This window comes from Lepidochelys kempii, chromosome 4 (assembly GCF_965140285.1).
Source record: "Lepidochelys kempii isolate rLepKem1 chromosome 4, rLepKem1.hap1, whole genome shotgun sequence".
In the NCBI taxonomy this organism is placed as follows: domain Eukaryota; kingdom Metazoa; phylum Chordata; order Testudines; family Cheloniidae; genus Lepidochelys; species Lepidochelys kempii.
Genome location: NC_136383.1, coordinates 59,591,067 through 59,834,254, shown reverse-complemented (window position 1 = coordinate 59,834,254; position 243,188 = coordinate 59,591,067). Strand labels below are relative to the sequence as shown.

Below are 243,188 nucleotides of genomic sequence, written 5' to 3'. Positions count from 1 at the left end.
CTACGCCCGCTTCCCCCCACGGGGCTTCTGGGGCCGCACCCGCGCCGGGCTGTCAGCCGCCGCCCATCCCAGCGGCGCGGCAGGGACCTCAGGCTGAAGATACCCGGCCCCACCCGCCGAGGTGGGACCGTTACACAGAACGTTGAACGGCCCCCCTCCCGGGAGAGTTTTACCGCCAACGGCGACTCCCGGGACTGGGGACGGGGAAATGGCAGCGCGAGCACCTCGCGCCTCACCCGCCACCGCCCTTCTCGCGCGCGTGATATTCGGCGCCACCACCACGACCGACTTTCCCACTCTTCGGCGCGAGGCACCATCTAACGCCCCAGCGCCCCAATCAGCAGCCGCCCGAGTAGGCACCTGACAAAATTGACAGGCGCCGGCGACCAATCAGAACATGTCGAGAGCCGAGAAGGGCGGGGAAAGCTTTTAAAAACCTTGGAGGTTGAGGGTGGGTGTGCGACCAATTAAAAAGAGGGTATGAAGGAGCCAATGAGAGAGGTGCTACCATCTGAGTGCGGCTTTGAAAGAGAAGGGAGGGGGTGTGAAGTGCGCGTGGGCAGGCTTGTTATCTTGACGCTGAGAAAAGTCATAGCCGTGTTTCTGAAGCCAGGCTGGAGGCCCAGTGTCCCATGTGAATCCCAGCCTGCTAGGGTACAGCATGTGCATCCCCAGGGCTGCAAATACAGCCAAAGTGAGGGGAAACCTCTGCAGTTTGTGGTTTTTGCTCAGCTTAGTGTGACTTCATTTTTACTAATGTATTGCAACATAAATGGGGGGGGCACGATGGAGTGTCTGGTAACTGTTGAGCTTTTCTGAAAATCAGACCATTGCTGAGTGAAAATGTCAAGTTGCAATCAGACTAAGATACATTTTCACAGGTTTTGATTTACAAATCCAATCTTAAACAGCCTTGCTAAAAGGTAGCACATCGAGCAGGTGCAAAGTTACCTGAAACAAAATTACAGAAACATTCACAAAAAGAATCAGTTTTATACAACTCTATTGGTACCAGTTAATAACCACTGAAAATTACAAAATAGGTGCATAGCAGGAGAGAGAAATTTAAAATTATTTTCTCTCTCCATTATATTAAATTAAATAATAGAGCTAGGCATCTCTTAAATGCCGCAGCAATGTAGCAATTCGAGGCCACATAATTTGTACACAGTACTTTCAGAACCACAACAAAATTCCTCAGGGGTCAGAGCATGGCTGCAGAACCGTACCCATGTCATATACATTTGATGGGTATCCATCAGCTGCACCAAAAGTCTATAAAGTTTGTTGGTTGTGGGCAGTTTAATTTGCTGTTACAAAGTATTGTGTACTTATTGCACCCAGATTGCACAGCAATGAGGGCATTAAAGAAAAAGCATATAACTTTTAACTCATTAAAGAAGTTCCCCATCTTTAATATTGAAATGCTAAATTTCATATTCCAGTGAATCAGAGAAATTATAACTCTAGTCCCTATAGTAACGTGCTTCAGTACTTCTAGTCTAATTTTAAATGGGTTCCAATTTCTAAGTCATTTCTAATTTGGCATGGTAGACAATTCAGCTTATCAGTTTTTTTTTTTAAAGAGATGGTTTGTTCCATTATTGTTATTAATGGAATAGTGCTTTAATGATATGTTTGACATTTAATACTTTTAACAGTAAAAGCTTAATAGTGTACCCAGTGATATCATTTTTCATGGAGTGTCACCACATTTTCAGTGCAGGGGCCTACAATCATTTTCACCTCATCCAAACTAGTCATGACATCTCTAACATGAGGGAATTGAGTGTATGTAATGTTAACAAGCCAGTGCCTTTTGGCAGCAACTCAGGCTTTCCACTGCCTGAGATCAGTTACTACCCAATAAGAAATTCCATTTTAGTTATTGCTATTTTACAGTATGCTAAGTATATTTCTTTTCTAACTTTAAAAAAAATCTGAGTGGGTTTCTCTGGATTCTGTGCATGTGAGATCTCATTGTGTGGGGCTGTACCAGACACTTCCGGAGTATTGCTGTCTGCCATTGTAGTGTACAGAAACTGAATAATATTTCTTTAAATAGTAAATGAATACTATCCAATTTCTATCCACAGCAGCCAATAGATTGCACAAATTTATTGTCAGCCTTCCTTTTATTTTATAAAATGGCTGGAATGAAAGAGAAAATCTAATTGGCTGAAAGCATGTTCCAAACCTATGTCATTATCTTGCAGTAAACACCGATGTCAAAACTATCCAACCTCTTCATCAAGAAGATTACTAAAACACATTTTTATTAAACAGTTTTAAACCTAGTTAATTTAAATCTTCTATGCACTTGTGTAAGCGTATCAAATAAACAGCAGTATGTGCATGAGAAGTGAGTTCCATCTCCATTCCTTCTCCTCTCTCTCCTTCCTTTTACCTTCTTCTCTGGCTCTTCCTTATTCCATTGCCCCTCCTCCTTCCTTCTCTTAGGTAACACTTGTTGGGAGTAGGTCTTTAAAAGAGAAGCTGCTGCCCTTGCTCCACTCAAGAGTTTGTCAGTAGTCAAGCTTCAAAGAACAAGTGATATAAGTAGAAGGGTAATTAAAATCATGCCCACCTCTACTAAAACTGCCAACAAGTGTGACAATATCAGCTGTGATAACTGTTTTTTGACATAGACACCTGTCCACTGGAACCAAACTGAGACCACCGAACTAATGCCAGGTTTAACTCTGCTGGTTTTGATGTACAACTACTTGGAGGACAGGAGAACAAGACCCTGATTGAGGAAATCATCATTAGTCAGCAAAACACTTAATCCTATGCTTAAGTGCTTTTCTGAATCAGGACTTAAGTACAGCTATGTTTTAATCTTTTTAGGCTTGATAAGCAAAGGCTTAAATAAAGAGGTGTAAAAGGTGCATTTTACAATAGAGTTACTTGCTCTTTACAAAATACATTTGGCATAAGTTCTAGCTAAAAAAGTACCTGGAATCACAAGTAAAATGTGCCATTTGCCTAGGGGCTATATCCTGCACCCATCAATATCAGTGGGCCCTAATTTACTATATGAATGTGGCAGATCTGTTCACAACTCTCACTGATCTGAAGCGTGTAGAACAAGGGTAGAATATTGCATAGATCATTCCATTTATTCCCTTGGGTATATTTGAGATCTTTCCCCATTCATCTTACTTCTGTCAAGTGTGAAAGTTGCTTTTCCTTTCTTTGCCAGCTATTTTAACTAACTATAGTAAATAATTTTGTTCTGTTTTGTTTGGTTGGAATGTTAGCAAGTCTCATCACATATTTTCCTAGAGTAGACTATTATTACAGTTATAATACATTTTTATAGAAACATAAGGTTTTTTGTCAGAGTAAATTTTACTATGTCCCGGAGCTGGAAAAGCTGGTATGTAGCATTTCTGCACTCTGACAAGTTTGATGTGAAGGTAGGGCAAATAGTTTAAAAGGAAGCAGACATCCTTTGAAGTTTAGACAAAGGTCTCTACAGAACCTAGACCTAAAATGTAATCTATGTAATTGTAAATCTAATTATAGTAAACAGTCTATAAAAAGCTTTCAATTCAATCCATCAATACATTTTATTTTAGTTTCCATTTCATCAGGTAGCTGCAAATACTTGTTTAGTGGAATCATCCTATATAAAGTTATACTGCCTCAAGGGTCTTTCTTTTTCAAGAGTGCCATTTACTCTTGTACAGTTTGCTTCTTTAAAAGAGTAGATTTTTTTCATTATGAGCTATGGAATTCTGATACTATTGAAGGAGTCATTAGAAGAAAACATTTTATATCACTTTCTTCCTCTTTTGATGTGATTACCTGTTCTCAGAGCGAGGAATACATCTGTGGAGAATAGGTCAGTAGACTCTGAATTTGTACATGTATATGTACAATAAATGTTAAACATAGATCTTGGGGAAAATTCTGCACATAGTTACACAAGCATCAATTCAGAGTAATTTCAATTAAGTAAATGTAATTACTCCAGATTTATGCCAATACACCTGAGTGCAGAATTTGCCCTGTAACTTTCTTTATTTCAGCCACAAGAAGGATTTTAAAAAGAAAACCATACATAAACAGATGTATAAAACTTTTAATAACGTGTTTGTGTTATTTCCCGCACTGCAGAGTCAAATTCGTCTCAGCATGGTAGACACCTACTACTTTGTATATTGGCCTGTGGATTAGAGCACCTATTTGTTATTGCCACCTTGTGTATCTGCCTCCAAAATCTTTTGCCCCTATGGCCAAGCAGTGCCCGCAGTCAATCAATAAGAAAAATCATTGTTTCGTTATGGTAGCTCATAGAAGTAAAGAAGCTGACTGGAAGTATTGGGAGGGTGGGGGAGAAAAAAGGAAAAAGATGATAATATGAAACAGAAATGAAAGTCAAAAAATGGAAGGGAAGAAAAGGAAAAAGATGGCCTAAAGGACTAGGGAGGTAGAGAACAACTTTCTTTCGCTACTTCCTGTCAATTCTTTCACATTTTTATGGCCACAGAATACTTTCATTTCTATTTCTAATTATTTTTTAAAATCAGAAATGTTAAATGCAATTATGAATAAGGGTGATAGATGACATGTCCCCTGCATATCTGTACAGTGGTGATTAAACACATTTGTTTGCTGCTTTAGTGTTTGTGAAAGGTATCAGATTGAGAGCCTTTGAGACCAAAGTCTTCTCTCCACTACATCAGAGCTGTATATGCACCTTCAGATTCAGAATGAGCTTCCTCCTAATACCCTACCAATATGTCTTAACACTCACTCTGAAGGAATCACACCCTAAAGGACAGAAGACAGTCTCTATTACTATTTAGTTTGGGACCTCTCTGCTAAGACTGTCAGCAAGGAATTCAACTCGTGCTAGTTTTGGTGGAAATATTGTAACGTGGTTACATTCTTTGGGAACTAGATGGAGATTACCAACTGATTGCATACAAACCAAACAGCCATCAGCTGAAAATGATTTTGGTTACATCTGATTTGACTTGGATTTTAACTAAAAGCTTGCTGGAAGCTAACAATTTTATATCACATTACCCTCGGAGCAGTTCAATCACCCTGCCATAAAATACATTAAGTGAAAAAGTGGAGAATAGAATTTAAACATTCATTTAAATTGAAATAACCCAAAATTCAGGGTCTTGATAGTGGTTTAGACAAACATTAATGGCAAACATTTCCACTAATATTTATTTGGGAAATTATTAGAAAATGTAGTGAACTTTAGTCTCTCAGTACTTTGAGCACCAGCTAACTCTGCGTTCTTTAAACCCATTGATTTGTCCAAAAGACATCCTTCCAATTTATAAACTTGAGGCTAACTAGCCATCAAGTGTTGAAGCCCAGAAAACTCAGACCGTAGATGTCTATGATAATTATGCCACTCATGACACTTCCCTGCAGAGTTCTTTATATCTTTCCGGTAGCTTAGAAGACATAGTGCTAATTCTGAGATTCATCTGAGATTCTGTATAGAAGTAACATACTCCTTTTTCTGGTTCCTCAACCTATAAATTATATCTAAAGATATATATAAATTAGCTTTCCATCACTTACCATCATTAGTGTTTTGTAGACCCCATTAAGTAAGGCTATCAATGCATTCTTGAATCCCTCTGTTATGCCTAATTATTGCTGCTCATAGAGAGCCTAATCCTGCAATCAAAGCTGGTCGTGAAGAAAACTATAAGCAAGAGCAGTCATAGGGAGCACCAATGAAGAAAGCATAAAGTAACACTGAAGTGCTCCAAACCTTAATTACGTCAGGGATCCAACAGAGATGAAACAAAGAAACTGAAATGTCCAGTACTTTTTTGTGGTTAATTAATTTCTCCTTAACAAATGTCTACTTTTCTTTTACGTTATATTAGTAGGATCCAAAGTTAATTGTTTCTTATTTATTTAATGGAAAGAAGAACAATGGTTTTTGCTGTATGGGTAGTGGTAGATTATAAGGAGGGGAAGTTATAATGATAAATAATGGCTTCTTATACCATATTATTACAGTAGATAATGTCACTTCCTAGCTAGCCACTAGGTGGGGATATTATGTTATTTAAAAAGCATAGGACTGTGCAAAACTAGGGTGCTTTGGTTTGCAAGGACTTGCACAAATGTTTCTCTAGTGCACATGGGAACAGTCCAAATCCTTAGTGCAAAATGTAATCAGTACCAGAGAGTTTCACTTGATTTTGGATCTCTACAGCTGACATCAACACTAGACATTTTTGGGAACACTGGTGTTGTAGCTGGGTTGGTCTCAGGATATTAGAGAGACAAGGCAGGTGAGGTAATTTTTTTTTTTATTGGACCAACTTCTGTTGGTGAGAGAGACAAGCTTTTGAGCAAGCCAGGGCTGAAGAAGAGTAGCTTGAAAGCTTGTCTCTCTCACCAACAGAAGTTAGTCCAATAAATTATATTACCTCATCCACCTTGTCTCTCGACTTTTTGGGAATGTCACTGTTCTACCACCACCAATGCTGCTCCTCCAAGCATAGGAGCTCTAATATAGACTGAGCTCTGGCAACTTTAATGTTAAAAAAAGCGAGCTGATTCCCATGCCATATAGGAAGACAGTCCCTGCCCCAAAGAGTTTACAGTCTAAAAGACAAAATCAGAGTGGAGAAAAATAGATACAACATAGCAGTATGATCAGCACGATAACAAGCATCTACCATGTTAGTTCCATGTTGATTTTACATCTGTTTATGAGTTAATATAATTTTGTTTCAAAAATGTAGGGTTTGGGGGAGACATTCAAGGCTGAAGTGGTGGAGAAGAAGGATTGAATTGAGAAGGAAATGAGTAAAAAAGAGGGCATTTGTGGGCAGGGAGTTTCAAAGGGAAGGAGGAAGAGAGGGTAGGGAAGAGAAGGAATGTAAGAAATATAATGGGCAGTGAAATTGGGCAGCTGAAGTGTTGCAGTCCTAGAAGAGAAATGGGATGAAGGACCAATAATCAATAGCAATACAATAAATAAGAGAGAATTAGAGTTGAGAGAATGATGATGATGTCAAGAGGCCTTATAAGCTTCTCTCTCACAAACCAGCTCTTGCAACTGTTCCCCATTTAGAGGAGACTAGGGAAGGTTGCTGGATGACATGCCCCAGGTGGGTTCCTCAAGGTACATTGTGAGCTGCAGGAGGGAGTAGAAGGCCTTTCTTATCCTTTGCACCATCACTGGTAGCTGCCCTGGCTACTTGTCAGAGATAAGTACAAATTGTCGTATTGTTTTTTAGTAGTTTAGTACTTAGTATTTTATTTCAGCTGGTACATGAAGGCCCTCAAGAAAAATTTCAGACCATAACAAAAATTGTACAGTATATACTGGTTGTCTCCTGATCACTGGAACTGGAATCAGTAGACCCATGTGCCCTGAAGGGACTCTTATTGATGGAACACCAGTAGAATAAGGAATACAGGGAGCTAGGCTGGAAGCAACTTAGCCCATAGTGCAGTGCAGAGGATTTAATAAAGTTCTACTTGTTCAACTTAACCTGCATTCAGCTTCGCTCTTTGCAAGTTAAACACTAATAACTTAAAATGGATGCTGTGGTGTTGCCTACCATAAAGTCAAGTTAATCTTGTTACAACAAAAATACCAGTGAATTTGGCTTGACATCAGCCCAAAACTTACCACATAATTATGGATATCTTGGGACCATAAGACTTCACAACTTTGGATTCTTCTTATCTGTCATACTGTTTGATTATCACAGTGAATGGCTTGGAGTTTTCCTATCATGTGTTAACACATGGGGTTGGCGGGGAGAACACATAAAAACTTAGGACAGACAAGAACAGGCAGAGGCAAAACTCAAGAAAGCCAAACAGTGGCCTGTGAGCACAGTGTAACTCTAGAAAAAGCTAGAGAGAGAGCTTTAGGGTCTGCAAGTTAAAGAGGCTTGAGGCTGTAAGCTAAGAAACTGCTTCTTTTGTTCTTGGGTCCTTCTCCATTCAGAGAAGCTGGACTTTGTACATTCCTTGTAAACAAAACAAGATTGCATCAAAGAAAATACTAGATTCCATCAATTTCTACTTCCAACTTGAACATCCCTAAAGCCATGAACTTTGACTAGCCATTTGGGATATTATCCAACTTTCACTGAAAGATTAGCAAGAATACAACGTATTCATAGATATATTAACTGCAAACAGAAAGGTCAAGACATGTAACTGCACCTTGGAATAAAGGAAGCTAGTTGCCAAGAAAGAAACAAGTCATGAAACTCAACGGAATATAGTTCCGGCTATACAATAGGTCTTTCCATCCCATGTAAAATACAACCATGTTTCCTGCTGCACAACTACATGAATGACAACCTAATGGACCACTGAGCCCACTGTTAATTTTTCTCTTCGTGACAAATTGGCACATTAGTGTTGAGTCCAAAAGAAACTCAAGGAACATATTTGACATGAAGAGAGGCACTAAAAAACCCAGCTTCAGTATAAGGGAATATGGGATGTAATTATACATGTGTGTGTGCAATATCAAGAGAAATTCTAGCTATTCCTGATCAGGACTTCAGAACAACCAAAGGAAAGAGAAAACATGCATCTCAGATTTTACAGAAGACTTGGCGCATGCTAGAAGGGGACATTTGGGGAGTGCTAAATAAGCACCAGCTTGGTGCATTTAAATAAAGCTACTAAATCTATACATTAGAGTGAGTCTATACAAATATGTGAGTCATAATTTAAATCAAGGCTCATAGTGATTAGGGACTGCAGCTCTGACATGTCAACAAGATTTCTGTAGGGATTAGCAACAGAGGCCAGGAAAAAAATTAAATTTCTGATCCTGCTCCCACTGAAGTCAATGACAGAATTCCCATTTATTTCAAGGGGACAAACACAAAGCCCATGCCACTTACTGTGTGTGCTCAGTAATGAAGAGACTTCATTCAGCTGAATGGATCTGCTGAGTTAATGAGGGACTTTCATACAGGAGAACACTTTAGATTGATCATACTAATCAAATAAATCTTTGGATCATTTTAATACCTTCCCCTTGCTATTTTTTCTAATGACCAAAGGGGGGGGAGGGCGTTGTGTGTTCAAACAAGTGTCTCCCTCACAGCCCATCTTCTCTTCCTGCTTAATCATGCAGTCAAGTCATAATACTGAAGTTCTGACATCTTAACGCTTCCCATGGCAACAGACTATGTTGTCACAAACACAGAATTGTGACTTTGTTGCAGTATCAAGTAGTGGCTGTCAAGGAGACACCTTGTATTCTAACACAAATATCCCCAAAATAGACAAATTGAATTTAAAAAGTTACTGATGAAATTAATTAGTTTTCTACAACTGTTGTTTTTTTAGTTTGCCCATAAGAGCTTTAAGTCCCAAAGCTTTATCCTTCAGACTAATTCCAAAATATTTCATAATTCTAGATGAGATATGGTTCTCGAGCAATGTCTGCACTCTGATACCGTTGGATTTATGGGTTCCAGCATAGAAATTACAGCTAGAAAAGGTCTACATTCAAAGAGTTTTATCTCACTCGCAAAGCAAGGTTATTACCTACAGTACAAGTTCTTGTGCTTCCTCCAGGCTAGTTTTTGAATAGCCCTCATTCCCAATCTAAAGTCTGTCGATTAAATAAATTAGTAATCATTGAATTATGAACCTTCCCTAGCAGCTGAACCACCCCTCTTGTTCTGGCATCTGGCCCCTTAGCTTACCTATCCTGTGACAGAGGCACCACCAGTAGGAGTAAGCCAGGAGGTGGGACAGAAAAGGGAAAATAGAACGATGCTGGATCCTGTGATTATTAGCTCCTAAGGGCTAGTTTATAGTATGAAGAAATGCTACTGCTGCCTCCATTTCTTTTGGTCTCCATGACTTTGTCAGGGACATAGCCTAACTTACTACATGTGCAGAATTCCAAATTAATTCAGTGCAAGTTTTGTATAAAGACTGTGGGACCCAATCATCTGAGCTAGGACTCCATGAGCTATTTCCAATACAGGACTTAGGGCCAGCCCTGTATTGCCATGAACCATAGAACTAGCACCCCAGGTCACATAGGCAAGTTTCCCCGCTACAATCTGATGTTCTGCTGCTGCCGTTAACGGATTAGTTATGCAGTACTGTATTGTAGCGGGGAAACTTGCCTATGTGACCTGGGGTGCTAGTTCTATGGTTCATGGCAATACAGGGCTGGCCCTAAGTCCTGTATTGGAAATAGCTCATGGAGTCCTAGCTCAGATGATTGGGTGTCCCCTGCTTCCACATATCCCAGCTGTTTTAGTTTTGTCTACAAACCACTCTTTTGGGTTGTGCAAACCCTCTGGAGCATCTGTTTAGGACTCTGCAGAGGCTGGTTACTAGAGGGACCATGAAGCCAGGAGGTGGAGTTGAAGCACAGCTTTCCAAGCAAGGAATTGGAAAGAGCAATTAAATATTGGTCTCTGCTGTCGCACAGCTTTGACATTTTGTGCAGTTCCTTCTGGAATATTTTATGCAAATTATGTAATGAGAATTTTTCATATTGGAAATAATTTGCATATAACCATAACCTTCACTGTAAAAAATTGTATGAATTCAGTACTGATAAAAGAGTTAGCCTATTTGACCATTAGTGGCAGAAGGAGTTGAGTTGAGAGTTCTGCTGAATGAAGTCCCCCATCTATCACACAGTGTCCTGTCAGCATGCCTCACCTTTTATCCGGGGGACAGAGGAGGGACTTCCTCTAGAGGTAGGTCAGTCTCCATGGGTGAACAGGGTTAGTTCAGTCTCCATGACTCATGCAGTCCTTGGCCTCTTTGAAGAGTCTGCCAGTTATTGCAAAGTATAGTGTTGCGTTTGAGATGTGAGAGCTCAAACTAGGACCCACCCTACACATCTCTTATGATAAAGCACCAAATATCCAGTAGATGAGAACATCTTTTGATCCCTTCTCACATGTGCTGGATTCAAACTAGTAATGTAAAAGTGAAAGGCTCTATAGCTTATTAGCATCGCTCTGAAGTACCAACTCCCCAGTAAGTGCTAATTTCATACCTTCAGGAACAAGGCTTGCTTTCTTGAAAGGAACGTTTATTAAATCAAGTTCTGACCTTTATGGAGCTTACCCAAGCAAGGTCTTCCACTCTGTTGATGCACATGAAAAACTTTCAGTATCCTGAAAACATACCTCACACTGTACTTAGAGACAGCTCCCAGGAGCCAAAATACAAACAATAAACATACAATAATAAAAAATTAACATCAAAATCCACATCTAAATAAAATCATTTCAACAAGTACACTAAAGAGGGACCCTATATTATATAACATAACATTATCTGCAAAACCAAGCATTCAAAAATTAGGAATTGCCAGAATTAAGGTTGTCTGTGCAACTTTAATTGTGCCTCCATGTGATTATACACTAGGAAGCAGTCTTTAATTATACAATCAGATTTTCCCTGTTTTAATACAACTGGGTCAGGCCTTATGACCTTTAGAGCCAGACTATAGCTGTATGTCTTTCATTTGAGATAAAGGCGCAAATAGTAGCAGATATAGGCTGTTATTTTCTATGTGGACCAGCCCTGAGAGCAGAGGTATGACACACTTTTGCCAATGGCTTACAAAACTGTTTTTGAGACAACACTAAGATGCTGGGCATCAGTCATTCCTGGCTTTAGGAGCAGAATTGTCTACAGTGGTTAGAACAGTAGTTGCAGATAGATTTAGTACACATTATGAAAGCCAATGTGGCTGACTGACTGCATCTTGGTTCTGTATTAGGGCGTGTCTACACTGCAGCTGGGAGCAAACCTCCCAGTCCAGGTAGATAGACTCAGGCTAGCCTAGCATATTAAAAATAGCAGTGTGGATCTTGTGGCTTGGGCTACATTTAGGGTCTGGGGGGACTTCAGTGTCTGAGCTGCCACCCCAGCTGCAACATCCACACTGCTGCTATTTTTACTGCACTAGTTTGAGCCCCACTTTTATGAATCTGTTTGCCTTTCCTGGGAGGCTTGCTCCCAGCTGCAGTGTAAACATAACTAGAGACCTGGGTGTTCTGTTCCAAGCTCTATCTACAATGACATTGTGCAACTTCTAGGTTACCTTAATTGTGAGGTAAGTCAGTTAGAAGTGTTGTGAACAACCCATTAATATTAAAAGATGTGAGAACAGATACTTGATTGTGCTGTTAGAAGTACATCAAGAAATGAAAAATGTTAATTTATGTTGACTGATTTCTCCAGTATCTGTGGAGCATAACTCTAAAAAGGTGGATGATTCCTGCCCCCACTAATTATGCTATATTGCCTCCAGAGGGGAATAGTTATGCAGCTCTGAATTAATGATTTGGAGAATCTTTAGAGAGTATCTACAATTGCCAGAGTATCTCTATGTTGAGTTACTTCTTTCACAGTTAAAATTGGCATCTGGTGGAACCCAGCAAAGACTGCAACAGTCAGAATAGCAAAAATCAATGTGAGCATTTGAAGTGCTATAGACATTTGTTCTCTCATAAAAATGTGATTATACATAGCTGTTTGTGTTATGCACATTATGTGTCAGAGTTGCACAGGAATGCACTGTAGAAGAATGGGTCTTTTTACAGTGATTAGGTTCATGAAGAATTATAGGTTAAAGAACATTCATGTACGTGAACGGAAAATAAATTGTAGATCCCTGAAATCCCAATTTTGGCAGTTTTAGAAAATATGTTATTTCATTGTGCTCTGGCTCGGAACACTGTGTCCATATAGGTTTTAAACAAAGTTTATTACATGTATGAAACACAAATTTGGGTCACTTTGGTTTTGAGTACCTGGGTGAATATATACTACTTCTCATCTGGAAAATCTTTATGTATTGATTTTGGCACTATAGCCTCGATTTTTAAATGTAGTGCTGTGCTTGGGATTGCAATGTCTAACTGATTTAGGAGCCTACATCTCATTTTCAAAGGGGATTTAGATAGTCTAAATCCCATCCACTGTCTATGGGACTTAGACTCCTAAGTGCCTAAATCCTTTTGAAAATGAGGCAAGGCCTAACTGATTTAGGAGTCTGTAACACTGAGTGCAGCAATACCTAAATATCTTGAAAAATTTGGACCTATAACATTTGTGGTGTTGTGGCCAGAAATGTATGAAGTTTGCAGCTTCATAATAGCCCAATTATATGAAACTTTACTGAATATGTTGTATTTGTATTAATTTTGTGTATATTTATATATTAATTTATAGTATTATTTCAAAGATTTTGGGACCTCATGTGAAGTACAGGTGAGCATTAAAGGAGGTGAGAGATAAGAATTATTTTAACTTCCAAACCAAAAGTGGTTGTAACTATCATCAACACTAAAGGGGTTAACATTAGCAGTTTACTAATACAGTGAGAAGTCCTGCTGAGCCACTGTGGGTGTTTAATGGGAGAAGAGGTGATTATGATTAAGCAGGTAAAAATTTAGACTGAGATACAATGGAGAAGCAAGCTGCATTTGAGCTTTGATCCTCCTTCCCCCTCCCACTATGATTATTCTATTATCTAGATTTCTCATCCTGTTTTCTACTATTAGTAAAAAGTTTATTTGAAAAGAGCGTCATAAACATTCTTCTGTTCCTGCTGCTTATTCCACACTTAAGGTTCTATTCTTCTATGGCTATGTCTACACTATGAGGTGGGGTATGATTACCAGCTTGTGTACACATGCTCACATGAGAATAAATAGCAGTGTAGCCATGGTCGTATGGGCAGCAGTGACATGTCTCCACCACGCTGAGTACTTACCCACAGAGTATTTACCATGGCTACACTACTTTTCATACTTGAGCTAACAAGTCTCTGTCTGCGGGCCTGAGCTCGTAGACATAGACATGGCATCACAGTGATTTCTAGAGAGAGTAATTGTGTAAATGATGTAAACTTTTTTTTAATAATAAGAGTTGAGTTGGCAATTTATTTCAACAGCATAAAGTCATGCAAGATCACTACACAAATAGGTACATCACAAACACAGTTGCTGAATGAATCACAGTATTACAATATAAGGCCCCTATCCTGCAAACACACTTTTACTTGAAATCAATGCGACTACTCATGTAGTAAATTTAAGAATATGTTTGTGTTTGTAGGATTGGGGCCTAAAGTATTACAGAGCTTAAGCAGTTTGCACCTCCAGGAGCCATTTGTTATCTGATCACTTCCATTTAATATTCAAATATAAAGTCAGAGCATACAAACCACTGATTTTCTAACATAGGATGCATTCTCACACAACACTATATCATACTATGTTTTGAGACCCTTTAATTATATAACACATATACACACAATATGGACAAACCAGACCTACGGTTGCCATAACAGAGAATTTGTCTTGCTTCTGTAGCTTTCGTTCTGAATCCCACACAGATGCTGTCAGGTCATATGTCGCCAAAAATGTAGTTTCATTTGTTCCCCAAAACCTAATACTGACAAATATTGCCATGACTCCCCCCCCCCGCCGCATTTAAATCTCAATGGTATCTTACTTACCCACACACATTCCCCAGCAGTTTTACAACCTACACATTGTAACAGAGTGCTAGTGCATAAGGACCTGAAAGAGAAGTCAACTAGAAACCGACTAGTCTATTTTCATTCATCAAGCTAATACACAAAAGGACCATAGCATCAAGTGATTAAAACATTAGAACTTGAATTTTAACAATCTATGGTTTTTAAAAACATTTTTCCACCCTGACATTGTCTTCTTAAGTTTTTAATTTTTGTTTACCTTTGTATGGTAATCATGAAATGTGTCCTTTTAACCTGACGTCTTCACTACTAACCGTTCCCAGCAACGCAAGACTCCTGTCCTTTGAGGTCCCCGCATTGCACATTAAGGTTCTTAAAGAAGATCCACCGCCCTCAAAAAGAATCATACAAAGAACCAACTAAAATGAAATGCAACTTCTATATTTCCACTCCCTATCTACTCCATCCTCCATAGTTACCTGTATATTGTGCCAATCCTGCACTTATAACACATGCAAAATTTCAATGATGATACTGCCCTGTGTTTTGTCCATTATAATAACTAGTTCCTTCCTTTCAGTAATGTCACAATTCATATTTGAGCCTGGGTCTGAAAGGCTATTCATAATCCTTAAATAGAGTATTCTATTAGCAAAAATAGTCATTAGAAAAATAGTTGGTGTTGAAATTTCAAGTTTGAGACTTCAGAGCAACAATCCAAGAATCGACACAGGTGTTAGATCTGCTCAATCTATGGCCCCAATTTAGCAAGCCAAAATAGCATATTCTTAATTTTAATAGGACTTAAGTCCTTTGCTGAATCGGGGACTGTATGAAAACTCCTAAGTGCATAAGGGCATAACTGAAGTCCTCCTGTGAATAATCAGGAGAATACAGCAAGTGTATCACAGGTTTAAAAGGCTTAGTCTGAGCATGTCTTAAGTATTCCTTAAAGATACTTTATGGAGCAATTTTCACTTACTAGATCTGACTGAACAATAACCCAGTGTCTGTTCCAGGTGCCCGGTGTCATCTAACAAAGTTTTCAGACAAATCACATCTTTCCCCAAATATCCCTGGTTGTCCCATCCCCATTAGCAAAGCGGCAACATCAGTCCTTTGATATTACAGCTACTGCGAGTACACTCACCTCATAACAATCCTAACTATGATGATCTTATTGATCATGGACCCATTGTTTATTCTGTAACTGACTCATGAGAATTACTGGAATTCTTACAAATCCCAAATAAAAGGGAGGGGCAGACGTAAAATGTAATTTGATACCTTATATGTCTTAAAGGATTGCTCAGTATCCTATTGGGATAAACATTGTTAGGGAAGTGCTATTCCATTATGCTCATCAATTTCAGAACACAAGTAAACATATAAAAATGAATTATATTTATATAATTATACAGTGCTGACCTTATGTACAGTAAATAAAAAATGCAATGGAATCTGTGCAGAGGTTATGATACATATGTTATGGAAAAGCATTTCACATTAGTTTAAAAATTTGCTGTAGGTTGGCACCTTAGGATTTTCTTTAAAAGAATGCAAGTTGTTTATAACAACTTAGTGGTAGTTTAAATCCAGCTGCTTTGGAGCATGACTGCAAGCTGAACATATAATTTATTCTAAATACAGTTCTGCATTGGTATTGAGGTCTGGGGTGAAATCCTATCTCAATTGAAAGAAATGAGAGTTTTGCCATTGACTTCAATAAGATCAGGATTTCATCCTTGGTCTTTACATTTTCAGTCGGTTGTAGTGGAGTAGCCAAAACGAGACACTGCTATTAGCAACAGAGCAGACACTTAATTCAAGATACCACACTTCAAACAGTTGGGGTTTTTTTGTTTCTTAAATAAAGATAAAGTAAATCTTATTGTAGAAATGGTAGTAAAGGAGGCATTTTTTGTTATTTAATATTGTTCTTAATTGACTGTGGTACATTGAGCTTTCACTGTTAAGAGACAAGATTTGGAGATTATGCATGCTTTAGATTTAAAAGTAGAGGCAGAATAATGCTTAAATGCCTCAGTACACAGAAAAGGCATGTTTACAAAACAGCAATAAACACTGTAGATAATAATAATAATAATAGAAATAGAATAGTCACTCAAAATGAGTGACTAGACAGGGTTGGATTTTGAAGGAAAGAGTCCACAGAGGTCTGAGATAAAAAGGTATCAGCCTGAGTTAAGAATAGCAATATTTTCCAAAAAGCCCTTGAATCATATATCACATGCTCTTCAAAAAGTTGCTGGCTTCTAGTTAAATATTCACACATTTGGTGTATGAAAGATGTATAATTTTTAAGGGGTATGTGGTATGTATAGGTGTTAAATTACAGTACCTTGACTGTAATATCTGCCACAGAGACTCATGACACTTTATGGCACCCACACTGCTCCCATTACCGAGGGAAGAGAAGAGAAAATAGGCCTCTTTCCTTCTCTCCTGAACATCGGAAAATTCTTATTGGTTTGCATGTTACTAGTCTTCACCAACCAAATTGCTTTGTTCCATATCTTCTGAAACCCCCTGTACTGAATTATATTGGCTGCACTGACACTTACTAGCAAGGAAAATTCTGAGGAACTGCAGGCTTTCCTTGCAACTTAACCCAGACAAAAAGCTGTTCAGGATGTACAGAGTTTGTGCAATTAAAATGGATATATGATTTGTGAACACCTCTCAGAAAGGAACTGAATGGGCAGTACCGATCTGGCCACACACAGTAGTACAGGAAACAATATTTAACTAGGAGTTTTTACCAATGCAGAATACAATCCTGAGGCTGCTTTTATTTTCCATTAAAAGATATTTCTAGGCTTAATACAAGTTGATTTAGAAACAGTAACTTTTCTGAATGCAAAATACATACATATGGAAGTTAAATTAGCTTGTTTTCAGCTTCCATCATTTCTGCCTAGGTACTTAGATGGCCTCTATCATCTGCTTTCAGGATGAAACTCTAATCTTCACTATTTTATATGGCACTTGGATACACAGAGTTAAGAGATACCTGATAAAATAAATTCACTAGATGAATTTATGACTGAAAGCAGGGAGCAGAACTATATCAAACACCCCACCCCACCCCCGCACACACACACACTTTCATGGCTTGGAAGGTGTGTTAAATTCACCTTCTGTGAGATTTTCAGGAAATCTGGTTTATTTGGCTTACACAGTAAGCTACTCTTTGTACATTGTGTTCTGGATAAAGATGTGATTAAAATATTACACAAGTTACAGGTCACATTTTTTTCTCTTTACACAACTGCTGATAAGTAATTTGTGCTTTTATAAATACAGTATTATACGTTCTATGTACAGGCACTGACAGACTCTGGTGCTGCTGTTAACCAGCCATCCACAGAAAGAATGGAATAATGATAGTGGGCAGGGTGGTGGAAGGTGCCAAACCCAGACAGACTATAGATGCTAATCCCAGGAGCGCTGAAGCAAGAACACTTCTCTGGTCCCGAATAATCATCTTCACTGTTTCACAGAACTGCAAAAGTCAGAGGGAAAGGTTCACAGTTAAATATGAAATCATTCTAAACTGATAGGTATTGGTGAGGGCAAGGAGAAAGCAGACCATCAAAGACTGCTCTGTACCAGGGATTCAACTTCTGTGGGCTAGAAAGGGATGGCTGGGTGAGTGAAAAGGGATCTATTCCCCTTAGAAACTGCCCCTGGCCCCATTGGAGTCCGTAGGAGCTTTACTACTGACTGCAGTGCATGCAGGATCGGGTCCTTAGAGAGGCCAAGCCTATCTTAAGAGTTCATTACTAGTTGTCTAATGAATCACGCTTTATTTTCTTGATGATCAACGTCACTGCAGAGAGGTTAAATTTAGCTGCCGGTTAAGTTATTTCTAAGCAACTTGGAAATTGTTTTCATGACTTGCAAAACCTGTAACTGATTGTAATTTGGTGTGAAACCTACATGGCAGGAGAATTTAAGTGGATAGGATGGTGGGCAAGCCATTCTGGTGAACTGACTGTTAGCATCTACTGGAAAATTACGCTTTCATAGAGACACTCCCCTCTCCCCTTTACATACTACAGATTTCAGACTGAAATACGCCTGGAGTCAGTCTTTGCAATCCCTTAAAATGCCATTAATTCTGTTTGATCTCCTGCTGAATAAAACATCCAAGATCCTGCTTGGCGTTGGATGGGGAAGGGAGAGACAGTGAAACAGTGTTTTGCAGCAGTCTGTGGCTGCAGTGCCAGTATACAGTAACTTCGGATCAGAGAGCTGAGTATTGACTAGACTGCTCAAAAGATTGCTTACTTACGGAAACCAGGCCTCAGCACCAAGTGACCTACTTCTCAGGGAGTACACTTGGAAAAAAAACAAGGTTTTTTTTTTTTTTAAGAATTGTGAAGATTGAGCCCAACTGAGATTTTACACAGCCTATCCTCTCACCAAGCTGTTTGTTGGACTATTCAAGCCACACACAAAAACTCTGTTATTCTGGAGGTGCTAAATAGTAACACCAATTAAAATCTGTTCTGATTCTGTAAAACCTAGCAAAGCTTTCAAACTCATGGAAAGTGCTCCACTACTAATGCACACAGATTAAATATTTTACTTTAAATAAAAAATAATAATAATAAAGAAGCTGACTAGCCTCTGTTCCTTGGCTGAAATGAGCACACAGGGTAGTATGTGCTCCAACATAATTATCACGCAGAAACATGGCTTTCACTGCGAGAAATTATTTGCGCTACCTAAATAAATCTGACATGTTTACTTTTGTAGGCTTGTAAAGTGCGTGGGGGACTCCTTTCCAAACTAGCCTTGGGCTGCTGCTATCACTGACTTCAGACACCTCATAATGTGGCAACTGTACATTTCTTTTATCTGGGGAGGAAAGGCCTGCCAGCTCTTTTCCAAAATCCATGATCTCTCTGGTGGCACAGGATTTGCTGAGAACCTAGTAGGTTTAACTAAAAACTGGTAAATGGACGGAGTTGCTGGGCTTTTTCATTTCTAGAGAGCATGGATCCAGTGCCTCAAAGTAAAGTATTTTCGTATCATTGGTTTAGATCATCAGAAGGTGAAGGGGGGGGGGGGAGGTGTGTGCTTTGTTGGCAGAAATTTGCTTTTATTTTTCTTTATTTCCCTCCCCCCCCCCGTCGACTGATGCCAGTCTTGCTTCTTTAAACAAATTCACTGTCTGTCTCCCTACCCCCAGCTCAGAGATTATTAGCCATGAAACACCTGGTTTATCAGTGCCACAAGCCCTTTCAGGTATAGGGGGTACTTTCCTCCTCACCCATGCCAAATAGAGCTACTTTATTCAGGTCAAATACTAGCCTAGAGTTTGATTTCATAGAGGATGCTTTACTCTGAATGTACCTTTATGGCAGATCACATTATCAATGAGATTCCTCTTTCTTCGCATACTTTTAGAACCTTGCCAATTTCAAGAGTCTGTGTTTCTTCCACTAAGTTAGCCTTTGAGGTGGTGGGGGCTTGATTTGCAGCAATAACAATGCTTGGAACCAAACAGCCTTGGGTTTTAACCCGTTTCCAAGCATTCTAATTGGATTTGAAATGGGGGGAGACTCCCTTTGGGGGCAGGTGGAAATGACCTACAGAGGGGTGAGTTTGTAACTTCTACCTGTATTTACACATTTTTGGGCCCTCTGCGTGGACAGATTCCTTTCATGCTGAGTCTAGCAAACCATTAGCAGTCAAGGACCAAAATCCCTTTCAGCGTTAATGGTCCATTGCAGGATGTCAGGTCATTTGACCTCATGGGAGATTTGAAGTGTTAAGACTGTCTCTTGCCAGTTTTCAGGCTCCGGGGTGTTAGGAAACACTAGACAAGGGACTAGAAGTATGTAGACAAAGTTCAAAACCTCCAGCTAATGATGGCTTCAGACAACTCCTTTTGCAAGCAGCTTTTGGAGTAGCAGCCAAAGAACCAGGGGGAGGAGGAGAAGGGAGCCTCCCACCCCCTGCCCCTGCCCCCCAGAGAAGGCTCACGTTAAGCTACTGATGCTGCTCATGCAGAGGGAAAGAGGCTGAGTGAGCTCTCCTTTCACAGAGGGGAAGGACATGGTTAAAGTTACAGCAAGATCGTTGGGGCTCCTGCTGGGGCAGTTTCCCTCTCCAGTCTCCCCAGCCACCAGTCTTCCAAGACTCTGTGTCCTGTCCTCGCTCACTCCAGCTGGGCAGGTGTTTGGCTCACATGCCGGGTGGGAGGCCAGGGGGACTTCCAATCCGTTCGCCAGGTAACTCTAAAGCTGTTTTCAGAGTAGCTGCCGTGTTAGTCTGTATCCCCAAAAAGAAAAGGAGGACTTGTGGCACCATAGAGACTAACCAATTTATTTGAGCATGAGCTTTCGTGAGCTCACTTCATCGGATGCATGCTGTGGAAAATACAGTGGGGAGATTTATATACACAGAGAACATGAAACAATGGGTGTTACCGTACACAGGGTAAGGAGAGTGATCAGGGAAGGTGAGCTATTACCAGCAGGAGAGAAAAAAACCCTTTGGTAGTGATTTGTGCCCGCCCAGGGAGGGGGAGGTAGCTCGTCCTAGCGTGTAGGGTTTCCACGGGACGTCAGACGGTAAGCGGGGCAGCCAGCAAAGCGAACAGATCGGCTCCGCTTTGCTCCCCCCGCCCCCAGACACAGAGGGGAGATGGGCAGAGGACCAGCACACACCTGTACCAGTCACCCCAGGCCAACCCGGGGTGGGTGCGTCCCCTCCCCTAGCGAGGCAGGGCCCCGGGCGGGCTTTACCTTGTCGGTCTGGAAGCTGACCGCCGAGCCGTAGCGGCAGTAGGTGACGAAGTGCTCGCAGTTGTTCCACAGCAGGCTGTACGCCGTGGCCCCCACCAGCTTCTCCGCCCGCCGGGCCACCTCCTCCTCGCACAGCGCCTTGCTCGGGAAGGCCTCGTCCATGTGGTTCGCCAGGATGGAGCCGCCGTAGGCGAAGTCCTCCACCGTGTCCACCCGGATGCGGGCCATTCTGGCCAGGACGCCCAGGACGAGCCTCTTGTTGGTCACCACCTGCTGGATCTGCCGCTGGTCGTCGGTGAAGGCGGGCAGGATGTCCGGCATCAGGTGCGCCACGCGGTTGTCCCCGAGGTAGATGCCGAAGTGGACGAAGAGGGTGCGGGGCACCTCCAGCAGGTCGCCCCGCTTGAAGCGGGTGGCGTCGCAGGAGCTGGCGGGCTTCGCCTCTTCCTCCGCCGCGCCGGGGCCCTCGCTGCACAGCCTGAGGTTGGCCAGGAGGAGCAGCTTCTCCAGCAGCAGGGAGGCCACTTGGTACATGGGGTTCTTCATGCTGCGGGCCTGGAGGCTTTCCCTGGCCTTCCTCCTGCGGCGGGATGCTGCCAGCCACCCCTGCATCCCGCCTTCTTATCCCGGCGGGCGGGCAGGCGGGAGTGGCGGGGCCACAAGCAAGCGCAACCCCGATTGGCTGAGAGGGAAGTGGGCGGCTTCCAACCGTGAGCGAAATAAACCTTTATTCAGAAGCAGCGCTTGAAAAACGTCTCCTGGGCAAGCCCTGATGCTGCTGCCCTGTTGAAGCCTCTGGGAGGCAGAGCTCCTCCCCAGGGCAGCTCCTGGCTTCTGGATCGCCTGTTCGCGAGGAGAGGGGCCAGGGAACTAGGCAGTCGAACAATGTGTCCGTTTGCAGGAATTCAAAGCTGAGAGAGGGAAGCGATGGAATAAAATGAATGGCCATTGAGGGAAGTTATGAATGACACAAGTGCCACTAGAAGAAAAGGAGGACTTGTGGCACCTTAGAGACTAACCAATTTATTTGAGCATAAGCTTTCCTGAGCTACACTGATTTCGTTATGGGCGTAAATTGTGTACAGCTACAGCCTGTAAGTGGGGACCTCAAAGTAACGCAAACTACTTCCAAGATAAAAAGTTGCGCTTTCTCACGCGTTCAAAATGGTCTCCCCACCACCACCCCCCCAAGTCTTCATGGCGTTCAAATATAACATCATCATCTATTTGGGCCTGTAGAATAGAAAGGTCAGTTAGATTGCCGGAGAATTTCTCCCATCGCATTTGGATCTCTCCAACTACCACTTGCATTTGTGTATTCTGTTTTCTTTGCAATTCCTTGTAATCGCTTTAAAACGAGCATCAAATATCAACTGCATTTGAATATACGGGATTCTGTTATATTCCGGGATCATCACTGTAGCAAACACCGCATTAAACATTACAATGCCTAAGAGCTACTAGGGGCATTTCTCTGCTTGGACTATATGTAGTTATAAACATGCAGTGAGTAAGAGATCTGACCTCAAACACTAGCACTCATTTTTGATGTTGTGAATGACTACAGCCTCCTTGGAATTAAAATGTCCCCGATAGGTGTATTCGCTAAATAACTAACTGGCCGGGATAGTAAACTACAAATTACAAGTTCCCCCTGTTTGTCATACTTCGTGACGAACGACAGTGACAATTTGTTTCCTCCTAAACAAAGCTCTTTCCTCTCGCACTGAGTTCCTCAAAGTTCAAAGGATTAGGCAGGCACAATAAATGTTTATTACACAGCGCAGTGTACGGAGGAGAGGAAATCGTAGTGGCAATGACAAGTGATCGTGCACTTGATTCCTTTACAAAACCATTTGCATTTACATCGATCGATAATTTCCTGCTTATCTGGGAAGACAACAGGCTGCGAAGTGAGGAGGGGAGTGGAACTCATATTTACAATTTAACTTGTCCTAAAATCCGTCGGCTAAGAGAGCGGAGGAAACATGCCTCTGCTGTTTGTTTCCCGCTAATCCATTATGTCAATGTATAAATCCCGGGAACAAAGCCCACAAAAGAGCAGCTCTGTCAGGGCAACAAAGCCGCCTAGTCTGAGGCTAATAAGTTCCAGTAGCCGAGCAAATTCCCGGCTCTCCCTGGGGGCTGCGCGGAATGATTGATGGGAGGACATTCATCTTACCTGGAAAATGACAGGGCCTTGGAGACCAGGAAGGGAGGAGGGCCAAGCTCCCCTTTATCCTCGGGTTCTGTGGCCACAGCCTTTCTCCCAGCCCCTGCAGTCGCACTGTCCCCCAGACCCAGTGCCATTGACTTTTGTTCATGTCACAAACACTCCCGATTCAACCTTTTAGTTCCGTCTGGAGAAAGAAACTTCGTCCCACTATACATGAAGCAAGAAAGCGGGTGGGAAGAAACAGGAGGAGGGGCAGGGCCAGCTTTTCACACTATCCCCCTTTCTAAGGAAGATTGCAGGGCTGGGAAAATTTTTGAGCTAATTTCCTTACGTTTTGTTTGCCTGAACATCTGCAAACAAACTGATTTAGCGTGTCTCGGTCGGTTACAAACACTTGCTGAGAAGCGGGCAGGAACTGTGTATGCCCAAAGCCTCGACACATTTCTGTGGGCAAAGCAGGACCTCCTTAGAGCAAATAAATATTTTCCCTTTCAGTCATCATACCAGTGTCGGGGGGAGGAGGGCTCCTCACCATGGCATAGCGTAGACTGTGCATTCAGGAATGGATCCGAAACCCAAACATTCTAGGGGCGTTTTTATAATTAATCTCTTGCCACAAAAAGTCTCTACCAAGTGTTTGAAACCCAAAAGAAACCACCGTGTAAAACCCTGCCTTATAGCGGGCACATGGAAGGAGGAGCAGGAGAGAGCAAGTCAGGGGATCATTTGAGGGTTAGTCAGGTTTTTGGCCTTTCCTTTCCCTTCCCCAGGTCTTTTGCCCTGGACGATCAATATTTGTCTGATGGTTCTCTGTGAGTCGGTAAATGACACCTCACAGTCGGGTGCAGCAGAAAGGAGAATAAGAGATTGGACCAGCTTCTGCAAAGCACGGAGTGTGGTGCCTATCCTAAAGTCTGCTACTCCCCTTTTCACTCCTTGCAGAAGGCTATATTTCAGCCGAGGGAACTTCTTCACAACTAGGGGCTTGGAACCGAAAGGTGGATTTCATGAAATTATTCTTGTAAAGAATAATTTTGAATCACTGGTCTGATCTTGCTCAGAAGTAACAAGCAGCTTCCGTGCTAAACGAAAAGTACTTCCACCTCTCTAACCTGCAACCGGAGTGACAAACCAGCACGAACCTCCTGCGTAGCCATTCATTGCTGGTACTTGCCCCAGCACCTCTGACTGGTGGGGAAAGGAGGGAATCAGGCTTTAGGGAGTTTCTTTTGGGAGTCCCAGCCAAGTTATTATATAATGCAGGGTTAGCCACGTTGCGGATCAGCGCCAAAGCCTGCCCCGTCTACAAGAGAAAATAGCTTGAGGCGATGTTCACCTTATTTAATTGTGTGGAGGGTGTTTGCTTGGTTCGTGGCAGGTTCATCCCCCCTAAACAACATTGCAACCTGTGCTGCAAAAACTAGCTTTAACCGACGTGGTTACTGATCTATTTCTAGGTGCAACTGCACTGAGAAGAAGGTTGTGGGAACTTTTCGGACAAACTGCAGACACACTTGCAGCCAGCCAAACGGCAGAAGCAGCGATGTCAAGGATGCAGAGTGATGCTGTTTTTTAAGGTTTATGTTTCAAACCTGCGCTTTCCCCCGTTCGATCGCCAACCGCAGGTGGTAAAAATTTACCCTGGTCTACACGGGGGGTGGTGGGGGGGGAAGGGTATGTCGATCTAAGATACGCAATTTCGGCTATGCGAATAGCGTAGCTGAAGTCAGTGTATCTTAGGTCGACTTACCCGGCCGTGAGGACAGCGGCGAGTCGACCGCTTCCGCCTCTGGCGATCTGGAGTTCTGGAGTCGACGGGGAGCGTGTTCGGGGATCGATTTATCGGGTCTAGACGAGTCGCGATAAACCGATCCCCGATAGCTCGAGCACTACCCGCCGATTTTGCGTGCATTTTCAGAGCCGATTCAGTGGTTGAGCCCGCATGAAGGGTCCCCCGGCCTGGGGAAAATAAGGCGGGAAATCGGCATGAAGAACGTCACAGGAAATGAACAGTGTAAAACACGCCTGTCCGTATCACCAGATCGCACCTACATGCATCGACGTCCTCAGAGCAGGCGGCCAGGGAGGCTCCCTTGCTGGGGTGCAGTAACGCGGCTGCCTTCCCCGCGGGTCTCCTCTCCTTTCCAGACAGGCAGCGTTTCATCCCCACCCCATCGCTGCCGAGAGGGTGCGAACATCCCTGGGCCCAGAACCCCCTCGCCCTTGACGCTGCACAGAAAAGAGACGCTCGACCCACGACCCTGAGGCGCTGGAGACCCACGTCTCCCACTGAAGGCAGAGAAGGTGCTCAGCGCATTGCGGGGCTGGCCCCAGCGCTTCGTAAATCCTTATTCAGAGATTAGAGCAAGAGCCAGATTAGTCCAGGTCGGCGGCCCCTGGCCACCTGCAGGGCCTCGTCCTCGCTCTTCTCCGGGTTCAGCTTCTTCCCCTTGCTGCACTTCACACCGCCCCCCTCCTGCACCGCTTCCTAGCGGCTGAAGACGCTCTCCCCCTGCCAGTGCACCCGAGCACGTGAAGACGCGGCATCTTGGGTCAGATTCTGCAAAGGGGCGATGGTCCCCAACATTAGGCTCAGGCCCAAGGGGAGAGGAGGGATCTCGGCACCTTATAGGTGCTTTGCGGAGACAACCCTGAGTTGCATCCTCCCCACGACCACAGAAGGACTGAACCGACGAGAAAGGGCAAATACAGCAAATCCTCCCGCTGCTCTCTGATTTTACTGGTGTCTGGAGCAAACACGGAGCTTCCCCACGCGGGATCACACGCAGAAACGACGCCTGTCGAAAACATTTATACTTAACAATAAGGAGGCGGCTCCCTAGAACCCCACTTACACCCCACAGCCCTTTCATGCCTTGCTGCATCTTCCCCCACCCCATCTCCTGCCTCTGCCACATCAGAGTAACACCTGGACACCGCGGCAGGGATACCTGCAGGTTTTTGCCCAACTAGCTTGAGGTGCTCAGCAAAACAGGGGAGGCCTCCGGGGCCCCTAGGGTCTCCCCCTCAGAAGTAGCGTTAGGTTGAAGCCAGAGGGAGCGGTAACTCCGTGGTTGGTACCAATAAATGTTTTCACGCTGGATCATAGCACTGTTTAGTCAGAGGCAGCCTTTGTTTGCTTGTTAAAGGCCAGTTAGTTTTAATCCCCAAATTGTCAGAGTCCATTACAAGTAAATCCGGGAGAGAAACCCAAGATGAAACTCAAGAAGAGAAGCGGGGTGGTCCCCACAGGTAGGAGGAAGCTCAAAGCCTTTATGCTCCTGAGTTTCAAAGGAACAAAGTGAAGGCTGGGGCATTACTGCACTGAGTAACCCACACAGCAGTGAAGCAGCTGAAGCATGAAAAAGCCGCACCTTTCCCGACAGCTGGTTTATACGGAGGGCTGGAAAGCCACTGGAAGGCATCAGATAAACAAGAAATCAATGAAATGTAGCATTACTGCCCCCAGCCCAGACACATAGCCCCAGGGGATGCAATCAGATAACACTGCACCACCGCAAGGCTGTGGTATTGGGAGATTTCATTTATTAATGCTCATAAAGTTTCAGATCTTTGGATAGAAGGTGCAATGTAACTGCTTATTATTACAAAAATATACATTTAAACTTAATAACTTGTACACTGATAACATTCTTCTTTGTTAGTAAATAGATGATTACAGCTATTTTTGAAAAGCAGCAAAACTTTCAAGTCCTGCATGGAAATCTCAGGTTGAGCACCTATATTAGGCTCTTTCTAACTCTGGCTCCTGCATGCCTAATCCCTTTCAACCAATAGGGGAGCAAAACAAGAGAAAAAAAAAGCCATATACTTTGACACTTCCCCTTTCTATTCTGTTTTTCAGTAAAATAAAACAAGGTGTGTTTATATCTATTACTTGAAGTTGTTCATGGTTTCTGTTAAACATAAGAAACTAACCCCTTGGAAATACACATTTTTTCTAGAAAGAAAATACTTTTTTTCTTCACTAAACATATTAGTTTAATCTATTACATTATAATTAAAATTTAAAAAGGCATTTCACCTCTAGTCCAACTCTAGAACACACTACTTCTCCAGCCTGTTTTGGATGGTCATTGCAGGACATAGTCATTCTGTGCATTGTTTAATGGGCAGATTAAATTGTCACAAAAATGGCAAAACTATCTCAAAATATTAGTTTTAAATATATGATGAATTGTACTGTCTGTTTTGACTGTTAGGGACCGTGCAACATTTTAGGATGTATTACATATTTTATTTTGAGAATTAGAGCTGTCATAAGAAACAGTAAAATTAGAGAGCTCCGAAGCCAGTGACAATTTGTCTAAGGGAATCTGTCACATTCTCTAAGGAAAATATTATGAAAATAAATGCCACTTGGTGCAATCTAGTGTGTTGCAAAAGCAAACAAACAAAATCCAGCCATAGCTCAAAGTTATCCCTACTGGGAATGGTTTAGTGGTGTCTGGACAGGTATGAACTCCAACAGAGACAGAAAAACCCCTCTCCATTCCCTACTCCATCAAACTACATGGTTTAATTCTTCAACAAACTGTGCCTCTGTTGTACAGTTGTGAATGCTCTGCACCTCCCAGCCCACAGGCCACCACTACCAGTGGGTCTAAAGTGTTCATTGTTTAGTCATTCAATTTTCATATTATCCAACAGTGAATGTTTAATTTGGTACAGAATTGGGTGAGATACAATCTAAAGTGGGAACTGAACCAACACACAAACTCAGAAAACGTAAAAGGAACCCAAAACAATTAATATTAAAAACATTTCTAAACTAAGTTGCAATTGGAAAATATACTAAAAGAAACTATTTAAATTACTGAAATATCTAGCCTTTTTACCAGTTTACTTTCAATATCAAAGTAGTCGCATATAGATATACAAAATCACTTAAACAGCACAGTGATTAAGGCTGTATATGTTTGGCATAGCCATGATTTCCATGACCAAAAATATCACTTTTAGGGTATTGTAATAACATCATGGGGCCAGATCCCCAGATGGTGTAAATAAGCATAACTATTGAACTTTACTGAGTTGCACTGATTTACACCAGTTGAGGGTCTGGCCCATGGTCCTTTTTCATCTTAGTCTGCTACTGAGCAAGACTTTCTTCCATTAATGATTGTTATTAATAAATTTGACTATTTGTTGGGTTTTTCTGTTTTCCTGTCTTAATATGGTTTCAGACTATTGATGACAGCTGTTTAACTGTTCTAATGGAAAAAAATGTAAACAATTTAAATATTGTGTACCTCCCTCCCCCAATATTCTGAGTTTTCCATATTTTTCTGTGACAAAGCCATGGTTTTCCCATATTTGCCTTTAGAACCAGACTTAATAATGATGTACAAATAATACTACATATGACTAGTTGACACAGTAATTAGTATAGTATCTTCTTACATTCTGTTTAGGTCATAAGCGAAAATAATATGGGTGAAAATTTGGCCCCCTCAAATTCCATGAGAGTTTTGTCATTGACTTGAATAGGGTCAAGATTCCACACATGATGTTCTCAACATAGTCCTCAAGTGGACAAAACCACAATGCAAACTGGAAAAATTCAGTTACAATCCTTGCTAGTGATAGGCTAGCAAATGGAGAACAGTAATAGAACAGATTAGAGCTCAGAGGCACTGCCAAAGATTTCTGATGAGGCTTACAAAGCACCTACACATCATTCATAGCTGTAACCCCTATAATTAAAGTCTCAATTTTATCAGCACTAAACAGTTAATAAATTCTGAAAATAAAGGAACATACACATTTCTGAATATAAAAGTACCTAAACATTGTCCACTAAGAGATTTAAAAACCCCCAAACATACATATCTTTCTGCTGTGGTAGGAGATACAGAGAATTATCAGGCCTGAAGCTCTGTTAGACTGAGTTTCTTTTCGGGGAGATGGATACAGCTCTCTAATTTACCATCTGGCACCAGCTCTGATGCACAATAGGTCTGTGTACTTTTGGGAAGCTGAGGATAGATGGAACACAGTGCAAATCAGACATGCCTCTTTTCTGCCCCAACATGCTCCCCCTCCAGGGTTGTAGAGAAGGGTGGTGCAAGGGACAGCTAAACTGACTCAGCACCTCCTGGGAACTCCTGTGCACTTCGGGAATCTCCAACAGAGGTGCTAAGACCAGATTCCATCCCTTTTGTAGCATCACACAAGAGACAGTGGGGCATCGAATCTGGCTGTTAGCATTTTTTCTTCTTCAAAATAATCCACATGACGAGAGCTCCATTTTGTAATTACTTCAGTGCTGTTTAAATAAGAGTTATAAGCAATGAGAGAAGTTGGGCATAGAAAACACTCAGCTTTCTCTCACTGACTGCAGAATAACCTGAAGTATAGTGGTCACCATTCAAAGTCAATATTCACCATCAGTCACCACACAGTGGTGCGAGAGTTACTACAGCTATTTACTGCCCTAATTAGAGGGAAAAACTGACCTCAGCTACCACAGTTTGACAGTTGTTGGTAAATGGTGACTTTTTAATAGACGAGCACCAAGTTATCTGACTGTTCTGTATACCTAAGGGATATACTGTGCAAAATCACAGTGCAGACTGAAGGTGGTGGACTTGAGCAGTTAGAGTTAAACAATATTATTCCTCTTAATTATTAAGAGTTCTAAAAAAGGACGGAGAGGAGGACTGGATTGAAAGGTAGTTTTCATTTTGCAAGTGTGTGTGGTTGTCTGGTTATCTCACTGTAAAACTGTTATTTTTTTATTTTATTTCTTTATTATATTTTACAGGAAATAAATTAACTCTTTATCCAATATATTAACTAGATAGGAAATACTATTAGTCACAGACAAATCTACTTGTCTGGTAATACTCAAAATATTACAGTTAAGCCTGAGAGAGAGAACTGTCACCACCACTTTAGTTTGAAGTTTCTTGAATTTGACTCAAGAAGCTAGTTTTTGTTTAGCATGTTTGTTTGTTTGTACTCAGAGTTTTAAAAACAGATGAACCTAATAATCATTATTCTATTAAGGACTTTAAATCTGGAACATTTTTTATCTGGAAATCCAGTAACATCTGTCCAAATGCCTTGCCCTGTAGAGAGAACAAAACAGAAAATAGATTGCATTGCGTGAACCAAGTATCTAAAATTAAGTTACATATTTAAATATACCATCTTTGCAAACATATATTTTAAATTAAAAAAAGTTGTTTGAAACAAGCAGGATATCAGACTTCTACGTTACATAACATCCCTGAACTTTGGTGTATTCAAAGTCTGGATCTGAATTTTGCTGCTAAGCCAATAGCCCATTATATAATGTTACAACCAGATTTTAGGTAATTTCCTTAACCCTTGAACTGCAAATCCATATAGGTTCTCTCTTTCTTTTATTTGTTTGACTTTGCTACTCACGTAGTTTTTCCTAAGTAAAAATTAAAAACTTGACTTAAGATTTGCAACCATTTAAACTTCGGTAGGTAGAGCGAAGCTTTTCCAGTAGTTATTTATTTAAATTACTGCATACCAGGGTTCAGTGAGCTAGATCTCTTTGCTTTATAGGTTTTTTTTTATTTAGGACTCAATTATGACACCACATTCATGTTGAATTGTATTTTATTCTGTGAACAGTCCAGATGATTTCAGTGAGACTACTTGTGAAGTAAGATATTTCTCAGCATGAGTAAGGATGGCAGAATTGGGCTGTCAACACAGTGTGTGTATGGTTGGGGCTTTGTGCAGTTTATGGAGGCCTCAGCCCCGTAAGCCTGAGCCCTGGAAGCCCAAGTCAGATAGCATGGGCCAGCTGTGGGTGTCTAAATGCAGTGTAAACATACTTCCTGTGCCTCCATCTTCCTTTTGCACACCTACACAGGATTAACCAGAATTAAACCCTGCCTAGATTCTCAGTTGGTGTGACTCCATAGAAGTCAGTCAAGTTACACCAATTAAATATCTGATCAAAATCAATGGAGTTACACCAGTTGGGAATCTGGTCCTATGTATACCAAAATACACTCAAAACCAAGTTGTCTAGCAGACACCTGCTCTCCCAAAATGTGACTACATTTTTCTGAGTAGCTAAATTCATTAGTATGTCAGAAACGCAGCTCACACATCACAAAGCACGGCAACTTCACCTTTCATAAAGTCTGCAAATCCATCATTTCACATATAAACCAAATCTTTTCCACCAACTGAGCTATGCATCACTGCTTAGTTTTCAAACTTGGAAGAATGAATGAGAGACTGTTTTTGTGAAATTAAAAGATAGCTATTAGTCAATAGATTATTACTCCATCCCAGTGTTGTTTAAAAAGAGTTTGTGCAATATGTAGTTATAAAAAATAACTAAAATCAAAATCAGTGCCTGCATACGTACCTGTGGGTCACTTCTTAAGGATGCAATACCACCACCACCAAGGGAATTTTTCAGAACAAAGTTTAATCCGTGTATTCCTGGCAATTCATATCTTTAAAGGTAAAATTTAAAATTATGTTTGTTTTACAGTAGATTTAGATTAATTACTAGTGAAATGCAGCATTTAGAAATTGAAGTTCCAAAGTAATTTTTTAAGGACTGTGATGATGCCCCCATTTTGATTCAAGCACACTAATCAGAAGGAAAAAAACCCCAAAACTCCACCTTAATAGTAATAAGGTAGGATATGAACTAGGTTGGTCTTTTCTGATTAAGCTGTACAAGAATTTTGATTATATCATGTTCCAACATTAATAAACTGAGGTTGTTTTCTGTTAATTAGGTAACAACTGTAGCCTAAGTTTGATGGGCAAATTACAAAGTTTTAGTGCAGGAGCCAATTCAAACAGAGGGATTATAGTGTCCAGAATAGAAAGATTTGAATATTTCATAGTCCTGTTACTGAAAAAAGAAAAAGAGTACTTGTGGCACCTTAGAGACTAACAAATTTATTTGAGTATAAGCTTTCGTGAGCTGCAGTTCACTTCATCGGATGCATTCAGTGGAAAATACAGTGGGGAGTCGGAGAACACTTCAATCTCTCTGGTCACTCAATTAGAGACCTAAAAGTGACAATTCTTCAACAAAAAAACTTCAAAAACAGACTCCAAGGAGAGACTGCTGAATTGGAATTAATTTGCAAATTGGATATAATTAACTTAGGCTTGAATAGAGACTAGGAGTGGATGGGTCATTACACAAAGTAAAACTATTTCCCCATGTTTATTTCCCCACCCCCCACCATTCCTCAGACATTCTTGTCAACTGCTGGAAATGGCCCACCTTGATTATCACTACAAAAAGGTTTTCTCCCTCCTCCCCCCCCCCCCGGCCCCCGCTCTCCTGTTGGTAATAGTTCATCTTAAGTGATCACTCTCCTTACAGTGTGTATGGTAACACCCATTGTTTCATGTTCTCTGTGTATATAAATCTCCCCACTGTATTTTCCACTGAATGCATCCGATGAAGTGAGCTGTAGCTCACGAAAGCTTATGCTCAAATAAACTGGTTAGTCTCTAAGGTGCCACAAGTACTCCTTTTCTTTTTGTGAATACAGACTAACACGGCTGCTACTCTGAAACCTGTTACCGAAAAGTATCTGTACAGTAATTACTCATATCTCTGATATTTCTTTGGCTAAGAATGGCTTTCATCCCACCAAGAATTCATACGCTAACAATTACTGAGAAATAACCATACTGTGATTCTGCAAATCAGTGCATAAAATTGCAGCTACTCTATATAGCACCTGGAAATATTATGGGTACATCTGTGGAGGTTCAAATGTGAACATGGTTCAAACACAAAAAGATAATGATGGATTACAATGCACATGCAGTGATACTACATCAACAAAAATATGTTACCCAGTATATTTACGTAGCATTGATATATACTGTAATTGTGTAAAATCTAAAACAAGCCTAAGAAAAGATAATATATTTGTACAATTCACTCAGTATTTTTAAAATCTGCTTTTAAACATCAGAAACTCTTCAAAAAACAAATAAAAACACTTCAAAGAAAATTAAGATTGTGACAGAAACTAATAAAATAAAGGAAATTCACTGTTCTAACTGAACTCCCATAACTAGGCACAATGGGGTGCCTCCTTAATTACTTCCTCTGAAGTGCAGTGCCTAGGTATTTCATTAAAGATAAGACTTTTCCATGAGTTCCCAGTTAATTTTGGCCACATTGTACTTTGCTTGTATTTTTGCTTAGTGAATTCATACATCAAGAGAAAGAGAGCACTCTTCCTAGTTAAGAGTGAGCTGGAGGTGAAATGATAGGTTTCAGAGAAGAGATGTTTGTGTAATAGTGTGGTGCAATAATATAGGAGGTTGATTATTGTGCATTAAATATATGGATAGAAATTACAGTGGATTTTGAGTCTCAGTATGTAAATAAGTATCGTTTTCTCATTGCTTAATTTTGTATAAAATGACTGATAATGTCTAGTAAACATATATCTGACAAGTATTATCTTTTTGAACATGGGAACCCTTATCCACAGAGCAAGAAAATGACCCTAGCCCAAAGAGAGAGAGAGAAACTGGAACAGGTACAGAGAAGGGCTACTAGGATGATCCGAGGAATGGAAAACTTGTCTTATGAAAGGAGACTCAGGGAGCTTGGCTTGTTTAGCCTAACTAAAAGAAGGTTGAGGGGAGATATGATTGCTCTCTATAAATATATCAGAGGGATAAATACCAGAGAGGGAGAGGAATTATTTAAACTCAGTACCAATGTGGACACAAGAACAAATGGATATAAACTGGCCACTAGGAAATTTAGATTAGAAATTAGACGAAGGTTTCTAACCATCAGAGGAGTGAAGTTTTGGAATAGCCTTCCGAGGGAAGTAGTGGGGGCAAAAGATCTATCTTGCTTTAAGATTAAACTCGATAAGTTTATGGAGGAGATGGTATGATGGGATAACATGGTTTTGGTAATTAAATATTCATGGTAAATAGGCCCAATGGCCTGTGATGGGTTTTTAGATGGGGTAAGATCCAAGTTACCCGGGAAAGAATTTTCTGTAGTATCTGGCTGATGAATCTTGCCCATATGCTCAGGGTTTAGCTGATCGCCATATTTGGGGTCGGGAAGGAATTTTCCTCCAGGGCAGATTGGAAGGCCCTGGAGGTTTTTCGCCTTCCTCTGTAGCATGGGGCATGGGTCACTTGCTGGAGGATTCTCTGCTCCTTGAGGTCTTCAAACTACAATTTGAGGACTTCAATAGCACAGATATAGGTGTGAGGTCTTTTTTAGGAGTGGTGGGTGAAGTTCTGTGGCCTGCATTGTGCAGGAGGTCAGACTAGATGATCATAATGGTCCCTTCTGACCTAAATATCTATGAATCTATGAATCTATGAACTAAACCAGAAAATGCTCACAGAGCAACTTTATTACTCTCCCTCATTCAGAAAAGTAGAGACCTCAGAACTGTAACTATTTTTAATCTTGTTTCCTAAATTGAGCCATAATTCTGAATAGAACAGTTTATATGTATGTTTCTGATATTTTCCTCTACTATGGAGATATATACAATTAGAAGCATGCAGAATTAAAAGTGATAAAAGCTAGGTGTAGCTGAAGTGCTGACAAGAGGCTCACAGAATGTATCTGATTAATAGTGTAAAAGAGGGTACATAATGAGCTAATTAAGACAAAAGAAGGATTTCATTAGTTTTTGAAAAATAAGTTATTATTTCCTTTTGAAGAGGGCAAAACAAAGTTTATTTCTACAGTTTTATGCTGTATTTCTAATACCTTTCTTTAAATAAATATGAATGTGCATTGTGTCCAGAGCACTGAAAAATGTAGTGATTCACAAATAACCCTTCACTGGCAGGCCAGGACAGGGAGGGAGTGAAGTGATTAGCAAATCTTTTACATCTCTAAGTTCTATGATTCTATATGTACTACAGTGCCTTGCTAACAAATTCACACTGCTTTCAACAGCAGAATTGCTCAGACCTGTCTTTTTGCAGAGTTCCAGAAACTGGCATCCTTTTCTAGAGTTAGAGCTCATTTCTGTGTGTGAATGTTATACCTTCCTTGCTGTCAGGAAGTATATCCAAATTTGTCTATTCCATTTTGAGGATGCATATCACTTATAGAGAAGGCAAAAAGTGCAATTAATTCAAGACGAATTTGCTTTATGAGGAAAAAAGCAAATTCCCCATCTAGTTAGAAATAAGACCTTTGTTGTTATATGTTACCTGAAACCCTGAAAACTTCAGAGTGTGTGCAATTACAGGTATAATCTAACAAAAATAATTTCCCTTCCAGACTGTATGTCTATTTATTTTACCAGCCTTAAAGAAATGCCATGAAAGGCAAAATGCTGTTAACCTCTGATCTGCAATGAAGTAGAGTTATGGTTAGAACATTTTCTTTAAAAAAGTACAAAAATATTTTGGTTTTCAAATTATAATGTTCAAAAAGTCATTTGCATTTCCATATTCCCAACACTGTCTGTTTAAACAGCAAGACTGTTGGTTTATTTCCAGTTTTCACATTCATAAAAATGTTTTGTCTAAAAAGTCTAAAAAGAAACTTTCAGATCTGAAACATGTGAGCATAATCCTTATAATCTAAAAACAAAAACAAAAAACCAAGTCTATAAAAGGATCCATTATTTTCCCCAGTAGCTTTTCACGCTACTCACAGAGTCCCATTATCACATCATTAAAAGAAGCCCAAACCAGAGATGATCTAATTAATCAAAATAAACTGTTGCTATCCAGAACAGAGGGAAACTTTAGCCTCTGTCAGTGAACATAAACAGCACTAAGAAACGAGCAAACCTCGATTAACTAAGCAGAAAGGACAATACCAGTGTGAGTTGTTTGATGTATGAGCAATTCTTGTAGCAGATCTATTAAATGTGTAGCATTTTTTCATTTTTGTTTTCCTCTGCCGAGTTACAGATGAAACCATTTTTAAATTTAACCCAAAACATTTATCAGTAAATTCATTTGGTAGCACTTAATAAATAGCAGGTGAGATTCTGTGCTGTCTCTCTAATGAACAGCACAGAACTCACAGCCTGGCAGGAGGGGGAGTGGAGGTGTCACTAAGGTGGACTTTAAACCTCCTCCCAATCCTGAGCTGCTCCAGGAACTAGAAAGACCCCTGGTGGAACTAAGACAGATAGAAATATGTAATTATTCTGAGGACTGTAGTCTTTGCAAATGGCTATAAAACCACCACCTTATATGGATAAGTATGGGATAAGTATGGGAAAAGTATGGGATAAGGTGGATTCTTCACCATCGTAAGGGTTAACATTTTACTTTCTTAGCTTAGATTCTAGAATACAGTTCTGAGGCAAGGGGTTGATGTTGTGACAAAATCTTCGACCATCAAACACATGGGGGCCTTGAAAAAGCAGGAAAACCACCACTGCATGCACCCTGCTCTCTGGCACAGGATGCGGTATTGTGGATGAATGGCATGTAAAGTGTACAGTTTATTTTTTACTCCAGGAAAGGAGCCAATCTGTGCTCTTTCCTTTAAATGCCAAATTCAAGTATGTAGTTTTTTGCCAGAATGTGACCATTTATACTGGAGTAGAGCTGATTGAAAAAAATGTCAACAACTTTTTTTTTTTTAAATCGCAATTTGCAAATTCCTCGGAATCTTCATGTTTCATTTAGACATTCCAATGAAAACCATGCAAGGTTCCATCAAGTTTCAAAGGCTGTCTGGATTCCTTCCAGCTTGGCTTCCTGGCTCCTCAGTAACTTGTTTGGTAGGCTGAGAGGCAGCTGAGAGCCTGGAAGTCCCGGGTCCCAGTATTAACAGGCCCCAGGGCTCTCAGGATCCCCAGTTCCAGGGCAGTCCATGAGATGGACTGCCAAGCTCCAGGTCAGCCTGCTATGTGGACTGTCCCAAAGCCAGGGCTTGCAAAGTCCCATCCCCTGGCCTGGCAGGCTACTGGGCCTCTGGACAACTTGGAAACTAAATGTTATTTTGATGTTTCTGACACAAAACTTCAGATTTCTGTTTTGCAGAGAATGCAGACATTTTTGGAGTTTGGTTTCAATTGGAACAAAATCAAATTCACAGATGGAATTACCATTCCACATCCAGCTCTATTCTGGAGTTTTTTAAGGTGGAGAGTGCTCAGCCTGTACATTGAATTATGCCATGCAAATGATGTATGCATAAAAATAAAGACTGCAAACCTGAATTTGTGTCTTTACATTAAGATAACTGAAAATTATTTCTCTCCTGCCATAATGCCTGGATGTGCTAATGTGGAGAAGTCATAAAGATACATACCTTGAGACTAACTTCTCTTCAGGTTGTTCTCTCTCTAAAAGATGCTGGAAATAATCCTCCAGAGCTTGAGCAGTTAAAGTTTTCTTTAGGTATGGATAGTAGAGGGGATGTCGTGCTATCACACCTATTACATGTAACACAGTTAGTTAGAACACAACCAACTTAAACAAGTTATATTTTTATTCTTCAAAACTGACTGAGATCACCTGTCATTTGAAACCATGCATATGGGTCCTTGTTAATCAACAGCTACACAAAAATAGCTAGAACAACAGATTAATGCCCTGCAGTGGAGTGGAGGTCTAACTAGGTGCATGACATGTAGGAATCCTGCCGTGTGTTGTTCTTGCAACTTTTTTCTGGTTGAGGACAGTACTTGCCAATTCAGGAAGGATAAAGGACAAAGGGCAGGTAAAGGGTGTGTGGTTCTTTCCCCATGAGTAACTCATGAAGTTTGGAGAACACATTATGATTAGCCCTCAGAGCATGGTAAGATCAGTCATGGAGGTAGAGATGTATCTATGGTTTTTCCCTCTTCATGTATGAGATCTGTTATCAGGGGTGGACATAGCTCCACTGTTCTCAAGGTATAGCAGATTCCCAAAAAGTTAGTTTAACGCTACAGTGAAGCTGAGGGTCTCCAGTGGGTCAGTCAAGCAGGACGTTAAAGTCTCATACTAATTCGGTTGCCTATATCGACCTTAGGGTTTGCAGACCTTGATGTTACTTTAACTCTGTAGAACAAGGACTGTTATTTTAAATTTCATTGTAGAAATATTATCTCTGAATATTTCAAGAAAGTCCATGAATTATGTCTTTCATTCATTGTTTTGCAATGCTATGAAGTCACTGTGTGTAGTTATACAACAGAAATCATCAAATTCCATCACTATTGAACAGGAAACAATTGTACAGCCAGGGAGAAGAATGTTGGTCTCTTTACAAATAAATTAATAAATAATCTACTTTATCAGTCGTAGCGTGACACCTGTTAGCAAAACAAATCCCAAACGCACCTTTAATTCATAATGAGCTTTGAACATCACACACTCTCATCTTCCAACAAGTAAGAGAGCCATTTGATGCATGCAGAAGTAAGGAACAGAAGAAATTTTTTTTTAAATGCACGAAGTTGTCTAATCAATATAATGAGTTTGCAGCACAGGCATACAACACCTCTTGGTGTCAAAATGTAATTAAAACAATTACTTACATGTAAATAGAGATTTTAAATTTTCAAATAATTTATTTTTATATAGATATAGTTACACACTCTCACACACACACACGTTATATGATTTACATGGGGAAAAACAGTATGTGATCATGTAATTAATCAATAATTAAAGTGCATATGCACAAGAAAATAGAAATAAGGTTGCACAGACAACCTTAATTCTGGCATTTCCTAACTTTTGAGTGCTTGACTTTACTACAACAACATTCTTTTAACAAAAAGAGTGTGTGTGTGTGTGTGTGTCTGGGGGTGGGAGGTATTGTATGCAATACAATATACAAATATTTTATATGTACTTTATATTTAAACACATGTTGGATAAACATCAATTAACTAAACAGCTAACACGCTCTCGTGGATATTTAAAATAAACTATAGAAAAGCAAACATATTTCATTAAGAGAACACTAGTACTGATGTTACAGGGTAGATTTCCTTTTCAGCATCCAGATAATAAGGAAGGAATCAGATTACGGGGGAGATTTCCAAAGGCACAGATGACAGTTCCGCACCTATTACTGAAAGTCAATAAGAATTAGGCATCTAAGTTGCCATTTGTGCCTTTGAAAATCTTCCCTACATCACAACATTAGAATAGAAAAATACCTATATTTGCAGAGTTGCCTTTGTCCCCACTTCTAGTATAAGCAAGATCTTCTAAACGATATGTATGTGGACCACATGGCAGATCTGAGTAAAAATACAAAATAAATGATAAAATAAATACATTGTACATTTTGACGGAATAGGTGTCTTTGACGTTTGTGTACTGTCTCTAGTAGTTCCACTAAGATCAAGTTATAAAGGTTGTACTTTTAATTGTGTAGGAAATAAGGATTTTTAAAGTGAATAATATTGTATGTGTTTTAGTATTATAGTATATTGGAAATTTATTCCTTGGAGAAAAAGTGCAAGTCAGTTGGAGTAAAAGTGAATGATTGAAAGGATTAATGGATATGGGAAAATTATTGACTTCATTTCTAGACTGTCTAACATTTTAAGTTTTTTCACGCTGAAGTTTCCTAAAGGTGTAACATTTGGGGGTGGGGAAGATGGGTTAGCTGAACTCCATTAAAACACACTTTCAAACATCACTCTTTTTGAATAAATTTTTTTGTGGGGCAATCCAACCCTCTGGTTGTTTTGGCTGAATCTGCAACCCCATGAGTCATCCCACTTGTAGTCATTTGTACCTATTTCATAGTTGGTAAAGAAAACTAAATGTGGTGTTCCTTTAAAAATTAAAATATCACAGTTTTTAATTTATTTGTTGCGTGTCTGGTAACTGCATTATTGCTCTTTCCATCAAACAGTATTTTATGTGAATCAAATCTTTGGACAATGTCCCTTTAAACAAAGCAGAACTAGAAAGCGTTCTGGTATTTCCATTGATTATTAGCCGCATTGAATGTATCTTTCATCTATTTATCAGTAAGTTGTTTTTTATTTCATAAACTTCTCAGAAAAACTACCAAAGCAGCATTCTCTCTGGAGCTAGAGCAAATCATTAATTCCCTTTCCACCCACCCAGAGCCACAGTAAGCAGCATTGCTGAAATCCATTTTCACATATTTCCCTTATCTACTAATTTAAAGACAACTAACAGTCCCTCACACTCAAGAAAACCAAGCAACATAAGAAAAATACTTCTCATCTCCTTGCTAAATGCTGACAGAAAAAATGCCGCTAAAGTTATTCCGTTCAGAATCTACTCTGTTGGTCTAAGTCTCATACATAATGAGAACAGTTTAACTCCTCAGAAGTAGATAAACCTTGAGCCACTTTTAGAAAATAATTCACCTTTCACTCTTAAGGGCCAAATCTTACAGTTCTTACTCAGAGAAAACTGACACTGGAGTTCATTTTTGAGAAGTCAATGGGAGTTTGAATAAAGATTGCAGGATTTAGCACTTAACTGTTGATGTCAAATATCTCGGGAGTCATGATTTCTCCCTGATGCTGAGATGGCATTTGATAGCAATGAGTTTCGTTAGCATTTAGGATTAACAATTTCCTTGACAGATTGGGGACATAATAGACTGCCAGCACTTATTAAACAGGGCAATAGCTTCTTGTTTCCTAATTAGACCAAGCTGCCATTTCCTAATCTTAATTTAACTCTCCCTGGAACCCCCAGCTATAGACCAAATTCTGCCCCCAGACTAGCATTTGCATGTGATTTAAATCAGAGTTCCAAGGGTATAATTTGGTTCTATGTTAGTTATAAATAACCACATCTTAAAAAGCATCTATTTGAAATGATAAGATTTTAAATAGAGGGAGATGTTTTTAAAGGCACAAATGGCAATTAGGTACTGATCTCCGACGGACTTTCAATTCTGCCATCTTTATTCAGGCAGTCATACCCCGGTGGTGTGCTCCTCAGAATCACCCATTTTATTTATACCTGCTCCAATACCACAGAACATTTTGGCCAGTTTTGAGAATAGTGCATCAGCTGATTTAGACCTGGTATTCAAGATACATCAAACATCTTGGCAGATATGTACTTTAGTATTTTCCTTTAAAGTGTTACGAAGAATTATATACCTTACAAAAAACAATTCTAACATGAAATCTAAAGGTTGAGAATATCTGACAACATAGAGCTCAAGAGCCTGATAGAACATCTCACATTTCTCTGGTGGGCAGACCTGAAAGAACAACAATCCTGGACTGACCTGAAAGGGATATTCAGATCTATTATACATTATTAAAATGCAGTGGGTAATTTTGTCAATAAATAGTGTTATGAAAAGCCTACAGTTCCCAGGTAATTGTTACTTTCAGGATAACTAGCAGCCCATCACTATGACTTTCAGTACCATACACTCCCATCACTTTTAGCTCTGAACCCCAAATTCTCAAAATATATTTATTTTTACAGAAAGTTTTGTCTTGAGGAGAGATAGGTCAGGCTCAGTCACTGCTTTGCCCTCCTTGAATTTCTTTAGCACTCCCTCAAAGAATTTGATTAGATAAATTTGACAGGAACATAGGAATTGGTTTCCTGTGAACGCCAGGTTTGTCTGACATAGGGGTGGCCTCATAGTGGCCCTTTTCAACTTCCAGGCATTCGGAGTTTCCCTCTTCCCAGGGGCCGATTGCCTGCCCACATTCTCCTGTGGCAAGCTGCAGTACAACAGATAAGTCTGTTTCAGTTTCCCCTTTCTTCCTGAGTCCACAGTAACTCCATGCAAGTTTTTCGAGTATAACTAGCTCTTTGGGGTAATTTATTACAAAATTCCCACAACCATAATTCAGAATTCTCCAGCACAGTCCGAAGAGTACATTAAGTCTTTCAAGTCCCAATAGTCCATTGACACATCCAGTAGGTGTCTGGTGTCTCTCATCATGCTCCAGCTGTCTAGTACAGCTCCAGCATCTCTCACCCTGCATAGACTCTCAGGTATGGCTTTAGCATCTCTTATTGTTTCACCTGCCAGGTATGGCTTTGGCATCTCTCACCATCCCTTACCCTACCCCTGTAGCTGGGGTGATCTCATCCTTGTTTAATTCTCAGGTCTGGTTCTAGCTTTCTCCTGGAAACGTCAGCTATTTCACTTCTCCATCGTTCCCCAAACTTCAGGCCTCTCTGGCTGTCTCTTCCGGTCATGGCTCTGTGGCCTGGGGAAGTTTGTTGGTGACCCCCTGACTGCCTTCCTGCCTTCTGCTTGCACCAGCCTGATCTGGCTCTACAGCTCAGCCAAAGAACTCATGCTACTCTTTCCAGAGGAAAGTTGGTGTGAGCATTTTTTGTTCCTTATTATCTTTCCATAGTGGTAAATGGAATCCTGTGGGTGAGAATGAATGGGTTGTAAAAGGAGGTGAAAAGCTTGTACATTTCAACAACTGTGGGACTGGCAGAGTAAAGATGTGAATGTTAATAGGGTGTATTGGATTGCTGAAAGAGGGCAGAGTTACAGTTACATTAGCAAACAATGCTGTATTTCCTGGTTTTCAGAAGGTGCTCAATTCAGCGTTCTGCAAGGGGATGACAGATCACAACACAGAGGTAGTTTTGCTTCAGCAGTTTGTTGCCATTGAATTTCCTAGTTTTCTGAACAGGGAAAGATATGTTGTTGGTAGGAGTTAGTCATTTCGGTAGTTGTAAACATCACATCCTCCAATTTGCATACCAAGCCAACCAGGCCCCCCTCCATCACCTGTGCCTATGCATCCCACAATGCACAGCAAGATAAATCCCAGAATGCAAACTGCTCAGCAGTGAAGCAAAAGGAGCACGGGATATCTTGGGAATGCCATGCTACTCCTGTTGATTTACTGCAATTACTACTGTCCAGGTAAAATGTCAATGTGTAGCCAATATTTCAACTTAGTAAACGTAATTAAATTTACAGAAAAGAATAGAGTAATCTTAGCAGTGCTTTGAGATCTACAGATGAAAAATGCCATATAAGAGCTAGGTACTATTATGAGTACAAGAAGTTTGGAAGAACAAAAGCGAAGTAAATAACCATTCTTTTTCCAATATATATCCTCAGGTCAAATTATAAATGAAAATTAATGATGTATATAAATTTGTTTTATTTTCCATCCCGTTTGGCTTCTTTTTCAAACAGAGGCCCTCAGGTAGATAATCCAGGAGTGTATTTTGCTCAGTAACATGTGACCAGACATGTATAACAAAGTGTATGTCTACACTGCAATTAGCAGGTGTGACTGAAGCCCAGGTAGCTGAAGATCTGAGCTAGCTTTGATCTAACTAGCTCAAGTGTAATCACAGCAATGAAGCTGAAGCAGCACAGGGCCCTCAAGTGTACTCATGCTCGGGTAGCTAGCCTATGCTGAAGTCTGTACTGCCTGACTTTACTGTATTATTACTCAAACCAGCTAGAGCAAAGGTAGCTTGAGTATGCCTATCCATGCTGCAGTCACACCTCTGTGGTATAGACATACCCAAAGGGACTCATGTCTCAAAGGCTGGGGACTCTTACAGAGTCAAACTAAGTGGTTAGCCACATGGCTTTTTGTCTGTTCTACACCATCTTTTCTCCCACTTCTCTCACTACATGTAGGTGTCACACTCCTGTTTCAAGCAGGAGGTGTTCCCAGTGCAGTGCTTTCCACTCTCTGTCCCCATTAGAAAAAGGTTGTTCTTGACCCTGCATCTAACACGTGGACAGTGCAATGGGCCACACAAATCAAAACTTTATGCATGTATTTCTCATTACATTGAGGTTTACACAGAGAAGATGAATACCTAGTAAAAAATATAAATCATAGCTAGAGAGAAAAAAGTCAATAATATTAAAGACAAATATACCTTTTAACTCATCATCAGTCTTTGGTGAATCAAGTGAGACAACTGCATCTGACGTAAACGTAAGATCTTCCTGAAAAGTTTCAACATGCTGTCCATTCAAAAAGATGTTGATCTGAAAAAAATACCCATTTTTAAACTATTTGTCATAAATATAAAGGGAAGGGTAAACCCCTTTGAAATCCCTCCTGGCCAGGGGAAAGCTCCTCTCACCTGTAAAGGGTTAAGAAGCTAAAGGTAACCTCGCTGGCACCTGACCAAAATGACCAATGAGGAGACAAGATACTTTCAAAAGCTGGGAGGAGGGAGAGAAACAAAGGGTCTGTGTCTGTCTGTATGCTGGTTTCTGCCGGGGATAGACCAGGAATGGAGCCTTAGAACTTTTAGTAAGTAATCTAGCTAGGTATGTGTTAGATTATGATTTCTTTAAATGGCTGAGAAAAGAATTGTGCTGAATAGAATAACTATTTCTGTCTGTGTATCTTTTTTGTAACTTAAGGTTTTGCCTAGAGGGGTTCTCTATGTTTTTGAATCTAATTACCCTGTAAGATATCTACCATCCTGATTTTACAGGGGGGATTTCTTTATTTCTATTTACTTCTATTTTTTATTAAAAGTCTTCTTGTAAAACACTGAATGCTTTTTCATTGTTCTCAGATCCAAGGGTTTGGGTCTGTGGTCACCTATGCAAATTGGTGAGGCTTTTTACCAAACCTTGTCCAGGAAGTGGGGTGCAAGGTTTTGGGAAGTATTTTGGGGGGAAGGACGCGTCCAAACAGCTCTTCCCCAGTAACCAGTATTAGTTTGGTGGTGGTAGCGGCCAGTCCAAGGATAACGGGTGTAATATTTTGTACCTTGGGGAAGTTTTGACCTAAGCTGGTAAAGATAAGCTTAGGAGGTTTTTCATGCAGGTCCCCACATCTGTACCCTAGAGTTCAGAGTGGGGGAGGAACCTTGACACTATTAAATTACACAAAGAGAAATTCAGAGCAATGCATATGAATTTTATTAAACTTTCTGGTTTATAATTCTCTATTCCTAAAACCCATCTTCAAGTGTGGTTGAAAGTGTGATAGACTATACGGCTTATTTTAATACAGGAACATAGAACTTGCCTTACCATGTTAAACAAAGGCTCCATCTAGTTGGGTATCTTATCTCTGACATGGCTAGTACCATATGCTTCAAAGGAAAGTGAAAGAAATGCCATAATGAACAATTACAATACCTATAAAAGGACATATATTTCCTAGCCCCAGGAAGTTAATGGTTGGCTTATGCCTTGAAGTCTGAAAGTTTATAGCCCTTAAAATTGTTGATAATATGTTTCATACCTGTGAATGTTCTCATGCATATTCATGACAAACCTCTTTTTGAATCCGAAGTTCTAACACCTAATGATATTTTATGGCAGTAGGTTTCACCGATTAATTTTTGTGCAAAATAAAAGGAAATCCTTTTATTAATTTTCAGTGTGTTGCCTTTCAGTTCTATTAGAAGTCTTTCATCATTCATGACCAAGTTCACTATTATGACAAGAGCAGTAAATCTCTGTGTATGTATTTATTTATTTATCAGTGGAAACTAAATTAATACCTAAACTACTTACAAGAAGTTTAATAAACGTAAGTGAGAAGCAAGTAGGTCTTCTAGCATGCAGTTCAAACCTTCCAAAAGCAGCATCTTAGGAAAGGTGTGCACAGAGGATCAAATGCCTTTTTTGCAGAGCTCATAAAATACAAAGGATTTCTCTACCCATTGACACAATTCTGATCTAATGTGCGTTTGTTGTTTTGTAAGCTTCAAAATGTATAGTTTTAAACAGCAAGAAATTGTGGATTTCAAAGTTTTAACTGCAGGCTGACAGAAGATGAATTGGAAATGAATTTCTGAGGGCTTTAGTCCTTTTTAGATAAATTAGGACAGCGCTTATATTTTTTCCACTAGGATGAATGATCTTGGGGTAAAAGGAAGGATAAACTACACTTCTTAAGCATGATGGAAAATTGTGTCTATCTTAGGGATAAAGACTGATCTGGATGAAGCACTATTTTTCATTACAAGTGAAGTACTGAAATTCCACAAATACTCTCTTTAGTTTGGAAATGTACCGGGTTGAGATGATTGCCACGACAAATGCCACTTTAAACAGAAAGACAGTACAAGAAGCCTAATGTAGAGATCCAAATGATGTTTTGGTGAGAGCATCTAGAACTAAATTCAAGGAGCAACTCAGTATCTTTCTTGTGGGTTAAAAAAAGTATTGTAGTTCTTAGGAACCTTTTGACAGGATGAGCTTTGGCTGATTTATTCCTAGAACGATGAAAACAGTTGAAGCATGTTGCAAAGTATGCTCACCTTCAGTCCCAGGAAAAGTCCATTTTAAGGGAAATATTTTATTGGGGCAATATTGGGTGACTTAGCTTTATGCTTTCTAGCTCTGTACCCACCATGCATTGACCTTCCTCCATATTCTGCAATATAATACAGTAATCAGTTGCTTCCTGGAAGACAATTTTTTTTGTCATTTGGACAGAGTAACTTCTCTCTTTCTTCTCTCTGGGGACAAGTCTCCTCCCCTGAATCATTAGGCAGGTGTCAAGGTTCCTTCCCCACTCTGAACTCTAGGGTACAGATGTGGGGACCTGCATGAAAGACCCCCTAAGCTTATTCTTACCAGCTTAGGTTAAACACTGCCACCACCAAAGTGTTACACAAAGAACAGGGGAAGTGCCCACTTGGAAACGTCTCCTCCCAGAAATATCCCCCCAAGCACTACACCCCCTTTCCTGGGGAAGGCTTGATAAAAATCCTCACCAATTTGCATAGGTGAATACAGACCCAAACCCTTGGATCTTAAGAACAATGAAAAAGCAATCAGGTTCTTAAAAGAGAATTTTAATTAAAGAAAAGTAAATGAACCACCTCTGTAAAATCAGGATGGTAAATACCTTACAGGGTAATCAGATTCAAAACAGAGAATCCCTCTAGGTAAAACCTTAAGTTACAAAAAGACACAAAAACAGGAATATACATTCCATTCAGCACAACTTATTTTATCAGCCATTTAAACAAAACAGAATCTAACGCATATCTAACTAGATTGCTTACTAACTCTTTACAGGAGTTCTGACCTGCATTCCTGCTCTGGTCCCGGCAAAAGCATCACACAGACAGAGAGAACCCTTTGTTCCCCCGCCTCCAGCTTTGAAAGTATCTTGTCTCCTCATTGGTCATTTTGGTCAGGTGCCAGCGAGGTTCTCTTAGCTTCTTAACCCTTTACAGGTGAAAGGGTTTTTCCTCTGGCCAGGAGGGATTTAAAGGTGTTTACCTTTCCCTTTATATTTATGACAGCAGGTGTGATGAGAGTCAGGAGAAAGGGTGGCTGAGGCACAGAGAGAGAGAGATGCTGAATTTTCTTCATGTTGAGATGAAAATAAAAGTGAAATATAAATATTCATGTTGTTTATCTTGGGTGAACAGAACATGAAAAGGAGAAACTCCCAGGAAACTCAGATCACCAAAACAAGGTTGTCTCATTTAAGTATGACGTAAAAACTCATTGTCTAGTTGGAGACCAACCACGTTCAGACTGAAAAAAATTTGCTAGGGCACACCAGTTAATGTTATCCATTTCTCTTGTTGAAATATGTCACAGAACGCTGCCTAACGTTGGACTGAAGACCACAAGAGTATTGTTTGGTAAGCTGTAGTCCGTTTGGAGCAGCACAAAAAAATTGTGAACTTTTAACAAGATCTCTAAAGCTTACATGAAGAGCTCATAAGTAATAAAATATTCTGGAAAAACTATTCTTGCCTTAGACATTTTTGCTGGAATTTTGCTGAGTTCTTTTAAAAGTTAGGTTGACAAATGCTTTCAGGTTTTTTTAAACGAATGTATTCAAATAAGGCCATCTTCTAACAAAAGTTAGGTAACTTTTTCAGCTGTAAAGCCATAAATGCTGTTTGCTCAGTTGGAACAACTGCATGTGAGCAGAGAAATAAGCAAGACAACAATCCTCATTTTTTTACCAAAAAAGGAAACAAAAACTAATTTCCTGAGCACAAAACAAGAGACTCTATTGTAGCAACATTAAAACATTCAAAAATCTCCTTATGTAATACTTTCTTTTTTAGGGCAAATGCTGAAGTATGTTTATTTCAATGGGCATCAGACTCTCCAAGTAAACTCCTACACTATAGAAGAAGTTAATCCATCCCATATCCGTGCTACAGTCTACACATAGACCATTACTGTTGATGCATGACTCCAGATTCTGAACCGAAGACTTGTATTTATGAAATGACATGCTCCAATGATGGTAGGTCACATACAGTTTCATTGTTGGTTAAACGTATCAATGTATCAAATAGAGAATGTACATGAGATGAGGCTGGGTGAATGAGTAAGGTTTTTGAGGTGCTCTGTTTGAGGAAAGAAGAAGTAGAAAGCCGTTGCTTTTCCTTCTCTGCTAGGCTATGTCTACACTTGCAGAGTTTTTGCACTGTAAGTTTCACTGGTGATAAGGAACTGGTGAAAGAAAAGTGCTGGTTTGTGTTCTCACTTACTTTCACAGGCGTCAGAGTGTGTTTACATTAGCAGCACTTACATTGCGTACTTTAGGGGGGAGGGATAGCTCAGTGGTTTGAGCTTTGGCCTGCTAAACCCAGGGTTGTGAGTTCAATCCTTGAGGGGGCCATTTAGGGATCTGGGACAAAAATTGGGGATTGGTCCTGCTTTGAGCAGGGGGTTGGACGAGATGACCTCCTGAGGTCCCTTCCAACCCTGATATTCTATGATTTACAGTGAAGCTCTCTCCAGTTTGACCATGGGTCTTGTGGGAAGGGGGGTGGGGTGATCGGGGAGCATCCTGGGTCCCTGCACAGCCTCCTCTCCCCAAAAACTGATCAGCTCCCGTAGCTCAGCATTGCTCCAGGCAGGGGATTGTTGGCTCCGGGGAGCAGGCACTGTCACCTGGCCAGACAAATGAGCACGTGCCAAGAAAATAGGAAGGGGAGTTTCAAAGTTCCCCTGGGGCTTTACAGGGGGAGTGGGGTGGAGGTCTGTTTACCTGGCAACAGAGCTGCTGGCTAGAGTGGTCACCAAGGCACTGTGGGATATCTTCCGGAGGCCAAAAGCCGTCTCAACAGGAAGAACGTTTCTTAACTTGCACATCACCGCAGAAGCATCACTGGTAAGAGCTGTACGCCTCTCATGGAGGTGGGTTTCTTTTTGCAGTGAACCTTCTGCATTTCACTGCAAAAAAGTCATTGGCAAATGTAGACGCTCCCACGGGTTTTGCGCAAAAAAGGGACTTTTTCCCCACTTTACATGGCAAGTGTAGACATGCCCTTATTAGATTACGTTACTATTTAATTTCAATAGGCATTTTACCAAGCGTGGACAATAATGAACAATTTTAGGTTTCATCTGATCAATTTAAACAGTAATAGGCTAAGGTCTATTGTACATCAGATTTGGCAACAACAAGATATTTCATAAAATACCTTAGGCTGTATTGACAGTCATTTAAAATTTAATCTTTAGTAGAGGCATACAGTGTACTGAACTACTGTTTTATCAAATCAAGTCAGAATTCATACAGAGTGAACAAATGTGACAACCAGCCTGCTCCTTTTTCTGCTATTGCAGTTCAAAAATTGCTTACAGTATTTTAATTACTATTAAAATTACATTGCAGCAATACTGCAAAAAAACCCCAGTCGGAATCTGGGCCCTATTGTGCAAAGCCCCGTATAAACTCACAGACGTGGTCCTGGTCTTAAAATGCTTACAATCTTTCCGATTGTTTGCACATAACAGTCTCCTCAGTTACACCTGGATCAGGATAGCGAACCTGACACTTTGTTGTAATATTGCTGTGTTAGATTTGCCTTGTAACCATTTAGAAAAAGGCATTTTTCTTCTATTAAAGAAAAATATTTTTACCGTGGCAAAACTTTTTTTTAAGCTTTCAGCAAATCCTGTAAAAATATTAATTCAATTGTTTTGCTAAAGGTGTAATGTTTTTCACAATTTCTAGTTTGCTTTTACTTCTTTCATTTCCTGCCTTTGGCCATCTCCTCTAGCTTTCCCATCTTCACCCCATTTAGAAGACCATCACCGTGGAGCTTAAACTTTAGCCAAAGGTCAATATATGTTGGTCTACCTCATGATATTGGATAGGCCAAGAAGCTTTTGTATCAGCTGCAATTTCACTTAGGATGCCTCATTATGAAATTTAAGTAATAGCCAAAATTTAAGGAGCAAGTCGAGTAAATGATTAGGAGGAGGAAGGGTATATATGCAGTTTGGTCTTCAGTCTCCACAGGGTAAAGGAACTAGTTCCTATCTGAAGAGCAATGACCAACGCTTTCTTAGAAGAATAAGTACATTATATTCACAAAAAGACTAATCTCCTGTTCCAGCTGGTCTCACAAAGACCTAAATCTACTGCATGGAAGTGCAAGCATAACAAAAAAGATGTGGGGCTATATCACATCAAGTATGTCATCCTATGAGCTAAGGGTAATTTCCAGCTTGTATAGACATACCTGTGCTAACTCTGAGTTAGAGCACTAAAAACAGAAGTATAACCATGGTGACATTACAGGTGGGATGGACTAGCCACCCCAAGTACAATCCTGTCTGAAACCCTAAGTATGTAATTGCTCAACTAGCCTCTCCCACCACTTGCAACGCAATGGCTACACTTCTACTTTTAGTGTGCTAGCTCGATTGAAGTTAGTGCAAGTATGTCTACCTCCATCTCTAGTGTAGACATACCCATACCCACTGTAATTCTTCAGATCAAGCTGTCCAATCACCTGAACATGAACTCCACAGGCTGAAGAAAACTCTTACTGTGAACTAAACATGACCTATGGGACGTAGTTTGATCTTTATTCATAGACATTTCTATGGAACTCCTCACTACTGTGGTATCTGAGTGGAGTTTCTCACAAACATTCTTTATTTTAGTCTTATAACGCCCCTATAAGGTAGCGAATTACAATTCCCATTTTTACAGATGAGGAACTGAAACACAAAGGGCCCGACTCTTCTCTCACTTAGACAAGTTTACACCAGTGTAGCTCTATTGATTTCAGCAGTCACTCCTGACTTGCACCAGTGTTCATAAAAGTACAATCATACCCAAAGAGATTAAAATATTTGCCCAAGGTCACAAAGGATTAGAATCCAGATCTCCTGATTCCCAGTTCACTACCTTTACAACAAGGCCACTAATTTAAGCCAATATATTTATGAACTATAATGTTTGCAGTGTTGCTGTAGCCACGTTGGTTCCAGGATATGAGAAACACAAGGTAAGTGAGGTAATCTCTTTAATTATTGTCTCTCTCATAAAACTATCTTTACATTCAAGTGTATATCCAAAGACAGGAGTCCTAGAAACCAATTGAGAGAAATCTAGTGTTTCAGTAATCACTAGAAAAGAAGTATTTTAAAATTAATCTATGATAGATGGCTATAACACTTTTTGTGGCGCAACAATCTGCTACGAAAATATACTTTTCATAAATCTCACTAATAGATTTTGCAGCTTTAAGACCTGATTCTTTCCCAGTGAAATCAGTATTATCTTTCCATCGACTTCACTGAGAACAGGATCACATCCTTAAGGAGTAGTTCTTACCTTGACATTTCTTTTGGGATAAAGGAAGAAAAATGGTTTCAGAACTGGAGACCTGGACATACAAAACAACAGATATAATTAATATAAATAGAAATGAATGCAAATGTCAGCTTATTCATCTTTAAGATCATTCGGCATTTGAAAATCCACAGTATAGGAATTAAAAGCTATGATCAGAAGTGCTTTTCTGAGCTATTTTGGTACATCTGAAAAGTGTAGTAACTCCCTAGAAATACAACTGAAATGCCTTATTTCTTATTAAGAAAGTGAAATAAAAAAGGGAAAGAAAAGTGTCAAGGCGGCTTTAAATGGTGGTATTGATATGCTTATAACACAAAGGATGACCAATGAAAATTCATGCACCTTCTGAATATCTGTCCAATATGGTATTGTATTTTGCAGGTGGTTAGGTAAAACTGATACAAAGATATGCTCAGAGTAAGTTTATGGTTGGTAAAGATAGTACCCAATCAGAGTATCCTGACCACCTGAGGAGTTTCTACTATAATTGTTCACAGTTAGAAGTAACTCTTCTCATGAGTGAGAACAGAAGTGTGAGCTTGTACATTTAAAAGAAAGATTTAAGTCATCAACTGTTTTAAATATGAAAAAAATACTGATCCCAAACCAGTTTATAGGGATGCTCACAATTACTCTAAACCTAATCTGCTTCATAGCTTTCAACCTCTGATTGCAAAAGGAGACCGTTTTGAAATCATAAATGATCTAAGTACAGTTCTTAGCTGGTATAAAAAGAGCCAATTCCAGCTGAAACAAAGTTAGCACAGTTTTCCTTATGGCTCACCTAGTAGAGATGTTGCTACTAAGACCCTGGATAGAGTCTCATCTGAGGTAAATATGGTGTCTCCAACAACCACATACAGAAGTCTGCTAATTCAACAAGAATTTTGCAGTATGATTGTTATCTTGTGACCAGTAGTAGACATAACACAAGACACAACTGGACTTTTTTTTTTTAAAGGATACTATATGCACACAGTAAAACAAGGGAAGATCAGAAGTGAACTTACACTCTTGGACGTCCTCCAACAACTGCTGTAAGACCAGGTGCTAAAAATTGAAATAAAATAAATCAAAACGGGTTAATTTCTTAATAGATTCCCCTCCCCCGCCCCAAACAACTGTAGTTCAGATATTACTGCACCCTGAACCCTTCCTATGATTTCCTTTTACAAAATGCTGGGGAGATTGTGTGTAGTAACTCCTTAGAAATATGATGACTGAAATGTGTGTTACACCAGACATGCAAAACAAAATGTTTTCATGAAATTGATGAAAGAAATTGAGATTTTCACAAAACATCTGAAATGGTTTACAAACATTCATGAAAGTCCCTAATCATATATATGAATTTATTTTCAAAACCTAAACACATATATAAATTTGTGATAAAAAAGAACAAATATTTGTTAAAAAGACAGACAATTCTAAAGTAAACTGTGGTTTGTTTAATGCAAATAATTGTTATCCTTTTCATGAATATTATAGAATTGTGAACAACTTTTGCTCTTTATTTTTAGAATGACTGATACCATACATACATAGCATTGGTAAATTATAGCCATACGCCACAGGGAAATGTTTTACTGGTTAATTTTTACCTAGAAATCAATTAGTAAAGCATTAGTAAGAAGAGTCCTTAAGGTATGTCTGCACTGCAGCTGGGAGCAAGCTTGCCAGCCCGGGTTCATGCTAGCATGCTAAATATAGCGGGGTAGATATTAGGTGCAGGGGGTAGGGTGGGTCCAAGCTTGGGTGGATAAGCCTGAGTCTCCATCTGTGTCCCAATGTCCACACGATTACTTTTACTGTGCTAGGGCAAGTCCTACTAGCACAAATCTGCCTACCTGGGCTCAGAGGCTTGCTTCTAGCTGCAGTGTAGACATACCTTTAAAGAACTGTGAAAAGCAACATGTGCTTTGGTAGATTAATTTTGAAGGCATGCAGCAGTGTATTTCAACTTAGTCTTTACATGACAGCATCCTCTGAAGAACATTTAGAGAAATATGAGCACCTTTCAAATCTCTAATTGCTTCCAAAAGAAAGCTAGTACACCATTTTTAGACAGCTAAGCTTTCAGTTTGGAACTTCAGTTACTTCTAGCACATTAGCTGAAGTTGATTTCTATGTAGTTATAATTTAGGACTCCTGTGACAATGCCATCCCTAAGTCTCAATGATATTTACTATTAAGAATTCATGGATTCCAAGATTACAATGCCAGAAGGGAGCACTGCAATCATCTAACCTGACATCCTATATCATACTGGCCCCATGACATCCATGAATTAATATGTTTGAATTACAGTAGTTAAAAAAAAAATCCAATCTTAATTTAAAAATTGCCTGTGATGGAGAATCCACCACAAGTCTTGGTGTTAACCATTCCAATGGTTTATTATATTCACTGTTAAAAATTGTGCCTTATTTCTAGTCAATGTGTCTAGCTTCAACTTCCAGCCATTGGATTTTATTATATTTTTGTCTGCTAGATTGAACATCCCATTATCAGTTTTGTTCCCCATGTTGGTACTTACAGACTAATCAAATCACCCCTTATCCTTCTTTTGGTTAAACTAAACAGATTGAGCTCCTGGAGTTTATCACTATAAGGCAAGTTTTCCTATCTGCAAATCATTCTTGTGGCTTTTCTCTGAACCCTCTCCATTTATCAACAGCCAACTTCAACTGTGGACACCAGAACTAAACACTGTATTCCAGCAGCAGTCACACCAGTGCCACATACACAGGTAATATTACCTCCTTACTTCCACTCAGCATTCCCCAGTTTATATATGCAAGGATAACACCAACCCTTTCGGCCACCGCATAGCGCCGGGAGCTTATGTTCAGCTGATTGTCCCCAAGGACCCCACATCTTTTTCACAGTCACTGCTTCCCGAGGTAGAGTCCCCTACCCTATAAGTATGGCCTAAGTTCTTTTTTCCTAGATGTATAATTTTACATTTGGTCACTGTAAAATGCATATTGTTTGCTTCTACCCAGCTTGCCAAACAATCTAGATTGCTTTATATCAGTTACCAGTACCCTTCATTATTTACGACTCATTCCAAACTTAGTCATCTGCAACCTTTATCAGTGATGATTTTGTGGTTTTTTTTCCAGGTCATTGATAATTAATCAAAAATGTTAAATAGCTGGGGGCCAAGAACCAATACCTGCAGAACCCTAACAGAAACACACCTGATGATTCCCTGTTACAAATACAGTTTGATTTAGCTGCCTCCTGAGCTGCCTCTTTAGCACAGAGTGACAAAAATATATCCTCTATTTAGATCTGTTAACTGATCCATCATGAAGTGCTGATCCCATACAGGATCAGCTTTCTTAAATATGGAACAAGCTCATCCTCAAGTAAGTCTCTTGGAATAAAGCACTGTTGTTCTGAACATGTGAGATATTAGTGCTTTAAAGTGCTGAAGCGCTGCCAACAGACCTTCTTAATTAAATTCCTTTACAACTTCAATAGCTCTTTTATCTAGATCACCATGTGTAACGAGCCCCACAAGGTAAACCTCATCTAGTTTTTCAGCAACTTGCAGTTGTAAATCAGCATCAAGCAAAGTCTGGAAATGCTCAGAATGGGTAAAGGTAGCAGAAGTATCCATTGGCTTTCCAGTACCACTCCCATTAACATGTTCAGTAGCCATGTTTCCGGATATATGTTGGTGTGGGGGGAAATGCCAGGCAAAACAGGCTCAGGGTGCAGCTGGCATTTCAGAGTGCTGAGGAGCTGCCCACTGTGCACCCTCTGTGTGGCAGACAGTGTTCTCCAGCTCGAGTAAAATGGCTGCCACTCAAGTGTTCATGTTGCTGCTGGCACCAACTCCAGCCCCTTCCTCTCAGCACAGAGGGAGGATGTGTGTATTTCCTGTGGAGATAGGAAAGGTCTTTTCTACAGTTCTACAATCCCTTCATGAAATCATTAACCCTTATTTGCAATAAACACAGCTCAATTCAGAATTGAATTCAGCTGTTTCACAAAAGTCTGTTCAAAGGATGGTAGTTTGATGGTTCTCAGTGATAAAAGCTTTGTTGTAACTACACTGTGTGTCATACCCAGTCTGATCAGCACTTGATGAATACAGTAAAACTGAATTTTTAAGAAGCACCTCACCCCGACTTGGAGATAATTCAAGGAATCAATCTCTTTACCTATTCATAATACTAAAGAGTCATCATGTGATGTGTAGTACATTTTAACTTGCAAAACCTGTTGTGTAAATTTGACTAAAAGCAGCTCAGCAGTAGCCACTCATTTGTTTTACACAAGCTTCAAATTTGGTGTATTTTGAATAAAACTCATCTAAGTATTTAATTTTGACTCAAATGCATTATCTTTCGTTTATTTCTTCTAAGACTCTACTTCCTATTTATTTGTATTATAGCTAAGGAGCATGTTGTAGCAGATGGATATATGTCTATATTAAATTGTAATCTGCAAATGACAATGAAACTGCCATTTTGAAGCATGTGACCTACATTTTGAGTGTATAATTAACTGCCTAGTGCTACAAAGAACAGAACCAAGGACAGCTTATAATGCATGACACCTCTCTGAAGGGCTAACACAGGAGATCAACTGTGATTGTTTCCCAGTCAAGAGATTCACCCCGGTTTTGCCAAAGAGCTAGGCTGGAGGAAAGGGGTTTTTGCAGTTCAGACTCTGTGGGAGCTTGGTCTTCCTGGCTAACGAGCTGCAGCAGATCAGTTGGTCACATGGCAAAGGGGACAGAATCTTTATTTAAAGGCAGGATCTGCTCCAGACTCTCTCTTTCACTGTCTGACCATCACCTGCCAACAGAACTGCAGGAGGCAGGAAATACTTTCCTGACACACTGACTGGTCTAGGACTCACAAGAAGAAGTGAACATAAACTCAGGAGACAGAGCATTTAGGCTTCTGTAGTTTTTCTTACAGATTTGTATGCTTTAAAGCAGGGGTGGGCTAACCACAGCCTGTGGGCCAGATCTGGCCCCTAGGGCTTTGGATCCGGCCAGCGGGATTGTCCCTCATGGTGCCGCAGGCCCCGCACCCCCCCTCAGAAGTGGCCGGCACCATGTCCATGCGGACCGGGGCGTGGGAGAGGGCGCAACAGAGGGCTCCATGAATTGCCCTTGCCTCCAGGCACCGCCCCCCGCAGCTCCCATTGGACAAGAATGGGGAACCACACCCAATGGGAGCTTTGGAAAAGGTACCTGGAGGCACGGCCAGGGCAGTGTGAGGAGCCCTGTGATCCTCCCCCCACCAGGGGCCATTGTGCTGGCTTCTTCCCAGAGAGCGCAGCATGAGGCCAGGGCGGGCAGGCAGGGAGCCTGCTCTGGCCCCGGTGTATGCCGCTGCCACCCTGGAGCTGCTTTAGGTAAGCGGAGCCAGGCCAGAGCCCGAACCCCTCCTGCACCCCCCCAACTGCCTGCACCCCTCCTACACCCCAACCCCCTGCCCTGAGCCCCCTGCTGCATCCTGCATCCCCGCACACCCTGTCCTGAGCCCCCTGTTGCACCCCACACCCCTCCTGCACCACAACCCCCTGCCCTGAGCTCCCTCCCGCAGTCCACACCCCTCCTCCACCCCTTCCCTGAACCCCTCCTCTGCCCCAATCCCTTGCCCTGAGCCCGTTCCTGCACACCACACCTCTCCTACACCCCACACTCCCTCCTGCACCCCAACCCCCTGCCCCACATACAATTTCCCTACCCTGATATGGCTCTCTGCCCAAAAAGTTTGCCCACCCCTGCTTTAAAAGTAAAATTTACTGTGCTGCAGAAACTAGTGTATGAAGCCTGTGTTCCCTGCTTTACCTGCCATGCAGCCCTCAAGGAGTTAAACTATAAACTGCAGAGCCCCTGGTGAGGTGGACCTTTGGGAGCAGCATGCATAAGCGATTGGAAAGGCTGCGGGGAGGGGTTCAGCGGGTAGTTGGACTGTGAAGTCCCATGTCCTAAGGTAGCATGTCAGGTAAGGAATCTAGAGCCCAAAGCCTGCTTTGGAGGCCCAGAGCTAGAAACAGTGACAGACTCTGCCTAGACCCCACTGGTTTAGAAGCATGTGGGTTTCAAAGGTTGGGTCCAATTACATCACACCAAGCAGCCAGATCTGTAACATGCATTTTATTATTATTTTAAACAATTAGGGTAAGGGACTAGGCTGAGTGACTCCATGGAGGAGATGATATTGGCACTCAGAAAAACAATGTCTAACCGCCGTTTAAAATTCAAAAATTGTTTATTCTTCGCAATAGCAATGACAACAATGTTAATCTACCATATAAAAAGAATCTATAAACTATCATCTCAATCCTGCAATCTGTTCCATGAAGGCAGACCTGTGAGTATATGTACGACTATTACCTTTCATGGGACTCTTTACCAGTACAAGAGTCTGTCCACACAGATCAGGTTGCAGGATCAGGACCTCCAAGTACAGTTTATTTAAAAGCAGCAGTTATGACTGACCATTGTTTGCCAAGGTACTACTTATGTAATTGGCCACCAAGAAAAGTTTGCCTTTTCTATTACTGTATTGAATGTTCATGGCAGTTTAAAATTTTTTAAAAAGTCATCCATTGATAGACTCAGCTGTGTTATTCTACACTTTATAACTGTGGCTCTCATGCGGAGCCCAGCGCACTTGATTAAGAACATATCTCTGTATGACGGACCCATATTACAGATGGTAATTTGAAGTGTAGGTAATATAAGCTATTACATATAGGGTGATTTCTACCTGAGGCCAGTTTACAACAGCTGCTACTGGCTCGGCTTCTTGGTGATGCACATACAAATCCAACTAGCCAGCTGAGAGGGCTCTAGTAACTGGATATGTATGTCCTATCTAGTGGTTGACAAAGATAGCAAGCTTTTGAAGAATACCTGATAAGGGTTTTGATGTTAGAAACAACCTGAAGGGTTAAGGCCTATTATTTATTTCACTATAAAATTACATTGTGCAATGTGAAGTTTTATTAAAAATATATATTATATCTTCACTAAAATGAATTTAAAGTATATTGCATAAAGAAGTAGAATTAGCAGGCAGCATGTGAAGCAGTTTCTTACTTATATTATATTTAAACTTGCTTGGAAGATCCAATTTAGATACAGTTCTATACATATATTTGTCCTATGTTCCGTCAAAAGCAGTGGCTGGCTATTGTAGTCACTCTTAAAATACAGAAGAATGACAGCTATGTTACTGCACAAGACTTGGTTAAGACTTTTTCAAGATGGCAAGAATATCACTTGTGTTTGAGAGCTATCTGCATTTAATAATCTCTACACACAGCAGAGTTTAAATTAATTTACTTTATCAACCTATCTTTGGATTGTCATATGGACAATTTCCTGGTAGGATAATTTGTGATTAAGGATACCAGATTTTGCTCTGAAATAAATGTTAACTTCCTGAAAAGTCTACAAAGAAAACTTTTCACTAGCATGCTCTCAGACAATTTCATTTGACTTTCTATAACCAAGTAGTTGTCTAACCATCAAAGAGAATAACTGATCAGAGGGCAACAAAGTATTCTCACACCTTGGAACTAAGAGCTCCTGCTATTCCAAAATTGTCTGCTACACTGGTTTTGCAACGTTCAACCTACACACTGCATCCTTTTCTATCACCAAGCCTGTCTCAGTAGGCATTGTAGAATAGAACTGCACAGCTAATCTACAAATCCAGATTTTAAAGATTTATTTATTTTAATCCTGGAATCTCCATAGCCATTATTTATACTAACACTAATGAATATTTACCTGGAAGAATTTACTTTACATATAAACTAATATTTAAATAAAAGATTAGATTATAATTATTAGGAAGAGAAGCCAAGTCTTAAACAGATAATGGTTTATGACTGATGATTTATTTTTTTAATTGCAGCAGCACCCACCAACTGCAATCAGGATTAAGATCTCATTGAGAGAGCACTTAAACACATGGGAACAGTCTGTCCTCCTTCCAAAGATCTTATCTTTAAAAAAAAAAAAAAGAGAGACATTTAGAAAAAGGATACATCTAGAGCTGTTCAGACCTTCCCAGTTGCTCAGTAGCCCAAGATCCCAGGCTCCCTGGCAGGCCACTGGCTTACTGACCCAGAGCCCGGGTTCCCAGCACAGCTGGGCACAGAACAGTTAATTCCAATTCTTGGAGAATTTTACAAAAAAAAAAAAAGGAAGAAAGCTTTTTATTCTAATTCAGTACAAAACTAAATTTCAAATGGAATGCCTGTTCTTTATCCAACTCTAGATACAACAGAGAAGCAGAGAGATGGTTAGCAAATATCATGTACTCCCTCCCATATTGTAGAAGCAGTAGGAAGGGAGTGCGTCAACAGGGGGGAAAGTAGGAAAGAAAAGGTTTTGGTACCGGGGGAGAAAGGAGGGAAGTGCAATTAGGCAAAGGGGACAGGAGGAAGGAAATGTGGAAAGGTACAGAAATGAGAAGGGCTCAGAGCAAAGAACTAGTCAGAACAGTATGTGCAAAGTTCAAACTGACAAAAGCTGAGTCTGTTGCCAACACCATTTGTAATCCAGGGGGTTCTGAAGATATTAAAGGTATGCCCCATCTGGGCATTATGCTCTACTTTTGGGGACAGGGTACTTTACTCTCAGGGCTGTGTCTGTCCTGGTAGTCCAGGTTTTCTTCCCAGAGACCATGTGGCTGGGGGAAGGGAAGCCACTTGGGGCCTTGTGTCCTGGAGATGGGGGTCACCTATTCAGGCCCAGGTCTAGGGAGATGAGGGGGAAAAGAGAGGCTCCAACTTGGACTGTGACCCTGCCTCACTGGCGCTCTGCTGACTCCTGACCGCTTAGCAGGGAGTAAGGTGATGGGGGAAGCCCTTTCCTCTCGTGTGGGGAAGGAGAGGAGAGAAGATCAGAGACAAAAGCAGAGAATTAGACATCTAATCAGCTAACCTAATTATTTATCAACCTGCCACCACCTCCAAAATACAGATTGTTGATTACTCTAATAGTTTTTTCCCACTTCAGTATTTTCACATACAACAAGTCATCAGTCATGCTCATGGATGCCTGGTGATCATTAATAAAATGCTTCCCAGATGCAGTCTCCTGGTCATTCATCTCAGTCTGAATACTACTTGCTGGTCAAAATGTCACTGCAGAAAATATCCATTTCCAGTTCCACATTAGGAGGCATAAATATAGAACAGTCAAGTGTGGGCTACAGGTGAAGTTCCTCTGATCCTCCACCCTTTGTACAGTAAGTTACTGTGATCAAAGAGAGGAGTGTTTCCCAAAGTGTAGTATGTGCCTCTTATCCAGGGGGGCACGAAGGCCTCGCCAGGGTGCATGGATAGGCCTCTCAACTGTTGTGAAGAAAACCTTGAACATCTGACTCGAGCATAAGTGATGCAGCAACATCTGCCTGTTTGCAGAGTCTGAAAAATAGCTTAGAGGTATGAATTGGCCCATTTGTTTTAATGGGTGCTAATTCAAATGTCAGTGATTATATTTTAAATAGCAACATTTTAAACTATTTCACTCCAGTCGAAACATGTAAGACTTTAGTAGAAGTGTGATTTTGCAAAAACCCTACACAGTCTCCTTTAGTGACTGCTTATTTGGGGAAGGATTTTAATGTCACACAATAGGGCTGAAAGGACATGACTGGTTTCATTTTCCCAGAGGGATGCTCAGCTTTCAAAGTTTGCGAAACACTGGGGAAGAGGTTTGAAGGGTGGAGAAGAAAGTTACAAGAAGCTGATCTATTGATAACTTTAGAACAGTATGCTCTGTGAGTATTTAATTGGAAAGTACAAAGTCAACTAATCCCATGCATTCCTGTCAGTTCTGTCTTGTCAATTACTATCTCCATTCAATCCCAATTAAAGGACTTTGCAGTCTTCCTTTTAGGCAAGAAGAAAACCAAGTGCTCTTCCTCTCCATAACCCACTTCACTAATTCCAATTTCTTACTTGCCAAATGATTGAGTTTCTCTATGTCCTTCTTGACTTCTTCCCACCATATCAATGTATGCAATAATGTCCGTACTTGACCTTATCTTTACTCTGCATTAGCCAACATACTTTCCCATGTCCACATTCCTGCCCATCTCAATTACTGCAATTCTCTATTTGCTGGTTTCCCTAACTTTCTTTGAACCAAACTCCAGCATATCTAGAAAATAATTAACAACATTGTCTTGAAAACCCAGAGATCATTTCACTTTGGCCAAAAGTTTCAGACAAGTTAGGCCCCTAAATCTATATTTAGGCACCTTAACTAAATTGCATGTTTGCAGAAATGTCAGACACCCACAAACCCCACTGAAGTTAGTAAGAGCTTCATGTGTACAGCATCTTTGAATATCAGGCTACTTATATTTAGGTGCCTCAGTATTGATTTAGGAGCCTAACTTTAGGCATCCAAATTTGAAGATGTTGGCCTTCAGTCCCTACTGACCTTCATGGAATTTCATACTCCCTCAAGAATATAGTTCTTTATCTGCTTATGTTTGTTCAATTCCTTGCACAATCTCACCTTATCCTCTGGCTTCATCACTCCCTCTAGCCTACTTTCAATTTCCTCATCCATCTTTCCACTTATTGATGGAGCCTGAAGCCAATATTGTCCCTTTTCCAGAGAACAACCCCTCAACAAACTCTGTCTCAATATCTTAATCTAAAAAGCCACATCTCATCTGTCTGATTTTGGCTTATTGCCTTCAGTTCCTACCCTCTTTAATTTACTTTGTCAGTATATAAGCTTTGGTTATTAATGACTACATAAATATCAATTTATATTTTGTGCAAATCTGTATTTTGCAACAGAATAAGGTATTTTTCAATACTTAAATGGCAGGTATTAGACCACAACATTGCATTATTTTGTAAAATGCTTTAAGGCTAAAAATAGTTATACACAGAAACAATGCTTTGAACAGTTAACATTTCACAGCAGACTGAAACTTCACAGGGTCTCACAGTGTAGCCATGGCTCTTGCCATGCTGACTTACCTTTTTTTGATCTAACATTCCTCCTCCTTCATATTTCCCGTGGAAGCAAAGAGGCTGAAACAAATGTTACCAATGAACTTGCAGCACATTTTGGGGACTGACATTCCTTTGTAACGAACTGGTTTTGAAGCATTATCTTTTTAAATTACCAAGCTACAGGAATCTGAAATCCTATGTTCTGCAGTGAACAGCACTTATGTTATAATAATACTGTACAGCACATAAGTATAATCTTTGTTTATTGAGATCAATTATATGTTCTTAATTATTCTATTCATTTCCTCTACATTCAGCAGATAAAACATCCTGTGGGATATTATCCTCTAACCAACGTGGGGACTGGAGTAAACTTACAACTAGGACATTTCTTGAAGTGTCTTCCAACACACTTAGGAGATCAGTCATAATATTTACATATACTCAAGCACTTTGAAATCTCAAGCTGTATTAACCAGCTGTCATTTTGGTGTCAAACTCCGGTCACTTTAATGTGAAATAAGGGTCAGCACTTGATTTTTTGCTATTAGTAAAGTATTTCTTAGCTACTGAACTTTTATTAAACCACAAAACTAGAAGGAGAGCCTAATACGTGCAAAAAGTTGTTGCTCTCACCAACAGAAGTTGGTCCAATAAAAGATATTACCTCAGCCACCTTGTCTCGCTAATATCCTGGGACCAACAGGGCTACCACAACATTGCATACAATAATGTGCCATACGGACACTCTTAAAAGCTCTACAGTGCCATTTTGTTAGTGCTAGTATATGAACAAGAAAACAATTCAGACTAAAAACAAAAACAAAACAAAAAGAAACCAACCACAATTATTTAACTGTTAATGGTCTGACTTAAAATCACTATGAAGACATTTTCAATTAATACTAAAAACCTGTCTTTGTCCTTTTAACCATATTTTCAGAGGTCTCAAATAAAAGCTATTGTTCTCAATTCCATAATTACTGGGTGAATTTCTATAGCCTGTGTTATGCAGAAGATCAGGCCAGATGGCCATTAGCTATTCTGGCTTAAAAATTTATGAATCTATGATCATAGCCTCTAATAATGTCATCACTAAATTTCCATGTATATCAAAATTCTGATATGTACTTGCAAACTACATCTTTTTGCTACTGCTGGATAGCCATCAAATTACACATTTTTGCATGTGCTTAATATCCCTTAGACTGAAAAATTTGTGACTATATTTACATTTTTGGCTTTGATAGTTTCATCTTAAAACACTATGCCCCTAGGCCACCCAGGAATTCAACTAACACTGGGAGAATCACTAAGAAGCTACTTAAGATCTCAATTCAGAAAAGAATCCCTGTTCAGGAAGAACACTTAAGTATGTGCTTAGGCTTAACTTAACTTTAAGCAGATGCTTAATTCCTCCTGAAGTCTTAGCAGAGGCTCTCTACTGGGACTAAACACTATACAGTCTTGAAATTAAAAAATATTTTGTTTTGTAAAAAGAAACTAATACTAGAAATATTTAGATGAAATGTAAAATATTTTGTGAAAACATTTTTTTGTTTTTTAACATCCCCCTGCCTTTTTTGTAACCCAAATATTACAATACTGTATTTAAATGCATGAAGACAAGTAAGTGAAGTTGCTAGAAATTATTTTTAAAAATGAAACTGACTGGTCTCTCTTAATTTAAAAAGCAGAGGGAAAAAGAAGGAATAACCAAAGAACACGTGGTAAAAAGTAAGACAGGGTTTTAAAAAAGTTCTTTCAGGTTTAATAATCTCGGGTGTTAACAGTGGTTTTGTCTTTATAAACAACTTTTTGTTTGACAGCAGCCTTTTAATCTCAATAAGATCAGCCTCATTCAAATCAAATCCGAGCCAGTGTATAAACTAGTAAACTAAAGCTAATGCTCAACAAAAGTGTGCAATAAAGAAGCTTCCTTTTCAACAGAGAAAAAGGAACAACAAACCATTGTCTAACTTCGTCAATATATCACCTATCCACAGGTTGTAATTTCATACTTTTCACTGAGCTCAGAAAGAATCTAAAATTTAATTTTGACAATGTGAAATTAAAATTTGTATTTAGGTAGCTTTACTGAGAGTATGTTTGCATCTGCAAACACTCTCTTTAAAGAAACACTAGGCTTTAAAAATAAAGATTAGGAAGAATATGTTAGGAATTAGCTCTGTAGATTTTAATGCACTCACTTTTCATTATGGAGGTATACATTTTTAAAAGGTGCTGCTCTCCCAACATTATCTTTGACAGATCTAACACCTTTTATTTATTATAAAGCATAGGAACACATACACAAGCAAATTCCAGCACACAGACAACATTCCTATAGCTTCTTCTCAGACACTGGTTTTTGCTATGGAATTCCACTCTCCGTTCCAAATCAGCATAACTACTTATGGAACACTTGTCTTATTTTAAAAGTCTTTCTATACTGATTTTCAAAACAAACAGTGTAAACCACCAGAGAAGAGAAAAAGTTTATTTCAATAATCACTGATCAGAAAGTACAGTGATTTTCTCGGTTATGATTATCCATATTTATTGTCCCCCTAAATCAGTGTGTAGCTACATACTACATCCAAAATCAAGCACTCAAAAGTTAGGAATCACCAGAACTAAAGGGAGCAAAATTTTCACAGAGAGCAAAAAGCACATTGCCGACACTTGGTAGTCCCACTGCCAAATTCTAAATCCGTGCTCCAGAACATGAAGGCTTTGGAGCGTCCCAACAAACCTGTTGTAAGAATTTTTAAAATAGATAAGGCAACAAACTTTCCCCTAATCTTGACCTCAGAAACGTCTCCCAAAAATTCAACTTTAGGCAAATACCCAGCTTCAAAAATTTTGACCTGAGTGGTTTACACATTTGACAAATTTATAAAAAAATTGAAAACAGAATCCTAAATTAAAAGTGTTGGGCTAACTAGAGGTGTCACTAGCTGCACTGCCTAGAATTTATACTACTCTCATCACTGTGTTATCTCAAATAAGAAGCACAGTCAGTCTAGTGTTAGGAAAGAGGAATGGGAATCTACAATTCTGATTTCTATTCCTCATTCTTGCACGGACTCTGTATTATCAGAGAAAGCCATTTATAAAACTGAAATAAGACATTCCTAGCTCATCAGATGTTGCAATGCTTAGCTTGTTTGCAAAGCACTTTATGAAGAAAAGTGCTATAAGTAAAAAGTATTAGTTAGACACACAAGTGTGCGTGTGCACACACACTATAACATAATGTCAACCTGCTGAGCAGGTGGGAAAAAGAAGAAAAAAAGAACACTTTTCCAATTACCTTTCCTTTTGAACATCTGGTACTGACTAAATCAGTACACTCTCTCTGTGTCTCCTACAAAGCTTATTCTCTAAATGTGAAAAAAGAAACAGGAAGAAAAGCTTCAAATTCACACAAAAATCACCTTTGAGTTTAATAATGTAACTTTTTCTTCTTTTTGGACCCAAAGGTTACCTTATTTGTTACCTTTTTCAGTAATCTTTCAGCAGACCTGACATCTAGAAAATATATCATTTATTTGCAAGTATTACTGTAGCCATTGCTCCTCCTCCTGTCATATAAGACTAAGTTTCCTTCACTTGGTTTGTTACCTTTTTCAGTAAACTTTCAGCAGAACTGACATCTAGAAAATATATCGTTTATTTGCAAGTATTACTGTAGCCATTGCTCCTCCTCCTGTCATATAAGACTAAGTTTCCTTCACTTGGTTTATATCACAGGATTCTAGTCTGGGTTTAATATATGGAGTGAAATCCTTTCCCCCATTGGAGTCAATGATAAAACTCCCATTGACTTCAATGGGACCAGGATTTCACTAATGGACTTTAAATCCTTAATTTGTTTTATCACATGCTGCATTTAAATTGTTGCCCTGGTTCCGCAGACAATAACCCATTGCTAGTCTCTGCTGTTTAAAGGAATTAAGTCCCGTCCCTCTTCAGATACCAGTTCTCTTTTGATATCAAAGTTCAGTAGAGTGCAGGTAAGAGATTTTTCCCATGAAGGATGAAATATCACCTCTCTGCTTTATTTTCAGGCACTCCTAAGATTCCAACATTACCTCTGTGGATTTGACACTCAGACTTCTTCCCGAGTCTCTTTTCTTCCACCTAGCTATTTTAAAACAGCCCCTTGAAAATGGTTGATGCTTTAGTACTTTTGTATTTTGAGACTAATCATTTTCCCAATCTACTAACTTGGGCTGAAACACCCTCTATTTTCCCCTGTAAAGCTGTGCAGTCATTTTGCATTATAACATTTTAAAAATCATTAAAGAAATAAAACATTTCTTTACTAGAATTTTATTTGATTAAAGTGGTTATCAGCAACAAACAGCTGGAGTTAGGCAGGTGAATGATTGAAAGTGTGAGGTCTAGGCCTTAAGGTAACAGCTCTTGGTTAGGTATCTGAAAACTTAAAATCAGAGTGTTTTCAAGAACATAGTATCTACACAGGAGAGTGGAATGTGAATGTATATTCTTATCAAGGAAATAATTCATTTGAAAGTGGCATCAAGCCAAAACTGTGGAGCTAAACACACCCACATTTTGAAAATGTTTCAAATCTGGATATAGATGCAAATGGCCCTATCTTCGCAATGAGTTAACCAAACTCTTGGATTCTAGAGTCTGCGCTTCTTTGTAAGTGAACTACAATGCCTAGGATCAAGAGCCTCTCGAGTAAACAATACCAGCTACACTAATTGCTGCTTGGGTCTACCCAATGCCCAGCACACCTGCCTTTTCAAAGCACCATATATAATTACGTAAGCAACTGCAAATAAAAAAAACCACAGAAATTAAAATCCTCTACAAACTAGAACATCACTATATAAATTCAATAGTGTCATCTTAAAAAAATTATTTTGCATTGAAGAGATTTTTTCAGATTTATTCCAGTGTTGCAAACATTTAAAAAAAGACTAAACTAGCACAGTACAGAGTATACTATTTCTATTACTGTAGTTCCTAGAAGCCCTAGTCACGAATATTAACATGTGCCTTACAGCAAGTCTTTTTCTAACACACTGACGTCTTGTTCTTAGCTGCAGTTAAACAATTAATTGCTTTGAGGTCTTACCAGATGGTCATAATGCACTGTTAACAAAAACAGAAATAGAGAGCACATCTCAAATAAATCGAATCTGGAAGCGATAATGTCTGAAGATGTGCCTTGCCGAAGCAATAGTCTTTACGCAGATGTGTAATAAAAGCTTTCACATACTTTAAAATAGATCTCTCTACACATACCGGTGATCACTAAGCAAACCAAAACCACAGTAGAAACTCTAAATGGTAAAACCTTCTGTTAGATTAAAAAAAAATAATAATAAAATCCTGTCAAATCTAACAGAAAACTAACAATTATTATCTTTACAACATCCAAAGGTTTTAGGCTATTCACAGTAGAAACATAAAGTCATGGTCCCTGACCCAGAGAGCTTACAGACTAAGTTTAGATGTGCCAAGTGGGAACAACACACTAGGGAGGCGATAAGGTGAAGAAATAAAAGCAGGGCTGTCAAGGTATTAAAAAAAATTAATTGCAATTAATCGCAGTCTTAAATCTCATGGTTAAATAATAGAATACTATTTAAATATTTTTGGATGTTTTCACATATATTGATTTCAATTACAACACAGAATACCAAGTATACAGTGCTCGCTTTATATTATTTTATTACAAATATTGCACTGTAAAAAGACATAGTATTTCAATTCACCTCATACAAGTACTGTAGTGCAATCTCTATCATGAAAGTCCAACTTACAAATGTAGAATTATTATTTTTACAGAACTCCCTTCAGCTGAGTAAGCCCTTGTTAATTTTGTTTTCAGTTAATTGCAGGCATTAACTGTGATTAATAGACAGCCCTAAATAAAAGACATTCCTACTTTATCCAAATGAACTCAATACCATTCACACATCAACTGGAAATCTTACCACATTCTCCTTTGTTCTTTTGGTTATTAAATGTGTGCCCCAAGGACTTTTCGTGAAGAAATTTAGCAATATCTGAATCTTCCTTATGAGCTGCCAAAATGTCTTCTCATGGAATAGGCTTTATAGTGGATTAAACGCCCACGGAGAATTCTTCCATTGCCAAAGCATCAGTAGCAGTTGTTGTCCATCACCAAAGATGCTGATGACAAGCATCATGTCTTGTGAGTACGATCGTGGCTAAAAAGGCCAATGCGTAAGTGGCAGTCCTTTCCCACATTGAGTGTGTATGTAGCTTGATACAACTAAGGGATCAATCTGTGCCTGCTGAATCCAATACTGTTTACAATTCAACCTCAGTGCCTCAAGATCCATATGGTGATTAATTTTGAACTGAGTAACCCCATCATTGACTGCTGCTCATCAGTGTGATCTGTTGCTAACAACTCCCAGCAGTTGGCATCAATATAGCACTGCTTCAAGTTACATTTCAATGTGTTCTTGAAGCATGTCTTCTGGCCATCTCCTATGAAGTTACCTACTTTCAGCTTATTGTATGGCAATAGCTTTGGCATTCTGGTGTCATCCATCCTCAACGCATGACCAGCTTAATGTCATTGTGATGCAAACAGCATGGCTTCAATCCCTGTGGAATGACCACGTTTCAGAGACTCATTATTAGTAACTTTATCCCACCATTTGATGCAGATGTCAGAAATTGACCTTATCTAGAAGCTTGATGTGATGCCTGGAGCAGATCCAAGTCTCGCACCCATCCAACAGATTGGACAATACAACCATTTTATAAACTTTTAGCTTTATTTGAAGCTTAATACCACATTGCTGCCAGTCTGCCAAATGATGAACTGGCTTTGTTGATGAAACCTGTCAACTTCTTGTCTATAGTAGTATCATTTGACAATGTGCTACCAAGATACCTCAACACTGTTACAGACTTCTGCTGTGTGTTGCTGATGGTGACATTTGGTTTTCTGTAGGGTTTCCATAGCGCAGTATGATAAATGACTTCTATCTTTCTCAGACTGATTGTCAGCCCGTACCTTTTTTTAGACTGTGTGAATCTGTCCGTAAACAATTGCATCTTTTCTTGAATATGTGCCTCTAGAGCACAGTCATTGGCACACAGCAGCTCATGAACTAAAGACCTCAAAGATATTCATAAAAGAGGACAACCTGTTCAGGTTGAATAATTTTCCAGAGGATCAGAAATGTATCCTGAAACTGGCATTCAGGTCTCTTATAGAAACATCAAGCATTGCTGCATAAAAGAGACTGAACATGACTGGAACCATTATGCAGCCCTGCTTAATACCATTAGTGACAGGGAATGGGTCAGACAGAAAACCATCTGCACAGACTCGTCCCGAGCATTCTCTCATAAAACAGTATCAGAAGGTTGGTAAATTTTTGGAACAACCAAAAATATGTAATAGTTAGAAAAGTCCAGGTCTGCTGAAGACAGTGTCACGGTCCTGTTACTGTTCTCTGCATTTTTCCTGCATCTGACAACCTCCCAATATCATGTCTGCCATTCCTCTTGTTGGCTTGAAATTATATTGTGACTCTGACAGCACATGGTTAGCAATGTTGCATAACAGACAATCAAAGAAATACTCTGGCCAGAACCTTTCCAGCAATCCAGAGTAATGAGATACCATGGTAGTTGCCACAGTTTGACTTTCTACCTTTCCTCCTGTATATAGTTACAATGGTGGTATATTTGAAGTCTTCTGGTACATCTTTAGTACTTCATATGCTGAGTCCATACAATCACCTCCATACTTTCTCTCTTTGGTGCATTCTGTCATTTTTCCATATCAAGGGACGTTCTGGATAAAGATCTACCTCCACATTAGGTTTCCTTGGATGATATTTAACTTTGAAATTAAAGCTAGTTCTGCAGCACAGTGGTGTGCTATCACGATCAGCCTTTCAGGATGAAAACATATGTTAAGGGGTTATTATGACTGTAAACCCTGAAGGATTGTGCATAGCAGAGGTAGTCACGAAATTTGTCAGCTACAGCCCATTTCAGAGATAGAAACTCTAGCTTTTTTGAATGAAGGTGAAATTCTTCTCATCTGCAGGTTTCAGAGTAACAGCCATGTTAGTCTGTATTCGCAAAAAGAAAAGGAATACTTGTGGCACCTTAGAGACTAACCAATTTATTTGAGCATGAGTTTTCGTGAGCTACAGCTCACTTCATCGGATGTGTACACTTGACCCATAACAAATGATTCTTAATTTAACTTCTTGACATTGTTCTAAGACTACATCTAGTCCTTTACTGGAAGCATCAATATGTAGGATGAAAGGCAAGCCAAAACTAGGATAGGACACTATTAGTGGCTGTATCAGGCAGTCAGTCAGCTGGTTTAAAAAACTCTTTGATGTTGCTCAGTCCATGTACTAACTGGCTGTTTGAAGGATATCTGGCTATACGCTTTCCCTTATCCTTTGCCACTGAAAGGCAGTAGGTGCATTTGTTAAACCAATGGGATACTAACCCATTCATACAAACCTCATGGTATAATGAAGGCTATGAGGTGGCAGTTTTGTTCAGCCATGAACAGAGAACCAAGATTTGCCTCATAGTCCATTCAGAACATTGTGGATTTGAGAGAGGAACTGTCTGTCTCATATGGTTTTGCTAGTTAATTCCCAAGAGTTGAAGCAGAATCTTAGACTACTATCCCTATTTCAGACACATGCCACGGGTGATGAATAGGAGGACTCTGACTTGGTGATCCATCCCCTGTTCAGGAAATCTTGCAGATATTCCTTTAACTCTTTATATAGTAGATAAGACACAGATGTAATATATATTACAGGCTTGTAGTTTGATATGCATATACAAACTAGGGATCCATCTCATGTCTCCAACAGCTCTAGAGAAGGCATGGTACTCCTCTTTCAGCATCTGCTGGGCCATTTCTCTTTGCATCTCTGATAAATGGCTGAGGATCACTGCTGGTTCAAACAGATCTCGATCCTCCACTCTGCTTAGAGGCTCTTCTCTTTGTTGACTTCTTTCTTGATCCTTGTACTTCTGTTTCTCTCTTTTGGCACTAATGCCACCTATAAGAGTTTTATTTGTTGAGTATCCATTGGAATTTCAGATTTAATCTGCTGTAAACTTCCCAGGACAGTTCATCTCTTCAAAATAATGTCACATTTTAAGTGGTTATTCACAAGGATATTTAACCAGCAAGATGATCCTTAAGGTATTTTGACTAGTGTCTCATATACGTCCAAATCCTCAAACCACTGAGCAACAGCATCTAGTTCAAACACTTCAGTTACATTTTCAGTACCCAGGCCTGCATGTTATATTAGTGGTTTTTCCTTTAGGGATAATGACATCCTTTCTCCCCCATTTTAACCATGCACAATTTGTCTGCATTGTTGTTTCTGATGGTACATCAAAAGTGGAAGCTCTTGTGAACAACATGAGGAAATACACATTTCACATTGTTAATAAGGCTAGATGCCTCATAAGGTGAATTGCAGCAATCATGTTTGACTATCTGCTCAATAACACTGTAGCCAATGACTACATTTGCTAATTTGTGTGGACTGACCAGCACAGAAATAGTCTAGATATCATAATTTTTGCTTAATTAAAACTGGACTTCAATCCACTCTTTGTAAGGGATTTGATTCTATTGGCTGCTTTAAAATCCCACCCATCTTCCATTTCCAATAATGTCAAGCTTTCTAAAGTGTGTTCATGGGAGATTACCATCTTACCCATTTACTCGAGACCAAGCATGCCTGTGCCCCAGTATCCCATAAGGCTTCAGTTTTACTTTATTGAGGAAATGTTGCCACACCTGAGATCTCTTTCCAAATAAATTACCTACTCTCTTTTGCTGCCTGGGTGTTAGATGCCAAATGCAGGCTACTCCTAGTAAATTAGTCTTAATACAATCTTAAGATCCAACTCAGTTTTGATAGGCTCAGATCAGTTTTCCCTCTAAAGAGTTTCTGAGGCTGAAACCTGGGCACACTGGCCTGATTACAGCTTCCATTATCTCTGCTTCAGGGTACCTCTTTTGAATCCCACTTTCAATATGACAGCTCAGACGAAACTCAGGCTTAATTTATTCCTTTTGCAGGGAGCTGTCAAAGTCTTTTTCAAAACCTGGTTCTGTTTTCTGGGGTGTGGGTGACAGATTTTTCATGGGGGGGGGGGCCTGGTTTTTAATTTCCTCCATGCTTTCCTGAAACTGCATCAAGCCATTTTAATTTTTCAGCATACTGTTTCTGAATTGTCCCTATTTTAATTGTGTCAGTTTGCTTCTCTTTTTCTATAGAACCGAGGACTAAAATTTGATTTTTTTAAACGCCAGCATCACAGACAATCCCTGATCATTCACCTGTTCCCAGAAGCGTCTACAGCAGCTTCTAGGCAGGTTCATATCTTGGTGAGGTCAGATTATTGCAATTCAACCTCTCCTTCCTGGTTCCGTAAATGTTAGGAAGTATGTGATCCACTGGTGAATGTGCTACAGGTCTTCCTCTGTGCCAAAGGCTCTGAGTTGCTATAACTCCCAACTAGAATCATAGAATAATATCAGGGTTGGAAGGGACCTCAGGAAGTCATCTAGTCCAACCCCCTGCGCAAAGCAGGACCAATCCCCAATTTTTGCCCCAGATCCCTAAATGGCCCCCTCAAGGATTGAACTCACAACCCTGGGTTTAGCAGGCCAATGCTCAAACCACTGAGCTATCCCACCTCCAAAGTGTTGGCATTCTAGCTAAAGCTGTAGCAGCTCATAATTTTAGCTCTGAAGGTCCCTGGTTCAATTGCCACTGTGTAGGACAAAAACCTACATTTTCCCTTCCCTTTTTTTGGAGTGGGTGGAGGTGGAGGTGGGGGGGTGGAGGGAAGAGAAAGAGGAGCAACTGGTCACCAGAGCTGACTTCTCTACCTTTTTTAACTGCACAGGGTGCTAGCAAGGATTTACTTTGCTCCTCAGAGCAGCAGAGAGAACCTCGTTTGTGGTCTGTGGGATGGAAAGAGGAACATGCTGTGGGGTGGAAAGAGGACACTTGTGTAATCTTGTTAGAGATAGAGCCTTAAATAGTCTCTAAAGCAGTTTCTGCTGCTTTAAGACAGTTTAGCAGTGGATACCCTTAGTCCTGTAGGTACCATAAAGCACTCAAGATCAACCAAGCAACTAATTCTAACCCATTCTCTGCATACACTGGACTGAGTGGGTCATTTTACTAAACATTTATATTAAAATTTTATTTTACATCCATAAGCAGCATGCAATAACTTGAAAAGTCACCCTTTTTACACACTTTTTAATCATAATTAAAACACATTCTGCCTGGCAGGAGAAAAAAAGAAAATTCTGAATTTGCATTGTTCTCAAATATGGTTTAGCAGCTGTTCTGCAGGTAATACAACATATTTCCTGCACACATACATTCTCCAGGATGTTGTAAAGGGTCAAATGTTTCTTTTATAAAGCAAAAAACAACAAAGTGATGGTCCACTCACATTGCTTAAGCTTCCATCCGATTTCTCTGCCTGTTTCTTTTCCAGTAGCTCTGGTAATGAAAGCTGTTAGGAGGCCCGCCAATCACCCTGACAATCACAGCTCACTGTTAATCTCAAGGATTTTGATAATATACACACTCTACCCTCCCTTCACTATCCTGGGTAACTCAGCATTCTGGCCTTTTTTATTCTTTGGAGAATTATTTGAAAGAAGAAACTGCAACATTATAAAACTCCAAGACTGCAACCTGCAAACAGGGTTTTCTTAGACAATAGCTTCTTTAGACGATGAGACTCAGATTAAGAATTTGGAAAGACAAGTACAACTGCATGAACTTGGTTTTATAAACATTAAATTATTTTAAAATCCAATCAGCCTTTCTTCATTCAATGAATAAAAGACAGAAAGGTATTGAGACAATGTATATAGTCTATTAGCTATGTTACATTGCTGGAAGTGATATTTCTTAGCTTTTCATTCCATTAAACAATGGAAACATTTAAACATTTGAAATAATGGAACTAAAGGGTGAGTTTGTGTCAGTTGTCAAGTCTGAATTCCTTATTTACAAAATTGTTTGTTTGAAGACTTTAATAATAAAGTAAATACAATATTTTCCCCCCAAAATAAAAAGTTACCTTATTTCTCTTTTTTTTTGGAAGCAAACTACATCTGCAAACTATTAATTATCCAATACTTGTAAAACCTTTTATATCATATATACGAATATTTCCTTACAAGTCCTGCACTGTGTTCCAACTGGCAGAAAAATATATTATTTGCAGACTGTGACCACACACTGACCCTGCCTCTGTAAACACAACTTTAATATCAACAAACACTGCATTACCCATATCTCCACACCACTGTAAAGGCAACAAGAAATTGTACAGTATATTCACATGCACAAATATCTAATTTTGAGTGTACTAAAAACTGAGATTGTATTAAATTCTTCAGTTGCAAAGTAAAAAAACAAACTTGGATCAATATTCCAGAGTTGTCATGAAAATAGAAATGTTCTGGGTTCAGCTCATGTAATTAAAGTTTAAAGATCCATGTATTCTGTAAATTTGATTTATTGCAAGTTACCTGGAAGTAACTGCAAAATTCAACAGATGTTTTGGATAAGCTCTATTTCTCACAGGTAAATCAGCATAACAGCAAAATCCTAAATTAATTAGTAAAAAAGTTTCTGCATTCTTTAACTAACATGAGCTGCCTGATTAGTCTTATTTCTGTTTTAATTAGCAGCCTAACTAGAACAGTATCAATACTAAAGAAAAAATCCACATACACCCACTGTTACTACATAATGGAATCTGAACTACCTGACTTTTAAATTCAGGTGGGAAAGGGAGGGTAGATTTTCAGTAAATAAAGCCCTATGTAAAAAAGAGTGCATCACTTTAAAGCTAGGAGTCTCTCCAGCATTTACAAAAATAGTAACATTTATAGGGTTCACTTGAGCTGCTTTTGAAAAGCAGCACTTCGGGGTTGGCTGGCATCAGTGGCAATTCATGTATACAGAGTGTTAGTATGCAAAGCACACAGCTATGGGTGCATGTATATTATACACACACACACGAGAGAGAGAGAGAGAGATTGACTAAATACGAATTGCGAACACAGCATAGGTTTTCTGTATTCACAATTCTTATTCAGTAGCAGCTTCAAGGAGTTCTGTACCACCCCTGTGACCCATATGCAGACTGCACAGTCAAGATCTGATAGAAGGAAAGCTACAGGGAGTGAGAGTGGGGTTTGGGGTGTTGGAGTCACTGCCCAAATCACAGGCTATGGTGACAGTAGAAGTGCTCAGAAGTGTTACTGTCTAACTTCCCCATGTAGACCCAAACTGTGGCTTGGGCAGTGAATCCTGGGTGGTGAATCCAGGGCCTCAAACTCCACTCAGAATCCCTGCAGCTTGCCTCCTATCAGACCTGGACTGCACAGTCTGTGGAGGAGGAGAAGCTGGAGGCCCTGGGGAAGTAAAAAGAAAGAGAAGGAGAAGAGCTACTTGTAACAATCCCATAGGCCAGGGGCTATTATGCCAACCATAGTTCATTCCAGATATGCCCTAAAGGCTGGGGAACAAGAAGGAGTTACTGCAGAGCTGGCTACTCTGGCTCTATACCAACCATGGATTCTCCCACACAGAGAAATCCTCAGCTACCCTTTTCAGAGCAGCTTCACAACCACTATGCACCACTCAGATGGTACAAAGAGTCCACAGGATAGGACGTGCCTGGCCCTTTTTGTTAATATTAGCACATATGATAAGAAAAATTAATCACAGATCTGTATACTAAAGTCAAAAGGGAATCCAATAAAAATTATAAATTAATACCAAGAATTTTCTAAGACAAGAGGATAACTAGGAGTGGAAATTTGCATAGTTTCAAAAAAGGTTCAGGTGGCCGCTGCATACCAATTACAAAATATGCTAAAAATATAATCTAAAATGTTATAGATCAGTGTCTTGCTGCCAGGATTTCTTGAAACTCAGTGCTCACGCTTAATGTGTAGGAATACATTAAATAACAAGTCAGTAAATAAAATTGCAGATGGACAGAAAAGATTGTTCCTATTACAAACATCCTGGAACTCCCAGTCATAAGAAATTAAACACACAACTGACTGTGGTTATAAGTATGTAAAGAAAGTTTCACATGACTACTATAAAAATTCATCTTTAAGAAACTATTTCCAATATATCCAGCATACACTGACAATGCTGATGTGTAATGAAATCCTTGCGTTTTGCCATTACCTTAGAAGCCAATGTAAAGAATCAGGTTCTGGATAAAATGTACTGCAAACTCATTACATTCAAGTGTTAATAGCAGATTAGTTTTATGCTAGTTTACTACAGTAGACACAATCTGAAAGTCATTGGGAGTCTGCAAGGGTACAAAAGTCTGCCCATGCATATAATATTGCAGTATCAGGGCCTAAGTTTGAACCTTCCTGTGGTATGAAGTAAAGAATTATTCACATCATCATCACTGTAGCATATTGTCATAAATATAAATACTGAATTACAAAAAATTCCGTATCATTCTATCTGATGGTGAATCAAATTAAACAAATTTACAAGTAATTAGCCATTCACAAGAGTCTGTGCGCTAACTTGGTATTAAGTGCTTAGTAGGTAGCCTTCCACACTCTATAAGTTACTCATCTCCAGATATGAATGTTATTTCACTAGCAAAATGGCAGTATGTAATCCAGTTCTGCTAGAAAAATAGCATTCCTCTAGTGAAAGTGACATGTGAGTTTTCTAAGGATGTGATGTAACAGAATAAAGATATGGCATTTAGCCATACAGGTATGTGGAAAAGCAATAAAAAGTGGAGGGAAGGATAAGAAAGGAAAAAGCATGAATACCCAGATGAGGAGGGCTCCCCAGCCAGTAACCTAGAATCTTTAGCCAGATTCTTTGGATATTAACCTGATCCTGAATAAGTAATGTGCGAAGTATTAGGTTAACATTTTATTGCAATTTTGCTTAATACATTTTTTTTTTAAAAGAAGCAGCAGCAGAAATGCTGAGAAACATGAGAGGAATAAAAGGTGAGTCTCCAAACAAAATCAACAATTTAAAAAAGTTTGTTAATGTCTTAGGCCCCATTTCAGCAAAGCATATGTTCAAGTTTGTGTTCATACAGCACATAGCACCATGGGACATGTAACTGGGTCTGTGTATTCTATCACAATATTAATAAACGACAACAACAAAATAAGTGGTAGATATGAAGAGAAAGGAGTGAATATTTACCCATTCCAGTTCCAGCTGGTGCAATCTCTCTGGAGAAGATTTCCACAGCCTTTTTCTGCTTATGGTGTACAGCAAGCCAGATAACAGCTTCCCGTGGACCCTATTTCCAAATATTAGAAGTAATGGGTTCAAGAATGATAAGCAAAGGTTAACTTACATGCAGAGTACTAGTAATTTAAACGTGTAGAATCACATAAAACTGAACTACCACTACTGCAGTTGAGACACTGCAGAAAGCCAATCACTATACAGTATTACTAAGCACTATAACCATTTGCATTCAATGACATTCAAGCCTGGGCTTGCATTCTAATAAATCTATCTAAGGATCGATATCGATCTAATATCTATCTATATAAAAATCAATTGATATCTTTCTCTTACAGAACTTTTGAATTTTATATATACACACACACACACACACCACTTTTGAATTTAATTTGATGTCACTTTCAAATCGGGGTAGGCAAACTCATTTTTGTCTCATTTTGAACCTACTGAAAACATTGTGGGGTCACAGCTAATGGGCCAGGCTCAAACCCTACATGAGGAGAGCTTGCTGTGCCTGGAGGGATTCACTCATGGAGGAGAGGGCAATGAAAACACTGTGCCCCCTTTCCTCAGTGGTTTCATAAGAGGAAGGCACTTTTAAAAATCCATCAGGCTGGGGAAAAGCCAACAGGTGCGGAGGAGCACGTGGTTCGGACAGAGACATCCTTTAGGGGAGGATCTACTAATGGAGATTCTCTATGTCCTGGTAAGGAGGATAGTATGGAAGATAAAATACAGTTAGGATCAGAAGGGAAACAGTCAAATGAAAAAAGTCTCATTAAATTACAGCTAAAAAGGGACAAGTTTTTAAAGTGCATATATACCAGTGCTAGAAGTCTAAATAGGATGGGTGAACTCGAGTGCCTCGTATTAAATGAGAATATTAATATAATAGGCATCACAGAAACTTGGTGGAATGAGGATAATCAATGGGACACAGTAATACCAGGGTACAAAATACATCGGAAGGGCAGAACAGGTCGTGCTGGTGGGGGAGTGGAACTATATGTGAAAGAAAGCATAGAATCAAATGAAGTAAAAACCTTAAATGAACCAAATTTTACCACAGAATCTCTATGGATAGTAATTCCACGCTCGGATAATAAGAATATAGCAACAGGCATATATTACCGACCACCTGACCAGGATGGTGGTAGTGACTGTGAAATGCTCAGGGAGATGAGAGAGGCTATCAAAATACAAAACTCAATAATAATGGGGGATTTCAACTATCCCCCATTGACTGGGTACATATCACCTCAGGACGGGATGCACAGATAAAGTTTCTTGACACCTTAAATGACTGCTTCTTGAGGCAGCTAGTCCTGGAACCCACCAGAGGAGAAGCAATTCTTGATTTAGTCCTAAGTGGAGCACAGGATCAGGTCTCAGAGGTGAATATAGCTGGACTACTTGGTAATAGTGACCATAATATAATTAAATTTAACATCCTTGTAGTGGTGAAAACACCACAATGGCCCAACGCTGGAGCATTTAATTTTAGAAAGCGGAACTACACAAAAATGAGGAGGTTAGTTAAGCAGAAATTAAAAGGTACAGCACCAAAAGTAAAGTCCCCTCAAGCTGCATGGAAATTTTTTAAATACACCATAATAGAGGCTCAACTTAAATGTATATCCCAAATTTAAAAAACATAGTAAGAGACCCAAAAAAGAGCAACCATGGCTAAACAACAAAGTAAAACAAGCAGTGAGAGGCAAAAAGGCATCCTTTAAAAAGTGGAAGTTAAATCTGAGTGAGGAAAATAGGAACATAAATTCTGGCAAATGAAGTGTAAAAATACTATTAAGGCGGCCCCAAAAGAATTTGAAGAACAGCTAGCCAAAAACTCAAAATCTAATAAAATTTTTTTTGCTAATTACATCAGAAGCTGGAAGCCTGCTAAACAACCAGTGGGGCCACTGGACAATCAAGATGCTAAAAGAGCGCTCAAGGATGATAAGGCCATTGCAGAGAAACTAAATTAATTCTTTGCATTGGTCTTCACGTTTGAGGATGTGAGGGAGATTCCCAGACCTGAGCCATTCTTTTTAGGTGGCGAATATGAGGAACTGTCCCAGACTAAGGTGTCATTAGAGGAGGTTTTGGAACAAATTGATAAACTAAACAGTAATAAGTCAGCAGGACCAGATGATATTTACCCAAGAGTTCTGAAGGAACTCAAATGTGAAATTGCAGGACTACTAACCATAGCCTGTAACCAGCACTTAAATCAGCTTCTGTACCAGATGACTGGAGGACAGCTAATGTGACGCCAATTTTTAAAAAGGGCTCCAGAGGTGATCCTGGCAATTACAGGCCTGTAAGCTGACTTCAGTACTGGGCAAACTGGTTGAAACTATAGTAAAGAACAAAAAACTGTCAGACACATAGATTAACATAATTTATTGGGGACTAATCAACATGGTTTTTGTAAAGGGAAATCATGCCTCACCGATCTACTAGAATTCTTGGGTGGCGGGGGTGTCAACAAGAATGTGGACAAGGGGGATCCAATGGTTATAGTGTATTTAGATGTTCAGAATGCCTTTGGCAAGGTACCTCACCAAAGGCTCTTAAGAAAAGTAATCAATTATGGGATAAGAGGGAAGGTTGTCTCATGGATTGGTTAAAAGATAGGAAACAAAGGATAGGAATAAATAGTCAGTTTTCAGAATGGAGAGAGGTAAATTGTGGTGTCCCCCACAGGTCTGTACTGGGACCAGTCCTATTTAACATATTCATAAATTAACAATCTGGAAAAAGGGGTAAATGGTGAGGTAGCAAAATTTGCAGATGATACAAAATTACTAAAGATGGTTAAGTCCCAGGCAGACTGCCACGAGCAACAAAAGGATCTCTCAAAACTGGGTGACTGGGCAATAAAATGGCAGATGAAATTTCATGTTGATAAATTCAAAGTACTGCACATTGGAAAACATAATCCCAACTATACATATAAAATGATGGGATCTAAATTAGCTGTTACCACCCAAGAAAGGGATCTTGGAGTCACTGTGGATAGATAGTTCTCTGAAAACATCCACTCAATGTGTAGCGGCAGTCAAAAAAGCGAACAGAATGTTGGGAATCATTAAGAAAAGGACAGATAATAAGACAGAAAATATCATATTGCTTCTATATAAATCCATGGTATGCCCATATCTTGAATACTGAGTGCAGACGTGGTCACTCCATCTCAAAAAAAAAAAGATATATTGAACTGGAAAAGATTCAGAAAAGGGCAACAAAAATGATTAGGGGTAAGGAACAGCTGCCATATGATGAGAGATTATTGAGACTGGGACTTTTCATCTTGGAAAAGAGACAACTAAGGGGGGATATGATTGAGATCTATAAAATCATGACTGGTGTGGAGAAAGTGGAGTAAATAACACTTCCTTATTCACTCCTTCTCATAACACAAGAACTAGGGGCCACCAAACAAAATTAATAGGCAACTGTTTTAAAACAAACAAAAGGAAGTATTTTTTCACATAACACACAGTCAACCTGTGGAACTCCTTGCCAAAGGATGTTGCGAAGGCCAAGACTATAACAGCACTCAAAAAAAGAACTAGATAAATTCATGGAGGATAGGCCCATCAATGGCTATTAGCCAGGATGGGCAGGGATGGTGTCCCTAGCCTCTGTTTGCCAGAAGCTGGGAATGGGCGACAGGTGATGGATTGCTTGATGATTACCTGCTCTGCCATTTCCTCTGGGGCACCTGGTATTGGCCACTGTTGGAAGACAGGATACTGGGCTAGATGGACCTTTGGTCTGACCCACTATGGTCGTTCTTATGTTGCTAGCAGAGACTGCTGTGAGGACGCATTAAGTCAATGCACTGCCTCCACCCTCCCATACCTTCTTCTAGCTCCTTAGCCATACTTCACTTTGCAGGCCAATACCGCCCACTTCTCACTTCAATTTTCATTCTGCAAAGTCTGCCCTGGAATGGATTTTCTGCCATTGGAGGATCCTCTATTGGGATCTACATTTTGGCAAAAGCTTTAGGATGAAACCTTGGCTCCCATGAAGTCAATGGCAAAACTCCCATTGACTTCAATGGAGCCAGGATTTCACATTTTTTATTAAAAAAACCTTCTCTATTGTATGTTTTTCTCTTTATATTTAAGCAAAAATTGTTGTCTTGTGCAGATGTAATCCCTAAATGTATCTGCCTAAACACAGCATTTCTAAATATTCTCCTTTTTTTGCAGCTGGGGTAAGATTCCTTCTCCAGTCTCCTCTGATCATTTTCTGCTTTTACTCTCATTTCAATGACAGCCTCTGTCAGCTTTAGGTTTCTTTTTTTACAACAAGCAACCAACCATACCTCTGTTTTTTCAAGTGGGAATTTACATTCTTCAGTAAGGTAAATGCTTGGGTCAGCTTTGATTCTACCCTTTTGATCAAATTTCCAATACTAAGTCTGTCCTATATCAGTTATTTGGAATACAAATCTAATATACCATCCTCAGTTCCCTAGGAACAATAATAAATGTTTCTACTTTTTATATGAAATGGGATTGCACAAAGTTATAACCCTACAACTAAGATTTTTCTCACATGGAACTATAAAGTGTTGTGAAATATTTCCTCTTCCTGAAAGTCAGCTATACTATACAATTTACAGTTCATGCTAAGTTCTTCTTGCAGCCCCTCTAGGTCTATCCAAGGTCATGTTAGACTTATATAAATTTTAATTTCTTCACTGCAGACTGTGTGTCTCAAACCTAGTTTTGCTAAGAGATTTACTCTCCTTAGTGAACATGGAGAAAAATTCTAAAATTTTCTTTGGTAAGGTCACATGAAATCCTGGTCCCATTTAACACAATGGCAAAACTCTCATTGATTCAAACAGGAGCAGGATTTGGCCTCTCAAGATGAGGAGGCTTTTTTCTCATTTCCATTTTCTTCTGTCCTTTTGCTATAAAGAAATGTTCACAGGGAAAGGAGACGTTCTATGAAAACACATCAACATTAAATATCAAACATATTATTAGTTCCTACAAACCAGTCCTGCTTTAGACTCTGCTTCTGGAATGTTGTGCATAAAGAATATTAGACTCATGATATATTCTAGCAAAAAATGGGCAGAGAAAAGAAGTAAAGCAACCAAAAAGGGAGAATCCAACAAAGTGGAGCCAAACCAGTCAGAGATTATCCTCATTCTCTGTTTGTTCAATGCCCTTTATTCTTTCTACTTCATTATGTTGTGTCTGTTACATTTTATTTCAGTTTCCCATTAGAATCATCCCTGCAGGACCCTAGAGAGAACAAAGCACCATCTCTGCTCACTGGGGTCTACCCTTCCTTTAACTTCCTCCTCCCCAGCAGATACTGGGTCATACACTTCTTCTGCTCATTTACTATTACCTTCTCTCCCCCTCACAGAAAACTGCTGTGGTAAGTGGGGAGACCATGTTCCTGCTTCCTCTGCCCACTCATAGTCCAACAGCCTACCACTCAGTGAGCTTTTCCCCCCTTACAGCTAGAGGCTGCACTAGTAACTCACAGGGGGAGTTGGCTCAGTTGCAGGTAGCAAGCCAGTGGCAGGTAGCAAGCCAGTGGCTGGGAGGAAGGTTGCAATGGTCCTAATGCTGTTGGTGGATACCCAGATGGCTCCTTCACAGCCACAAAACGGTCAGCTCTAACCAGCCAAGGAGGACACAGATCCACATCACAGGTAGCTGGTGCTCACTAACAAATAAGATACTCTTGGGTTTGTATTAATATACCACTAGGGAACTTCCCAAGTGCCTAAAATCATGTAGCTGATACATAGCCCAATACCTCTCAAGATACAGTACTTGAAATATGCACCACTGTGGCTCATTTCAGGTGACGTGATTGCTAAAGTATGTTAGTTTTCCCTATGGCTAGATGCCCACTGCAGGGTTTACACACACTGATAATATTTTCAGAACTAACAGAAACAGTTTACCGGCACTTTCCCCAGAGAAAGCATTTGCTTGGTGCTATTGCCAGGATTCTGGTAAGACTGGTATAATGATCCAGGAGATTACACTTGTTGCTGGCTTGGTGAAAACTAATTACAGAATACACCATCAGCTTGGGGTGTCTGCTCTGGTTTCTGAGAGTCTGCCCTGAGGTAGGCACTCTCAGTTGTGAGGCACTCCAGACAGCATGACACAGTTTATGACTGATGCTGGAAGATTGACCAGTATCTTTTTTTTTTTGTTTAGCTTTTTTTATATCCAAGCTAGTGTTTACATTTTTTGAAGATGCAGCATCTACCTCAATCATATTATGTGGCAATGAGTTTTACAACTGGAGTGTGATTTGATTTAAAAAGCATTTCCAATATAATTTTAAAATTTGTTGCCTTATAATCTCAGAGAGTCCACACTTGTTCATATCATCAATGGGCAAAGTAAATAGCAAAGTTTTACTAGTTTTCTTTATGCTATCCATTATTAAATAATCTCAACTTTTCTTAATCTTCTTCTTTCCCAACACTTTTAATGTCTTCTCACATCAAAACCTACAATGTCCCAGATCATATTTGTTGCCCATTCCCTTAGGATGAATGGAGGGCACATGGAGCATATGCTGTGAGAAAAATGCTGTGAGAAAAAAAAGCTACAAAAGCACCCAAATGCGCTCTTCAAAGGACAAACACACTAGAGACTACCCTATGTCCTAGCAGTGCTGTCATCTCTGGAACCTTCTTGTAATGCTCAATCCAATCCCCACTAAATTATATGGAAATACTCCTATGAATTCAGTGGACTATGCATCAGGTTCTTAATGAAGAAGAGGAGATGGTATGAATTCATTTGTAAAAATTATCTTTAATTGTTAAGCAATCCCGGTCTCTACTTTCTATGTGATGCTAAGCAAGTCACTTAAGCTAACCTTTTCACAGATAGTAACTAATCATGTGTTCCTCATTTTTTTGGCTGCTTGACTTGAGACATGGGGTTTGATGATCTTATATTCTCTGTGTGTCAATTCCCTATCTGTAAATCAGGGATTATAATAGCCACTCATCTCATAGGGGTGGTTCCAAAATAAATTAATTTTTATGAAGCACTCAGATATTATAATGAGTGCCATAGAAAAGCTCATGAAGAAATTAATACTGTCTTTAGAGCAGGGTTTGAATATTGTGCAGAAAATAAGAAGTGGGGGCTACAGATGGAATGTGGAGGAGAAAAACAAAACTACTGTCCATTCTGTGTACTAAATGAGAACATGGGTCCTGATGGGGGGAGGGGGGAGTATTATATCATGTAATTAAAGACAGTACCATAATGCACAGGCAACTTTAACTCTGACAATTCCTAAGTTCTGAGAGGTTGATCTTAGTAATATTATTTAATACAGTTTGTGTGTGTTTAAAATAGAGAATCAGAGTATAGGGTCCTGGAAAGGGAAGGCATAGGTCTGCCACATAAGCATTACATTCTGATTTAGCAGAGAGTGAGTTTTGCTGCACTGCAGAATGAAGTTAAGTATAAACATTAAAATAAACAATTACACTGATAAGTTACCTAGCTCTATTGTAGAAATTGACTGTTCATAAACAGTTTGTTAACTTTCTACATAACACTTGTTCTTGTCTCCTATAAACATATATATTCAACAATTTTAAAATACTGACACATTCTTCACATCAGATTCACAGACTGAGCTTTGCCAAACATGTATCTTGGAATTTTGTAAGACTTTGCAACTGACAAAGAAGAATTAGATGCTACTGTTTTGGAACAAGACACACAACCTAAATATTTAAGTGTATGACTTAACTCAAGATTTATTTGCTGTCTTTTACAGATCTTCATATGTGTGGATTTAGTTGCAGCAGATGCATGGTAGTTGCACCCACTATGGCTATCATTCAAATCTGTACGTATGAATTTAATAAGTCACAAAACACAGCACATCATGTAATTAAAGACTATCATAATGCATATACACAAGGGGGCCTAATTAAGGAAACCTTAATTCTGGTATTTCCTAACTTCTGAATGCTTAACTGTGCAACCTTAACATTCTTTTAAAGTATTTTAATATAATTTAAATATGTGTAATATGTGATCACACCAAAAGAACTCCTACTATTATGAGGTTTGCTCTTGGGCAGATATTTATTTACACAACACACAAGTTAAAAAGTGTTTCTTTAGATTTCATAACAATGCATTTGTTGCACAGCAAGGTCTCAATCCTATGCAGATTTACTCATTACTTAACTTTTGAGTACTCACATTGATGTTCACGGGGCTACACTTGAACCTAAAGTTAGGCACATGCAAAAGTCTTTGCAAGATGTTGTCAGCTCAGGAATTTCCCCCCAGAAAGTAATCTCTTTAAAAAGTTACATAAAGATAACATGGGGGAATTAAAATGGGTCAGAAAAGGCTGCTTAGTACTTACATCATCTACTTTCTTTTTAGCATGGGGTCCATATGTATCTTCAGAACCTAAAATCTGTATGTTAACTGCACAGTAATCTTCATATCCAAGCTGACTGAAAATAAGGCGAGTCCTGCAACAGATTATTTGTTATTAGCAAACTGCTTAAAAAAATTATATGCAGTAACAGTGCAGTCCATCAGTTTTAGTTCTGAGTGCTAGTTAAATTTGTATTTGAATACTTCTTATCTGGGCAAATTTACTGCTATATCATAGTGACTATATCAAATTGGTTATACTCAAAATATGTCCTGACCTCTTGATTCTAAATTTCTATTTATTTAAGTTATCTTAAAGATGCCCTGCAAAGGAAAAAATAAATGGGCTTGTACTTTACTTGCTTCATTCTGATGAAGAAAGCAAAATGTTATTATAATGAATACATTCTGCTTGCTTTTACATTAGAAATTCAGCTCCTATATTTGCTTTTCCTAGAAGACTCTATGAATAATTAAGAAATACATGAATGACATCACAGGTACCAAGGAAGTGAAATCTACTTAACTGAGTTCAGGAGGGATTTTTATTCAGACTTTAAAATTCCTTGTTTTGTGTTAATCCCTATGTGAATTAAATGCCTAAAAACGGTTGGAAGAAAAGTTTTGTTGAATTTTTACCACCCCCAGCTCTTCTGTTAAGAGCTAAGAAGCTCTCAATACATTTCTCCAAGTCCTTCCCAGTGGAGACTTCGACCAAACACCAGGAAGACAAGACCTGACATTCCTAATGTGTCTATGGATAACAATGAGCAGGAGGGAGGAAAGGGGGAAAACAATCTTTCCCACTTCCTTCATACTGCATTAAAAAAGCATAAACATTTTTTTCCATTGAAGGTCATCTTCAGCAGAGCCACAGATAATATAGGTTAACCTATATTTGCTAGATTTAGGATTTAACTTCAGATGGTATTTACATTACTTTTATTAATTAAAAGTAAATTGCCATAAAATTTAAATTTGAACTTTACCAGATGTCAAAACAACGGGAAGTGAGAAAAAATAATAGAAGTTACTCCATTCCAGATTCCATTCAACATGGTCTAGAGTAAAGAATCAGGAACTCCTGAGTCCTAATATGAGCTCAGCTACTGGCTCACTGTGGATAGTTCTACACTGCAATGAAAGACCTGTGGCACTGAGTCTCAAAGCTTGGGTGAACCAACTTGGGCTTGCAGGGCTTGGGCTGCAGGGCTAAAAACTGCAGTGCAGATGTTGAGGCTGGAGCCTAGGCTTTGAGACACATTCCCCACCCCAAACCATAGTAGTAGAAATGTTTCACTCTGCTAGGAAGCCTGTAGCAAATCAGCACAGCCCCCAAAGTAGGCTGCTCTGACTAGAGATGGGGAGAAGCCAAAATGGCTGTGGATGCATTGATTCAGGAGAGAGACTCCAGAACAACTTGCACATATGGCTATGTGCCTCTAATGGATCCTCCGGAATCTGAACAGGTCTGGGTGGTATCCTTGGAACCTGGGGCAAAACCCTCTCTTTCTTCTACACAGAGATGGGCAAACCCCAGTGGCACTTACAGTTTGAATGTGTCTGTGTCTAAAATCCTCCAAATTCTTTCCTCAGCCTCACACCAGAGACACTATATAACCTCTCAAGCCAAAAACCAAAAACTGTTGCCAGAGGTTTTCTTCTGTCTCAAGAGGTAGCAAAACACTCTATAGAGTCATCTAGTGACATGGAGAAATACACACTAGAAACAAGCTTTCAGGGCTTTCACAGTGATTGCTGTAAGAGAACCCATAATTCTTAGTTTCTGCAAAGTCATTAAACTAGTAGAGGTGACATATTTTACAGATACAAAACCAGGGAAGTAACCCAACTAAAAATTGTCATAACAACTCCAGTCCATTGAAACTGCAAGAAAATATCAATATTTTAAAAATGACAAGAGGTCAAAATTAGTACAGATAGAAAGTTCAACTTTGTGAAGGCAGTAAATAGGAAGGTAGTACATAACTAAAAAAAACAAAACAAAACACAACCACCACCCAGCACTGTAAAATGCCCTTCTGTTTCCCTTTACCAGTGTCAGTGCTTCCTTAACACATACCAAGTATATGAGGCAACACCATGTATCTGCCACCCTTACACAGTTCCACCAGTTTAAGAGATTTTATACATTCAAAAAGGGAATTACGTTAAAACCGACAGAATCTTTCACACCAGTGGAAGATTTTAAAAACACCTATTGTATATGCTCATTGAATTGTCTTTACACATAGGACCAGCAGTAAAGTGACCAATATATTTATATTAATCTAAAGGGGATTCATAAATATGTTACTTATTATGGTAAAAATTTGCAAATTTGGGTGCCTAAAATCAGACACCTAAATTCATATTTATGACACCAAAATACAAGTGGCCAAGATTTTTCGAAGCACTGAACAACCCTGCACCAAATGAAGTAAACAGATGCATATAAAATTTAGGTGCTTAAGTTTGAAATATGTTCTGTGGGCAACTTTCAGTACATAGCTATGTCCTGTGGGTCCTTTGACCCAACCCTTGTTGTGGGATTTGCAGTTGTCCTACTGCAACACTAATAGCATCGCTGCTCTACAAAGTGCCTATCCAAAGCAGCATTATGGCTTTGTTTCTTAGCTGGGCTTCCTATAGAGGCTAGCTCAGTCCTGACTTGGCAGGTACTTTAACTCAAATACGGGTGGATGGATTAAAGGGGAGATGGAGGGAATTTCCTTACTTTGAATGGATTTCATTCCTTTCTCTGGATACTACCCAACCATGTACTTACCTGGGATAACCTGCTAGCAACATAATGATAATTTTGAAGAGCACTTTATGTGCCTTTGCAATGCACTAGAATGCACACACACACACACACACAAAATCCCAAGGGGAAACACTCAAGACCACTCATAAGGCTTCTGCAAATTCTTCATTTTGAACAATGGAGAGGAAGGAAGGCAAGAATGAAGAAGTCAAAGATATCATTTGTCACAAGCTGAAGCTAGTGGTGTAAGCAGTCTGCAGAATTCTAAGGGCAGTCTACACTAGGAGTGCTACATCAGTGTAGCCTGTCTGCTGAAGATGCTCTGTGCCAATGGGAGAACGCTCTCCCATTGGCATAATTACTCCAACTCCCCAATAGGTAGAAGTTATGCCAGTGGGAGAGCATCTCCTGCTGACATAGCGCCTGTATGGACAGTGCTTAGGTCACTGTAACTTGCGTCACTCAAGGAGGTATCTTTTTCACACCCTTGAGCAACCTAAGTTACATCAACGTAAGTGGTAAAGTAGACCTGCCCTAAGCAGAGTTGCACATTAAGAGCACGTAAGCCCAGTACTCTGGGATCTGCACTGGATTCCAATACATTTCTGGATAGATTAAAACCAACATCTTCAATTCTATAAATCCCTAAAAGTTTGAGACCTCTGGCTTGTACACACAGGGAAGTCAGTGAGCAATAAGCTAGCATGTGAATTTGAACTGTACTAGCTACTCCACATTAAAACCCCCTGTGGACACCCTTACTGAGCACTAAGAATTCCCTTTGGTGGTTTAACTTAGCACATTTTGTGCATCGTGCATTAAGCTAATGTTCACAATGGCACTCCTAGTGCATGGTAAAAATATCCATAGTGGGAGTTAGTGGGGAGTAACGAGTGCACACTAGTTACTGTGGGCTTTTTTCCTGTATAGCCAAGCTCCTATTTACCTGGGAGACTGCATCCCTCCCATTATAGTTCTGCAGAACCAAAATCAGCAGAAGCACTTGAGTTGGAGTTCCTTCAATATACACAAAAGGGCACTGTTGGCAGAGTATTCTCTGATAGGGGTCATTGATTGTAGCACTCTTCTCCACCCTTGGTCCATCAGAGCTCAGATGCACTAAACTTCTGGGCATCTATTTAATCCCCTTTTTGTTCAGGTGGAAGTGGATGTGTTTTATAAGCAGTCCTTTATGTTACAATATTTAAATGTAGGGGAGGATATGGACACCTATAGTTTTTAAAGTTTGAAGTAAAATAAGTAAAATGTACTCAGGTTCCAAAATGACTAATAAGGTCCTCAGGGTGCCTTAGGACAGAAAGTGGCCCCTGATCAAAAGTTAGCAAGCTATTCAGTTCACTAGGTCACCAACTTCTCGCACTATTCAGAAACAATTGTGACAAAGCTCTGTCCTTGTCTCTGTGGGTCCCATGTTTCCTGGCAGATTTCGCTAGCCTCGGAGACTCACTGTGACCCTCCATGTAACCCTTCTCCCTCTCTAGAGACAAGCATCACAGTCTACTGAGCCATTTTCATCATAAGCCAGCTAGGGAGGTGAGGAGAAGCTGTCCTCCCTTGCACAGTCTCTGTTGTCTCCCAGTCTCAGTGATTAATCAGGTAGTGGGGGGTGCAAAGAGGGGAGCCCGGGCCCACCCTCTACACCAGGCTCCAGCCCAGGGACCCTAATAGTATCAGCTATGGTAGCTGACCTTTTAGAAACATGACACATACAATTCCCTGGGCTACTTCCCCACAGCAGCCCCCACTTCCTCAAGCTCCACTCCACCCTTACTTCAGGGCCTCCTTCCTTGTGCCTGATATGGTGTGTACTGCTCAGTCTCTCCAACAGCATAACTTCCTCCCACAGCTCCTGACATCCACACCCACCTGACTAACTGGGAGGCTTTTAACTAGTTTCAGCCAATCCCTGATTAGCTTCAGGTGTCCCAATCAACCTAGCATTCTCCCTGCCTTCTAGAAAGTTCTTAATTGGCCCCAGGTGTCTTAATTGACCTGGAGCAGCTACCATTTAATTTATCCTGGTACCCGGGATTTGTTTAGCCTGGAGCTAATATATCTATCTCCCACTACTTTTCTATAGCCATCTGGCCTTGCCCCATCACACAATCTATTTGCTGATAAATCATGTCACTAGTATTTTATAGCTGTATAATAATTTTATGGAGAAAGAAAAAGGTTCTATAATTCACACCATTTATATCTTGAAATGTCCTTCCACGTAAAAGGATACCAGGTAGCGAGGCTCTCTCATTTAAATTAACTAAATGGTAAGATTGATATTCTGGTCTCAGAGCTGAGATATCATAGTGAAGCCAGCAGATGTCAAGCTGGATTCTGTCTTGCCTTACAATTTCTGCAACCCTGTTAAAATCAATGGGGTTTCATGAGGCCTAAGTCAAGGATATCTCCCAGTTGATACAGCTGCCATATTATTAGTACAGTTTACCATTATATTTTGATTTTAAATTTAAAAGGCAAAATAAAGTAGATCTATAATAAATACTCACCTTTTCAGAATGCTTTCCGCAGTTTGTCTTCCCTTTTCCACTGCCTTTGGCCCTACCACTGGGCAGACAGCTGTAGCTCTAAAACCATCCAGGTAAGTGGCATTTACCTAGTAATTAAAGGTTATAAAATGAACTGAGGGATTTCTCATAGTTTACTGTAAAAGGTATTTTTTTACTAGATATTTTTTCTTTCTGCATTTCCCGCCACCCTTCAAGCACTTCTAGTCTATTAGCATGCCCCTCCACTCACCACTTACCAAAGCTATACATGTTTAGATCTTTCCTCATAGGTCATGCAATAAAGCCTAAGTTTTTGTTTTGGTTTAGTTTTTTGGGGGGAGGAGTATGTAAGCAAGAAATTTGTCCATCAATTATAATGGTATCTGAGATTCTGAGTAAACAAAAGTTTCTACAAAACTAATATATAAATATATAAACAAGTCTTATGAATGTCATATTGATTTTTCAGAACCAAAATTAAGCAATTTTAAATATTTTAAAATATTTAAATATCCTATTTTAAATATTTAAATATCCCATTTTAAATATTTATCATTTTAATTACAGTATATATTCTAAAAATATCTCTAAACAAGTATATTTTGAAATGGCCTATTGACTTATTTACAATTAATTTTAGTACTATTTATTTTAATATTTAAACATATTTTAATCAATTTTTCTTTATATAAAATATTTTGTATCTAAATTATTTAATGAGCATTTGAATGAATCAGCAATTAAATGATTCTGACACCATCCTTATGTGAAACGTAATGCTTTGTTTATCCAGTGTCATTTATAGAATATATTTATTCTTTTTAAAATGATCTTTTTTTAAATCAAAATAGGCAACGATTAGTCCACAATGAAGAATACTTGCTACTGAAATCTGATTCTGGAAAACAAAGCAATCAGAGTTCTATGAGTGAACAATCAGAAATCCTCTTAATTATTTATTTTAAAGGTATTCTTTAAAGTTCAAAAATAACTGAAACTTTTCCCGCCCCCAAACTTGAGGAAAAAGTTTGCTCCCAGGCACAGACCACACAGAATGAGTTTTTTTATTCTAACATTATGTACTAGAAATCTTGATCTAACACCCAAAAGACTGAAAAAAATATAAAGGGCAGACGAGTTAATTTTGTACAGAAAGTGGAAACTATGTTTACCAAAAATGAAGACATCGTTAATTAGGTGAATGTTATGGCAAATCCAGTTATAGATTATGCAGTCAGTACTGTGACAGTTAAGGATAAAATATATTCCTTTATAACACAGACATAAAGATGATTATTAGAAAAATAATGCATGAGTGGAAAACTTAAGGATTGTTTGAGCACCTGAGAAAAATGAAATAGGAGCTATTCATTTATCTGAAAAAGAGTTAGTAATATACTCCAATTCAATGATTTTAGAGATTAATTTGGCTTCTGCACTGAGATCACGTATGTCCAAAGCCATACCTCCATCTTCTTTGAAAACAATACTGCTTAATTTTTAAAATATTAAATACACTTTATAAAGTGGTCATTTAAACACTACCTTTAGATATTTTTATTATATACAAAAAATAAAAAAAACCTTTCAAACTGGTAGAAATATTTTAAATGTAACCACTGGACTTTTAAAAAAGGTATGTCTGAGTATAGTTTAATCACAAACAATAGTGTCACCCTATTTACAAATTATACACCTTCTCTAAAAGAAGAATTTAAAAGTTTTAAATGGATCCAGTCAAATCAACTCTGCTTTGTTATCTCACTATTAAGAGCAGTTTTAATTTATGGATCCAATCTTGTTCCCAAGGAAGGTCAGTTGAAGTTTCGCTATTGTGTTAAATGGGATTAGGCTTGCCCTAGTTGTACTTTGATGCAGTTGCCTAAACTGGTGTCCCTGCAGGGGTAGAGACTGTAACAACACATAAATTTAAAAAAGCTTTACACGTACATAGCATCTTCCAATAGAGAGATAACAAAAGACTTTACAAACATTAATTCATTAATCTTTCACAGCACCTTTATCTGACTCAAGAATTATCTTGATATGAGTGATTATGCGGTGTTTGGTCTCTGAGAATCATGTGCTTATTATGTTTCACATTGAAGCAAGACAAGATTTGAGCGCTAACCCGGGGCGGATTTACCATTAAACCCAGGGTGCCCTGGCACGCCCCCCCCCCCCCCCAACAACAGGGGCCTCAGGGCCCGGCACTCAGGCAGCTCAGCCCCACCGTGCCCCCCGCGAGGGGGCTGCTCGACGGGGTGGGACTGCGGGACGGGGGGGGCAGGGGAGCAGGCGGGAGGTGCGGCTGGCGGGAGCGCCACGAAGGCGGGCCGGAGGACTCAGGAGAGGCACAGAGCGGCCGCGCAACCGGCCGGAGTGAAGCAGCGCTTTGAAGGGAAAACCGCTGCTTCTCTCCCGCCGCCCGCCTGCCTCCCGATTCCTCCGGCCCGGGCTCGCAGGCCGGACTCAGAAAGGGGGTGGGGCTTTACCCTGGGCTGCAGCCCCTACAGGCCCTGCATTCCGGCCCTGCTTGGCGGGGGGGCGTCAGTGGCTCAGAGAATCACGGCCAATGGGAGCTGTGGCGGGCACACGGAGCCACCTGCACCGCCCGTCCCGTCCCGTCCCCGCCCCCCGCCAAAGAGGAGCTGCCCCAGGTAGGCGCTCCGCACCTCAACCCCCAGCCTACCCCAGCCCTGAGCCCCCTCTCGCACATAACTACCTCCCAGACCCCGCACCCGCAGCCCTGAACCCCCTCCCGCACTCTAATTCGCACCCAGACCCTGCACCCCCAGCCCACTCCCACATCCTAACACCCAGACCCTGCACCTCCAGCCCTGAGCCCCCTCCCGCACCCTAACTCTCACACAGATCCTGCACCCTAACACCCAGACCCCGCACCCCCAGCCCTGAGCCCCCTCTTAGCCTAATTCCCTCCCAGACCCCACACCCCAATCCTGAGCCCCTTTCCACACTCTAACTTCCTCCCAGACCCTGCACCCCCAGCCCTGAGTCCAAAGAGGAGAATAGAGACAAAAAGAATGAAGAAAGGGGTGGTGGAGATAAAAGAATAAAAATAAAGCTGAGCACAGGGCCCCACTAACTCTAAATCTGCCACTGGTGCCAATTTACAAATAAAGACAACTATAATTAAAACAGGGTGGATAAAAACCAATGATTTTTTTAAAAAAAATTTTTAAAAAATCAGATTTTTTAAATTTAAATTGGATTTTTTTGATAAATTGCTTTTTGAGGAAAAAACCTATCTAAAGATAGTTTTAATTAAGATATCTTTGAGCTATAATGTATCTCATCATGGAATAGGGATTATAAATTCTAATTCTATAGTATGAGACAATATATTCATGTAACATTTAAGAAAAGTTGTGTAAAGGAGTTCCAATAGTTCATGGATTAGGGACCCAATCTTATGGGATTCCAGGGGCTTCTGTATAGATTATGTAGGTTAATCTTTTTATCTACCCAATGGGATTCGTGCTCAGTCTAGAAGATACCCATCAGAGATGCTTAGTTTTGCAGTTCTCAAACTGTGGATTTGTGTCTCCAGAGATAACATGCTTGTTAACAGCAAAAATGTTTTAAAATAAATAATATATAGAGGTGAGAAATAACAGACCTCAACCCTATTGTCCCTCTGCACATTTGTGTATACAGAGTCAATCCCTTACCTCTCTCTAAAAGTGCAAACTTTCAAAAAGTTCAATGAATAGAAGATTGTTGGGGCAGAATAGATCGGGACAAGGAGAAGAAGTCTGGAGATAAATGTGAGAAGGGAGGGACAGGGAGTAGAAACAAAAGTGGAACTGTTTGAGCAGCATATTCCAGAAGTCTTGAGGTCTTTCTGTGTGTAGCCTTTATTGATTTGAGATCTACCATACCATTCTCTCATTAGAACGGAAAACCTATAATAGCCGCAGGCTGTAAAAGAGATCCAGTTTGGGAATATTTTAATGAAGTTCCTCTACCTGTGGGTAAGACAGGCATACGCGCAAAATGAAAAAGAAATGCAAGGCCTGGTTGCCCGAATGAAACAACATCATGAGAAGAGTTCCTTCTCAGGAGGAAGCTGCGTCGAAGATGATGAAAGGAACATATCTGAACATGCAGGATCTTCAGGTTGGTAAACATTTTTATTTCATACTTCTTTCTTAAGAGCTGCTTGTCTTCCTTCTGGACTATTCTTGAATTGTCATGTTTGAGCAAAAAATATAGTTGGTCATAGACAATGCTGCAAATGTATCCAAGATGAGAAGAAATTATTTAGAAGAGAGTCCCAAGCTAATAACGTACGGTTGCAGTGCTCAATTGATGCACCTCCTAGCCAAAGACTTCAGTGTTCCAGAAATAAAGGCTAATGTTGTTGAAATTGCAAAATACTTCCGTAACAACCAATCTACAGCAGCTGCTCTGAAAAAAGTGGGAGGAACCAAGCTAACTCTCCCACAAGACGTGCGATGGAACTCAGTAGTGGACTGTTTTGAGCATTATATCAAGAACTGGCTTAATGTGATGACTGTTTGTGAACAAAATAGTGAACAAAATAGATGGCACTGTCACAGCCAAAATCCTCAACACTGGGCTTAAGAGAAATATTGAATACATGCCTAGTACCCTGAAGCCTATTTCTGAAGCCTTGAACAAAATGCAGGGAAATAGCTGTTTTATTGCTGATGCTGTTGAAATTTGGAAGGAACTGAGTGAGATCTTAAAAAGAGAAATATGCAACGACAGAGTTAAATTACAAGCATTAAAAAAACAAATGGGACAAGCACTATCTCTAGCTCATTTTCTCGCAAATATTCTCAATATTCGGTACTAGGGTCAAACCTTAACTGCTGAAGAAGAGGAGTTGGCTATGACATGGACATCCAGCAATCATCCCTCTGTAATGCCAACTATAATAAACTTTAGAGCTAAGGGTGAACCATTCAAGAAATGTATGTTTGCTGATGATGTTTTAAAGAAAATCACACCAGTGAACTGGTGGAAGTCACTTAAGGACTTGGATTCAGAGACCGTTGAAGTGATAATCTCACTTTTAACAGCAGTGGCTTCTTCTGCTGGTGTAGAAAGAATATTTTCTTCCTTTAGACTAATTCATTCCAAATTGAGAAATTGTTTGGGACCTGAAAAAGCAGGAAAGCTTGTTTTTCTTTTCCAGATTATGAACAAACAGGAAAATGAAGGTGAAGACAACTGAGTTAGCTGCAGAAGCCAATATATTAAATTTATCATGTTGACCTGGCTGACAGTCTTTTTTTTTTTTTTAAATACTTTATTTAACTAATTTAGTTAACAATTTAAACAAAAACAAACCTGATTTTGAAAAACTTGAATGTTTAACTAAATTCAAAAATTCATATGCTTGTTTTGTTAAAATATTAACACTGTTGTTTTAGTTAAATAAAACAATTTAAATGTGTGTCTGGTGATGTTCTCCTCCTAATACAGCATGGCAAGAAAATCCTCCAAATATTAATGATAGTTCACCTACCAGCGACTTCATAAATATCTGCTTCAATTACCTTTGGTAAATTAAATAACCAAACAATCATTTATTTTCTGATATAGCTGTAGAACTAATTTGAAAAGTTTTCAAAATAAATCACTTTAAAAATGTATAGTGTGTACCTTCTAAAAATGAAACCTGCATCTATCTCTGAGTTGTGAAAAATATGTATTAAGGTTGTAACAACCAACAAGAATGCTCTTTTATGTAGAAATCCATGATTAAATCAAGTCTTCCTGACTAGTGATTTAAATCAAATCCATCCTGAATTAAACTATAATTTTGTGACTGAAAGCAGAATTTTATAATTAAAGCATCATCTCAGTCTTAATTACTATGTTGTACTGTGGACTTTCCCAAAAGACTTATTACATAACATAACATAACCTCAATTTTGTATATAGCAATTTCACTTGTGTGTGTTAATATACTAAGTGTGGAAAAATAAGGGTTTCACCTGGTAGTAGTTTTGCCTTTTTCTCCAAAATACCAACATTTCATAAATCAAGAGCATTTCATTCTATATAATTATCAAAGCAATAAGAAAAGAACCTTATAAAACGTCGAAGGTGGTGATCCTTTTGCTCCATGAATTTTCACTGCCCCACCTTCAATACCTACAATGGTTAAAAACATCTATTTTAATGACTTCAATATAATTTCTGAGAAAGTACTATCAATTCATCTTATGTGACACTATACAAAACAAAAATGTTATGGATACTCCTATCATCAAGATCCATGCAAAAGAGACAGTCTTCTATTGAACAGCTACATCTGCATTAGCAACTCAAGTATCAAATCCATGGATTTATCTTCAGTTTGCCTTTTAACTTAACTGTTGAAATATTTATTCACAGAGTATTTGAATACGTAACACATGACATGGCCTTAGGACTCAACTGTTGTCTTCTGCTCAATTGCCAGTGATGACACACAAATCTATAATTCTCAGCAAATTCAAGGATTTAAGCATTTTTTTAAAATTCATAAACTTTTGACACTCAACAGCATATTAAGGTGAAATACTTGGATCTTTGGGATTGTGACCCGATCCCCTCCCCTGACTGAGGAGGCCTTCACAGAAAGGGAGTTGGAAAGAGAGCAGCTGGTGGCAATGTATCACACCACTGACTGCTGTTGGCTGGAGTGGGTTGGGCTGCCTCACATGGGAAAATTAAGGAATTCACATTTGGAGAAAGACAAGAGTCTGTCCAGAGAAACTTGGTAAAAAAAATGTGTCCTGGCTGGCAAAAGCTGTATAAATGTAGGCCCTATATAGCCTTAATCTTTTTGTTGATAAAAGTAACAAGATAATCTAGAGAACATTTCAGGGCAAATAACATATTTGACAGTGCACATCGTAACACGAGCGAGGAGTCAGTCAAAGCACTGCCTGACTAGTTTTAGGGCTTGATCCTGTACCCACTGAAGTCAACAGCAATGTTCCCATTGACTTCAGTAATGTAGGATCAGGGTCTTACTCAAAAATAGCATGTATAAATCCACCTACATCTAAATAAGATGCAGTTTATCACTAACAAATCTATGCCTGAGAGTGTTTAGCAAAATATGAAAGCCATCATACAAATACTCTGAACTTCATGGAGACCAAAAATAAAGAGAACTTCTTCAGACATTTTCTGAAGAATGAAAATTTACAATAATCTTAAATGTCACTGTCAAAACTACAACAGCAAGGTTCATTTAGTGTTAATTTCAATTGCCCCGCTGCTATTATAGAATAATGTCTGTACAATCAAATGGAAGATTTGCAGGATTTTTACACGAGGTGAAAAAGAAATGCATGACATCCATCAACAAAAGGAAAACAGAAAGAAAACCTCTTTGTTCAAACGCGTATTGTAACTAATCCTGCAGTACAACAAAATCAGCAATGTGAACATCAAAAACAGATAGCCTGCCCTGTTCTTTCTGGTGTACATGTCAAAGCACTTAAAACTAAAAGTATTTAAGAAATCTGTCTATCTTCCATCTGTTATATTTCTAAGAGGAAGACTAACGGAAAGTTCATGTGAAAGTTCATTTTAAGTTCAAACGTGTCATATCGGGTCATTTACAAGCTAAAAGTTCATTGGAAGGTTAAGGTTCTATTTTTTAAAAAGGCTAGTGGCTAAAAGCAACAAGCTGGCCTTATCAGACTATTTGTCATTTGATTATGTTGCATGAGCAGAAGGTTCACTGTACAATTTTAAGATAGAAATGTTTTGCTTAAAAATAAGGCTAATTTGAAAGCTCAGGAGTTTATCCTAATGAGTTTTAAGTTTGAGTTTTAATTGTTTTGGGTTTTATAAGGGAACTAGATTTCCATTTGGATAAGATCCACAAAAAGCAAATTCCTTTTCACACTGGTTTGTCTATAAAACATGGGACTAAGAACTAAGAGATGTCAAGTTACTCTAAATGAGCAGTTTAGCAAGGTGGCTTGTCCACACTACTGATGTTGAAGTCTAGTTTTCAAATTTAGGACTGAAATTAAAGTATTTTGGAGGGTAGTATGGTGGGATTCTGTAATAGCTGTTTCTAGCTACGAAATCTTACCCTTTTTAAGGTGACACAGTCAAGTGGCTAAAAACAAAGGTTTATCATGGGCTGTCTTAAGCAGAGTGGCTGCCCATTGCCGAGAGAGAGAGAGAGAGAGAATGTGTGTGTGGGAGTGAGAGAGAAGGGGGGCGGGGGCTGCATCAGTAACTAGTTAGAAAAAAAAGGAGGGTGAGCTGGATTAAAAAGTACTGAAGTCTAATAGAGATAGGGAGTACTTCCTGAAAGTCACAGCAAAAATATTTTAAGTGCTTCAGAAATACATGATTTATTAGACTTGGTAATTATTATATATGTATTTCAATAACGAAAAGAAATTAGATTACTCAAAAATCTTCTGAATGAGTCACAGCTAATCTAAATTTCCAAAGAATGGCACAAAGCAATCTGGATATCCTTGTGAGACAGCCCATCTTAATATCATGCTTCAAAAGAACAGACTTTAGTAAAGTTACATGGAAAACATGGAAACTACAGTAACTACTTTAGTCTGCCAACATAGCTTACTGAATAGATTTCCTCAATATAAGGGTCCTCTGCCTGCAACAGCCACTAACCTGGAATTTCAGTAATGGAAACTTGAGAAAAGTCACATGTGACATCTGGCAAGAGATAATGCTGAGGGTTGCCAATTTCATACACCAACTGTTCAGCCACCGTGCCAAAAGAGATTAGGCCCCCTGTGTCAGGTGGTTTGGATAGAGTAAAGTGCCCATCAGAAGAACATTCTACAATGGGAAACCCCATGTTATGCCTAAAGAGTTAAAAACATTAAAAACGTTAAGAGTTCAGAATAAAAGAAAAAAATATTAATTACTTCATAAGTAATTAACACATACCAACATTTTTATAGAAGCAACTAAATTAAATATTAACCAATAAGATACAGCACAGAACCTTTATAGACACAAACAAGAAAATATTGAATAAACTGTCAAGACAATCAACTAACTGTATTACCTGCGATACGACAAATAAGACCACACACTTACATAAATTATGTTGCCCAGTAGTAAAATGCAGAAGTAACCATAGACAGAACCCCGAAGACACCAACAATGGCTAAAAGAGGGGTGAAGGAGCCGTCATAGACTATGACACTAAAGCAGTGATTAAATGGGTGGGAAGAGAATCAGAGGAGTAAAGACTCATGAAAACCCAAGGAAGAGGTAGAACACAGAAAGAAGGTTGTGACCGACAGTTGTGAAAGTAGACAGGCAGATACAGGAAATCAGAATCGAAAACCGGCCCTACAACTTGGCCATGAGGTCACTGGCGATTTATTAAAGTAGGAAAAGTGGAATGGAGGGTGGAGAAAACAGAGCACCTAGGAGTGTACTAGAGGAGCAGTCAAAACAGCAGAAGCAGACTGGATTCAAGGATCTTGGAGGCAAAGGGATGTAGGGAGATTGAATTAGTTACATCTTTTGAAGATACTTTTGTGGCCTTTGTAATAATAAATGGAAAATCAGCATCAGAAAACTGGAAGTATTAAAAGACACAAATAAATCATAATTCAGTGCAGTAAAATAATAAAACCCAGATGGATAAGAGAAAACAGTGAGGCAAAATAAGGAGAAGAGCAGTATGACAGAGAGAAACAGAAGGTTTTCATAAAAAAACAATGTAATTGCACAGGAAAAATGATAAACAAGCAGTAATAAATACAGTTCCATCACTGCTAAAATGTGGTTGGCTCTTCATTGGCATCTGGACGAATTCTTGAATACAGCAGAATCTCAGAGTTATGAGCACCTAGGGAATGGAGGCTGTTTGTAACTCTTTGTAAGGAGAGTGATCACTTTAGATAAGCTATTACCAGCAGGAGAGTGGGGTAGGGGGAGAGAAAATCCTTTGTAGTGATAAACACCCATTTTTTCATGGTTTGTGTGTATAAAAACATCTTCTGTATTTTCCACAGTATGCATCCGATGAAGTGAGCTGTAGCTCACAAAAGCTTATGCTCAAATAAATTGGTTTGTCTCCAAGGTGCCACAAGTACTCCTTTTCTTTTTGCAAATACAGACTAACACGGCTGTTACTCTGAAATCTGAAATATTTGAAACTCCGAACAAAATGTTATGGTTATACATTCAAAAGTTTACAACTGAACATTGACTTAATACAGCTTTGAAACTGTACTATGCAGAAGAAAAATGCTGCTTTTAACCATCTTAATTTAAATGGAACAAGCACAGAAAGTTTCCTTCCTTGTCAATTTTTTTTAAACTTTCCCTTTTTTTGTTTTTTTTTAAAGTAGTTTATGTTTAACAGTACTGTATTTGCTTTTTTTTGGGGGGGGGGGAGGGTCACTGCTGCTGCCTGACTGAATACTTCCAGTTCCAAATGAGGTGTGTGGTTGGTCAGTTCGTAACTCAGGTGTTGTTAACTCTGAGGTTCTACTGAAGTTGCTTTCGGAGTTTTAAGACTTTTCTTCCTGTTTCAAAGAACTCCTCTGAGTAGAAGCGATGACCAGTCAGCCTCACTTCAGTCCCTGGAAAAATCATGGAGAAGGTCCTCAAAGAATCAATCCTGAAGCACTTGCATGAGAGGAAAGTGATCAGGAACAGCCAGCATGGATTCACCAAGGGAAGGTCATGCCTGACTAATCTAATCGCCTTCTATGATGAGATTACTGGTTCTGTGGATGAAGGGAAAGCAGTGGATGTATTGTTTCTTGACTTTAGCAAAGCTTTTGACACGGTCTCCCACAGTATTCTTGTCAGCAAGTTAAGGAAGTATGGGCTGGATGAATGCACTACAAGGTGGGTAGAAAGCTGGCTAGATTGTCGGGCTCAACGGGTAGTGATCAATGGCTCCATATCTAGTTGGCAGCCGGTATCAAGTGGAGTACCCCAAGGGTCGGTCCTGGGGCCAGTTTTGTTCAGTATCTTCATAAATGATCTGGAGGATGGTGTGGATTGCACTCTCAGCAAATTTGCGGATGATACTAAACTGGGAGGAGTGGTAGATACGCTGGAGGGGAGGGACAGGATACAGAAAGACCTAGACAAATTGGAGGATTGGGCCAAAAGAAATCTGATGAGGTTCAATAAGGATAAGTGCAGGGTCCTGCACTTGGGACGGAAGAACCCAATGCACAGCTACAGACTAGGGACCGAATGGCTAGGCAGCAGTTCTGCGGAAAAGGACCTAGGGGTGACAGTGGACGAGAAGCTGGATATGAGTCAGCAGTGTGCCCTTGTTGCCAAGAAGGCCAATGGCATTTTGGGATGTATAAGTAGGGGCATAGCGAGCAGATCGAGGGACGTGATCGTTCCCCTCTATTCGACATTGGTGAGGCCTCATCTGGAGTACTGTGTCCAGTTTTGGGCCCCACACTTCAAGAAGGATGTGGATAAATTGGAGAGAGTCCAACGAAGGGCAACAAAAATGATTAGGGGACTGGAACACATGACTTATGAGGAGAGGCTGAGGGAGCTGGGATTGTTTAGCCTGCAGAAGAGAAGAATGAGGGGGGATTTGATAGCTGCTTTCAACTACCTGAAAGCGGGTTCCAAAGAGGATGGCTCTAGACTGTTCTCAATGGTAGCAGATGACAGAACGAGGAGTAATGGTCTCAAGTTGCAGTGGGGGAGGTTTAGAGTGGATATTAGGAAAAACTTTTTCACTAAGAGGGTGGTGAAACACTGGAATGCGTTACCTAGGGAGGTGTAGAATCTCCTTCCTTAGAGGTTTTTAAGGTCAGGCTTGACAAAGCCCTGGCTGGGATGATTTAACTGGGAATTGGTCCTGCTTTGAGCAGGGGGTTGGACTAGATGACCTTCTGGGGTCCCTTCCAACCCTGATATTCTATGATTCTATGATCAAAAAAGACACTTAAAACAAAACCAAAACTGTATACCTTCTAAAGAGGCCACCTGGCTCGACTCCTCTCATAAGAAGGTGGAGATGTGTCCAAGAAAAACTTTCCAGAGAAAGGAGAAGAACAAATGGTGGAATAAGAGGAGCTAAGGAGCTATGCAGTCCCCCAAAGCATCTCTCTGAGGGCTTGCTTTTGATAGAGGCTGAGCATCACAATTCTCATTGAAATCAGTGATCATCAAGCTCTAAATGCATACTTAAAATAGTTTTGCCTTTGGAACAGTCCTCCTGAACTAATTATGTTCTTGTTCTAATACTGTATATTGTTCTAATACTGTACGTGTATACTCTACACGTAACTAAATTGGTTATAGAAAAGTTTGTGCATCTAAGTCTGGAGAACAGATATACATGAAGTTTTAAGGGAAATAAGCAAAGAAACCAGTGAACTCTTAGCCATGGTCTACACTACGAGTTTAGGTCGAATTTAGCAGCGTTAGAGCTATTTAGCCCTGCACCTGTCCACACAACGAAGCCATTTTTTTTTACATAAAGGGCTCTTAAAATCAATTTCTGTACTCCTCCCTGAAGAGGGGATTAGCGCTGAAATAGACATCACCGGGTCAAATTTGGGGTAGTGTGGACGCAATTCAACGGTATTGGCCTCCGGGAGCTATCCCAGAGTGCTCCATTGTGACCGCTCTGGACAGCACTTTCAACTCAGATGCACTAGCCAGGTACACAGGAAAAGCCCCAGGAACTTTTGAATTTCATTTCCTTTTTGGCCAGCGTGGCAAGCTCATCAGCACAGGGGACCATGCAGTCCCAGAATCACAAAAGAGCTCCAGCATGGACTGAACGGGAGGTACTAAATCTGATTGCTGTATGGGGAGACGAATCCGTCCTATCAGAACTCCATTCCAAAAAACGAAATGCCAAAATATTTGCAAAAATCTCCAAGGGCATGATGGACAGAGGCTACAACAGAGACCATCAGCAGTGCTGCATACAAATTAAGGCGCTCAGGCAAGCCTACCAAAGAGGCAAACGGCCGCTCCAGCTCAGAGCCCCACACATGCCGCTTCTATGATGAGCTGCATGCAATTCTGGGGGGGGGGGGGCCTACCACTACCCCACCCCGTCCATGGATACCTGCAAGGGGGGAGTCTCATGCAACAGGGATGCGGATTTTAGGGACAAGGAAGATGAGGAGGAGTAGAGCGCACAGCAGGCAAGCGGACGAACCGTTCTCCCCGACAGCCAGGAACTGTTTATCACCCTGGAGCCAATACCCTCCCAACCCTCCCAAGGCAGGCTGCCGGACCATGAAGCTGGAGAAGGCACCTATGGTGAGTGTACCTTTGTAAATATAATACATGGTTTAAAAGCAAGCGTGTTTAATTATTAATTTGCCCTGAAGGCTTGGGATGCATTCGCGGCCAGTACAGCTACTAGAAAAGTCTGTTAACGTGTCTGGGGATGGAGCAGAAATCCTCCAGGAACATCTCCATGAAGCTCTCCTGGAGGTACTCCCAAAGCCTTTGCAAAAGGTTTCTGGGGAGGGAAGCCTTATTCCGTCCTCCATGGTAGGACACTTTACCACACCAGGCCAGTAGCACATAGTCTGGAATCATTGCATAACAAAGCATGGCAGTGTATGGTCCCGGTGTTTGCTGGCATTCAAGCAACATCTGTTCTTTATCTCTCTGTGTTATCCTCAGGAGAGTGATCATCCCATTAAATAAGGGGTTCACACATTGAACAAAAAGAAAACAAAATATTGAATAGATGCTCATTAAGTGAGCATCATCCAATTTGTACACTGAATGAAATGGGCCCTGTGGGAAAACAGTATGTGATCATGTAATAAAAGACTGTGTCACAAATGCATAGACAAAAAGGGGTATAATTAAGGTTACACCTTAATTATGGCATTTCCTAACTTTTGAGTGCTTGACTTTGCAACCCTTAATAATGTTCTTTTAATGTTTTAAGAGTGGTTTTAATGTAATTTCTTTGTTTTTTAAAAAAGGAAACAGAAATTCTATTGTGTAGTATCATGTTAAGAGCCACATGGGTCATCCACAGTACCACTCTCAGCCACTTGAACTAAAACAGTAACTGATCAGAGCAGCAAGTTGTAAGGCTTCTGTTTTTCAGTATTTATTAATTTCATTTTTCAGGGTTTATCTTTAGCAATTTTTGAGCTTCATGTAGGTATCCAAAAATCTGGGGCTGGGTTTTTCAGGGTTCTCTCTTTGTATATGCTGTAATGAGTAATGTATATTATATATATTATTTATTACAGTAGTTTATATACTCATGAGTAATCTCTTTGTAATGTTCCCTATAGAATTTTAATGTATTACTGTTTCACACAGCACTACATTAAAACGCACTAGGGAACCTTTAGTGTGCACCGGCAGGGTCTACATGGACCAATAAATATGTAACATGTCAGTGGGCTTTAGAAATCACATGCTCATAGTTGGCATTACAGCTCTGTGTAGACAAGCCCTTCCATACAAGTAACTATTTCCAGTGTTTTTCCAATATTAACTGGATAGATGCTAATTTCTTTTCTTTTTTTAAATCAAGGCTATTTTATTGGTTAAAACCAAAAATAAAAAGCCCTGGAAGTTGCTGTCCTCTTGTGGATCAGCACTAGAGAGGAATGAGACACTTTGTCAGTAGATTTCACAGATGGTACTTCCTGGCAGCAGAGGAATGGTGAGATTCAGGAATCTTGGGTTCCATTTCAGGCTCTAGATGGGAGTTTGCTCTGGTGGGAACAGACTTCTTCCCATTCCCCAAAAGCGTGATCCCCTCTACACTTTCTCCTGTCTCAATCCTGTCTCTACCTCACCATTGGCTCCTTGTCTCAGTCCCATTTTCTCCACCTAGTCAACCAGTCTCCACTCCTCAGGCTTCTGATCCCAGTCCCAGTGTCCCTACCCAGTAAATCCTAGCCTGAACCCTTCCAGACTCCTTATCCCAGTCTCTCCCTCACCCACTCTTCTGGCCTGGTCAGTCCCTCTAGTCCCAGTTCCCTCCACCATTTGCTGATCTGTGCCTCCCTTTCACCCATATTCTCCATGCCCATCTCCTCCCAGTCTTCTCATCCAACCTCACTGCCCTCACCTCCTTCCACTTCTCATCCCAGTCTCTTTGCCCAGTCCCAGTTCTTCCCCTGCATCCAAGCTTGTCAAGTCTGTCTCCCTTCCTTCCACCTCACAGATTCCCAGTTCCAGGCTCCTGGCCCTGCCAATCTCCATCTGTGCCCCCAGAATCTACCACCCAGGTACCTTGTCCCAGTCTACTCCCCCAGACCACCCCCTCAATGTCCTAAAACAGATCTTGTCCCCTATACATTTAAATCAGACTGCTTTCTCCCCCACAAAACCTGGGTGCCAGCAGGGAAGTCACTAAGAGAACAGGAGAAACAGGCTCTCTGCTCTCAGTTCCAGCACCCAGCCCACCCCAGAGCAACCAAGAACAGCCATCATAGGGAGAGTCTGGACCCACCCCTGTAGCCCTGGGCTGGAAGAGGCATGCTCAGTTGCTCTGTGAATATAATGCATGCACGGGCTGGTCAGCATTAGGAGCTTTGAAAGGCTCACATATGCTTAGTGTCTAATAGAGGTCTGAATGGAGTATCTGGCTGTAGTGTTGGGAGATCATAGTCTAGGAGTTGCAACGGAGATTGGATGGATGTTTGTAGTAGATCTGTTAGTCAAAACTACCACAGCCAGTACAGAACTATGAGAATGATCATGGCTTTCTCTCTTCTGATTTTGGAAATCATCCTGATGATCAGAGGAAATTAGTAGAAGGAGACCTTGGGAATCACTGCTGGAGAAAAGAACCAGGTAGTGAGCCTGGCCTCATACCTTCTCTGAAACTGAAGTTCTGACACTTGAAGTTGACACTGGAGGCAAACAAGTCTAATCACAGGGGTATCCCAATGCAGGTACAGCTGCTCTGTGATGGACCTCCACTGAGACCACTCATGAAGTTTGCCAAATTACTACCCATTCCCAGGAGGTAAAAGAGCCCCAGGGGTTATCCTGCATTGATGGCACCACTTCCAGAGCTTGATAGTTTCTGGACAGTGGGGAGAGAAGCATACACCTCCTTAATTGTTTATATAGTGCATCACAGAGATGTTTTCTGTCAGGATCTGCACTGTGGAGTTTTAAAGAACAAGTAGGAAGGTCATGCAGGCTAGCCTCATGGTTGTGAGTTCCAGGACACTGATATGGAGCCCCATGTCCTGTGGACACCATTTCTCTTACATCTGCACATGACACAAGTGGAACTGAACTGAAACGGTGGAAGGAACATGCAAATGTGCATGGAGAAATATGGTTCTCTTCTTCCTCCCCAACCTGTCCCTGATGCATCTGTGATTTAAGCCATAGTTGGGGAGGAAAAAGAGAACCATATTTCTCCATGCACATTTGCATGTTCCTTCCACCGTTTCAGTTCTGTTATTACATGAAGTGGGACCACGACCTTGATCTTGCTCATTAGGTGTTTTGCTGGGGAATTGACTGACCTGAGCCAGAGTTGGAGTGGCCACAAAGTGAAATCTGGTGAGCAGTATCATGTATGTGCATGATGACATATGGCCTAGCAGTCCCAGACACGTTCATGCCTTTGTAGTAGCGACGGAACTGACAGGAACCTGTCCTCAGGAAGATATGCTCTCACCAACCTGGAGTCAATCATGGTTCTTCTGAACTCAAATCACTTGCAATGGAACGAGAGAATTTTGATAATTCACTAGGAGGCCCAGCTGAGAGAACAAGGAGAAGGCCTGGTCTAAGTTTCCCACTGCCTCCTGCTGAGATTAGCAAATTGTCTAGGTAAGGATAGATATGAATGCCCTTCGGAGCTGTGCCACTACCCCTGCTAGGCAGTTTGTTAAGACTTTTGGTGCTATGCAGAGTCCAAATAGCAGTATTTTGTACTAGTAATGACAAGACCCCAGTGCGAATCTTAGGTTCTCCCTATGGGATGGATGGATGGCTATGTGGAAGCATGCATCCTGCAAGTTGAGAGCCATGAACCAGCTTTGAGCATGAAGAGATGGGATCCTGGAGGCAAGCGTTACCATCCTGAATCTGAAATGGCATATATATTAGTTGAGTCATCTCATGTCTAGAATAAGACAATGATAGCCCTGTAGTATTTCTTCTATGTCTCCTAGATGGAACAACAAGTCCATTTCTGGTTGTAACAGGCTCTTGTGAGAAAGATCCCTGAAGAAGTATGGGAGCTGGGGGATGAGTAGGTAATGTATAGGGTATCTCTGGACAATGATTTTTAATGCTCATTTGTCAGCTGTGATGGCGACCGCAGCCCAGTGGAAACGGAAACTCCCAAAGGTGGGGGCATACTCCAGATTGAGAATTACACTGGAATCAACACTCCTGTCAAATCTACTGCCTCTGACAAGGTGTAAGGTTGGTTGAGGAGATGGAAGATAGGCATCCCCTAGAGCAGCTGGGCTTCTTTCTGTCAGTAATCAGGCTGTCAGCCCTTTGTCAAGGCTGATACTTGTGCTACAGATCCACAAGATCTGTGCTATGCTCCTGCCTGTAAGCAGTCCCTTAGGAGGATCCCTTCAGCGTGTCAGATACCAAGTGGTAACACTTTTCCACAAGGTTAGGTCATGAGGCTTCAATGCCTCCTAGGCTGTGCACCGGGGCTCAAGCAATCTTGTTTCTCACCGTGACCTCGGCCCAGCGAGTCCAACTTAAATGACTCCTGTTCAGATACTTCCTGAAGCGAGTAAAAGTATCTGCAACAACTCCATGCAGCCTTTTCAAAACAGAGTACGGGTTATTAGTCAATGGGAATATAGCATAGGGAAGTCCTTAGGTTAGCACAGAGAAGCAAAGGTTAAGACATAGCCCATACTGGCCAAGCCAGGGCTCCCTTGAACCACGCTGCTGGAGGAATCACCTTTGCTTCCTTTCTCCGTCTCTGTTTCTTTTGTCTTAGTCACCAGTGAGACTGTCTCTCTGCAACGCCAACTCTTATCACAGCCTCCTGTTACTTCAGTCCATTGTCCTTCTCCTGCAGAGCTATGCTGCGTTCACATGTTCAGCCTGCCAACAATGGGAATCGCCAATTGTTCAGTTGTCTTTGTTGATATTGTCTTTTTGGATCCCTGACTGGTATGGGTTGGTTCCAGCCAGTCCTTAATGACCCATTCATATCACCCCAGACAGTCATGTGACACAAACAACTCACTTCTCCTGCACTGCCCCAGAAGCAGAATTTTAATCCTTTTACATCCAGTAGGGAGCCCTAACAAGTCGAATAAGTCACTGCTATGCAGAGCATTCATAAAAACATTAGACAGCTCCCACTTTTGTATGACTTTCTATAGGGCAATGGTGTATAAATCCCCAGGGACTGTAGTGTAGTCTTCAAACCCTTGAGGGACTTGAGTATTCATCAGTCCTCTGGCTGAATAATTCCATTCCCTTCAAGGGCAGGTCCTCTAGAGTAGCCTGTACCTTGCATGATATAACTGAAGCCACAAAGCCAACTTCATTGTAATGGCTCTGGCCACCGACCTCACACCTGTATCAGAAGTGTCCATGGCCACCTGTAAGAATGTTCTCACCACCATCTGGCCCTCCTTGATCCTTTCCCTCAACATACATCTGTTCATCTTCAGGATTTTTGATAGGAAGGGAATTTGATACTTCTCCCAAATGCAGTAATTATATTTGGTAAAGAGGAGAGGGAAACTTACTTGATGCCAGTGACCAGGAATAGGTCAGCACAGGGAGGAAAAATATATTTCGTCTTCAGATGGTGGTGCCATGGGGTGATATTGCCACAGGACTCTTTGCACTGAGAACATCTCCAGAAGTGATCCTAATTCCTCCTGGATACATCTCAGGCCCTTTCAAGGCTTTATCACTTCATTGCCAGGAGTCTCTCTCCCTGACATGCCCTGACCAAGAGCTTAAAGGCTCTGACCTTGGAGGAATGTTATTTTATGTCTTCCTTTCAGGACTTTCCTCTGGCTTTGGAACTGTGTTTAGGCTTCATCTGGCCCCATGATTTAGTTTTCCCCTTTGTGAGAGGATACCAATGCTGGCTCTATTGCTTGGAGCACTGGTATCTGTGTGGCTAGTGTAGGTGCCAGAGTAATCAATGCCACCATTGCTCATGATGCCAATGCCAAGACGGCCACTGCTGAGGCTGTTGGTGCAGAGGACTTCCTCAATGAAGTGGTCAGCATCAAAATCAGCTGCGCCAGCTTTGTCAGCACCCTTTTTGCCTTCTTTCCACTACCCAAGATCTGATATGTGCGGGAGTACTGGCCAATACTGGTTTATCTAGCCTCGTTCCAAAAATCGCTTCTGGGTCCAAATTGACCTGCCTGGACTGCTCTAGCAAATGTAGTTTGAGGTGAGCGTCTCGAGGTGTGTGGATCCTGGCAGAGAAAGTCTTCCACACAGTGTATCTGTCCAGAATGTGGCTCTCCCCTAGGCAGAAAAGGCATCAACTTGTATCTGTCTTTGATGGGTATCGCCTGTTGCAGGACTGAGGGTTTGGAGTTTGCTGTGAGGTGTTGCAGTTGACACAAAGTGCCTTGTCCCACTGGACAGGGAGGCAAATGGGACGGGGTGGGGAGGGGGAAGATCACCAATCTTTATTTTATTTTGGTGGTTTAGAGTGTGAAGGTAAGAGTGCACAAATTTCATTAAAGTGAACAGTTTTTAGGACTCTCTAATGAGACCAGTGGGTGGGACACTCACTGGGTTCTGTCTTGCTTGCCAGAGACAGTTAGAAGGATCTGAGGGAGGGTGCCAGCTGTCCAGGAGCCTGATGAGGCACAGAATGAATGCATAGCCCCAAGAGACAGTGCTATTCAAAATAATCCAATCTTGCGCCCACGGGGCACACGCTCCTAAAGTGGGATCTGCAGTGATGTACTTGAAGAACACTTTTGATCCTAGTCAAGAAATACCCTTAGTGATGCTGCAATTTGGTTCTCCAGAGTCTGTGATGAATCCCGCATGGCCCAAAAGGTTTGTGATACCCTAACTGCTGGAGGGCAAACACCCTTGACTGAGGGCAAGGAGGCTCCTCAGAGTGATTACTAATTAGCATTAGTTCACTCTTTCCTGGATTTAGTTTTGGTCTTCAAACATTCCAGTGTTCCTCTGACTTAGTGCCTGTGAATGATTGGAAGCACTGTGTGAGATAGATGAAAAGGAAATATAGAATTGAATGTCATCAGCATATTGCTGGCATCACAATCCATTTAGTTTCAGTCTCTGCACTATAGGCTATTCATCAATGTTAAATACCAGTGGTGATAGTATGTAGCAGTCCAGTAACAGCAAAAGCCACCTCTTATATCAATCTGCCAGAAACATCTGTCAGTCAGTCAATGCACAATGAATTTCTAACTAATTATACCTGAAGGATATAAAAGGAACTGTCACTTTTTGGTGGTTTTATTTAAATCAATAATGGGGAGAGGGTCTCAAGCCCAACTTCAGTTCATGAAAGCAACTTTTAGAGATATGAGTCAGATAAGGGCACTGCCTCATTCCTTTGTTCTTCCTCAGCAAAGCAGCATAAATAAAATGAAACACTGTTAAGAGAAGGCTAGGATTGCACAGCTAAGACTTACTGCCAGGAAATACCACATTACAATTGCAAGCACTACTTTAACTTGGTCTTCTTCTTTGTTTCCATCTACTCTAACGTTCTGTTTCCAACAGTGGCCAATATCAAATTTTTCAGAGGGAAGTTTTAAAAATCCATAATAGACAAATAGAGTAGGTCCACAACCAGCATCCATTTTAGTACTAAAAAAGAGATACAGTAATATAACCCTAACATGTACAGATCAAATGACAGTTTTAACTCTGATTTGCCTGCCATTAAGTTTAAATGAAACCACCCTTTATTTATGCATGATTACATTTTCTGCTTAGATAGTTATGCCTTATAGGCCAAAATCTCAGGTGAGTTCACGTCTGTTACTTTCACTCAGTAATATGCCTGGCTGTTCTCTTCTGTTCTTGTGAGTAGATAGGGTATAAGCAGCATGGCTTTTTGTAAATTTCAGTACCTTAACTGGTGGGGTGTTGGGGGTGAGAGGAGACAGTAGAAAAATGCATCAGGTGTGAGTGAGCAAGATTGCCCTCTAATGGCTAGTCTACAGAGAGAATAAAAACCCTGCTGTTATCAAAAGCTAAAGCCCTTTAATTCAAGTGCAGAGGCCTGGTAGAGGTTTTTGGAGTTGATTAATCATGGTTTTTGCACTGGCCTCACATGTGGATGCCTGTGCAAGAGAGAGAGAGATTTATATAGAAATTGTGTCTTATTGGCAACACATGGATTCCTTACACAAATCCTGATTTTGGTGGTACTGGATTGTGGGTAATCCAGCATAACACAGAAGCTATGATTTATTTATTTTTAAGTTATATAAACTGACTTTGGGGAAGCTGATAAGGTTAGTTCTTTCTAAACCGGTAAAAGTCCTATTACAGTATGTACAGATTTCCGTCAAATCCACTAGCTGTAGCTGCCTCTTTATGGGCATCTCACTAGTGCTGGTGGTATGCTAATAGGGAAGCAGATATTGGTGCATTTTGATCACTATTAGAATAAAAACAAAAAATCATTATTCAATCACCTGGACCTACGTGAGCCAAGGTACACTTCCAAACATTCAAATACAAAAGAGTAAACACTTCCATAAGCATAAGAGTCAAAGGTCTAATAATTTTGAAGTAGTTAACTATGATACTGAATTTGTTTGGTTATCTTACTTAATATATCCAGGCCTCCATATAGGAACCAACTATTTTAAAACTGACCAATTTTAAGAAGACAACTCTATAACGAGTCAATTTTCTTCCCTGTGTTCCAGGGCAGAAGAGCTGGAACACAAATCCACTATACTAGCAAGCCAGCCCTCTTCTCTTCCACTTTAAATTTAAAATAATAAAACAAAAGGAACTTTTTAAATTGTGTTTTAATATTTTATTTGTAATGTCTTTAAAGTAGCAGACAATATGGGTGGACAGACAAAATACTGAATTAACTTAATTTTTAAAATCAAAAAGTATGTATGCAAAATCTAAAAATAAGGATTTCCCCAGTTTCAGGGCACTTCAGCTAATCCTTTCTCTTCAATAGATTTAACCTACAGGGGCAGAAAATTACTGAAATACTAGTGGTAGTATTATTAATGCAAACATATGCACACAGGCAGGGGAATGGGACATAATAGAAGACCACAGTCCAGTGCTACTATTATGCACTAATTCCATGCTACTAGCAGTCAGCACAAGTATAATAGAAATACCATGATTTTAGATAGCCATATATAGTTACATAAATATTCACACATACATACACCCATACATAATGTGTGTATACACTCACACCAAGGTAAGTTAACTATACCTATATACATGTACATGTGTGTACATGTACATCTCGTGGAGTTTTATATATTTGAAACATGTTTTCCTTTTTTATTAAAACCACACACCTCTGTTATTTAGCATTAAAAATTCCCAGAAACAAAGATCTACTAGCATTTTTACAGGAAAAAGCATTTTCTTTGGCTCACTTTATATAACAAAGCTCTTTTGGAATCCAGTTACATAGAATTTTTAAAAAGAAAAGGAGTACTGGTGGCACCTTAGAGACTAACCAATTTATTTGAGCATAAGCTTTTATGAAGTGAGCTGTAGTTCACGAAAGCTTATGCTCAATTAAATTGGTTAGTCTCTAAAGGTGCCACCAGTACTCCTTTTCTTTTTGCGAATACAGACTAACACGGCTGCTACTCTGAAACATAGGATTTTTAAGCAGTTTCATGGTACTGCAGGATACAAGGGGATATGCCAGTAAGTACGATTAGTTTTATAACGTTGTAAGCTGAACAGAATGTCTTGTTACCACAAACACTAACTCTGTCACTAGATTCTCAGGCTGAACTGTAAATCATTAGGATTATTACGTGTAGGAGAACACTATCCATTAATGAACTAAGGTCTGAAAAGAGTATTTGACCCTGTGAGGTGCTAACTCTTGAGGTACTGAATGCTCTCTCCTGAATGGGAGTTGGAGGTATTATGTAATTCACAGAAGGGGTTTAGCACCTTGCAAGATCAAGCCTGGACTAAGAAACATATTTTGCAACAGAAAAAGCATAGCAGCTGGGGTGATCCAACTGAAGGATTGACATAGTAGTTATAAAGTATACAATTGCCAGTATCAAAGAACACAGTGAGAAGACAGACAGTAGAGACCCAAGAATAATACCAGATCATTCTAAAAAGTAGAAGATAAAAATATATTTTAGAGAAAACAATACCAAGGACAATAAACATGCACATAAAGGCCCCAGAGCTACATTTATCAAAATTGATGAGAAGACTCCATTTGGAGCATGACAGGCCCTATGTAGTCAGGAAAGGTAATAGAAATACGAAGGATGTGTATCTTAAAGAGGAAATGTGACAAAATACACAGACAGGAAAAAGCACAGAGTAGAAAACTGGCGCTAATAGCTACACACAAACACTTTTATATCAGTATTACAGCTCCCTACCAGTCTGGAATCATATGCCAGTCTGTGAATATTCCACCTGTACACTGAGCACCACATTCAATGAGATGGCCTGCAAGACTGGAAAACAAAAAACACTCCAATGAATAACTACGTTGAAAAACAAGCTGCCACTTATCCACAAATATAACAGTGCAGTATAATCAGGGTTAAATAGGACAGAAAGGAACATGCTGGACACCTCCTTCATAGCAATTTGATGCAGTTTTATATATCAAGGCCAAGATTTTCAAAAATGACTAGTGATTCTGAGTACTCAGCTTGGGGCTCTCAGGCTCCCTGCTGCACAGCTGGGAGCCTGGCAGACCTGGGAACCCCCAGCTAAAACCAGAGCTCCCAGGGTTTTTAGGGACCCTGCTTCATGACAAGGAATCCACTGGGGACTTTCCAGGAGTTGGGCAGCTGGCTGACCTATTTTGTTTGTAATAGTCAAACCAAAAGGTTTCAATTTTTCCAAAACAAGAACTTTTCAAAACGTCTGTTCTGCAGGAAATTCTGATATTTCAAGTTTTCATACCAAATCAGGCCAAAAACTTTTTCAAAAAGTGTCAGAATTTTCTGCAGAACAGACATTCTGAGTTTTGACCAGCCCTGTTGATGGATCCACTGGGATTAGCTGAGTATCACACTTTCATACATTTCAAAGCCAAAAAAGGGATCATTCTGATCATCTAGTCTGACCTCTTGTCTACCACAGGCCATAGAACTTTACCCAGTAATACCTGCACCCAGCCCAGTTACTTTATTGTCTATAACATAAGGTTTCACTCCTTTTCTCACAAAACCACAAACCATCTGTATAGTTTCTTAAGCATGTTTTTAATTTTCCTCATTCTTTTATTAAAATTTAGGTTCCAAAGCTTCTCAGAATGTTTACTTTTTTAAAGAGCTCATTTAATAAACTGTAGCATCCAATCAAGTGTATTCAACAAAATGGTCACCCATGTATTCGGTGTGCTGAAGCTCTTTAATAGCTCACTTAATTTTATTTTAAAAATCAAGACAATTTCATAACATTTTTAATAGTTATATCATTTACCTTCCAGCTGCTAATAAGTCAAACTCATCCCTGTTCCAGCCAAACTAAAAAAAATACAAATACATTATGTACACACACACAGGCTTCAAGAGATAAAAAAATTAAGTGGATGCTCTGAGTAATAAAGCATTGGCAGCAGCCCAATCTTCCTAGAAAATCGGAAGGGATTTTTGTTTGTTTTAATTGTATAGTGCATTAATAAATTAAAATTAACATAATACAAGCAATGAAATATTCAGCATTACTCATTTTACTATTTAACAGAGAAGACAAGCAATATATGAAAAACCACATCTAGGCCACTCGGGAGGGAATAATGGCAACTTTTCGTGAGAGAAACTAAATAATTTTTCTCTCACGTATTTAAGTAGGTTATGAATAGAACAACTACTAATGACCTGAACTAAAAAAGGAAAAGTTTAGCTAGACATTCTAAAGCATGCAGTCAAAAAAGAATCAGGTTTTAAAATAAACTATCTATGAATCTTATATTCATATATACACCTACTAATATTTTAATATGCACCAAAAAGAAAAAAAAGATGTTAACATTCCAAGGTGTGTGGTCATAAAAGCATTCTGTATATATAAGTGCTCAAAAAACACCACACATCCTGCCTTGTGTAATTTCTGTAGCTAGATTAATCTGAGAAATGTCACATTAAAATTAAACTTTAAAAAAAATGTGTTTAGCCCTAGAAAACAGACCAGCAGAAGAGTAGAAAAAACTGCTCACCAGCATTTTATAAACAAAACAAAAAAGCACTTGTGCCACCTTGTGGCAAAGGACATTTTCCATCTCACAAGGTTATGTGCAACAATTTGAACGTAGAAAAGATTAAGGGTGAAATCATGGCCCCATTTAAATCAACACCAAAACTCACATTGACTTTAATGGGGCCATGATTTCACCCAGTGGCTCTATTTTTTTGTACTTCAAATAGAACATTATTTGAACAATAAATCCCAGATGGAACAAGAGAGCTTGCCACACCCAGATACCTCTTGAATGCCCCCCATGGCCAGAGATCAATCTCTGGCTCCCTGCCTGTGTCTCCCCCTCTTCCAGTCCCCGCAATAATTCACTCAGTCCAAAGTTAACTAAGTCATTCCCCTTCTGGGGGTACAATTTATTTAGTCCTCTCAACACATACTGGTCCTCCAGACCCCAACCGCAATTCATTGTCTCTCCCCTCTTAGGTACGGAGTTCCCAGCCCTTCTTTCCAGAGCTGGGTCCCAATTCTTTATCGCTCTCCCAGCAAGTAGGAATTTGGCCCTCCAGGTTCCAAACCCAATTCAATCTCTCCCTTCCCCCTGCCAGGTAGGGAGTTGAGTTCCAAAGCTGAGTCCTAATTCACATTCACTCCCAGGCTTTACCTGGCTGGAGTTCAGCCTCCTAGGTCAGGCTACTAAATTCTGTTGGTATTAGGGTCTTTCCTATAGGAGAAGCCTTTCTCACTCCTTACAGTCTCTCTACAATTACCTTAGCTTCCACTTTCACTGCAACCACCTGCTGCCCTTTATAGGGAATTACCTGATCCAACTCAGGTGTGCCTCTTTAGTAATCAGGGTTGGCTAGCCCCATGCCCTCTAGGCCTTAAGGGGGGCCTAAAGGGACCATTTTAACATATGTATTAAATGAAACTGGACAAATGTCATGTGCCTTATGGCGAATTAATATGAATGTCAAACGTCAAAGAAAAGGCCAAAAGCTACATGATCTCATTATTTTTATTAAAATGTAGAAACTAAATTAAAAAGAAAAGTACTTGACAATGATTACTAACCATTCATTCATATCTATTCACAATAGTACGAAAAGAGGGTTAAGTCCCAGTTATGAAAAACTGACTTATACTTACAGAATGAATGAGTGGTCCTAATACAATGGCACTGTCAACACATCTACCAGTCACAACAATATCAGCTCCAAGGTCAAGAGCCCTGCTTATTGGTCTTGCTCTGACATAACAAAAAACATTTTTTGTGTATTTAATTCACACTTTTAAAATAACTATATTTTTAAAATTTATTTTAAAAATTAAATCTATGCCAGAGGTATCACGCACACATCCTTTATGATATTAACTTAAAAACACCCATTCTAACTATCTAAATATGTTCATTATATAAAGGATCATTCATTAGAAACACAGGGCAAACTAATAAAACTAGCCACCTAAATTGTGCAGCCAAAGTGACCTTCACACACATTAAGAGGTATGTGTTATCTGTGCATTCCATTTTTTATTAATAACAATAATATTTGATCTTCAGATTTCAAAGTGTTTCACATTGGACAGCAAGTATTATTTCACAGAGGGGAAAATTACAAAGGGCAACAAAAGGGCAACAAAAATTATTAGCAAAAAGAAAAAGAGTACTTGTGGCACCTTAGAGACTAACCAATTTATTTGAGCATAAGCTTTCGTGAGCTAGTGAGCTGTAGCTCACAAAAGCTTATGCTCAAATAAATTGGTTAGTCTCTAAGGTGCCACAAGTACTCCTTTTCTTTTTGCGAATACAGACTAACACGGCTGTTACTCTGAAATCAAAAATTATTAGGGTTAGGGAACAGCTTCCGTATGAGGAGAGATTAAAAAGACTGGGACTGTTCAGTTTAGAAAAGAGATGACTAAAGGGGGATATGGTAGAGATCTATAAAATCATGAATGGTGTGGAGAAAGTGAATAGGGAAATGTTGTTTACCCCTTTATATAACACAAGAAATAGCAGTCATGAATTAAATTAATAGACAGTAGGTTTAAAACAAACACAAGGAAGTATTCCACACAATGCACAGTTCACCGGCAGAACTCACTGCCAGGGGATGTTGTGAAGGCCAAAAGTATCACTGGGTCAAAAAAAAAGTTGATACGTTCATGTAGGATAGGTCCATCAATGGCTATTAACCAAGATGATCAGGGAGACAACCCCATGCTCTAGGTCCCTCTAAACCTCCAACTGCCAGACTCTGGATGACAGGGGACAGATCACTCAATAAATTGCCCTGTGATGTTCATTCCCTCTGAAGCATCTGGCACTGGCCACTGTCAGAAGACAGGATACTGGGCTAGATGGACCAGTGTGACCACTTTTTGTTGTTATATTCTGCTGCCTCACATATAGCTCATTGTAACTTTTCTTTTTTATATATTGAGTAAACAAGCCAAGAGCAATTTCAAAAGAAAATACTGACTGTCAAACTAAGAGAGCTCTCTTTCAACATTGTTGTTCCATCTAGAAAAATATGTATGCTGCATTAAAAATACTTACCTATCTTTCCTTGAATACTTGAAGATTTTCCTAGACAGTAAAATGTGCAGTGGTGTAGTCTTCATACAAGTATGTGGAAACCGTTTACTTAAAGAGACCAAAAGAAAACTCCACTTTCACACAGCAAGAATGTGGATTTTTGCAGTAAGAAAATGTTTGAGAAGTTGAACAATTAGCTATTTTTGTTTGGGAGTTTTTTAAAAAAAACAAAACAAAACATGTAATGACTTTTGGAGGCCTATGTGAAAGAAACGGGAGGACTCCCTGTGCTCTTCACTGTGGGCAGGTAGCTATTTTTAAAAATTACATACACTGGACAGACCTTTGGGAAGTCACAGCAAAGAGGATGAGTGAGATGGAAACTATTCTTATCCACAGAAGCTGTCCCTACGGAACAGGGTGAAAGCATAATAATGGGGCTATGTGGGGAATACTGCATTGCTTCTGCTTATGTTGTACCTGGTATGTTAGGAGATCACTATATATAGTATGGGCTAGAACTCTGGCAGCTTTCATCAGCAGTAAATTTACAACAAAAAGCTTACAATATATTTGTATTCTTATCTGATTATGCTATGTAGCATCATATATTTTAAGGCCAGAAGTGACCATTATGATCATCTAGTCCAGGGGCAGGCAATAATTTTCGCAGGGGGGCCACTCCACGAATTTTGGTAAGTCGTCACAGGCCGCACATTTCTACTATATTAATGGAGGGGATGCGGGATCTGGGAGGGAGTTTGGATGCAGGAGGGAGCTCCAGGCCGGTGCAGAGTGTTGGGGTGCATGACAGGGTGAAGGGTGTGGGCTCTGCGAGGGAGTTTGGTGCAGGAGGGGATTCCGGGCTGGGGCAGGGGAGTGGGTGCAGGGTCTGGGAGGGAGTTCGGGTGCAGGAGGGGGTTCTGACCTGGGGCAGGGGGTTGGGGTGCAGGAAGGGGTACAAGGTGCAGGCTCTGGCTGGGAGTCGCTTACCAGAGGTGGCTCCCGGCCAGCAGCGTAGCAGAGCTCAGGTAGGCTGCCTGCCTGCCATAGCCCCAGGCCGCTCCCGGAAGTGGCTGCGGCTGGCTGCTGCTGGCACATCTCTGCGCGCCCCTTGTGGGGAGAGGGACAGCGGGTCTCCGTGTGCTGCCCGTGCCTGCATGCACCACCCCTGCAGCTCCCATAGGCCAGTTTCAGGACCAAGGGGAGCTATGAGGATGGTGCTGGGGGCAGGGGCAGCGCACGGAGCTGCCTTCCCCTCCCTCCCGCCACGGGCATGCAGAGACATGCCAACAGCAGCTGGACGCTTCTGGGAGCTGCGTGGGGCCATGGCAGGCAGGCAGCCAGCCTGCCTGAGCACCCCGCTGCTCTGCAGGACTTTTAGCAGCCCGGACTCCGAGATCGCAAGGGGGCAGAGGAGGCCGGACAGAAATGTTAGTCAAGGCAGGCTGGGCAGAAACGTTAGACGGGCCAGATCCATCCCACGGGCTCTATTTTGCCCAACCCTGATCTAGTCTGACCTCCTGTATAAAATAGGTCACACAGTTTCTCTCAGTGATCCCTGCATCAAGCCAACAACTTATGGCTGAGCTAAAACATATCTTATGTTCTCTGCAAACAAAAGACTTTGGACTGCCAAAAATCAAAGAGAGAAGAGTTACAAAAGTAGTATTTTGAAAAAGTAAAGAGAACCAAAGACATTTAGTCTTTTAAGAATCATATGCCAACACATTCATTGTCTGCAAGTAAACCAAGCATGTGTGTATACTTATAACTGGACAGCTATTAAAAAATTCTGAACAGTCAAATAGTGATATAGAATAGGAATGATGGGCCAGACCACCCTGTTCCACAGAAAAACCTGCAGAAGCGGGACAAGAGGAAGAAAAAACTCTTGAAAGTTCCTCTTCTGAAGTTTTCTCTGAACCTTTCCCCCAGGAGGAAAGAACACTTATGTTCCCCATGGGACAGTCAGGAAGTTTGGTTACCAGAATCCTCAGATCCATAAAGGTTCTGGAGGGCAGGGCCACCTACGCAGAGACTCCTGGACAGCCCAGCTTCATCAGGAGTTTCACAGCAAGGAGAGGCGCCATAGAAAAGCTAATGCAGCCTAAGATTATATTACTTTTTTTCCCACAGATTCCAATGCTTTTGGTTAGGGATGATGCCTCCAGAGCAGCTGCCCCCTCTCCCACCACCCCCCGCCACCTGTTCCATGCAAGGAGAGGAGCCTCTGCATATGGATCTCAAGGGATTGTTGGTATTGTTTAAAATTAAACTGAACAAAATTTTTTTGGCATGAAATAAAAGCTGAGGACGAATGGTGAGAGATGTGATGCCAAAGAGCTACTACAGGAAAATCACAGTGCTAAATATTTATGAGACAGAAAGAAAATAAATCCGATTTTGCAGGCTGCCCAACACCATTAATTCACTACATTATTATTATTTTACTTGTAAACCAAAACAAACAATCCTGATGCAATCAATGGAATGTGTATGACATCAACATTTTTAAAACAACATACAAAACATACAACTTTTTAAAATATCTCACCCAAGATATGCATTCATGCTGTGAATATTCTCCGGAAATGGCTTCCCACTCTCCATATCTGTGATACCAGCTCCTTTTAGGTTGTCTTTCTGTTAAAACATCCAGGTCTATGAATATTTTACAGTATTAAATATCAGACAACAGCAAATATCCACCTTTTAGTAACTCTAGGCAAAATGGTATTGTTAAAATACCTAACAAAAAGTATTTAACAAACACTGTCCAATAAGAGGCTGAGTTAGTCTTTTTTCACTAGAACTTTTGTGAAATCAGAGGAAAAAGTCTTCAGCTTCAAAGATAATAAACCTACTCAATTTATCAACTCATTGTAAGTTACAGTTTCTTCAGATGCCCTTAACACATTTAAAATTGAACATAGCCAAACCCTTTCCACAGAAATATCTGCTGTAATCACAGTAGTTGAAAGATCAGAAAATGAAGCTAGTGTTGAGGCTCAGACCTCTTACCGCACTGGTTTCAGTAGCACAATATCAATTCAATCTTAAAGTGGAGAGCTGACAGTTCATTAATTGTGGAAAAACTTCTCTGGGGTCATATGCAATATTTGGATCCGGATTACCTATCTAAACAACCTTTCTGAGAACCTAACGTCTAATCCTACACAGCTTTCAACATTACAGGGGCCGGCAGGCCTTCTGTATTGACCCAGTTAATAAACTGGATTTTAGTGGCTTGATCTTTGACCTTTTCTCTTCAGTCCATCCCTATTTCTCATTACCAAAGCTAATAAAGACAGACACTACTCTAATTGATTGGCAACTTAGCATCTGACAAAAATCTTCACTTCTGCTACATTTCTTTTTATTAAGTGTAATATTGGAACTTTAGACACACTAAAGTTTTATCACACTGCATTTATCAATTTAAAATGTTTAGTGTCAACAATACAGATCATTATCATTTGAGCCCTGCAAATCTGCGGATATCTGCTTTATATCAGAGGACTGTGTTCGCAAATCATGGATCGGATACAGATACAAATTTTGAATCCACACAGGGCTCTAATTATCATCTACATAACTATGTGTCACTCATTTGACTACTGGACTAACAAATTAGAGAATCTAAATGCTGACTGCAGATCAGGAATGTCTAAACTGTGGTCATGGGATGATTAGATCAGCAACATACCAAAGGTGAATTCCTGCCCTGCCCCCCCCCCCCCCCCACTGACAAAACCCCCACTGACTTCAGTAGGGTCAGGATTTCACCCCGGAAGTCAAAGGGCTACACCTAATTTGTAAACAATGGAGCAGATTCCAGCTTTCTTCACATTTAATGGCATGCTAGGAATTGTAGTGTCGGTTGGCCATGCCCCTGTATTAATAATTTGAGAGGGTGCAGACCAATCTGTGACACTTTGAAGTACGTTTGAACAACCGTGTGTCCATCTCTGTCTAAAGTTATATCAGTTTTCCCATCAAGTGTAACATACAATGCACTGAAATATCTAACAATTTTCTGCTAGACTTCCTGAGTTAAAGGGAAAATAATCACATCTGCAAAAAATACTATATGAAACACAGCATTTTCCATTCTAATTCTCTTTGTTTTTGCATAGGCGGTCTACATATAGAGGAAAAATGCAGCCTCTTAGTACAATATTACCTAGATTTCAAATGTCTTAAGTCACCCAAACGGCAAACCTACCAACCATAAACTACCTTAAACCAAATCACAATAAGTAAAGATACTTATAAGTAAATACTAAAGAAACCACCTAGTACTTTATAAGCTACAGTAGAACCTCCAAGCCCTGGTCTACACTAGGACTTTAGGTCAAATTTAGCAGCATTAAATGGATGTAAACCTGCACCCGTCCACACGATGAAGCCCTTTATTTCGACTTAAAGGGCTTTTAAAATCAATTTCCTTACTCCACCCCTGACAAGTGAATTAGCGCTTAAATCGGCCTTGCCGGCTCGAATTTGGGGTCCTGTGGACACAATTCGACGGTATTGGCCTCCGGTAGCTATCCCAGAGTGCTCCATTGTGACCGCTCTGGACAGCACTCTCAACTCAGATGCACTGGCCAGGTAGACAGGAAAAGAACCGCGAACTTTTGAATCTCATTTCCTGTTTGGCCAGCGTGGCAAGCTGCAGGTGACCATGCAGAGCTCATCAGCAGAGGTGACCATGATGGAGTCCCAGAATCGCAAAAGAGCTCCAGCATGGACCGAACGGGAGGTACGGGATCTGATCGCTGTATGGGGAGAGGAATCCGTGCTATCAGAACTCCATTCCAGTTTTCGAAATGCCAAAACCTTTGTCAAAATCTCCCAGGGCATGAAGGACAGAGCCCATAACAGGGACCCGAAGCAGTGCCGCGTGAAACTGAAGGAGCTGAGGCAAACCTACCAGAAAACCAGAGAGGCGAACGGCCGCTCCGGGTCAGAGCCCCAAACATGCCGCTTCTATGATGAGTTGCATGCCATTTTAGGGGATTCAGCCACCACTACCCCAGCCGTGTTGTTTGACTCCTTCAATGGAGATGGAGGCAATACGGAAGCAGGTTTTGGGGACGAAGAAGATGATGATGATGAGGTTGTAGATAGCTCACAGCAAGCAAGCGGAGAAACCGGTTTTCCCGACAGCCAGGAACTGTTTCTCACCCTGGACCTGGAGCCAGTACCCCCCGAACCCACCCAAGGCTGCCTCCTGGACCCAGCAGGCGGAGAAGGGACCTCCGGTGAGTGTACCTTTTAAAATACTATACATAGTTTAAAAGCAAGCATGTGAAAGGATTACTTTGCCCTGGCATTAGCGGCTCTCCTGGATGTACTCCCAAAGCCTTTGCAAAAGGTTTCTGGGGAGGGCAGCCTTATTGCGTCCTTCATGGTAGGACACTTTACCACTCCAGGCCAGTAACACATACTCGGGAATCATTGTACAACAAAGCATTGCAGAGTATGTTTTGCCGGCGTTCAAACAACATCCGTTCTTTATCTCTCTGTGTTATCCTCAGGAGAGTGAGATATAATTCATGGTCACCTGGTTGAAATAGAGTGCTTTTCTTCAGGGGACACTCAGAGGAGCCCATTCCTGCTGGGCTGTTTGCCTGTGGCTAAACAGAAATGTACCCCGCTCTTAGCCATGGGAAGGGGGGAGGGCCTAGCCACATGGTGGGGGGAGGCAAAATGCGACCTTGTAACGAAAGCACATGTGCTATGTATGTAATGTTAACAGCAAGGTTTACCCTGAAAGAGTGTAGCCACTGTTTTATAAAATGTGTCTCTTTAAATACCGCTGTCCCTTTTTTTTTTCCTCCACCAGCTGCATGTGTTTCAATGATCACAGGATCTTCTCCTTTCCAGAGGCTAGTGAATCTTAGAAAGAAAAAAAAACGCAGTCGAGATGAAATGTTCTCAGAGCTCATGCTGTCCTCCCGCAGAGGACAGAGGACAGAGCACAGACGAACGCGTGGAGGCAAATAATGTCAGAGTGCAGGAAAGCACAAAATGACCGGGAGGAGAGGTGGCGGGCTGAAGAGAGGGCTGAAGCTCAAATGTGGCAGCAGCGTGATGAGAGGAGGCAGGATTCAATGCTGAGGCTGCTGGAGGACCAAATCAGTATGCTCCAGTGTATGGTTCAGCTGCAGCAAAGGCAGCTGGAGAACAGACTGCCACTACAGCCCCTGTGTAACCAACCGCCCTCCTCCCCAAGTTCCATAGCCTCCATACCCAGACGCCCAAGAATGCGGTGGGGGGGCCACCGGCCAACCAGCCACTCCGCCACAGAGGATTGCCCAAAAAAAAGAAGGCTGCCATTCAATAAATTTTAAAGTTGTAAACTTTTAAAGTGCTGTGTAGCATTTTCCTTCCCTCCTCCACCACCCCTCCTGGGCTACCTTGGTTTGTGTGATGAATGAATAAAGAATGCATGAATGTGAAGCAACAATGACTTTATTGCTTCTGCAAGCGGTGATCGAAGGGAGGAGGGGAGGGTGGTTAGCTTACAGGGAAGTAGAGTGAACCAAGAGGCGGGGGGTTTCATCAAGGAGAAACAAACAGAACTTTCACACCGTAGCCTGGCCAGTCATGAAACTGGTTTTCAAAGCTTCTCTGATGCGTACCGCGCCCTCCTGTGCTCTTCTAACCGCCCTGGTGTCTGGCTGCGCGTAACCAGCAGCCAGGCGATTTGCCTCAACTTCCCAACCCGCCATAAACGTCTCCCCCTTACTCTCACAGATATTGTGGAGCACACAGCAAGCAGTAATAACAGTGGGAATATTGGTTTCGCTGAGGTCTAAGCGAGTCAGTAAACTGCGCCAGCGCGCCTTTAAACATCCAAATGCACATTCTACCACCATTCTGCACTTGCTCAGCCTGTAGTTGAACAGCTCCTGACTACTGTCCAGGCTGCCTGTGTACGGCTTCATGAGCCATGGCATTAAGGGGTAGGCTGGGTCCCCAAGGATACATATAGGCATTTCAACATCCCCAACAGTTATTTTCTGGTCTGGGAATAAAGTCCCTTCCTGCAGCTTTTGAAACAGACCAGAGTTCCTGAAGATGCGAGCGTCATGTACCTTTCCCGGCCATCCCACGTTGATGTTGGTGAAACGTCCCTTGTGATCCACCACAGCTTGCAGCACTATTGAAAAGTACCCCTTGCCGTTTATGTACTCGGGGGCTTGGTGCTCCGGTGCCAAGATAGGGATATGGGTTCCGTGTATGGCCCCACCACAGTTAAGGAATCCCATTGCAGCAAAGCCATCCACTATGACCTGCACATTTCCCAGGGTCACTACCCTTGATATCAGCAGATCTTTGATTGCGTGGGCTACTTGCATCACCGCAGTCCCAACAGTAGATTTGCCCACTCCAAATTGATTCCCAACTGACCGGTAGCTGTCTGGCGTTGCAAGCTTCCACAGGGCTATCGCCACTCGCTTCTCAACTGTGAGGGCTGCTCTCATCTTGGTATTCGTGTGCCTCAGGGCAGGGGAAAGCAAGTCAAAGTTCCATGAAAGTGCCCTTACGCATGCGAAAGTTTCGCAGCCACTGGGAATCGTCCCAGACCTGCAACACTATGCGGTCCCACCAGTCTGTGCTTGTTTCCCGAGCCCAGAATCGGCGTTCCACAGCATGAACCTGCCCCATTAGCACCATGATGCATGCATTGGCAGGGCCCATGCTTTCAGAGAAATCTGCATCCATGTCCTGATCACTCACGTGACCGCGCTGACGTCGCCTCCTCGCCCGGTATTGCTTTGCCAGGTTCTGGTGCTGCATATACTGCTGGATAATGCGTGTGCTGTTTAATGTGCTCCTAATTGCCAAAGTGAGCTGAGCAGCCTCCATGCTTGCCTTGGTATGGCGTCCGCACAGAAAAAAGGCGCGGAACGATTGTCTGCCATTGTTCTGACGGAGGGAGGGGCGACTGACGACACGGCTTACAAGGTTGGCTTCAGGGAGCTAAAATCAACAAAGGGGGTGTCTTTACATCAAGGAGTATTTCAGGCAGGACTTCACGGAGGGTTCCAATAAGAAATGGTGCACCTAAGTTATTGTTCTTATTGGAACAAGGAGGTTAGCCTGGCCTCTGATTGATACATGGCTAGATTTACCTCGCTGCACCTTCTCTGTGAGTGACTGCAGTGTGACCTAGAGGAATGAGTCCCCTAGACAGCGGACGGGGGGAAGCAAATGAGTACAAAACAAATCTGGTCTATTTCTTGTTTTGATCCACTCCATCTATCTTTTACATCTTTGGCTGGCAGCAGACGGTGCAGAAGGACTGCATGCCATCCACATCTCATGGCTGCTCGGCAGAAGATGGTACAGTACGACTGCTAGCCATCCTCATCTCTTGCCTGCCCAGCAGAAGATGGTACAGTACGACTGCTAGCAATCCGTATCGCCTGCCTGCTCACCATAAGACAGTTCAATAGGACTGACTGCAGAACTAAAGAGAATGACCTGGTCAAGTCACTCCAAATTTAGTCCCTGCGCCCATGTCTGCCCAGGCGCTCCCAGCCGACGTGGCCAGGAGCACCTCGGACACGACGAGAACGGCTACCAGTCGTACTGCACCGTCTGCTGCCAGAAGGCAATGGGTTGCTGCTACTGTGTAGCAATGCCGTACCGTGTCTGCCAGCACCCAGGAGACATACGGTGACGGTTACCTGAGCGGGCTCCATGCTTGCCGTGGTATGGCGTCTGCACAGGTAACTCAGGAAAAAAGGCGCGAAACGATTGTCTGCCCTTGCTTTCACGGAGGGAGGGAGGGAAGGGGGGCCTGATGATATGTACTCAGAACCACCCGCAACAATGTTCTAGCCCCATCAGACATTGGGATCTCAACCCAGAATTCCAATGGGCAGCGGAGACTGCGGGAACTGTGGGATAGCTATCCACAGTGCAACGCTCCGGAAGTCAACTCTAGCCCCGGTACTGTGGAAGCACTCCGCCAAGTTAATGCACTTAATGCACTTAGAGCATTTTCTGTGGAGACACACACACTCGAATATATAAAACCGATTTCTAAAAAAAACGACTTCTATAAATTCGACCTTATTCCGTAGTGTAGACATACCCCAAGTTAGGAACACGTTGGGAATGGAGGTTGTTCATAACTCTGAAATGTTTGTAACTCTGAATAAAACGTTATGATTATTCTTTCCAAAGTTTACAACTGAACATTGACTTATACAGCTTTGAAACTTTATTATGCAGAAGAAAAATGCTGCTTTTCCTTTATTTTTTAGTAGTTTACATTTAACACAGTACTGTCCTGTATTTGCTTTTATTTTATTTTTTTCTCTCTCTGCGCTGCTGCCTGATTGTGCATTTCCAGTTCCAAATGAGGTGTGTGGTTGACCAGTCAGTTGGTAACTCTGGTGTTCGTAACTCTGAGGTTCTACTGTATTGGAAACAGTCAATAGACAAGAAGCTTTGAGTCTGTGCAAACTATGGAATGTTCGATTTAAGAGATCAAAGATTCACTGTTATTTAGTTTATACAGCAACTAGAAATAAAAAATAGCTTAGGGCTAAATCCTGCCTTCTCTGCACTCAGAGAGCCTTAGATACAGTGGCTGAGCTTCTGTGCAAAGTGGACAAGGACTTGCGGACCTGATGCATGCGGGGTTACACCTTCTGCAGACTGCCAAGCCTAGTACTACAGTGTTTGAGGCAGGCCAGGGTATCTGCCATTAAAGGTATCCTCAAGGGAAAACTAATTAAGCAACTCTACAGACTCTCCACAGCTAAAACCAAAGTAACTACTCAGACTAAGCACAAGGGGAGTTGGAGCAGATTTGGGGTGAAATTCTGGCCCCTGAAGTCAATGGCAGAACTCCCACTGATTTTCGTAGGGCCAGGTTTCACCCATGGACTGTATTATTAACTTTTATTTTAAATGGATCTGAAGCACAAAAATCATTCCGTTTAAAATGAGTTATTTTTCTAACACATAACTTATGTACCATCGTTCATGAATAGCGGGGAAAAAATTGACATTTTTCTCAATGTTAAACATACTAGAAATTCAAATGTCCTGTCTGGTTACAAAACATTTTCATCTTGCCCCCACAAATAAATATCTACTTTTGTAACATGATCCACTAGAAATACTAGTATGATTAGAATTTTGTTGAACCACAGACAAAAGACAAGGTAAAATAACAGAGGGGCCGGCTATTAGTACATTAGATCCAAAACTAGTTTTACAATGTCAGCTCAAAAAGGAGAATTCATTAGCTTCTAGGCACACTCAAGTTACTGTTTATCTATACTAAACATGTCAGTTTTGAGAATATACCACTAAGAACTGAAACACTTGAGCTACTTTGGGCTCTTGTAATCCCTCAGATCAGATAACTCATGCCTTCTGAGTTTAGCAAATAGAAAACATGATCCCTAGCAGTGATTATGGAATCAGCCATGACTGCAATCAATCTAGCACATTTAAGATAAATTTGATTTGAGAAATATACATTTAACTTTGTGCATGCCATATATAAAACAGATCAAGGACAGAGGTTATTTTCTCAAATAATGATGCAATGTATAATAATTAAACAAAAGTGATGCTCCCAATGACACCACATATTTTAAATGTCATCTCTGTGCTGTATGAAAGAATTAATCAAACTTCCCACACTTTTACTGAGCCATAAAATATCAATAAAATACCTCGCCCATCAGATCATCTCCAGCAACAACAGCTATTTTCAAATCAACATCAGCTTTCTTTGCCACCTCTTGAAGACCAGCAGCACACGCAAGTGGATTCATTCCACCAGCATTACTAATGACACGAACACCTTAACAGAACAAAAAGTTCAGTGTTAAAACCACCAGTTATATTACAAAAAAGGCTTACCACCTGAGCCCCAGGATGCACTGTTGCATGTTGTCAAGCACATGATCAATCAGAACAATAAACCAAATGTTGTGCTTTCTTATCAAGTCAACAGATAAACAGTAGTTGTGACTGGTACAACTCTCAAACCTAATAATAATTTAAACATCTACACTGTTCACTACTTCACTGAAGACTCTTGGGCAAAAACATACAGCTATTCTAACATTGCAGGCATAATCTGGAATTGTGAGAGGATTTTAGGGAGATTATCCACAAATCTGACTTCTAAGGAGTTGTGAAGAATATCAGTATGGCTGCATACTATTAGCATAAACCTTCTATTAGCATAAATCAGTATGTCTCTTCGACCAACAGCATAAATCAGTATGTCTCTTCGACCAATAGAAGTTGGTCCAGTAAAAGATATTACTTCACCCACTTTACCTCTCTATTAATATAAACAGATAGATTGTCAGGAATTTTTAATGACGTGTTTTTTCATTGGAAAATGCTGATCAGAAGCAAAACTGTTCAAAGGAAAGGGTTTGTTGTGATAGATTTTTGCTTTTAGACAAAATTTTGAAACAAAAGTTTTAAATTGTCTAAACATCCTGTTTTGACACTTTCTAAATGAAAAGGTTGTTTTTCAATTCGAAATGACTTTTCATTTTGAAATGTAATTTATAGTATTAAAAAAGAGAAAAATAAAATGGTTGAAATCAAAACAAAATGTTTCAGAATTATCAAAGTGAAACATTCCAGTTGACCCAATCAATTTTTTTCCCCGGATTTTCTGTTCACTGAAATTTTCAAGATACTTGCCCAATTCAGGATGGGGAATGTTTTGGATTTTTTTCTTTTTTCAAATTTGAAAATTCCCTAGGATGGGAAAACCATTTCCCACCCCACTCATTAAACAGTTAACATGAAACTGGATAAAAGTACATCTCAAAGAAGACAAGAAAAATGTAATTTCCCTTTTAAAATAAATGCATAGCTCAATTTATACAGTAGGTAATATATAGTGTATTAGGTATGGGGAAAATGAGAATTCCCTTTGTTGAATGTTTTCATTCAAAACGTAGAAAAAACAGTCAGACTTCCTATATTCAGATTTGAAGTAACAAAGTACACAATGAAGATATGAACACTAAGGATCTGATCTTGTGAAGTTCTGAGCACCCCAACTAATACTGAAGATGATAGTAGTTAAGAGTGATGAGCACTTCAAAGATCAAGCTATAAATTATTAAAGTTATCCAACCCATATTATTCTATAGCATACCTTTCCTGTGAATGTCCTTAATATAGGGACCCATTGCAGTCAACACAAAATCAGGAGTGTAACCCAAATCCTGAAATAATAAGAAGTTATATAATTTACTTGCCAAATCTTGGTCATGGGTAAATCAACTCCTTCTCTTTATTGGCTCTTGGGTTGCAGAAAAGATCGAAAAACAGCGTATACTCATTTTCTTAATTCTATAATTAAAAATGGTGGATTTCTTTTTCTAAAGGAAACCTGTAAAATGTTTCTCTAAAATAAAAAAATTCTTAATTTAACAATATATAGATTAAAATAAATACAACACAAACGGACATCACTATATTTTTACAGGAGTCTAATTATATATTATAAATACCATTATTTTTAATTAGCCTTTGGAATCATACAGGGAACAAATGATCCAATCAATTTTAATTATAAAGTAAAATACTAAATATTGACAATGTACAACAAAACAATTCACAGCTATCCCATTCAAGGAGAAGTTTTATTGAAGCCCTATGAATTGAGACAATGCATTCAAATTTCAAGCCATGTGTGCCTAACTCTCTGCTGGCATAAACTGACGGAACTCCTTTGAAGGCAATGAAGTTTTGCCAGTTTCATTAGCAGATATTTGGCCCATTGTTTTTAACTTTAAATTGAACTCATCCACAATCTAGTGGGACTACTCATGTGACTAAGTCTTTGCAGGATCAAGGCCTACGGACTCAGCCCTGCTCCCACTGAAGATAATGGGAAAACTCCTTTTGAATTCAATAGGCCTGACCTTATGAGGGACTGGCCAACTGCTGAAATAATAAAGGCTAATGATGTTTAGTACCACTCAAGATTGCACCCTTAAATTGATATATGAATGGTGAGGGATCATTTCCTCCTCCACTGAAATACAGCGATCTCTGGAGCAGCCAAGATCAAGTATTTGAATCTCAAATTTTGTTATAATATGTTTATTAAACTTATGAAGCTATTGTACTATTACTATGTTTATATTAAAGTGCATCTTATTTTCAGACATGACTATAATTTACAGAATAAGAATGAATAATAGAAACTACAGTGACTACTCCTGCAGGCATTCTGCACCAAAAAAATAAAAATTCTGCACACAGTATTTTAAAATTCTATAAAATTCTGCAAATTTTATTTGTCAAATAAACGTGGAGGCTTCAGCATGGCTTTGGGGAGCACAGGCCACTGGCTGCACAGAGGTGGAAGATCACTGTGCAGCTACCACCCTGGGACACGGACTCAGCAATGAGGCTGCACCCAAACCCTGATACAGTTGCAAGGATCGGGCCTGCCCCAGAAATACCCCAGGGTCCTGCCCCTCCATTCCAGGTGAACCAGGTATGAGTAGGCAGGCTCAACAAAGTAGGATCTAAGTGTGAAGGGGCTTAGTGTGGGGGGCTCCAGGTGTGGGTTGAGAGGGTTCTGTGTGGGGCAATCCGGGTGTGGGCGGCTCAGTGGGGAATCTGGGTGCGGGGGGGGGCGGGTTCTGGATGCACAGGGGCTTGTTGGAGGGTTCTTGGTGCAATGGTAATGGGACTCTGCAGGGGGATCCAGGGAAGGTGGTTGGGGCTAAGCAGGAGGGAGTCTGGGTGTGGGGTGGATAGAGCTCGGCAGGGGGGTCTGGGTATGGGGAGGCTCAGTGGGGCGTCCAGATGCTGGGGGAGTGGGGCAGAGATCCAGGTGCAGCTGGGTGGGGTTTGGTGGGGTGGGGATCCGGGTGGCTCGTTGGGCTGGTCCAGGTGCACGGGAAGTGGAGCTCATCGGGGGTTGGGGGCTCAGGAGGAGGGACTGGGTATGAGAGGGTCTGGATGCACAGGGGTAGAGCAGATGGGGGAGCAGCTCCCTGTACAGGGATCCCTCCCCTTGCAGCTGAGGAGCAATGGGTACAGGAAGCAAGGGGGGAGTTTACAGTGCTTCTTGTAGCTGGGGGAGAAATCTGGGGGTGGGTCTGACCCAGCCCCAGAAGCCATGCAGGGGAAGAGGAAGTCCTGTCCTCTTCAGCCTCACCGGGACTAGCAGTTGAGCCCGGCACAGCATAGGAGCCACCAGCCAGATCTTCCCCAGTCCCGGCCCCTGCCCCACAATGATTTACCTCTCTGCCGGCTGCCCTGGGCATCCGAAATATACTGCTGGGGAGGGCCGCATGACCGCTCTTGTGGCTTCCCCTTGCTTCCCCGTCAGAAAGCCATTTTTCTGCAGGGAAGCAAAGAAATCTGCAGGGGACATAAATTCTGTGCATACACAGTGGTACAGAATTCCTCCAAGAGTAAATAACACTCTGATCTTCCAACATGTTGGTATTTCAATTAACAGTATCTTTCTAATAGAGCTATATTGCTGGTATTTCTTAGTAGTAAGATTTTATGTTTAGTCAATCAAATCAGATCTGCCGGCTGTCATCTCACATTAAAATAATCAAGACTAAACGTTTGCACTGTAGACTATCAACATTTTCCTATGTAAATACTAAGTAACTACTCCTACAGATTCTTATTCATGCAAGTAGTCCCAGGAGCCATTGGCTGGATTGGGCCTGATTTATTTTAAAATCTTAATGTTTGTGTGATAATGCTTTCCAGCCAACTCATCACTCAGCAACTGAGTGATCATCTGCATCACTCAGCAACTTGAAAGATTTGAAGCACTTTTAAAATACTGATCACTTTGTGATGATATTTGAACATTTCAAACAGCTCAAACTGTAAAACGCAGAAAACTAAATCAAACCAGCAATTCTTACAATTCTTACAATTCATACAATTCTTTTGATTCTTTTCTCATGTGAAATTGCTTGAATTATTATTTCATAATTAAAATAATTCTTTCCTTACTGGCGATTTGGCTTTTGCAGCGGTCAACAGAGACATCGTAATTTCAGAAAGATAATCAAAAACCAGAAAATCCAGTTTTCCTCCATAGAGAAGCTGAGGAACTAATCAAAAAGATATTAAGTAACTCTGAGTTGGAAGTCATATTTTAAAATAAAAGCCGTTTCATTTTTGACAAACTAAATCAGAAAAACATACATTACTGCAAAGTATGAGACAATATATTAATGATAGAAAGATCACTTAAGATTTTGGGCCCAATCCTGCAAACAATTTTACTCACTTAACCAATTGGGTTAAAGTCAACGTGTGAGCAAATCACTCACACCTGCAAGTGCCTGTAATATGGGACACTACATATTTGGTTGTTTGGGGGCTGATGCTTAGTGTTGTGATCACTGTTTTATTTATGTATTGAGGAGGAAGGGGAAACTGTTTTTAAAAAACAAAGAGCCCAAACACAAAACACCACACCATACATCTAGAACTACCTAGGACACAGAAGGGGGTAGGGAGTGAGATAGCTCAGTGGTTGGAGCATTGGCCTGCTAAACCCAGGGTTGTGAGTTCAATCCTTGAGGGGGCCACTTAGAGATCTGGGCCAAAAATTGGGGGATTGGTCCTAATTTGAGCAGGGGTTGGACTGGATGACCTCCTGAGGTCCCTTCCTACCCTGATATGCTATGATTCTATGAGGCCCGGTGCTGGCTTTGCCAATGCCACTAAAAATGCTCCTTCTAATCAAGTGGCTCCGACAATTTTCTGAGCTTACGTCTCCCTGGCTGGGGAGTCGCCCGGGACGGGAGCTGACGGAGCGCGGGCTCCACACACTCCCACTCCTGGGGCTGCCTCAGTTTTGCTCCGGCGAGCGGGGCAAGGCGCGGCAGCGGCTCTCATTCCGCGCGCCGCCCGCCCCGTCCGCTTCCGGTGACGAGAGGCTTGTTTTGCTGGCTTGTCACCCCACCCCAGCGCTCTGGGCGACCCCAGCCGGGAGGCCGTGCGGTGTGTGGCGGAGCGGCGCGGTGCGCGCTGCGGGGGGAGGAGCGGGTGCATCTCCCCAGCCCGCTCCCCGGCCCCGCTCCCCCGGTACCTGAGGCCGCCGTGTCTCCCCAGAAGCCCGCGGCGCAGCCCACCCGCACGGCCGCGCCCGCCTGGGGCTCGCAGGAGCCGCCGCCCAGGTTGCTCCAGCGGCGGCAGCTGCTGCTGCTGCTTGTGGCCCGCAGGAGCCGTGGGGCAGCGGCGCCCCTCAGCCCCAGCAGCGCGGCGCAGCTCATGGTGGCTCCGGGCGGCGAGGCAGGGGCGGGAGGCGGAGGCGAAGGGCTGGGCCGTCGCTGACTCAGCCCCGGGCCCGATCCGGCTCCCGACTCCTCCACGCGGCTGGATCGGGCCCGATCGGTGCTGCCCCGTCCCCACCAAGGCAGCGGGGAGCCGGCCCTGCCCTGGCTCCGGGGCAGAGCCCTGGGCTGGCAGCACTAGGGGCCCCGCGAGCTAGTGACAGATTAGCCGTGCCTGCCTGCCTCCCTCCCTCCGCCGAAAAGTCACCAGCCAGGCCTCTTCCACCACGTGCGAAAAACAGCAACCCACCCGCTGGCTCCTGCTGCGGGTCACCTCGGTAGCCTGTGGGCAAAGAGACAGAACCAGGAGGGTAGGCTTGTTATTGAGCCACCAAAACGTGCTAGGCCCTGTACAGCAATAGAAAGGCAGAGCTACAGCCCCAAGAAGTTCGCAATTTTAAAAAGCTGTAGCCAGACAATGATTGGGAAAAGGATGCAAGGGGCAAGCAGAACGAGCAGGGTTGAGATTGGCTCCGAGTTGTTACTTTAAGTGGTGGGAGTGGTGTCTGTATTTAACGTATATGATCCCTCCTACTCCTCTAAAAAGCCTGTACATGAACACACCTGATGCCACAAGGTGATCAGGGAACCATTCTTTGGGGCACAGCTAAACATTTCTCACTGTGAAGAATGAAAGGGAACTAGCCAAAGTCCCCTTTTATTCAGTTAGCTTTACTTTATAATTTTTATGCATGCACAATAGTGTAGTTAAGTTTTTAACATTAAAAATGAATGTTTACTTTAAAAATCTGATTTTTGTCCAATATTAATGTAATAGCTGAGCACATAAGTAACATATATCAATTTGTCCTGGCAACAACACTCTGTAAAGTGAAGGTGGGGTAGATCGTTATCCCCGTTTGACAGATGGGAACTGAGGCAGAGAGAAAGTCATTTGCCCAAGGTGACAAAAGAAGCCTGTGGCAAAGATAATAATTGCAGTCAGTGCTCCCAAGTCCTAGTCCAGTGTATTGACCACAAGACCATTCTTAAAACCTACATTTTGATCCTAAACTACTTCACAGTGTCTCTTTAAATCAGAAGCTAATATAACTCACATTCTGTCCTAATTGATTCAAATTAGGGTGGATTGATTTAAATCACCAGGTGAAAATTAAATAAATTTTTATCAGGTTTTCCATTTGTAGGTCAGTTATGTTCTAAAGAAAGGTGCATTCTCATTGCTTGATATAATTATAAAAATATGTTGGTTTACAACATAATAGAGCCTAAACCCTACATTTTGTACATCATTTTGCTATCTAGGAGGGTATGCTATAACTATATATATTTATTTAAGCAATTATACAGCTTAATATTTTCAGATTCTTATTTAATTGTACATGTTTAGTATGTTAGAAAATGGTGAATAAACTATTGCTTATTTACTAGATAATAAACTTTTTGATCATGATTTGTATAAAGCTGCATTAGGATAGCAACTGGAATTTAATTAAACACACAAAACAGCACATAACATTAATTTTTATTAAACAAAACAACCTTAAATGTTTCTGATACATAAACTTCTCTAATCAAAATATGTTTCATATTTACAATGAAATGATTTATTAAATGGGGATTAATTATTTTTTTAATTTGAATCTGATTTTTAATTTTTTTAAATTGTTTTAATTTTTTTAATAGTTAGTTTTAAAAAGAAAAACTTATAGTGCAAATAAAATTTAAAAAATCCAATTTAAATAAAACTCTGGCTGCACTTCATAAAACATTTCAGGCCAAGTTCACACGTCATGTAATTGGGTACAAGCCTAATGCAGTCAGTGGATTTGCACCTGCTTACATCAGGTCTGAATTTGACCCTTTATTGACGCTCCCTCCACCCGGACACGCACACACTTCTGTATGTAAGCTAATGGAGAAGCTGGCAGAGGGAGGGAGGCGGGGGGAATCTCCAGTGCCATGTATTGACTGCCAGTGTTCTGAATCCTTGTCAATCAGGCATCAGGCAATGACAGTATCCATCAACAGCACTTATAAACAGTACTCATTCTGCTAGACGTGACTGAGTCACTTGATACCACAGTGATTAGGCCTCAACTGGAGTATTGTGTCCAGTTCTGGATGCCACATTTCAGGAAAGATGTGGACAAGTTGCAGAAAGTCCATAGAGGAGCAACAAAAATCATAATCAACTGAGGATAATCATAATAATACATAACACAATCATAATCAGCTGACAGGTTTCAGAGTGGTAGCCATGTTAGTCTGTATCAGCAAAAAGAGCGAGGAGTACCAGTGGCACCTTAGAGACTAACAAATTTATTGAAGTGGGTTTTAGCCCACGAAAGCTTATGCCCAGATAAATTTGTTAGTCTCTAGGATGCCACAAGTACTCCTCATTCTTTTTATAATCAGGTGAGGATCTAATAGTGTTCCTCCACTGCAACCTTATTCATGTCTGTGGTTGAGAAATATCCAAGACAAATCTCAGTTACTAGTATAAAACTGTATACATTCGTATACTATGGAAGTACCAGAATAAAATCCTGGCTCCAATTAAATCAATGGCAAAACTCCGATTGACCTCAGTGAGCCTAGGATTTCACACCAAGAAAGTTTATTTCCTGAATTTAAAAGGCACACTACTCAAACTAACTGATGGTGTTGAGTAAAAATAATTTTACTAGGATGGCCAGTAGATGGCTGTGTTGCACCACCTATTACATCCATGATCCTGGCCTAACACTGCAAAATAATTATCTGGTCACAAAAAGAAGTAGCTTCATCACGCCAATAAATGTCAGTTGTTCGAGTCAACACCAATTGTAATTTGTGATATAACTGGTATATAATCAGGCAAATGTATGTATTGCTTGGCAGAGTTAAGCATAAACATGAATTAACTTACTTTGATGTTCTGCATAGGGGATTCACTTAGATTCCAGAGAGACAGAGGGTGCCTCACTTATTCTTGTAACTGCCCTCAAATACTGTCATACCATAGATTTTTACAGTGATTGTCCACAGGTCTTTTCTAATTGGTTAGGTCTTCTTTTGTCATACCTTATGCATGGGTAGGCCACCTAGAGGTCTGCATGTGCTAAAGCTAAACCAAGCACTTAATCCCTTACAATAGTCTATGAATTCATCTACTTCATTTAACTTGAGTGGAGGGCTGCATTTTTTTTGGTTTTATGGTAATTAAAATTGAGTTTAAAAAGTATATACATTTACAAAGGACAGGCTCTTTTTTTACAACCAGAAGAAGCGGTGACATAGGATACCTAAATGATAGGGGCAACAAAAGAGTCAGAGGGTGTGGGATATTAAGGGCAGTCATTTGCCAGTTTGCTTAGAGCTGCAGAACTAGAGCCAGCCCTTAGTATTATTATTATTTATGTATTGATGTATTTGTATTCCAGTAGCACCTAAGGCCTTAGCTGAGATCTGGGCCCCACTGTGCTAGATCCGTCTATCTTTGAGTGTTATACTGCTGTCCATCACTGTAGTATCTGAGTACAAATACATAATAACAGATGCTTTACTAAAGGGCTTACAATCAAAACAGAAAAGTGAACGCAGTGGGAGGGGAAACAGAGATATAGAGAGGTGAAGTGACTTGCTTAAGGCCACACAGCAAGTCTGCGGCAGGGCTAGAAATAAAATATTGGTGTCCCGATTCCCAGTTCAGTGCCTATTCACTAGATAGTAGCCCTGCATAAAGAGCTCATTTTGGTGAATCATGCCTTTCGGGTTTGGTTTTTTATGTGAATCACCTAATCTGATGAAGTGAACTGTAGCTCACGAAAGCTTATGCTCAAATAAATTGGTTAGTCTCTAAGGTGCCACAAGTACTCCTTTTCTTTTTGCTAATACAGACTTGAAAAAGTAAAATTGCACATACAGGACATTAGATGGCACTATATGGTTATTACTGAAGTCCAGTAGTGACTGTGTAGTTAAGTTAATGTAGTAATGGTCTGATACATAGGGTAGCTAATAAGATATACGTAGATAGAAATATCTTTATTTCCAAGCCATAGTCACATGAGGGCCAGCTTACAAAAGGTGATAATAACCTGTTATATGCCAGGGACCAGTCACCACTGACTCCGGTGGCTACTGTGACAGTTTATAAAACACTTACTATTCTTAGCCTGATTTTGAACCTCCTCCCCTTTCCCCTAAAATTTGAGAGAGAAAAAAATGCCTTTTGGCCTCACATTTTGCTGGCCTAATGTTTATGTCAGAGAATTCTTTGGGGGAAAAGTCATTGTTTCAAATTAGGGAACATAAAAGAAACATTTTGTGTGTGTGTGTGTGTGTTTGAAAATTATTCTAAATTCTCTGTCTACAACACAAAAACAGGTTGACCCTAAAAACTTCAAAATTGTTTTGTAGATTTGTTTCCAGTGACACCTATCACACACAGATTATTGTTCTCTTTTTAGAGTTTTAGAACCAGTTCTGTAATGAGCTTCATACAGACAGACCCCAGCATCACCCCAGAGCCACACTGAAGTCAGTGATAAACAATAAAAGCTCTTTACTAGCAACAGTTAGAACCTCAGAGTTACAAACACCAGAGTTATGAACTGACCGGTCAACCACACACTTCATCTGGAACTGGAAGTATGCAATCAAGCAGCTGCAGAGACCAAAAAAAAAGAGCAAATATAGTTCAGCACTGTGTTAAAGGTAAACTACTGAAAAAAAGAGGAAAGTTAAAAAAGATTTGACAAGGGTAAGGAAACTATTTCTGTGTTTGTTTCATTTAAATTGAGATGGTTAAAAGCAGCATTTTTCTTCTGCATAGTAAAGTTTCAAAGCTGTATTAAATCAATGTTCAGTTGTAAACGTTTGAAAGAACAACCATAGCATTTTATTCAGCTGTGAACATTTCAGAGTTACAAGCAACCTCCCATTCCCTATATGTTCATAACTCTGAGGTTCTACTGTATTTCATTCCCCAGAGATCCTGTCTGCAGGTACTGTAAGCTATGTCATACATTGGCTGAAACATTTCCACTGTCTGCAAGAGCAGCTCACAAGGAATATTACAGAGTTTATAAATTCCAGAGAGACTGCTGCAGAATTTAGAAGCTATCTGATGGCCGCTGCAGAGATTAGAAACTCTGTACTCCTAATTTGCTAGAAAAGAAGCCTCAAGAGGTAAATTATCAGAATTTTACAAGCTAAATTGTCTCTTCGTCTAAACATTTTTTAGTTTTAATTCTCAAAATTCTTCTTTATAAATGTTGTAATTGTTCCCTCAAGCTTCATGATACAAGTCTTTGCTGTTCCTGGAAACCGTCAAAAAAGATTAATGCTCAATAACTCTTGTTTCTAACCAGAAAAATTAAAAAAGAGCAAGAAACGAGCATGTTACTATCAGATTAAATTATGCTTTAAGAAGCTTGGATTATATCAGGAAAACAGCTAATTACAGGGTTGATAATGCTGCAATGGAGGATAGTAAAGCTAAGGACAAAATTCTTAGCCAGATCCTCAGCTATGACTGAGGAGTACACAGTGCAAGTCAGAGAGTGAGCAAAGGTAGAACACAGCTCACTTTGGCATTCCCAATATCCTGAAGTAGCTGTGTTTATGATTCGTCCCCAGGCATAAGCTAGAGGAGCCTGTATGGGCATAGGATAGTGAGTTTTCCTTATTGCTGAAGAAAGTATGAGAAAATATCTTTTCAACATGTTTTGCTGGGTTTTTTGTTTAGCATGCAATTAAAAATCACAATTGCTAAAATGTTGTAACACAGTGTTCCACAAGCCAAACTCTCCTATCCAGTAATAAATTTTGCTATGTTGCCATTAGTGTTATTATCTGTCTGTTCCTTTCTGAAAGTACTACATCAATAGCTACAAACCTATAGTTCTGTTTATTGTACACCCTGGCCTCAGCTAATTACAAAATATTTAGCAAATATTTGAATTGATTTCTTATCTTATCATTACAAATTAGTGCACATTTGTGTTTAACAAATGGAGTTCACTACTCTTCTACTCAAGGTAAAGTATACAATGTAATCTCTCTTTTGAAGATACTCTGAAAATTAACCTCTTCTAAATGAACCAACCATCTAAACTGTTCTTTGTAAATAAGTAAAAAGCTGGAATTTGCAATGCAGCATTTTATAGAAAAACATTGTGTCACAAACTCCCAAAAGCAGCATACTCCAATGCTAATGCTCAAGTTGTTCCCAGCAAATCCTGTTGTGTTTAGGAATTTTAGCATATACAAATTTAACATTGTCACATGCTCTGTGACCCAGACGAACCCCAGCTATAACAGAGCAAAATAATAACATACAGTCTTTTGTAAGCACAAACTATATTACTCTTGTTGCCTTGTATCACATTTCCATTGTTATTAAAGCTATCTCCTCTCTTAATTGCTTGGGATTTGAATGGTACTTAAACAAAATCACTAGTGTTATTTATCATGTAAATGTGCAACTGGTTAAAAATGAATATGAGGAGACTTTTCAAAAGATTGATAATTCCTTCAAATCATCATGTTATTAAAAACCTGTTCCTAAGTTCTTTTATGCCTTTAGGATAAAATTTGCAAAAGTACTTTAGTAATTTAGGAGCTTAAGCCCCATTGATTTTCAGGCTCTTAAACCATTAGCTGCTTCTGAAAATTGTACTTCTAATACTTTTTAATGTCAAAAGGAGTATTGGTCATTGAAGGAGTACAGGACTGGGCATGTAGAAATCTTTATAATCTTCTTCCAAAAAATTGTAGGTACTCTTTAAGGGCCTGTTATGTAACTCTGTACAATTTTCAAAACATACTCTGCAGAGAAACTGTAGTTCTGTAGTATGCAGGAAAAGGCAAGTGAGTCCAGACATAGATTGTGGGCCAAATTCTGACCTGACTTACACCAGGGCAACTTCATTGACTTTAGTTGACTTCAAGGGGCATTGCACAGGTAAAATTGAGTTAGGAGCAAACCTACTCCTACCTCTCTGGCTGCAGAGGATTCCATCCTTGATAACATAATTGATGTGCTTGCACTGCCAAAGGGGGACAATGTTTTTGGAGGTCAACACTGAGGGGCACACCCATTGCACATCATGGAGCTCAGTTCCATGGTGGTTTTCTGTGTGTCAATATGCAGTGGTTGAATATGAGAGCAGAGACTAGAAGGGTCTCAGGGTCATAGGAGCTGCTGCTACCTGAATCCTTCCATCCTCTTTCCCCAGGGAGAAGATGTAGAAGCTATCTCAGACAGGCAACAACTTAGTGTTGAGTCTGCTGTCAGCACTCTAAACGACAAGATTATCAATTTTTTAGATATAAATAGACATTGAAATAAATATATGGATTGGAGACAGACCCTGCCTGATTTAAACTGTAAATGTATTTATCAGAGAACGGATATGGGAACATTGCCCACAGGCAGATCCACATTCACAGAATTGTCTAAACTGGCAGTGCTTTTGCTGTGTAAGCTGTGCTGTCCTTGTAGGGCAGAGATACACCTACACTTTCTGCTTGTTTGCTCTTCTCAAACAAAAATTAAAACAATCCATGCCAGTACTGTCCTTAGTTCATGATGGACAAGGTGTGTAGGGTACTATCTTTTATTGGACCAACTTCTGGTGGTGAGAGAGACAAGCTTTCAAGCTTACACAGAGCTCTTCTTCATGTCTGGGAAACTTACTCAGCATCACAGCTAAATACAAACTGGAACAGATTGTTTACCATAAGTAGTTAACACATATTCTAAGGCAGTGGTTCTCAACCAGGGGTCTGAGGTCCTCTGGGGGGGCCGCGAGCAGGTTTCAGGGGGACTGCCAAGCAGGGCCAGGCCAGAAAGCCAAAGGCCCGAAGCCCTTCCACGTGGGGTTGGAGCCCAGGCCCTGCACTCTTCCACCCAGGGCTGAAGCTGAAGCCTGAGCAATGTAGCTTTCCAGGGGCCCCTGTGGCATGAGGCCCCAGGCAATTGCCCTGCTTGCTACCCCCTAACATCAGCCCTGACTTGTATATGCTGAAAAGTAGTTATTGTGACATAGGTGGGCTTTGGGGTTTTTATAGCATGTTCAGGGGGGCTCAGAAAGAAAAAGGTTAAAACCCCCTGTTCTAAGGGACCATTCAAGGTGAAGTGGTCTCACAAACACCAACTTTCCAATATGCCGGGGGGTGCTTGACCCCCGGCTCTGCCTCAGGCCTTGCCCTCACTCCACATCTTCCCCCAAGGCCCCACTCCCGCCCCACCTCTTCCTGCCCCATTCCACCCCATCCCCTGAGCATGCCGCATCCTTGCTCCTCCCCTCCAGAGACTCCTGCACACCATGAAACAGTTGATCATGGCGGGCGGGAGGTGCAGGATGGGGAGGTACTGATCCACGGGACCCACCGTTGCGCAGGAGATGCTAAGGGGTGTGTGGGACCTGATGGGGGGCTGCCGGTGGGTGCTCAGCACCCACCATTTTTTGCCCGTGGGTACTCCAGCCCTGGAGCACCCACAGAGTTGGTGCCTATGAGTGGTCTGTTAACACCTCTGCAGTCATGGGACAAAAATAGGTGATTGAGTGAGTTACAGATTGTTGTAAAAAACCAATAGATCTAGTGTCTTTATTAAGACCATGATTTTAAGTGTCTAGCAAAGTTATGAATTTAAGCTCCCAGGGTAGTGTTGTGAAGGTTTTATTCAGGTTTCATTAAGAATGAGCACTGAGGGCAAATATGGCACGATCATTTTGTGAAAAGTGTTCCCACATGTTATATGGTGTTTTTGTCCTTTATAACTTTTCTGTGACAGTTCATTCAATTAAGTAGTGATTATCTGGCTTTGCCCACATAGTTTTTATTGAGACATTTAGGGTACTGGAGGAGGTACACCACATGTTGTGAGAAGCATGCGTAGAATCCATAGATCTTGCAAAGTGTGATGATATTTATGATTAGTTCATGATGGAATTCCTGTTAATGGCACTTAGATTTGCTTCCACAGATGGTGATACAACCCTTAGGCTCTGATCCTTGATTTCAGTGAATATATAGATATAGATATAGTCTTAAGAGATTTGAAAATATCTTTAACTAGTAATTTTTGTAACTTAGGTATATGCAGCTAAATGTATTATAAACTCTTTAAAAATGGACCAAACAGAAGCTGTCCAATGGCATTAAGCTAAGAAGTTTCACACTTTTAAAAATTTTATTTCAGACATAAATTTCCTATCTGAGTTTGAATGGAAGGGCACATATGCCATGCAGTCAATGTCTATTTGTAACATAAAGGGAGGTAACAGTTTCTTATTAGTAAGAAAGAGAAACATTTGACATCACCCATGGAGCCATGCTAACAGTTATTTGCTGATTCACAAATATTTCACATATTTTATTTCAGGAGACATGGGGCAGCATGTCTTCTGCAGGGAATGGACTATTGAATTATTTCACATATTTTATTTCAGGAGACATGTGGCAGCATGTCTTCTGCAGGGAATGGACTATTGAATTGGCAAGGAAATGTTGCTTTTTACTGCTTTCCCCTGATTTACATATTGAAACAGAAAGGGTACATTGGTGAAGTGACTCAGGAAACTTTTTTCATTTTCACTTTTTGTTGTATCAACCAGGCAAGATACTAACAAGCTTCAACAGGACTTTATTTTCAAAGTGGAAACCTCTTTACCAAGCTGCTGCTACACCCTCTGTAGCTCTCTCCATGCCTCTCAACTCCTCCCCACTCCTTCCTGTTTCCTGACCTTTCAGACTCCCAACAGCCAGTGCTCCCAATTCTAATAATTACAAGCAACATCTGAACACCACATTCCCTCCTCTCTTAAGAAACTCTCCCAATTAAAATAAACATTATTGTTCTAACCACAGGAACAAATATGAAACAAGTCACTATATTGTTGGCAGAAATATTACACTGAAAACACTGTAGATACTACATAACATAGTCTCTAGTCCAGGCAGGTGGTCATCTGGGTCTGACAGGCCATCTCTCAAGCCCCAGTTCCAGTGCAATGTCTTGTTGTGTTGGTACTATGGTGAAGTCATCCAGTGCAGCCTGGGTGTTGCCATAATCTCCTCTTGGTGCATAGGCAGGTGCAAGATAAGAAGCATTCCATACCTGCCCATCAGAAAGTCAATAGGTGTAAAGTCCCTTCTTCTCTGTGATTTTAAAAGGAGCTGTGAATTTATTTGGTAAGTGACCCAGGATTTTATGAGTGCTTCAGTCTGAGAGTCCATCCCTGGCCACCAATACAGATCCCATAGTAGTTGTTTGGTTCTGACAGTTCTGACAATCATGTGCCAGGTGTATGAGTTTTGACTGTAATTCTTCTGGCACAAGGAGCCGGTGTGTACCTCGTAGCACACAGCCATCAAACAAAGAAAGTTCATTCCGAACTCTAAAATAAGGCAGCAAAACTGGGTCAAGGTTTTTAGGGTGACTGGGCCATGTGTTTGTCAGAAATTCCCGTAATTTTTGTTGAATTGGACACGCTGAACAAATTTGAAATTGTTCTCTTGTAACTGCAGCGAGAGTGCTTGTAATAAGCACAACCACTACATCCTCATCCTCCGGTGGACCATCTGGTGAAGGCAAAGGCAGGCGAGAAAAGCAATCAGCGACCACATTTTGGTTTCCAGGCTTATATTCCAGTTCATAATTGAAAGAGAGTAGTCTTGCAGACCATCGAGCAATATGGTATCCTGCTCTTCCGAGTCCTTTCGAGGTGAGCAACGTCGTCAAAGGGCTGTGGTCTGTGCACAGCTTGAACGTGCGGCCCCACAGGTAAGTTCTCCATTTTTCAGTAGCCCAGACACAAGTAAGTGCTTCTCTTTTGACTGTAGAATATTTTCTCTCAGCATTACTTGAAGCAAATGCAACAGTCCTCTCTGTGTTGTCTTCATGCAGTTGTGTGAGAGCAGCCCCAAGTCCGTAATCAGAAGCATCAGTGGTTACAATTGTGGGCAATGCAGGACTGAATAGTGCAAGTACTGGACTATGTACAATCAAGTCTTTCACCATTTCGAAACTAGCTTGTGCATCCATTGTCCACACTAAGGTTGAACTTCTCCATAGTAATTCCCATAACGGTTCAATGACAGAAGCATAATTGGGAATGAATTTTGCATACCTGGAGGTAAGACCCAAGAAGGAGCATAAGGTTTGCAAATCTGTTGGAGGAGGAGCATTTGAAATTGCCAGGATATGATCTGGATCAGGTTTTAGTCCAGCCTGTGAAATTGTATGCCCCAGAAAGGAGAGTTCAGTTTGTCTAAATTTGCATTTGGACCTATTGAGCTGGAGGCCTGCTGTGCTGATGCAGTTTAGTACAGACAGCAGGTTATTGTCTTGCTCCTCAGAAGTATTTTCAAACACCATAATATCATCCAGATAGCACTGAACTCCATGTTGATTCTTCAGAATCAATGACATCATTTTTTGAAAGGCACTTGGGGCAGATGCGAGACTGTATGGAACACATTTCAAATGAAATAGTCCCTCTTGTGTAATAAATGCTGTGAGGTCTCTGCTATCTTCATGCAACATAAGCTGGTGGTATGCACTCTGCAAATCAAGAGTAGAAAACATCTTAGCTCCACAGAGTTCTGCAAATACTTCTTCTATGTGAGGAAGAGGATGGCTGTCAATCACAATTGCTTTATTTGGCTCCCTTAAGTCCACACAAAGGCAAATGCCTCCACTCTTCTTCTGTGTCACTACTGTAGGTGAAACCCATTCCAAGGAGTTGATCTCTTCAATAATGTCCTTTTGAACAAGTTTTCTAAGTTCCTCTGAAACAGCTCCCCTCTCTGAAAATGGTAAGCGCCATAACTTCTGTCGTACAGGCATCACATTATTCCGCATTTTAACTTTATGCAGAAACTCATAAGCACAGCCGAGTTTCTCCTCAACCTGGTGTTGGGTCCCAGCTGAAACTGGTGTATGTACTGCAAAAGTGCTTTGCTGAGGAAGATCAATTCATCCATTAACTACCCTGAGATTTAAAGCAGCCAATAAATCTCTGCCAAGGATAGGAGTGCCTTTGTGGACAATGTAGAACTCTGCAGTTACACAGCAATCACCAAAAGTAACTATAACTGGCAGGCAGAAATATGGTTTTTCAAATAGCACAACAAGTGAAGTTTGGGTTCAGTAAGAGGCACATCTTTAAAGTAAGGCAGATAGATGGAATCAGGTAGTATAGATACCGCTGAGCCAGTGTCCAACATTAGCTGAAGAGAGTGTGGTTTGCCTGAGGGTATGGAGGAAATGTTTACAGTGCACTTTATCTGTTCTGGAATATGTGCAGTAGTGATTTTGTCCACACTCAGCACAGTAACATCTGGTATTGTAACAGCATGCACCTGTTGATTGAACTGGCTACTGCAAGATACGTTATTTAGCAAAATGTCCAATCTTTTTGCAATGATTGCACTGAGCTACTTTTGCCGGACATCCTGTGTAGCTTGCAAGGTGTTGTGGGGATCTACAGCAAAAGCATACTTTTACTGTATTTTGAATTTGCTGATTCGGTCATTTTTCATTAGTTTTCCTCTTGCAATTGTGTGTCTGCAGTGGTAGTGAACTTTTCTGCAAAGGAGTCACAGCCTGGACTGTGCCTCCTGTATCCATGCTCATTATTTTGGCTTCAGCTTTAGCTGACTCAATCTGAGTAGTAATGGTTATTGCTTTTTCTAGTGTAAGTTGTGGTTCTAGAAGTAAGCGTTCTCTTACATGAAGCATGGTTGTTTTCTCAATGAGCTGGTCTCTAATCATCTCATCTGCCATGTTCCCAAAGTCACAACTTACAATCAGACTCCCCAGGGAAGCAATATACTGCATTATAGTTTCTCCTGGTTTCTGCTCACGCTGGTGAAATCTGTAGCAATTAGCTACTACATCAACTTTTGGCACAAAAAAATCTTTAATGCAGTGCGTGCAGTCTCATATTTATCATCTGCAAGGGGAAAAGTGTAAAATATACGCTGCCCTTCTGCCCCAAGGCAGTGGATTAGCAGTTCTTTCTTTCTTACTTCAGAAATCTCTGTAGCACTGATTGCAAGCAGATAAGTCTCAAACATATGGATCCAGGTAGTAAAAGCAATTGGAGGCTCACCTGGGCTTTGCAGAAAGGGTGCAGGTGGTTTCAGAGGCAGAAGATCCATCCTCATTGCCAAAATGTTGTATCAACCAGGCAAGGTACTAACAAGCTTTAACAGGACTTTATTTTCAAAGTGGAAACCTCTTTACCAAGCTGCTGCTGCACCCTCTGTAGCTCTCACCGCCTCTCAACTCCTCCCCACTCCTTCCTGTTTCCTGTCCTTTCAGACTCCCAACAGCCAGTGCTCCCAATTCTAATAATTACAAGCAACATCCAAACACCACACTTTTAAATCGCTATTTATAAACAAAGTACTGTAACAGTTCAAATAAATAGGTCTGTAATACCCTGACTCAGCTTTGCTATTATGCAGTACTTAAATGACAGTCAATTAATTTTTAAAATCATCTTTACTTCTTGTCCCTATTACCAGTCTACACAGGTATCCAATTCTGCCATGTAGTAACTTTGACTTGGGACTTATGCACCCTTATTAGTACAAATTATTTGTGCTTCAAGCAGGAATCATGTATATTGTTGAGTGGTTGTGGGGTCAGAGGCAAGGTTTGCCAATCAAAGGGCCAGATTCTGGTATCCATTACAACAATGTGACTCTGAAATAACTACACTGATTTAATCTGAGTGCACTTAGTCTGGATTTACATGAGTGTGAAATCAGAATCTACCCCAAAATGTGGGCATAAAATAATACTGCTTCTGCACATTAATATGTGCCCACTTAAGTATATTTGCTTTTATGTTTGGTAGGAAGCTACAAATAGGCCTTTTGTAATGTGATGAGTGCAGCAATGATTAGATACTACAGCGATAAATGCTATGTAAAAAAATCTAAGAGAGATAGATAAGTAGAAGCTAGTTTAATTATTCCCAAAAGAAATTAAAATAATGTTCTAGATATTAGCAACTATTTCACAGTCATAGACACGGTTCATGGTTTTATTTTGTTCTTCTGAACATAAGGATTTATCACCAATAACAGGAAAGTGTTGGATAGCTTTCCAATGATCCTTTGACAAAACACACACACAAGAAAAAAGCCTCACAATTGAATTAAAGCTGTGTTTGCATAACAAATGTACCCAAATTCTGTCTGTCACCTTATCTGATTAATAAGTATTGAACTAGATTAGCAATCCTCCTTTAACTACATACTGATTCACCTTTGCTCAAAAAATAAACTCCATGGCAAAAGTAAACTGAATTTAAGAAATCTTCCTTCTGTCTGCATTACATTAATCATTCATCATTTCTTGGCAAATCAGTAAATAAACCACAGGAAAGGTAAAACTGCTCAAAAATCGATATAGGCAAGTTAAATTGGACACATAGTAGAGCACAAATAGATCTCCAAAAACATGAATCATCCATTCTCTAAGAGAACATTCAGTTTATAAATGGATTAACTCTGCTGGGGCCACAAGTAACACAAAGAAAGTGTCTCTTTAGGGAGGGAGTAAAACACCATAAATCCTTTATGCTAAGAACACATCTCATTTTCAAGTTTGGAGCCAGCAGAAAGCCAGGAATAAATAATTTCCAGGTTTATGCAAAATGAAAGCTCAAGAGGAGAGTGTAGGAAGTGGAGATACAATAGAGTTAGATCCAGATCCTCAACCATATTTAGGCACCTAATTCCCATTGGGCTAGATCATGACCACAGAAACAGTTGCAAAGCACAGAAAGGATGTATATTTCATGAGGTATAAAACCTGAAGCTCCTGTTGAGAGGGAAACTAGGTGCTAGTTGGGGATGGAAAATAGCAACATTTAAAAATGAAAGCGATACTTGACAATAATTATACAGATGGGCCAGTTTTTCTCTCCATCCATTTTAACTCCATAGACCTAATAATATCACAGTTGTATAATACAAGCAACTCACCACAAATTTGGTTCCCAAATATTCTGTGCTAGTTCTTGTGATATCATGTGCAGAACCCAACTTACCTATTATCTATGACAGTCAAACTCTTAGCAGTGGATGGTTCCTTAGTAAGGGTAGCAGAGGCTAGTTACTTCATTAAGAATTATTGCATTACCCTCAAAACCATTTTCAAGCCAAATGTTCTGGAAATAATACCTATACCCCCAAGGGGTACTAGTAGTTATCATCACCAATCGAGACTCAATATTTTTTTCTGAACCCTGAAACTTCTGCATAGAATAAATAACTCCTCCCACACGCTTGTCACTAATGGCTCCTTTGGGGGCCTCAAGCCTGGATAAAATCCCTTCTGTGGAGGAGAGAAGGGCACTTTCTCTAGTCCTGACAAAGTACAGAATATATCTATAGTTTGTTATATGGCTCACCCATCATACAGATAGAGCTTGAGCAGGAGGAGATATGGGTCAGGAGGCTTCTCCTGTCATCAAGTCCGTTTGTGAGTGCACAGTTATGACTCAAGTTAGTCCAGTTACTTTTCATAGGTGTTTTCAGTTTATACTGCCTAGGCATTGAACCACTCTGTTCAGTCTAATGGAAACATTGTAATCTGTGTTGTCTGCAAGCATTGAAACAGTGCTTTCTAGATGCCCCTGGACCCTGCATTAGTCTCATTCCAGGAGATCACCATGGCTTACAAATGATGTGCACCTGATGAAGCAGCAAGGGAGCATGTTGGAGCAGTAATGGTAGGAGACTCACTGCAAGACAAATGGAACGTATTATAGGCAAGATTCATATTCATATACCATAGCTGTTGTCTGCTTGACCATTTCTGTGTGAACAGTGCCAGTGAGGTGGTAGGGGAATACATAAGTCCTGCTTGGCTTTTACCCATTTTTATTTACACAACTTTAGGCGTCTAGAGAACAGAACAAATTAACTATAAGCTGGAGCCATATCTTTCATAACTTATTAAAGCCAGCAGAGTCAATTATTGATGAAGATGGCTAATGCCATTCTTTGGAAGCGAGAGCTGCCAGTCACTTGGCTGGCATTTTCAAATGAGCCCAAGGGAGTTAGGCTCCCAACTCTAATTGAATTTCAGTGCAACCCCTAGAAAGATGATCCCCCCCCACCTATGTACACAACTTTTATACCATCTTGTTGATGTCCCTCTCAGCTTGATTGATGGTATCATGGATTTATATATTATATTATTTATGTATTCCCTGCTAATTTTTGTGTATGGTAGGATCCATGCTGGGCAAGACCAATGTAAAATACATCATCAATACATAAAACTTTATCAGGATACAAACAAGATTTGATATTTACCTGCCTACAGTTATATTAGATAGGATAAAAATATAAAGGCTATAAACCCTCATGTTTTGGAGCATATTAGCACTGATATCTAGCATAATTTGTCCATAGATCTTGAAGCATGTCTCAAAGAAGGTAAGTGTCATTATCCCCATTTTACTGAGGTGCAAAGAGGTGAAGTGAGTTGCCCAAGGTCAAATAGTAGGCCAGTAGCAGAGCTAGATATAGAACCCAGAACTCCTAAGTCCCAGCTGAATGGGCCACATTGCCTCTCATCAACTAGTCAATTAATAATTGTACCTAGAGGCCACAGCCAAGATAAGGGCCCCAGAATGCTAAGCACTGTACAAAAACATAGTGAGAGACAGTCCTTCTAACATAAGATTTACAATCCTAATAGAAGAGATAAGCAAAGAGTGTAAAATAGCTATATTATTATCCCTATTTTACAGATTGGAAACTGAGGCACAGAGCAGTGAAATGGCTTGCTGCTGGTTATACAGGAAGGGGTAGATCAACAAAGGACTTAGGAGCCTACCTGCCATGTTAGGTGCCTAGGTCTAACATTTAAGCAACATCAAGAGCTTCAAAATCCCTGCTCAGGTGCCACACATCCTGGAACTGCCTAAACTCTGTAAGTGCCTAAATTTCCACCAGTAAAGACCCCTGGGCATCTAAGTTTCTGCTGGTGGGCATGTGCAAAACCACCTAAACCCTGATGCCCCCAAGCCACTCCATGCTTTAGCTCACACCTAAGCCCTGGCAAGAGTCTTAAATTAGGCGTTCCCCTGCCTGTCTCATCTGTGGGGCCCAAACAGGCCGCACACAAAAGACAGCTGAGGGCAACCTGACTGGGAATTTTGGGGGCTACCTGATATGAGTGTGTGTCCCAGAATACCCAATAGCTAGGGCACTCATCTGGGATGTGAGAGACAAAACTCATGTCCTTGCTTCTATGAATATTGAAAACACGTCCCCTAGGCGAGTGCCCGAACCAGTCGGCTATTGGCCATAGAGAGGTTCATTCTTTCTGTGGTTTTTCATGAGAAAGGGCTGACCTGGCTTCTATGCCTAACTCCAGGAGAGGGCACAAGCCTGTGAATCTCGAGCAGAGATAGGCAATTCCCTCTGGCCCGGAGTTAATCACCTAACTACCTTTGGCTGGCATTGCCCACTGGTTATCTTAGATGGCACCCTGCTAAATTGCTGGCTTTTGAGGATTCCTTCTTTAAGCACCAATCTTTCCCCATGCATTGTATAGGAAGCCTGGATACCTAACCTGGGGCTGTGAATTCTACTCGGGGGCAGGGCACCTAAAAAGTGGGTCCTGCAATGCTGAGGACTGGAACACCTAAGTGCTTTGCGGATCTAGACTGAAATCTGTAGCAGAGCTGGGAATGGAGCCTAGAGTCCTTGTTCAATGTCCGAACCACAAGATTGTCCTTTCTCTAGCCCTATTGGGCAAGGCACTGTACAAACATAACAAACAAGAGAGTCCTTGCCCCTAAGAGCATACAATCTTGCTTACAGCAGCAATGCGCTTTTCAAAGCATGGGTTCTGAACCAGTGGTGACTAGAAAGGAAAACACTTTGATTCTACAACTGACACATACAATTCCCCAGAATGGAATCTGTGGATTGTAAGAACATAAGTGCTTGAAAAATAGCAGCCTGTTGTTATTGAATAACCTGTGCCTCTTACATATAGTCCCTGAGAGTAATTGGGGCTTCTCCTTGAACTAAAGAACTAGGGCTCATCTCAGGCAGCATTCCAACATTGTCCAGAATCATATGTTAGTTTTATTACTCCAGTGTTACTGAAAGCATGGCTCTATGCCTCCCCTTACCTTTCTCCAGATCCTAACACTGCCCTGGCTGCAAAGGACATAATGTGGGCGAATGGGAAACTGGTACTAAAAGTGGGAGGAGCAGGAGTTTCAGTGCAAATTCTGGGAATCCAGGACAAAGGGACTGAGAAGTTGTTCTTCCACCACTGTCCCACCCCTACACATTGCATCACGGTGCCCACCCCCAGGTTCAGCCAGCTCCCTTAAACTGCTGCTGTGAAGTGCAGGAGAGTCAGGGAAGATTCCAGCAGCCCGTACAGCTGAATCTCTCAGTCACTGACTCTGCACACACTCTAGCTGGGAGCACACTTTGTTATAGACACAATGGTGCTGAATTTACATAGCTGGGCTACTGTGCATCTCCTGTCCTTACTCTTTTCAGCTTGCATGGCAGTAAGTGAAATTGTACAAACGGACCATTACTATGCCCCAAAAATACCATAAGGAGAAAAATAACTAAAAAATAATGTTGTTTTCTCCCTTTCAGTATATTGCTACCAGAGAAAACTGCTGCATCTTAGATGAACGATTTGTAAGTAGATGTGTGATTCCTTTCTTCTAAATTAAGGAGCTGAAGAAAATATTGTTCCACGTATAGTTAACAATCATTATTATTTTGTTTTAACATGCATTGTTATTTTCAATATCTATTGTTATTAAATGTAATATTATGCTTTACAGGCACTCTTAATAACAGCATTCATTGTTCTAAAATGTACTGTAAATTCCATTAATAACGCCATGTATTATTCTAAAGTATGCTATTATCAATAACATATGTTGTTATTTTTAATATTTAATAACAATATGCATTATCAGGACTGTCTCTACAGATTCTGCTTCTGCAGGCAAAGTAGCAAATACCCAGTCCTACCTGTCCACAATTACCTACATAAATGCTTATTGAATGTTGGGCTGCCCTTAATATTTTCCTGCCCTAAGTGACCATCTCTTTTGCCTCACTGTAGAACCTGGATTGGGCCTTTATTAATTAATTATTACTATTATTGTTATGTTTAATTATTCTTTTCCCTTTAGGGTAACTATTGCCCAACTACATGCGGCATTGCAGACTTCTTGAATAAATACCACCCTGATGTGGATAAGCAGCTGCAGGTCCTTGAAAATCTCTTGCAGCAGATCACTAACTCTTCTGTTGTAACGGAACAGTTGATCCGCCAAATCCGAATCCTCAGCCCCCCAGAGAAACAGACTCAGCCAAGTGAGAACATAAAGACAATTACAAAATTGAGAAAAATATGCATTAATTTGGTTTTCTTACTTTTACATGTAATTGCATTAATATATTATACCTGTTCTACAGATGTGATCGACGGTTTTACTCAAAAAACCAGGAAAATAATTGATGAAATTATCAGATATGAAAACACTATTGTGGAACATGAACATACTATACAGTAGGTATTTCCCACTTTTGATATTGTCTAACTATGCAGCTCTGTTCCTTTATTTTATTTTACCAGCTGCAATTTAATTTTTTTCACAGCACTTCATTTCTGCATATAAAGACCATTTTGGGGTCTTTTCACTCATAACTGCAGAATTAGGATCTGATCTTGCATTTCTTGAATACCCACATCTCCCACTGAAATACAAGATCTGGCTGAAAGAACATGGGAAAGTTTAACTGTTCTTTTTTTTTTCAATCAGTATTTTTGTTTAAGTAATTGTTCAAAATGTTTCTATTCATTATTCTTAGACTTCAGAGATTTTAGAAACATGAAACTGTAACATGGATCTAACCAAAGACTTGTTTAGCTAGCTGATACTTTTTTATTGGTTTTGCTGAACACCCATCATGAACACCAATTTCTACTCTCTGTTTTATTGGAGCGAATCCAGAATCGCTATTAAACTCAAAGGTGTTCATCTTAAGTCTATACTAGTCTATATATTTGAAAACATATTTAACTTATCTAAATTTTAATAATGAATAATTATTTATAAATTGTAATTGTACTATTTAACTTTAAATGCCAAAGTCGCTCCTGTGATAACATTACGCCAGGAATCACTCATAATTGGTTAATATACAGTAAATCTCAGTTTTAGACATTTAGAATTAATGTAACTATATTTTATCTTAAATGCCTTTGACTCACCTGGCCTGAGAGCATTTTTTATTTAACCACCCACTGATGACAGATTTTAATTTTCATATTAGATTTAGGTTTATATTGTTTTTAATTAATATACTCTATATAATATTAGAATGAATTTCTCTCAAATGTATTTACTCTTTTATGCAAATATGCAATAGTTAATTTTCATAATATGTAGGGCTATGGATGCAGACTCCTGTTATTTTTTCACGGTATTTCAAGTTCTCATGATTTTACAAACTCCCAGTTTTATGAAGATTTCAAGAGTCCTCCAAACCTTCATAAAATCAGGTTTCTATTGTACTTTCTTGTACCTTACTATATACTTTACCTCCAGAACTCAGACCTGCAATTCTCACAAAAGAAAAATTCCCATAGAGCTTTGTCCATGTACTGACTGCAGGAATGGGCTTCACTGCGTAACGAGATACTGGTCCAAGTAAAACATGTCCAAGTTAAGCATGTGCTTCAGTGCTTTCCTGAATCAGACAATGAACCTGCTCAAAATTAAACGTGCATGTAAACACTTTGTTGGATTAGTGTCAGAGTGCTCAGTACATTGGAGGACTGACAAGGCAAAAGACATTCAAACAACAGGGAGGTAGTGAAGGGATAAGATCTGGAATGGTCACGTAAATACAATTTCAGCTCTGGATACATGTAATAAACATTGCATCAAAGCCAACATTCTAGAAAACATGTATATACATGGAAGCCCTAATAGGTATTTACAAAGGGCTGGAATGTGGCTGGCCCTTATGCAACAGCATAGTGAAAATGAGAGCGCAGAGGGAGACTACCCGCCTTGTACAGCCTTCCTATGGGCTACCCAGAACAGTAGTATTTGCTCTTAGGAGAGTGCAAAAGCTGCTGCCAAGTTGCTCCCACTCAAAAGCAACTTGCAATAAAGGGGGCAGATAGAGAAGAGGAGTAGGCAGAATCTTGGCTCCATGTTTTTGTGCACCAGCCGGCACTGACTGTAGCAAATTATTGTCCTCCTAGTGCAAATGGTTAGCTCTGGAAAGCAAAATGCCCAAATGCTTGTATGGGGTTGGGGCAGATCTGCACTGCCCCTAGTGTAGGACTGTAGCTAAATACCACACTGTAGCCAAAATGATTTACAATGTCTCATTAAATAAAAGCGGCAAAGAGTCCTGTGGCACTTTATAGACTAACAGACGTATTGGAGCATAAGCTTTCGTGGGTGAATACCTACTTCATCAGATGCATGTAGTGGAAATTTCCAGAGGCAGGTATAATTGCTTGCATATTTATTCCTGCCTCTGGAAATTTCTACTACATGCATCTGACGAAGTGGGTATTCACCCACGAAAGCTTATGCTCCAATACGTTTGTTAGTCTATAAGGTGCCACAGGACTCTTTGCCGATTTTACAGATCCAGACTAACACGGCTACCCCCTGATCATTAAATAAAGCAACACATTTTATATTAGTACATTAGATATGTAAGGCATATTTCAGGGATATATGTATTGTTCTCATTAAGAAAAACTGGCATAACAGGTCGTTTTTATGTTTTTATCTCTAGGCAACTGACAGATATGTTGATATTAAACACGAACAAGATTTCACAACTAAAACAGAAGACTAATCAGCTTGCATCACAATGTCAGGAGCCATGCAGAGACACAGTTCAAATACTGGATACAACCGGAAGAGGTACCTGAAATGCTTATTGTGTGGCTTAGATTAATTCTTAAGTGTTATCTGTCAACAATATAGTGGTGAGGGCCATCTGAGTACTTAAATGGGTGGTCCTGCAAAATTTCATTACAGGAGTTATTCTTAATCACATGATCTATTGATTTCTCTAAGAATTACCCCTGGGAATAAGGGACTCAGCATCATGACCAATATAATGAATGCTTTTCCATTTTATATTTTGTTACTGCTATTTTTATGGCTGTTTGTTTGGTGGCCAGTGCTTCATTTAACAGAAATACTCGATAGGTGTTCTGCATATAGGAAGTTGTGGAACAAATCTTATTTTCTCATTTGGTCATGATTAGCCAAGATTTGATTTTTCTCAGTAAACCCTATCTTTATTGTAGTCCATAGACCAGGCAAGTGCTTTTTGGAGTTATAAGAACAGAAAGGATACTATATTATAATATTTCTGCTCAGCCACACAGAGATAATTAATCTAATACATTAGACCTAAAAATGCCCTTTTTATGACTACAGAAACAAATAAAACTATTGTATTTTACATTCAGGTTATGCTACCTAGATATTTACTAATAGCAAAATCCTGCTCATCCCTATACAAGTCCTGTTAACTTCAATAGGACTTCCTGTGTGATGAAGACCTAGCCTACAGAGATAACTTTGCCATAGTAATTATTATATGTATTGTGTATGTTGCACTGTACTAGAAAATGATCAGATACTTTTAAAACCATGTTTAAAACAAGATAAGACTGTAGCCAAAATACAAACAATGGTGTTTGTTTATTGCAGATTGTCAAGACATTGCACATAAAGGTGCCAGACACAGTGGTCTTTACTTCATCAAACCTCTAGGAGCTAAGCAACAGTTCCTAGTCTATTGTGAGATTGACACATTTGGCAATGGATGGACAGTGTTCCAGAGAGTATGTAATTTGTAAATTCAGGTCATGAATAATTCTGATTATATAACAGTATTTCATTTACAAGGGCACATTGCTTTGGTTGACTTTCTTTCTTTCTTTCTTTCTTTCTTTGCTACCAGAGACTTGATGGGAGCGTGGACTTCAAGAAAAGCTGGGTTCAGTACAAAGAAGGATTTGGACACCTGTCACCAGATGATCAGACAGAGTACTGGCTGGGAAATGAAAAGATTCATTTAATAACCACTCAGTCTACTATTCCATATGCTTTAAGGATAGAACTGGAAGACTGGGAGAATAAAAGAAGGTATTTAACGAATGAGCCTTCTAAAAAAGTCAACTTAAAATACATACCTGTCATGTGTACTGATATTTTTGGTACAGCTACAGATATCTGTCTCTACTACCAGATATCAGACACCTGTCTCCACTACCAGATCAGTTTGTACAACTTTCAGAAGAATGGATGATGCACAGTCATCAACCTATTTGTTTCAAACTACCTTCTCTATCGGTTTATAAAACCATGAATATATTTGCAGTTGAATTTTCTCTCACTACCTGCAACTTTGTGACCAAAAAGGAAGCAGTATATGCTCATGAAAGCTCCATGTTGGCATCTTCCTTGGAAAATATAATTTACTCTGTAGACTGCTAGAAATCAGATGAGATTCCATTCAGAACCTGTTGTTGTCATACTTCACTATTCCGTAGAAAGAGATAGGTATTGAGTGGTGCAAGCCATTTTCTCCTTCCAGGAGCAATTTGCTCTCACCATCCCCATTTCATGCCAGCATGGACAATTGGAGACTGTGATTATTTATCTAACTCAGACCTCCTGAAAGCCATCACAAAGCACTACTCTAAGGCCACTGAGATGACCCACTTTACCTGTCTTTGACTACCTAAAATTGGGGGGGCAGAGGTATAGAAGGCTTCATTATGGTACATTAAAGTGACATATTATAACCTGGCAAGGAAATATCTAATTAGTTATTAGATATGTCTTCTAATTAGACATAGAGTGACACAGGAACCGACTCTAAAATGCTGTCATTTATAGTCTAATTGTGTATGTTTGGGGAATCCAGTGTACACAAATTCACCATTTTTTTAACAGTACTGCAGACTATGCTGTGTTCAAAGTGGGACCTGAAGCAGACAAGTACCGACTGACCTATGCCTATTTTGTTGCTGGCGGTGAAGCTGGGAATGCCCTCGATGGTTTTGATTTTGGAGATGATCCCAGTGACAAATATTTTACATCCCATAATGGCATGCAGTTCAGTACCTATGATAGTGACAATGATAAATTTGAGGGCAATTGTGCTGAACAGGATGGAGCAGGATGGTGGATGAATAGATGTCATGCTGGTAACCTCAATGGAAAATATTATACAGGTAATACATGCTTTGGGTACCTACTTCATATAAAAATAACTTCATGGCTTTACAACAAATTCCAGTGATGGAGAAAAACATTGTGTAGATTTTAGCTGTTTATTTATTTTTGGCCATCCCATTCCTTACACTTCACAGCTGATCTTTGCTGCTGAGCAACACAAGTTGATACTCTACCTGCCCTTATTTGTTACTCCAGGTAGCTTCTGCTGAGCCTGGGGGGAAGCATTGTATGCAAGAGCTAAAGCACAGGTGCTGTCTTCCACTGCTGCTAGAGGCAAACACAAGAAGTTTCTCCCTTTTGCTTTCCAGTTACAAAAGTATTGTCTCCAGCAGCAGAGTCCCAATCATAATCCCGTTGCAGGAGGACAGGCAAAAAACCCCAAGGCAAGGTGGAAAGATAAGGAAAAAAGGGTGAGGGATGGGGAATTCAGGAGAGAAATAGACCTGATAGTTCAGAAGTTTGTATGAATGGAAAAGAGGAGAGGGAATCTGCAATAGCAGTGTGTTTGGGATATATACATGATGATATGATGTAGTAGAAAGAGTTTAGAATAAGTTTGTGGTGGCTACATTACTCATAAATCATGTAGCCATGAAGGAGTTATGGAGGTCATGTCCATCAAGTACCAATAAAAACTTTATTCCACACCATACCATCATGGATTCTTGGCTGATCTTGAGATTTCAGACCTTAAACCTGTCACTCACGCAGGACTGAATATTGGCTATCTGTACTTAAGACCAGTGTAATTTGAGGGGAAATCTACATTTGGAGAGGAGAAGGAAACATTTTTCTGGCAGGCTGACATTTTTTTATCATGACAGCAGTTTGAAGCTGCTCAGAGATTTGAAATGTTAGAATAAATCCTGGGGGAGATAGATTAGTAGGTAGAGCCAGTCAATGGTGCATGGTAAGTATAGTTTAGCACAGGGATTTCATTACTACAGACACGCATGTGCATATAAATTATTTTACAAACAATTATATATTCTGCTGCAATTTATATTTTAGGAGGCACTTACTCAGCAAAAGAGGTTGGTCCAGCTGGATATGACAATGGGATTATCTGGGCAACCTGGCGTTCTCGGTGGTATTCCATGAAGAAAACTACGATGAAAGTCATCCCATTCAATAGACTTTCAATAGGAGAAGGACAGCAGCACAACTTAGGTGGCTCCAAACAGATTGGATCAGATGGCCGAGGCGATATTTAGAAAGATAACAGACAGCAGGTATAGTTCAAACAATACTATATTTATAGCTCCTCTCAGCATTCCAGGATAGCCTATGGAAGTTATCACTGTGCAGCATTTTCTCAGAAAACCATTTTTACTTTTATGTTAGTATATTTGTACAATTGTTATTTCAACTGACTGACAAATAAAGGGATATGCTCTTGTCATCAGAAATGACTCTTTGCCTTTATATATTCTGAGCACTGTCCCTTTTGAAATTCAACTAGTATAAATATGCATGACCACTATAAACATACCATCATAACCATACATAGTTCATCCTTTGGCAGAGGATATTACAATACTTTCTTTTTTCTTCTGTTGCAGGTTGGAGACATTTAAAGAGACAGTTTAACAAAGATTTATCTGGACAGGAAAACAAAATCTTTTACCTCTGGGACACTGACTTCATCTAAACTTGTTCAGTTCAGCTCTGGCTGTTAATTGATGCCCACTATTAAAACAAAATCATTCAATGCCCAAGCCTTTTTGTGTGAGTAAGGTACTGTGTCTGCTCTGTGTGGGGTTATTCTTCTGTATACACTTTCAATAAAATTGGACTACAAACAACACATAAAACTTGTCATTAATGATCCAGTAGCAAGCAAACAAATCGAAACAAACATTACAGAAGTTGTTGTAAAAATCTGTTTCAGTTCACCCATCCCAGGTTTATACACTGGTACTTTTCTGTTATTCATTTAGAGGCAAGCCACATGCAAACCATTAACTGTTTTTCTCACATTGTTATGGATTCCTCATATGCTGCCTTAACACATTTTTAACTCCTCGGGTACCTGTCAGAGGCAGGTACAGCCCACCCAGGATTTGGTTACACATGGTGTTTGTGATCCCATGAGTCATTGTTATTACTGTCCATTCCTCATCTGGTGACAGATTGCTGTAAAGCATGATGCCATCTCTCTTCTCCCTGAGTCAAGCCCAGTTTTTCCTCATTGTTTTTAATGAGATTTTTTGTCATGGTAAATTGTAGTTTGAGGAGTATCTTTCTTAAATTCTCTCATATTGTACAGGGTATTTGTGTGGCCTAGTGGATAGCACAGTGAACTGGGACTTGCATTGGGTTCTATTCCTGGCTCTGTCAAAGGTCTGCTGGGTGACCTTTCGCAAGTCACTTCATCCCTCTGTGCCTCAGTTTCTTATCTGTGAAATGGGGATAATGATACTGATGTCCTTTGTAAAGCACTTGGAGATCTGTGGATGAAAAGTGCTATATAAGAGCTAATTATTATTATATTTTGGACATGGGAGTAGAGATTGTCTCATTTTGCCCTTGGTCACATTGACTCCACAGACAGTCTCCTCTGGGTTTAGATGGGGCTTTGTGTCTCCTGACTTACATCTGTAGTTTCTGGTTACAAATCTGTATTTGGTGAGAGTCTGCCTTAGTTATGTACATTTCACTGTGGTGAGGTAGGCTGACAGTGGATTGGTCTGTAGCAGTCCAGCTTGATGCTCTTTTTGAAGTGCTTTTCCCTGTGACTTGTATAGTGGTGTTTTAAGTGCTGGTCTAGCATTTTGATCATCTTTCAGTTTTGGTTGCAGGGCTGTCCAGAAATCATGTAACATATTTGTGGTGATTTTCAAGACCCACCCATCCCTTGTAACGCTTTGTAAAACTGCAAAGACTATATCTTAACGCAAACTCACAAAGGAGCCTTATGAAGATTGCACAGGCAATCTGAATGGTGGTTTTTCTTAATTAGTGAGTGCTTTGTCCTGCAGTCTTAGAGATCTTTGCACATAGTTTTTTTTTTATGTGCCATTTTATGTATACACCTCTGTCTTGTAGTCTCTTTGAGCCTAATCAGACCACACTGAAGACACTGGGAGACTTTCCATGGACCTCAATGGGTTTTGGATCAGACTCCTTTTAGTGTTTTCTTTTCCTGCCTTTAACCATTTTGCTTTTCTCTATGCCTTTTCTAGTGTTGTTATAACATTTTTGAAATAGAGGAAACAAAATTGAAGAGGATTCAAAGTGAGAGTGTGCCATCAATCATAGTATTGCTGAAGTTAGAAGCTAAGGTCCTGATTTTTAATGGTATTTAGGCATTGCTGTGCTCAGCATTGCAAAGCCTAATTGATTTCAGAGCCTAAATCTCATTTTCAGAAGGTGTTTAGGATCCAAAATCCCATTTATAGTCTGTGGGATTTACATCCCTAAGTGCCTATATTCCTTTTGAAAATACGAATTACAGTCCTTAATCAGTTAGATGTTGCAACACAGAACACCACAATGCCTAAATACCTATAAAAATCTGGACCTAAAGAGTCTATTTGTGAGACTGATTTAATCTGATACCATGCTTATACATGAGGAGCCTTACATACTCTTTTCTGATGTAATCTGCCAACACAGTCATAGACTGATCTGAAATTTATGAGAATGCAGTTTAGGGATCATTTTACACATCCACTGCTGAAGCTAGAAGAGACTATTGAATCATATTACTATTACCTACAGACTAGACTTCAATAGAAAATTTTACCAAATGTAGCCTTAGGAGACATCTACAGTGACTCCTCACTTAAAGTTGTCCCAGTTAACATTGTTTCATTGTTACCTTGCTGATCAATTAGGGAACATGCTTGTTTAAAGCTGTGCAATGCTCCACTCTTACGTTGTTTGGCTGCCTGCTTTCTCCACAGCTGGCAGCCTTCCCTACGCTGCCCCCCACAGCACCTCCCGCCCGCTAGCAAACCCCACGGGTCAGCACCTTCCGCCTCCTTCTGCCCGGGGCAATCAGCTGGCTTGTGGTGCTTTGAAGGTGGGGAAGAGGAGCGAGGATTTGGTGTGCAGGCTCCCCCTGCCTCCCCTGCCTCCCAAATGCGGCAAGCCAGCTGATTGCCCCAGGCAGGAGGGAGGGGGCAGGGGCGAGGACTCGGCATGCCTCCCCCCTCCCTCCCCTGCCTCCTGCCCACAGCAAACAGCTGGCTTGCCGCATTTAGAAGGGAGGGAGGAGGAGCCTGCGTGCCAAGTCCTCGCTCCTCCCCCCCACCTTCAAAACTCCGCAAGCCAGTTGATTGCCGCAGGCAGGAGGCGGGGAGGGGGGAGGCGCGCCGACTCCTTTTGTCTGGCAAAAAACAATTTCCCTGGAACCTAACCCCCCCATTTATATTAATTCTTATGGGGAAATTGGATTCGCTGAACATGGTTTCACTTAAAGTCACATTTTTCAGGAACGTAACTACAAGGTTAAGTGAGGAGTTACTGTATTTTCAAAACAGAAAAAGACAAGGTCCCGGCCTCAATGAACTTAAAAATAATAAATCAAACAGAAAGCAGAAAGACAACAGTGGAAGGAGGAAGATGTTGGAGGGTTCGCCTCCCCACCCCCCGCCAGGGCACCCTCTTGTGGCCAACCATTGCAAAATAGGCAAGTCCTGCCTCCGTTTCCCCTTCATCTCTCCTCCTCCTAGGGATGATTGAGTTGCACAAGTTTTTCACCATGGATCAGCTTGATGGTCAACTTACTCACCCAGGAAAGGAGTGTTCTCCTTCTTGGAGTCCAAAACAAGGCCTGCTTCCAGGCATAATTTATTAGAAATATTTCAACCTTCAACAAGTTCTCAAAGTAAGACAATTCTTCAAACCCCTAAAGTAAAGCAGATTAAAATGCAGCAGCCATTCAGCCCCGCACTCCAGGGTCACCATCTCCAGGATGCCCACCCAACTGTCAACAATCCCTCTTGTCCAATTCCTGTGTCACTGTTTTAGGGACTCCACAACTCCGGCAATTCTCCATTCTTCTTGCCGCTCTTCTCCCACAGCCCTCAACTTACATCTTCTGGCCCCTGCAGTGTTCCAGTCCTGATTCCCCTTTTCCTGTGAATCCTACCCCTCCTCATTCAAACTTCCCTCCAAAATCAACCCTCTTGTTCATGGGCTCAGCCTGCCTCTCTGAGCTAGTTCTTCCCTTTTACTTAGGGGCCTTTTACTCAGCAGGGTTTTTCCAGTCTGGTCAGTTCTTCCTGATAATTTTCATCTGCAGCACTCTCCCAACAGCTCTCAGCAATTCTCTCTCAGTCTCATGACCCGCTTTCCTGGCAACTCTCACTGGTCCCTCTCACTGGCTGTTCCTTTCTGTTCCCCTTTCTCAACTGGTTCCTGGGTCTTTGGTAGGATTCTCAGACTAGGTGTTCCCCTGACTATCTCACCTGGGGCCCTGATTCAGTGGGTGTGCTCAGACCACACCTGCTGGATTGTATTTCTACCAGATCAGGCCCCAGCCAAGAGTGAGCAGGCCAGTAATTTTTGTGGCCGGGTGTGTGCCCCAGAATACCCAATAGCCCCATAGTTAGGGCACCTAAGTTCCATTGGGCTGGTGGCTTGAACCCTATCCCTTCCCTCTGCATTTCACTCCTGTCTAGCTTTGGCAACTCCCTGCTCAGCTTGCTGGCTTCTGAGAATCTGTTTGTTAGATGCCCAGCACTCCTCATGCGTTGTATGGGCTGCCCGGATGCCTAACTCAGGGCTGAGAATTCTACCAGGCAGCAGAGTTAGCATCACAAAACCAAAGTCCCCTGAATCTAGCCCTTTGTTGACAGTCATAGGAGCAGCATGAAATGGGGCATGAAGTTAAGAATGGAAGAAGGAGACAAAGGATTCAGTTCAACTCCCTTTATTTCACCAGGGATTGAATTGACCCTTGGGGGAACAATGAACAGGAGGAGAAGCAGGAGCATAAGAAGTGAGAGGGTGAGAAGGGGAACATGAAAGGACTGCTGGATCAGTTAGAAGCAGTTATTACAAATTAAATTTGTTGCATGCAGTTAGCAGTAAGTTTTAAAATGCTGCTACAGAATGGCACACAGATACAATGGTCCAGCTTCAGTGCGGTGGGGATGTTTCTGAATGCTAGTGTGGTGCAATTTTAAAAACACAAGAGAAAGTTTTATTCACTTTCTAAACTGCATAATCCAACATCTGCACATGCTAGATTTTGTTATTTTGGTGACACTTGTTGTTCCAAAAAAGAAACGCTGTCAAGTATTTGACAGGCAGTACAATATTTACTTCTTTCCCCCATCCTTAAAAATTCTACCTTTTGTTTTGAAATAGCTATCATCATCATCATCATCATCTTTGTTTTATATTCCAGTGGCACCCAGAACCACAGCTAGAAAGACATGATTCATATATAGAAGAGTTCACAGAATAAGGTCACATTCCGGCAAAGACACATGCATATGCTCTGCTCTTAAGTTATTATGGCAGCTAATAATGTTCTGTCTCTTAACTGAAAAAAACAGGTCATTGCCAAAGATGAGTGGAAAAGATAAATGGAATATACATAAGTGAAGGAGAAACTCTCCTACTATTTAAGGACAAATGCAAATCTGTTATCCAATCTGGACCCCATTCTTTAATCCAGTAGGAAAGGTTCAGCCAATGAAGTTTATAAATACCACAAGCACAGTATTTCACCAGCAGAGTTTATAAACTCTGCTAGTGTGTTGGACTTACAGTTAAAATATGCTCATGTCTCTCCTCAATAAACAACTTCATATGAACTGATGAACCATCGTTATTAATTCTGTAGCAATCTCCACATGGACCGGATCTTAATAACTTTGCCAGGAGTCCTATGTGATTTATAAACTCTATAAGATTCCAAAGCCGTAAGAAGCAAAATATAAAAAAGGTGAACCAGTAAAAGCATAAATTCTAAATGAATATATTTTCTTTTGTGTGACAGCCAAAGCACATTTAATAAGACAACAGCGCCTTCATAGACCAACATCTACTGAATAAACAGACATGTTGAAAGAAATTTTTGTGCCACCAGGTTATTCGTTAAATGGGTTTCCTTGGTATTATTACACATATTGATATGATTGCAATAGTCACCATATCACGTACTACAGGGATTTTAATGGGATGTATTAATTCTAAAAATATTTCTCCTATGCTAAAGCTTCCACTTCATTCAAAATATGAAACTATGCACTAGTAATAACTACATTGCCATTAAATCAGTGATATTAAATAAGACTGAACCAATCCCTATTTCCCTAGCAGAAAAAATGACTTGAGAGCACCTAACCCTATCTCATAATATAGGACTGTTTTTATATTTTCTGTTCTTCATACTTTCCTTTAGAAATGTCTGGATCTTAAAGTGTATGGTCTACATAAAAGTGGGTGTCATTAGGAGATAGCTTTATCCTCTGTATTTGTTCCCAGCCAGTCAGAGGTACCAAGCTGCTGTACAATTGCTGTTTATAAATCAATGTTTATTTCAAAGGAATAAAGTGGAAAACATGAGACAGGGGACACTTGCTCAGGGAAGATTTGGTCAGCCATATACTGAATCTTGTATCTAGTAGTACCGGTTGAAAACAATGGGAAAAGTTTCATACCCAACTTCTTTTCTTTTCTTTTCTTTTCTTTTCTTTTCTTTTCTTTTCTTTTCTTTTCTTAATTTAAATTATATTTTAGTAGCCAGATAAAATAAAGCACGGGGATATATGTATTCCATACTAAGTAAATAGAGTTTAATTATAAAAATGTGTAAACAGCTCACTTTTACAACTAGGGTCAGCTCTTCAGTCCTTATTTGATGTCAGTGGGAATTTTGTCTGAGTAAAGAGCACAGGATGAGACTGACCCAGAATTATGAAAATGGCAGAGTTGAGCATGGGACTTCCATAAAAACATCTTTCAGTAATTACATCGATGACCATATATATCCTGAATTAACATCTGACTATGATCTTGCTTCCTTTACTGCAGTAAGTAGCCCCGTTGACTTGAAGTCTGCAGAAGGTAATCATGAAGAATTAGTAGGGGAAGCAAAAGTGGATGGGAACCTGGGAGGCAGTGACCATGAGATAGTCGAGTTCAGGATCCTGACACAGGGAAGAAAGGAAAGCAGCAGAGTACGGACCCTGGACTTCAGAAAAGCAGACTTTGACAACCTCAGGGAACTGATGGGCAGGATCCCCTGGGAGAATAACATGAGGGGGAAAGGAGTCCAGGAGAGCTGGCTGTATTTTAAAGAATCCTTATTGAGGTTACAGGGACAAACTATCCTGATGTGTAGAAAGAATAGTAAATATGACAGGCGACCAGCTTGTCTTATCAGTGAAATCCTTGCTGATCTTAAACACAAAAAAGAAGCTTACAAGAAGTGGAAGATTGGACAAATGACCAGGGAAGAGTATAAAAATATTGCTTGGGCATGCAGGAGTGAAATCAGGAAGGCCAAATCACACCTGGAGGTGCAGCTAGCAAGAGATGTTAAGAGTAACAAGAAGGGATTCTTCAGGTATGTTAGCAACAAGAAGGAAGTCAAGGAAAGTGTGGGCCCCTTACTGAATGAGGGAGGCAACCTAGTGACGGAGGATGTGGAAAAAGCTAATGTACTCAATGCTTTTTTTGCCTCTGTCTTCACGAACAAGGTCAGCTCCCAGACTACTGCACTGGGCAGCACAGCATGAGGAGGAAGCGACCAGCCCTCTGTGGAGAAAGAAGTGGTTTGGGACTATTTAGAAAAGCTGGACGAGCACAAGTCATGGGGCCAGATGCGCTGCATCCGAGAGGGCTAAAGGAGTTGGCGGATGTGATTGCAGAGCCATTGGCAGTTATCTTTGAAAACTCATGGTGAATGGGGGAGGTCCCGGATGACTGGAAAAAGGCTAATGTAGTGCCTATCTTTAAAAAAGGGAAGAAGGAGGATCCTGGGAACTACAGGCCAGTCAGCCTCACCTCAGTACCTGGAAAAATCATGGAGCAGGTCCTCAAGGAATCAATTCTGAAGTACTTAGAGGAGAGGAAAGTGATCAGGAACAGTCAGCATGGATTCACCAAGGGCAAGTCATGCCTGACTAATCTAATTGCCTTCTATGATGAGATAACTGGCTCTGTGGATGAGGGGAAAGCAGTGGACATGTTGTTCCTTGACTTCAGCAAAGCTTTTGACACGGTCTCCAACAGCATTCTTGCCAGTAAGTTAAAGAAGTATGGGCTGGATAAATGTGACTATAAGGTGGATAGAAAGCTGGCTAGATTGTCGGGCTCAACGGGTTGTGATCAATGGCTTCATGTCTAGTTGGCAGCCGGTATCAAGTGGAGTGCCCCAAGGGTCGGTCCTCGGGCCAGTTTTGTTCAATATCTTCATTAATGATCTGGAGGATGGTGTGGATTGCACCCTCAGCAAGTTTGCAGATGACACTAAACTGGGAGGAGTGGCAGATACGCTAGAGGGTAGGGATAGGATACAGAGAGCCCTAGACAAATTAGAAGATTGGGCCAAAAGAAATCTGATGAGGTTCAACAAGGACAAGTGCAGAGTCCTGCACTTAGGATGGAAGAATCCCATGCACCGCTACAGACTAGGGACCGAATGGTTAGGCAGCAGTTCTTCAGAAAAGGAGCTAGGGGTTACAGTGGACGAGAAGCTGGATATGAGTCAACAGTGTGCCTTTGTTGCCATGAAGGCCAGTGGCATTTTGGGTTGTATAAGTGTTGGATCACATTAAAGAAGTTCTGTATCAAAATCACAAATGAGTTTGATTCCCCATAGTTTAAATTCCAGGGTATTACTAATTAAGAGGTCTCTTGGTTTTTGGTACTGTTTCTCTCCCTCTATGTGTGAAACTTGCAAGGTGCTAATTGTGTTAGTACATTCTAAGACAGAGTCTGTTCTCAAAGCAATTCACAGAGAGAGAGACTCAAAGCAATACTCTAACAACAGAAACAGCACCCAGAGACTCCCCACCCTTTTGTTGTATTAACAATTGTGATTAAAATAGAGATAGAGGATGTATGTGGATGGATGCTTGGTGTGGATAATAACTGAATGATCAGGGAGGTGCCAGCCTAAGAATCCAGCGTCCATCGGCTGAAGAAGGCGTCAAGTGGAAATAACCAGAGGACCCCCCCCCCCCCCGAGGGCAGACTGAAATCCACCCAACAGCCTCAAGGATGGGAGAAGCAAAGAACAAGATAACATCTTGGAGCCGTCAGGAATGTGCTATCTGCTGATTGATTCAGCAACAGCATGATGAAGCAATTCCCATAGACTGGCATAGGAAGAAATTCCTATAAAAATAGACTCTAAAAAGTGAGAACTTTGGGGTCTGATTCTACAAACCAACTTCCAGGAGCATCAGATGAGCATCTGACAAGGCCCTGCTCCCTCCTCATGTCCAGGCCACCTGGCCAGTGGCTTGGCATGAGCAACTCTAAGGCTGGTAACTATGACAACAACTTTGCAGAACCTGTCTCTGTGTGTGTGTGTGTGTGTGTGTAAATGAATGTGTGAATAAATATGAGATTGAATGGAATGTTATAGCTATAACTAACTGCTTACTATGTTTCTTTCTGTATTCACAATAAATGTGGTATTTTGCCTTTTTCCCTTTAATAAGATCCTGCTGGTTTTTATTTTACTGGTATAACATAAGTAGGGGCATTGCCAGCAGATTGAGGAACGTGATCATTCCCCTCTATTCGACATTGGTGAGGCCTCATCTGGAGTACTGTGTCCAGTTTTGGGCCCCACACTGCAAGAAGGATGTGGAAAAATTGGAAAACGTCCAGTGGAGGGTAACAAAAATGATTAGGGGACTGGAACACATGACTTATGAGGAGAGGCTGAGGGAACTGGGATTGTTTAGTCTGCAGAAGAGAAGAATGAGGGGGGATTTGATAGCTGCTTTCAACTACCTGAAAGGGGGTTCCAAAGAGGGTGGATCTAGACTGTTCTCAGTGGTAGCAGATGACAGAACGAGGAGTAATGGTCTCAAGTTGCAGTGGGGGAGATTTAGGTTGGATATTAGGAAAAACTTTTTCACTAGGAGGGTGGTGAAACACTGGAATGTGTTACCTAGGGTTGTGGTGGAATCTTCTTCCTTAGAAGTTTTTAAGGTCAGGCTTGACAAAGCCCTGGCTGGGATGATTTAGTTGGGGATTGGTCCTGCTTTGAGCAGGGGGTTGGACTAGATGACCTCCTGAGGTCCCTTCCAACCCTGATATTCTAAGATTCTATGCAATTAGGGACAAATTTATGATTTTATGATTGCTTAATTATGCTATTTAAATACCAGATTTGCAGCATGAATATCTTCCAGTGGTTAAGTATTGTTGGCTAATTTACATACGCCTTATTCCAAAATTTAGTTACCAGAAACTAAGCTGTAGACAATTTCTTTCCTGGAATATGGGTTCTACACCTCCCTGCCCCCTGCCCCCAGGCTGGCATTGCACAAATTTATCTAGAGCAAACAAACTCAGGAGCTTGTGCAAGAGGCCTCAGGTATCCAACTGGGGGCGTGCTGCATGCAACTCTTCAAACAGAAGAGAGCATAATGATTAATCTAAGCAGTTCAGGAAGGTTTAAAATGAAGCAAAAAGCAAGTGGAAGGTATCCTTTCTGTCAGACTCCTCCTCAGCCACTGAAGATGATACTGCTGAGGATCTTGTGCACATGGCTGTGCCTCAGCGTCGTCTGGGTATGTTTTCACTTTATTTGACTCTTTCGATATTTTGGCTTTCTCTTTTGCAAAAAGGGCATTTTATTGAATGAATATTCAGGTAACAAACTAAAACAAATGCTCTTTGGTTATGACATAGCTTGAAAAAGACACAGACACACACGCACACAAACCTACCCTAACCACTTCATTACTGGCCCTTCCCTCTTGAGTCTCTTCTGCATTTTACTGCCGATCTGGTTCCTCAAGAAACCCTGGAGATGAATTTTGCCGAAAGTACCTGGCAAAGTAAAGAAGATAAATCACCAATAATTAGTAGATTCAGAGGTGAGGCTGTAAGTCCTTAACCTATTCCATTGCACTTAGGTACAGAAGTCTCCAAGCTGTGCAGGATTTTAAATGTTATTAGCCAAATTCTATTCTCAGTTGCATCCTTGGATCCCAGTTGCCGTCAGTGGGATTCTCTGGGTATACATGAGACAGAATTTGGTCCCATCTTTGCTGTAGTACATAGGCACAGAATAAGAACATTGCCATTGATTTCAGAGGCAGCATTATCAGGCTGAAGGGGAGCTAAGGAGTAATATCTTTTTCAATAAGAAGAGTGGTAGCCTTAACTCCCAGCTATGCTAATTTAACCCTGTTGTTGGCTATTTTAAGATTCCGCCTATAATACTCTGGTAAATTCTTATATACACATTTCCTTATTATTCTTTTTGAAAGAAATGAAGAAGTCAGAGTGTGCGGGGGTGATCTGATCGAACAGAAAGGGTCAATTTGAAGCTATTACAATCTATCATGTATTTGTGTGTAAAGTCAATTTTTAAAAGCCCATGGAACATATTTAGGAACTTAATTTTTTTTTCTCATTAGATTAAAGATATGCATGGGCCAGATCCTCAGCTGGTGTAAATCAGCAGTAGTCTGTTGATTCCAACAACTTTACCCCAATTAACACTAGCTGAGGAGCTGGCTCTGGAAGCTAAGATCTTCCTCATCTCTGAGTTAATTTTTATTCTACTTTGATAATTTTTAATGTGGTCAAAGGAGCCCAGTGACACCTAGTACCTCCCAAAGACATCTGTACCATCCGTTAGAGAAATAGAAATATTGCTGTGAGCACTTCCCTGAACAAAGATTAGTATGCATATTCAAAAATCCTTATGACATTTTGATTTAGAATTAGTTGGTGAACAAGGACTTTTTCCTCTTTCAGGATTAAACAAAATCTTGGTATGTTTATTTCCACCCTCAAACACTGTATTATTATTATTTTCCTGTGCTTTTAAAGCTATGCCTTCCATTAAAGAGTTATAAACTTGTAGTTAACATACGATTTTGACCCCTTCTAATTAAAAACCACCAGAAATAATAAAGAGAGCTCACCACATAGCTTTTCTATGCCCAGTTGTAGTCTGAAGTGTAGACTCAGTGACTTCAGTTTTATTACTTCATTGTACTGCCGTCTGTGAAACTAATCTCATGTTTGCTTTTTCCCCTGGTCTGTATGGCAGGCAACAAATGAAGAAAGCACATTTTTGAAGGAGGGAGGAGGTGTGCGTGGCCCTAGGGTGATGGAGCATGGAAGCCAATCTGAGTGCAAAGAGGAAAAGAGCTGGCCTTTCTGTGCAGATGATGACTGGGTAAGAAAAGAGGAGGGAAGCAGAAAGCTCAGCTAATCACTGCTACTCAAATGGACCTTAGGTGCACTACACTTCCTTGGTGCCATGAACTTTTTCTAAAGATATCTTAGATCCGACATGGTATATCTGTAATGCATCAGTTGTCACAGCTATTTTACCTGATTTTCAGGGAAAACTGCTTCATGGGTCTGCAAAGTACTTGTAAGAGCATCAGAGTTGTGTTCATAGTTACAGTCCCACCACCACACCACTAGAATCCACTATATCACCAATAGTTCATTCATTATTGTATCTTCAGAGCACCAGGATCCAGGCTCAGTGAGTGCTTCAGGGTTACCCTTTGCCATGTGCCAAGGGAATAGTGGCACAGAGCCTCCCACTTCCAAGAATTTTGCGTGGAGAGAGGGAAAAGGAGAAAAAGAGATAGAGCAGGGAGGGTGAGAAGATTACAGAGAAATTAAAAATGAGCCAGTGAAAGAGAGGGAGAAAGGAAAGGAAAAAAGAAATTGAAGTAAGTTTAGAGAAAGACAGAATCAGAAAAGTGCCTTAAAGAGAAAGAACAGATAAGAGTGGGAAATTTTCAAGAGTATTGATACCCAAAGACTAAAGGGGAGGAATATTTACTGGCAGGAAAGAAACATGGAAAGGAAGAACAAAAAAAGTTACTTTATAGAAAATCTGATGGCAAAATGTTCAGTAAAATATACACACTGTTTGATTGACTGGATGTGTGTTTGTATAAGCACTCAGTCATAAGGGATCAGGTCCTACACCATCTGATGTCAATGGGAGTTTTGCCATTAACACCAATAAGAGCATGAGCATCATGTATAGTCATTGTTTCTTTGAAAATAGTAATTTGCACTCCTCTGAGTCCTCTCAATCTTAATCCTCCTCTGGACACTTGCCATTTGTACTTTGATGTGTTTCCAAATCTCCTTGGATTTGTAGGAACATTTCGCTTTCCTTAGGCAAACTTCTCTTATAGAGGGGCAAATTCTGCCACTTTTCCCCAGCTTGAATAATGAATTTAACCTCACAGCACCTCTGGGGTTTTTTTTTTGTCATTATCCCCATTTTACAGATGGGGAACTGAGACTGAAGGCCTGATTACCCACTCCATCACAGCAATTTTACACTGGTTGAACGCCAGTGATTTTGATGGAATTATACCATTGTAAACCCGATGTAACAGGATGAAGAATCAGCCCCACACTAATTTTTCCAAGGTCACAGAGGAAATCTGTAGCAAAGCTAGGGCCTGAAAGTAGGCCTTTTGAGTCCCTGTCCAGAGTCTTAACCACAAGACCATTCCTCATCTACTGAAAATAATTGAACTAATAGTGCAATGAGTAGACTATGTAAGATAAATGAGGGAATGAGGCAGAATCTGGCCCTGAGCTCATTAGTGGGTTTCCAGGCTTGTACAAAACTTGGTAGTCATAATATTAAAGAAATGTGTATCATTAAGATATTTATCTTTCATTTTTGCTCATTTTAGGGTAGCAAATGTCCTTCAGGCTGCAGGATGCAAGGGTTGATTGATGAAACTGATAAAGATTTTCATCACAGAATACAAAGAATTAGGAACCTGTTGTTAGATAACGAAAACAAGTACAAACAATCTAACGTGTTAACTGTGGAAACAATTAACTTTCTGAAAGGAAATCTGGTCAGTGCCCAGGGTAAGTAGCAACATGCGCTGTTTTAAAATATACACCAGTGTTATGTTAACTTCTGCTAACAGCAGCCAGTTGAAAGCAGGTTTACTTTGTCCTTCTTATAAGATCACCATGACTTAACGATATTGGGCCTGACTCTTCCCTGGATTGCACCAGTTTTATGTTAGTGTAACTACATAGAAATTGAATAATACATCTTAAGGACCTATACTTTATGCCTTTCCTGCAGTTAATGAGATTTTTGGGTGTGCGAGAAATGCAGGATCAGGCCCTAAATCTATATCTGAAAGAAATATTTCAAAAGCAGGCCTGAGAGGAGAGATAGCAGCTGTTGGCTATGGCAGGTGCAGAATTAGAACTACAGTAGTATTATACAGTAATGATCTTCAAACACAGCAATTTACATGGGGCTGAATCCTGTAATCCCTTTGAAAGAGAAACTCTCATTGATTTTTTAATGTTCCTTTACCATAGTTTTGAGACTATTGCTGCATCCCTGTAGAAGAGAATGCTTAATTATTTTTGAAAACATGGATGTTTCCTTTTCAGAATTATACTTTTGCAAGAAAAATATTTGTGCAAAAACAAGATATATTTGCATCTTGTATCTAATTTCACATATCTAAAATCTTCATGATTATAGTCCGTTTGTTTCAACCACATAAATTCCATGTTTATTGCAATATTTTCTTTTTAAAAAACGGTAATTCTGTCCTTAAAAAGGAATCAAAATGTGCTTGTTTTCTTTCCAGCATAGCTGGACTAATGTTTCCAAAACACACTAGGTTCCTTTCCTGCACTATTTTGCACAACCAATTAATATTTAATTAAAATATATATACTACAATACTGCTTATTATCAAAAAGGCAGATCAAACATAATAATGACACTCTTAGCTAAAATAAAATCTTGTGCTAATTTCTACCTATCCAATATTATGATATATATATATATATATATATTTTAAATCCTAAATGGATCTTTTTCCATGTTAATTTGGATCCTTGTAAATGTATTGCTGATTTTTTTTTTTTTTTGTATCTGCTATTCTTGTGGGAGAAAGAAATCTCCCATGCAGCTGACAAGGACATTTTTCTGTTCCAGAGAGTGACAGTAAATATGGGCAAGTTTCAGAAGATCTGAGAAGGAGACTTGTGACATTAAAGCAGAAAGTTCTTGTCCAAGTAAACAGGATTAAATCACTGCAAAACAGTATCCGAGATCAGGTTGTAGAGATGAAGCGCTTGGAGGTAGGTGACTGTCACATACTTCTGTTATTTCCAAAGCACAACTACAAAAAACAGGAACTATCAGTCCTGACATCCAGAGAAATTCTGCAGCTGAAAAGAAAATGGACCAATAATCTCACAAGTTCTGTCTTCAAACCAAGCTTTGCCTATATGAGACAGATGTCCCCTCAGACTCTGACAGGCTTAGTTTCTGCTAAGTCAGGCTCAGATCCTCCCATGTGAGATTCAGATGCCCCTGTGGCCTCAGCAGGCTTGTTGGCACCCTCTGAGTTATTGTCTGTGTAGTTGTTCCTCTTGTGTTACTGGGAGAGCTTCTGCCTACTGCCCTCTCTCGGGCAGAAAACAAGAATAGTTAGTGCTGTGTTTCCCTACAACTGGCACTGATTTGCCTCAGTGAGTGATACTTCTCCTTCTCAAGGAGCTGCACGCAGTGACTGATGAAAGACTTGTGAGCAGCTAGGGTAGGAGGGAGCACCTATAAAGGTATCTAATTACTCTTCTGGGCTCTCACAGCTGGAGTATAGTCCATCTATATTTGTACTAAGAGCTTTGGCCTTTTGATGAGCTAGTTGCACTGATGACAACACAAGGTGGCTGTAAGGGAGCAGTAGGATAGGCTAAGGAGCAAAACCAAAATGATGGCCTGCCAAAAATGTCCTGGATCACCAAGCAGTGCGAGCAACATCATTTTGAACCCTGATCCAGAGGCTAATTCTTCTTTTCATCAGTCCCTCCTTTGAACCAGTTATTCTCACTCACCATTGTACATACCAGTAGAGTTAGGGCCTTACCAAATTCACGGTCCATTTTGGTCAATTTCACAGTCATAGGATTTTTAAAATTGGAAATTTCATGATTTCAGCTATTTAAATCTGAAATGTCACGGTGTTGTAATCGTAGGGGTCCTGACCCAAAAAGGATTTGTGGGGAAGTCACAAGGTTATTGCAGAGGGGATTGCGGTACTGCTACCGTTACTTCTGGGCTGCTGCTGGCGGCGGCTCTGCCTTCAGAGCTGGGCAGCTGGAAAGCAGCAACTGCTGGCCGGGATCCCAGCTCTGAAGGCAGAGCCGCTGCCGGCAGCAGCGCAGAAGGAAGGACGGCGTGGTCTGGTATTGCCACCCTTCCTTCTGCACTGCTGCCTGCAGAGCTGGGCCCTCAGTTACCAACTGCTGCTCTCCAGCCGCCCATCTCTGCAGGCAGCAGCACAGAAGTAAGGGGGTGGAATGGTTTGGTATTGCCACCCTTACTTCTGCACTTTTACTGGCACAGCCCAGCCAACAGCCGCTGCTCTCCAGCCACCCAGCTCTGAAGGCAGCGCAGAAGTAAGGGTGGCAATACCGCGACCTCCTCTGCAAAACTCTTTTGGGTCAGAACCCCCAATCTGAGAAATGCTGGTCTCCCCATGAAAACTGTATATTATTGGTTAAAAGCACACAAAAGACCAGATTTCATGGCGGAAGACCAGATTTCATGGTCTGTGACGTGTTTTTCATGGCTGTGAATTTGGTAGGGCTCTAAGTATAGGCATGTGATATTTTGACAGATACTGTAAGTTCCCCTTCTCTACTAAGGGCCCAGTTCTGCCACTCTGCCTTGCTCTAAGTAGAACCTTACTCCAGGAGACTCCTACAGAAATCAGTGGGACCATACTATTCAGTGTGAATAAGAATGGCAAAAATTGGGCCCTTGCAGGGATGATTCTAGGGCTCCAGTACTGCCAATTATAAATGCTGTAACCTTCAGTGGAGCTTTGGTGCTTCAGATTTAGACTGTAATTTGGAGTAGCCCAAGTTCAATTGTAGGCTGGAGCACAGACAGTTGAATGAGAGGCAGTGGGCTCTAGTGTAACCACCAGAGTTCTCACTCTGGTAAAAAGAGAGAGTTGTTTAGAAGAGTCAGGGATCACCATCTAAACAAATGTATTTCTCTCTATCTCTTGTAAAGGTGGACATTGATATTAAGATACGTTCCTGCAAAGGATCCTGTGCTAAAAGTTTCAATTACCAGGTGGACACAGAGAGCTATGAAAACATCCAGAAGCAGCTCACTCAGGCCAGTTCAATCAATCTGCAGTCTGAACTTGAAACTAGTTCCTTGAAGGTGCTGAAAATGAGGCCACTGAAGGACTCTGCTGTTCCTGGGCATTATAAAACTCTGCGCCTGCCAGAAACCCAAGAGCTCAACATTCTTGAGAATATTAAACAGGTTGTGATGACTCTAGAACGGCCAGAAGGAGAGGCACAAGGCTCCTCAGTAGAGATCTCACATGTTTCAGTAGGATCAGGTGTAGGTGGAGGACCACAAGATGGCAAAATAGTGACTTCTGCTCATGAAAAGGAATCTGTTGGTTTGGGAGAAAGACCTAGTTCCTCTGTAATCCACCTTACATGTACCAGAACTATTACCAAAAAAATTATCACTGGTCCTGGTGGCCCTAGAGAAGAGATTGTTGAAACAATGACTTCACCTGATGGTTCTGACTGCTCCCATTTTCAAGATTTAGGGAGGGAAGATGTAGCAGGGCATGGGGGCACCTTGAATGTCAGAGTGACCTCTCAGGGTGAGAGTGGGGACTTGCCTGGCTTTGATAGCTTACTCCACAGCTTTGAAAAAAAATTTCCCCCAGGGTTTGGGTCCACTGGTAGCAAATTACATACCACCTACACAAGCTCTAGTGGCACTGACCATGGAACTGGACATTTTAGCAGTGGTGGAACTGCTACTCACACTACAAGTTTTGGAGGGTCGGAGAGTTTCACAGATCTACGGGAGGGGGAAGAGGATATCTTTGATCATCACTTTGACCCATCTAGATTCCCTTCCAGCAACGTTCAGAGTGGCAGTTCGACTCATTCCAAGACAATAGTGTCCAGCAGCAGTAGCAGCTCCACTAGTTTCAACAAGGGTGGCTCCACTTTTGAAACCAAATCGCTAAAGAGCCGAGCAGTGACTGAGGAGTTAGGTGGGTTGCAGCACGATGACAGTGGAGAGGATACCCCAGACTTTCGGGCACGCAGCTTGAGAACAGGAGGAGAGAAGCTTGGGACAAGCTACACTGGGACAGGTATCCATCCACATGACTGAAAATAGATCCTGCGGTAGCAGAGCCAGATTCAGTCCACAATCAAACTGACATACTGGTTACACTGCAATCCATTTAATTTGATTATACAATACAAGCAATGTGTCTGTTTGTTGCCATCTAGGATAGGTAGAGACAAAATTTTATATCAATAATTGGAAGCTAAATGAATTGCACAGAGAATGTTATCTGCAATTTAAATTGCATGTAAACTCTATTTTTTAATGTTGCATGGCACATTTCTCAATGTAGACCAAAATATGGTTAGCAAGTTCCCCTCAACATTATTACTGTTTGGATTTCCATAAGCCTAGGTAAAGTTTTACTGATAACTTCTGTCAACCAGATCAACTTTTTTTTTTAGACTGTGATGATATCCGCCAGAAACACACTTCTGGTGCCAAAAATGGCATTTTCAGAATCAAGCCAGCAGGATCCGATAAAGTTTTTTCAGTTTATTGCGACCAAGAGACCACTTTGGGAGGATGGCTTTTGATCCAACAGAGATTGGATGGATCAGTGAATTTTAACCAGACCTGGCAAGACTACAAGAAAGGTTTCGGCAGCATGGATGACAAAGGGAAAGGAGAGTTCTGGCTGGGCAATGAAAATATCCACTTACTGACCCAGAAGGACACTGTCCTTCGAGTCGAATTAGAGGACTGGGCTGGCAATGAAGCTTATGCGGAATATAATATACATGTAGGTTCTGAGTCAGAAGGCTATGTCCTCAGTGTCTCTGCTTATGAGGGGACAGCTGGGGATGCACTGATCATAGGCTCAGTGGAGGAAGGTAGTGAATACACAGCACATGATAACATGAAATTCAGCACCTTTGACAGGGACAGTGACCAATGGGAGGAGAACTGTGCTGAAGTGTATGGAGGGGGATGGTGGTACAACAACTGTCAAGCTGCTAATCTCAATGGCATTTACTACCGAGGAGGCCAGTATGACCCAAGGAACAATGTTCCTTATGAGATTGAAAATGGAGTGGTCTGGATACCATTTAAAGCCTCGGACTATTCTCTCAAAGTTGTTAAAATGAAAATCAGGCCCATAGAAACCCAGTAGCAAACCACAGTAAGACAGGTTATTTTATTTTTGTTTAATATACCTCAAAATACATGGTGTGTCTTTACCCAATCAAACTGAAGGCAACTAGATACATTTATGCTTTTAAAAAAATAAACATTGTTTAATTTTAAAAGTATTTCTTCTGTCTTCTTATTCACAACCAATACAGCTTGCAAAAAAATGTCAAGTTTTATAAATCTTTATAAAGGATAATAAAACTATGATATTATAGTAAGGACAGCTATGATTTCACGAACCATATATTTCTGATGGGGAAAGTGTTTCTCCGCTGAATTTTGTTAAGTATTTTCACAAATTAAGCAAATACAGACACTTAAGATGATAAAGTCAAATAATGATTATAGCTTGCTGGTCTCTTCTACTCAATTACCGATCATAGAGTCATAGAATCATAGAATATGAGGGTTGGAAGGGACCTCAGGAGGTCATCTAGTCCAACCCCCTGCTCAAAGCAGGACTAAGCCCCAACTAAATCATCCCAGCCAGGGCTTTGTCAAGCCTGACCTTAAAAACTTCTAAGGAAGGAGATTCCACCACCTCCCTAGGTAACGCATTCCAGTGTTTCACCACCCTCCTAGTGAAAATGTTTTTCCTAATATCCAACCTAAATCTCCCCCATTGCAACTTGAGACCATTACTCCTTGTTCTGTCATCTGCTACCACTGAGAACAGTCTAGATCTATCCTCTTTGGAACCCCCTTTCAGGTAGTTGAAAGCAGCTATCAAATCCCCCCTCATTCTTCTCTTCTGCAGACTAAACAATCCCAGTTCCCTCAGCTTCTCCTCATAAGTCATGTGTTCCAGTCCCCTAATCATTTTTGTTGCCCTCCACTGGACGTTTTCCAATTTTTCCACATCCTTCTTGCAGTGTGGGGCCCAAAACTGGACATAGTACTCCAGATGAGGCCTCACCAATGTCAAATAGAGGGGAACGATCATGTCCCTCGATCTGCTGGCAATGCCCCTACTTATACATCCCAAAATGCCATTGGCCTTCTTGGCAACAATGGCACACTGTTGACTCATATCCAGCTTCTCGTCCACTGTAACCCCTAGCTCCTTTTCTGAAGAACTGCTGCCGAGCCATTCGGTCCCTAGTCTGTAGCGGTGCATTGGATTCTTCCATCCTAAGTGCAGGACTCTGTAGGTTTATTGAACCTCATCAGATTTCTTTTGGCCCAATCCTCTAATTTGTCTAGGGCCCTCTGTATGCTATCCCTACCCTCCAGCATATCTACCTCTCCTCCCAGTTTAGTGTCATCTGCAAACTTGCTGAGGGTGCAATCCACACCATCGTCCAGATCATTAATGAAGATATTGAACAAAACCAGCCCGAGGACTGACCCTTGGGGCACTCCACTTGATACTGGCTGCCAACTAGACATGAAGCCATTGATCACTACCAGTTGAGCCCGACAGTCTAGCCGCTTTCTATCCACCTTATCATCCATTCATCCAGCCCATACTTCTTTAACTTACTGGCAAGAATACTGTGGGAGACCGTGTCAAAAGCTTTGCTGAAGTCAAGGAACAACATGTCCACTGCTTTCCCCTCATCCACAGAGCCAGTTATCTCATCATAATTACCAATATTGTAGCAGAAATTAATTCATAAAAATACACTACTATGCAGTGATTTTTTTCAGGGCATAGTTGGAGTTCAACTTGCTGATAATTTGGATGGGGCACGCTAATAGATAGATAGACAGATAGATATATCTAATATATATATAGATATAAATATAATTAATACATATATATAATCATAATTTCTGGGATCAATAGATCACATTTTAAATCAAGAATTACATTCAATCCACAGAAAAACTCAAATAAAATCAGAAGATGTAATTTGAACAGTGCTTTGCAATAAGTCAGCTGGTTCCCATAATAGTCACATTCCATTCCACATTCTTTTTAAGACGTATTATTTGATGAACTTAATCATTTACCTCAACTACATTGAAGAATTTTTTAAAAGTCACACAAAACTCTTACTGAAATATTCTAAAATGTTCCTTGAAAAGGGACACTTAGGAATGGGAGCTCTCCTTTAACAAGTTAGCAAATGAGTGGGTACCCATGCCCAAAATTATACAATACATCACTTACAATACAAATTTTTTATTTTTGTAATAGGCTTCCTTTCAGAATGAATTGTTAGACCAACACTGGGCCTTTTCAATGGTAAACCCACAAAATCTACAGTATCTTCTCATTTCCAACACATAAACATCCTTTACTCACAAGCAGGGCATCACATAAGTCACATGAGCAATTTATAAAACCTTTTCAATCCTTTACAAACACCCACTAAATTAAAATGCAATTATTGCTCTTGAAAGTCACTGTACAAATAGCATTGTTGGATCCAGTGTTTGCCTGTCAGAAACCCCCAACATAAAAGAAATTCAATTAGAGAGGAAGGTTGCTTTTGTGGTGAAGTCCCTGGACTGGGACTCCAGGAATGTGGGTTCAATCCCCTGGTTTGCTTCAGATTTCCTGTCTGACCTGTGGCAAATCTAAATGACTTGGCTCAGGTCAAACATGAAATCTGAAGAGTTCTGTCCCTCAGTTTCCCATCTGCAAAGCGTGGATAGTACTGTATTATTTCCTCTCTGTGTGTGTTTTGGCCAGTAGATTTGTGTAGGTAACAATTGAACAGTCTCATTCTGTGCCCCTTGATACCAGTCAGCTCTGTGTTTTTGGGGAACCATGGTACAGTATCTAGCCTGTCCGACACATGAAAGATACCCATCACCACCACCAGTCTCTTCTTGAACCAAAACTGATCAGAGAAAGGGCTTGCAGAGAGCAATGAAGGGCAGATGGGAGACACACCTAGAACCCTCCTGACAAGGGTGACAAGATTAAGACATCTCCATTACCATACAGAATGGAAAACAGAGACAACTCCCCTAGCCTCATCTGCATGAAAGATGGGACAGGGAGACATCTCAATTTACATACAGAATGAAGAACAGAGAACCGCACTGAACCCTGGGATCAGAAAAGCAGGGACACACTGCATCATGAGAATCTCTGCTCCAGATATTAATGAACCTATTCCTGAACACACCCAGCTCAGCAATTAACAGACCAATTCTAGTACTAAATACTTGATTGATATCCAAAATACTGAAACAGCCTAGTTGCATTGTGAGCTCCCTGGAAGAAAACACCACCCTGAGCCAAGAGGGATCAGCTCCTATTGTCTAGCCTGAAGAAAACCTTTAAGTTATCAGTTTTTCCACAAACAAATCTAGTGTTCTCCCTTGAACCATTGCATTTTCTCTACAAAAACCCCTACCTATGCCCAAGTATGTGTTCTGATGCTTAGATCCAAACTATGCATCAGTCCCACTGGCACTCCATCTCCTGACTGATTTTGCTGGGGGCTCTGCCTGTCTCCAGCACTCAGGACCCTGAGCTACCACCATCATCTGGGAACCCCGCCCAGTTCAAGCCTCATGGAGTGGGTGAGATCCCCCTCTTTCTCTCTCTCTGTTTTCCTTTCTACCTTAGGTATTAACCTTTAATAATGTCTGTTATGTTGGTTTAGCCTTCCTTGTGTAGTTATCACTATTATTCAATAAATAACTTTTATGATTAAGCTGGTTGCTTCTCTCTCTCTCTCTGAACTTTACTCTTTTGTGTTTTTAGCTTCCCCCATTTACTCTGCAGCAACGCTTCTTTTACCTAAGCTAAAGATCCCTGTAGTGCCCAAAAATACTGTGGGGTTTGCTCATCAAGTGGGTTACTGCCAGTACAATTGTAACATGAAAGTGGGATAGGGACGTGTTAAAACCTGTGGCACATGGGGGCGGGGCAGCTGAAAGTGCTGCTCAGCCCAGCCTATTGAGACCAGGGGCACATAAGAGTGACAGCTTGAAGGTGCTGCTTAACCCAGCCCATTGAGTGCAGGGACATATGAGGGGATCAGCTTGAGACTGCTGATTGACCCAGTCCACTCAGACTTGTGCTGTTAGCGTGTGTGTGTGTGTGTCTGTGTGTACGTGTTCATCTAGTTCGAGGGCTAGAGGAACCCAGTCCTGGGGAACCTAGGTCCTGCAGGATAGCTCCAATGGGAGGGGACTTGCAGAAGGAAGGAGTAGAGCTCCATATGAACACACAAGTGACATACGCAGTACATTAATAGAATTACAGAACTCCCCCCCCGAAGAGTAACCCTAATAAATGAGCATACCCCAAAGTAACGGGCACATCTGGTGGCTAGCTCACCATAAATACTACAGTTTTAAAATAAGATACATTGCTGTAACTCACCAAAGCAAGGTTCCCAAAACAACCTTATTCAGAGTGTGGAAAGCATTTGATTGAAAGCCTCTACGGTCTGTTAGAGCCTGATTCTGCCACTTTTACTCATATTCAGGAGTACATTGCTGTGAGAGGAATCCCATTGACTTTAATAGGACTAGTAACAGAATACTCAGTGTGAATGGTTCATAATAGCATGCTAGGTTTAATGATACATTTTTTTCTTCATATGTTTCTTTCCTGTAGTGTGTAGCTAGGGTTCATATACAAATGTGCTATTTTTTATACAACAACATACCGATAAGAATTTTATTTAATCAAAAGCTTATCTGAATGGAAGAACAATTACATCCTGTGAGTAACAAAGATGCATTGTGCTTATCGTGGAGATGTGTACCTTTAAATTTAAAGCTAACCGACAAATATTTACTGTGCATAAGTTTTCTTTGTGCGACTGATAACTGAGAGTGTGACTGGACTCTCCCTGCTTCTAATCACATGGTTTAGCATGTATTGTAACAATATCTTTAGGTACTGACAAAGAGGTAATCATGGACACACTCTTGTAGTCCTCACTCAGTTCTTGTCACACTAACCTTCTTTGCTTAACATCAGTGGAGGTTTTGCTGAAGGACTGAGGTCCCCTCCATGATCAGGTGTGGACAGGAACCTGTGGCCATAGAAAGGGGGTTTCTGCCTCCCTATGGAGGCTGTAACAGAGCAGTCTGCCCCTCTATGGGCTAGGGGCCTGAGGCCAGGCAGCTCTGTCCAATTATCAGACCCAGCTGGGAAGGGGTCAAGTGATACTTATAGAGGGCTGAGAGAGGCCTGCAGGAGGGAGGTTTGCTTCTGGGACTGGTCCTGAAGGGAAGAGAGGGGTGCAGAGTGAAATGTCACTAGATCCCTATAGCCTGTGTTGGTCAAGGAAATAACTTTGTTTTGTGCTACTTTGTGCATTTTTCTGAATAAGAATACATTCTTCTGCAGTAGTAGAAAATATTTAATGAACATTAATATATCTTCTGCCACCTATTTGAACACATTTGCTTATTCACTGGTAACATATAAATAAGTATAATTTATAAGACACTTTTGGTTTAAGATTTTAGTTACTTTAAACATTTTCAGTGAAGCTCTCTCCTCATATCTGATTTTGAATTGTTTTATAAGCAAAAGGAATTGATATTTTCAGTTACTTCCATCTTGGGATCAAGTACAAATGGTACAAAAGACACTTGCAAGTTTTTTTTAATGGGTCAGACATAGGGTTGTATTCAGCATGACTTCTCCAATTCAAGTCACAATATAGTCAGACATATAAACTTTGGTATTTTTGATTCTCTTATGTAAAGGCAAAATCAAATATCATGCACTAAAAGAAGTTAACTTCGATATGGACATGAAAACATATGACGTTCATTTTAATGATGATTATTGTGGAAAGAATGGTCTAATCTTCATACTCATCTTCTTCAATGAATACCATGACCCTTTCCAGTTCATCCATACAACTCCATCATCTGTGCCGTGTTTTGCCATATCCCATGTGTACTGCCCTCCCCAATAGTATCTGCCATTGGGATTGGCTGAATGGCATCGATTGTACCACCAACCACCACCATCTTCTTTAGAACACTGTTTTCTTGGATCTGCATGAACCCTACAAGGTGTGGGGGGGGGTGAGAGGAGAGAAATACATAGTTAATAGTGGCACTGTAGCTAATCAATACAATACATTTTTACAGAATACAAAATTTTACAAAATACAAAATTACTAAAGATAGTTAAGACCCAGGCAGGCTGTGAAGAGCTACAAATGGATCTCTCAAAACTGGGTCACTGGGCAACAAAATGGCAGATGAAATTTAATGTTGATAAATGCAAAGCACATTGGAAAACATAATCCCAACTATACATATAAAATGATGGGGGTCTAAATTAGCTGTTATCACACAAGAAAGAAATCTTGGAGTCATTGTGGATAGTTTTCTGAAACATCCACTCAATGTGCAGCAGCAGTCAAAAAAGCAAACAGAATGCTGGCAATAATTAAGAAAAGGATAGATAATAGGACAGAAAATATCATGTTGCCTCTATATAAACCCATGGTACTCCTACATCTTGAATAATGTGTGCAGATGTGGTTGCCCCATCTCAAAAAAGATATATTGGAATTGGAAAAGTTTCAGAAAAGGACAACAAAAATGATTAGGGGCATGGAATGGCTTCCATATGAGGAGAGATTAATAAGACTGGGACTTTTCAGCTTGGAAAAGAGTCAGCAATGGGAGATATGACTGAGGTCTATAAAATCATGACTGGTGTGGAGAAAGTAGATAAGGAAGTGTTGTTTACTACTTCTCATAACACAACAACTAGGGGTCACTAAATGAAATTAATAGGCAGCTGGTTTAAAACAAATAAAAGGAAGTACTTCTTCACACAATGCACAGTCAACCTGTGGAACTTCTTGTCAGAGGATGTTGTGAAGGCCAAGACCATAACAGGGTTCAAAAAAGAACTAGATAAATTCATGGAGGATAGGTCCATCAGTGGCTATTAGCCAGGATGAGCAGGGATGGTGTCCCTAGCCTCTGTTTGCCAGAAGCTGGGAATGAGAAACAGGGGATGGATCACTTGATGATTACCTGTTCTGTTCATTCCCTCTGGGGCACCTGGCATTGGCCACTGTCAGAAGACAAGATACTGGGCTAGATGGACCTTTGGTCTGACCCAGTAGGGCCATTCTTATAGCTTATATTCTTATTTCTGTTTACATGAGTGTGTGTATGAATCTGTGTTTTCTGATCCTCAAGATGTAGTAAAAGTTATCTCTGAACTTTCCACAGATGATTGATCATCTAGAGTTTGTTCTAGACACTTCATCTAGGAATGTGTTATGCATAATAGCATATGGTCTGAGCCCCAACAGCCAAAGAATTGATAATGAAAAGACTAGGCTCAGAAGAAACATCCATCTACAATGAATCTTGAACAAGAGACCACCCCATTAGGCAATCTCCTGTTTTAAGAAATTATCCCAAAGAATTTGGAAACAAATTGTATACAATTATACTGCATCTTTTTTGAAAGATCACTTTAGTTTATCGGCTAATACCTATCAGTTCTGTAAATGGTCACAGGATAGACTTAATTACATTCCTAACTAAAACTTATATGGGGCCTGGTTTCAATAAGAGACTGGACAGAAACAAGGTGTCAGAGTGGGTTCATGCACTAGACTTTCATTTCTGGATACCTGGGTTCAAATGCAACTTTGGAAGGAATTATTCTGGCAATCTTATTCTAGTCTCTACTGTATGTTTGTTCACTCCATAAGGCTACCAGAGAATTAGAAAAATCTGCTTCAGAGAAGTCAAAGATTTATGTAACAGGGATGCCGGAGGTGCATTGGTAGAATTGCACAGGAAAATTTGCACTATATTTGATTCCTCATTCTGATAAGCATAAAAAATGGCACACATTTTAAAAATAACAAAGTGAAAAAGTGCTTATGATAGATCACTCCAATGCACAATTTTTCTGCATGTCTACATCTGAAAAAGATAGTGGTAGAAAAGAGAACTACCACACCAAATATTGTACAGCTGCCACTGGTACTCACTGCATAAGGCCATGCACAATAATAAGGATTCACCTATTGAATTTAATTAAAAACTAAGAAAACTGGCACACAAAGATCCTACAGTATGTTATATTGTATATGTTGTTTCTAATGCAAATATCATTGTAATTTAATGGCACCGAACAAGACGTACCATATGGATTTGCCAACACAAGCAATTCCTCTATTAGTAAATATTATAATAGAGTAAATGACTATGTAAAAGGGTTAGAAGGCATTTTAGCGATATAGTGCCAAAGAGATTCTAAATTATGCACTTTATCACTAACAATTGAAATTCTTTATTTTCTTGATTAGGTAGAATTTATCCTTTAGAACAGGATATTTTGCTAATTTCAGCAGTGGATCTCCTTCCTTTTTGGCTCACGCTGACTGAAGCCCAATGATCCTGCTCCCACTGACTTCAGTGTCAAAATTTTCCTTGGCTTCAGTGACAGTAAGATTGGGGCCATAACCTCATGAGTTACTGTGAATGATAATACACCGTCCAAAGGTGCCAGCCTGTGGACACTGATGTGATTCTTAGAACAACTTCAACCCACTACTCCAGTGTGCCTGCAGGTGCTTTGTATTTGATTCTGGTACAGCTCTAGTCTAAATTATCATTTCATTTGGTCAGATTCTGCTCTTGGATACTTCAGTGGTGCAGTGCATGCATTTGGCTGGTGACCAGCAGATAGTAAATTTATCCTAAGAGATTGTGAAATTTTGCAGAATTAGCACATATTAGCCTATTCTAAAAGACTGTGGAACAATCCATATCCAGATGCATACAAAGCAGTAAGATCTACAATTTGATAGCTTTATCTTGATATTTTAAAAAATTGCTAATGCAAGTACATACCATCCATCATTGTCTCTGTCAAAAGTGCTGAAGAACATGCCATTGTGAACTGTCATTGTTCTGTTCTCGCCATACAGTTGTGAAGCTCCATCCATAAGAGCATTGCCAGCCGTGCCTCTATAGTTACTAACTGATATCTGATACTTGTTTGCCTCATTTTGTATGGTGAATCCTCCATAAAGAGCTGAAACCTTTTCACCATTCCAGTCCTCCATTTCAATTAAAACTTCAGTTGGTCCCATTTTGGTAAGCTGGCTGATTTTGTCATTTCCAAGCCAATATTCACCTGACAACCAATAAAAGGAAACTCAGTGAACCCACTTTCAGAATATGTTTTAAGGCAACTTTACCATTTTCCCATAAATCTGCTACAGTTAATGAACATCCTTTGAATCAAGTGTGGACAGTTTTAAGAAACCTGAGAAAAAAGTGTTAATAAAAGAAGCGCTTTAAGGTTTGTATTCAGAATTTTACCTGGAGTATCACAGTATTTTTTCCCTCCACTTTTTGCAATATTTCCAAATCCTTTTTTATATGCATCCCATGTTCTCCCAAAGCCAACGCTGCCATCCTGGCGGTTCTGAATCACAGTCCAACCTGCAGGGGCAAAAATATGTGAATTAAAATGCAATTAACAAGAGAACAAATAGTGTTAGCGTGTAATCCGGCTTCTGTTTGTGTCAGGGGGTGTGTAAGAGGAGCTGGAGGGCCTGGGACTAGCCAACCCCGATTACTGAAAGAGGCACAACTCAAGAGATATCAGGTGATTACCCTAGAAAGAGCAGCTGAAAGCTGCAGTGACGGGGGTGGATGGATGGGTGCTCACTCCGGGAGAGTAGATACTGCTAGGAGTGCAGCAGGTTCCAGCAGAGTCCTGGGATTTGGGACTAAGACTCCAGCTAGGAAGGGCTGGGAATAGGCAGCTAAGGCAAAAGAGATCCTGGGCAAGCAGGGGGACAAAAAGAAACGGGCTGCAAAGCTCTCCAGGAAGGGAGGCCTGGGAGAGACCCGAGCAAGCAGGAAACAGAAAGGCCTCCCTAGGCAGAAAGGCCTGGGAGTAGGAAGAGAACTGTTTGTCTGTTGGACTTTGATATGGGACTGTATGTTTTATTTTTAGTTTATATTCTGTGAGTAAACCCAGACACAAAGAATGGGTATTCTGATCATAGAAAAAGCGTATGGAGTCTGTGTAAGGAGTCCTAAATAGGGGAAAACAGAGGCAGGGCACTGCAGAGTGACCTCTGACCACAAGGGAGCTCTCAGGAGACAGTCAACCCTACTAGAGGGAGCTGTGCCATTGACTTAAACTGGAGCAGGACTGGACCCTTCGGATATGTCTATACAGCAAAGAAAAACCTATAGCTGGCACGTGACAGCAGACTCAGGATTGCAGAGCTTGGGCTCATGGGACTGTTTCATTGCTGTGTAGACTTCTGGGCTCGGGCTCTAGGACCCTGCAAGGTGGGAGGATCCCAGCATGTAAGGGCCTAGTTCTACCACCCCTACTCACATTGAGTAGTACCATATACTGTGAGTAAGGCCGGAAGAGACAGACCAAAGGGACATGTTTGGTCCCTTATTACAGATGTGATCACAGCACTAATGAAGCAAGAGTGCAATCTTTGGAGTGTGCACTCTCTGAAATAATCTATAAACAGTTAAACTACTGTGCTGCCCTGAATGCCTATCTCCATGTCAGAAGCAAAGAATGCTTGTAATGTTTTCATACTTGGCTAGATATTTACTTCGTTGTGAGTTACGGGTGACAGGGAGCTGTGCTGCCCCAGGAGGAGCACTGGGAGGCAGAGAAAGTCTTAGAGGCACAGTTATTCCCATTTTCCCCTCTTGCTTGGGGCACAGAGGGAAGAAGTAGAATCACAGAATCATAGGAATGTGGAACTAGAATGGATCTCAGTAGATCATCTAGTCCAGTCCCCTGCACTGAGGTAGGACTAAGTATTCTCTAGACCAGTAATACTCAGACCTCAGTGGTTCAGGAGCCAAATTAGTGATCAACATTACCTAAAAGAACCACGGTATGTGAATTCATTGTTTCATTCACTATAGTACTGTATGTTCATATTTAAACAGTATGACAGGGGAAATATTCAGTTTATATCTATGTTATTCTCACAGCAAAATGACTGATCACATATTATTATTTTATCAACCACAATTGGTTAATAACATAGTAAAAGCATTCTGATTGGTTAATAACTTAGATTGGTTAATAATTAAATCACACAGTGTTTTCATATCATGTGCTGCAAAAAGCGTAGGAGACACATTAAAGAGCCATTTGCGGCTTATGAGCCTCACTCTGAGTATCACTGGTCTCGACCATCCCCGACAGGTATTTGTCTAACCTATTCTTAACCTCCAGTGCCAGAGATTGCACAATCTCTTTAGGTAATTTGTTCCAGTGCTCAACTATCCTTACAGTTAGGAACAAATTACCCAGTGAGGTTGTGGAATCTCCATCACTGGAGGTTTTAATACATTGCAGGCCTTGAAAGCATGCAAGTTACTCCCCTCCATGCACCCAGCCAACTCCTCTGGCCAGTGAATAGGGCAGGGTGGGGAAGGAGCCAAACCTCCCCTATCTGCTCATTCCCTTCCACTTGGTTCAAATTGGGAGCATCTGGGGCTCAGTCCTTGCATTCTGCACAGGGCCTGGACCCAAGCTCCAGGAAGGCCTAACAAAGCCAACCTGGAGGATGTGGAGGTGGGGGCAGTCACACTCCCTTCTTGCTCCTGAGCACAGCTGTGATATGGCACTTCAATCTAGCCACAGTAAGATATACAATGATTCAAAATTTCATCTACCAAGCCCAGTCAGTGACTATACAACAATTCTTTCTCAACTTTATTAGAGAAAGATCCTACTATGTATGGGCCACCTTCCACTCCAGCACTCAGATCCCTCAGCACATAGTTCTCAAAACTTTCTGTAGATGACATTTTGCAATGGTTCACAAGCCATAGCATGAGAACAATTGCTTTAGATTAACTAATAATTAGTGCCAAAAGTTATAATCTCAGATGAGCACAAATGCAAAGAAATACAGGACCAGTGCAAATTCAGTTTTGTGAATATTTATAGTTATCCCTATCAAAGCGCTATAGTTTATCTCACACTTACCTCCTTTTGCTGTGGTCATATCACAGTAAACCTTGTATGGTCTGAAGAAAGCATCAGGCTGAATGAGGTACATTTCAGATGAATCACCTCCTTTTCTGATAATGTCTTCACATTCTGCAATCATAAATCAACAGTTTATGTTTCTGAGGGATCTATGAAATTCTAGTAGAACAATCCTCTGCATAAAGACAATAATTAACAGAATAGCTTTCTGTATGCTAATTATACAGGAATATCTTACAAACATCTAATTCTGCTCGATTTCACTTTGATTTAAATTATAAATTAAAATGACATAGAAGGGAATCACGAAAGAAAGAATAATATACCTGTATTGTCCCACTATCCCTTATAAGATGAGATTTTCAAAAACTCCTTAGTGACTTAGGAGCACAGGTCCCACTGACGCACAATGCCTTTTTGAAAGTCAGTGGGACTTCTGCTCCTAAATCACTTAGGTGCCTTTGAAAATCCCATGCACAATAAATAAATAAGACAGGTAATATATATATGATTTTCAATACTGGATCAGGTCAGTGGTCCATCAACTCTGGGCAGAAGTAGTGACTGGTGTCATATGCTTCGGAGGAATGTGAACTTGTGCCCATAATGCATCTGTCCAGTTGTACAATGATATAAGGGAGAGATTTCTATACCCCTAAATGAGTTACCTTTGCCTGACACCACTGGGATAGTACAGGAAACAATGCACGAAGAGCGGCAATTGTCCATTTGGGATGCTATAGCATTTTCCAGTTTTTGTATCTTTTTCTGTAAGGTATCCACAATGGAACGGAGGACTCGGAGGCTAGACGGGATGTTGTTGTCTATGTTCTCTCTGACGTACGTATAGTGCTGCTCTATCTCTGTGTTGTACTCAGAAACTACATTTTCATTGTCTAGAAAAGAGAATGTATAACAACTGTCACAATTTTCAACATGTTTTCCAACTAGCATATTCTAATCCAAATTATAAACCATGATCCAGTCAGTATTATTTGAGATTTTACTTCTGTTGTAGAAATGAAAAGAGTGCTCTGTGTGTCCTTTCCCTCTCTTCCCTGATTTCACAGTGTGCAAAGAGCTTTAGCTCCTGTAACAAGGACATACTTTGTATTATGGCTCAATATAAATGGACAAATTTCTTGCTGTGATTATATCCTGCAAAGGACCTGTAGTAAACACCCTCGCAGAAGTTTATTATGGCTGTCCAGGAGCTGGGGACATCTAGGGCATGTCTACACTGGAATAAAAGACCTGCAGCATGACTGTGGCTGGCCTTGATCAGCTGACTTGGGTTCACAGGGCTTAGGCTGCGGGACTAAAAATAGCTGGGTAGACATTCAGGCTCAGGCTGGAGCCCAGCAATTTTACAGTGCCGCAGCCCGAGCTCTGCAATTCTGAGTCAGCTGACCTGGGCCAACTGCAGATATTTCATTGCTGGGTAGACACAGGCCTAGGGGACCAATGCAACAAAAGCAGGATCAGGTCCTTGGCCCCTCAGGTAGGATTTTTTAGATATAGTTTTATGGACTTGTGACACCTAGCTACTTACACTGATGCTCCTATCTGTAACCTTTTTTAATAAGCCCTATATATTTAGTACTTGTAGCAATGCAAATTTGTCTGTAATACTGATTTACTGCAATGATGAATAACAATAATGTACCTTTTATTTGTTTCTGTCTTCTTGCCAATTTATCTTCTAGTGTATTCATATACTCATAGAATGTTGAAGAGGTTTCAGACTGTTTATCTATTTTGTTCTTTAGGTCCCAAATGTCGGATTTCACACTTTTTTCCTGTTTTACCATTGCAGTTTGCAGCTCACACCCGGTTGGACACAACACTCCCTAAAAAAGCGGAAAGGGGAAAGAGTCAATTACAAGTGCTGTAGATTGGGGCCAAGATTTATAAAACTGGGTGCCTAAAGTTAGGTTCCCAATCTCATATTTCAGCACCTAAACAAGTAACCAGATTTTCAAACATGCTGAGCATCTAGCACCTCTAAGCCATGTATTTAGTTGCCTCAATATGGTCTCAAAATACTTCAGACATTCAATTTATCGGAGAAAAAACTGCCATCTTAAATGGAGAAAACAGGCTCAAGCTCCAGTTGGGGATCCCTTCTGATAACTCATTAAAGTTCTGGGAGGAGGGAACCCCCTAATATCTGTGATCCACCACATGCTTTTGGCTAATTTTTCTGGACTATCAACTGTTCATAGTTGAACCATCTGCAGCTACAAAATTATGACTCATCAAGCACTACAGCCCTATTAGGTACCCAAAAATACTGAGAGATATTCCCCCCATAATCACAGAATTAAGTATTAACTTTATTCTGGTACATAAGCTATGAGTATCTTTCATGTGAGACAGCCATACACAAAAAGATTTAAAAAATTATCTCCGCAGGAAGCTGGCGCTAACATCAGTTACTATCCCTCTTAAGGATGAAAATGTTATTATAGCATCAGTCACTATTCCTCTTAAGGATGAAAATGTACCAAAATGGATGAAGAAAATACAAAAGCACCAAATTTCGAAGCAGTATGAGACCGAAAGTACCCAACCCACTAAAGGCCTCCAAAATAATCCTGTGTTTCTGATTAACTGAACTTTAACAAACTTGTTTGCGTCATCTCTAGTTAGAAGTAATAAGTTCTCAGATACTAAGATGCCTAGCAGTATGGTCACAACGTATGCTTTTTACTGGAGACCAAAACTGAGGTAATGTGATGCACTACTGGTTCAGTATAGGGAAGTTAGCATACTACTAGACATACTACTTGTTTTTGCAGACATTACCCACCTGAGGGAGCTTGGGATAAAGATTGACAGGCAAATGTAATGAATGTTTGAAGAATTTAAAATGTGGGGGATTCCTTTTAATACTGGACAGCTGGACAGAGCCATGCAGCACAGGATAGATGCAAAAATGTTTGATAGTGAAGATACCCTGGATAATGTATTAATATGTTAAAGCAGAGCTGTGCTATATCTTTCTTTCAATTAGGAATGCCTAAAGATAAAGATACATACTTCTGTCTTCGTTCCTTTCATTTCTAGGGTAATGAATCAGTGGGGGAGGGGGAGTGAACCGTTGGCTCCGCCTACTCCACTACACCTCTCCAGTGAGTGGCTCCCCAAGTGGAGGGCAGCATCTCAGTTGCAGTCCCTATGCCTCCTCAACCACAGGTCTTGCACTTCTAGCCAGCCCTTTTGCAGGCCATGAAGAGTGAGAAGAGAGGCTCCTTATTTCTTCCCTCCCAATGCACAGCCATGTAAGTGATGGGGGGGGGCACAATCTAGCTCATAATTATTTACATTCATCATTCAGGGCTCAGTTCCGCCTCCCTGCTCATCATAAGTAGGATCTGACTCAACAAGTAATCCCATGAAATCAACAAGACTACTTGCTCAATCAGGTACTACTCAACATAAGCAAGAGAGAGCAGAGTTGAGCTGTCAGTGAACTACAATGGTCACTTCTTGGTGTTTGATTGATTAAGAAAACTGTCTGTTCTTCACAGCTGTTAAAGAAAGAGAAAAATATTAAAGGGCACAACAGTTTAAAAAGATGAGTTCTGAAAAAAGAGTGATGACTGTAATGTTTCGGGAGGGGTATCATCAAAACACTAGAAAGCGAAGTGCATCGAATTCACTGTAATCACCTGAATGCTACTGAACATTCCAAGCACAAGATTCGGGCTGAGCTGCAGAATGTACCTTTGTGAGGTTTAGTACATTTCTGAAAGCAGGGATACTATTACTATTAAGTGCATCTGTCTCCACTGCAATTACACCTACTAGCTCATCTGATGCATGCCTGCAGCCTCCAGCATCAGGATAAACGGTTTTTTCTTTCTTCTGGGCCCAAGTGGGTGGTTTTGTTGGACGAGCCTGATATCCACCTTTACTAATGGGAGGAGGAGCTGGTCTGAGAGTTGGAGCTGACTCCCGTCTTCTATCTACTGGTCTGTGACCTCGAGCATCCACTGTTACGCCATTAGCCTACACAAAGCCAGAAGGAGAAAAAACCCTTTATAATTAGGAGCATTATTTTAAAAGCAGGTACATCAACTGTATAAAATATAAAAATAACATAAATCAATTTATTGGCATATTTTAGGTGTCATTTTGCCCTCTATCTCTCACATTTTAATCACAAGAAATACACTAATTCCATCCAGGAAAAAGACCTGAGTATCATTGTGAGTAGCTGAATGAAAACATCTGTTCAATGTACTCTGGCATTAAAAAACCAAACAAATTGTTAGGAAAGTTAAAAGAGGAAATTGAAACTAATACTGAAAATATTGTAACCCCCTTGTAGTACTAGCCCCCCATCTCAAAACAGAAATAGCAAAAATAGAAAAGGTTCAGAAAAAATAAATAGCAAGAAACTTAAATCTGATAAAAAGAAATAGATTGTTTTGCACAACTCATAGCCACTGGACATAGAGCTTCAAGTTATTAGTAGGATTCAAAAAAGAATTAGGCATTTATATGACTAACAATCTAAAAGGGATAAGGGAAATAGGCTAGACCAAAAAATTCAGGATTTTGGATCTGATCCTTCACACCCTCACTGTGAGTAGCCCAGTGAGGTCAATGAGACTACTCTCACAAGTAAGACCCATGTGTGCAATGGCTGCAAGATCAAACTCTTAGAAACATCAGAAATAAGCAGTGTGTACGTTAGAAAATGGCTGCAAAGTTATTTGGTAAAATAGTATATCAGAAACATATTCAATTTATAGACCCAATTATGCCACATATGAAATAATTTATCATTTTTGAACCTGGTATTCATTTGTTTAGGGATTTGTACAAGATTTTTTTTAAAAATCCAAATTTAAATCAAATATTGACTTTTCTTAAATTTCTTTCCTTAAGCAAAATTAATATACCAGCTATAAACATTTTTATGCCTTAATTTTAGACTGGCCTTGGTGGATTTTTTTGTTTGTTTGTTGTTGTTTTTTAATTCTGTTGCAGAATGTTACCTCTCTCTTTCAAATTCCAGTGCAATATGAACTGGGAATCAGTTCCTTCCTTTTGTTGCTCATTTAGAGCCTGATTCAAAACCCACTGAACCAATGGAAATACTCATATTGACTTCAAGACATTATTTAACACACATTTTGCTACTCTTTTACTTATGCCGAGTTTGTTTCTCATGCTCTTAAATAAATGTTAAAATTGCTAAATAAACATCCTTACTTGAATATGTCTGAACATGTAATTAAATCCAATCTTACCTTGAAACGGTGGTCACTTTCCTACAAAGAGAGCGAGAGGGAAGAGAAGGAAAATACATCAGAAAACAGGGGGAAAAAACCCCTACAGTTTGCTGTTACTCATATGAGAAAAAAATTATTACAATTTTCCTTGAACACCTTAAGTTGAGGATGAATATGTTCTTGAGATAATTTAACATTTTATTTTTGTAATTTAACTAAATTAAAAAGTGCATAAAGTCATACATACAACTAAGTAAGATTAAGTGTTACTATTGTTATTATTAATTATTGTCATCACTACTACAACCTCATCATCATAATCTGTAGACGCCGTGGATTTACTTATGGAAACACAGAACAGACACAGCAATAACAGTTTCATGATGCTGGCTTGCTTAAACAGCTTGGTAACCTTCCCCTGCTGAAAGTACTGACAGTGAAAGGCACTTTGTGTTCATATATATACCAGAGAGTCTGAAGTCTCCTTGCTTCCTAATGATAGGTCTAACCAGAAAGAAGAGTTATCGTTCCTCTGTTAATATTTAATCTCTTTGTTCACTATGTGCCTGAACAAATTCCCCAGTTGAGCAACATCTACATGGAGATCTTATCTACATGTTACACATACCCCACATGTCTGATGGCATAGTTTAAATATATAAATCCTGAAAATCACTCTTCTTCAAATTACGTGAATTTAATATTTTCCTAAAAATCATTAACCTTTCGAAACCCCTGAAAAGGTGCACATCCAGCCAACTGAGGTGAGGAAAATAATGTCAAATGTCACAAAAGAGCAAGTTCCTTATCTGCTCTCTTGGAAGCCTTAGACTTCTTGAAATATTTCATTAAATATGTATCAAAATCATATAATACACAATGCTAAGCTATGTTGTACAGTCATGGGGTATTTGAAAAGTGTATACTTCAACATACAGTTCTATGAGTATCAAACCTCAGGAAGGCTATTGAGGCAAGTACATGATGCTTACAGGATACCTATCATTCTTACTGCAGCACTTAAAGGTCCTGATCAGGGGTTAGAGTTCCAGTGGGCTAGGAACCACACACATATATAATAAAGGTAGCTCTGCCCCAAACAGCTTACAAAATATAGCCCTTATCCAGCAAAGCACTACAGCATTTCAATTTCAATGGGACTACTCATGAACTTAAACATTCAGCACATTCTTAAGTGCGTTGTTAGTTTGGAGCCTATAGATATATAATTATTATAATTTAATTGATATAAGTTGATTCTTATCTAATATCTTAAAAATTTTTTAAAAAAGTCTGATTTCCAGAAATGCTCAGCACCCACAACTGGAGCCAGATTTTCAGAAGAGCTCAGCTTCCTTTTACTCACCTAAGTAATATGGCCAGATTTTGAAAACTGCTCAGTACCCAACTGTTGTCAGCAGGATTCACTGAATGTTGAGCCCTTTTGAAAAGCCATTAAGATGCCTAAAAGGAAGCTCATAATCTATAGCTCTCTCATAATCTAGCCCAGAGTTTACAATCTATACATATTTTAAAAACACAAAACAAAATTGGAAAACAAACCAAAAGTGCTGAATAAAAATAGAGAGAACAAACCTGTAAACCCTTATTTAAGAAAGTAGTCATTGGCATCATAGGGGCTACTCACCTGAGTTGACTAGTGCTCACAAAATTGTTGGCAGAATCAGACCCAGCACATACAACACAACTCCTGGGATAAACAGGAAGAGTGGAGTGCCAACTAGATGCTGACTCATAAGTGTCCTGGTTAATATTGGTGTTATTGGAAGAGATGGGGGGGGGGTTTAATAGTAAGCAAAATATTTGAAAATCCATCACAGATGTTAGCACTACCCCAATGGGATCTGTTATATCAGAAATACAAACTTTGGCCTCATTTACCCTCGCTAAAACAGAATCCTTAGTAGATCTTTTTTCTCCAAGATGTTGTTTGTGTATCTCAAGAAATGTTCTGAATATATTCATTTTAACCATAAAACCTGACTTCATTTCTGCTGTTTGCACCCTGTCTGTTCTCCTGTCATTAACATTCCAGTAAACAATTTGACAAGCAGGAATTTTCACAGCAGCAGCACATTTTAAGCAAATATAAGAGAACAATCATAGAAGGATAATTATGAATTTACAATTGTCAATATCCACACTGGATTTTAAGAGCTGTACTTGCACAATCAGTAAACAGTCAAAATTAGCCAACAAAACAAGAATTTTGAATACTCCTAGTGACTTGCTCACAATCAATCTACAGATCAGAAATAATTTGTAGAAATTATAATTAATATGGTGAAGAAATTTGAATAGCAGTTAAGCTTGTTGAGGAAATTCACAAACAGAAAAGAGTCTACATTCATTTAATTAATAATTCACTGTGAAATAATTGCTCAGGTCTTAATAATAATTCAACAGGCAGATTAATAATTCAGGCACAAACAACATTCACTACTTCACATTACTTCAGTCATACTTAGATTTAAAAAAATAACATAAAATAAAAACAATTTATAATAATTAAATTTCACATATTTAAGTTACTCTTTCCCCTTCTTAACTGCAAAAGCAAATTACGTAATCAAAAGAAACATCTTATATTTGTTAATGATAATTAATAAAATAATTAAATGTGCATAAAGACATTTTAAAATAACGTATTGTATAGTTAAAGTGTCTTATTAAATGGCAACAATCACAACGTGTCAAAAGAGGCATTAAATGCCATTAACATAAGAGAATGTGTTTAACTTATTGGATGTGTAATTTATTATATTTTTAGAGAAAACTGTGGGAATCCTTATCTTGAAGCTGAATTGTATAAACACAGTGGGGATCCACATTTTGAGGTAATAAAGATTCAGTTGATGATAAGGGTTAGATTTTCAAAGACACAAATGGAAGACAAGTGCCTAATTCTCCTTGCCTTTGACAATCTCACCCAAAGAATACTATTCAAAAGAAGTTCCTTATCTACTAGATTCTGAATATGGACTTGTAACAAATACAGTGGGTATTTATCTTTTTGTGCCCAGATATGTGTGCATAATTCCTGCAAAGGCTAATGGAAGTTTCATACACATACTGAAGCAGAAAAAATCCTCACTTCAGTGTGTATACTATATAATATAAAAGCCCGTGGTATATCCTGTCACCTTCTACTTGACTGAAGGTCAGAACTCCCCAAATGTGTAGTTATATACCCTGCTAGTGGATGCCCTATAACAAGGTTCTCCATTTCCTACAGCTAGTTCTTCTTGAGTTCAAATAGTAGGGCCCTTTTTTAGGAGAAGATCATGGGTTTTATCCCCCTTTATTGTTTGTGTGGAGTTGAACTGACAACTGTGATTTCTGTATATAAATACAGCCATAGATTCATTACTCCATTGATTTACTGTTTACTCTCATTTTTTTTCCTAAAAAGACACATATATGGAATTTGTGAGCATGCATTTTATTAAACTAGATCCTAATAAATACTGTCCCACATTTGTCAAATGGGTATTAGAAAACACTTCCCAGTTATTCAAGATTCTCATATAGCCAAGGTTTTATCATACCACTGGCTATTTCCCTCTGTCATTTTCTTGTAAATTATGAATGAAATGAAGTATATTTTTCTGTAGTAATAAGGTAACTGTCCAGAAAATGGACATTTATAAAACAAACAGAACCAAAACTAAGGAACATTATAAAAAGGACATTTTCATTCTATGGTGACAGATATTTTTATTCACTCCAAAATAGTTTTGGGGATGAAAATAAGTTCCCCTGTAAAGACACATTTTCATTAGGTGGGAGTTTTAGTGAAAAACAAAGTTGGGAACAGATAAAGCTGCATAACTTAGACTCTTTTTCTGTATATGTACCATTATCAAAATTCCTGTAGACACAGGAAATATGGGAGCACAGTTTAACCTGACTGTGGACTTAATTATTAAACATCTTGGACTAAAGGCAGGCCTGGCCAAAGCAGGTGCTGCTCCATTGGATTTGGTCCCTTGTGCATTGACACCCATATCACTGTTACATTTGTACTGATTTTACTTGATTGGATATTACTAAAAGGCATCACCTAGAATCTATCCTAGGTATTTATATGGCACCCTTTACCATAGTATTTGAGCACTTTACAATCTTTAATTCATTTATTCTCACAACACCCCTCTGTGAAAAGGAAGTACTATTATCTCCATTTTACAGATGGGGAACTGTGGCATTAGAGAGGCTAAGGCTCAGATTCTCAGGTATTTAGGCTCATATCTCCAATTTAAATTAATGGGAGTTAGGGGCATAAATACTTTTGAGGATCTGGGCCTAAGCAACTTGCTCAAAGTCACATACAAACCTGCGGTGAGGCAGGGAATAGAAACTGGGTTTTGTGAGTTCCAGCCTAAGGTCCTATCCACTAGGCAATCCTTCCTCATAATTAAAGTTGCTAATAAATTTACAAGTTTTTAATTGTCTTCCACTTTGGTTCTTCTTTTGAAACTAATAATAGTCTTAAATACTTGGTACTTGTAATGTACTTTTTATAAAGATTAAATAAACTTTCATTCATTCCCATTGATCAAGAAACATGCAGTTGTGAGGACAGGATCCAGTCCCTACTGACCCTCTGCTGGATGGGGCATTGGTGTGAGAACCACAGAAAATTTCCCCATGTGGCTTCATTGCTCTTCCTGGTTGAAATTCAGTCTTTGACTTATCCCACCCTAGTATGTTCGATTGGCCTGTCTGGCTTCTCTTGTACTGTTGTCAAAATATAGCATATCATGATGTATTTGTTGTGTTTTTCTCGGGATTTACCAGGAAAGCACAACAAATTAACAATTTTTGACAATGTATATGATATTTTGTAGTTTCAAATTGCATATGCCACAGTACAATGGAGACCACACTATAGTTACTAGTAATACTGAAAACAAACTTTTTCAGAGCCCCCATCAAGGAAAAGTTTGTTAACACTTTATTTTTCATGTCTCCCACTCCTTATTCTCCATGACTTCAAAGGATAGAAACTTCTCCTGAATTACAGGTGTGATGGTACTGTTGTAAGTTTGCCATGCCAAGTATTTGTGATGACAAAATAGTAAACTCCATGGTGTATCAGGATCTCTACTTCCACTATGTCATATATGACACAAAAAGGATATTTACCATTAGAGTTTAAAAAATGAATGGATACTTCCTTCAGTAGCTGCAGTAGTTGTTCTGTTGGCTTGCCTGATCAATGGTACAATGCCCTTTAAACCAGCCCATGAAGTCAGACAAGTCAAGGGCATTGAATTAGTGACTCGCATATCAAAGATAAATCTGTTCTTGACATAAGACTAGATGTGGGAGGCAACAGGACTTTCTTAGGCCACAGATAAGCCATCGTGTTTACAGAGTTAATTTTGAAAAAAAGACCACTGTTGCTTAGCAACTGATTTAGAAATGTCTTTTTTAAACAAATGGTGTTGTAAGACTATATTGACTATGAAAACAATAGTGTAGGCAGATACTAATCTCTGAGCCCCTCAAATTGTTGTTCTTACTGGTAGCAAATATTTGTTTCAAAAGTTTCTTGTAAATGATAAACTAAATATAATGTTGTCACCTTACCTTGGGATCAAGCACGTTCTTAATAAAGATAAATGTGTGAGACACTCTTAACTGTTTACATCAGTCTTGTAAACAGCACTGCAAAATGTGTGCAAATGATAACTTGTTCTGAATAATGATTAATAAATATTTCTCCTGTGGTTAGAATTTCCAAAATTCCAGCTGTAATTGGTTTGCAGAAAATAAAACAGATTCCTGCATATTATTGTCAAGACACTGGCCTGTAATAATTACCGCTGAACTGATTTTTTTTTAAAGACCTGGGACGTAATTCATCCTTAATGTAAATTTGCTGGAACAAATGAAATGACCAGAGATGTGAACTTGGCCTTTGGTCTTTTAAAGCTACAGGAACAAACTTTGGCCTTTTGAAAATTTGCACCTTTGTCACAATGTTTGCATAGTACTTCTTCGTGGGTCAAAAGAACATAAGAATGGCCCTACTGGGTCAGACCAAAGGTCCATCTAGCCCAGTATCCTGTCTTCCAACAGTGGCTAGTGCCAGGTGCCCCAGAGGGAATGAACAGAACAGGTAATCATCATGTGATCCATCCCATGTCGCTCATTCCCAGCTTCTGGCAAACGGAGGCTAGGGACACCATTCCTGCCCATCCTGGCTAATAGCCATTGATGGACCTATCCTCCACGAATTTATCTAGTTCTTTTTTGAAACCTGTTATGGTCTTAGCCTTCACAACATCCTCTGACAAGGAGTTCCACAGGTTCACTGTGCATTGTGTAAAGAAATACTTCCTTTTATTTGTTTTAAACCTGCGGCCTACTAATTTCATTTGGTGATCCCTAGTTCTTGTATTATGAGAAGTAGTAAACAACACTTATTTATCTACTTTCTCCACACCAGTCATGATTTTATAGACCTCAATCATATCTCCCCTTAGCCGTCTCTTTTCCAAGCTGAAAAGTCCCAGTCTTATTAATCTCTCCCCATACGGAAGCCATTCCATACCCCTGATAATTTCTGTTGCCCTTTACTGAACCTTTTCCAATTCCAATATATCTTTTTTGAGATGGGGCAACCACATCTGCACACAGTATTCAAGATGTAGGAGCACCATGGGTTTATATAGAGCAAACATGATATTTTCTGTCATATTATCTATCCCTTTCTTAATTATTGCCAGCATTCTGTTTGCTTTTTTGACTGCTGCTGCACATTGAGTGGACGTTTCAGGGAACTATCCACAATGACTCCAAGATGTCTTTCTTGAGTGGTAACAGCTAATTTAGACCCCATCATTTTATATGTATAGTTGGGATTATGCTTTCCAACGTGCATTACTTTGCACTTGTCAACATTAAATTTCATCTGCCATTTTGTTGCCAAGTCACCCAATTTTGAGAGATCCCTTTGTAGCTCTTCACAGTCTGCCTGGGTCTTAACTATATTTAGTAATTTTGTATCATCTGCAAATTTTGCCACCTCACTGTTTATTCCTTTTTCCAGATCATTTATGAATATGTTGAATAGGACTGGTAGCAGAACAGACCCTTGGGAAACACTACTATTTACCTTTCTCCATTCTGAAAACTGACCATTTATACCTATCCTTTGTTTCCTAACTTTTAGTCCGTTACCAATCCAATCCGTGAGAGCACCTTCCCTCTTATCCCATAGCAGCTTACTTTGCGTAAGAGCCTTTGGTGAGGGACATTGTCAAAGGCTTTCTGAAAATCTAAGTACACTATACCCATTGGATCCCATTGGTCCACATGCTTATAGATTGGTGAGGCATGATTTTCCTTTACTAAAACCATGCTGACTCTTACTCAACAAATTATGGTCATCTATGTTTGACAATATTGTTCTTTATTATAGTTTCAACCAGTTTGCGCGGTACTGAAGTCAGGCTTACAGGCCTGTAATTGCCGGGATCACCTATGGAACCCTTTTTAAAAATTGGAGTCACATTAGCTATCCTCCAGTCATCTGGTACAGAAGCTGATTTAAATGATAGGTTACAGACTACAGTTAGTAGTCCTGCAATTTCACATTTGAGTTCCTTCAGAACTCTTGGGTGAATACCATCTGGTCTTGGTGACTTATTGCTGCTTAATTTATCAATTTGTTCCAAAACCTCCTCTAATGATACCTCAATCTGGGACAGTTCCTCAGATCTGTCACCTAAAAAGAATGGCTCAGGTTGGGAATCTCCCTCACATCCTCAGCCATGAAGACCGATGCAAAGAATTCATTTAGTTTCTCCACAATGGCCTCATCGTTCTTGAATGCTCCTTTATTACCTTGATCGTCCAGTGGCCCCAACTGGGTGTTCCTGCTTCCGATGTACTTAAGAAAAAATTTGCTATTACTTTTTGAGTCTTTGGCTAGCTGTTCCTCAAATTCTTTTTTGGTCTTCCTAATTGTATTTTTACATTTAATTTGCCAGTGTTTATGCTTCTATTTTCTTCACTAGGATTTAACTTCCCCTTTTTAAAGGATGTCTTTTTGCCTCTCACTGCTTCTTTTACTTTGTTGTTTAACCACGGTGGCTCTTTTTTGGTTCTCTTACTATGTTTTTTAATTTAGGGTATACATTTAAGTTGAGCCTCTATTATGGTGTCTTTAAAAAGTTTCCATGCAGCTTGCAGAGATTTCACTTTTGGCACTGTATCCTTTAATTTCTGTTTAACTAACCTCCTCATTTTTGTGTAGTTCCCCCTTCTGAAATTAAATGCTACAGTGTTGGGCCATTGTGGTGTTTTTCCTGCCACGGGGATATTAAATTTAATTATATTATGGTTACTATTACCAAACAGTCCAGCTATATTCACCTCTTGGACCAGATCCTGTGCTCCACTTAGGACTAAATCAAGAATTGCTTCTCCTCTGGTGGGTTCCAGGACCAGCTGCTCCAAGAAGCAGTCATTTAAGGTGTCAAGAGACTTTATTTCTGCATCCCATCCTGAGGTGACATGTACCCAGTCAATACGGGGTTAGCTGAAATCCCCCATTATTATTATTGAGTTTTTTATTTTAATAGCCTCTCTAATCTCCCTGAGCATTTCACAGTCACTATCACCATCCTGGTCAGGTGGTCGGTAATATATCCCTACCGCTATATTCTTATTATTAGAACATGGAATTTCTATCCATAGAGATTCTACGGTACAATTTGATTCATTTACAATTTTTAATTCATTTGATTCTACGCTTTCTTTCACATACAGTGCCATTCCCCCACTGGCACGACCTGTTCTGTCCTTCCGATATATTTTGTACCCTGGTATTGATTATCCTCTTTCCATCAAGTTTCTGTGATACCTATTATATCAATATCCTCATTTAATATGAGGCACTCTAGTTCGCCCATTTTATTATTTACACTTCTAGCATTGGTATATAAGCACTTTAAAAACTTGTCTCCTTTCAGCTGCCTATCGTTGCACAATGTAATTGAATGGGACTCTATTTTATTTGACTGTTTCTGATCAAACCCAGCCTGTATTTTATCATTTTCCATTCTCTCATCCTCACTAAGACATAGAGATTCTCTGTTAATAGATCCTCCCCTAAGGGATGTCCGAAACGTGTTCCTCTGCATCTGCCGGCTTTCCCCCAGCCCTTAGTTTAAAAACTGCTCTACAATCTTTTTAATGTTAAGTGCCATTAACATTAACAATCTGGTTCCATTTTGGTTTAGGTGGAGCCCATCCTTCCTGTATAGGCTCCCCCTTTCCCCAAAGTTTCCCGAGTTCCTAATAAATCTAAACCCCTCCTCCCTACCCCATCATCTCATCCACGCATTGAGACTCTGCTGTTCTGCCTGTCTAACTGGCCCTGCGCGTGGAACTGGGAGCATCTCAGAGAATGCTACCATGGAGGTCCTGGACTTCAATCCCTTACCTAGCAGCCTAAATTTGGCCTCCAGGACCTCTCTCCTATGTTATTGGTACCTACATGTACCATGACCACCAGCTCCTCCCCAGCACTATACATAAGTCTATCTAGATGTCTCAAGAGAACTGCAACCTTCACACTAGGCAGGCAAGTCACCATGCGGTTCTCCCAGTCATTGCAAACCCAACTATCTATGTTTCTAATGATTGAATCGCCCATTACTAATACCGGTCTCTTTCTAATAGCTGGAGTTCCCTCTCCCGGAGAGGTATCCTCAGTGCAAGAGGATACCACAACATCATCTGGAAAGAGGGTCCCAACTATGGGATGGTTTCCCTCTGCTCCAGTTAGATGCTCTCCTTTCCTGGGACTTTCATCCTTCTCAACAGCACAGAGGCTGTCAGACTGGGGGTGGGACCGTTCTACTGTCTCCCGGAAAGTCTCATCTATGTACCTCTCTGTCTTCCTCAGCTCCTCCAGTTGAGCCACTCTGGTCTCCAAAGCCCGTATATGGTCACCAAATACATATTTTCCCTGGAGTGCCACCATGCAGAGGAACTGTCTTATAGCAGGAATTTCAATTCCTGAGGATTTTGGCAAAACAGCTGAGATTGTAAATTCCTTAGGGTAGGGGGCTTGTCTTTTTATTTACTTGTATGACTATGGTGCTATATGAATAAATAATAATAGTAATACATGACCATTAACAAGATAATCTCCCCCCCCACCTATGACCCTAGCTGACTTTTTTGGATTCTTTGGAGAAAAACAAATACTCTATGAGTTTCAAATAAAGGCTTACTTTAAAAAAAAATATTTAGTGTTACTAGGTGTAATGAATATAGTATCACATAACAATGCAGTTTTCCTTTCAAAATTGCTTATTGTGATCCTGAGATTAAAAACACTTCTCCCTGTCCACATTACTCTGGCTTGTTTCATACATAAAGTTTAATATATTACAACTCCTGTTAATTAGAAAAACTCTACTAAAATATTTCTCTGCATTCTACAAGAAGATTAGAAAGTTGGATGAAGTTTTATAAAATCAAACCTAAACTCAGAAACCAATACTCCAGAGACATTTCTCATTTTGGAATTGTCAACATGCTTTTCAGCATTCTGATCCTTATGACAGCTGCTCAGTGAAATACATGTATCTTGTAGAAAGCTAACTATTGCACTCTTCTGTTCAGTATCTGTAATTGCAGTTGCTATGTTCCCATGAAGTGAGCTGTAGCTCAGGAAAGCTTATGCTCAAATAAATTTGTTAGTCTCTAAGGTGCCACAAGTTCTCCTGTTCTTTTTATGTTCTGAGGGTTAATAGCTCCATGCAACAATTGTTTATACAAAGCATCTGTGCCATCACATGGCTAGGTATATTCATCAAGTGATCCCCGAAGACTGAGGAGTGGAAATGACACAATGTAGCCTGGCTAAAACACGTTGCACCATCCGTTAAGTTAAAGCTGCCTAAGTGTGTATCTTCTAAACAGCCTTTTTCAGTTGTTTATTACACTTTTTTGTTTTAAACCATCTGGCTGAAATGTTCAGGCTAGTCTCTAAGTGTGTGCGCTTTAAAGTTTCACACCCTGGGGTAGAAGAAAGTGTGTGTGGTCTTACTCCATGGCAAGTGGAGCGGGAGCCGTAAGAGTCAGACTTTGATCCTATATTACATTGAAGCTGCTTCTCAACCTTTTTTGAAGTGATCTGTAAAAACTGCCAACACGTTTGCAAAGCATCGCTCCCCTCAAGAGCTTCTAACACAGGCTCGGGGTGCGCATTTCAACCGGCTGGAGCTTCGCGGGGGCAGGCGTTGCTCCGTCCCAACGAGTCCCGTCCAGCCCGGCGGGCAGGGGAAGTCCGCTGGCCCGCGGGGGCGGGTTCCAGGAGCTCCGGGGTGTGGGGCGGCAGAGGGCGCTCCTGGAAGCTCTACCGCCCGATCTACAGGCCTCGCCGACAGCGGCTCGCTCCGCAGTCCGCAGCGGGCTCGCCCTGGGCCCAGCACGCGCGGCGAGCGCAGTGCCGCCGCAAGGGGCGCAGACAGCGCTCGGCAGGCCAGGCTCACCTGAACTCAGGGGCCCTACACCACGGCCCCTCGCCGCGAGTGTAGTTTGCTGTGGGCTAGAGACATTCATCCATTCGCAGCGCCCAATGCCCCTTGCCGTGTCCAGCGCTCTCGGCGTAGCAGCGTCAGAAACGGATCCTGACACCTTCCACCCCCCGCTCTGGGCACCACGCGGGGAGCGGAAGGACTCGAACCCGTAGCTCCCCAAGCAGCGCGATCCGCCCCCGTCCCCTCAGCGCTGCCGGGTCTCGATCGATGGCGCATGCGTCTTTGTCAGCACGTCAGTTCCGGGGCAGTCGGGCAGGCGCCGGAAGTGTCTCCATAGCGGACCGGGCAGGCGGTGCGCGGCCACTCTCTTGCTGCGGGCACCATGGTGGAGGTGAGAGAGCGGTCTCGGCCCGCCCCTGTGGGTGGGGCTGTCGGGCCCTCGAAACCCCAGCGCCCAGGGTGAGGGGCTTGCCGCTGCCGACGCGAGGAGCGCCCGGCCCGGAGAAGCGGGCGGGGGATTCCGGCCTCCCACTGCCCCTGAAGCTGCGATTAGCCCCCTCCCCCGTTTCCGGTATGCCCCGAGGTGGGGTTTGTTCCGCCCGGCGGGGGGATGAGCTGAGCCGCAGGCCGAGGCGTGGGGGCGAGGCTGGGACCCCGCATCCCCCGTGGGACCGAACCCGCCCGCCGCCAGCCTCGCGCAGCAGTGGCGGTGAACCGGGCTCTGGGGCAGCTGCCGGTCGCCCTTGTGGTGCGTACAGTAACGAGGGAGGGGACCAGTGTGTTGGGTCCCGGTCGGGGGGGGTTGCCCCTCGCCCCAGGGTACCGTCTGCACGAAGCGAAGGCGCCTCGGAGGCCGCTGGTCGCTGGCAAGTTACAGCAGAAAACATTCCCGTTTTGAACCCTTCGGGGAAGGTGTCGCCGCCCTGCTCCTTGGCAGCAATGCGAGCACCCCTGGGCTGCCCTGTCAGCTTTAAAACCGACAACGAGTCTGCCGGTCTCTCTGGTCTTTGGTCTCTGTTGACATTATCAGTGGGTTTGACAAGTGGTTAAGATTATGCTGTGGCGTTTATATAGAGGTCTTGCAGGTGAAACTGGACAGAAAGCCACTCACTTCACATAGGTCACATCATCAGATAATAAGTATTAGCTGCCATAGATCTCAAAGTACTTTACAAAAGCAAGTATCATCATCAAACATAGGAATTGCAGTACCGGATCAGACCAGCAGATTATCTGGTTAATCCATGTTGTAGAGTTATATTTAGGCTTGGCAGAATTAGATTTTTGTTCCATCATTTTGACAGATAATATCCATTTTTTATTTGTATTTCATTCCTATTTTTATCCATATACATTTTCACAGTTCCAGGAAATTGTGGGTGGAGAGTCAGACAATAATTATTTAATGACCGTAGATGTTGATTCAAAAAGTTAAAGCTTGATAATAGTTAAAACACACATTGTCAACATCACATGTCAAAATATAGGAAGTAATATCCTTAAATCACACTCTAATAAATTCACAAGCAGCATTTTTATTTTGCCTATCTATGACTTTTTTTTTGTCAGTATATTGTGCTTCTAAACTAAACAGTCCTAGACTTTGCAGTCTATACATGCTTTTAATCTGTTCTGTCCATCCATCTCTGGGCTCCTACTTCTATATTTTTTGAGGTTAGGTGACAAGAACTGAGCCCTTTATTCAAGGTGAAGAGTACTGTCAGTCCCCATTTTACAAGTGGGGCACATGAGAAAGATTGTAATTTGTCCCAAGCTAAACATCGGATCAGCGAGTGAACTAGGAATAGAACTATAGTTTCCTGACTCTGGGTCCATGTTCCTCTCATTGGACTATAGTTACTCCAGTATCTATTATAATTCTTGTTTCTGTTTTTAGTTTGGTTTCAATTCCCATAGTAAAAGAAACTAATATATGCTTTAGTTGCCGTTATTTTCATAGCACTTATAAAGGACACATTTCTTAAGTGTTGATGAAAGAGAGATATAGTGTAGATGGTACTAAGCACGTCACTCAGACATTCCTAATGTTTTTGAATCTTGATCTCTGTCTGCGAATCATGGCCCTCTTCCTGGGTCTTCGGGGAAGAGAAAATGCTAATACAGTTGTGGTAGAAAAACTAACATTTGATATTAGAATTACCATTAAAGTTTTGTTAATCTGTTTATGAGTTCTTGTTCACAGCTCAATAATGTTCTAGACCTTTTCTTTTAAAAACAAAACACTTTGATTAATTAAATGAAAACAAGTGCTACTGATTTTGAGCCCAGAATAACACCTCTGTACAGTTTTCTGATCAGAGGCATACACAAAGGTGGCATAATGTACATGGCACTTTATAAATCTTTTTTTTCTTTTGCTTGTTTATCTAGGCAATAAAATAAAATTTATAGGGAGTTCTGCTCTGTGACTCACTTGCTTTTTGGCTGCTTATAAAAATGGAGCTGGCAAGCATGAGTGAAAAGCTTTTTTGTTTGTCTTCATTAAATTCACCTATGTGCCTATAGTTGGAAACGCAGAATGTTGATCAGAGTTTTGGCTAGCTATTTTTGATCATCACAGTATCCCATGAAAGGGAGAAGTAGTTAATTATTGATTTAAATTTGGAGATGAAACTCTCTCTCACCAAATTATATTTTTTAGCACTCAAGCACAACTGTGTACTTTAGCAAACTAAACAGAGTCCATTTCTTACATACAGAAGGCAAGAATCACTACTGCAATTTTCATTGCCATTTTCAGGTTTTTAATTAAATTCTTGCCACATGTATAATTAAATGTATCTTCTCTGCAGGAAGTGCAGAAACACTCTGTGCACACATTAGTGTTCAGATCCTTGAAGAGAACCCATGATATGTTTGTGGCTGATAATGCAAAGCCTATACCATTAGATGATGTAAGGTAAGAACAGCCATCATAAAATAATTGGTATGTCTAAAAACGTTAATGTGAGGCAGGCACTCCTTTGCAACTGTTTCTAGCGCTGGCTGAAACTCAGGATTTCCAGTTCACTTCAAATTTGGTTTCATTTAAAAATTTTTGAATTTGGTCCAATTCTGATTTAATTATAAACTGAAAATTCCCCTAAAAATTAGTTTTGGAAACACCTACACATGGTGTTTCTAAAACAAAATATGAATCTGGGGAGAGGCAGCTGCTGTCTGAAATTGACATTTAGTAGTGCTGAAACTGACAAAAATATCATTTTCAGTCAGCAGCTGCTGGGTCTGTAGTTCTGGGGCTGCTCACCATGAAGAGTGCCCTTGGACCAGTGACCTCCGGGCTTCCAGACTCCTAGCCAGCTAGCCTGAGAGTCTGGAAGCCCTGGGATTCCTGGTCCCAGGGAAGTCTTCATGGTGGGGCTCCCCAGATCCACGAAGTGTGGAAGCCAGTACCAGGACCTCCAGGCTCCCAGCTCCATAGCAAGCTGAGGCTCCCAGAGCTTACAGGTTCCCTGCTGTGAAGCCAGGAGCCTATGTTCTGAGAGCCATCCTGGCTAGGTCTGGAGCTTACAGGGCTGTCTGGCTCTCAGCTCTGTGACAAGGACTTAGACAGCCTTGCCATGGTGGGGCTGCCATGGAGTTGTGGACCCTGGAAGCCTGGGATCGCCAGCTCTGGGGCAGCCTGCATGGCGTAACTGCCATGGAGCTTCAGACTGTGGAAGCTCAGGGACCCCAGCAACTGCCAGATGAGCTGGTGGGGAACCAGGCAGATTTCTGTAAGAACCCTTTTCTGCAAAAGGTAGTTGAATCTGGTTCAGACATTTCAGGCTTGGCAAAATAGTTTCATTGAAAAATTTCTGACTAGCTCTAATTGTCATCCAAGTCTGATAGTGTACATTCAGACTCTTGGGCAAAACTGCTATCTGGTGATAATGAAAGGAAAATATTAGCATAGCTAATATTTAAAAATATTTTAAAAATAAACATTTTTAAATTAATAATATATTAGAAGATCAAGATTTAATATATTTTGTTGTTTTCTTAAACAGCCACAAATTAAAGATGTCAATCAAGCTTCGCACAGATTATGCTTCTGTGCTGCACATGCCTATTCTGAAGGAAAATTTTAGAGAGAAGGATTCTCCGAATACAGGGGATCTCTATGGACATAAACAGTATCCTGCAAATCAAGGTTAGTGTGCCATTACTAGTTAACCAAAATTAAATTTCAAGATCGCTATGATATAACCTGAGGGAAATATTTGTAAGGAAAACCTCTATTTTTCATTGTCTTATATTCTACTGGCGTATGTCCATACAACATAAACTGTTTGGAACAGGGAAGGTGTTTATCTGTTTGTGATACAATGTTATGCAAATAATAAGATTCAAAAACATAATGGGTATTTCATGTAGGTGGCAAAGAGAAAACAAGACTTTGTGTTCTTCTAGTTTGCCACCAATGGTGGTGGTAAAGAATGTGTGATAAGAGTGATATAGAACTTTTTCAACTGCCTTTAGATATGTAGGTATCGAAAATATCCTATATTTAAGTATGAATTACTCATTGAAGGAGGAATCCCTTTTCCCTTTCTGTTAAAAACTCTTCTAGTGGCACATGAAATGTTCCTTAAGATTTTTTAACTTCTGGTTGATCCCTTCTACTGTGACATGTTGCTCTTTTCTCAAGAGTACCTCACATCTTCATACTGTAGTTGTGATTTTCTTTTCAAAAGATCTTGCTTGAAAACCTTCTGAGAGAGTGACAGGTAGTGAGAGAGGCTGGCATGGTGAGGACTCTCTTAAGAAGAGAAGGAAAAAAAAGATTGTATTTGCCTTCCTTTTTTTCGTTCTCCAATCTCATATAAATTTCATTGTCTTAGCTTAATAACCTGATTAACTCTTCTCTAAAATTCTCATACATTCCAGGTGGAACATTCATTTGTTGGGTAACAGAATCTTTTTTCTTGCTGGTTGAGCTTCTCTAATGCATCCTTATCTGTATGAAATATACTTTTTAGGTTTTTTGTGAGGGACTAATGTTCCTAAAGCGAAGTCATTGTTGGTAATAAGCGGTAACATCAGCATTTCAAAGAATGGTGTTTTTCTGATCAATATCAGGTATCTTACTTACACAGTGGAGAGTAAAAGAAACAAAGGGAAATAGGGAGCACTCAGGTACTGCAGTGTTATAACTTAGATGCAACTGCCATTTTTGCTGGTTGCTGACATGCTACGATTTTTGTAATTGATAATTTATTTTAGTGTTTACAACAAAAAGCAATAATTAAGAAAATATTCTGTTATTTAGGACAAGAACTTGAATATTTGATAACAGGTACACATCCATATCCACCTGGTCCTGGTGAGTAAAATTTTATATAAAAATATCTACTTTTCACACACAAATGATATAAAAACTATTTAAAAATTCAGGAAATTCAGAGTTTGTGCTGATGATCTAGACTGGATAGGTTTAGCTTCAACTGTGAATTTTATTGATAAATTTTAATAAGGATGTTCTCATTTGGGTGTTGATGAAACTCTTCTGACTGGCTATATTAGAAGAAAGTTATGGAGAACATTGGTGAGGCCTCATCTGGAGTACTGTGTCCAGTTTTGGGCCCCACACTACAAGAAGGATGTGGATAAATTGGAAAGAGTCCAGCGAAGGGCAACAAAAATTATTAGGGGTCTGGAACACATGACTTATGAGGAGAGGCTGAGGGAACTGGGATTGTTTAGTCTGCAGAAGAGAAGAATGAGGGGGGATTTGATAGCTGCTTTCAACTACCTGAGAGGTGGTTCCAGAGAGGATGGTTCTAGACTATTCTCAGTGGTGGAAGAGGATAGGACAAGGAGTAATGGTCTCAAGTTGCAGTGGGGGAGATTTAGGTTGGATATTAGGAAAAACATTTTCACTAGGAGGGTGGTGAAACACTGGAATGCGTTGCCTAGGGAGGTGGTGGAATCTTCTTCCTTAGAAGTTTTTAAGGTCAGGCTTGACAAAGCCCTGGCTGGGATGATTTAATTGGGGATTGGTCCTGCTTTTGAGCAGGGGGTTGGACTAGATGACCTCCTGAGGTCCCTTCCAACCCTGATATTCTATGATTCTATGAAAAATAGATAGGCAGTAGCTATAAAATATTTTCTACTTTGCGTATCTACAGGATGCCTCAACTATATTGACTTTAGTGGGAGTTTTGTTTGAATCAGGTCTGTGGTATCATACCCCATATATTTTTACAGTTTAAATGGAATGTTTCAGAAAGTGGGCTATCTTTACTGTTCATAGAATTGGAAAAGTATAGTTTCATTATCAAAGTATATGCTGTAGGAGACATTGAAACTGTCATTTTGATGTAGGAAAAATTAATTTAATCTGAATGCTAGTGTCCAATACTTAAAACATTGGTTAAGAGAGGTGGAACAAATTCTCTAACCTTGTGCAAAAGCACAGTAAAAGCATTTTGAACAGGTATGCCTTAAGGGAAGGGGACAGAATCTCACTCCCAACCCCTAATATTGCAATTTATGGAGGGCTGAAGGTTTTATAGTTCCTACACTACCCCTACAGTCACAGCCAGTGAGTTTAGAAAGTCATGGGTTTTCTTGCTGTCTCTTCTGTAATTTACCCCAAAACAGACTCCACCCATGCTGGGTTCTCTGTTCCACAATGTCTAGGGGAAGGGGTTTGCACACTGTCTCTATGTAGGCATTTCTTGTCTCTTGTAATAGAGCCGTACCACTGCCAGTCAAGCCCTGAATGTGCCCCTGTACATTGTGTTGAGTCACCATGCAAAGGATTTGGACCAAAATGAACAATAACCTTATTTTATTTAGCTTTGCAATATTCTTATCTGTCAGCTATGTCAATGAATGACAAAGATTTCTTTGTTACCAAAATATTCAGTTATATGTAACAGTGGAGATACAAAAATGCTAATGACAGGTTTCAGAGTAACAGCCGTGTTAGTCTGTATTCGCAAAAAGAAAAGGAGGACTTGTGGCACCCTAGAGACTAACCAATTTATTTGAGCATGAGCTTTCGTGAGCTACAGCTCACTAGCTCACGAAAGCTTATGCTCAAATAAATTGGTTAGTCTCTAAGGTGCCACAAGTACTCCTTAAAAATGCTAATGGATCTCTGACCAGATTTATTTGTGCTTTTTGTAACTTTCTTTTATGAGGTGTGGCTCTGACAGCAGACACTAAGATCCAGAGAATGCCCAGTGAATCAGCTGCTCAGTCCTTAGCTGTGGCACTTCCTCCTTCTCAGTCCAGGTACTGTTAAATTATTTTCTTAAACATTTTTTTAATAACCTGTAACCAAGGTAAAAAACATAACCTGGATTTAATGAAGAAAGAATCTTTCTTCAGACAAGAACACCCCCAAATGATCTACTTTTCTTTTTAAATCAATAAATAAAAATACTAACATTAGCTTGGAAATTACAAATTAAGATTGCATTTTGCAGTTAAATGCTAAATCACTAGAGAATATTCTCATGCAAAAATTAATGTCACCCAAGCAATCTTAATTTTGCTCCAGTAGTGTCACACATAGCAATCAGATTATAGTATGCTTAGCCTTCCACTAAACAGGTTTTTTAAGATTAAGAATTTATTTTTTTGTGGTGGTTAGATTAATTTGTTTGGATGGAAGAGTAATGTTATCACAGAATCCGGAAGTAGAACTATTAGGAAGAATGTGGGTGACTATAACTGCATTTGCATATATTTTGTTTTTCTTAAGCAGAACCTTTACTTGGAATGGCCAGGCTTTTCAATGCTTGTGGGTTTTTTGAGAAAAGTATTGTGTTCTCAAGATGATGATGATGATTATGGTGGTTGGGAAGACACTAAAGTGGAAAGCAGTCTTTTGGTCTTAACTCTGAGCTAATTTCTTTTTTGCTTGCAGTAACTGATTACATATCTTTTTCTGCAACCTATAAGTTTTAATCCAGCCCCATAAGCAGTGTTGTTCTTTTAATATACAAAAAAATTCTACTGTGCTGTTTTGCAATCATCACAGTTCCTACTCACATGGTTCTATGTCTGATTTGTAATTTCTCTCTCTTTTGGCCCCAGTTCCAATGCAGATTCACAGTCATTTATATATTCTCTGTTCTGTACATCTCTAATCATAATATTTGTTCAGTGTGAATAATAATCTTCTTTCCAGTTTTATTGTTTGTTGTTCACACAGTAACTCATAATAACAACATAGGATACCCTACTTCAAGCAAAATAGTTTTATTTTTTCATTGCTGGTATCTATTAACTTTTCATGGAACTTAATTGTTCATAAGAACAACTTCTTTCTTGATATGCTATACAGAAATCCTTGATAACTTTCGATCTACCTTCCGGCAATCAAAACATGTGATAGTCAGACATGGGCTTCACATTTAGTATATCTTTAAAGGGATACTTTCCACTTAAAATCACACCTTCCTGAAGTTTTTTTAATTTTTTTTTTTTTTACCTAGTCTTGGTAAAAGTTAAATGCTGAAGGCTGGAATGTTGTTGCCATGGTAACACTATCCAGGGGTTGCTTGGCTGTTACAAGTGCTTAGTGCAGTGCTCCCCAACCTGGGGTGCGCACCCAGGGGAGTGCAGAGGAACATTCCGGGGGAGAGCACAGTGGGGCTGGCTCTAGCCCCAGTAGGGGACAGGGAGGGAGCACCATGCTTCCAGTCCCACTCTGTCTGCAGTCCAGCTCTGCCCTCCTTCCTTCTTAACTCCCAGACCAGCTCCGCCTCTGTCCCCGACTCCCCTATCCCCAGTTCTTCCCCCAGCTCTGCCTTCAGCCCAAGCTCAGCTGCTGAGGAAGCTTGGCTGTCCAGTAATGGAGGGGGAGCATGGACCGTTTCTGTTAATGGTAAAGGGGGGCCACGACTGGAAAAGTTTGTGCGCCACTGGCTAAATGCTTCCATTTGAGGAGTTCTGATGTTATTAGCACCAGCAGAGAATGCAGCCTGCTAATTCAGCAAACCTTGATGTTACTCATAATACAGACAACAAGCTCAGTTCAGTAATGAAGATGCTTGGTCAATTTATTGTTGATGAAGCACTGTCCTAGCACCCCATAGAAGCTACAGGTACGCTAACAAATGTATGTCTGTGAAATGGACCGGCTCAGACAGCAGTTGGAGTCTCTACTGTCCCCTAAGCTGGACAAAGGTGCCCCTCCTATGGCTTCTCCTTTTGTTCATTGATACAAACAAGTTATATATTACACTCCCAACATGGTTAGTTACCACCCTTATCCTTGTACGTGCTAGTTTGAGTAAAACATCCTTTGCCATTAGCCTGTCAACCCATCCTTATCTTACGAGCAATCGGTGTGTTCCTGTACCATCTCTTAAGAATGTGTTTATGTAGTTATTTGAAAACTCTGGGTGTTCTTGTACCATTCTCTCCAGTCAGGAATGCGCTTACTTGGTTAGCCAATATCTAGTGTGTTATTTTGCCAAGGCCAGACCTATTGTAGTTCACAGCATTTGGTTCACACTGTTAGTTATGCCTAGAGCTCCAGCAAGGCTTACAAAAGTAATACCTGAGATTAATACAACAGGAGGGGTGTGTGGAATTTCCCTGTTAATTCAGTCTGTTTACTTTCTTATGTTTCACAGCACTATGTATATCACCAGGTTCTGCTGTTAGTTTGTAGTTTTTTCCCCACACAGTACCAGAGAAAGAAACAGGTTTAAAAAAAAAAAAAGGTGTGGGGGGGTAGTTTTAGATTCTACACTGGCCTTATGAGTCTTCCTGACAATTTTTTTGCTTTTCCATCACATTTCCCTTTTAAAAAAAAACTTTTTAAAAAAAATGTAGTAGATTCCAAGTGATCATTTACCTTAATTTCATTACTGATCCTGAATAAGAGAAGCTGGTGGCTGCACTATGTACTTTAGCACCAGATATCTAGAGCTGGGGAAATTATTTGGATCTCTTGTTCTCTGGAATGGAATGAAATCTCTGAAGCTGGAACTTAGGAGGAAATGGCTAATGTTTATTACAGTAGTGCCTCCTGGTGTCGGATTACTCTGTCAGCATTGGTATTGGGGGGGAAACAGTGCTTGCCTTGTGCACAATAATGTTTGGGGCCTCTCTATACAACTTCCACTCCTGCCCCTGTGCTTTAAAAACCCCTTAAGCTGTGGTCGTTCCTCTTTCATCACCAGTTTGTAAGAATCCACATTGTAATTCTCTCAGCTGGCTTCAGACCAGATGTTAGATTTATGGAGAGCCCAAGCTGAGCAGAGATCTGCAAAGAAAAGAAAATTCTTCAATAAAAATATTTTGAATGCTTTACAGATTTTAATTTAACTTTTGAGTAAGGCATATTAGAATAGAATAGAATTCTAGGACTGGAAGGGACCTCGAGAGGTTATCTAGTCCAGTCCCCTGCACTCAAGGCAGGACTAAGTATTATCTAGACCATCCCTGACAGGTGTTAATCCAACCTGCTCTTAAAAATCCCCATACACAACCTCCCTAGGCAATTTATTCCAGTGCTTAATGACCCTGACAGTTAAAAAGTTTTTCCTAATGTCCAACCTAAACCGCCCTTGCTGCAATTTAAGCCCATTGCTTCTTGTCCTATCCACAGCAGTTAACATTTTTCTCCCTCCTCTTTGTAACAACCTTTTATGTACTTGAAAACTGTTATCATGTCCCCTCTCAGTCTTCTCTTCTCCAGATTTAACAAACCCAATTTTTTAAGTTTTCCCTCACTATTTTAAAGTGTTTCCTATTCATTGTTCAGAACTTCTTTCTCTATCCAGGTTAGAGGGAAATCGTACTGCTGCTGGTGTGGGTGATATTTACAGACATGCCGGGATTCCGGAGCGTGCACAGCCTCCTGGTTTGTCCATGGTGAGATTCTTATAATACATAACTCTTCTAATATTGATGATGTAATCTTTTACTAAATGGGGTTCAGATTCTGTAATTAGCTCCATGTAGCAGTCCTATGCAGTCATCTTGATGGAAAGAGGCTGACCAAAATGTGAGGCCTTGAGAGGAAGGTGCATCCTCAAGGCTTTGAAAGGGGTGCAAGAAACTCCAGAGTTGAGTGGAGAGTGTTTGTCATAGAACATAATCGTAACCTTCTGTTCAATTTATAGGCTCTGATGGAAGCAGGTGGGAACAAAAATTCTGCGTTGATTGCAAAGAAAGCTCCAACAATGCCCAAACCTCAATGGCATCCACCATGGAAACTGTACAGAGTAAGTTGGAAACATGCAACAAAATAAAAAGGAGTATTACATTTTCTATAGATATACTCAAGCCCATATTTTAAAATTTTACTTATCTTACCCCAAAAAGGAATTAAACAGACAGTCAATTTAAAAATCAAGCCTCTGTCTGAAATGTGAGTGTACCTCCAGCCTATTAGAGGTATCACCTGAAAAGAGAAATTAGAATAAACTATTTTAGAGTTTTTTCCCATTTTGTTTACTTCATACGTTTGGCAGCATATTGTTTATAAACATTCATTTTCCCCTCTTGTTTGTGTGGGTCTTTCACTTTAACAGTGAGTGAAAAGAAAAGAGAGAGAGAGAAACTTAGAGTGACTCCTGGACAGATGTAATACCTGTGTGACCGGATTCCCAGGGAAGCCAGCCGAGGTCACTCAATTAGGGTGAACTGCAAAGAATGGGGCAGACAACCCCATAGCTGGTGGCTATTTTAATACTTAGGTTTACCAAGTCAGCACTAAACAGCTTCTGTTACACCTTACTGGTCACTTAGAAGTCCAAACCACAGTTCCCTTAAAGTAACACAGCCTCAGGCCTCCACCTGGTTACCTAAGTCAAATACGATTAAGATGAATGAAAATCTTATTCACCATATAAAAGAAAAGGTTCTACCAATCCCAAAGGATTGGACACATTACTTCCCAGATTAATGAATATTTCAGATCTTACCCAAATACATACTTATAGCCAGTTCTTCTTAACTAAACTAAAATTTATTAGAAAAGAGAGAGAGTATAGGTTAAAAGATCAATGTACATACAGACATGAGTTCAATTCTTGAGGTTCAGATACATAGCAGAGATGACAGGTTTCAGAGTAACAGCCGTGTTAGTCTGTATTCGCAAAAAGAAAAGGAGTACTTGTGGCACCTTAGAGACTAACCAATTTATTAGAGCATAAGCTTTCGTGAGCTACAGCTCACTTCATCAGATGCATATCGTGGAAACTGCTGCAGACTTTATATATACACAGAGAATATGAACCAATACCTCCTCGCACCCCACTGTCCTGTCTCTAAGGTGCCACAAGTACTCCTTTTCTTATAGCAGAGATGGTGAGCTTTGTAGTTGCAAAGAGTTCTTTTAGAATTTAGTCCATAGGTTATAGTCCAATGTCCAGTATCATATTCAAGGTGTTTGCAGCTGAACTGGGACCTCAATATTGCGACTCAAACTTCCCGTGATGAAGTTTAAGTAGATCTTAGTTAAAAGGGATTGGGACCCAAGGATCTTTTATACAATTTCAAGTCTTCTTTGACACCTTTGGGAACAATAGGTAATTAGGGCAACTTTGAAGTAGTTCATCTCATTAGACTGACTTCACACTTGGTAAGGCAACTCGCATCTTTTCATGTATTTATACCTGCTCCTGTATTTTCCACTCCATGCATCTGATGAAGTGGGTTCTAGCCCACAAAAGCTTTTGCCCAGATAAATTTCTTAATCTCTAAGGTGCCACGAGGTCTCCTTCTTGTTTTTGCTGGTACAGACTAACATGGCTACCACTCTGAAACCTGTCACGGATACTTAGATATACAAATTAACATAAGGCAATTGCCTGTTCCTCCACCATTCACAGGTGATTTGCTATACATTTCAAAGAGAGATGAATACAGTGATATCCCTTGTTTACAATTCATTTAGAAGCTAGGATGTTCTTTTGATATCTGAATTATCAGAATACAGCATAGACAGGGACTGTTGATTACATTGTTGACCTTTACCCACATTTATGTAAATACACAAAAACACAAACATTATCTCCCCATATATTTTTAAGGCTTGAATTTGAGTAAGTTATCCTGTAGGATGTTTAATGCTTTCTGGTCATGTCACAACCTGAAACTACTTTTAACTAATTTTTTAAAATTGACTATATTTCCAGTAGGCAACCCTGCAATTGCTGCTCTAACAGTCTTCACAGATCATAATGAAATAAAAACATTAATATAATTTTTAAATACAAACACTTTTGGAGAATTTTTCAGTAAATCTGACCAGTTTTACCTAACGTGAATACTGTCTAAACACTGTTGAATTATCACTTCATTTAGAACTGCTTGACCTGTATGTGCTTGAGCTCAGTCTAAATGTTGCATTAATGTTAATTGTTGCCTTAATTTTATTCTCTCAGATGATACCAATTAGTATTTCTCAGTTATCACCAAGGTATCTGAATACCTTGTGAAATGAGTATATGGAAAAATAAGCATGAAGGGGAAAAATTCTAAAGGTATATGGTAGAAAAAACAAACTGAAAACAATGAAATACTCCCTTTAGATAAACACATTACTTAAAGGAAAAGTTTACATAATATGAAACTCAAGTAGCTTCTGTGCTCAGAGAAATGGTCTGGTTACTGAAGGAAGATCAGACTTAATTGTGAGAGACTGGAAAATCTCACTAATGCTAAGTTACCAGAGGAGTATCTTATCTTGTTAGCACAGTTCAGCTAGTGTATAGTGCCTTTTTATGTACACTTGACATTTTGTAAATATTTACTGAAGATTTATTATCCATGAACCTATGGTTAATGTAAAGAGAAGTCTTTTTGAAAAACAGTTGAGCACAAAGGAATGTGTAAGAGTATGATGTAAGATTATAGCTCTGCAGCAATTCAATTATAAAAATTAAGAGGCACATTTTATTTTTGGTGCAACAGAGTCAAAAAAGGAAACAAGTGAATAGTGGCTGGGACAGTTTAATAAGGAAACCAGGACTTTAGAAAGAATAATTGTATATAACTGAAGGTGACATGGTGGAAGGCTGAGTACCGTAGTCTGCCTGCAGCTCCTGATCAGTCATGGCCCAGCATTAGCTGTTAAAACCCCAAAAGGGAGCAAGGCTGGTTCACCAGATACATTGAACCCATGTGTACAGGGGAGCCTTGATTGGGTTCAGTTTCTTTTAGCACTCTGGCCCTGATTCTCCACTACGCTGGAGCTGCTCTCTGATATAGTGGAGAGTGATAGCCACAGAAAATAGAATGTGGCTTCCAGATCCAGCGCTGCCCAGAAAATAGAGCAACAGGACGATGAGGTTTAGTGAAGCTCTGCTTTACCATACTTCCTCTCATGCCTATTCACAGAATGCCTCTGACATGCCCACAGTCTCCCCTTATGCTGGGTGGGGGATGTGGGGAGTGGTTAGTTTAGGAGGCAGCAGCGCTACCTCCACCAGCGCTCCACTGGTGGAAAGTTTTTCCTATGCAAGAGGAATTGGCCACTGGTGGTTTCCAGCTGTTTTAAGGCCACTTTGAACCAGCAGGCCTTAGGACTTGATCACTGGTCTCTGGTCCACTATCTATTATATAATATGTGCTCTATAGCTATGTATGTATTTCTTGCAGATGTTACTATCACATAATTCAATGAAGAATGTATTCTTTAGAAGACGTGGCCTAAAGCTATGGTTATGGAAATACAAATAAAGATAGCCTTTCAGTTATTTTTTTCCTTCATGTTCACGTAGCCTATAATTTTACTGGATTTTTTTAAAAACTGATTTTTAATGCTTCTGTAAGGTCCTTGATGGATTACCCTGGAAACTGAAGTTCTTGCTATTTACCCTTGCCCAGGTGCTACCTGTTCTGTAATGTCATTTTCTCTCACCCCACAACTGAAAGAGCCAACTTTAGGGAGGGCATATCACAGTCTATTCGCTATGCCCTCCTGCTAGCTGTCCTAGGGATTAGCTCCACCAGTGGGTGCGCCCTCTTCCGGTGGTACGTCTCCTGTGATCGGCTCCACTTTCAGACCTTCGTCACTCCACGAACCGCAGCATCATCTTCGTGAGTCGGCCCTCCAGCCTTGGGTAGTATTGCTGATTGGGGATGGGTATCACTGTCCGTAGTCCACCACTTCCCCAGTGGCTAATGGGGTGAACCCAGGCCCTCTCACTACTGCAGGTCCCAACTCAGGGACACTGTAGATAGCAGTCTCATGTGGCACTTCTTTACCTTCTTTCTGTCCTGCTACAATTCCCTGCGTCACTTCCCCACAGCCTTGACACCTTCTTAGTACTCACCTTGTGGCCTTCAGCTGTCCAGTCTCAGCAGCCAGCCAGGAGCTCCTTGCTCCCCTGGTTCCTGCCAGCAGTACTCCAGCTCTCTCAGCCTGCTAGAGACACAGTCCTCACTCCTGACTCTGTCCCTGCAGCTCCTTTTATGTAAGCCCACTGGGCCCTGATTGACTGCTCCTTGCAGCCTCTCTCCCATTGGCTTTTTCCCTTGCAGCCTCCCCAGGCTGCTTGGAGGACTCACCTCCACTTCTCCTCTCTAGGACAGGGTATGATTAATCCCTTCCACATCTGCGTGGGGTAGACACCCCATCACACACCCTCCCTCTCAAGCCTGAAGCCTTCAGGGTGAGATATGGATACACCCAGCCCTGTAGCTACCTAACTTGTGACTGCAGATCATCCCTCGCTTTTTCTATTTCCCTCAACTGGAGACGCACATTTTCCTGTTCCTCCATAACATACTTGAGCCATTCGCTTTGGAACACTAAGTCTCCTTCTGCTGTTTGCAAGGCCTGCTGATCAGCTGCCAGTTTGTCCTGAAGCTCCTTTATTTACCCTGCAGGGTCCTTCAATGCCCCCTTCATTCAGGGTCGGTGTCCCCGCAATAGCCTGTTGTGCCACTGTGTACTCCAGCTCTCTCTGCCTTCTAGGGACACAGTCACCTCTTCTTGAGCTCCCACCTACCCACTGACTGACTCTGTCCCTGCAGATCCTTTTATGTGAGCCCGTTGAACCCCGATTAACTACTCCTTGCAGCCTCTCTCCCATTGGCTGTTTCCCTTGTAGCCTCTCTAGGCCCCTTAGAGGACTCACTTCCACTGTAGGGCAGGGCACAGTTAATCCCTTCTACACCTGTGTGGGGTGGACGCACCCCATCACAAATGGGATGGTAGTTCATTCTCGGTATCAACTCATTAATTGGTGCATCAACCCAACAAGGTTGCTGGTTAATTCCAGTGGTGATGGATTGTATTTTTTTTATGTGCACACACCTATCTGGGGAGAACTGGACTGAAATTGCCAGATTTACTTCCCTGCTATGATGGTCAGTCAGCTGATGACATCTTTCTGTAAATGTTGTTGAATGAGTACTGGTAGTTCATGTAAACTGTATGGGAATATAGAAGAGAGGCAGCCAAGACATGGTCCTTGCCTGAGGAATCTAAATGGTAATCTACAATAATTTCTGACCTGATATGGATTTGAATCAATGGTGAAGGTTTCTCTCCCACTACAAATCCCCAGTTTCTCATATTTTGACACTTAAGTGTCCATTCTTCTTCTTCTGAAAATGTTGCTTCTATTTCAGTCAATATTTAACTTTATTTTCCAAATCTAATTTTAGATCTCTGATTTTATTGTGAAGCCTTATAATTCTTGGGCTAATATTGATGGAAATTCTGAAGTAGAGTTAACAACAACTATGTCAACAGATGTACCTTCATTTTGATTCAGGAGGCTTTTATTATTATTTCTAAAGGTTATCAGTGGTCACCTGGGCTGGGTGAGATGTATTGCAGTTGAACCAGGAAATCAGTGGTTTGTTACTGGCTCTGCTGACAGAACTATAAAGGTAAGGAATGGAAGGAAGGATTGGCGAATTATGGTTCCAGTTTAACTTTACTTTCTCACTCGCTTCTTAAATGTTTTCAGCTGTTGGAAATGGTTTCTTGATTGTCATGCACAGAACAGTCAGCTCTAAAACACATTTTCTTTCACTATCCCGCCACTCATCATCTTCTGGAGGATTACTTTCTGTGTGAGATCTGATTCATCGAACATTCCAAAATCAGGATTAGCATTAATATTGAAACCTCTAGATGACTGATACTCAGAGCTCAGTGATTCAGGAGCCAAATTCGCGATCAACATTAACCAAAAGAGCCACTGTATGTGAATTCATCGTTTCATTTACGAGATAGATATAGAGATAGGAAAAAGGTGTATATAAATTATTTATAATTATTCTCCGCAAAATACTGACCAAATATTTTATCAACTACAATTGGTTAATAACAGTAAAAGTATCCTTATTGGTTGGTTAAGTGTTCATGTCACGTTCCCTGTCAGTATCCGACCAGGTCAGGAAGCTAACAATCCAACCAGTGGACCAAATTCAATGATGAATCTTGGTCATGTTCCAGCTGAGGCATGTTGCACATATACTAAGAAGAAGAATTAAATCACAGTGTTTTAATAACTTGTGCTGCAAAGAGCCATAGGAGACTCATTCAAGAGCCACTTGTGGCTCATGAGCTTTAGTCTGAGTATCACTGTTCTAGACCTGATGATGCTAATGAGATAAGGCTATGTGCTAATTTAGTTCTTAAACCTTAATTATGCATGATAGATTTGCCTAGGGTATAACTATATAATGCTTTGATATCTGGTTAACTTACAAATATTTGTATCTATCAATACAGATCTGGGACCTTGCTAGTGGCAAATTAAAATTGTCTTTGACGGGGCACATTAGTACTGTACGAGGGGTGATAGTAAGTGGAAGAAGTCCGTACCTCTTCTCTTGTGGAGAAGATAAACAGGTGAAGTGCTGGGATCTTGAATATAATAAGGTAAGTTTAGACTTCTTTGGTCAAGGCACAATGAATGAAAGATTGTCCTTTTAAATATCCAGTTAACTAAAGTCTATTTATCTATCTAGGTTATAAGGCATTACCATGGTCATCTAAGTGCAGTTTATGGTTTGGACTTGCACCCGACAATAGACGTGCTGGTAACATGTAGCAGAGATTCAACTGCACGAGTACGTAAAACAGTGAGATTTAACTTTGTTACATGTCCACTTTTATAATTTAAAAAACCTGTAAGCATACAAAAATTAATACATAAGTAGGAAAGTTGAATTATCTAAATGAACTCCTTTACCAAAAATGCCATACCTTTTGTACCTTCACTTATTGCATTAAGTCCCTGCCCTGGTCAGACAGAAACCTGAGTGAAAACCACAAGTTGAAGGTCAACACACTTGGGCTCTGACAGACCAATGAATGAGCAAAAATTCCAGTATTGAGAGCTCCACCAAGAGCACTCTGCCTCCAATTTCCAGGCATTTAAATCTAGGAACTTCTAACTCTTGAGCTCCTCTGCTAATTTCAAGTCCTACAATGGCTCATGGAAAGAGGGGTTGTTTTGGTAATCAGGATCCAAATCATGTTGGTCTTTATAGATTAAAATTGAAGCCTTGAGTTGTGCTCAACAGTGTATAGAGGGCTAGTGGATTCTTATATATTACTTACAGCTGAGTCCACTAATATATATTATTTAGACAGTTAAGAACCTTTAGTCTTTAAAGTTTTTTGGCCTGAGAGAGTAGTACAGCTTTATGGTGACTGGCTTTAAATAAAGTTGTCCTGATTCCTTAGAATACATTGAATGGCAGCTTTTCCATGTTTTTTTCAACAGCTTGCATAGTTCTGTGATGAATTTATAAGTCAAAAGTATGGTAGTTTCATTTTTCAGGATTGTGGCATGTAAGCCATGCAATAAATGATAGGACCTAAAAAATGATGAACATATGTTTTCTTGACTAATTGAATTTACTGTGCTCTCATAGATTTGGGATGTGAGGACAAAAGCCAGTGTGCATACATTAGCGGGACACACAAATGCAGTGGCAACAGTGAAGTGCCAAGCTGCGGAACCACAGATTATTACCGGTATGGTATATGTTGTTTCCCAAATTGAATTACTCAAAACCAGCTAACTGTGCATATAACTCCTCTATATAAGCACACATTCATATCACTGTTACCTTCATTGATTAATCCCAATTAATCACATTTGGTTTTCCAATTTGCTGTGTCTTGTATTAAATTAGTTGGTAAGCTGTTGGAGGCAAACAAGGACCATATATTGTGATGTTTGTGCCGGGCTCTGGTCTCTTAGGAGCTAATGTAATACAAAAAAACCCTGCAACATTAATGCAAAAATATGGTTTTGTGTTTAAGTACAAGTCAGGTGATGCAGAAGTAAAGGTTCTGATAGTAACACTGCACATATATAGTATTTCCAATTACTAGTTCGCCTGTTAGTAATGTGCCTAATTATAGGTAGTATGTATTATTCAATGAAAACTTCACTTTCTGCATTTCTGGACTCTTCTTGTGCTTTAAATATTCTTACTTTTTTTTTTTTCATTTAATATGTAAAATGATGTTTGGGTGGTTCTTTTCATGTCCATGAAATCATGCAAGGGGAAGAGTCAATGTAAGTTTAAATAATACTGTGTATTAATACAGTGTAAATAAGAGGAAATACAAAAAAACTAAAGGGAAGAATTTCAGATTGTACAGTTAAGTGTAAAAATGAGGTGTCAACCCCAGTATACCAAAAGCCATATATGGTCAAAATCCAACTTAGTTGCATGATGACAACTTGCATTTCTTTCTAGTTTCAAACTAGATCAGATAATCTTCATTCCTTCTCTTAAATATTTATAATGTTGCTATAGACTGTTAAAAGCCAATATGTTTTACTTCAGAGGTGGTTGTACATCAGTATTTACTAAAGATCACTGTATCTAGTTGGTATGTTTGTCAAGCACTTTTAGGATGAAACATCTTGTTTTAATTTATTAGCAACTCCTGTATATCAGAATTGGTTGTCCAAACAAAAGTTGGTAGTGTTTATAGTATATACTGTTTTTGTCTTTTTTTTTTTTAAAATCACAGGAAGCCATGATACCACAATACGACTGTGGGACTTAGTGGCAGGAAAAACTCGTGTCACTTTGACAAATCACAAGAAATCTGTAAGAGCAGTTGTATTGCATCCAAGACAGTAAGTTTTCCTCGTTCCGTTAGCCCTTCACAGTTTGTAATGTGTGACAGGAGAAGCAAGCTAACATTAGATATGTTGTAGAACATTAGTTTTATATGTACTACCCAGTCTAGCAAATAAAGAGTTCAAAAATATATACTCAACAGGAAACCATTGCATTTAAGGTATCTGAGAAGCAGTTATTAACACCGATTCAGCTCCACTGGGGTTAGCATTGCTGTGGAGATCTGTTGTAGATTCTTAAGCACCAGGGTTAGTTGACACTGTACTTCCACCAGTGGCACTAGGACTCCCAATGTTGAAGGAGCTGAATCTTTATTGAAAGAAAATGGGAAGGTTTTGCAAATTTTCTTTTGTACACAAGCCCTGAGTTGAGAGTAGTTAATACCATGGTGATGGGCTGTCAGGTTTAGTATCCTGTCTCTGCATTTGCCAGTATCAGATGCTTCTAAGGCAGGTGTAAAAAAAAGCCCTGTAGTAGGTAGTTATGGAATAATCTGTCTAGTAGATAATAATAGATAATCTGCCCATTCCTAATCTCCCTCAGTTAGCAGTGTTTTATGCATTGAAGCATAATTCCCATAAAGAATCCTAGGATACCTGCCCTATTAATGATTTAGAAAAGGATGACACATGATTATGATATGGCTGCATCTGATTCCTTTTAATTTCAGTCTCCTCCTTACAAAACTTCAGAATCTGTGTGAAGTGAATTGGTTCCAGTCCAGCTCCGGTACTGAACATTTTAAAGAGCCACCTCTCTTATCATTATTAGGAATCTGAGCAGAGAATCTGAAGATGTGTTGAACACAGACTGAACTACCCTCTCACACCTAGAGAGCTTATATTTGTTTGTTAGAAAACTTTCAGCCCAAGGCCTTGTCAGCTGTGCACCTTTCACAAACTCTAAATTTACTTGATCTGTCTTTTATCTGGATTAATTGACCGGTAACCCCAGTTCGGTATGACTATTTCTTTTAAAAAGTCAGTGAACTGCTTTGAGGATGCCTGATTAAAAATATTCTAAGATGCTTTTAAACTTTGCTGCCCAGATCAAATATGTGAAGACTCATTTGAGAATGAGGGAACTAAGTTATTTAAGGGTGATTCAGCTATTCATACAAATTAGCTTTTGGAAGTTAACTGTTTCTCTGTAGAGGTGCCTTACACACTGTTGCATAGATTTAGAAGAATGACCATCTTGGCAGTTTTTCTTGGTCTTCAATATTCTCAACAAGGAAATCTGCAAAAGTGCACTTGTCCAGTAATGTGAGAGATCTTTTGAGAATGCTGTGTCTCTTAACTTTTCTGATAGTACTTCTGTGCATGAGTATTGCCAGAATAAAAATGCAAGACAGTTTAAATTTGGGATACTGTAAAAGCTAATGTTCATGTGTTCTTATTGAGAATTACTATTTCTCTGAAACTTTTATCTTCATTACACCATTAATGCATACCTGAAAACAAAACAAACAAAAATACCTTTCATGTGGTTGTGTGGTTATGTAATCCAATTAATAAAATGAAAAACAAACGTAGTGAAACATAGCAGAGTTACACAACGAACATTTGCATTATAAGAAAGTAATGTATATAAATGTATGTAAATATAAAAGTTTGTTTTTATAAACTGGCTCTTTTGGAAAAATGGTAATTTAGTGATAAAGTAGTTTTGGAAGTAACAATCAGCATCTGCCATATACAACTGTAGCTTTAGGAGTGATGTGCTACTCTGAAATGAATTATTAATAAAATGATATGATTTAACTATTTTTTAACTCTCCTTTACTGTGCTAATCTTGTTCCAGTTATACATTTGCATCTGGTTCTCCAGATAACATTAAACAGTGGAAATTCCCAGATGGAAACTTCATTCAAAATCTTTCTGGTCATAATGCTATTATCAACACGTTGGCTGTGAATTCTGATGGAGTGTTGGTATCAGGAGGTAAATTTAAACATCCTGATTTTTTTCTATGTGAATGCGTTTAAGCCTAAATCCTTAGCCAAAGATGCATCTTAAGTAGGTGGGCTAAGTAACGCCTGGAGAGCAAGAAGAGGAGTCCCTGTCCTCTCTCTTACCACTTGCTGCTATGGAGTGGCTGCAGAGTCACCCTGTGGACCCCACTGCACTCTTGAGCCTGATGCATCCATTGCCTTCTTAATATGTTGTCTATAGGTGTGGGTTGGATTGGTCAAATCCATATAGCAGTAGATCTCCCTGGCCTACTTCTGCCTCACTCCTACCCACTCACTGCATGGTAGTGCGCATGAAGTGGAGCTCCGCAAACACAAGGTGCATGTGTCCCTGCGAAGCCCACCAGATCCTAACCCCTCACTTCATATGCAGCAGAAGAGCGTTTGTTCTGTTTCCTGAAAGCGCTTTGCATATCTTTGATATCATGGTGATACTGAAAGCTGGATAGGCAGTATTTGCCCCTTAATGAATACACTAGAATCTACTTGGCTCAGCCTCGTGTATCAAAGTCTGTCTTACTCTATGTGTGTGTATGTATGTATATATTTTAAACTGAAGAAAGTAACCACATTGCTGTGTTAACATTTCACTATTTGTTTCTCCATACATTGAACCCATCTACCTTTTTTGAAACTACCTCCCATCAAATTTTACAAATGGTGTATATTATTTAATTGAATGCTGAGTAATTCCTAACTATATCTGTTACTAGTTAATTTATTAGAACATTGATTAGCCCAAGTTGATGGTGACTTTTTTTCAATAGCAAGGTTAATCAAGTACTGCAGTATAAATAATTTTGATGTAAAGATGTACTATCAAAACTATATGTTTATGTATTGTGACAAAGTTCCTCCTCTGCCTTGGTAGGTCCTGCGTTTATTGGCAGATTTGCTCGCCTCAGAGGTTCACAGCAGCCCTCAGTTTGGCCACTTTCATGGCTCAAATCTGCCATTCACTCAGTTAGCCTCATCACTGGCCAGCGTGGGGAAAAGGAAGATGAACAATCCCCGCAGTCTCTGCTGATCCACCTAGTGGATTGGGGAACAGGCCAGAGACCTTCCCCTCTGGTGGAACCCACAGTCCAGGTCAATTCCCCCAGTATCAAGTAGGGAGTTGGAGGGATGGGGGGAACCCGGGCCCGCCCTCTACTCTGGGTTCCAGCCCAGGGCCCTGTGGATTGCAGCTGTCTACAGTGGCTCCTGTAACAGCTGCTTGACAGCTACAACTCTCTGGGCTACATCCCTATGGCCTCCTCCCAACACCTTCTTTATTCTCACCACAGGACCTTCCTCCTGTTGTCTGATGATGCTTGTACTTCTCAGTCTTCCAGTAGTGCGCCTCTTGCTCCCAGCTCCTTGCATACACACCACAAACTGAAATGAGCTCCTTTTTAAACCCAGGTGCCCTGATTAGCCTGCCTGTCTTAATTGATTCTAGCAGCTTCTTGATCGGCTGCAGGTGTTCTAATCAGCCTGTCTGCCTTAATTGTTTCCAGAAAGTTCCTGATTGTTCTGGAATCTTCCCTGTTACCTTAACCTGGGGCTCATATATCCACCTTCTATCACTCTCCTGTAGCCATTTGGCCTGACCCTGTCACAGTATATATATATGTACTCAGTCATGTCTAAGTAATGAGTAAAATAAGTAAAGTAATCAGGGAAGCTCCTAGAGGTCCCAACTGAAATCAGGGCCCCATTCTGCTAGGGTACAGTACAAACATATTGAGAGGGTAGTGTATGACTTTAGACAGCTAGCAGTCTATAGATGAGGCAGATGAAGGGTGGGCGAAGGGAAATATTATCTTCTGTTTGCAGACCAAGAACTGATTGTCATTTTGCCCAGGATCACATAGGGAGCCAGAGGCAAAGTAGGAATTAAATTCAGATCTGCAGAGTCCCAGTCCAGTGCCTTAACTACAAGACCAACCTTTTTTACTTTCTTCTTTTTACTTCTGATAGCATTGAAGAACCAGTACAGCTATGGGAGAGTGAACTGAGATTCTATTCTAGTTTATGCACTACTCACAGAATTATTATCTAAGTTACAATTGCCGGGGCAAATTCTGCCTTTGGTTTCACTTGGGCAAATCTATTGTACACGTGTAACCAAGGGTAGAATTTGGTTCACAGAATCATACCTGAGCCAGAAAATGCAGCTTTTCCTTCCTTTAATGATGAGTTTGCAGAAAGACTGTTAGTGATAAACATTTTTTTATTTGTAAACGGAGCATGTTTGCTCTGGAAGTCATTGAGAGAAATCACTTTTCAGAGGAGAATCATACTTTATTTAAACACCTAAATGTTAGTTATTGACACATTTAGTGTAGTGTTAAGCATAGGGGGTCAGTTTATTCTGATTTTAAATACAGGTAAGTGGGCTTTTTTTTTTTAAATATAAATTAAATCTGTATTTGTCATCATAAATAATAGTTTATAGCCTTAAGGATTTATGCAAATTGTGTCGGTAAAAGCTTTTAAAAATGGGTTCTTTTTTATTTAATTCTAGATGATTTTGAAGGATAAATTCTGCAAGGGCCTTGTAGGAGCATTTGTACTGGTTTTAGTATGAAACTGGCCTGCTCTTATTCTGTAGGCGGCTCCTTTGAAATAGCTGAAGCTTATGGAGAAACTAGTTTCTTTCCACAGATCAAAACTGCTGTTCTAGTCAGAACTATATTTTAAAGACTTCTTTAAAAAACTGGGACCCTACAAAAACCGGTGTTCTTGAAAATCAGTGCACAGTCTGCCACAACTTCAAAGAAACTAACGCTGAAATAAGATACATTAATGTTTAAAGTCTTACCTTAGAAAAGACACTTCCTGAAATGTCTGGATTCCATATCTGGCTGGTATTAGTGCACAAATTAAACTCTGGTTTGACTAGGTGGCACATGTATCATAACTGAAACATTGCTTTGATAATGGGTCTTTCCAAACATGGATCTCAGATCCATGGAACTACCCTTAAACTGACGCTACTGGCAGCGATATTGGCTCTAGTTTAATCTGAAGGCGCTTCTATAAACTTTACATAAGAACATAAGAATGGCTTTACTGGGTCAGACCAAAGGTCCATCTAGCCCAGTATCCTGTCTTTCGACAGTGATCAGTGCCAGGTGTCCCAGAGGGAACGAGCAGAACAGGTAATCATCAAGTGATCCATCCCCTGTCGCTCATTCCCAGCTTCTGTCAAACAGAGGCTAAGGACACCATTCCTGTTCATCCCGTCTAATAGCCATTGATGGACCTATCCTCCATGAATTTATCTAGTTCTTTTTTGAACCCTGTTATGGTCGTGGCCTTCACAACATCCTCTGGCAAGGAGTTCCACAGGTTGACTGCATTGTGTGAAAAAATACTTCCTTTTATTTGTGTTAAACCTGCGGCCTATTAATTTCATTTGGTGACCACTAGTTCTTGTGTTATGAGACGTAGTAAACAGCACTTCCTTATCTACTTTCTCTACACCAGTCATGATTTTATAGACCTCAATCATATTTCCCCTTAGCCGTCTCTTTTCCCAGCTGAAAAGTCCCAGTCTTATTAATCTCTCCTCATACTGAAGCCATTCCATGCCCCTAATAATTTTTGTTGCCCTTTTCTGAACCTTTTCCAATTCTAATATGTCTTTTTTGAGATGGGGCGACCAAATCTGTACACAGTATTCAAGTTGCGGGCGTACCATGGATTTATATAGAGGCAATGTGATATTTTCTGTCCTATTATCCATCCCTTTCTTAATTATTCCCCGCATTCTGTTTGCTTTTTTGACTGCCGCTGCACATTGAGTGGATGATTTCAGAGAACTATCCACAGTGACTCCAAGATCTTTCTCGAGGGGTAACAGTTAATTTAGACCTAATTTAAACTTATGCAAGGTCCTAATGTTTCTAATTAATTCATAATTGAGTATAGAAATACCATCCCATTTGTAATGCCATATGCTACCAAGTGGGGAATTGGAGTTCAAGATTCCGGCATCATTTATCTGTTCCCAGACAGACTAAGGAAAACTTAGATGAACTCCAGAGGGAGCTGCAGCCCTCCCTCTTTGTTGGGAAGGGAACAAGGAAACCAAAAGGAAATGGGGAATCTACTGAGATGCAATAAACTATTCTAATTGAGTGTTTTGGCTAACCAGTTCAAACCTGTGGATTTCCTCATGCCTTAGTCAGAAGTTCAGAGTACTACTCTTATAGAAACGGTGACAGAAATGGATTTAATGACATACTGATTTTTCTCTCTTTCAGCTGATAATGGCACTATGCATCTTTGGGACTGGAGAACTGGGTATAATTTCCAGAGAGTACATGCAGCTGTACAGCCTGGTTCTTTGGACAGTGAATCAGGAATATTTGCTTGTGCATTTGACCAGTCAGAAAGCAGATTGCTCACTGCTGAAGCTGATAAAACCATAAAAGTGTACAGAGAAGATGATACTGCGGTATGCTGAAGTGTCTTAATTGCATTTTCCTGAAGTCCACAGTTTCAAGACAAAATTAACAGTCAGGTTTTCTGCAGAGCTATTTTATTCAGGTTAAGGTTGCAATATTTCTATCCAAGAGGAAAATAGTAGTGTGTCTAATAATATGTGGACTGTGGCTAGCTTCTGCACTAGTTAACTACTGTTATACTACTGTTAACTGTAGTATAGCAAGCCTGTCTAAAGGAGGTCCATCTATTCAAATACAGAACTCCCCTTGTGATGCAGTGTGGGGCTATCTTATTCCAAAAAGAGTGTACATTGCAAATTGAGGCCAGTGTAGTGGTGTGCCTGATAGTAATCTTCAAGACAAAGATGCAGTTTAAAAGGAGTATATTACTCTTCTTTATATGATACCCTATAGAATAGTTTATAAGGCAAACAGACTGGAATCTAGTGTAGACAACTTATTTTCAAAGTACTACACTTTGTTAAAAGTGTACATCAAGGAATGGGATCAGTGACTGTATAGTCGCTCTATATAATAAGTGTGTGTAATACATGGAATCTAATCATAGTTTTTGGACTTTCTGGTCTGCTAGGCACTACTATAGTACAAATAATAGATATGAATAGGGTTAGATAATGTTACTTTGCACTTACATGGTGCCCTCCATCTGAGGATTGAAGGGTGCATCACAAATAATGAATTTGCAGCTCAATATCTCTTGGAGGTAGCTGTTTTCCCCACTTGGGAGGAAATGAGGCACAGGGGTTAAAGAACTTGCCCACGGTCACATAGCATATCAGTGGCAGAACTGAGTAGAGCCCAACTCTGGTGACTTCCAGTCCTGTGCCCTGATCACCAGAACATTCTTCTTAACCTGTCATTGACCTCTCATGATCTTGTTTCTCCCACCCAAAATATTCACAAAAACGAGATTCGTCCAGGACTTCCAGTGGTGGGAAAGGGAGGAGGAACAGAGTTAATGAGTATATGAAGCCACTGAGCATTCTTTAGTAAAATTCTAGCTAAAGCAAATACATAAACTGTTCAATATTATAAATATATGAATATAGTGTATCTATGAAATTTATAGTATGTTATGTGTAACCAATCTTTAAACCATAAACTAATTATAGCTTAGTTTACAGTTAAAAATAATTTTACTACAATTTCAGTCTTTATTTTTGTTACTTTTTTTTTCCAGACTGAAGAAACTCATCCTGTCAGCTGGAAACCAGAAATTATCAAGAGAAAGCGATTTTAATGAGGCAACATCTGCATAGTTATGCTATCATTTTGTTTTGTCTTTCCTGAGAGCATTATGCTCTGTATAGAACTACAGAGCAGGAACTCAGCTAAAGTCATTGCTGTTTCACCTTGTTTTACAATAAATTTTGTTTCTATTAGGGTTTTGTCTTTTTTTTTTTTTTTTTTTTTTAAATCCTGGAAACCAGCTGCAGCTGTTAACTATTTGACTTTGTCGAGCATGTATAGTTCATGAATAGGATAGTCGTACAGGTGGTTATTTTATTATATATTCACTGTGTGCAAGAGCTCTGAAGATAGTTTGTTGAGCCAGTTTTTCTGGAATACCCTTATTTGGCTCCAAGAACTAATGACAAGCTTATACATAGAGGTCATTCTGCAGGATTTTTCTTAGAGAATGAGATTTTTAGAGCAGTATTGTTTACCCCTTATTACGGTTAAATTACTCTGTCACTGAGTAATAAAATCATCAAGGAGGCAGAGCTGTATGACAGTTATGTGCTTTACTTCATGAATGTGAGCCACTGAGCATTGCCAGAGATTCTACTATTTGGTGAAACTGAGTTTAAAGTCAGTTTTTTTTCCATTAGAAAAACTTTTACCTTGTACCTAAAATTTGGGTAGTAAGGTATGAAAGTAAAATCTGTTTGGACCCTTACAGTGAATATTTTATAGTTATATTTTAAAGTGTCATTGTCAAGATGTTCAGGACCAAATGACTTGTCTTGTTTAATTATATTTTGTCTTTAGCAATTATCAGAATCATACATGATTCCTCTTATAAAACTTTTTAAACCGTTATTTTGGTGCTAAAACTCTTCTGAATTAGATTTGGAGGCTGTGAATCATATCTTAATTAATCTTAATACTTACCACTGCAGTATTGAGACATTTGTAATATTTGAAAAATAACTTAATATTCATGAAAGGTGATGCCCCTAGAAAGGCAAATCTTTAATCTGTTTACAGAACATTCAAGTGATGGGCAGTGGAAGTGCAAGTAAATTTATATCATTTTGTCAGTGAGCTCAGTCCTGTTCTGAAGTAATTTCACAAAGGGGAAAAAGTATTTGCAATTGACCCTGACCTTGGCCTCAATCCTTGGTTTTCCAGGTGATACTGTTAACAAAGACAGTTGTGATGGTGATGGTACATATTGTGAATATGTACCTGTCCATTAAGAACTTTGCTGTGGCCACTAGTTGTATATTAACAACTTCTAGTTGCTGCAAACTTGGCTTTGATATTCAGAGCTGTGAACTAGCGGTGGGAGAACTGCCAGTTCCCGGAGCCCTCTGTTTCAGAGAATTTTTAAATTTTGGGTAATTTGTAACGCAAGTAAGTATGTTAACGTTGTAAGAGTAGTTGAACATTATTTAATGCTTTCTAAAAGATTTTAGAAGGAACACAGTCTTGTATACATCCTTTGCTGAATACTATATCTAAAAATAATAGACTGGATAGTGTCCTTTTAAAACACTCCATGCAGCTTAAAACAGTTGCACTTTGGTTTAAGACTATTACCTAAAGTGTTATGTCCACAATGTAGGAAGTTTTATACATATAATTGCAGTAATTTTGTTCAGTTGCTATACATCAAGTTTTATTGTGTTTCATGTCAAGGTACTTCAAGGTATGAAAGAAAAAAATTGGGAAAGATAAGTACCATTTTCACATTTCTTCTTCAAAAGAAGACATGTTTAAAAGCAAAAAAATCTGAAACACTGTCAATATTAAATTTTGGGTTAAAGCTGCTTTGAAAATAAATGAACATCCCACTTTTAAAGGGATGCTTCTAACTCTAATCTTTTGAAATTTGTCTTTCTTTTTTAAATGCAATTTTTAACAACATCCTGAATATTAAAAAAAAAAAAAAAAAAAAAAAAGGTCCCGCCCTCTTTTTCCCTCATTCCCCTTTCTGCACACACCTTGACTGCAGTCAGTTTTGTTGCTGGTACTGGTAAACATTCCTTGCAGAGCTTGGGGAAGAGCGTGCATGTGAACTCCCCTAAGAGCAATCCCTGAGCAGTCGTTTCATGCTGGTATGTAAGGTGGGTAAATGCATTATACCATCAACAAATCATGCATTTGATTATACAGATAATTTGGGTCCTTGTAAAATATATTAATGTCACTGTATTAATATGTAAAAACATTACATACTGGTAACTTTTACATAAATTATTTTCATTATTTAAATATACTTCAAGTGGAATCCTGACTTAAAAAGTTAAGTAATCAGTAAAGATTCAGATGCATGTTGCTGCTGGTCAAAATTACTGACAATCAGGGTAGTAGGTGCCATACGATTTAAGTCAATATTATTTCATGAGTACTGAAGTTGTGGTGCTCTCAAGAACAGCTGTCAGCCATTGTAACCTCAGTTATATGGAAAATGTGTTGTATTCTTGTGTATTGTATTTCTGTAAATTTATTATGACCTCAAACTCTTTTGCAAGTTTGGCATCATGTGTTGCAAAATGTTCAGATTGGGAACAAAGCCCTCTTTAGGGAAAAGGAGTAGGGAGAAATAATTTTTCCCAAGAAAATCTTAGATTACTATTGAAACACCTTAGTCTCCTTTATCAGGATACATACATTTGAAGTAAAAAGGTGAAAAAATTAGATATTTGAGCTCATGATTCTTGCCTGTCCTTCTGGGTTAGCTCCTTCTTCCTTCCCTTAGCAGCTTCTGTCATTGCACTGCTATACTGCTTTGTGAAGATGGATGAATAGTGCACTGCAGGACCTGTACTTCTCATGTGCAGGTTGGCAGGACACCGGTAGCATGATGAGGCAGCACCAAAGATTTAGGGTCATACTCTCTTTTCAGAAGTGCATGTACATAATTCCTATTAACGCACATGAATTGGTTTGCAAATTAAAAGGTGTGTAATCACTTCTGTTTGGCCTTATAGTTTTCCTTTCTGGAAACTGTATAACGCAGCTCTCCTTGCTTTCTTAACATTTGACCTGAGTGTTAAATTTCTTACCAGCAGTTTCATTTTTTCTATTAATTTTTTCAATAATGTAAATATCATTAAACCTGATTTAGTTTTAATTAATTATCTATAATACACCAAGAATGCAGATTAATTCATTTTTAAATGTTCCGCTATTGAAAGGTTAGTTTAATAAGTAGCTATAGACAATTGTGGTGATCTTCCCTATAGATGTACAGTGAGCATCTTAGACTTTTCTTGTACATCTAAATAAATCATAAGATAATGGGGCAATACAAGAGGATAAGGCTCATAGCTTAACTTCCATGTTGCTGGAAAGTATCATGCTACAATTTGTTATAGTAATTTTGGACTGGACTCTATCTGATACATGGATAATTATTGCCAAGTATCTTATAAAATCCATTATTGCCTCTGTGTGTGTATATATAGTAAAATCATACCCATTTCTACCCACAAAAGTTTGTTTTGCTTTTTACTGTACATAATTACAGAAAAGTGAGAGAAACTGTTTCTGATTGTAACATAATTTCAAAAATCTGTAATTGGTAAGGGTGATGTGATTTTATAATGTTATGCTGTACGGTAAAGCATACAGTGTAAATTAAAGAGCACTAGAAAGTTGTCATTAGATGGCAGTATGAAGGCTGGGGCAGAAGATTATGTATTTTGCCTGTTTACAGCATACATAAATGAGTCTTTAATAATCTCTTTTGGTTCAGTTCCTCTAGAAATAAAATTGCTATGCCTAACTTTTAAGTGACAGGAATTTAATCACCAATAAAATTTTAAATACAGAATAATGATTCCAGTCATTTTCTCATATTCAGTTTGTTCTTCTGGTATGATAACACAACAAAACAAATGTAGTCCGTGAGTGAAGGTAAGGCAAGATAAAACAATGGGTAGCATCACTTAGTATGTGCTGATTTCCTTTAGTACAACATGAATATTTTTTGCTGATCATGTGTAACAGAGGGATGAGGAGGCTAGGTTCCTCTGTCAGGTGATTCAACCCTGCATGAAGGTGCAGTAGAACTAATGCGGAGTTAACAACAGGTGGATTCCATTAGCCTCAACAGGGACATACAAAGGATTGAAGCCTCTCTGAAGGAGATAAACATAGGGCCTGGGATATGGAAGTCTCCATCCAGAACCTAGGAACAGCCAAGCTTGTGGAGAAAGCTTAGGTGACAGTTTGTTTTTGGTTGGGGTTTGAGTTACCAATAAAATGAAGGGGATGTGGTGGTGGTGGTGGTATTGTTCTGTAGACAGGATGAAATCCTGACTACACTCAAGTGAACAGGAGTTTTGTCATTGACTTGAGTGAGGCCAGGATTTCACCCAGAGCATAGGCTAGGAATGCCACCTACTTCTGGGAAGAATTGGCCTGGAACAATTTTGTCTTGATATTCTAGCCACTTACAATTTTTTTAGAGATCTTTTTAATAAACAAAGATGTCTGAGAGTTTATTTGTACACAAAAATTCCAGTGATTGCGTTATTGCCTTCAGCTGAAACCCAGAAGCCCTAACTTTTCATTTGTGTGTACGAGTGAAGGAACTACTAAATTTTTAACCTTTCTGAAATTCAAAGCCTACAAAAAATTCAGGTATTCTCCGAATATTAACATTTTCTTTCACATTGTTGCAATATCTTGTATGCTGTTCAAACATGTTTGTTTCAAGATAAGCAATTTTTATTAAGCTTTCGTTTTCACTTTGATACAAACTAGAGTCAAAGTTTTTTGGACCAGAGGTTACAAAACAAACAGGCCTCATAGATACATTCTTCTCCAGGATAAAATACTATCATATAACATGAGATCTCTGTATATTTTCAACAAATGTAGGAATCTAACTACTGGTCTTTTACTTCTTTGCTTTATTAACTAATAGAGAGTTTTGCCATGTTACTGAAGCATCCAATTAGCACAGTATGCAATTCACTTGAAAACCATTTTATTTATACAGATTAATTTGTGAAAAGTTACTGTTTTGAATTGATGAACAAAAGTGGATTCAGCATTGTTTTCTTTTAGAGAAACAAAAATAGTTCAAGTTCAAAGATTGCTTTTTGCCTTTTATTATGGTATAGTAGATTCTTTACACGTTAACTGAGGTTTATAATTGTATTTTAGGTGAGTATCTTGGAGGAAGCAACAAAAGTAACTGGATGGTCTATCATTTAAATGCTGTTTTGAACACTAAAAACAAGATATCCCTGCAAAGAATGACAACTGAAAGCATGCTGTTTTTTAATAGCAGTTGTCATTTAAATGGAATTTGTAGTTTGTGGATCAACTTTTTTTCTTTGAATATAAACAAACTTCTCACTGAAGTGAATTAGACTGTGATGATGAGAGAAGAGATATTGACTCAGTTTATAGCTACAGAATTTGACACGAGGGGAACTAAATAGATCACTATTACTGATGCAGAACTTCTCACTTCCAGGTCACTGCGCTAATTTGAAGCTACCTTTTGGATAGTGATCAAGAATAATTGTCTGGTGCAGAGGTGGGCAAACTAAGGCCCGTGGGACTGTCCTGCCCGGCCCCTGAGCTCATGGCCTGGGAGGCTCGCCCACGCCCCTCCCCTGCTGTTCCTCTTCTCCCGCAGCCTCAGCTCACTGCTCCACTGGCGCAATGGTCTGACCCAGTGCTCTGTGCTGCGAGGCACGGCTGCCTGTCCTGGTGTAGCCGTGCTGTCAGCCACCGGTACTCCAGGCAGCGCGGTAAGGAGACAGGGAGCGGGGGGGTTGGATAGAGGGTAGAGGAGTTGGGGGTATGGATAGGGGTCAGGGCGGTCAGAGGGCGGGGTACAGGGGGGTTGAATGGGGGCCTGGGTCCCGGGGGGCAGTCAGGAAGGAGGGGGGGTTGGATGGGGCAGCGGGGGGCAGTCAGGGGACAGGGAGAAGGGGTG

General features: G+C 40.3%; 6 protein-coding genes across 12 annotated transcripts; 3 read left to right on the top strand and 3 right to left on the bottom strand.

Moving 5' to 3' along the window:
* Positions 1 to 16,625: 16,625 nt before the first annotated feature.
* On the bottom strand, positions 16,626 to 21,856 carry LRAT (lecithin retinol acyltransferase). Its single transcript, XM_073341424.2, has 2 exons — positions 21,259 to 21,856; positions 16,626 to 18,002 (listed from the first exon to the last, which is right to left on the bottom strand). The coding sequence occupies exons 1-2, from the start codon at positions 21,802 to 21,804 to the stop codon at positions 17,850 to 17,852; spliced, it is 699 nt and encodes a 232-aa protein (XP_073197525.1). The 5' UTR covers positions 21,805 to 21,856; the 3' UTR covers positions 16,626 to 17,849.
* Positions 21,857 to 26,964: 5,108 nt separating this feature from the next.
* On the bottom strand, positions 26,965 to 136,361 carry LOC140910468 (uncharacterized). Of its 3 annotated transcripts, none has more exons than XM_073341417.2 (20): positions 135,910 to 136,361; positions 134,823 to 134,923; positions 131,977 to 132,046; positions 130,520 to 130,650; positions 122,362 to 122,450; positions 118,412 to 118,511; positions 116,549 to 116,592; positions 115,492 to 115,569; positions 100,607 to 100,803; positions 98,040 to 98,104; positions 91,955 to 92,061; positions 86,643 to 86,754; positions 78,180 to 78,279; positions 52,923 to 52,962; positions 51,892 to 51,943; positions 44,237 to 44,348; positions 39,556 to 39,639; positions 37,713 to 37,836; positions 31,818 to 31,908; positions 26,965 to 30,528 (listed from the first exon to the last, which is right to left on the bottom strand). In XM_073341417.2, exons 1-20 carry the CDS (start codon positions 136,091 to 136,093, stop codon positions 30,454 to 30,456), a joined length of 1,956 nt encoding a protein of 651 aa, XP_073197518.1. In that variant the 5' UTR covers positions 136,094 to 136,361; the 3' UTR covers positions 26,965 to 30,453. The 3 variants fall into 3 exon arrangements, with proteins under 3 accessions (XP_073197518.1, XP_073197520.1, XP_073197522.1); XM_073341419.2 differs by lacking the exon at positions 135,910 to 136,361 and adding an exon at positions 135,592 to 135,876; XM_073341421.2 differs by lacking the exons at positions 131,977 to 132,046; positions 135,910 to 136,361 and adding an exon at positions 132,080 to 132,173 and having other exon boundaries at positions 134,823 to 134,906.
* An 18,250-nt stretch (positions 136,362 to 154,611) lies between these two features.
* FGG (fibrinogen gamma chain) lies at positions 154,612 to 161,642 on the top strand. The gene is made up of 9 exons (XM_073340071.2): positions 154,612 to 154,680; positions 154,775 to 154,819; positions 155,326 to 155,509; positions 155,612 to 155,705; positions 157,961 to 158,091; positions 158,893 to 159,026; positions 159,146 to 159,330; positions 160,144 to 160,424; positions 161,440 to 161,642. The coding sequence occupies exons 1-9, from the start codon at positions 154,612 to 154,614 to the stop codon at positions 161,640 to 161,642; spliced, it is 1,326 nt and encodes a 441-aa protein (XP_073196172.1).
* A 10,420-nt stretch (positions 161,643 to 172,062) lies between these two features.
* FGA (fibrinogen alpha chain) lies at positions 172,063 to 180,937 on the top strand. Its single transcript, XM_073340070.2, has 6 exons — positions 172,063 to 172,145; positions 173,642 to 173,770; positions 175,272 to 175,455; positions 176,558 to 176,703; positions 178,649 to 179,768; positions 180,151 to 180,937. Exons 1-6 carry the CDS (start codon positions 172,095 to 172,097, stop codon positions 180,858 to 180,860), a joined length of 2,340 nt encoding a protein of 779 aa, XP_073196171.2. The 5' UTR covers positions 172,063 to 172,094; the 3' UTR covers positions 180,861 to 180,937.
* A 5,326-nt stretch (positions 180,938 to 186,263) lies between these two features.
* On the bottom strand, positions 186,264 to 199,107 carry FGB (fibrinogen beta chain). 2 transcript variants are annotated; one of them, XM_073341415.1, is made up of 9 exons: positions 198,351 to 199,107; positions 198,062 to 198,082; positions 196,608 to 196,811; positions 194,464 to 194,647; positions 193,466 to 193,693; positions 192,795 to 192,908; positions 190,127 to 190,249; positions 189,653 to 189,938; positions 186,264 to 186,822 (listed from the first exon to the last, which is right to left on the bottom strand). In XM_073341415.1, the coding sequence occupies exons 1-9, from the start codon at positions 198,423 to 198,425 to the stop codon at positions 186,594 to 186,596; spliced, it is 1,464 nt and encodes a 487-aa protein (XP_073197516.1). In that variant the 5' UTR covers positions 198,426 to 199,107; the 3' UTR covers positions 186,264 to 186,593. The 2 variants fall into 2 exon arrangements, with proteins under 2 accessions (XP_073197516.1, XP_073197517.1); XM_073341416.1 differs by lacking the exons at positions 196,608 to 196,811; positions 198,062 to 198,082; positions 198,351 to 199,107 and adding an exon at positions 196,472 to 196,525.
* A 10,652-nt stretch (positions 199,108 to 209,759) lies between these two features.
* On the top strand, positions 209,760 to 237,441 carry PLRG1 (pleiotropic regulator 1). 4 transcript variants are annotated; one of them, XM_078852493.1, is made up of 15 exons: positions 209,760 to 210,033; positions 212,388 to 212,494; positions 213,585 to 213,727; positions 214,847 to 214,900; positions 216,726 to 216,819; positions 220,329 to 220,419; positions 220,671 to 220,772; positions 226,306 to 226,398; positions 227,249 to 227,398; positions 227,488 to 227,589; positions 228,400 to 228,502; positions 229,517 to 229,625; positions 231,434 to 231,573; positions 235,856 to 236,049; positions 237,240 to 237,441. In XM_078852493.1, exons 1-15 carry the CDS (start codon positions 209,842 to 209,844, stop codon positions 237,297 to 237,299), a joined length of 1,734 nt encoding a protein of 577 aa, XP_078708619.1. In that variant the 5' UTR covers positions 209,760 to 209,841; the 3' UTR covers positions 237,300 to 237,441. The 4 variants fall into 4 exon arrangements, with proteins under 4 accessions (XP_078708619.1, XP_073197512.1, XP_073197513.1 ...); XM_073341411.2 differs by having other exon boundaries at positions 209,880 to 209,965; XM_073341412.1 differs by having other exon boundaries at positions 209,976 to 210,145.
* Positions 237,442 to 243,188: the final 5,747 nt, after the last annotated feature.

Excerpts from the sequence above, each read along its gene's own strand:
- LRAT (XM_073341424.2), bottom strand. The coding sequence starts at position 21,804 with ATGAAGAACCCCATGTACCAAGTGGCCTCCCTGCTGCTGGAGAAGCTG. Across the intron at positions 18,003-21,258 it reads TCAGCTTCCAGACCGACAAG|TTCTGTGAAACAGTGAAGAT; the intron begins GTAAAGCCCGCC and ends TGACTTTTGCAG.
- LOC140910468 (XM_073341417.2), bottom strand. The coding sequence starts at position 136,093 with ATGAGCTGCGCCGCGCTGCTGGGGCTGAGGGGCGCCGCTGCCCCACGG. Across the intron at positions 130,651-131,976 it reads TAAGGACATTCACAGGAAAG|GTGTTCGTGTCATTAGTAAT; the intron begins GTATGCTATAGA and ends TGTTCTGTTAAG. Across the intron at positions 86,755-91,954 it reads GCGGAAAGCATTCTGAAAAG|GACTCGCCTTATTTTCAGTC; the intron begins GTGAGTATTTAT and ends AATCTGTTGCAG.
- FGG (XM_073340071.2), top strand. The coding sequence starts at position 154,612 with ATGGTGCTGAATTTACATAGCTGGGCTACTGTGCATCTCCTGTCCTTA. Across the intron at positions 158,092-158,892 it reads ACTGGATACAACCGGAAGAG|ATTGTCAAGACATTGCACAT; the intron begins GTACCTGAAATG and ends TGTTTATTGCAG. Across the intron at positions 159,331-160,143 it reads GACTGGGAGAATAAAAGAAG|TACTGCAGACTATGCTGTGT; the intron begins GTATTTAACGAA and ends TTTTTTTAACAG.
- FGA (XM_073340070.2), top strand. The coding sequence starts at position 172,095 with ATGATACTGCTGAGGATCTTGTGCACATGGCTGTGCCTCAGCGTCGTC. Across the intron at positions 175,456-176,557 it reads AAATCTGGTCAGTGCCCAGG|AGAGTGACAGTAAATATGGG; the intron begins GTAAGTAGCAAC and ends TTTCTGTTCCAG. Across the intron at positions 176,704-178,648 it reads TAGAGATGAAGCGCTTGGAG|GTGGACATTGATATTAAGAT; the intron begins GTAGGTGACTGT and ends TCTCTTGTAAAG.
- FGB (XM_073341415.1), bottom strand. The coding sequence starts at position 198,425 with ATGAAACTGTTATTGCTGTGTCTGTTCTGTGTTTCCATAAGTAAATCC. Across the intron at positions 196,812-198,061 it reads AAAGTGACCACCGTTTCAAG|GCTAATGGCGTAACAGTGGA; the intron begins GTAAGATTGGAT and ends GGCTTTGTGTAG. Across the intron at positions 189,939-190,126 it reads AAAATACTGTGATACTCCAG|GTGAATATTGGCTTGGAAAT; the intron begins GTAAAATTCTGA and ends ATTGGTTGTCAG.
- PLRG1 (XM_078852493.1), top strand. The coding sequence starts at position 209,842 with ATGGCGCATGCGTCTTTGTCAGCACGTCAGTTCCGGGGCAGTCGGGCA. Across the intron at positions 214,901-216,725 it reads TCCATATCCACCTGGTCCTG|GTGTGGCTCTGACAGCAGAC; the intron begins GTGAGTAAAATT and ends TTCTTTTATGAG. Across the intron at positions 227,399-227,487 it reads GGGATCTTGAATATAATAAG|GTTATAAGGCATTACCATGG; the intron begins GTAAGTTTAGAC and ends TTATCTATCTAG.